This window comes from Callorhinchus milii, unplaced genomic scaffold (genome assembly GCF_018977255.1).
Source record: "Callorhinchus milii isolate IMCB2004 unplaced genomic scaffold, IMCB_Cmil_1.0 Scaffold10, whole genome shotgun sequence".
In the NCBI taxonomy this organism is placed as follows: domain Eukaryota; kingdom Metazoa; phylum Chordata; class Chondrichthyes; order Chimaeriformes; family Callorhinchidae; genus Callorhinchus; species Callorhinchus milii.
The window spans coordinates 13,676,413-13,919,275 of NW_024704751.1; the positions used below are offsets into that span (position 1 = coordinate 13,676,413).

The 242,863-nt window shown below is 47.9% G+C and overlaps 8 protein-coding genes across 15 annotated transcripts; 3 read left to right on the top strand and 5 right to left on the bottom strand.

Moving 5' to 3' along the window:
• Nucleotides 1-35,650: 35,650 nt before the first annotated feature.
• Nucleotides 35,651-92,622, bottom strand: LOC103179605 (forkhead box protein O3). The gene is made up of 2 exons (XM_042338428.1): nt 92,004-92,622; nt 35,651-38,363 (listed from the first exon to the last, which is right to left on the bottom strand). Exons 1-2 carry the CDS (start codon nt 92,544-92,546, stop codon nt 36,906-36,908), a joined length of 2,001 nt encoding a protein of 666 aa, XP_042194362.1. The 5' UTR covers nt 92,547-92,622; the 3' UTR covers nt 35,651-36,905.
• An 18,680-nt stretch (nt 92,623-111,302) lies between these two features.
• LOC103179456 (Scm polycomb group protein homolog 1) lies at nt 111,303-144,319 on the top strand. 4 transcript variants are annotated; one of them, XM_042338707.1, is made up of 16 exons: nt 111,303-111,365; nt 114,626-114,837; nt 115,853-115,925; nt 118,692-118,769; nt 126,768-126,838; nt 128,655-128,889; nt 129,412-129,500; nt 130,041-130,284; nt 138,314-138,567; nt 139,175-139,304; nt 139,728-139,928; nt 141,051-141,239; nt 141,626-141,757; nt 142,360-142,560; nt 143,102-143,247; nt 143,985-144,319. In XM_042338707.1, exons 3-16 carry the CDS (start codon nt 115,901-115,903, stop codon nt 144,108-144,110), a joined length of 2,121 nt encoding a protein of 706 aa, XP_042194641.1. In that variant the 5' UTR covers nt 111,303-111,365; nt 114,626-114,837; nt 115,853-115,900; the 3' UTR covers nt 144,111-144,319. The 4 variants fall into 4 exon arrangements, with proteins under 4 accessions (XP_042194641.1, XP_042194640.1, XP_042194642.1 ...); XM_042338706.1 differs by lacking the exon at nt 111,303-111,365 and adding an exon at nt 111,651-111,733; XM_042338708.1 differs by lacking the exons at nt 111,303-111,365; nt 141,051-141,239 and adding an exon at nt 111,651-111,733.
• A 6,164-nt stretch (nt 144,320-150,483) lies between these two features.
• LOC103179606 (schlafen-like protein 1) lies at nt 150,484-153,530 on the top strand. The gene is made up of 4 exons (XM_007894981.1): nt 150,484-150,831; nt 151,311-151,979; nt 152,349-152,507; nt 153,453-153,530. Exons 1-4 carry the CDS (start codon nt 150,484-150,486, stop codon nt 153,528-153,530), a joined length of 1,254 nt encoding a protein of 417 aa, XP_007893172.1.
• A 548-nt stretch (nt 153,531-154,078) lies between these two features.
• Nucleotides 154,079-170,017, bottom strand: LOC103179458 (CTP synthase 1). 2 transcript variants are annotated; one of them, XM_042338675.1, is made up of 21 exons: nt 167,036-167,210; nt 166,231-166,371; nt 165,981-166,052; nt 164,506-164,685; nt 163,959-164,129; nt 163,644-163,744; nt 163,244-163,360; nt 163,041-163,124; nt 162,134-162,214; nt 161,424-161,575; nt 160,459-160,591; nt 160,044-160,132; nt 159,504-159,598; nt 159,109-159,171; nt 158,883-158,926; nt 158,238-158,334; nt 157,728-157,783; nt 156,881-156,977; nt 156,119-156,263; nt 155,731-155,829; nt 154,079-155,298 (listed from the first exon to the last, which is right to left on the bottom strand). In XM_042338675.1, the coding sequence occupies exons 2-20, from the start codon at nt 166,304-166,306 to the stop codon at nt 155,742-155,744; spliced, it is 1,941 nt and encodes a 646-aa protein (XP_042194609.1). In that variant the 5' UTR covers nt 166,307-166,371; nt 167,036-167,210; the 3' UTR covers nt 154,079-155,298; nt 155,731-155,741. The 2 variants fall into 2 exon arrangements, with proteins under 2 accessions (XP_042194609.1, XP_042194610.1); XM_042338676.1 differs by lacking the exons at nt 165,981-166,052; nt 166,231-166,371; nt 167,036-167,210 and adding an exon at nt 169,993-170,017.
• Nucleotides 170,018-172,585: 2,568 nt separating this feature from the next.
• taf12 (TAF12 RNA polymerase II, TATA box binding protein (TBP)-associated factor) lies at nt 172,586-180,730 on the bottom strand. 3 transcript variants are annotated; one of them, XM_007894764.2, is made up of 7 exons: nt 180,681-180,730; nt 178,823-178,900; nt 174,677-174,928; nt 174,080-174,157; nt 173,844-173,958; nt 173,414-173,502; nt 172,586-173,001 (listed from the first exon to the last, which is right to left on the bottom strand). In XM_007894764.2, exons 3-7 carry the CDS (start codon nt 174,842-174,844, stop codon nt 172,966-172,968), a joined length of 486 nt encoding a protein of 161 aa, XP_007892955.1. In that variant the 5' UTR covers nt 174,845-174,928; nt 178,823-178,900; nt 180,681-180,730; the 3' UTR covers nt 172,586-172,965. The 3 variants fall into 3 exon arrangements, with proteins under 3 accessions (XP_007892955.1, XP_007892954.1, XP_007892953.2); XM_007894763.2 differs by lacking the exon at nt 178,823-178,900 and having other exon boundaries at nt 180,681-180,729; XM_007894762.2 differs by lacking the exons at nt 178,823-178,900; nt 180,681-180,730 and adding an exon at nt 177,906-177,987.
• A 2,035-nt stretch (nt 180,731-182,765) lies between these two features.
• Nucleotides 182,766-198,387, bottom strand: si:dkey-34d22.1 (discoidin, CUB and LCCL domain-containing protein 1). The gene is made up of 14 exons (XM_007894765.2): nt 198,067-198,387; nt 193,004-193,225; nt 192,625-192,762; nt 191,191-191,242; nt 190,773-190,845; nt 190,522-190,655; nt 190,288-190,325; nt 189,757-189,957; nt 187,289-187,413; nt 186,616-186,778; nt 185,501-185,599; nt 185,081-185,171; nt 184,756-184,793; nt 182,766-183,892 (listed from the first exon to the last, which is right to left on the bottom strand). Exons 1-14 carry the CDS (start codon nt 198,191-198,193, stop codon nt 183,381-183,383), a joined length of 2,013 nt encoding a protein of 670 aa, XP_007892956.2. The 5' UTR covers nt 198,194-198,387; the 3' UTR covers nt 182,766-183,380.
• Nucleotides 198,388-200,462: 2,075 nt separating this feature from the next.
• Nucleotides 200,463-205,382, bottom strand: vgll2b (vestigial-like family member 2b). The gene is made up of 4 exons (XM_007894768.2): nt 205,048-205,382; nt 202,223-202,481; nt 201,493-201,885; nt 200,463-201,169 (listed from the first exon to the last, which is right to left on the bottom strand). The coding sequence occupies exons 1-4, from the start codon at nt 205,135-205,137 to the stop codon at nt 201,126-201,128; spliced, it is 786 nt and encodes a 261-aa protein (XP_007892959.1). The 5' UTR covers nt 205,138-205,382; the 3' UTR covers nt 200,463-201,125.
• Nucleotides 205,383-215,692: 10,310 nt separating this feature from the next.
• ctsl.1 (cathepsin L.1) lies at nt 215,693-226,614 on the top strand. Of its 2 annotated transcripts, none has more exons than XM_007894767.2 (7): nt 215,693-215,987; nt 216,384-216,523; nt 216,940-217,131; nt 218,841-219,032; nt 219,571-219,736; nt 219,897-220,002; nt 226,570-226,614. In XM_007894767.2, the coding sequence occupies exons 1-7, from the start codon at nt 215,891-215,893 to the stop codon at nt 226,601-226,603; spliced, it is 927 nt and encodes a 308-aa protein (XP_007892958.2). In that variant the 5' UTR covers nt 215,693-215,890; the 3' UTR covers nt 226,604-226,614. The 2 variants fall into 2 exon arrangements, with proteins under 2 accessions (XP_007892958.2, XP_007892957.2); XM_007894766.2 differs by lacking the exon at nt 226,570-226,614 and adding an exon at nt 220,578-220,748.
• Nucleotides 226,615-242,863: the final 16,249 nt, after the last annotated feature.

Consider the following 242,863-nt stretch of genomic DNA (forward strand, 5'->3'; position numbering starts at 1 on the left):
GCAAGAATATACTGTAAAGCGGATTGACTGCGTGTATTGTGGGCGAAACGCGGCAGCCAATTGCTCACAGCGGTGTCTCACAAACAGTCGCGGGTTAAGTGACCGAATTATTGTTATTGTTGTCACTTTTTTAAGGATTACTAACCCCAGAAAGCAATCTGCCAAACCGACTAACAAGCGGGTTCCCACTTACTGGTAAACAGAGGCGTGTGTGTGTGTGTGTGCGTAGAGTAAAGAAACTTGCCTAGGGTTTTGCCCACCCGGGAATCAAATCCGGGTCCTCTCGCTTGCGAATAGTGCTGCAGGATCTTTAACGTCCACCTGAACAGGAGCACAGACGAAGGGAACCTCGGTTGAACGTCTATAAGGGTTGTAATGCTCTAGGACAAGACGCCCATGCTGAGAGTAAAATGCATCTTGCTTACTAAATGAACCAAATAAAAGCAGTGGAAGACCTGGAGGGCAAGGATTCAGATTCGGGTCCCCCTGGGCTCAAAGATTAATCTATTCCTAAATTTTAACAAATATAACCAGCTGGTGCACAAGCTGGAAAAATCTCCCCGAATCATCGGGGAACTGGGATAAAAATAAAGCCAGCGGAATACAAATGGAAACCACTGCCACTCTCTCTCTCCAAGCTAGTACCTTCCAGACACATTCTCCTGATCCCCCCCCCCCCCCACCACCATCACCACCACCAGTTCTGGCCACCTGGGAACGTGTCCCAAAGAACTCCAACTTAGAGCTAAAAGAAAACCTTTTTTGAAAACAAAGTGCTCATAAAATAGGGTACCTATGAATCAGATAGGTACTTGAAAGGGAAACATTTGCAGGGGGATGGGGAAAGAGCGGGGGAGTGGGACTGATTAGGGAGCTCTTTCAAAGAACCCGCATAAGGCATTATGGACCAAACGTCTTCCTTGTGTGCTGTAATATTCTACGATTCTATGAAAACCACAGGATTCCTGATGATTCACGAATGGCTAAGTAACTTTCATCTCCCGAATCCAATGCATATAGGTCTGATGCTGAAAATCCATTTGTGCTTCCTTCCCCAAGGTTATCTGATAGAAAATCAGTTTGAAGCTTCAAGCAAACTCCAATAGATGTTAGATAGTGGAGGAGGAATGAACCAAGCAAGGATCCTCCCGCATTGATACAGTGCAGGGCGCTATATCAAAACACAGGCAGGCAAAGCCAACATTCTTTTGATGGCCTAAGGTTACTAAGCACGTCTGAGTTTTCAGATAACAGTGTGGTTATACAATATCAGGGTGATTTGACAATGGGCTCCTCGATTCGCTGTTAAACCTGGAGAATGATGAGATGACTTCAAATGCTTAGATGTTAGGTTTCTACCCACTTCGTTGCTCTGATGTTTGAGTCAGCCTGACACGCGCAGAAACACATCACATCACTATTATTATTAGGAGTATTATTACCGTGCTTAAAGGTATCCAAACCAGACTGAGAGTTCCTCCACTTACACATGGAAATCTCCCTGCGTCTGAAATGGAATTGACCATAGGACATGTCTTAAGTCAACCTCAAACTAATATTCTCCCAATGAATCATCGACACTACTCACTTTGGAGTAGGGTCAATTTTTGCCACTTGGATTTAACCCATCACTCTCCAACCCAGGGGAATGAGGTCAATTTGCAGCGCCCAAATTGACATTAGAGACGTCAGCACAGAGGGCTGAACATGGGATCTTCTGGGTCTGTATTGATCACTACCAGTGGCTTTAGCAACAGAAGCTTAAGGGAGCTTGCTCTACCCATATTAACTATCTTTCTCCTTCGGCTGCTGGTCAAAATCTGACTCAGACAGTGTTAGCGGTCAAAACACATCAGCCTTCAGCTTTGTTGCAAGGTTGACTGTGACGGTTTTATTGCTTCAACGTTTTTACAACCAATCGCACCCAGGTTAGAGCAGCAGCTACATACTGATGCGACTTGTTCTGTCTTCAGAGGGACGGTGTAGAGATACTCAGTGAACAGTCCCTCCGGCCCCACACCCTAACAACCGGCTGATGTGCCCCTTTAAGAACTGTCAGATTGCCAGCTAGATCGAATGCAAGGACTGTTATGATCATTATTTTTTTTAACGTTAAAAAAAAAGAAAAAAAAAGCCGTCGATATTGCTCGGTTGAAACGCAGCCCCGAAATGGGAGATGTCACTTGAAAGAATTACGAGTTGCTTTCAGCTGGAAGATCAGAGGAATTGACCCTGAGTTCCCATCAATCTTTCTTGCACTCCCCCCCACCCCCCCCCCCACCCCTCGCTGACTGACATTCAAAAACAGACAGAGCATGGCGGGCCTTCTAGTTATTTCTTGAAGGTTGCACCCAAACTGAGTCAGCATTCCTGCACTTTGTCATGAGTTTTTTAAACAGAAGTCCCTGCCTTAAGATCCGCGTTTAACGCTTACGAATAGGACACAACAACAACAACAACAGCAACAACTTGCACTTATATAGCAACCCTCCATGCAGGGTAGCTTCTCAGAGTGGATACGCCGGGGGTGGGTGGGGGGGGATTTAGATCAAAAGATTTGTCGTCGGGCTGTTCGGTCGGCAAGGGTCTCTTTTGATGATTATTTAATGCTTCCGCTTGATTTACAAAGCTTGCGGAAAAAAAATGTTGGTTTCCCAGGAAATTCTCGGTGTTTGCACAGAACGATGACGTTTCAGTCCTCTGGAATGTGACAGACGTATTTCTCGCGCTCACACGTCCACATTAAGTCACACGTAAAACAGCCTTTTTTATCGTATTTATTGTTGCTTTGAATTTCTGTCATTATATTGGAGAAGAACATAAAGCACGTGAAAAAAATGAGATCTACCCGGTTGTAGAGGATTCGTATCCACCCGTACCATCTCCTGGATCAACACACGGCAATGCCTCAAGTAGCCATGTAGTTGTACGATCAATTTTTTCATCGGGGTTGGAGCGGGGGTGGGGGGGAGGAATTGTTGGTCAGGACACCGGGAGAAATTCCTGTGCGCTCCAAATCCGTTCCCTCCTAAGCAGATTGTTTTCCAGTTGGGTTTGAAGGAGATGGTGCGCAGATGGTATTGGTATTTCCAAAGATGGCCCTTTCGATTGTTTATTATTTCCAAGTAAGGATTTAAGAGCGTGGAATTAGCCGCTGGAACCCGATGATCAACACAACGTGCTTCACAGTGTATCTTGCATAGAGAGATTACAGAGAGCTCCATCAGACCAGATGGTAGATAAGAACATAAGGTCCCTTCAAAGCCCGGAATTCCAATGTACCAAATCGCTTCCAATTCACTCCTGTTGCACGGGGCGTTCTGTCCGTGACACGGAACTTTAATCCTCATCCAAACAAGCCCAGTGTCTCCAATCGTACCAGCCCCGAGTTAATGTCCCGTCCGGCCAAATTGTTGATAAATTATTGCCCCGGAGTTCTCGTAAACACGGCGACATTTTAATTTAAAAGTCTTTGCGGGCATTAACGCGGAAAGCGGATCATCGCTTTTGCCAGCGCGTTCCTGTTGATTTTAATTCAGCACCAAGTTTCAGATTAAATGGACTGAGCCCTAATGCCGTGGATTTGTTAAGTCTTTTTAAGTGCAGGGTTTACAAATGGCAGTGGAGCGTAAGGCTGATCCAATCATAACATTTCTTGGAAAGCTAGTTAAACATTAATCAGGAAACCCAACGCTCAGGGATTTTAAAAGTGTTTGTTTCGCTGGAAATTACAATTTTTCGGTGATGTTGTTTCATCCCTGAATGTATCGCAACAACAACAACAACTTGCATTTACGCAGTGCGCGTCACACGGGCTATCATCTCAGAACACTGAACAATGGCGTAAGATCTAATACAACAACAACTTGCACTTATACAGCGCCCTCCCCTCTTAGCAAACATTTATTTGACCAAATGTATCGGCCAGGACTTTGTGAGAAACTCCTTTCTCTTTCTGAGAAGGACAGAGCCTTCTATTTCCCACATTTTCTTCCCCTTGACCTTCCTGTGAAAAAAAATTACAGGATTGCTGTCAATGAGGCCCGAACCTAATGAGAGTTTGTGGACTAATTAATAGATTTTACTAATTTCACCTGACTGCTGACACTCGGTGTGTTTCTCTCCTCGCTAAGGGTAAACAATGTGAAAGCCCAAGATAATAAAACCAGTTTGTTTAAATGACTCCAGCCAATTTTTACAGCTTTAATTGAAGGTGTTAAATTCCGCTGCGTGATAATTAAGTTGCAGAGAAGATGGATTGCGTTGACTGGGAGAGACTCTGTGTGAAGACTCCTCTTTGTTCCTGCTCTGTGGTGCAAAGTGATAGCTGATCCAGAAGCATTTGAAATAACAGCTGTTCCTCTTGAGGAAGCTGCTCCCAGTGATACTGTTAAATGCTATTGCAAAGCAAATCTTGTTATCTCTTCAGCTCACATAAGTTCGCTGACAACCGAAAAACTAAGGAGTTGGAATAATTTCCTTGAAGCATCGTAAAGCCTGATTCTCTCTCCTACCCAGCAACAAGACATACTACTACTACTACTACTAATAATAATAATCCTTGCAATTGATATAACAATACAATATATTTTGTGAAGTGTTTTGAGACGTCTCGAAGACATGATAAGGGGCTATACCAAATGCATGGATTATTATTAATGTTATTATAATTGAAAGATCATTACTGAGTTATGACAATGTGGGGCTGAAGGTGAATTGGAGAATCAAGGACACAGAGCCTATTCATATCAAGTTATTTCAATGCAACTTTCTTAACGAAAATGTTGTTCGATTCTGACGTACACTGTATTATATTTTGTGAACTCATGAAATACAAAATGCTATCCAATAAATCTTTTGATTGACAAAGGCCTTGAAATGAACTCTATTGATACAGAACAAGATCTCCCAACTCTTGCCTACAGCACTGATTGGCTTGAAATGGCATCATCTCTACCATTATTAAGCATTCTGAGATGCTAACTCTCGTAAAGGGTTATATTAATGCGAGTTGATGTTCTAAACAGTATTGATCTTTACACTGCTTGATTGTAAAGTCAGGACCCAGTCAAAAATACGTTGGAGAGGATTTCAGACAAGAGCAGAAAAGGATAAGTCAGCTTCCACTTGAAAAAAAATCTTTCAAAGAAGCTTGACTCAAGTACAACAACAACAACTTGGATTTATATAGCGCCCTCCATGCCGGACGGCGTCTCAGAGCGCTTGTATATGGCCAGGACAGGTAGACAATCTGGTAAGGAGATGCCATCAGGGTAACTCTCGTTGACTCAGGTTACCAGCTCCTGGTTAAAACAAGGTTGGGAAGACTATGACTATTTATTTATTGCACGTGCCAGCAGGCATTACTTGATGTTCCTTTTAACACCAATCTTGATCTTAAAAGGCTTTTGATTGGATCCCAAATGCTTGTCCGATGTAAAAGGTTTTGGTCCTGGGGTCTCTGTGTTGATGCCACGTTGCTATTGGCACTGACATGACATCAGGCTTGCCTTGATGCCAGACTTTAAGTATCTTTCTCTCTCAGGGTATGAAATCGATTAATAATCCTTCCATTTGATACAGGACCTTTTATGATGTCTCGAAGCTCTTCACAGGATTTTTACTGTAAAGTGTAATGACCGGGTATTTTGTACACAATAATAATAATAATAATATTAATAATAATCCTTGCATTTGATATAGCGCTTTTCGCGTTTTCTAGACATCTCAAAGGCAACAACAACAACAACAAGATTACATGTGTACAGCGCCTTTCACATCAGGAGGACACCCCAAGGCGCTGGACAGTGTACAGCATTTCAGACCCGAGCTGGGATCAGGGAGGGAGAAGGGAGGGGAGGGGAAGGGTGGTGGCTAATGGCATGGTCGAAGACGAGGGTTTTGAGGCAGGACTTGAAGGAAGCTAAGGAGGGGGCGAGGCGGAGTGATTGGGGGATGAAATTCCAGAGGTTGGGGGCAAAGTGGCTGAAGGCTCTCCTGCCAATGGTGGAGTGGGTGGGTTGGGGGACGTGGAGCAGGCCGGAGCCGGCTGAGCGGACGGATCGAGCGGATTGGTAGGGGGTTAGGAGGTCGCAGAGGTAGGGTGGGGCGAGGCCATGGAGGACTTTGTAGGTGAGGACAAGGATCTTGAACTGGATCCTCTGAAGGATAGGGAGCCACTGGAGTTGGGCGAGAATTGGGGAGATGGGGTCATGGAGTTTGGCCCGGGAGAGGACACGGGCTGCAAAGATCTGGATTATCTGCAGCCTGTGGAGGGAGGAGTTGGGAAGGCTGACAAGCAGGGCATTTGCATAGTCGAGCCTGGAGGTGATGACGACATGAACAAGAGTTTCAGCGGCCTGAGGGGTGAGGTAGTGGCGGAGTCGGGTAGCAACCAACTTGCGCACAGCAATGTCCCACAAACAGCTGTGTTTGTGGAACCAGTTTTATCTGGGAAATTGTTGGTCAGGACACTGGGATGATTTGAGTTCACAGTCACGACTTGGAAGCTTGAACCCACAACCTTCTGACTCGGAGAGGTGAGAGAGCTACAGACTGGCTGACATGCCCCTGGAGATTGCCAGGGAGTATTTTATTCAATGTTCTGTATCACAGTTCCTGTATGAATGTGTTTCAGAGCACGATAGGTAGCCGAACCCAGGAACGAGTTACCCGGCTACACTGCATTCTCCCACATTTAGAAAAACTACAGGTTTGAAGCTCGAAACAGCCGTCGCAGCAGATTGAAGCAGATCTTCCCAGTTTGTGCTCTTTTCTTTCGAGACTGTTATGTCTGGGCTGAAGTACATCTGGCCTCAATAGGCGCTAATATATTGATAAAATAGACTTAACTGGAATGAGTGAGAGACCTGAATTGGGTTGATGAGTCTTTGGGGATATAAGAAGCTTTGTGGTTTATTAATTGTTGGTTAGCTTCACTAGGTTCAGAAGGAAGCTTATCTAGGTTATGCAGATAAAGCAGTAAATTACTTTCCTCAATCTTCTGTGTAAGAGGCGACGCAAAGAGGTATCATCTCAAAAACAACACTGGACGTATGTTGACAAGCACAAAGAAAGCCTGCATTGCACTCCAAATTACCCCAGTGGAGATTAATGATCTGGAAGAATGGATTAGGAACAATGCTGAAGAGAGTTGGGAGGGAGTTATGAACTGGAAAGTTACACAATTCCATTCAAACTGAAGATCTATCTGCCTTGAGTATCAGTGTTGGGAATACTTGAACTGTCCTGAAGAATTTAAAGAAAACTTGTTCCAATTCCCCCCTCTGAAGTAACTGCTTAAAACCACATGCTATGGAGCATTTTTCTTCCAAGAAACCTTTTATATCACACTTTGCAATCATTCCTCTCACACACAGACACAAACACACACAAATAAACAAATAAACAAACACACACACACACAAAGACACACACACAAAGTGACATTTCACAGAGAAACAAGGTTTGATTGTTAAATAATCCAAGTGGCTCCAAATTCAATGCTTTCAGGCATGTTCTCCTAACTAACGAGCTAACTGACCGATTAACTGACAGAATAACCCAAATAACAACAACTTGCACTTACATAGCGATGCAGGGTAATGTCTCAGAGCGCTTAACAGTGGCGGAGCCTGACTCCGAGCCGAGGGGAATGGGGAGGTGGCGTAAGCAGAGTCGAACAGGAAAGTTTTCAGGCGGGACTTGAAAGAGGGGAGAGAGGGGGCAAGGCGGAGGGATTGAGGGAGAGTGTTCCAGAGTTTCGGGACGTAGTGGCTGAAAGCGCGACCTCCGATGGTGTGGCGGAGAGCGCGAGGGACGAGCAGGAGACCGGTGCCAGTCGAGCGAGGGCACCGAGTGCTGGATTGGGGAGTGAGGAGCTCGGAGAGGGCGGGAGGTGCCAGGGAGTGAAGGGATTTGAACACGAGAGTGAGAGGATCTTGAAGTCGATCCTTTCCCTTGATATAATCTCAAATTCTGAGTCTTGCTTAACCCCAGGCTAGGAATCTTTGATCGAATCACTTCTGTTAACTGCATTGATCTGATTCGTTTGCTTGACACCAATGATTCATTAGGAGGCAAGCTAAATCCATAATATTTTTCTGCAAAGCTCACAAATGTCTGGACCAAAGGCACGGAACAAAACTGCTGTCCTACACAATCATTCCTCCTTACAGGGAGACATTAAGAAAGTCAACTAGCAAAATACTGTATATATATTATATACATAAATATAAGGACCACTTGCCCTGTGGTTCAGGTAGTTTAGGAAATTACTGTGTGGAGGGAACTGAGGGAGTTGTACTAAAAAATCTGTTTCATTCCTACATTACCTATTCTCTTTCCCCACCCACCCCGGAATAAGTTTCTTTACTCCACACGCCTGTTTACCGGGGGTAATCACCACTTAAAAAAAAGAAACATTAATTTGGTCACTCAATCAGTCCACGACTGTTTGTGGGAACGCTGCTGTGCGCAATTGGCTGCCGCGTTTCGCCCACAAAATATACGGTCGCTTTACAGTATATTCCGTGAAGCGCTTTGAGACGTCTCGAAGATGTGATGAGGCGTTATATCAAATGTGAGGATTATCATAATATGTAATATAAAGATATGAAATTATTGAATGTGTACAATGCGATGGCAAACTCTTGACTGGAGAGGGAGGAAGAAATGTTAATAGGACGTATCTGAATTTTTTTTCTGTATCAATATAAATGCGCAAAGGAGCTCATCTATTTATTTCTATGTGAAATCTGTTTCCTGGATCTCGGGAGGGCCAGAGTTATAGAGTAGCTCAGCTGCCAATCGTTGGAAAGCAACTCATCCTGTAAATGAATGCTTCTCACTTGTGTAAACTGCCTTATAAAATCAATAAAGGTCTTAATCAGAAACAAAGGCTCTTCGGGCACTGAAAAGCAAGCATTCTTTTCGTCTTTCTCTCTCTTTCTCTCTCTCCTTCGCTCTCTCTCTCTCTTCTCCCTCTGTATCCTGACCAGCAACCGAGGCATCTCACAGAACTGAATTCTGTCTCGCTGCATCACCAGCGTTTACGAGATTACCCAGACTTTACACGTTTCAAGCTTTTAAGCCACTAGGCCTGGAGGGCGTTATTTTTTTCAGAGCCTGTAGGGAAATTGCTCCAGCTATTGCTAGCTGTCTCAGCTTTGTCCCACAGCTCAGCCTGTCAGTCTTTGACTGCCGCTGAAACCACAAAACGCTGCTGCCAAGTTTCTCAGACAGGAACTGTCTGTAGGAACAGGGGTCTCTGTGCCGACAGACACTCCAGGCTCTGCTAGTTCTGGGACTCCTAACTCAAGCGAACATTGATTTGCTTCTGCGAGGCAAGGTTAACTGTCAAGCTTCCGAACAATAACTCCGCTACTTTTTTTTAACAATAAAACCATTCGGCAACATCTTCAGTGCAACCAAACAAGAACGGCCGTACGGGTTCACGAATCCTATCTGTTGGCTTTTCAGCTCCTGGAGTGTTTCGCCCACAAAATACAGTCAATCCAATTTACAATGTATAGTGTGAAGCGGTTCGAGCCGTCTCAATGACACGATAAAGTGCTATATCAAATGCAAGGATGAATATTATTAATATTATTATGATAGAGACTGCCTGGGGGAGTGGGGTGGGATGTGGGGTGGGGAGGGGATAACTCTGTCAGTATTACGAGGGATAAGATAAGGCCCCTGTAGTTTCTGCTCCACAATGAATAACGCCCCTTTGAAGATTTTCAGAACTAATTTATGCATTTGTAGCTGATGCTGCTGTAAACTGTGCTTTATACTCATTGTGTATTTGCAGATCTGCCTGATATGGAAAGTCTTCCCAAGGTTTGAAGGTGTAGGAGGACAGGGCACGAGAATTGTTCGGTCAAATGCCTGGCGAGACCGGACAGCTGCGTTCTTTGTGCTTTAACGCTTCTTTTGAGGCAAAGAATTCCTCAGACACATGGCAGAACAAGGTCTTCCTGCACACTCACTAGCCAACAGTCCAATTGATCCCGAAGCCGATTCCCACCCTCCAAACAAAGGTTTCGTCCAGATAATATTTTGTTTACATCAATGTGCGCCTGAGGCCTCTTCATCGTGTGTCTATGTTCACACGTGCATGACATTAGTATGTTAATGACATGGATGTAGGCTCATGCGTGTGCCATAGATTGCTGTGTTTAACATGAGCGTGGCAGTCAATGAATGGGGTATAAACACTGGTACGGACTGGTTAGGCCGAGTGGCCTGTTTCCGTGGTGTACAGTCTTTGTAAAGTCTTTGAGAGTGACGGACACAGATGGATAAATAAATAAATAATCGCGTGGCAATGTAATCAACACACAGACAAACTCCACGTACCGCAATGCATCGCACGTGGGACAGACGCTGTATCTTACTGAGGTCCCCGTTTCCGACGACTTGCTTAAGGCTACGTCCAAGCAATGGTTCACCTTGCGTCCCTTGTCACTGGCCATTGAGTTTGGATTTCATCTTTCAAGTCTTCACAGACACTACGACGGGCAACACTTCATCACGTTGGCAGTTTGTCACTTCACAAACAATTGAAAAGATGTAATTTGACAGGTTAGGATGGGTCGATGTGGCAGCAAAACCTGCCTGGATTTTATATTCCTGTGGATACTGACCAACTTGCCCTCCCTCCACTTTGCCCCCTATCCCTCTAGCAGCCCCTTACCCTCCTACCCCATCCTCCCCCCTTCCAACCACAATATACTTCTGTTGCTAGGGAACCAAATTTAATTTGAATGCACTTCAATATTCTTTTCTTTCTTTTGCATAATAATAATTCCTCCGCTTGCCGCAACATCTGAGCAGCTCGTGAGTAATCGTCATAAAGTGTAGTGACTGTGTATTTTGTAGGCAAACTCGGCAGCGCCAATAAATGTCCCACAAACATTCGTGCGTGGATCGAGTGACCAAATTATTATCATTAACTTTTTTTTTGAACTTGCCTCCAAAGATTGCTTCCCCCTTCCCAGGGCAATGGATGCCAATTAACAGGCAACACGCCCGACCCCCAACCCCACCCCCCCTCACCTCCCCCTTTCCCCCTACCGCCCACAAATCCCCCCCCCCCCCCAACCCGCTCGCTTTCAATGGAAAGAATGAATCAGGTGCAGAGTTCTACGCTTGCACATTCCGTTCCAAGCACTGCTATGGTCTGCCTTTGCCAAATAGGTCTTTGGCACCACTCTGAGGCATTGAAACCACCATCATGTGATCAGCAGATGTGAGGACGTTTAAAAAAAAATACGCTCGCATTATTTGCACAAGTTTCACTAAACGCTGGCGACTGACTCACTGACTGCTCGCGGCTGGTGAGAAGGCTTTTTGGCGGAGAAATGAGGCGTCACTTCGGAATGCGCAGGGCTCGGAGATCCCTTCGAGCCTCTCTTCGCTTTAAACCGAAGTTAAAAATTGTAACTGGAAGCCTAGTTATTTAACAATCCTTCTTCATATCTCTCTGACATTGGGTAAGAGAGCCAGTCCTATCAAGCATGCACAAATGGCTTTTGAGACATTTTTACATTTGCTTATCACTGTTAAGGATGATACTGCAGTTATCCAATAACTATGAGTTGAAAGTGTGTCAACTGGCAGATCAAACAAGCCTCTTGTTAGTCAGTGTAGATCTGTTACCATAACCAAATATTAACCATTTGCTGCAGAAGATGTGGAATTAGCCACTGTGAATAAACTGTGTGTGTCAGCTGGCCTGGCTCAGTTGATAGCATTCTTGCCTCTGAGTTAGAAGGTTGTGGGTTCAAACCCTACGTCAGGACATTAAACTCATATAGCTTAAGCTGACATTTCACTGCTGTGCTGGGGGTGGGGGGTGGTTTGCATTGTTGGAGTTTCTAATCTTTGGATGAGACGTTAAACCGAGGACCCATCTACTTGTTCACGATAAAGATCCCATTGCACTACTTGATGAGGGAAGGGAGTTTCTCTCTCTGACTGTCCCGGCCCACACATCCCCCAAATAAAATTGGTCACTCACTGTCTGTACTCACAACAGTTCTTCCACAAAACACACAGTCACTCTACTTTACAGTAAATCCTGTGAAGCCCTTTGAGGCGTTCCCCTGATGTGAAAGGCGTTGTACAAACACAAGGATTATTATTAACCATTAAAATATTCCACCTGGCCGCTTCCAGTCGGCTCCAAAAATGTAAACAATTAATAATAGTTCCTCACATTGGATGTAGCGCCTTATCACGTCTTCGAGACGTCTCAAAGTGAATTGACTGTAGATTTTGTGGACGAAACCATTGCAACGCAAGACCACTGATGAGCGCCTGACATTCTGAAATGGACTTGCGCTGCAATGGTTTCAGCACTCTCTTTTATTTTGCTGCAGCTCCAAAAGGGTTAAACGTGCACTAATGCCTTTGACAATGTTCTGTGCAGCTGTTGTCTATATGCAGGGCCTGGCTGGTGGCCAATGCCATTTACTGTAGTCAGTGGGCCTGAAAGCACAAAGATCAGCCTCTGTCGCTGGCTTGGCAACCTGGAGACCTCATTTTAATAAACGAGCCAGAAGCACATCTGTACCCAGCAGAAGAGTGTTGTGGCAAGCTGCCTGCACAGCAGGACTATCCTCCAGTTAGTCTTTTTTTTCACAGGGCAAAATGGAAATGAGTGAATCAATTAATACTGTGAAATGCCAAATTTTATCATTACGCCACTCCACCTCCCTCCCTCCCTCTCTCCCCCCCTCCTGCAACCGATGCACTTTATCAACTGTGTCTGCCCGACTTCAAATCAGCCTCGAAACCTCCTCCGCTTTACCAGCACTCTTCAGCCTTGAGGAAAACAGAGGATTAGTGACTGTATTGATGGAGTAAATCACTAAAAGCAGAGCTCGGATGGGCTACTGCTGTGCTGCTGTTTCTGAAGTGAAGTCAAAATAGCACACACTCATATACATACATACATACACCACACACACATATGCATACGCACATACTTGCTTCTGCTTGGGGATCTCTTAATAATAATAATAATCCTTGCATTTGATACAGCGCCTTTTTATGTCTCAAAGCGCTTCACACAATACACTGTATTGTAAAGTGGAGTGACGTAACATCTGAGTCAATAGGAATAGGGTTCCGAATCTAAGTCAATAATTTACTCCAATCTGAAACCTACGGCTAAAGATTTTTACATTGAATCGGGCACTTATGTGATCTGCTTTAAATAGGAGGCTCCCCTATTGTTCACGAATCTGTGTCTTGCTCGTTGGAACATCTCAATGACACACACACACAGTCTGTTGTCTCTTTAGGTTGGCTTGGCTGTTGTATAGTCTAATCGTGTAACGTATCTCGGTCACATCTATCTGTGTTTAGAATGTGCTTTGAAATTCCCTGCTGCCCTGTGCCAGGGCCTTTCCCATCCACAGTAATCTTGATCCCACATTTTCTTTGTATTTGGTGTTTTTCCGATAAGTCCACGCGGGCATTCATTGACCAAGAAATACGCAGTCGCTACACTTTGCAGTCAATCCTGCGAAGCGGTTTGAGACTGACCTCCCGACGTGAAAGGTGCTGTGCAATAGCAAGGCAAGGAGGGAAGGAGTGGAGGCACTGGGCATATTCTCTGAAGAGGGTACCCACAGGAAAAGACAAAAGGAAATTCAGTGAGGGGAAAGCAGATAGAAGAAAGAAATTAACGTGCTTTGCTTTCTCTCGGTCAAAAAAGCAATATTTCCCACTGACCCATCGACTCCCCCCCCCCCACCCCGCCAACCCCTTAAACCCAAGAGAAAGTGGGCAGTGGCACTTTTGACCTGGGCGTGACACACTCTAGGTTGCGTAATTTCCGTGCAGATCGCTCGGTGGTTTTGTTGGGATGTTCCTTAAGGCTGGTGACAGGATTCACGTGTGTCAGACACCCGGCTGACCAAACGAAAAGTTGAAAGACTGCACAGGTTTTATGAAAATGACAGGCGCTACTTTGATCCACCACCAAATGGCCTATTCTTGTCCCGTTGCTTTCTCATGTCCTTATAGATCCGTACAGTCAGCAAATTGTTCATATCCTTCCTGATACCATCATAAACGCAATCCTAGGAAGCTAAATGGGACAGTTTAAGCCCAGAGGCTGGGTTTGTCCTTAACACCTATAGCAAGCGTATTGTTAGACTGATTAATTCGTTCAAAGCTTTTGTACTTAGAGGACATGTTACCGCTGATCAGGATCAGTCACTGTAGTACATCTGATGGCATTTTCTCCAAGAAATCATGGGATAAAGGGAATACAGTGGTCATCCCATCAGTGTCCTCTGGGTATGGACAGAAACACTTTCCTTCATGTTTGGCTTGCAGTATACATTACTGGCACATTGAACCTGCCTGGTGAATAATACTAGGTGACTGTGCTAACCATTTAGAGCTATGTTCCTTTTAGAAACACCTTCTCCTCAACCCCCAGTTAATAATAATAAATTAAAAAAATCTTTATAGTTCATATGGCGCCTGTAATCTTTGTGTTTCTTGCCCTCCTGAAAAATGTCTTCACGAGACCTCTCTCATTCGCCCCGATTACTTTATTTACTTGCTTTCCTTTCATCTTCCAAGCAATGGGAATAAAGTGGTTTTAAGAGCAGTAAAAATCTACTGTGCGGAGCACCTCAAATCTAAAAGCCACCTGCTGAAATTGACAGCTTCCTTGAGACCATCTTAATGAACACTAAGTAATGGAAATGACACCTGGATTAACAACCATCTGTTGCAATGAAACAGTTGCAGGTCAACCCGGCGGATGGCTTTTTGTTTCTATTTCAGTCTCTGCATTTATATAGCAGCGCAGAAATATGATTCTGCACAAGTGAGTGGGTGCCTCTTGGTACAGCTGCAAGTCAGTGTCAGACCCATTTGCCTGTGTTTTGATGATCGTCCCTTGTGCGATGGTTTCTATATGTCTTGTCGTTCCCTTCTGACGCATCCTAACTGCTCTATGTGCATATATCAACTTGCACTTATAAACGCTAGCATTTGCCTGCAAAGCACACAATCACTGCACTTTGCTTCACCCACAAGCTGGGTGGGGGGGGGGGGGGTGTGGAGGGGGTGTGGAGGATGGAATTATTAATTCATATTACCATTATTATGACTTCAATGCTCATATTCTTCAAGTCAGATCGCCTGGAAGAAAATGGAAGATTCCGTTAAGATTCGATTCTATTAAATATCGCGCACTCATCCCGGAAGGTGTAAAATTTGTGACGATTAAGGATTCACGGTACAGATGGAGTTCAGACAAGACTAAATATTCTTTCTCTACACCCTAACCCTCCAATCCCCCGTGAAGAGGAATTAGCCACCAAATGTTTTAAGTATCAGTCCTATAATTAACATTTTGTTTCGATTGTCAAACCTGACATGGGGGAGGTGGTTAGATCTGCTTCTTCCTGCCCTAGAATACTCTCAAGTACTGTTACGGAACGAGGGGAAAATGTCAGATGACTCTTTGCAGTGCTGAATCCAATTTGCCACTGGACTCACGGGGCTCGCTCGTCTCGAGAACTTTCCTGAAGCGTCACGTCCAAACCCGAGGTTAATACAGTGAAAACTAATTAGTCAGTTGCTCGACAGTTGACACAACGCTTCGCTCTCCAGTCACCCCGCGCAAGCGATGAGTTGGCAAAGCCATTAGGAGCCGTCCTGGGCTGAGACGTGACGAGAATACGCTCTGCAAAGGGCAGAGGTGGAGGGGGAATAGCACAAGTCTCCTCCACGTCCCACGTTTCATTTGTATTCCGAGCTTTTCCAGATGTTTTGATCCGGCATTGCTATTTTCTAAACGCGCCCGGTGATTTGAGCACCAAGCAAACTGTCATCTCGTTTTCTATTGAGGCTATTTGCTCCCTGTCTGTCCATCAAAGTAATCTTTGTGATCTGTTGTTTATCCATGTATCTAATTCTGATCTGTCCGACTATCTGATGGTCTAATCCGTCTGTTTGATCAATTATCTGTCTGTCTGTTCTGTCTGTCCATCTGTCTATGTGATGTTGGAGATGCATTAGTAAAAGGTATAGCTTTGATTTCCAAAGCCCATTAAAATTGTACTGTCTGCTTTCCCTACATAACCAATAAACAATCATAGTATATTAACCTCAAATCCTTTAAGAGGACAGTAATTACTCTTTTTTCTCCCAATTGTAAAATAAAGATTTAATTGGAAAGAAATGTAGCATTAATTGAGGGTGGTTTCTCCTGATGGGGGGGGGTCACTGTATTGCATTGTTAAAATCGTCTGCTCCCCATAAAGATTTCCTATAGACTATCAAAGTTAATCTTGAAAGTTTATTTTAATGAGAATAATTATGGGCTCAACTTGGTCCAAGAAGGAAAAGAGCTGCAGTGTTTACACCATTGGTATCTCACTTTATAGCTGCTCGCGGGACATTGCTGTAATCAAATTAGTTCATGTGTTTGACCGCAAAATAAACTGTCACTACACTTTACAGTAAATCCCCTCAAGATGAAAGATGCTATACCAAATGCCCGCTCAGCGTTCTCCGGCATGCTCCATGTCCCTCGTCCCCATCCTGCCCACCCCACCAATGCCAGTCAGGCCTTCAGCCTCTCTGCCCCCGCCCTTTTTGGAACTCCATCCCATGCTCCCTTCGCCTCATTCCCTCCCTTGCCTCCTTCAAAGGCCAGTCTCAAGACCCTCCTCTTCGACTGCACCTTCAGACACCCACCTGCCCTTACCCTCTGATCCCAACCCCCAGCTCGGGTCCAAATCCCTGACCGTCCTGCGCCTTGGGAAGTCCTCCTCCCGATGTGAAAGTCTCTGTACAAATAGAATTTGTTGTTGTTGTTGTTGTTTAGTGTTGTTGTATTAAAGCCTCCAGGAGTCACTATTTCTTACGCCAATCACTAAGCAACTTAAAGAGTGCTACACACCAGCGAGTTAGCGGGTACTGTGAGAATGTTTAAGCATCTGACCTTTGTATAAATATATGTTGTCAGCCTGACACTGGGCACAGTTTCAGCATAGTCTCTACCCAGACGTAAATTGAGGCACAAAGTTGCTTTAAATTACAGCCTGCTAGCGAAAAAAAAAGTCGTTGAATGGAAATTTATTTGACGATCGGTGAAGCCATTGGGAATGTGAATCACACGAAAATGCATCTTGAGTAAATAATAGAACGGCATTGGAAAAGGCCATTGAGCCTATCAATCTCACTTTTTCCAACAGCCCATGTAGCATTTATAGTGATTCGGACTTTATCCAGTTTATTTAATCTCCCGAGGAAAGAGAACGGGTACAGACACCGCATCCGGGAGATAAGCCCTGGAAAATGTTCTCCCCCGACTCCGAAAAGGTCATCTTGTGAAACAGCCAGATAGCAGCGCAACACAAGGTTACAAAAAGGTTCTTGAAATAAGATAGAAAGTGAGAGAGTGAGAGAGAGAGAGAGAGAGAGAGAGAGCGAGAGAGAGCATTGATCGAGAGACATGTTGAGAAAGTGGATTTGAGATGAGCTAACAAGGCAACAGTTTTCTGGGCAAAATGACCCTTTCCTGTTCCTGCAGTCTGCTTTTAATAAGTTCAACTGGTTCCATTTCTCAGTTGGGAGTTGCATCAGCCCAGCAGCATTTGGCGTTTATATCTCTAGTTATGCTTATCATCGTGAGTCATGTTCTTAATAAGCTATTGCTTCACCTCCTTCAAAAAGAGAGATAATCTATATAGCTTTAATTTCTTTCCGTGATAGGTCATTCCGTGGGTACACGTGTCTGCTCCACGTGCGTGTGTGTGTGTGCAGAAGGCTTCAATATCGGTGACAGGCAGTGCCACACATCCGAATCCGTGCTTTTTCTGAGGACCTGGCATGTTTTAAAGCCTTCGCCAGTTTACATATTAACAATGCAACAACTATCCCACGATTGTTCCGTTAATCTTAATAGACAGATTAGAGTCACAGTGTATACACTGCCATAAAGGTCTCATTCGCATTGTGAGTTGATCAATAACTTTGGTCGGTTTTTTTTGGGGGGGGTGGTGGGGTTTGGGGTGGGAGTGCGCCAATTGCGCACAGCAGCGTCCCCACAAACAGCCGTGGGTTGAGTGACCGAATCGTCATCATCATCATTATTATTATTATTATTATTATTATGATGGAGGGATTCATAATTATTGTGGAGGGAGCTATTAAACTGTGTCACTGGCAGCAATGGACCAAATCCTGCCACTGTGGTCCCTGGGGGTAAAATCTCTTTGAGAGAGTGAGAGAGAGAGAGCAAAGGAGCGCTGATGATTTGATCCTTACACTGTGCCCCAGCAACCTGTGATTGACAGAGCAGCCTAGAAATAAGTGAAACAATTCCCTATCTCCCTCGCACCTCCCTCCACCCTCTCCTCTCCCCCACCCCCCCCACCACCACCACCACCCCCCCCACCCGGTAAAGCCATCTGTCTGTAAAGCACCAGTCAAATCCTCCTGACACGATCTCGGCTCCAATCAGTGTGAAACTATGCGGGGAGTTCGTTTAGTGAAATTAATTGTCTGGATGGTGGAAAGCTCGTTCCCGTCACAAAAATCAATCTGCGCGGTTTTTAATCTGAGCGCATCGTTAGGAAGCTTGTTGTCAGTTGAGGCTGAGGTTTTCGTTTCCCTCTGAAAAGCCTTAAGCCTTAACAGCTCCTGATGAAATCCCAAGGCGTCCATTAATGTTTCATGGCCTCTGTAAATTATTCCCCCACCAACCCCCCCCCACCCGCTGCCATACATGCACACACACACGCACGCACGGACACACGCACACACACACACACACAGCCACAGTCATTATCTGTCTATTCATATAGACCGTAATAATCATCAGACCAAAAACATGCTATCAACCTGCTCCCTCTCCCCTCCTCCGCCCACCCTTTGAAATTCTTTTCATCACGGAATTGTACTGTAAAGCCCTTAATTCGCTGTTTGCAGTCCATTGAGTCTTCATTTGTGGCGAAGGGGGATTAGCAGTGGCTGGAAGGCCCTGTCAGTGAATCGCTTCGGATCTAAACATCTCTGTGAACAAACGAGACACCAGCGGCCGTCCAATGGCTCACCCAGCCTGACGTATAACGCCTGGTTACCGTGACACACGGTGCACATCCCTCTCGTGCTCTTTCACGCCATGTGGAGCACTCGCCTCGCCAGCAACAAGACCCGGGTTCGATTCCCGGGCAGGGCAAAACCTTAGGCAAGGTTCCTTACTCCGCACGCCTCTGCTCTAGCAGTAAGTTGGAACCAGGTTGTTTGTCGACTCACGGATCGCTTTTCCGGGGGTAATAAACCCTTCAATTATTTTTTTAAAAAATAATGATAATTGGTCATTCAATCCACGACTGTTTGTGTGGGACGCTACTGTGCGCAATTGGCTGCCGCGTTTCGCCCACAAAATATACAGTCAGTTCACTTTACAGTATATTCCGTGAAGCTCTTTGAGACGTCTTGAAGATGTGGTAAGGCGCTGTACCAAATGCAAAGATTATTATATAGACAGAGGCTTTCAAATTGGGAGGACGTCTCAAAACGCTTCACGAGATTTACTCTAAAGTGCAGTGTCTGCGTATTTTGTAAGTGAACCCGGCAGCCGATTTGTGCACAGGGACATCCCACAAACAGCAATGAAGTGAGTGACCAATTTTATTTGGAAGACAGTTGGCCTGGAGAGAGAAACTGCCCTCTCTTTTCGATTTGTGAAGTACTGCATTTGAATGTCAGCCAAGTCTGTGTGAGCTCAAAGTCTACGACGTTGGGGCTTGAACCCACAACCTCCTGATTCGGAGGCGAGAATGCAGCTGAATGCGCCGGGCTGACACCTAATTAATCATTAAAAATGAGGAGAAACAAAACTCTGCGAAATGCGGGGGTGGTGGGTGGTGGGGGGTGGGGGGGGGAGGATGGGAGGGTGCGGAGGGGGGCAGGGCACGATTTAACGGAGATATCTAAAGCCACAGACATATTCCTTAAAGCAGAATGTTCCCACAGCTCTGCGTCGCTGGCCCGAAATAAAATCAGCTCCAAAACTGCCGATGCTACTAATGTGTTTGGAAGGAATTAAAGTTGAAACGGTTTGAGGATTAAGTGGCCATCGAATGTTTTCGATTCTATTCCGCTCACACGCGATGCTGTTAGTCAGGATGTCACTGTGTTGCATGTCACCAGATCAGAGGCAACGTTCATTTAATTTCACAAAGGGATTAGCGGAGGTTTGGTTACGGAAGAAATAAAACTCGGTAGTGAGCTTTCCCCAAGGCAACGCAAGCTACTTGAACAATCTGTCCAGAAATATTTTTTTCATGAACAATAATAATAATAATCCTTGCATTCGATATAGCATCTTATGACTTTGTTGAGACGTCTCAAAGCGCTTCGCAGGAGATATTTTAAAGTGGGTTGACTGTGTATTTTGTGGGCGAAACGGGGCAGCAATTTGCGCACAGCAGTGTCCCGCAAACAATGTTTCTCCATGGTTATATTCCCTTTTATTTTGAATGACTTAGATTCAAGTTACTAGCCTAGACTATGTGAGCTCAAAGTGCCCAAAGTAGGAGTTAGAAAACCCACAACCTTCTGATTCAGGGTTGTTGAGTGTTGCCAACTGAGCTAAGCTGACGTGTAATAAGGCCTGGTTTTCCCACACAGCCAAATACACACACACACACACGCTGTGATGTTCTGGAACAAATCTCTTTGGTTCTCAGGAAGGACAGCGAATGTCAAGCATAACATCAAGCGTTGAGTAAATATTCAAGCTATTCCCATTTTAGCAACCAGTTGGACCAGTGCATTTGGGCATTGAGCCAAGATCAAAACCCGCTGTGCAATTAATCGCAAGAGACAATCAATGCAGCTATTGAAAGCTGTGACCATTTAAGGGGAAATCATACTGGAGCCATTTTCTGAATGTGAATTGAAATGTAGAATTAATTCACTTTACAGTACTGTATATTCTGTAAAGCACTTTGAGACGTCTCATCGATGTGTTAAGACACAATATCAAATGCAAGACATCTTATCAACTCCAATCTGTCCTGGTAATTAATCAAAACAGTTTGTTTGCTGGATCCAATAATACTGGTTACATATTTTGCAATGGTTTGTTGAAGTGCATGGGTCAGTTGAATCTTATCTGTGCAAGTACTGTACAGGTCTATACTGTATAGGTAGACTGGATTATTTCTAGGTCAAATCTTATCAGCTCAAGGTTTTGGCAATAATATAAAGTGCCTGTGTCAGCCCGCAGTGTAATTTATTGCACAATATCAAATGAGAGTAAATGTCACAGCCGTCATTTCCATTGATAAAGGAAGCCTTGAGAGAGAGAGCGGGAGAGAGAGAGAGAGAAAAAATGCTCACCTGTAAAAAAAAAGGACTTGCGCAATGGTGCAATGGAAATCTTTTACATGGATGGTATGTGTGAATGATGGAATAGTCCTGACAACGTTTCAGATTAAATTTACACGCAACTGATTAATGAGGCTGCTACAGTGGAGTGTCGTAAGGATGGCTGAGCAGCAGTAACTCATTTTAGTTCAATCCAAATCGCGCACAAAAGTCCCGATGAACCTGATCTGATTCACCACCAAAACGTGTTCATTTCTTCTTCTGCCTCGAGCAAGATCCCGCTCTGGGCCTCCCCACCCCGCATATCTGCAAAGAATCATACCAAAATCCTCTCTGTTTCCTTCCCAATCTAATTATATTTCTTCTTTCCAGACTAAAGCTTTCCTGGCCTCTATGTAAAAAAAAGGGTCTTCCGTTTTCCAAATCTATTTATAACGAACTTTAAGACACTCTGAGTGCTTGCCAGAAATACTGATTTTGTTTGCCTCTGTTCTCAGTTCCTTCACAGTCTCCTGCCAGGAGAAAAGTAATTAACTGGCATAAGATTAGCTCACATTTCAAATTACAATGCAAATCACACAAGCGAACCCAAAGTGTCTGTGTCACCCATCAGTGGCCAGAAACAACTGTTGTGAACGTAAGATAACATCAAGCAACCGGTTCAAGTAATACTTCCAAATCCTTTTCCTATTGTCTTCATTAGGTTTCGCCCACAAATATACGGTCAATTCACTTTACAGTATGTTCTGTGAAGCGCTTTGAGACGTCTCGAAGACGTGATAAGGCGCTATATCAAATGCAAGGATTATTATTATTATTACTACTACTACTATTACTACAAGTGGTGAAGCATTCCGTATTCTGGCTGAAGCCCCCCACCCTACCCCCATATTAAGGTAATGCCGTGCTTGCCGTGTCCTCGAAATGCCTCAAAGGGCTTCACGGGAAAGCAGCCAATTTGCACCCAGCGACGTTCCACTAACAGCCGCGACGCGAAAATACACGTCTCAAAGCGTTTGAATAGAACTGATTATAAACAATAGCAAATGTTACCTGATAACGTTGATAATTTTAATCGGTGAGATTGTTGGCCAGGACACTAGGAGAAGCCCCCTTCTCTTCTCGAACAGCGCCATGGGATCTTTAACGTCCACCTGAACTGGCACACGTGGGCCCTAGATTTAGGATGGACGGCACTTCTGGCAATGTAGCCCTCTCCCCCGGGCACTGCACTGGAGTGTCAGTCTAGACTGTGAGCTCTAATAATACATAGACGCTGAACCTAATTTGCCCACGTCTCAAGCACTCATATGTAGCATAACAGAGGAAGCATGAAGTGAATACAGCTTACTCAGTCACGTCTGTATTCCATAGGGTACCGTTTAATATTTAATGTGAGCGAAGAGTTTAATATGGCTTTTTTCCACTCTTAAAGACCAGACCTTTTGATGTGATTTCTCTGATGTTTTGCAGCATTCAGTTCAGGCCTGCTCACAGCCCTGTTTTCACTCAAGTAGGTCCAGAGTATTATACTTTTATTATCAGGTTTTCATTATTTTTTACACACACATTCAAGATTGCCGTTCGATGTCGTATAAGTAAATGCAAAACACGTCGCGGGTAGACATGACTGAGGAAATGCGCTGAAAACTGCAGCATAGGCAAACCTTTTAAAGCGCTTTGAGACGCCTCGAAGACGTGATAAGACACTATATCAAATGCAGGGATCATTATTATTATTCTAACCTCACCGCTAGTAACTGGGAAACCAAATGCTAATTCTTCCTATTGCAGTTTGAGTTTCAAGCTCAACTGTTGTTAATAATAATAATAATAAATTAATAATTAACTTAAGTATTTGGCAATGTAAAACAACCATATAATCATCGGTGCAACAGGGACTGTTAATAAGACTATTCAGAAACGGCTTGACAAAATACCCGGTGAACAAAATATCAACCGCCAGCAAAAAGTCGCTATTTTTAGGAAGCTGAAATATATCAAGAAAAGTAACATCCGTTCACAGAGGGTTTGTTACAACCCTCTGTGCAAAGAAATGCAAAGCTCTTAATTCTTTATGCCTCCAAGACTCTAGTTGTGGTTGTTCTCAAGTCTTAAGTTCACTCTTCAACATCAATGTAACATGAAGTTTTGGTGCTGATAAAGAAAAGAGCTCTTGTAATTTGTGTACCGTCCACCCCAAAAACTGCTCCTTTCGCGTGGACTTAAGGACAAATCATCTAAAGCTGAAAGTCACTGAGAAAATTCGGGGGACTGACCTGATTGACTCTTGACCGGAACGTTGTTAATCAACAACACGGTTGAATTGAATCGAGTGAAAAGACGCCCTGTTTGGCAGGCAGGAGGACGAAAATAGCAATTAATGACTATTACTAAAAAAAATTTGTTTTATTTTCTTTCCTTCTTTGTAATATTTGTAATACAGTCGCTGAAACAGCTTGGGCACCCTTCTCTAGCCCTCCGGAGACCTTGAGAGCTTCCTGATTAAGTAGATATTGATTAAAAGACACTTTCACTCCTTATGTCAATTAATCTCTATGAAAGCCTTTTCTGTAGAGTTGTAAGGGAAAATGTCCCTTGGTTTATAGTTTCAATGTCGGTACACACAAAACCTTCTTAAACAGCAGATTAATAGCCCCCATTCCAATAGGTCTAGGAGGTCACCTGTTGTATGAGTGGACTCAGTGGCCACCTCACAAATAGACCTCAGCCACTTCATTTTCTTCTCCAGTACAGACCTGTGTGATTCATCCACTTTATCCATTTGCTCCAACGGGTTAAATCCCTTTAAGCAGTGATTACGTAGTGGATACCAAAATGCGGGTAATAATCCCCGAGCTGATACCCTCCGTGAAGCGTGCCTTATAAATGCAAATTGTTGTTGAAGTATACGGTAATGTCCTGGGGTTGCAAGGTAATAATAATCCTTACAGTATTTAATGTAGTGCACATTCACAATGGGAGGACGTCCCAAAGCGCTTCACAGGATTTCAAGAACTGAAAAGGCTGAAAAGGAATTGGTGCCTGCAAGAAAGTCTGATGTCAACCTTACTCCAGGCTCTGGAATTGCAGGAACTGAGCTTAGCTGTCATCAAAAGTGCCCAGCACTTGCCTTGCACTAATAAACAGATCCATTGACACCTTCGGAATTCAAAGATTACATCCTTTCAAAACTTGCAAACTTACGGAACTTGCAAACTCAAAATAATAATGATAATATAGCGCCTTATCGCGTCGTTCAGACGTCCCAAAGAGCTTCACAGGATATACTGTAAAGTGTAGTGACTGTGTATTGCGTGGGCAAAATGTGGCAGCCAATTGTATTTGTGCCTGAATCGCTTGCATACCTCGCTCAGGGACCTTTGAGCTGCTCTTCAGTATAGTTTTACAGCTTGGTAGCAGATTTGGCTGGTTTGAGATTAATGAAGTCTGGCTTTGCTGCACAGCTGCAGAGAATGTAGTTAACCGGTTACTCATTGGTTACAGAGAATGAATGACCAGGTACATGTTAACTTTGAACCCTCTATTAATCCATCAACTGTTTGACAGAAGGAATCAGTTTAATACTTTATTACTTTCCGTTGTGTGGCAGAACTATTAGAAGCATAGAAACTACAGGACAGAAGGAGGCCATTGGAAGCTTGCTAGCGCTCTCTCCCCGACTGTGGGGCTGTGTAATCAAACCACAATTCCCTCCCGGCTCTTTCCCCCATTCGGCATTGTTTGGTAATGAGAAAAGCAAACCATTTCTATGACTTCAAATAAAGTCTGGCTTTGCCATCGGTTAGGTGAGGTACCGAGGTTAGGAGCAGCCTTGATCCAAACAGCAACGGTCCTGGGAACCATTGCTTAACATTGGAATAGGAACAAGTGTGTTTGGCGAAAATGATATATTCATTTAATCCAGCATCCCATTGTGTCAATGCCTTGAAACTCAACAGAAGTTAAGGTCCAGTAGTTGTAATAAGAATGTAATATAGGTACAGGAGTAGACCATTCAGCCCATCGAGCCTGCTCCACCAATTGTATGAGATCACGGCTATATCTGCAAATTCAACCCATTTTGCTGCCATATCCCTTCGTACGCGCACAGCAAATATTCCACAAACAGCCGTGAAGTCAATGACTGATTCTATCTGGGGGGGATTGTTAGCCAGGACACCAGTAGAAATTCCCTTCACTTTTCGGATACAGCAATGCCGTGGGATCTTTAACGTCCACCTGAACAGGCACAGGCAGGACCTCAGTTTAATGTCTCATCCAAAGAACGGCGCCTCCGACAAGACGCTGTTTCGCCCCCAGCACTGCACTGGAGTGTCAGCAAGTTGACTCTCAAATGCATTAGATGTTATGTGGGCGACTTTATAATCCGGTCGGTTTAGCAGCCGTTGGCTTCTTTCCAATTTTCTAAGCGAAGTGACTTGGTTATTTCTTGAGGTCATGTCAACCGCTCTGGGTCGCTGCCCCAGGTGAAGGGTACTATGTGAGTGCAAGTTGTTGTTGTTGTTGGGTGAGACACTGTAGCGGGCAGTGATAAAGTGCAGTGTGGACGTGTTCAGATACCCTGGAGCTGATAGTGATCAATGACATGAAGCACGATCCCCATGGCTACTTTCAAGCCTTCTTTCCCATTAAATATCTGCTGACCTCAAACCAATTTCATGGCAAATTAGTTCTATCCGCCAGGTGCTCAGTTTGCCCTAACCTCGTCATTGACTTATTATCGTTAAAGCCCTCATTGTCCTGCGTTACAGATGCATTTGATGGCATTCTTTGTTGCCTAACTGCGTTTGAATGGCAGCGTTTACTCACTAAGTATACAACATAGAAAGAGCTTGTGTATTCAAACCTACTTAACTCTGACCACTTAAGTGTCAGCCAGGACTCGGTCCATATTACGCTCGACCTTGAGTCATGAACGTTACGGGTTCAAGCCCACACATATCGGGACTTGTGAATTCACAATCTCGGCTGACACTCAAGTCCAATGCACTTGACAGCAATTATCACTAAAGAGTTTTGAGAAGTATTGACATTCCAGGCGCTCTATCAAATTCAAGTGCCATTATTATTAATTATTATTATTAATAATAATAAAAGTCACTATAAAAAAGATAACTTCTTTCTCCTTTTCTCTCCACTCCACACCTCTCCTTTTTTNAATTGGAATGAGGGGGACTGGAAGAGGACATTAAAACAATGATTAACGGGGACGGAAATATAAAGTAGCCTTCAGCTACGAACCCAATTGGGACGTCGAAGGTAAACATTGTTCACTGTGGTTTTCGAATAGAATTAATGAAATATTTTAATAGCTATTTGGGATTGCTTCAAGGCACGGATAAATGGAACGAGTGACAGTGAAAATAGAAATATTGAAATTATTTCACTCACTAAAAGACCTGTTATTCCTTTGCCGCTAGTCATTCCCATCATTAACCCCCCCGCCCCCTCCCCATGTATTCTCTGTGTATTTTCCTGCATCAATTCACTTTACAGTATATTGCGAGAAAGCGCTTTGAGATGTCTCAACATTGTGATAAGGCGCTATATCAAATGCAAGGATTATTATTATTATTATTATTATGTGTAAGTTATAATCTAAGTTGCACAGATCATTCTAGCTGTTAAGTGTCAGCCTGGCTCAGTTGGTAGCACACTTGTCTCCGAGTCAGAAGGTTGTGAGTTCAAGCCCCAAGTCTGGACTTTGAACTCACAATCCAGGCTGACACTCCAATCCAGCGTTGGGGGAGCATTAAATTGTCAGAGGTGCTGTACTTCGGATGAATCATTAAAACAAGATCCCATCGTCCTGTGAAGGTGGACATTGAAGATGCAATGGCACTATTCAAAAAGAGAAGGGAGTTTCTCCCAGTGTCCTGGCCAACAATCCCTACGATAAAATTCATTCACTTCATTGCTGTGTGCAAATTGGCTGTTGCATTCGCTTACAAAATACAGTCACTCCACTTCACAATCCTGCAAAGTCCTTTTGCATGTATTATTATTATTATTATATTAAGGTTAAGAGATTGCCGTTTGCTTTCACACCAAACCACACAGGGAGAGAAAAGCATTACTAATTAGTTAACCTTCCCACATACCGCACATGCTTTGATATTCAGTATGAATGCATCCCCATCTATCAAACGTGAAGCCAAACCTTATTAACGCAAGCCACGTGTGGGTAATAGTACAAAGCTTAGCTCTTCAGCAACAGGAGTCTCTTAGCGGCCCTTTGCTTCAGAGCAATAGGCTCCTCGGGAACCTCGGGCCAATTGATAGTAATTGCATCAATGTAATGAATCTCTACCACTTTGGTCTCTCTGCTGTAACAGAACGGGTCAGCGACGGGGGTGAACTGCAGACCCCTCCGTCAATTGAAATCACCCGAGTGCTCAATAAGTTAGTAACTAGCCTCAAAGGACCGAGCAGTGAACACCGGCACTTTAACCTTCCTTCTTTAATTGTGTCAACTGGTCAATCCCTTCCTCCGCGGAATAAATCAACAGTTTGTTTTCTGTCCGCGTGAAGACTCTTCCCCGCACCTCCACCCCCCCACCCAAAGCTGTTACGAAGTCCCATCGAAAGCTGGATAATTTTAATTGTTCCTGAAGGATCCGATGTATGTTCGAAAACTCGACTGAGTATTCCAACCTGCTTTTCCTCCCCCCCCCCCCCCACCCCCACTGCACCAAATTAGTCGTTCCATTAATGGTCGGATTTCGTTCAAATTAATCGGAAGCTTACCTGTCGTGAGGTGCATTCGCAAAATGTGTTCTGGGGCATCGTTCTGGGATTTCATGTGGATATTAAAGACTCCACAGCGTTGTAGATAATGAGAAAGGAGTTTTTATACAATACAATTTACATGTCTACGCTCACAAAATATACAGTCAATTCACTTTACCGCATATCCTGTGAAGGGCTTTGAGACGTCTCAAAGACATGATACGGCGCTGTATCAAATGCAAGGATTATTATCATTATTACATTTGCACAGCCCTTTTCAGGATACCTCAGAGAGCTTGACAATGCTGGGTGGGCTGGGGGAGGGAGGACTGGGGAGATTGTACCGAGGCAATGTGATAATTTACTGTTCTGTTCGCAGGCAGGTCTGCATAACTCACTCGGGGCTCTGTCACTTGGAAGTTGTGGGTACGCCTTTTTCATGCAATAAAGAGTAAATCACCCATTCCTGTCAAATATAACGCTCACACTCACAGGGTGGGGGGGGAGAGAGGAAATGAGGGTGGACATCATGAGAGGGGGATTACGGATCCGTTGATTTACCTTTCCTCCCTCCCCCCGTCCCTGCCCGGTGAGGGTGGGTGTGCAACGCTTGAGTCTGATTGAGGAGGGTTTGGCATGACATTGCAAGATGCAGTATGTCAAAGTCCTTGGCAGATGATCCAATTATCATTTTGGCTGGATGTCAATGCATTAATATCCCAGAGACAAGAAGTGAGTAGGAAATTAAATTTCCAAGGTGCCAAGGTGGGAGAAGAAACATTAGGGTCACAGCAGATGTATTAAAATAACCATCTGGTGGCTGAACAGAACAAGATAATAATGATAATCATGGTCGTCGCATTTGATATAGCGCCTTATCGAGCCGTTGAGACGTCTCAAAGCCCTTCACACGACAGACTGATTGATTGCGTATTTTGGGGGTGAAATGTGGCAGCCAATTGAGCACAGGAATGTCCCACAAACAGCCATGGAGTGAGATGACGGGGCACAAAAAAATAGGTTCAAAGGTGCTTTGTTTCTTCCCATTTCATAGCAAGAAATAATAATAATAATAGTAAATAATACTACAGCGCCTTTCATGTCAGGAGGACATCTCAAAATGCTTCGCGGGATTTACTGTAGAGTCTAGTGACTGGGTATTTTGTAGCCGAATGAGGCAACCAATTTGCACATAGCATCGTCCCATGAACACACCCATGAAGTGAATGATCCATTTTATTTGGGGGCTCGTTGGCCAGTGGGGAGGGGGGATGGTGGGGGTGGAGCTTGAACCCACAACCTTCTGACTTGGAGGCGAGAGGTTACCCTCCGTGCATTGCGTTATCACCTTGCACAGTGTAACGCTGGCGATTTGCAGAGATGCAAAGCACGTGCGCCTTCATTAACAGGAGATGCTTATGCGTCAGATATATGGACAGCTATCTGCGTGCCGTTGTAGTGGCAAATTTACCGTGTGAATAACAAACCAGTAACTGGAGACATATTGTTAGTACGGGGTGATGAGTACGAGCCTTCAGCTCCCCTCTCGACTCTCTTCCCCCTTCTCGCTCCCTCCCTTCCCTCCCCTCACCCTGACCATTTCCCCCCTCCTCGCTCCCTCCTTCCCTCCCCTCACCCTGACCATTTCCCCCCTCCTCGCTCCCTTCCCTCCCCTCACCCTGACCATTTCCCCCCTGCTCGGGTCATGACCCAACTGTGCAGCGCCTTGCGACGTCCTCCTGACGTGAAAGGCGCTTTATAAATGGAATCTTGTTGTTGTTGTTGTTGTTGATGTGGGCAGCGAGTGAGTTACTGGTGCAGGTTTTCACTTACCTCAGCGGGCTGGAGACAGACTGAGCGAGTCTGTGGGAGGGTTAGTCCTTCGGGCAGGAGTCTGATTAACAGTCCTGTACATACTCAGCACGGTTTGCAGGCAGCATTGCCAGATCAAGTGCGTTCGTTGAACCAGGTCACTGACGGCCGCCCCCAGGGGTCATCCAGGGTCTTTCCACAGCTGGATCTGAGGCAGGAAAGTATTCCGCATCCTGGCCCTTGGCGCGAGGTATTTACGACCCACACTTTTCGAATTACTTTCGTTTTCTACTTGGATCTATTGTTTTTGATTCTCCGCTGCTACCGTGAGGAAAAGGCTCCAGCACAGGGGTTCCCTCCGGGCTATTGAAACCGGCTTTAAACCTGTGGAATTCTTGGCTACCTGGGCTGGTGAGCGAGCCCGGCGCTGTTATCGCAGTAGGGTCCTGCTCGCGACGAGGGCCTTGGTGATCCTTACATTTGAAACAGCGCCCTCCACGTCAGGAGGACGTCCCAAAGCGCTTCACAGGGGCCATTTGTGGCCATTTTGCTCACATCAATGTCCCACACCCAGCTATGAAACTCCCTTCTCTTTTCAAGTTGTGTCACGGGACCTTTGACATCCACCTGAACAGGCAGACGGGACCTCGGGTCGAATGTCTCGTCCAAAGGACGCACCTCTGACAATGCAACACTCCCCCCCCCCCCCCCAAACCCAGCACCGCATTGGAGCATCATCTTAGCCTGTGTGAGTTCAGCAGAGGGCTTGAACCCACAACCCTCTGACTCAGAGGCGAGAATGCTATGAACCGAGCCAAGCTGATACGCATTCTGGAGGCCTTGTAGCATTGTAGGATGTAATGCACTGGAGCCCCGCAGAAATAGCTCACGCCAAAAATATTCATCTATCAGAATAATACTAACACTCGAGAATATTAAGACGGCCTTCGATTGGAAGCAAAACCACAAATGCTTCTGTTCTCAGAAATCTTCATTAAAAAGTAAATAACCGTCTTATTTTTTATCCAGCTTTTATGAAATGTTGATTAAAAAATGACTCTCTAGGAGTTTTTGAGCGAGCCAAGACTCTGCGCTGGCTGGATTGTAGAGTCTGCCTGGGTTTCTTGGCCCCACTATATTTTCTCCTGTCTCCCCCCTTCGCTGGCCTCTTGTCACCATATCTCCTTATCCATCTGGAAGGAGCAGGGGAGATCGTGCCTGTCCGTGACTCCTGTCAACACCGTCCTGTGATCACACAGCGGCAGATAAGATGGTCGTCACCTAGTCCCTGTCCTCCTGCGATGGAACATCTCACCTCCACGTGACGTTCCTTATAGCAGCTTGACTAAGAACTGGGAAATGAAAGACGCTGGCTGATGTCCTTATGTTCAAGGGTGCTCTGATGCAACCCACTCAATTGCTCTGTCTTACTATTTATAATAATTGTAAATATTATTTTATTATCGTTAAATAATCCTTCCAACTTAAAAACTCTTTTTTATCACCGTTAGTTATCTGGTTTTGAACAATGCATGGATTGTAAATGCTACGCAAAACTGTACAGCAATTGATTAGGACCATTAATTAAAGTATAGTTATTTAAAACAATTTATTAATGAAAATACACTGTACAATACACTATACACATTTCCTCACATTGCAATTTTCACAAACCTTTACAACACATTTTAAAGTTTTACATTCATTAAGGTATGGATGGACAGTATAACTTTCAACCGAAGTACCTTAAACGCATCAAATCTGCCCGTGATGATAGAGACACGTTCGATGGGATGAGGATGATCATCTGCTATCTGTGGAACTGGCTTCACTGCATTTGCACTAAGGCAACAATCCAACACAAAGCTCTGTTATGTTAGGTCAGGGTATGAAGGAATAAGGGGCGATGACAGGTAATTGGAGTTGAGGTACAGATCAGCCATGATCTTATAGAATGGAGGAACAGGCTTGAGGGGTTGAATGGCCTCCTCCTGTTCCTGTGTTCCTATGATTTTTTCCCTATCGCTCTCACATAGGGATGTCACAGTGTGTTTCCTTGGAAGCTAAGATTTGGATGTCTTGATGCACAGGTCAATGGTTAGGTGGGTGGGACATATTCCAAGCAATCAAGATCATGTGGCATTTTGTGCTCAGCTATCACTTTAGACCAGTTTCCATTCAGGAACCTGAACTGATGCAGACTGATAGGACAGTTGCTCTGCGTGTCTGCAGAGAGACAGCGAAATGCTAATTTTCGCTTCTAGCAAATGCAGACAGACAGAGAGACAGAGAGACAGACAAATCCCACAGGTCAATTATCACAAACCTTACGTGAAAGCCAGGAATGCAAAGGCTGGGAGAGGCAGCACTTGCCAGATATCCGTGAGCAAACCGAGCCACACAGGCAGGCATCATTAGGGCTTGCACGAGTTTGGATAGGAGCCACATGGCAGTAAATTGCTGTTAGGCTCCCAAGATCGGTTCAGATAAAGAAGGTCCTTTGGCCCATCTGATCTCACCCTTCCAGAATACCCGCCTATCCTCCTCCCATCATAGCAACAAGCTTTATAAAAATAAACACAAATCCTGTTGGATATTTTTTACTGCCTTAAGAGTGGGGCCTTGTTGATGATAGCTTTTAGCGTCAAGCGGATAAACGTAACAGTCGTTTGCATAGAATCGAATAGAATTCCTTCCCGTCTTACTAAGGAGGGTGGAAAGTGCTTTTAAACAGACGGTCAAAACACTTGATTAGATTGGAACGGGAGGGAAAGTTTCAACGGCATTTCACGATTTAGCGCACAGAAAGCACAAGGCTACATATCTAATGTCATTTTTGTGAAGAGAAGGCCTGGTGCGGATCCCTGACTGTGCCGCGATTTGGGACGTCCTCCTGACGTGAAAGGCTGAACAAATGTCATTTGTTGTGGTTGTTTTGCACTCTCAAAGTTGTACCAGTTTCTTTTTTTCCCACCGCCCCCAAAGGTGGCATTGCTTGCCTTGTGCATCGCTGTGCGGTCTCGAAACAAATGAATTAAAATCCACGTTCCCACCACTTTATCTGTTTCTCAGTTTTTTCTTTAGTCAACATTACCGACGGTCAAATAAAATTTAAAATAAAGTTGCATATTGGATACGGACCAGGTGATGATGTTGCTTTGCTACCAATATATTCTGCGAAGCGCTTTAAGATGTCTCAACAATGCAATAAGGCTCTGTATCAAACGCAAGGACTATTATTATCGCCTACATTACAGGGATTAGTTTGGAGCCGCTGTGATCCGTTTGAGACGAGGCACGAAAATAGTCTGTTCGACCCTAGTCCGGGCCAGTGTTTTTACTCCACACAGGCCTTCTGTTTCCCCTCCCCCCTCATACATGCATCACGTTTACTCTTAAATACACTGTTAACCTGGGATCAAAGCTGCCAGCGATATCAGTGGACTGATTGGATCGAAAGCCCAGATACCAGTAAACTCCAAAGCAACGCTATTACCTGGGTTTTAACCTGGTTACATTTTAACATCCATTCGTGCCGTGTGCGTGAATCCAAATGATGTTTCTATCTCCGCTGAACTCGCTCACCCAGCTTTCTTTAAAAAAAAATGACCCTCTCTTGGAATTTATTTTCCGATCCATTGTGTGAGCCGGGAGTTATTTTTGATTTCTTTCATTTGGACTTTATTTATTTTTTTGGAGGGGGGGGGGGTTATTTCCTTTTGACGCCAGGAAAATCTGACCGATGGAAAAGAGGACGGCAGTGTCTAAAGACCCTGAACTGCAAGGGATGCAAATTGCGGCAAATGCGACAGAGATGGTTTAAACTAGCCGTCCAGGGAGTTCTTCAACAACCACAACAACAAATGACATCGGTATAAATCCTTTTATATCGGGAGGATGTCCCAAGGCGCTGGACAATCAGGGATTTGGACCCAAGCAGGGTATTGGGCTCAGGAGGGGTGGAAGGCAGGGAGGGTAGGAGTAGGAGGTCAATATCTACATAAGCACTGAGGAATTCAAGGTCTGCTAAGGGTTACAGAGCATCACAATATGCTTGCAATTAGAGCCCCAAATCTGCTGTTAATGCCTTCAATGCTGCCAAATGTTTCTTTGACGTGTAACCATCAATTAATCCTTGCTGATATTAGATGGCTTCCTTATCCTGTGGTTATCATGTGAAATGACTGCCCCTGACAGTGACGGATCTAGGTGACCCAAACACCTTTCCTTTCGGATACAGTGATTAATTGGTATCATTTAACATGTAATCGTTGCACTGTTGACATCCACTATTTATATTCTTATTGCTTTATTAATCCTGGCACAAGGGAGGGGGGGGGGGAGTGGGAAGAGGAAAAAGATCAGACGGCAGTTTATTAAACGTTATTCGCCCAAGTTCCTCTCCTTGTGCTCTGTGCCCCCCCTCACTGTAAATTTACGCCTGGGACGAAAGGGTGGAGGGATTCAGATAGGGGCAGGATGGGCGTCCTTTGTACCACATCTGCCTGGAGTTTTCCACGCAACAAAGAACGGGCAAAGGGAATGGGAAAACAATCCTAGTCTATCTGCGAGCACTGATTCCGTTTCAGTTGAAACCTAAGTTTTTTTTATTGTCGGGATGGGAGTCTGGTAACGTGGTGAAAGGCGAAGGGAAGACTTTGTTTGTTAACCTAAAAGCTATTGGGAATAGCTGTGGGTTATTATTAATATTAATAATAATAGTAATAATAAGTCCTTCCATTTGATACAGCGCCTATAACTTCCACACGTTCTCCATACTCTTCATGGGCGATTGCTGTCAAGTGTAGAGACTTTGCGTTTGTGTTACCTTATTGGATGGGCACTTTCTCCTGTGAGTAGACTGTCAAACCTCTGCCAAATGCACAGCACGAGATAATGTTTTAAGACTGGATCGCAAATACATCTGTGTTTGTGTTTCTTAGAGACATGGGGCATCATGATTTAACGCTAATGGGAGTCTTCAAGGTGGTGCAACTTGACCTATATCTAAAGTTGGGGTGAGGAGGATTGGGACATCCCAATGCTCAAATATAATGTGGAAGAGAGCCAACTCCATCAATATACCTTGAACAGAGGCATTTTGCATTAATCGACTCTGTGTTACCAAATAAAATAAAATAAACCGAAACAAATGTGCTTTCTGGGCCTTTCGTTCTCGTATGGTAATATTTTATATCTGGAGAATAAACCCCCCCCCAAATTATATTCTTAACCACAACAACATCCAAAGGATACATGGTGAAAATACAGCACCGTTTCTGTACATTTAAGAATGGTCATTTCCTTGTTTTAATTATTTGTATTTCTTTATATTAAAAGAAGTTAATATACATATGTAAATTATATAACGTTCACTTATGGCACTTTCAAAGTCTCAGGCTTTCGTGGGGGGGAAGAGAGGGGAGGGGAGAGCGGGGGTGGGGGCGGGGGAAATGACGACACTCAAAGACTGCTTTGCATGTGGCTTCCTTATCATTTTCCCAAGTCTCTTAAAATAAAATAACTCCCCAACAAAAGCTTTCAATCACTACATAAATTAAGTAAAATGTTCGACTGTGGGTCTTACCTACATATAACCAACTGAGCATTTCTCTCATTGTAAAATAAATACAATTTCCGATCAAAGTAATATACAATAATAATAATTGCCAAAGCAGTAACAATGTGAAGCCTTTTTTTTTTACAAAAAAATCTCTCAATTCTATGAAAAAAAACAAATGTAATATTTTCGCAAAACGTGCGGTGAGGTTACAATGCAGTGAATGGAAAGGAGATCGGAATCAAAGTTGTAGCAAGCAAGTTTCTCCTTGCTGAAATTTGTACCATTCAGTTTGTACGTCGATCGGTATTAATATACATCTCTCCTTCTCATTCAGTGCATTTTACCCACTGCCATCTTGTCCTCGTGACATACAATTGCAGATTAAACTGTGTTTCTGGTGTTACAAACGAGCCTTACTCTTTGTTAAAAAAAAATACGATTTGGTGGGGTGACCTTAATGCAAACCCGAGACTGAGCAACAGGAGGTGGGATCCGGACTGAATTAACATCGGGGGTGTGAGAAGGGATCTGAAACAGATCAGAAACAGCCTAAGACAGAACTGAGTTTAGTTCCTGTGAGGGATAAATTGAATCTGCCCCATTGCCTATGTTTAAAATTGCCCCATTCCCACCTCTCCTCTGTTCTTCCAGGATACACCGATGTTATTTTCCATCAGTTACATTGAAATAGCTGATAATGAATATTGTCCCTAAATTCAACCTACGCTTAAAAACTAACCAGAAACCTCACCAGATTTTAAACACAGTGTGCTTTAAACTTGTTTTGAACTTGAAAAATTGGATTAAAGGCATCAATTCTGCATCTTTTGAACTCCATCTACACCCACTCCTTATCGCAATGTAATTTGCAGTAATTCTTAACCCATTTCTTATAAGCAACGTGTAAATGACTGAATTTCTAAAGCCCCGTCAGGGTGCATTGTTCCAGAGTGCTTTCGTTGTTCTACAAATGCGTCGGTTTAAGAAATCCATTAAGAAACAGCGCAGAATTAAGACCCTGTACAAGCCACAATACTCAACACCCAAAAGATACCTTCAGCTTTATAATGACCGAAAGTAACGTCGTTTGAATTTCTAATGATTAGTTTACCGAAAGGAGAATGAATATATTATTGCCTTCGCGATTTATTTTTTAGCGTATCCAAGATGGGCAACAGAGATTGAAAAAAGGTAAAGCAGCAAGTATTTTGTTTTCAAGTATATTTTTTTTTGCCAAACGTCAATTAGGTCTGGTCTTATAACTCTCTCTGCTCGTTTCACATTCTCTAATGCACCCCAGCACCTTGGGAACGCCCTCCCGACGTCGAAAGGCGCTTACACGAACGTAAATCGGTTGTTGGATTGTAACTCCGGACGCAGGTGGCTGTGCCTTTCACCCGGGCACCCAGCTGTGGCTGGTAGCGTGTGGCGCGGGGGGTCGGGCGCTCACGGTGAGGGCAACGTTCTGCGTTGGCACCGCGCAGTCAAAGTTAAAGTCCAGCTCGTCGCTGTCCATGAACTCGTTGAGAATGATCGACTCCACGTCGCACTCCAGGGTGCCGTGGAACATGTCTAGGTCCAGGTCGGCGGGGAACTTATCTTGGCTCCCGACGGAGATGTGGATGCCCCCCTGGCAGGAGTTCAGCCTGAAGTCCGGGACCCCCACATGCACCCCGTGACTGACGAGGGTGTGTAGGTGGTGCTGGTGAGGGTGGGGGTGGGCGTGCGGGTGGGGGTGGGCGTGCGGATGCGCAACCACGGAGCTGACGGTCCCCGTGTCCGAGGGCAGGCCCATAAGGCTGATGGAATTGGTTAAGGCACCGTTGCTGACAGCCGGGTTCTGCTGCACTGGCGACGGATGGTGAAACGGGCTGCCGTTCATCAACCGGGGTGAGCGGACGTTGAAGGGCGACAGGCCGGGCTCCGCGCACATGGCCAGGTTCGACCTCTGGCTCTGGGACGGTGCCGAGGCTCCGGCCTGAGGCATCAGAGGGTCCGCCTGTGTCATCATGACCTCCTTGTGCCGCAGCGACTCGGGTGTCAACAGGTCCTGCAGCATGCGGTTGCCGTAGTGGTTGACGGTCGAGAACGTGACGGGTTTGTTCTCCTGAATAGTCTGCATGGGCGCGTGGCGGAGCAGGGTCATGGCCGGTGGGCTGTACATGGTCGCGCTGTAGGCACTGGTCTGGCTGCCCAGCGCCGAGCACTTGGATCCGAACGAGAAGCTGGAACTCCTCTGCCTCAGGCACCCCGTGGGGATGGGCTGAGCCGGGCTCCCGTTGTAACCGTCCTGCAGGTCCTCGAGGAGGGTCTCGGTCAACCCCTCATTCAGGTTAATGGTGCCCGCCAGGTCGGCCAGCCTGGGGAGCTCCACCGAACACCGGCTGTTCACGGAGGGCGAGAGGGCGCTGGAGGGGCTGGAGTACAGCAACGGGGACGACGGGGGCCCCTCCGGGTCCTCCAGGTCGTCCAGCTCGGAGTTGGCCATGATGGGGGACAGGCGGCCGCTCAGAGTGCTGGCCGCAGAGTTGGCGCGCGATCGGAAGTCACTCCACGCGTCGAACTCGTCGCTGGCGTGGGAGGCGGGGCTGCCCGACCACTTGGTGTGCTGCGACGAGGGGCTGCCCTCGCTGCCCTCCTGTGCCGCCTGCAGGGCGGCCTTCTTCTTGCTCGCCCGCCCCTTGCTCTTCAGGTACTTGGAGCTGTTGTCCATGGACACCGCCCGCCTGCGCGGAGATTTCCCCGTCTTGCCCCCGTCGGGGTTCAGCATCCACCACGAGCTCTTGCCCGTGCCCTCGTTCTGGACGCGGATGAACCTGCTGTGCAGGGACAGGTTGTGCCTTATCGAGTTCTGTAGGAACGAAGAGGAGAGGCGTGAGCGACAAGCCACCGAGCGACCGACGGGTAAATGAAACACTTCGCACAACGCCACGACCCACCATGGCCTTTGAAGTCGGCGACCAATTTTATCTGCAGGGGATCGATGGCCACAACACCGGGAGAGAGAACCTCCCTTCTCTTTTCTAATGGGGGTCACAGGATTTTTTTACCGTCACCTCAACAGGCGCAGACATGATCACAGTCTGACCTCTCATCCAAAGGATGTCACTTCGTACAATGCAGCCCCCACCAACCGCCACCACCCCCCCCACACCCCCACACAACACTGCACTGGAATTCCAGCCTCGACTGTGAGCTCAAAAACCCAGGGCAGGGCTTGAACCCCTCAGTCTTCTGACCCAGATAATTATTTCATATCATGATCGCTCACACTATCACGGGCACAGTTCAGCACTGGCGTGCTCGCAGAAGGGAGTCTTTCCGAGGGCCATTTTTAAGACGAAACGGGCTGATACGACTGGGCTAAGGGTCTTGGCGAGTGTGCAAATACCGGTACATTAACACATCGGGTAAGTGAAGTGTTCATAAAAGGCATCGATGAGCTCCTGAACCAAAATGTCACAGGTTCTAAGAACTGGAAAGCACACCCTGTATATTTATACTGGGGCTGCAATATCTGTTTGAAACTAAATTGATCACCATCCCTTCAGTTATTTCAATGGGCTGATGCTCATCAGGTGCTATTTCAGTCTCTCACTAGTGTGTCCTCGCTGTCCATTATTACTTTTGGGATGAAGAGCCTTAGTAAGCCTTCAGGGGGTAGGCACTGCACGTCTCTTAACACACTGCTTTCCACTAAGGTTTGCTTTGATGCTCGCTGCTGAGGGAGATTGACAGATTAAGGTGATGCCATTTGACTCTATTTGGGAGATTAGCGGGGGCGGAGGGGGACACGGAGGAGGAGGAGGTGGGTATGGAAGTCACGTGACCCAGTTCTAAATATCGCTTTGATTTCCGTATCCCGTTACAGGTTCATAACTTCCAGATTTAGAAAATCAAAGCTCGACAGAACATGGCAACGGCAAAGCAGATGATAATTTCACGCCCGACTTTAACAATCGCTGAATTGGCGAAATGACATTGAAAGATCGGGCCTCTCTTATCAGTTTAATTGCATTTCCAAAACAAAAAACAATAATAAATTGGTCATTTTCAATCTACGACTGTTTGTGGGACATTGCTGTGCGCAATTGGCTGCCGCGTTCGCCCACAAATATACAGTCAATTCACTTTACAGTCTATTCTGTGAAGAGGAGTGGTCTTGATTTTCAGGCATTTCCCATTGAGTCATTTGGTACCTCACCCAAGTGGTTACTCTTCACCTTAGACTAACAAACTTCATTGAACAACTCATCCAAAGGACAGTATCTCTAATGATGTACCATCGTTGGGAGTTTCATAATGGACTATGAGCTCAAGTCACAAAGTGGGGCTTGAACCCACAATCTTCTGACCCAGAGGCAGAGAGCGCTAGCAACTGAGCTCCCGATGCCCTTGTTCAATCCCAGAACCAGATGGGTTTGTATTTATGTATGTATTTATTTATCTATTTCCCAAGGAAAGCTCAATAGCATTAGGGCAATCAAAAGGAATCTCAATTCTCTGTAGGAAGTACACAAGCAGATAATTTTCCCGTTGCCTAGACTACAGTCCGACACTGTCAAAATAATTCTTGCCGTATTCGAGAAGAAAATGTAAGGAAAAATAGTGTGTGAGTTGCGCTCGTTTGCTGTGGAAAATAATGACTGCCAACAAGCTTCTCATGTAGACTACAGTGTCTGTTATGAATAAATAAATTATCCCCTACATTTGATAGTAATAAGAAAATAATATCTAATAATCCTTGAATTTGATATCGCGCCTTTCACCCCGGGAAGACATCTCAAAGCGCTTTGCAGGATTTATTGTAAAACGTAGCAACTGCGTATTTTGTAAGCAGACAATTTGTGTACAGCAATGTCCCACAAAACAGCCACGTTGACTAATTCTATCTGGGAGATTGTCGGCCAGGATACCAGGAGAGAGAAACTCCCTTCTCTTTTGACGAGTGCCACGGGATCTTTAATGTCCACCTGAACAGGCACAGATGGACAGTTTAATGTCTCACCCGAAGGACGGTGACTCAGACAGTGCAGCGCTCCGCCTCCCCCCCCCACCCCACAGCATGCACTGCCCGGATTAGAACATCACAGCGTGTGTCATCGAAATGTCTCAATGGCGCTTCCCGGGGTTTACAGCAAAGCGGGGTGACTGCGTACTTGTCAAAGTGGACGTACTCTAAAGTGAACCCAAGGGCTTTGATTCCATAAAATTTTCAGGGTGATCCAACCGCCCACCTCCTCTCCCTCTATTTCACCTGACCCACCCGCTCCCTCCGTCACCCTCAAAGGTTATGTTACGTTATGATTCTGGAAAGAAAACACAAAAGTATTGCCTATGCAGCCCACGGACGTTTCTCAAACCGGCAGCCAAAAGGTTGGAACCACCCCCACCACCGACCACCCCCGACCACCCCCGACCACTCTAAATGAATTGCTAATCTATCCCCCAAAAAAGCCCCCAAAATCTCGAAACTCTTGGAACTTTTATTTTCACTTGAAACGCTGGTTGCCTTGATGCCAGCTGCGCTGCTCATCTGTTGGGGGTGAAGAGTTCAGTGCAAAGCTCTGGGTACGAACACTGTTGACTCAGGAATGACATTCCCATCACAATAGCCTCTCGTTGGCCAAAAGTCTCTATTATATATACAGCTACAGCTGAGACGTTGGTGGTGGTGGGTGGTGGGGGGGGGGTGGGTGGATGGGATGGGGGGGGGGGGTGGGGGGGGGAGTTGATTCCAACGTAATTATGTGTTGCGGTTAGCGCCTGATTCTCCGGTCCGACCGCCTGCATCAATCTCCTCCCGTCTCCTCGCATTATCCCTTCACCTGGTGCCATCGCTCGGTGGAGTGGCTCAATTATTGCAGCGGGGAAGCGGAGGGCGTTTTGACGTTCAAATTGAAGGTGTGCAAATTCGGGATCCTGAACTCTGCAGCGCTGGGTTTTAATTAGACGTATTGTCAGAACACAAGGCAACGTGTCATTAGCATCTGTTTAAAGATCCACGCGCCTGAGCAGCAAAGAACGAGGGTGAAATAAATAGGACGTGGAAATGGAACGCAGGTGCCTAGATTACCTCTTGCTTTCAAATCCGGCTCCTCTGAGCCATTGAAAAGCCCACCCACCGCCCCCCACCCCTCCCTCCTCAACCCACCCACTCACCCACCCACCCCGTCTCCCTCTCTTTACGGAACGAGATGTCCCACAGCCCGTCCGCTCCACCGAGCTTTCAGCCACTACGCCCTGACACTCTGGGTCTCTCAGCCTCAATTCCCCCTGCCTCGCCCCCCCCTTCCTCGCTCAGCTTCACCCGAAGACCTTCCTCTTCGACCGTGCCTCCAGTCACCGCCCCCCCCATCTCCTGCTCGGCGTTAAGCTCCCCCACTGTTAAGCGCTCCAAGACCCTACCCCGCATGAAGGGCACTGAATAAATTACAAGTCGTTGTTGCTGTAATAAGTCTATTGCTCACAGCTATTCAGTGTCACTGAGATACCGAGAAAGCAGTGTCAGATTTAATACTGTCAGTCAGGCAAGACAAGGTGACGAATGACATTTTCTGCCACGTGTTACAGAAGGGACATGGTGGCATGTTTAGTCTTGTGTTCACCTCGGAAATATCCGTGGGCTTTGAAATGCAAACACTCTGTGTGTGTGTGTGTGTAATGGAGGGGGGGTGGTGTTTAGTGGATGTGTGTGTCTGTGCCTGACAGATTTCAGCCTCTGGATGATTATTACCCACTGCAATAATCCAGACAAACACTGTAACACCATAACTTTTCATGTAATGAACCTTTCCTGATATCTCCTCTTACATTCCATATATGAACGTTAATTAAGCAGCCCTCGCTAATGATTCCTGCACCGAGTCATTTTTCATTTCTTTACAGCCAATTTCCTATGTTCTTTCCGTTGTCATTAAAAAAGATGATCAGTCTGTGATCTCTGACTGACGATGAGCATTCCTTGCCAACGGCAACGTTAACAACACCCCCCCCCCCCTTCTCTCTTCCCCCTCCCCTCGTTTGTGTACTGCGTGTGGGAGGGAGGGAACTAGAGAGCGAGGAGTCTTTGTCGAGTCTTTATCCGTACTGTAACACAGTGCTGCCTTGTTTCAGAACAACAGCTGGACACTGAGAGGTCTGAAATTCCACTGGCCTGAGCCCGTTTTGTCCCAAGATTTAAGGTCGCCCCAAAAAACAGGGAATATTCCTAAAACTCGCTGCTAATTTGGGATTTCTTCTTGCGAAAAAGCACCCTTCTGAATTAGCGCTGGGTTTAAGAATTACTCATTTTGTTTCCAGCCACAAAATGGTGTTGCGCACTAAAACTAGGTAGGATTTGGGGCTCCAAATATAACTCCCAAACTCACGGGAGGTGGCTCTCACGCATTCATGTACAGGCTATCGGATATGACTGGAGATTTACGTAGATTTATATAGACTGTACAGCACAGAAACAGGCCTTATCGAATACTGACCTGCTAACCTAGCCCTTATCATTCTTGAGTCATGATACCTGTGAGTGAAAAAACCCCAATCTTACCCCACTCCCCTCGTTTTAACCACAAATCTAAAGAAATCTAAATGTTTTGTGTTCAGTGTTCGCCACAATAGGGAAGTGTTGACTTGGGGTGAGAAGGATGGAATTTTAGCCCTACTCCCTTCAAAATAGCATCTTATAACCGGGTTCCACTGTATCTTCAGAAATACAGATGCGCGAGATTAGTAATGGCGATATATTCAATGCAAAGTCCTATAGCGTACTAGTTAGAGCACTCGCCTCGCAAGTGAGAGGACTCTGATTTGATTCCCGGGCAGGGCGAAACCTTCGGGTGGTTTCCTTAATCCACGCGCACGTCTCTCTTTACCTAGCAGTAATTAAGAGCCTGGTTGTTAGTTGATTGGCGGATTGCTTTCCGGGGGTAATAATCCCTTCCAAAGAATAAATAAATAACACTCAATCCACAACTGCTTGTGGGACACTGCTGTGCGCAATTGGCTGCCGAGTTTGGCCTACAAAATCCACAGTCAATTCACTTTATAGGGTATCCTATAAAGCACTTTGAGACGTCTCAACGACATGATAAGGCGATGTATCAAATACAAGGATTATTATTATTGCTATTATAATGTTAAATAACCGTCTAAGGCACCGATCAGTTAGAAGAAATTGCTTTGGAGGAGACGTACTGAAAATCACAGCATGTGGTTGATGTGAGGTACTGCGTAAATTTCTCTTTGACTTGTACTTTCTCATCACGTACAGTCTAACTGGTTGAGAATCCGAGGCTAAAAGGACAAGTCACTGTCTACCACATGTCTCTTATCTTCCTTTATTGGAATAGTTACACTTATGGTCCATTAGGTACTAGATTCTCCCAAGTTCCTGGCCCTGTCATTACCAGATTATCAGATCCTGATTTTGTGTGGCTGGTCTTTGTCCCCCACCCCCCCCCCCCCCACCCCCACCACACCTTCTCACCGCAGTGTTGAGTTTACTAGCCTCAGGAAGCACTTATCATTACCAGCAATCTGGTTGTGTGAATCAGAGAGGAAGGCTGAATCACGCTTGAACGACCCACACATTGTGACCTGTGGGAGCGAAAAACCCAAATCTTCCCCCCCCCCACCCTATCCTTCTTACCGCAAATAAGTTACTCAATAAGTTGCGACTGTTTGTGGGACGCTGCTGTGCGCAATTGGCTGCCGCGTTGTGCCCACAAAATATACAGTCAAGTCACTTCACAGTGAATCCTGTGAAGCGCTTTGAGACGCCTCGAAGATGCGATCAGGTGCTGTATCAAACGCAAGGAATATTATTACTATCATTAAAAGCCTTTGAAGAAATCCAACAGTTAGAGACACACCTTCCAGCAACTGCGTGGAAAGAAAAAGGCTGAAGGGCTTATTTCTGCAGCGTTTATAACCAAATATCCCGGAGTATCACTGAACTTCCAGCTCGACTGACTAATGTGGGGAAATCCGGTCTGTTGATCCAGAATTTCCAGCAATGCCTTTATACACAGATCAGCAGCACAAACACAAGTTGATCCCAACACCCCCAACACTGCACCCCCTGCACACACACGCACATACACACACACACACACACACACACAGATGCTGACAAACAATTTGCCTTCTTACATCGTCTTCAATCGTTAGCTTATGTGAAGGTAATTAATTTTGTTAACAGGTGCCTGACCACAGCCTCGATGAGCGTCACTGCTTTGAGATGACATTCTCCTAGACATGAGAGTACGCTGTGTAAATGTAAATTACATTGTATTGCCTCCACCCCGCTCTCTCTCTCTCTCTCCTGCCAAGCGTGCCCTCTGCTTAGTAACCTGCCAAACTGCAACTCGCAATGATGTCTTTAGAAGCTCGTCTGAAGAGTAAGGAGCGGGGAGACTTAGTTCGCCAATAATAAATCAATGGCAAGTTTCTCAGCCTGAGCTGTAGCCCAATGGATGCTCCTTCCTGCTACACGTCCTACACGCAGCCCTGCTGCCTTTAAACAAACACTAAGTGGGCACGGAATGGTATAAAAATAGATGCTGTTAATTTATTTTTTTATTTTACGGAGCTGCCAGTTTACGGGCGGACATCTTTCAGGTCAATCTGGGGGCTCCTCAAGTCACCAGCCATGCTGTGTTTTGGTATGACGGATATGACACAGGTCTCAGAGGAACTTTGAGAAATGGGGAGGAAGGGGGAAGCGGAGGGGCAGAACGGAGGGGGCTGAAAGGGGATGGACGGAGGGAGGGGGGGAATGGGGGGGTCACTCCACTCCACAGTAAAACCTTGCAGTAAAAGGGCTTTGAGACATCTCGACGACGAGCTGTTGGGATTCATCAACGGGTCTACAATCGTCATGACCGATAAACGAGACCCGTTGGGAGAGGAGTTTCAAACGCTCTCAGGAGCCTCGCGATGGCAGATTGCTGAGTGCCGAACCAGAGAGGGAGCCGGGAGAGGACACAGGGCTAGGAGGAGCCAAGCTCTCGGAGGCCCAGTGAACTGGCTTGTGTTCTTGGCCGCTTCCCAGTGAACTCCCGGAATCCAGGCTGTAAATAGCTCAGGTAACGAGCCCGCCAACCACCGGGCTTGTTTTCACGTCTGGTGCAGATCACTGCGTGTCGCTTGGGAAGAACAAGTTGTACCGACCGAACGGGATCAAAACAAATCCAGTGCGTGGTCAGCAGAGCGGCTCACTTGCATCTGTGGTGCTAAATGCGTCACTCGGAACGGGTCCCGAAGCGATCCTGGATTCAGCCCAACTCCTCCTGAACAGGCTCCACACAAAGCAGTGAGCCCGAACACACTCAACGCCGGGCCCCACGTATGATAATAGGCCACCGGGTGATGTGTTGGAGCCCACAGTCACTCCGTGTTCCTATCTCCATGATGATGATGATGAGGATAATGATAATAATCAGAATAATCCTTACGTGAGGACGTCCCAAATTTACAGTAGATCTACTGTAAAGCGTCGTGAATTTGTGGCGAAACACAGCGGCCGATTTGCGCACATTAACGTCCCACGAACAGCCACGTAGCGAATGGCCAGTTTTACTCGGGGGATTGTTGGCCAGGACACCGGGTTTAACTGGAGAGAGCATAGTTGAAGATATGGGGGTTTTTTAAATGAGGATTTGGTGGGGCGGAGGAAAGGTGGGTGGGGGGCTGGGGAACACAGGTCACAAGGCGACTCTGGAAGGGAGTTCAAGTGAGGAGAGAAGCAGTGGCTGTAAAGTTTGGTTACCAATAATTCCTAATTAAAGCACTACAAAGTAACACTGACAAGTTCAACTGGTCCCTTCAATATCTGGTCAAAACCCACAAGAAGGAATTACTGCTGAGACGGGGTTGAGGGAAAGGGGAGACGTCCGAGAGACTGATTTAATATTTGCTCTCGGAATCAACTGGGGGAAATTTCCGAGCTCGCTGATATATAATTAAACATTTCACATAATGTCGTTCAGGAGACAAGTATCTGACCCGTAGTGTCACACGCAACACATCGCTGTTACTCATACCTTTGGCTGTGCTCCAAGCTCCTTGTGGCTTACAGAAATCCATGTTCCCTGTGATATGTTGCAACATCTGTCTGCAGTGCGGTGAGCTGCCATTTACTACACAGGGAGTTGGGTTACAGCTGAAAAATAATTGCTGCAGTCTTTTGAAGGGAGTGAATCTGCCACTTAGCCCGGGCCAGGATGAAGGCTTAACCTGGTTTGCGGTCGGGGTTACAAAACAAACCATGTCAAAATGGTTAACTCCTTCCTTTCCCCGTGACTTTGACCGTGTATTCAGCCACCTTCCCACCCCCTGCCCTCCACCCCTCCTGACCCCAACTCGGGTCCAAAACCCCCCCTGACTGTCCATCGCCCTGGGACGTCTTTCTGATGTGAATTGCGCCATACAAGTGTAACGCAACTTCACGTCCCAACACCCCCCCCCCCCCCCACCCCCAGGCTCCGCCACAGTGGAGCGCTCTGAGACTCTACCCTGCGTGGAGGGTGCTATATAAGTGCACGTTGTTGTTGTTGTAATTTGGTGGTGTTGCTGTGTCCCGTTTGCAAAAGGCACGTCACTGGGGAGGTTAAGGGACGTGGGGAAACCCAGCGAAAATGGGATCAAAGAACAATCACAGGTGACTAAAACAGCAGGGGAGGAGGGCGAGGGGGGGGGGGGGGTTGACAGGCAGAATAGATTGCCCGGCCATGCGTCTCTTCTTCCTACATTCCCTGAGAGGCCTCGGAGTTCTCAAGTCTTTCGATATTGTTTTTCAGCACGGAAAGGAAGGTTATGTAAGGGACCCACGCCCCTCAAATCACAGCGGTGTAAAATGAGACCGTTTGCATTCAAGAGCATTTGTAATTAGGCATTAAAGAAGGGTGTGGGTCGGTTTGATTCCAGGCATTTGGCTTCTCAGAACTGAGCCTTGCTCAACTCCCAGTATTACTGAGGCGATGCCTACAGAGGTGTCATTGTTACGCTCTCAGATTATATAAAGGTAAGACACCGGGGCGGGGGGGGAAGGGGTAATAAACAGATTTGCGTCAGGCTCAACAGGAAGGGGCCCCGGTGCTGACATCCGCGGTGACCCAATGACCCAGAAGTCAGTCGTTTTTCCCTGGAAACAGCCATACTTGGGATTTTTTTTTAATTAACACGCCATGTTATAGTGAGGTCCCGCTTCTATGTGTGATAGGACAACCCAGGGAGCTGGCCGCGGAGGTGGATAATGCCAGCAAGTTCAAGAGGGAATTGGACAGCTGTTTGGGGAAGAAATCAATTGAGGGACACGAGAGGGAAATTAATGGGGGTGGATCTTTATTTTGAGGGGGGGGTGGGGGGAGAACTGCTTTTCCAGGCCTGTATAATCCTACATTCTTCCATTTTGCCCACAAAACACACAGTCGATTCACTTTACTTAGCTTTGATAAATCTCGAAGACGTGATAAGGCAATGCAAGGATTATTATCATTTCCCCAGCATCTGCCAGCTACCATTGCGTCCTTTCTCTCTCACTTTCTAGAAAGGGGAGAGATTCTGTTTGAAAGAGGTTTGTATATCAAAGCAATGATAAAAAGGGGGGATTTGTATACGAGTGCATTGGGAACAAGGAGTGCAGAGTGACTGAAACCACATCATTACTGACACCTGCGATTCACACACTACCTGCTTTGTTCGTCTTTGGAGGCCGGATTGTGATGTTAATCTAACATAAAAGCTCTTTTGCATACCGCATCTCAATAATGTTAACAGTACAGCAAGCACGGTGCCAATACTCTCAACGGTGCAGACTCTACATAATATCCCAACCTCTCTTCTGAGCCATTGAATTTTACTGTCCTCAATTCTGCCTTCTCTTCCTCTTTCTCCCTGAATCCCTAACCCTTTGAGCCCTGGTTTTCCTTTTCAAGTGCCCGTCAGTACGTACAGCTTTGCTCTGTCCAGAAGAAGTAAAGGTAATAATAATCCTTGACACAGAGCCAGAAGTCTCAAAAAAACTTCACATGATTTACTGTAAAGAACAGTGGCTCGTGCATTTGTAGGCGAGCGCAGCAGCCAGTTTGCGTACAGCAATGCCCCCCACACACAGCCATGAAGTGAATGAGCAACTCTATTTGGCCAGGACACCAGGGGAATCTTTGTTCTCTTTTTTGACAGAGCTACAGGGTCTTTAATGCTTACCTAAACAGGCAGACGGGACCTCAGTTTAGCCTCTCATCTGAAGGACAGCACCTCCATCAATGCAGCGTGTCGCACTTGAACCTAATACTAATTTGGTCACTCAATCCGTTACTGTTCGTGGGAACATTGCTGTGCGCGTTTCACCCACAAAATACACAGCCAATTCACTTTACAGTATATTCTGTGAAGTGCTTTGAGACGCCTCAACTACGTGATTATTATTATTATTATTATTAGGCAGTGAGTTCGAAGGCTGACTTGGGGCTCAGATGACACACATTCATTCAGTTGTTTCAGAGCAATCGGAGGGACCGACTGGTTTCTTTTCCAGAAATCGGTCATGTTTTTGATGCCTTGATTCCATCGGTAGCAAAATGCTAGGTTTGTGAGCCAGACAGTTACAGGAAATTAGTCTGTCCCTTGAAGGAAGCAAGTCTAGTCATCCGTCCCTGAATTCCCCCAGTGCCAGGGCACTCCAGCCCGAGGCTCCAGCACCCGCTTATTTTGGTAGCTGAAAATTCCACGACTTGCTGGAAAAACACTGAAATATTCACTAGAATTTTTTACTTGGATGGTTTCAAGCTTTGTCTGAACCTTGCGTGCCTTCCTGGGGTCAAACCTCCCCCACATCATTACAGCAGAATGCTGTATAATAATTATAAAAAATAATCATGCTTGCAATTTGATATAATAATAATAATAATCCTTACATTTGGTTTAGCGTCTATAACTTTGAAACTTCTCTATGCCCTATAGAGGTAATTGTTGCTAAGTGTAGTTACTGTTTTTGTAGGCAAATGCGCTCAGCAAGATCCCACAAACAGCCATGAGGTGAACGACTGATTCATCTGGGGAATCGTCAGCCAGGACACCGGGGCAAACTCTCTTCTCAAATAGTTTCACAACGTATTGAAAGCCCACCTGGTTCGGGCCTTGGTTTGGGGTCTGATCTGCAGTCCTGCCACTCGTGTCGCCCTTGACTGAGACTGGAACTTGAACTGGTAGCATTCTTTCACCCATCCCACAAGCGAAAATGCTACCCGTTGAACCAAGATAACACTGAGGGCCCGTTTTGGAGTTCCCTTGGACCCCAAAGGAGAACTGAATCGCCACCCTGCCCCCCCCCACCCCCACTATCTGCAGTCAATCATTCAACTTACCCAGTTACAAATATGTGGACTTAATGTCCTCCTTGGGAATGTGTCACAGATACGCTGTTTCCCTGAATGAGTCCCAGCTTGTTCATACTGCATTTTTTGGCCAGGGTTCGAATGCGTGTATTCGATGCCCTGTTAGACAGCTAAAGACCCAAAATACATCCGAGGGGGTTTCTTTGTTATTGCAACAATGTCAGCTGTCATCTGCAGAACCCAATCTCAACAACTGGCTCCATCATGCACAAAGCAAAGCCTCGATCAGCTGGGGAGGTGAGAAGTTAATTCGGCAATTATTTCATTAGCAATTGGTTTGTCTGTCGACTCGGGGATTTGATAGTCATTTACTCATTTAAAAAGACTCCTGCAGCAAGAAGAGTTCCCTCGCCCCACCCCCTCCCCCTCTCGATTTTATCTCTGATTGCCCCCCAATCGCTCCTTTGCATCTCATCAGTTTGATTCAATTGATAGCACACTTAACAATAATAATACTAATCCTTGCATTTGACACAGGGCATTATCGTGGCTTTGAGACATCTCAAAGGGCTTCACAGAATATACTCTAAAGGGAAATGACTATATTTTGTGGGCGAAATGGGGCAGCCAATTGCGCACTTGCCTCTAAATAATTCCTGGCACCTCATATCGAGCCCCAGATTTTTAACCCCCTTCGTGTTTTTTTTCCAGTGCAGAATCTTATCCAGTTCCCTTTCGAAAAATTCCCTTGATCCTACCTCAGTAGTGGCTTGTGGTGGTGAAACCAAACCCTTACAGTCCTCTGAGTGAAGAAATTCCTACCAACCTCACCCCTAATGTCTATGCTAACAATCCCGACACATTTCGAAAGAAATGAAATTCTTGCATGGTTGAAGGGGAGACGTAACAGGAAACAATTTGACTTAACAGGAGGGCGATCTGCAGTAAACTTTAAATAATAAAGTCTTTTTTTAACAGTCTCAACTCCACGAGATCGCAACTCATCGAGTTCAATTCGAACCCTTTCTGCATTGTGGAGTTTGTTGGATAGTGCGCTATAATAATAATAATTCCATTAGTATAATAATGATACAATAACCCTCGCATTGATACAGCGTCTTACCACATCATCAAAATATCTCAAAAACGCTTCACCGGATTTTACTGCAAAGTGTAGTGACTGTGTATTTTGCAGGCGAACCCGATTTGTGCAAAGTCACGTCCCACAATCAACCATGAAGTGAGTGACCGGTTGTCATAGCATCATAGAATCTTACGGCTCAGAAGGAGGCCATTCGGCCCATCGTGCCTGTGCCGTCTCTTTGAAAAGAGCTACCCGACTAGTCCCACTCCCCCCGCTCTTACCCCAGAGCCCTGAAAATATTTCCTTTTTCTTCTGAGAGATTGTCAGGCAGGAACGCCGTGAGAGCGAAACTCCCTGCTCTTTTTCGAATAGCGCCCGGGATCTTTAAAGTCCACCTGGAGAGGCACAGACAGGACCTTGGTTTAGCGTTTCATTGGGAAGGGGGTGGAGGGAGGTTCAAAGTGAGGGCTTGAGCGCTGACTCAGAGTGTCGGCCTCCATATGCTTCAGTCTCACATCAGGCCGTCCGTGTGACCTGGAGTGTGATGGCACCAGCTGGGCTCCCAAGTCCTATCCAGAATAATTATTTTGTCTAAAATGATTTGCGACCCCCCCCAACCCCCCAGAAAAAATGTTCCGCAAGCCATTCCTCACAGAAAAATCTAGGCGTGTGTACGTATCTATGAAAAATGAGACCCAGCCATCAAAATATCCTCGGAAAAGGCTCGAGCAATTGGAATGCATAATAGATGTGTGGTATTGATACCTTCATTCTCGGTCAATTCATGCTTAGCGGCCCTTGAAATAACTGAAGCTGCTGTGCCACACAGTGACAGAAGAAACCCTTTGATATTCAAGCTTCTCGTACAAAAGACTCTCGTTCAAAGCTGCTCCGCTTCACACGACCTCGAGGTAAGATGTGAGCTGGTGTTTCAATTAGTATCGCTCATGGCTTTGCTCAAACTTGGCTTAGAGAGATCCCAGCACTCTAATCTCCTCGCCCAGGTGCCTCTTTGGGTTGGTTATAACGCGCGAGTGTTAAGACGCTGAACGGTCCATGCACTGCAATGATCTGTCACCCCCCCTACACCCCACCGCCAGCCTCTTTCAAGGCCCTTCTCAAGACCCTCCTCTTTGGTCACCCTCCTACCCCTGACCCTCCCAGCCCCCCATCCGTCCTGATCCCAACCCCCAGCTCGGGTACAAATCCTGACTGTCCAGCGCCTTGGGACGTCCTCCCGTCGTGAAAGGCGCGGTTCAAATGTAACTTGTTGTTATCAGTAAACCTGCCTTATAAGAGGCTGGGGTTTCTTATCGGAGGGGGGGGGGGGGCACCTTATAAGGGGGTTCTAATGAATCCACCAGATTTCAGTTTCAAGCTCCGCAATGAACAACAGTAACTGCTTGAAGGGTGCACAGCTGTCACCTTTCCTGTCTGCCAGTCACTTCAGTTCATAGCTGCGGTTATGCTGAAAGCTACATTGTGAACTATCCACCCAGATTTCGGTTGATAACTCGAAGAGTTCCTGGCTGCGTCATCGGGGGGGGGGGGGGGGGGGGTGAGGTGGTTTTGGCTAAAAATACTTCCTGAGAAACCCGCAGAAAGATTTCCCGAGCTGCATAAGGTGGAACTTGATGCCTAGTACAACAACTACAACAACTTGTATTTACGTCGTGACCTTCGCACGGGGTAAGGTCTCGGGAGCGCTTGACAATTGTTCAGGTGAGAGAGTTTTCAATACGTGAATGTAACGGGAGCTGGGAGATGAAGTAACTAATATATCCTTATTTTCCCGCGACTGATGCTCGGTAGGCCGTCAGTTGTGGAGTAGCGGGAAGAGCACTGGTTTGGGAATAAAAATACTGCGGAACGTATATCGTGTCTCCTGTGCAGCGTTTCGAGACATCTTCCTGACGACGTGAAAGACACCGCATCAAACGTAAGGGTTTTTGTGATTAGCATCGTTAAGTTGTTGTTATTATTATTATTATTATTAATATTATTGCACAGCCGCTCTGAGCTCATCTCCATGGCACCAGTGTTCATTGCGCGAACAAGATCCGGGCATAACAAGCCAATGCAAAAACTCTGGGTAACCTCTCATTAAAATGTGCACGCACAGAAGGGCCTCGGGGCTTGCAGGCTGATTGCAGTGCAGCCATTAACCAGAGTCGCAATCCAGGCGAGGAAGGATGGCTGCGAAGGGGTGGGGGAGAGGCAGGGGGATGGGATGGGGTGGGGTGGGGTGGGGTGTCGGAGGTGTTGGGGGAGAGGCGGGGATGAGAGGGTGGGGGGGTACGGGAGGGCTTGCCAATCTCTGTGCTCGCAGCCAAGGCTGCTTGTGTTGCGGTGCCAGCCCTCTGTCAGTTTGAATATCACTTATTATTATGTGGCGCCTAATTATAATAATCCAGAGACTGGCAATTCTGGTTCTACCTCTTTGCAGTGCGCAGGTGAGCCTGACGAGTTTTTCTCTCCCCCGCCTAACCCTCCCCACATCCCACCCCCCCACCCCCCCCACCCGCCGTCCACCCACCTGTCCGCTCGCCCATAGGCAAGACTGCAACAACAACACATCCTGCGTCTGACCCATCCCAGATGCACACCATCGGGGGGGGCGGTGTTGCCAGCTCCCCCCTGTGCTGACAGATTGTTTTGTTCCATCGCAAGGAACCAGACTCAACGTGCATTTTTGCACATCCCAGGGGGTGCTCTGAGCGAGGCATTAAAAGCCTTTACGCTGTTGAGAATCCACTTTAATATTTCCTGCTTTAATATTTTCTAACCATCTCTCCTCCTCCCCGCCCCCCACCCCCCACTACCACCCTCTCTGTTCCCCAAAGGACACACCGCTGTTCAAAATAATATAAGAGGGGTCATTTTCTTGGTCAACCGGGTGTCTGACACACGCGGAAACCCATCACCGTGCTTAACAGCATCCGAACCGCAGACTGAAACACCACGCGTGTGCCACCTGATGCTGAAAATGGGCAGCGTGGGCTTTTGATCACTGCAATGTGCCGTTCATTACTGCACATCGTCAAACTGTAAAAGCAATTGATTTTCTGCCGGGAACTGTGGATAAAGATGTGGAGGTCCGTAGTGTGGTGGTTAGCGCCCTGGCCTCGAGAGCAAGAGGACCCAGGGTTGATTCCCAGGCGGGGCGAAACTTGCCTAAGGTTTTGCCCCGCCTGGGAATCAACCCACATGCCTCTTTTACCGAGCAGTAAGTAGGAACCCGGTTATCAGTCGATTGTTGGATTGCTTTTGCAGGGGTAATAAACCCTTCAAAAAAAATGTGATCACACAATCCACAACTGCCGCATTCGCCAACAAAATACACATTTTACAGTGTATCCTGTGAAAAGCTTTAAGAGGCATCCTCCCAACATGAAGGATGCTGTATCAAATGTAAGGATTATTATATATTATAAAGTTCCTTGTGTTTCGGTGCAGATTTCATCAAACGCAGTACTTTCCCATGTATTTACACTACAGGACTCCACATCTACATCCACAGTTAACCATCAGAAAATCAGTTGGGTTATTTTTAAACCCAATAAAGATGTGCAGTAGCTTATAAGCATGCAAATAATCTGCTTTACAGCTAGAGGTCTGCAGTTCGCCACTCAGTGCAAAATGATTTGGAACTAAACTCCAAATTCGTGCTCTCCAAGGGGTTAATGAAGGCCTCTTCAGGTGAGATCGCAGGTGCTTTAACGAGATATCCCAGGGATGCAAATCTCCGCTGACGCAGTAATGAAATCAAGAGGCATCGAGTTTCCCTGGTAGGTCTGGAGGAAAAGTGCTGGATTCCTTACAGCGATTAAGTAGAAAATTCCCAACTCAGGCTGCATCGTTCCAGGAAACATATTTGATCCTGATCTCAATTTGATTCCAAGAAGTTTGGTTCAGAATTGTGACCAAGTGATTCACTGGGAAGGTCTTCAAGCGTACAAATTGGTAACCCAAGGTGGCAGGGTTGAGTATATTAATAACCTGCATTACACAACTGTGTGGGGAGGTGGGGGGGGGGGTGGGCGGTGGGAAGGAAAGGGGGAGGTCAGTTGGTTGGAAATCTAGTTAAATAACAAAAGGCCACTTTGAGAGCGTTCAGGGTACACGGTGGCAAAGTGTCTGGCGGAAAACCAGACTTTGCTTTGTGTTCCCGGAGAGAGAGAGCACTGGCAGGCAGCGATTTGTAAAATTGGGTCTCATGTCATTAGCAATCAAAGGCCCATGTCTCAAGGCACAGAGGTCCTGTCTTCTCTCATTGAGGGAGATATTTTTTATATATAGAGAGCCACAGTGTCCCTTTAATTCAGCCTGGATCTGAATTAACGGAGTCTTTGTGGGTTTTTTTTTCTTGAAATGTTGGACTGCAGACAGACCACAGTTCGGGCTGCCTTGCCAATATTGTGTGACAAGGTCTTGAGCCAGCCTCTGTTGCCTGGGGTATTATACAGCCCCGCTGTTGTGTTCAGGTCACTGGCTCAGCTGATGGCAACACAGGCTGACAGTGTGATAATTGAACCACATGCCCCTCAGACACCAAGGAACAGTCACAGATCTCTCTCAGCGTCTCGCGTAGAGCAGGCTTAAGAGGAGACGGGACCAGGCAGGTATGCTAGACAGACTGCCTAACCCGGGTCCTTCCGCTGACCGAATCAGACAGATTGTGTGACTGTAACGTTCTGCTGGGTGGATGGGAGACAGAGGGTGGGGGGGAGGGAATGGGGGAGGGAATGGGATGGGGAAGCGAGGGATGGGATGGGAGGTTGTGGGCTGAGATGGGGTGGGGAGGAATGGGATTGTCAGCCAAGAAGCTGGAAGAAACTCCCTTCTCTTTTCAAAGGTCTCGTGCCATGGGCTGTTTAACAACCACCCGGACGCAGGTAGAGAGCGACACTGTCAATAGGACAGCGCTTCAGGGTGCTGCCCCGCGTGAAGAGCTCTATCCAAATGTTGTTGTTATAGGATCCAAATGCCATTGACTTGATGTGACACTGGAGGAAGGGAGGGAGTTGGAGGTGATTAGAGCCGAGAAATATGGGATTTGATTGTACTGGGAGTTCCCCATATCACGTGCATTATGTTAGTCATCACGTCTAATGTCAAACTGGTGTGACTGCTGGTGAGATGAATCTCACAGGACTGAGCAATGTCCTGTCGGAACGATAAGTCTTTCCCTGGCTCACCCCACCGTGATCAGACACGCACGCTTAAGAATTTAGCTGGGAGTCTGCCTTAAAAGAAAATAAAAGCACTCCCCGACCTTTCCCTCCTCCCAGTCTCTGGCATCGCAACACAGTCGGATTAATGGACACTTCCACGCGTTTTCAAGACACACCTCTTTGACCTAGTTTTCGGTCATCTTTCCCCATCCCCGCCCCCGGCCCGCAATTCTCTCCCCCTCTCTCTCCCTCTCTCTGCTACCTCTGGGATTTCCATGTGTAGGTGGGATGCATGGAAATCTCAGCTTGGTTTGGAGACCCTTAAGCAACGGTGCTGGGTTTCCGTATGCGTCAGCCACCCGGCTGACACCCACCCAAAAATTCTCTCTCTCTCTCTCACCCCCACTCCCCCCTTCCATTACCCCAGTTGGATCTAGCTTCTAAACCAAATCCTAAACTTTCCATGCTGAAAAAGCTAGGAATCAGTCTCCTGATCCCGGGAAAAATGCCAACCTCTTCTCATCGTAATGAAAGCCCCATGATGACTGACGCATTGGGTATGTTGCCCGAAAGCCTGTCTCACTCACTGGGATGGGAGGGTAACATGTCTGAGCTCCAGCTATTCTGACTACAAACTACGAATACTTGGAATTTCTGTTGTGGAAGCAGGACGAATTAAATATAATTAGCTCCGCGGTGCTTATCAGGGCAGCGCTTTACGCTGAGAAATATGCATTCATTGCAGTGAATAGCTCTCAGCTCAGATTACACGTTCTGTTCTCTTCTCTTCCCTCACGGCAGCTGAAATTCACACATGATTCGCAGTTACTCCCGCACCTATAAAGGCCAATAAGTGCCTCGAGCTTTGCACACCACACCACACCCCGCCCCCACCACCCCCCTGCCACCCTAGGTCTCCCTTGGGACTCAGGTGGGTGTCTAAGGTGGTCATTCATTCAACCAAACAACATTTTTCTCACGATCGTATAAAATAATCATCATAATGATAGCCCTTTCGTTTGCACTACCTCACCCCTCACGCGGCTGAAACTCTGTCCACGCCTTTATCACCTCAAGGCTGGACTATGGGAACTCTCTCCTCGCCGGCCTTCCCGGCCCTACCTCCACACTGCAGGTCATTCAGAACTCTGCAGCTCATGTACTGTCCCGCACCAGACACCGCGCCCACATCACTCCCACCCTCGCCCTCGCTCGCCTCCACTGGCTCCCCATCCCCCAGAGGATCGAATTCAAGATCCTCATCCTCACCTACAAGGCCATTCACGGCCTCGCTCCTTCCTACCTCTCCGACCTACTATCCCCCTACCTACCTGCCCGTACCCTCCGTTCCTCTGGCTCCGGTCTGCTCCACATCCCCCGCCCCAACCGCCCTACCATCGGTGGCCTTCAGCCTCTCAGCCCCGAGGCTCTGGAACTCTATCCCCAGTGCCTTTGCCGCTTCCTCCCTTTCCTCCTTCAAGGCCGGTCTCAAGACCTTTCTCTCTGACGGTGCCTTCAGCTCCCCTCTCGACTCTCTACCCCCTCCTCGCTCCCTCCCTTCCCTCCCCTCACCCTGACCATTTCCCCCCTGCTCGGGTCCTGACCCAACTGTACAGTGCCTTGGGACGTCCTCCCGACGTAAAAGGCGCTCTATAAATGGAATCTTGTTGTTGTTGTTGTTGCTCACAACATCACACCCCCCCAAATTGCTTTCCATTAAGTGCAGTCGCTGTTGGCAGCAACCACGACAAGCCTGGTGCTCAGGGACACTACCCCTCACGCAGGAGAGCGTCCCTGAGCGCGAGTGACAGCCGGTTTGCGCAACCCGCAAACAGCATGAAGTTGAATGAACGATTTTTATCTGTGGCGGATTGAGGGGTGGGCGGGGTGCGGAGGTGGGGGTGGGGTTGGGGGTGTGGACGGTGAGGGGGAATTCTCGGCCAGGGACGGTTGCAGAAACTCCGTTCTCTTTCTCCCCTCCACCACCACCCCCGGCCCCCCACCCCCCCCCCACCCAGTTGTCTGACGTCTCTTTCACGTCAAGCAGGCTGCCAGCAGCTTTCTGTTTTCGCTGCGCTCAGCGGGATTCGGGCCCGAAAGGGTTAAGACACAGACGTCTCACTTCTGTGTGGTTAGTCATTATGGTTAGAGCCAGTCGTCAGCTAGAGTATGCAAATCTGGATGTCAGCAAATTGTCACGGGACGTGCGTGGAACCACGGACTGATACTGCGAGTGGAACGTCCTTTTCCGTTGAATTTATTTTAACCCTCACTGTGTGCAGCCCAGCCCACCCGAACAACAACAACAACAACAACAAGATTCCATTTATAAAGCGCCTTTCACGTCAGGAGGACGTCCCAAGGCGCTGCACAGTTGGGTCATGACCCGAGCAGGGGGGAAATGGTCAGGGTGAGGGGAAGGGAGGGAGCGAGGAGGGGGGAAATGGTCAGGGTGAGGGGAAGGAAGGGAGGGAGCGAGGAGGGGGAAGAGAGTCGAGAGGGGAGGGGAGCTGAAGGCACGGTCAAAGAGAACCTCCCGAGTCCCAGCACCAGGCCCCACTCCCCACCCCAAACCGCACCCCCCCCCACTCCCCCCGACTCAACTGATCTCAGCTAGGATCTCCCCGTAACGCTATGCGGAAAGAGAAGAGAGTTTCTCTCTCCCGCTGTCTGCGTCCTGGCCGACAATCGCCCTCGGAGATAAAAGCGCTCGTCCACTTCGAGGCCGTTTGTGGGACGTCCCCGCGCGCCAGTCGGCTGTGCTGTTCGCCGGACGAAACGCACAGTCGCTACACTTTGCAGTGCCTACTGGGAAGCGCTTTGGGACCCCCACCCACCCCCGCTGACGTGCGAAGGGTGGAAGATACAGCGCCTTATCACGTCGTTGAGATACACCTATTACAATTGACTGTAATATTGCGTTGAGCGGCCACCGCCACTTGTGAAGCGCTCCAAGACGTTGCCTTATGTGAAGGGATTATTATTATTATTATTATTTTATACGATCGTGAGAAAAATGTTGTTTGGTAGAATGAATGACCACCTTAGACACCCACCTGAGTCCCAAGGGAGACCTAGGGTGGGGGGGTGTGGTGCAAACACTGTGTAAATGCAACGCATTGTTGTGGGTGCTGTCAAGTGTGTGTCTGGCTCAAACAACGACTAAATGAAATTAACGGGGACATTTGTGAACTATTTCAGCTGTGCTGCTGTAAACCCTTGCTCCTCACTTGGCTCTCCAACACTCTGCGTTCCTCTCGCTCTCTCTCTCTCTCTCTCGGTTACTTCTGGTCACTGAACCCATCTCTTCCGCCACTTCCACATCAACAGTTCCTGACAGTGGTCCTTGAAACAGCACCGATGCCCTTCCCTCTGCTCCTATCAATGGCCCCGACTTCTAACCAGATCCTCCAACACCTCCTGCATAATAATAATCTGGAACTCTCTCCACCAAAAGGCTGTTGTGCGGATGTTGCCTCGGTTCAAATTTTTTGAGACTGAGGTGAATAGATTTTTGTTACGTCGGGGTGTCAAGGGATATGGAGCAAAGGCGGGTAAATGAAGTTGAGGTACACATCAGCGGGGAGGGAGTTGGGGGAGGTGGAGGGAATTCTGTGCATGAGCAGATAGATAGCGTAACCTGTAGATTATGTATCTAGGCTAGGTAATTACCCTGGTTGGAGCACAAATATTTACCCAGATCATATCCTGATCTTTAGGACTATTGTCTTTTATTAAATGTAATCTCGAGGCTTCGAGAGAGAGAGGAGCCTTGCATGCCCTGAAGTCACGAGGTGCCACATTGGAGAGATCAGGAGATCTATTGCACACCTCGATCAACTGAAACCTGCGTTCATGCCAGCTGTCAGGATGCCTTGAGAATTCAGGTATTAAATTGAACTCTCTCGGATTGTTTTGTGGTCTTTTCTCACCCAGGACACACGCACACACACACACACACACACACAGACATCTCAGGGTTTGAGGTCTGCACTGCACTACACGCTGGGCAGAAGGTGCTAACTAATGCCTAACGCCTACCTGTCTGGCACTGTGAGGACTGTTTATTGCTTGTATCGATCAAGCCAACCCTTCCCACAAGAGCTGGCTATCAATCTGCCCCGGAAGACATTAACAATGCTTATTGGGATCCTATAAACTGAGACGGGTTAATAGGCCGATGTGACATGATTACCACCTACTGCTGGTTCCAGGTTGGGGTGGTTGGAGGGTGTGTGGGAGAGAAAGAGAGGTGGGGAGGGTGGACAGTGCCATGGGTCACTTCACTATCCACCCCCTTCGCTTGGCTGGCTCCGGCCTTCCATGGGTCTCTCGTCCTCTCCGCTCCACCATCAGCCACTATGCCCCAAAACTCTGGAACTCTCTGTCTCGGTCCCTCCGCTTTGCCCTCTACTTCCTCGCCTACAGATCCATCCTGAGTGAAAACCTTCGTCTTTGACTGTGCCTACGGTCACCTCCCCTCCCTCCCCGGCTCGGGGTCAGGCTCCGGCACTCACTGTTGAGCGCTCTGAGACGCTACCCTACGTGAAGGGCAAGTTGTTGTTATTGTACACTAGTGCTAAAGATCGCTGGGGAGTGCAACACGAACGGGACAAGCCGCGGTTCAGATGGTGACGTGGACACAAAGAGTACCTCAGAGGCTGACAACACTATCCCCGTTGTCACACTGTCCCATGGCATCTGTGGAATCAAATTCAATTACAAGTTTGTTTTTGCAAAAACTTTCGCTGAAAGCCACCACAGTCCCGCATGATCGTTGAGTCACTTGCACATGATCCTATTACCGCCATTAAATAAGGAACCACCAGGTTCTTGCCTCGCCCCAACCAGCCGACAGAAAACCACCTTCCCCCCACCTACGTCATCACATCGCTCGCCCCAGCGCCCCCATTCAATACTGGAACCTCGACGGCCCTATACAGTTTAGAATCCTTGCATTTTGGTTACAACGCCTTTCACATCTTGGAAGGCGTCTCGAATCCCTTCCGAGGATTTTACAACAACAACAACTTGCATTTTTATAGCCTCCCCTTCACGCAGGGCAGAATCACAGAGCGCTTGAAACTGCAGCCAATTGCGCACAGTGGTGTCCCACAAACAGTGGCGGATTGAGTGACCAAATTATTATTCTTTACTTTATTTACTTTTTTTGGAGGGATTATTACCCCCAGAGAAGCAATCCGCCAAGCAACTAACAACCGGGTTCCTACCTAATGCTGAGTAAACGGAGGCATGTGGAGTAAGGAAACTTGCCCAATGTTTCGCCCCGCCCAGGAATCGGACCCAGGTCCTCTCGCTGGCGAGTCGAGTGCTCTAACCACTGAGCTAATTTCTCTATGGGGAGAAATTCCACCTCGGTCTAGATTTACCGTTTCCTTTAGCATTTCACAACGTCCAGTATTTGCCAAGTTTCTTTCAAGAACTAAAGAGAAACTGGTTTCCAAGTCATCTCGCCAAATTCTGGACCCTCTGAAAACTCGACATAAACGGAGCAAATCTGGACCCAGGTGGAATTTCTCACCGCTCCCACTCCCCATTCCCCGCTCCTTAAATATTCACTCCGCCGAACAGGATTTCATCTTTCATATTCCGTCACTTAGCACTCTTTGTGATCTTTAATTCAACGCTAATAAATAAATTATTTATTTTCATACGACACCTGTAAAAGTAGCAAAAAAAAAAGAAAGCCTCAAAGCGTTTCGTAGTAACTGACATAGGAACATAGGAAATGTTAGATGGAAGAAGACCAAGGTCCATCCAGTTCACCTTCCACCATCCTAGCAATCGCTTGCACATGTCATGTCCTGAACGACTCATCTACTGTATCCCCAAATTATTTCCTAAAGGAAATCTATCTCATTTGCATTTGAAAGAATCAACACTTTCTGCTTCCACCGTCTATCTCCCTAGGGAGCCTGTTCCATAGGGATTTACCAGTCGCTCACTGATATAGTGTTTCCGCAGATTTGGCTTGAATTTACCACCCCCGCTCCCCCTCCCCCTTTCAAACGCAGCTTGTGTCCTCTGGTTCTACTGACGTCAAGTGTAGTGTCTGGACATTCAAATAGCGGCCAATAATTCAGAAGCCACCTCTATATTTATCAACCTTGCCGGCCTTCTCTGCCCCTCTTGCTTCCTTTCACCATGTCTAAACTTTTTACGACTAGTGCATGAATTATGATATGCACTTCTCTACTTAAAATTGCCCTAAATTGCACACACGCACACACACACACACACAAATCACAAAGCCCATTGATTTTACCGGGGGCGTTAACTAAAGTGACAGAGATAGGCGTCAACTCTAATTACCAAGAAAAGCACAGTACGTATGTACGAATAAATACTTTTTTTTAACAGATCGCAGTATGCTTCTATTTAAATGTGACCTTAATCTGACACATTTGTTTTTAAGGATGCGAGCAAGGAGATTGATGTCACATCCCTATTAATCACAACACACACACACACACACACACGAGTAGTAAAAGGGAGTGAGAGACAGAGAGAGAGAAAAAAACTTCCTCCTGCCCTTTATTAACAACACAGCCAAACAAGTGGTTGCTAAGGTGGTTTCGAATGTGCATTGGATTTTCGGTTGTCATGACAGTGGAGCTATTTTAACCAGCACTCATCACACAGAATCGTTTTTCCTAAATAGCCTTCGGTTAGACCAGAGACACACGGCAGCTTATCCTGCTTCGGATGTAGCCGTGCGCTCTCGTCTGCTTCTCACACGCTCTGTGATGCCTCAGTCGCGAATGGCCTTCGTCACCTCCTCCTGTTGGCCTAACCCCCTGCCCGTGTCCCTTTCCTTCCAGCCCTACGAACAATTGGGCCAAAACCCACCATTGCTTTCAGTCCTCTGGTATCTGCTGTCGCTGCCTACATTTCTTCCCTGAGGCCTTCGATTTGACGCAGCGCCTTATCACGTCTTCGAGACGTCTCAAAGCGCTTCGCAGGATGCACTGTAAGGTGAATTGACTCGACTATTCGGTGGGCGAAACGCGGAAGCCAATTGCGCACGGCAGGCTCCCCACAAACGGTCGTGGAATTGAATGACCAAAATAGTGTGTGATTTTAAGGGATTATATTGATTCTTCAGGAGTTTGCCAAGCGATGAGCCCCGGCTATTATTTGGTGGAACCCGTTACCCGAAGTCGTAATTTGCGCAGCGCTGATCTCCAGCCTGGCTCACGCATGCAGGAGGCACGTTTAGGTTAGGAAGAGAAAGATGCTGTGAAATAGCAGAACCCTACGTGGAAACAAAAAAACACACATAACCGCCTACTGTTTCCATCGAAATAAATCTAATAATCCTACATTAATAACCCTTGCGTTTGACACAGCGCCTTTCACATCGGGAGGACATCTCAAAGCGCTTCACGGGATCTTACTGTAAAGTGCAGGGAGGGTGTATTTTGCAGGCGGAAGCGGCAGCTAATTTGCACACAGCAACAACCCACAAACGGCCAGCAACTGAACGAGCGATTATAATCTGAGGGGACTGTTGGCCCCGACACCGGGAGAAACTTCCTTCCCTTTTCGGAAAGCGTCACGAGATCTTTAACGGGCACAGACGGGACCTCGGTTTAACGTCCGAACCGAAGGACGGCGTCTCTGACAATGCGGCTCTCTTCACCCCCCCCATTGCAGTGCCCCACCACAGAACGAATAGCTTTCTGCTCCAGGTGACAGAAAACACTGTCAGTGACCGAGTCTCCACTCCGCCTGCTTGTCTTTGACCCTGTGCCTGCAGTTATTACAGGATATGTTTCTTCCTTGAAAAGCGCCACCGAATTCTCCTATCTGCTGACAACGAAGTGTTACTCCATCCATTACAGAGATGTTTCACAGCCAGCATCAATTTGACAACATGCTGATTTACGAAGGTGTAAGGCTCATCGCTTGCTCTTTCCCAGTAAGTCCTTGTCCATCCTAGACCCGGGAGCCAGCAGCAAAGTGCAAGTCCATTCTTCGGATGAGATGTTAAACCAAGGACTTGCCTGTGCAGGATAATAATAATACAATAATCCTTGCATTTGATATAGCGCCTTATTACGTCGTCGAGACGTCTCAAAGCGCTTCACTGATCAAGTGGATGTTAAAGAACCCGTGGCACTTTCCGAAAAGAGAATGAAATTTCTCTCTCTTTCGAGCAGGGTTTTGTCCAGCAATCGCCCAGATAATACTGAACGCTCGCTTTATGGCCGTTTATGGGACGTCGCTGTGAGCAAATTGGCTGCTGAATTCACCCGTAAAACACACAGTCACAGCACTTCTCATATCCTGGGAAGCCATTTCAAACATCCTCCTGACGTGAAAGGCGCTGTACCAGATATAAGGATTATTATTAAGTCAGAATACCCTTTGTAATAGCCTCAACATCTCTTAAGCCAATGGCTCCAAGAACCAAACAGTTTAAAGTGGTTGGATTTGTTCACTTCTACTGGAGTGGAATAATGTTGTGGTAACTATGCAGACGACAACCATCAAACGTTATCCATAAGTTGGTCGAGACTCCCTCGTTGTCACAGCACCCCCACCCCAGGAAAGGTCAATAGCTTAGTCTATAATCTCTAATGTTAAAGGTCATTCATTTGTATCTCAATGCAGTCATGGTAAAGCAGAACAGCTGTTACATCATGTAAACTCACAGATGCTTTTAATCACATCAAAAATCCTATAGCGCAATTAATCCCCCCCCCCCCCCCCCCCCACCCCTCCCCACCTCCACCCACTTCCCTTCTTCACTTAGCATTGGATAGATAGCTTTCTCCCAGCAGACGGAGGATGAGAATTGGATTCAGTCGAGCGTTGAAGAGCGAAAGCAGTGAGATTGTTATAAATATAGAAGAACCTTATGTTTTATGAATGATTAGAATTTCATCTTTCATGAGGAATGTTTCTCTCTCTCTCTCCCTCTCTCTCTGGGAAGTGATTTTATTCTGATGAGGAAAGCTATGATCATGGAGGCACTGGCTTTACTGACAGATTTATTGGGAGCGCCCAACAACAACTACAACGACTTGCATTTACATAGTGGGTGGCGGTGGTGGGGGGGTGGAGTGGGGGGAGCTCGGTTTACCCTCTAAGCTGTAGGGCGTCACCTCCGACAATGGGGTACGGGTTGGGGGAGGGGGAGAGAGGGAGGCGGGGGTGGTTCCTTGATGTGCTTGTGATTCAATATTTCCACGTTGATCACAGGAGTGCTGAGTGAGTGGCTGTAGCTTTAAATAGGAATAAACAGCAGCAGAGGACACCTTGTGTACCTGGGAGGTGTGCCCGCAAACAGGCAATGCAATTGGATGTTGAGACCATACACAAAGGCCACGCTGCCCCTGCCAAGTTGGGATTACACCCTCGCCCGGCGCAAACACCATTAAACTTTAACCCTATCCCTCTGCTCTACCTCACTTAAAAAGGGAAACCATAATTATTTGCCAAACGCAACTTTAACCCTAAACTAGAAGAACATTTTTTTCTCTCTCTCTCTCTCTCTGTCTCTAAAGCTACCGGTCTCGCTCTACCGGCCGACAATCCCCCAAATAAAATCGGTCGTTCGCTCCGTGGCTGTTTGTGGGACGTCGCTGTGGCTGCCACAATCGCCCACAAAACGCACAGTCACTACACTTTACACTAAAACTCTGTGAGGAGCTCTGGAACTCTCTCCCCCAATCCCACGACTGAAAGACCTTCCTCTTCGACCGTGCTTACGGTCATATCCTTCCTCCCCCGCCTCCCCAGCTCCGACACTGTTAAGTGCTCCGAGATACGGCCTGAAGGGTGCTGCGTAAATACAAGTTGCTGCGTACATAAACATATACTTATTGAACTCAGAGAGGTTGAGGCTGCAGGTGCCCAACCCAGGCTGTAGTCGCTATAGCTAGGATTAAACGAACACTCACAAACAGAGTTAGCTCAGAAATATGGTTTATTTAATACTTCCAGCAAGGAGAGGGCAAGCGAGAGGCAATACAATAGCACGTCTCTCAGAAGAGTGGGTACTCTCCCTCTACCAACGGGGCAGTCCCATCAGTTTATATACATGATGATTTGCGATCACCTCATGTCTCAAAACAATTCTTGCTGTTGATTGACAAGTAATATTCAGTCGTCACAAGTTTAATTATACATTTGCAGACTGGACAGGACAAGGACACTGGTTCTGCTCTAATTTATCTACATTGTTGCTTAAGAAACAACTTTAATCTTATTATAGTCTAGACACTCTGTACTTTACGTATTTTAGTCCTTTTACATTCCCACACAGGCAGCGTAGGGTTCGACATGTTCTAGGAAAGCACCACTATAATGGGAAACCCCGTTAAGTCACTGACCATCACACACAGCAACAATCCCACAACTGTATGTCGCTCATTAGGGGCAGGAGCACCAAGAAGTCACCATCACCCTCTGGAACCTGGGACACAGGCTGAGGTCAATTGCAGAGCACATTCAATTGCCCTGTCTGAGAGTGGCGAGGTCAGCACAGAGCAGGGATTGAATCGCAACCTGCGCGTGCGTGTGTGTGTTTTTCTTAAAAACAGTATTATTGCTGCTTTAAGAACTCGCTGTGCCTTTGGTTAGATTACCTTGGCTCCTTTTGAAAGGTGCTGCCTATAAACTCCTTTCAGTTTTTCTTGATGAAAGCATCAAATTTTGGCTTCTGAAAACCAGCGCCAAGTCCCCTTTAGCCTGAACTAGTTTTCACTTGTTTGTAAAGCTGCTTTTACCTTGCACGTCGCCGCCAGTGGTAATTCTGTTAAATATATAAACTTCTAACGCTAAAGGGATGTTTCTGGCAGGAGGCGCTGGGCTTGCAATCTGAAGGGTGGCTGGGATCCAAGTCCTTTGTTGAACATGACAAAGAAAGTTTTGTGCTTCATCATTTCTCAGTGAAGCAAAGTACTCATGAAAAGACGCCTTGTTCGTGTGTCTAACTGGTACGAGAGGCCAACATTTGGTGAGCTGTACCCTGAGCGAGTGAGCGAGAGAGAGAGAGAGAAAGAGCGAGAGAGAGAGAGAGAGAGAGAAAGCTCTGCCAACCTTATCCAAAGTCTACTAGAGTTCATTACGAGAGGCACTTTCGTTCAAACCTTAATTTAAGAGTTGAAATATATTTTGGGGAACGATTTCTATCCCCCCCCCCATCCCACCAACAAACAGAGGGTGAGCTTTCAACCACTTTGGGACCTGGTTTATTCCATCGGGGTTTCACATTATTTGCATTCGAACAGCCCCTTTCACATCGGGAGGACATCCCGAAACACTTAACGGCATTGGCTGGGCACCCCAGCTGGGGGTGGGAGCTGAGGGAGGGATTGGGGAGGGGAAAGATAACCGAAAGGGCAGTCAAAGAGGTAGATCTTGAGGTGGATCTTGAATGAGGTGAGGGAGGGAGGGAGTCATAAGGGCTCCGAGGTGGAGTTCCAGAGAGCAGGGACAGACAGGCTTGGGTGGATAGGGTGGGCAGATGGGGACAGGAAGCAGGCCAGTGCCCGCTGAGCGAAGGCAGAGGCAGGGATGGTAGGATTTGAGGAGGTCCCAGAGGTAGAGTGGGGCGAGACCGTGAGGTGAGAACAAGAATCCAATGATGCAATGCTCTAGTCACAGTAGAGTTTTTGAACACTCTGCGGTATGCGCTGATGTGGCAGGGATTAAAATGTGACATTTATCTGCAGTTAGCCATTGTTTTAATTTTTACTCCAGTTAATGATTACATTTCTGGACGGTGGGATTACGTCTTACACGCACAGAATAAATACTTGCACCACACCCTTGTTCTAAGACTCACTCGCATACGATTTCTTTTTCGCTAGGCGTTGGCTGCTGACTAATTTATGCTATATTTATTTTTATGTAATGGAACACCCAACAATGTGCAAATCTTGTGACAGTTTGGCTTGAATCCACTGACCAATAAGGGAATAGAAGATTGGGGATGGATTATTGTTATTTTCAGACAATTCGTCCCTAATTCAGGCACGTTATTAATATTCCTTACGTTTGATATTGCCTCTTTCATGTCAAAGGAGCATCTCTGAGGTGTTAAGCAGTTACCCCCAACGCACACTCTGGGGTCCCCAAGCCTTGGCTCTTGCCAACCTGCGCCTAATACTTTCCGGAATTAGGTAAACATGATGCATCCCTTCAGGGAGAGAGAGAGCGCACATTCCATTCCAACAATCTTTCTCTGGAATTTCCATGTGTAGGTGGGATTCGCGGAATTCTTATTTTGCTTCGGATACTCTTAAGCACGGTGATGGGTTTCCGCGAGTGTCAAGACACCCGGCTAACCAGAAAAAAAAAAGAGCGACTCGGAGCGCTTCGCAGGATTTCGCTGTACGATGGAGCCACTGTGTGTCTTGTGGTCGAACACGGCTGCCAATTGGCACTCAATAACGGAATCCCAAAAGGACTTAAACATTGTCGAGTGCGCCCAAGTTATATAAAGCAGAATAAACCACAACCAATTCACTCCCAGTTTTGAAGAGCCATAATAACCCCTTCATTCCTGTCGCATGAATCCCAATGGGCCAAACCACATCCCATTCATTCCTATTTTAAAGAATCCCAGAACATTCCGTTCATTCCCACTGTACAGAATTTCTGACCCGAACTTAACACCCGAATACAAATTCTTCACCCAAGTATAAAAGATTCTCAGTTACCCGGTTTCGCCCTGCTCTGCAGCTAGATACAATCCATTGCCACCTCCAGATGATGGCACGTCTTCAAAGTCTAATGACTTGCGTGTGAAACGTTCTAAATGTTTGCAGTGTTTTCCAGAGTCGCTGAATAATTCATTAAATTGTTATTTGTCGGAAGATGTCAAACCGGCTATTTTTATCTTAAGTTAACAGCTCACGTTCGGAGAATTTCTTATCTAATAATAATAATAATAATACTTCTTGCATTTGATAAAGCGTCTTATCGTACCGTCAAGAGGTCGCAAACGCTTCGTTGACAGTGCTCCCGAGGGAGACGGTGGAAGCAGAAAGAGTCATTTGCTTCAAGAACAAATGAGATAGAATTCTGTTAGAAAATAATATCCCAGGATACGTACAATATATAGTTTGGGACCTGACATGTCAAGCCACTGCCAGGATGGTGAAAGGTGAACTGCACGGAACCTTCTTTCAGCCTAGCAAATCCTTGCGTTGACACGCTTTTACTGTGAAGCGTAGTGACCGGATATTTTGTGGGCGACAATTTTCTATTTCGGGTTCAAATTTCCAGGCAGAAATTTCTCTGCTTTTAACAGCCACCGCCGTTCCCCAGTTAACAGGATTCTCTGCAAAAATACTTTGCAAAGGAAATTCGACCCTTTCCTGACTTTCGGACTTTTACCTGTCACCACCGTTGGTGCGCTCAGCCCTAACCTTTGAGCCTCCGCAAAATGCCCGACTTTAATCTCTCCTCAACTACTGTCAGTCGCGTGCGTGAAAATCACTGTTACCCACAATAAAACAGAGTCAGCTGGAAAGCACTCGAGCTGGGTCAACTTGGAAGCACTGGGAGAGGAAAATCACCCTGGAGACATGCGAGCCTTGATGTACTTTGATGATATTATTACAGGATTTCATCGTCTTCGGGGCTATTACAGATGTTCAGAGTTTTTTTAGACCGCGATCTCACGCGAGGCTGGGGTCGCTGTTGGGTCATACGAAGCATAAATCTGGGAAGACGCAGAGCAAATAGGAACTTTCCTTCAGTCAGTTCCGTACGGCGTTGAAAGCAAAGCCTGAAAGCAGGGCTATAAATAGGCAGCGGTCACAAGCCTGCGATCAGCACGACTCAGTCAAACGGCAACATACCCTCAACTCCTGATAACTCGACCCTGGATTAACTTGTCACTTCCACTTAAGCCATCACACTGTCAATATCTCGGCTGTGCTTATTTATATATTTCTGCGTATGCCTAACTCGTCACTGAGCCCGTTTTTCCTGAGAGCGATGAATTATCAGGAATTTACTGGGTTACTTTAAAGGGAGCTCGATCACTTACCAAAAGGGATCGAAGGGGATCATTGATTCCACCTGTTCGTTCATTTTCTCTTACAAATCGAGACCTTCAGATTTTCCCAGTTCTTATAAACAATAAAAATTCTAACCCTTGCATTTGAGATAGCGCCTTATCACACTGGCGAGACGTCTCAAAACGCTTTCAAATTATTTTTTTTACCGTCGAGTGTAGTGGCTGTGTTTTTCGTAGGTCAACGCGGCAACCAATTTGCACACAGCGACTTCCCACAGACAGCCATGGAGTGAGTGACCGATTTTATTTGGGGGGATTGTTGGCCAGGACACCGGGTAAGAGAAAAATTCCCTTTTCTTTCTGAACGGTGCCACAGGATCCTTTAACGTCCACCTGAACGGGCAGATGGGACTTTGGTTTAACGTCTCAACCGAAGGACTGCGCCTTTGATAATGCAACACCGCTCCCCCCCCACCCCCCCACCCCCAGCACTGCGTTGCAGAGTTAGCCTGGACTGCGAGCTCAAAGTCCCAATGTGGGACTTTGAGCTCGCAATTTTGAGCCCACAAACTTCTGACTTGGAGACCTGCACATTATTATTTAATAGGTGGCTGTAAAACTGACCGAACGAACACAAACTTTAACCAACGCAGGTTGCTGTCGAGAGCTGCCAGTATATTCTCCAGCCACAAAAGGCCCGTTTCACAGGAAATAAAACACTTCATTGCCTACAATTACCGGTTAGATTTAGATGACACTTGGTTTAATAATTGATGCGTACCTCAGGGTATGCACTCCTGGCAGAGAGAGAGTTACACTAAATGGGAATACTTTACATCATTTTCTTTTGGCTGTCATATCCCCAAAATTAATTTCGCCTCTTGGTACTGAATCCCAGCGATCTGCTCTGTGTTATCTCAGCAAGTGGCGCTAGGGAACACACTGGTTCAACTAATGAAGTCGGACAAGAAATGAGAAACAGCAGCCCCATTTCGTTCGATTCCAACCAGATTCTAACCAGGTGTCTGACACATAAGGACGGACACCCATCACCATGTTTAAGAGTATGGACATCGACAACAACAACGTGCGCTTGTAGAACGCCCTTCATCCAGGGCATGGTCTCAGAGCACTTGATCCAGACCAAAAATTGGGGACCAAACTGAGAATTCCACGCAACATGGGGATTGCTCGTTCATCTAGGACCACCCTACCTGTTAGGGCTTTGGCTTGTAGGGTTAACAGGAGCTGAGTGGGAGGATTCCCTGCCTGCCCCCAGTGACCGGTCATTGGTAAGTGATCGATCAGTTCTGGTCAGTTTCCAGGCATTGACAGTGCCATCTGTCTCAGTAGCCAAAAATCTTTCCCCTTGAGTCAGAAGGTTGTGTGTTGGAGTGCGCCCCGTTAGGACTTTGAGCCCCCAGTTCAGACTGACGCTCCAGTGCAATGCTGGGGGGGAAGCATTGCATCAACTGAGTTCCATCACTTGGGTGGGACGTTAATTCAAAGTCCTGTTTGTCAGGGTGATTCTTAAAAAAAATTGCATCACCCAAGGCACCTCTGAGATGCCTCACTCTTGTGTCCCTCCTCGCCTGCTCTTTCTCTCTCTCTCGTGCACACAAGCTCCATTGCTTGGTGGCTTTTGGTAATGATTAGACGAGGTTGTGGAGCTGATATCATGAGGAGCCACTCCTCAGGAGACCTGGCAGTGGTGAGAGGCTGGAGCTGATTAGTGGTGTCTCTGATATGGAAATCCTGGATTGCGTTATTGAGGAGCCCTGAAGTTATATCTCGACGGTGCCTGTTTGGCTCAACGCCAAAAGAGCAACGTGCCAAAGGGGATTTGCAGATCCTTTATGAATAATACTTAACTCTATTCCAACTCTGCATTTAGAGAGACAGAAAAATAAGGCTTGAATAATACATGGAACCCCAATTAAAATCCTATCTGTTCGGCTGCCTGGTATCGCAGGTGATAGATAGAACGTCTGCCATCCAGAAGTGGATGGATTTCAGTGCCTGGGCTGACAGTGGCTTCTCATAGCTGGTGGGCACAGCTGTCACTTGTGACGGGCTCTGGAGTTGTTGGGAGATGTTTCTCAAGGAGAGGAGTCTTCAGCTTGAGTCAGGTGGTCAACCTGTGAGGGCCATCTTGACATATCCAGCCACTGAGCCAGGCCGACACTGGCCGGCGGAACGAGTAGTCTCTTGTTCTCACACTGTGTTCTTCGACATCAGGACATTCTGGCTTCCCTGACGAGTTCGGAAATATCAGAGAACGGCGTGTAGGAACACGAAAGGTCATGAAAACATGGAAATTTGCAAACTTTCACTGCGAGAGGGGAATTAATCTTGGGAGGAGGAGATGCCTTTAGAGAATCAACGACAACAACTCACACTTAGATGTAGATAAAGAGGGAGCAAGGTGGAGGGTTAGAGATGGGGCGGTGCGGAGGTTAGGGACGCAGTGAGCAAAGCAACCCTGCCCTGCTGTCTCATCTCATTTATAAAGTTATTTCCCAATCAAATCGCAGCTTATGTAAGCCTGAGCATGAGGTTATGTCTGGAGCAAGATTCGAGCGATTCAATGGGAGGGGCGAGGGAAGGGGAGGGGGTCGTGGGGAGGTTGGTGTGTGTGTTGGGGGGGTGAGGGAGGGTGGGGGGGTGCGGGGAAGGCTTGCTCTTGCACCTGTTTGTGGCTCTGCTGCTCACTGCAGGCAACTTTGAGCAACAGGTTCACAGTCCTGAATGCCTGGCGTTTGGCCAGTAGGGTCCACCTACTTACAAATGACCTCTTTACGCTGAAGTTCACAGTCAACATAGTCCCGGCCCCAAACGTTGGTGCCTACGTTTTACTGACATGACGCGCGCACGGTGGGGTGGCGAGAAGGGCACTGCTCATTCCCACTTAGTATTCAGACAATCAGGCTTTTTCGCTTGTCGCAGAGAGATAGAGAGAGAGAGAGAGAGAGAGAGGCCTCAGGCATCCCCATTCTAGCGAAGGCTCAGGACGATCAGACAGGCTTGACAAATGAATAATTTCTCGGCCAAGTTTTCTGACAACAGAATGTACTAGGCCGCAGAACATTCGAATCCAAGAACACAATGTGCTGCACTGTTTTTCCTGGCATTTTTCCTGCTCTGAAGAAGGAGACATGAGACTCAGATCCGCAATTAGGCAAGCTGTCTTTTTTAAAGAGAAATTTAATAAAGCCCAAACCAGCAGCTTAATTGCACCGGGTGGGGGGAGATGGGGGTGGTGGGGGTTTTGAGGGGGGAGGGCAGTTGCTTCAAGTTTTTTTTTATGGGGGGAGAGGAAGTGTTTTAAGATTTCGTCTGAAGCTTTTTATCCTAATCGCACTGATTGGGGTTTATCTTTTTCCTCCGTTGGTTTATTCACACTGCACGCGCGCACTTAATAATAATAATAGTAATAATAATTATCGTAATAATAATCCTTGCATTTGATACAGCGCCTTATCACGTCGTCGAGGCCTGTCAAAGCTCTTCACGCGATACACTATTGACTATTGATAGGGGATTGACTAGGAATTTAGCAGCGAGGAATTTTCAGCATTTCCTCAGGCTGTGCCGGCTTAGTCTGAACGCAACAGAATGGCCCCTAAACAGACGCTGGTATAAACTGCATCGTTGAGGGCGGGGGCAGGGGAGAGGGCTGGGTGGGGGAGAGGGCTGGGTGGGGGAGAGGGCTGGGTGGGGGAGAGGGCTGGGTGGGGGAGAGGGGTGGGTGGGGGAGAAGGATGGTGGGGGAGGCTTCAAAGGCGGAATCTGGGGAAGATTTGACAAATAAAGCGTTTGCGGACAGTGTGCATTAACCGCAGGGCAGAGACCACCTCTGTCTGCCTCCCCACCCACACCCATTCCACACCCCCCCCCACCCCACACTGCCAAAGCTCAGCACTCCAGCCTGGGTGGGGGGCGGCGGGGGGCGGGGGGTGTTCCTTGTCTCCACACCCCGTGTCTCTCCATTCTGATCCAAAACCCTCGCAACCAAAAGCTTTTCTAAAAGTGTCTACAAAACCTAGCCCTGCCTGGGTAATGGTACCCCAACCCCCACCAACCATCCACCCATCAACAGCGGCTGAAACCTTTAGCCATTTTGCTCCCGCTCTCTGGAACCCTTTCCTCTTCGAACGTGCTCACAGTCACCACCTGCCCTCCCCCCTTGCTCGGCGTCATGCTCCGTTACCATTAAGCGCTCCGAGGCGCTATTCTGAGCGAAGGGCGCTATATAAACAACACATTGCTGTTGCTGTCGTCGTTGCTCTATCCCTCCTAGCTCGGTCTCCCACTCTCTCTCTCTCTCTCTCTCTCTTTGTAAAGAGCTTCGAGAGCTTTATCGCTCAACGCGAAATTGCCGTTGCTCTCAACGTCCCCAGAGACGGAGCTGCCAGGGCGCGAGCGGGAGGAGCAACAGTCGTTTTGAGCATTTGATAACAACTCGCGGAACGTCAAAACATCTCACAGCGCTTCACAGGTAATTGCTGTCAAGCGTGGCAGCGTCTGCGACTGCAGTCAAACCCGACGGCTTAGAAGATACGTGTCATATTATCGCATTGAACCTGTTAAGGAGCAGCAGAACTCCAAATTATCAACTGGGTTTGGGTAGAATCAGTCGCTGCCCTGTATGTGCAGTGTGAGGCACTCCGAGATGTCCTCCTGACGTAAAAGGCGTTGTCTCAATTTGTAAAGATTGTTACGTTTGGAAATCCGGGCTTAAAAGTCCGCAGCACTTATGTTGTCTCATTAATTCAGCTCTCAGGCGGCTCGAAGGTGGGATGAGGTGCTATATCAAACACCAGGGTTATTTTTATTATCGTTAACAAGTTGATAGCGTCTCTTTTCTGTTCCACTGTTGTCAGAGTTTAACCCTACGCTAAGAGGACGGCAGCAAAATCAGTCCGAAAAAGAGACGGGGAAACTCGCAGTGAGAAAGAACTGCACCTTAACACATCAGCCCGTCTCACTGTAATTACTGTCAAGCCTAATAGCTGTTCTTCGTCAAACAGCCATGAGGTAAATGACTGATTAATTGAGAGGATTGTTGGCTGGGACATCAAGAGGAACTCCCTCCTCTCTTCAAACGTCTCGCGAGATTTTCCACGTCCGCCCGAACAGGCAGACGGGACCTCGGTTTAACGTCTCATCCCAAGAACGACTCGGAGTGTCAGCCTCATTTGAGAACTGATGCGGAGTTTGAACCCACAACCTTTTTGACCCCGAGGTGACAGCGCTTCCAGCTGAGCCAAGCTGACCCAAAGGGTCCATTCATCAGGGAAATCAGCCTGTGCTCAGGTGGAGAGGGGAGAGAGGGTGTACTTTTTCTATTTTTTTCTATTCAGCGCCCGCTAATTTACATTGATTCAGCGATGGCTGTTCTGTGTCCAATGCCACTGCACAGAACTACTGTCCTCTGGGAGCGTGTCTCCCACGTACCCAGCATTAACCTCAGACCCCCCCCCCCCCCGCAAAGGTAGTCGCTTTGCTTCAGTCACCCCAAAGGTAATGAAACTGCACGGATTCTGTCAAACTCATCACGGATTAAATTCAAACGGTAGATTGCTGCCTGCGGCTACTTTCCCGAACTTTACGATGCAAAACGTTCGCCGAGCACGACCTTCAGATGAGACATTAATCCGAGTTAAAGATTCCCAGTGCACTGCTCGAAATGAGGAGGGAGTCTCTCTCTTTCGATGTCCTGGCCGACAATCCAATACTCCCGATGTCACGTGCGCTGTATAACAGCAACTTATATTTATATAGCGGCTTTCACGCGGGGGTAGAGTCCAGTGCTTAACTGCAAGGATTGTTAATGTTATTGAGCTCCATATGGGTTTGGCAGATACGTGATTTATTTTGGAAGCTTTGACTTAACTGCATTCCTTACATATGGCTCTGGATGCGTACGGAAGGCAGGCCAGTGGCCCGAGCCAACGTACCTCAGATACGAAAGCACAGGGATCCCCGTGGGACAAGCAGCGAGTTCTTTGAGGCATTGTCCGTCTAATTGGCCCTGTGCGCCGGTGGCTAATATTTCAGAGTCAGTCGGGTCCGTGATATCGAGCGGTAATAAAGACTGGGTCTGAATCCTGGCGGACAGTCAGACCCATTGAGCAGCGTCGTTTAACCTCACTTTATGGAGGTGTCTCAGTAATAATAATAATCATAATAATCCTTGCATTTGATATAGCGCCTCATCACGTCTTCCAGACGTCTCAAAGCGCTTCATGGAATATACTGTAAAGTGTAGTGACTCTATATTTTGTGGGCAAAACAAATGACGACAACTCACTCATTCAGACAACTTTCAGGCTGTTGTATCTCCTCTCCCCCGCATTTGCAACTAACGTCCAAACCCCCCAAATGGCAGCCGTATTTCGCCCACGATATAACGCAGTCAAAACCTCTTTACAGTATATCCTGCAAAGCACTTTGAGACATCTCTTAAGCTCTCTGGGACACTACCTTGCTTGAGGGTGCTATATAAATGTATATTATATTATATTATTATTGATGATCAGGAGCAGGCTCCTGACTCTCTTCACATTCCTCGCTCAGTGAAACTAAGTTTAATTGTGGCTGTTCCTGGCTCTGATCAACTAGTTCAGCACAAGCCAGGAAACGAGCTGCAAACCTTCTGGGCTGTGTGGTTTTGTGCGACGCAAGGTGTCTTAGTAAAGCTGCAATGAAGCTTCACTCAATCAGAATGGGGGTTGAGAAACTCAACTCCTTCCAATTACAGCTCACAAAACCACAACGCCTAGCGAGCACACATAGCACGATGCAAGATCTCCAAGGCATCAATACTGCCATCAGTCCAAACCTCAATGTGCAGATTACTGTTCACCACAGCGCTAACAGGATGTGTTAGCAAAAAAAATGCATCTTGGCTGCAATACTGTACTAATTCAGGTCAACGTTACAGGACCTTTCGCCTCAAGGGCCCAATGTCAGGACCTTTGGCTTACATGAGGGCCTCTCAGTTAATCGTTAGTAAATAGGAGCACAAGTCAACGCACAGCTGTTTGTTTCACGGGACGTTGTAGTGCGCAAAACTGGCTGCTGCGTTCACCTACGTAACACTCAGTCACTACACATCGCAGTAAATCTGGTGAAGCGTTTTGAGACGTTCTGATAGCACGCTAAGGTTCTGTACCAAGCACGAGGATATTATCATGCACATCAGAGCAGAGTTTTTTGGGGGAGGTCCGGGGAAATTACTGTGACACCTCAGGCCTTTCACGGTCAACAAAGAGTTGTGACTTGTTCCCCTTTAACTGTGACCACAATGCCACTCACCTCACAGACTAAAGTCTTAGGTGCAGTGGAACTGGAGATCAACACAGAAAACCACCGTGTGTTTGAGCCAGAGGAATTAAACTGGCTGGCAGCTCAGCCTCGCACGTCTGAAGTCCATCTAAAAACCATTAGAGTGATTTATTAAATGGGATTGGGTGGCGCAGTGGGTTAGCACACTGCCCTTTCACCTCTGGGACTGGGGTTTTGGACGGAGCCCAGGCTGATGGGATGAAAGTCTGGTTGACGGCTGTAAAGGTCGTCAGTAAATTAGTCTAGGCAGCGCTGAACCCGGTTCCCAGTCAGCCACACACAAAAAGCTGCCCAGAATGCGCGTTAATTGCTTCTAGAATAGCAGCCCCACTGAGAGGGATTAGAAGAATTGCTGGTGCAAGGAGCTGATGTGGAGTACAATGGCTGGACTGTGAGGTGCTAACCTGGCCAACCAGCCCCCAGGTAAATTGGTCAATCACTAAATAATAATAATAATAATAATAATCCTTGCATTTGATATATCGCCCACAAAATTCGCCCACAAAATATACGGTCAGTTCATTTTACAGTCTCCTCTGTGAAGCGCTTTGAGACGTCGAGAAGACGTGAAAAGCGCCATATCAAATGCAAGGATTATGATTATTATTATATTATCACTGCTTCGATACGGTCTCAAAGCACTTCACAGGATATACTCTAATTGAACTGACTGAGTATTTGTGAGCGAATCGTGACAGCGAATTGCACACAGCAGCGTCCCACAAACAATCGTGGATTGAGTGACCAATTTATTATTATTATTATGTGTTGGCTGTTGCGGGACTTTGCTGTGCACAAATTGGCTGCCTCGTTTGCCTACAGACACGCACAGTCAAGCCGTTTCACGGTATAATCCCGAGAAGCGCTTTGAGACGACTTGACGACATGGTAAAACTCTGTTTCAAAGGCAAGGATTATGTTATTATCACACACTGAAGCTGAGAAGGGAGGACAAACAAAGGAAAATGTCACTGTTAACAAGTATCAGCCATATGTGCTGTCTGTTTAGCTTTTTTCCTACAATTATCTTTAAGGCTGTGAAAAAGCAGCACTCAGCTGCTCTTCCAAACTTATGGACGACAGTTATTCAACTCCAGATCTCGAGACGGTTACATTTCAGGCCACCGTGACTTTCACTAGTTCTTAACTGATGGCCCCCATCTGTGCGATAAGTGTCATGTGCGAGGAGGAATAAAATAAAAGCTGGGGTTATTTTGGTGTCTTCGAGGTGACGAACACTGGTGTTTATATATAGATGATTTCTATTGTGGCGTCCCCATAATGTCGTGGTTAGAACGCTCGCCTCGCAAGCGAGAGGACCCGGGTCCGATTCCCGGGCAGGTCGGGGCGAAACCTTAGGCGACTTTCCTTACTCCCCACGCATGCCCACGCTGTTTCCCTAGCAGTAACTTGGTTGTTAAAACGATTGGCGAATCACTTTCCGAAAAGAAAAGAAAATGGTCACTCAATCCACGACCGTTTGTGGGACGCTGCTGTGCACAATTGGCTGCCACGTTTCACCCACAAAAAAATACACAGTTAATTCACTTTGCAGTATATTCTGTGAAGGGCTTTGAGATGTTCAACAACATGATAAGGCCTATCAAATGCTTTGGGTTATTATTATCAGAGCCAAGAGCCACTGTTCACTGTCATCCCGTGTCAACGAGAAACTAGACTGAGTCCATCTCGGTGGCTTTCTATTTGGCTCTTTGTAGCTAAGGAACAGAAGAAACTTTTATCTAACCAGCTTGGGCTGCATTTGAACCCAGGTCCCAGAGGTGAAAGATCACTGTCCAACCCACATCCCACCCTCTCAACCCCCCCCCAATCCAACCCCTTGAGGGGAAAAAAATCTGAATAGAAAGGAATTACTGGTCCCTCCACGACACGAGCATATGGACAGAGGATGTGTTGACCACCCAGTCAGCAATGACTCAAACGCAATGAGGACAAAGTTAATAAAAAGCAGGTGTGAATTATTAGCTAATAGATAACAGCTGTAGGTCAATACGCTGCCAGTTATAAACTGCCCTGAGATCTCGCCAGAATTTCTAACTGTACTGAAAAGTGGAGTGACTGTGTGTGTTTGCCTAGGAAATGCCACATGTTTGACCCCAGCATAAACCGGCATTGAGCAAACAAGCGATAGAACCCGGCCCTGAGCTACGTGGCTGTTTGTGAGACGTTGCTGGGCGCAAAAGAAAACAATTGGCTACGAAACACTCAGTCACCCCAAATTCAAGGATTATTAGTTAATGTTTCCACGACTGTTTGTGGGACACCGCTGTGCGCAATTGGCTGCCTTGTTTCGCCCACAATTTACAGTATATTCTGTGAGGCGCTTTAAGGCGTCTCAACGACGTTTCAAATGCTACAAAAAACTAAAATCATGAAACTGTGTGCAGAATACACTACTCGACGCAAACTACTGCCAACGTACAGCTAAAAATGAGCAGCTAAAAAACATGATGTATAGGCAAAGGGGAAATTAATTGGACCTTACTCCAGAAGAAATATATTGTGAATTTGCATCATATCATTTAAGAAACAACCTCCATAAATCCAGTCAAGGCTCACCACTGGTGCCAGTGGAACTTAATTACACCGTCAAAATGTTTATAAGGTTTGCTCATCAAATGATAAATGACCAGCAGCCACATAAGTGCAAAGTCGATCTCAGGAAACCTTTTACCTCTCTACAGTCCACTATTTAGAATAGAATAATAATAATCCTTGCATTCGATATAGCGCCTAACAATATATTCTATGCAGCGCTTCGAGAATTGAGACGTAAAGTGGATTGACCGTACTTTGTGGGCGAAACGTGGCAGACAACTGCACACAGCAGCGTCCCCGCAAACAGACGTGGATCGGGTGATCAAAATTTTAATCAATAGCCCCGGAAAGCGATCCGCCAATCAACTAAAAACCGGGTTCCCTGCTTAAAGCTGGGTAAACAGAGGCGTGCGTGAGGAGTAAGGAAACTTGCCTAAGGTTTCGCTCCGGCCTTGGAATCGAACCCGGATCCTCTCACTGACCAGGCAAGTGTGCTAACCACTACGCTCCAGGGCAGCACCTGACTTACTCTGTCTAAGTAATGATTCAGAATGGACAGAATCGGCTGAACTGTTGTCGTTGACTTGAGTTGCGTTTTTGTCGAATTCCTGCGTTCCCCCTCTCCCCCCCACCACCACCTCCCTTTGAAACAACCCAAGACTGCTCACCCCATGGTACCGAGTCCAGCACCTGAGCTGTGTCTTGTCAGATAATAATAAGAAGAACAATCCTTGCATTTGATACAGTGCCTCATCACCTCTTCCAGGCGTCTCGAAGGGCTTCACTGAATATACTGTACAGTGTGTAGTGACTGTATAATTTGTGGGCGAAACACGGCAGCCAATTGCGAGTCCGCTAAGTCTGAGCGCCCAACAGCTAACATGGAAAACGTCAAAATATTAACGGTATCAAAGCTCTCTGTCAAAAGGCAAGGCAGCTGTAGTTCTAACATGTAAGTTCCCTTCAGTTTCTTTTCCAAAGCCTCCCACTCAATCTCTTTGAGGGAGTATTGTCTAGATTTGGAACGAGTCCCGGGTAATTAAGCAATCTCGGGCAGAGATCGAGGAAGGAGCCTGGGTTATCATTCTGCGGCTGTGCTCCTTTTTTTCCTTTCGCACAAAAGCAGCTACAACAACCTACTTCCCTCGCTTCACCTCGCAGTTTGCTGAGTGTTGACACATCATCATCTGCGAGCAGAGAGCTGCCAAGAGCAGTAACTGAGGTCAGGCAGAGAGAGAGAGAGAGAGAGAGAGAGAGACACCATTCCAGGTCCCTGTTGCACGCGAATTGAGCTCGGGTCATTGAAAGGACATGGAAATCATTGCGTGAGCAAATACCAGCAAGGCCGCATAAACCAAAGCACTGTTGTGGCTTAGCTGCATTGCGTGTAATTAACGGGGTGGCTGGAGATTTTTAAAAGCTACTGCACAGCGTCGCTGTAATGCATGGACAATGTTCAAGTCTCCGAGTGCATTTGTCAGGAATAATGTTCCGTCGGAGAGACCGTATTCCTTTCCTTTCCAACGTACACAAAGCCGCGTCTGACTATCCTTCTTTGGAAACGTCTTCGTGTTTTATCATGATCTGAACAGACTATTTTGAACAAATTATAGGTTTCTCTCTCTATATTTAAATTTATATATAGCCCGAGGAAGATTAGTCTCTTCGGTACGTTTGCAGTATGGAGAGTAACAGAGAAAGGACTTGGGTTCTTATAGCACTTGATCACAAATGCACCAAGATGTCAAAAGAAAGGGAGTTTGGTTTAGGGTGGCAAAGGACAATTTCGAGACACCAGGAAGTAATCATTTAGCCAGAGCGTAATTAACAGGGAGGAAAGATGATCGAAAGCGCGTTCAAAGAGAAAGATCTTGAGATGGACCTTGAAGGAGGGAGGGAGTTGGAGAGACTTCGGGATGGAGTCAAATGTATGATGAAAGTGCTTTCTTCATCTGAACCTCTCTTGTGACCTAAAAGTGCCTCTCAGGTATTTATTGTCAAGTGTAATGATGTATTTTTGTAGAGAAAAACAGCAGTCATTTGCGTCAGCAAAGCCCCGCGGGAACAGCCTTGAGGTGAATGACCAAATTATCGGGAGGATTGCCAGCCAGGATGCCAGCAGAAAATCCCTTCTCTTTAAAGTCTACCTGAGCAGGCAGACAGGCCCCTCAGCTTAATGTCTCATGGCACTCGAGAAGAGGCAGAGCTGCCTGCAGTACTGTGTGCAGTGTCAGCCTAGATCTTAACTCCTGACCTACTCACGTGCAATATTTATATATTAATGAGAAGCCCAAAGTCTGACACACTGATTGCAGCCGCTTAAAATTCGACTCTAACAAAATAAAATTAAGACTTGCATCTGATCTCATTCCCGTCACATTGAAAGCTCTTCACTCGACTTCCAGTAAAGTGCAGTGACTGTAGGCGAACACGGCAGCCCATATGCACACAGCAAAGCCTTACAAACAGCATCCAGCTTAATGGCCATGTGCAGGGCATTGGTGAGTGCACATTTGGCTGCCACATTTATCTATAGTCACTACAGTATATTCTGTGAAGCGCTTTGAGACGTCGCAACGATATAAGGCGCTGCATCAAATGCAAGGATTATTATTATAACTCTCTAGGTAGATGTTAAAAGAAACATCCAGGCTTCTAAAGCCGGCATTTAACAATAAAGGCTAAGTCAATCGAGTAATTCTAGATAGAATTACTAAATTTATATTTTTAATTTTTTTAAATTAAAAATCATGGCCTGTGGGGTTAGTGAAAAGACTTGATCACGCTACCTATAATGCTAAGGGCCCGAGTTCCACAGCTGCCTTCAGTTAAAAAGCCCTTTTTAGGCTGTGTTTACAGTGCAAGAACTCCTTTTTTTTAAAGCCAACCTTCAAACAGAGTGGTGTCCTGTAGCGTTGTGGTTAGAGCACACATCTCACAAGCGAGAGGACCTGGGTTTGATTCCCCGGCAATACAAAACCTTAGGCAAGTCGCCTTACACCTCTGTTTACCTAGCAGTAGGTAGGAACCCGGTTGTTAGTCGATCGGCGGATCGCTTTCCGGAGGTAACAATCCCTTCCCCCACGCCGAACAAAAAACATGTGGTCATTCAATCCACGACTTGTTTGTGGGACACTGTTTTTGCCGAGCTTTGCCCAGAAAATGCAGTCAATGGATGTTGTGCGAAGCGCTTTGAGATGTCTCAATGACGGATAAGACGCTTTATCAAATGCAAGGATTATTATTATTATGATTACTATTATTACTAGGTCACACTTTGATTTGATTCCCCAGCCAGAATGCAGTGAGCTCTCTCTGAATCCAAGCCAGAGCCTCCCTTTTGCTCAGATTCACCTTGTGAGATACTCTGAATGCTGTTCATTGTTCCTTTGAAAGGAGGTCTGAATGTCCTCTCAAGTCTGACTCCCACGTACTGGAATTGCAAGAACTTTGGCTCAATCGTTCTACAACCCAGAAGGGAGCCAAGAAAATAGACTTGTAATATAAAGGTTAACTAGCTCCTTCTGCCATTATGAGAAGGATAATGGGTACCTGGAAGTGATTACCAGGCTGCAATCTCATCGGGAAAGTCCTGACAGTCTTATCAAGTGGCAACGGTGTAGTGTGGTTTGAGAGCTTATAGAGAACCGCTCGCTGAGCCGAAATGACTGGAAATTGCTGGCGTTTATTTCGGTGTGAGCTGCTGTTGAACTTGTTTGCTTTCGGCTGCTCGTACTTAAAGCGTCCAAGAATGGAGAACTTTTGTAGCACAAGACGACAAAATGTCTCAAAGCGTTTTGCAAGCGCAGTGACTGTTTTTTTTATTACTTTGGTAGGTTTTCCTACGGGAAAGGAAATTTCCCCCCCTCAACCCCACCCCCCACACCCCCACCCCACCCCGCAAGGCTCCAAGCAGATGCCACGAGGAGAGTTCAGTGTGACTGAGGAGTTAGGGGCTATTTGCAGAAAAAAAATAACAAGCTTCGAAATTAAAAATTACATTTAAGATTTTGACAAATTCCTGATGCTCCGAATAATAATAATACTGTGGTAATCAAATAAATCTATACTCTTGTGAAATTTTACCCATGCTGATATAGTCTAAAGAACCATTCAGTCAATTTCAGTTTATAGTTGATGTTGTTGCCGCGTTTCACCCACAAAAACACAGTCAATCCACTTTACGGTGTACCCTACAAAGTGTTTTGAGACGCCTCAACGAGGTGATAAGGCGCTATATCAAATGCAAGGATTATTATAATAATTTATAATTAATAATTCATAATAAGCTTGCACTTCGAAAGGGCGTGATATGTTTTTTCGCAAATGCTAAACAGAGCAGCATTTATATAAACGAACAGGGGAGGTGAGGGACATTTAGCCTAATGACAAACTAACCCTCTAACAGATGTACAGTACGTTTGCACTCGGCAACGGTTTGATTTGTGGGTTTCGCCCACAAAATACACAGCCTGTGTATCCTGTGAAGCACTTTGAGGTGTCTCGAAGACGTGATAAGGCGCTGTATCAAATGCAAGGATTATTATTATTACTACTATTACTATCAGCAGCAACAGTTCAGGTCTAAACCACCTCCGGTCAATTCCACATGCACAAAAGCAGATCAAAATCTCAAACAGCAGATGAATGATATCTTGGCACGATCTGCATTGGATTGACTATGACTCCCTTTTCCATGATTATTTTCCATGGTCTGGGACCCTCCCCTTGCCCTGCGGTCACGACTCTTGAAACGGCACTGGGATCTGCTCTGCCTCCAGTTCTTGACAACAAGTTGTTGTATTTTTGCCTGTTGCGTAAGTTTAGGGTATGAAGTGCTTCCGAGAAGCTCCGAATATCCACGCTGCAATCTCGGTTCCGCGCTGCGAGGAGAGCTAATGGGTGTATTTCGCTGTCACAATAACCGCTCTGTTCTCAGCTTTTATTATCTGTCGTTAACAGTGAGATGACTGTATCAGCCGTTCCTGGCGCCAAAGGCATATCAACAGGATTGCTCCTTTAACTGGAGGCATTCGGTGAGTAGAATGACTGCGAGCTAAAAGTCCTGGCTGTTTATGTCGCATTTAAGAGTCATCCAGGGCAGTGTACTTAAGTACTTTTATTTGCATTTTGGGTGGAAGAATGCAATCACCTGCCAAAACCACAATTGCATTCGCAATATTTTGGCTCCCGGCCGCTGAGCTTTGGAAACTCAGCGAGGATTCCTGTTAGAAATGAAATGCCCATTTTAAGTAGGATTTACACATTATTCCGAAATTGGTGCTGATTCAAGGAAGGAACGGGTGGAGGAGCGAGCGAGGGGGGGGGGGGGTAGGGGGCAGAGACTGTTTGTAGCTTTTCTTTTAAAAACACACACAGCCGCCCTGTAGCGTAGCGGTTAAAGTACTCTCCTCGCAAGTGAGAGGACCCGGGTTCGATTCCCGGTTAGGGGCGAAACCTTAGACAATTTTCCTTACTCCGCACTCCTCTGTTTCGCTCGCAGTAAGTAGGAGCCCGGTTGTTAGTCCATGGGGGGGAATCGCTTTCTAGGAGTATTACACCCTTCAAAGAATAAATAAAACAGAAATAACAATGATAATAATTTTGGTCACTCAATCCACGACTGTTTGTGCAATTGGCTACAAAGATAAATATTTTGCATGTGTCGATTTCGGTTGGGTTTCATACATGCTGCCAGTACACCACCACCACAACAACTTGTATTTATATAGCGCCCGCGCGCTGGATAGCATCCCAGGGCACTTGACAGTGGCGGAGCACGATGCCGGGCGAACAGGGGAGACGACCCAAGCTCGGTCGAAGAGGATGGTTCTCGAGACGCGACCTGAAGATGGGGAAGGAGAGAGCGGGCAAGGCGGAGGGATTGAGGGAAGAGCTGAAAATCGTGTCTACCCATTGCACACCCATTCTGCCTGCCGTTCAGTGTCACTGTCGACAGATTTTTAAGCCGAGAGAATAATGGATAACTGGGAGTGATTACAAGGCGTTATCTCATCCCAGACATCACAATACACAAGAGTGAGACTCAAAGCAGTTTATAACCATCGTGTGAACCAAGATGAGAATATAGCCTTAATCGTTCCCATTGGGGAGGATTAGGGTTTTTCTTTATTTGCATTGTGCTTTGCATTGGTGATTTAATTCCCTCTTGTGTCCTGTTTTCTTGCCCAGTTCAGCCCCCGCAAATCCTACACTCAGGAACTGAATTGAAAAAGAAAGCTTCGTAACAAACAGCAACAACGACTTGCATTTATACGGCGCCTTTCGAGCCGGATGGCGTCTTGGGAGCACTTTGTACTGCGATAGATAGACGGATACACGGTACTGACTCACAGGTTACTGAGGCAGAGAGCTTCTTACTTTGTGAGGGGAACCTGTGGCTGTAACAGGCACTTCCAAGAGAACCTTTTACTGAAATGCTCGGACTCACACACGCACACGCACGCGCACACGCACACACACGAGCTCTGCAAATTGAACAGCGGTGCATTTCAAGGCAATCCTCTGTCAGCCCATTAAACCCCGTTTAATTGAACGCTTCCATTTTTGGAAGTCAGAAGCCAGAGCTTTTGGAAAGGGCTGTTGTATTGCAAGTTGCACGATTTCCAGGTACAGTGGCAAGCGGTGGAAATCTGTGCGATCCCACCCGCTCTGCACGAGGCAAGAAGGCTTTCACAGCCGTTGTAGTTGCGCTTAACCCTCACCCACTCAAGTCTGCTACAGCTCATGTTATTTCAGCTAAAACACAGCGCAGGTTTTAGAGGCGACGCATATCCAGACATCAGAAGGGATCCCTCCACAATGAGAAGCACTGGAAGAGGGAATCTGACCTCTCGTCACAGAGAAGGTTTCCCGACGCAACCTAAAGATGGGGAAGGAGGGGGCAAGGCGGAGGGATAGAGGGAGAGTGTTCCAGAATTTTGGAGCGTAGCGGTTGAAAGCGCGGCCACCGATGGTGGAAAGGAGGGGACGAGGGACAAGCAGTCGAGGGGTGGGAATGGGGAGAAATTATATCTTTTGGAAAAAAAGTCCACCGCCCAGCGCCAAGGCAATGCCAGTCAGCGGGAAAGCAATCCGCCCATACCACGACTAACCTAGTGGGACTCCCTTGTGTTTATGTTAACTCACTTCCCTCGGGGCTCTGCGCTTTCGGAACTCACTCAACCCACTTTCCCAATGCCGTGCACAATTATCGTCTGCCCCGATTCGCCCACAACTACGCAGTCAATCCACTTTATTTATAAGAACCTAAGAATTTCCTGGACGAAAGAAGACCAAAGTCCATCCAGTTCACCTTCCCCTATCCTGGCAGCCCCAGGCACATGTCATGTCCCAAGCTGTATCCCAAGGTATTCTGTGAAGCGCTGTGAGCCATCTCAACAACCTGATATGGCGCTGTATCAAAGGCCAGGATTATCCTTAATGAGGCCAATGGTGTTGTTGCAACAAAATAATTAGACATCAAAGCTGATCTAATTGTGGTTGGCTGGTTAGAGGGGTTTAATGGTGAGAGTCCATTTGTCTCGGAGAGTCAGTAAACCATTATAGCATCTGAGCTGCCCCGCGATTCCTCCGTCGCCTGAGCTGTGAATAGCAATTTCACCCTTGAAGGTGGTAGAGAGATATATCTTCTCTTAAAACGCTTTTGCTCGCCTTGCATTTATTTATTTATTTATTTATTTATTTATTAAAAAACTTTCAATTTTTGCAGGGTTCGTCTGTAAATTCAGTCACTACACTGCGAAAATCCTGTGAAGCGCTTTTGAGATGTCTCGACGACTGCAAGGATTATTGTAGTTTAAGACTCGAATAACGCGTCATTTTTTGGGATTCTTTTCGCACAATGCCCTGTCGTAATTAGGTACCTATGTATTATGACATTTACACTAACGGCAGCAGATCATGGGAAGCCATCAAATAATGGGAAGCTAAATGTGTTACATGAACTATATCAAATCTATATGCACTGTGTGAAATAACAGGTGGTTGGGATGGATTACCAAGTGTTATTTAGTCCCCGCTGCTTTTGCACTCCAATGCATATGAGTGGCACAGCTTAAAAATAACTTGAAGCCACTTGCAAAGGCACTTTACCACATGTAGGAAAGCTCAATACAAATTTGTTTCTGCCTGGTATGTCCCCCGCTGTGAATGTATTGTACTCCTAGGGATTAAATTAAATGTTTCGCCCACAAACTACACAGTCACTTCACTTTACCGTATATTCTGTGAAGAGCTTTGAGACCGTCTCGCAGACGTGATAAGGCGCTATATCAAATGTAAGGACTATTATTAAAGACCTTAAAGATACCGTGGGGTTTTCCACCCCGGTGTCCTGGCCAACAATTCCGCAGATAAAATCGGTCATTCACTTCATGGCTGTTTGTGGGTCGTTGCTGTGCCCAAATTGGTTTGCCTACAAAATACACAGTCACTACACTACAGACATCCTCCTTGATTCAAAAGGCATCAAATGCAAGATTTACGATGATTATTTTTAACAACAACAACTTGGATGTATATAGCGCCCTCCACACCGGACGCTTCACAGTAACGGATCCCGGGGCCGAGCCCGGGGGGAGGTGGGGGAAGGTGACCAAAGGCGCGGTCGAAAAGAAATGTCTTTCAGCAGAGAACTGAAAATAGGAAGGGAGGGGCGAGGCGAAGGGAGTGAGGAAGTTCCAGAGCCTCGGGGCGTAGTGGCTGAAGGCACGGCCGCCGAGGGTGGAGCGGAGGACTCGGGGCACGAGGAGGAGGCCAGACCCGGAGGAACGAAGGCAACGGGTACCGTTTTGAGGAGAGAGGAGGTCAGAGAGGTCGGGGGGTGCAGAGGAGTGCAGGGACTTGAATACGAGGGTGAGGGTCTTGAACTCGATCCTCTCTCGGACAGGCAGTCAGTGCAGTCTGGCCAGGACTGGGGGGGGGGGGGTCGGGGAGCGGAGTTTGGTGCGGGTGAGAATGCGGGCGGCATTTTATTATTATTATTATTATTATTATTGTTATTAATAATGCAGGCAAAGTGACACTTTATTGTGTCTTTTAAGATTGAAGTCCTGCAACAAAATGATTGTGTAAAACCGTACAATTTGTTCTTCAAAAAATTACTCAGACCTCCGATTAGTAACCGGTGGGGTGTATCGATATTTTTTGTCATTCCTAACGAATTCTATGATGCAGGAATTATTTCCACTCCTCGCCATCACCTGAAAAACGTTAAACAGATTAATGTCCTTTCCATTCCCCCGGGGGCAACATTTGCACTCACAGAACTGATCTCACCTGTTACTGATGAAATGTTGCGTCGAGGAACGCACAGGAACAACAACAACACCAACAATAATTTACATTTCGATAGCGCCTTTCACGTCAAGAGGACGCCTCGAATACGTTCAGGCACACCTTGACGGCGAGAAGACGGCCGAAAGCGCGGGCAGACAGGTAGGCGCTAAGGCGGGTTGCGGAAAGGGGAGGAAGGGGGTGAGGTGGGAGGATTCCGCGACTGAATTCCAAGAACGGGGGCGCAGTGGCTGAAACCCCTCTCATTAACAGAGGCAGAGAGAACTCGGAGACACGAAGGAGACCGGCGTTAAACTACCATACCCCGTCCCTAACCCTCCGACTTGGTTACTCGCCGCGCATCACAACATCGGCGCTGCAGGCTCCAGCCTCCTGCTTGACCCTCGTCCCCCCACCCCCTTCGTTCCACCATTGGCAGCCCACTACGTCCTGAAACTTTGGGACTCTATCCCTCCGCCTCGTTCCCTCCTTCCCCGTTTTCGTGTCGCGCCTCAAGACCTTTCCCTTCGACCGTGCTTACGGTCAACTCCTCCGTTACCCCCTCCCCCACCCCCCACCCACTCCTCCACCCCGTCCCCACCTCGGTGTCAGGCTCCGCCACTGTTAAGCGCCCCGAACTTGCAAACTTTGGAGGCAGTGAGTGCTGTAAAGTGGACTGATTTGTGAGGAGGGGGGGGAGAGAGGGAGAGAGAGAGAGAGGTGGGGTGGGTGTGTGTGTGTGGGGGGGGGAAGAGGGAAATACCAATGTTAAAAGGCAGCTGCTTATTTCAGAGCCAGAATTTGGGCTGAGTGTTCACTCCCCTCCCCTTCCCTCCCCCATTCGTAAACAGCGCTTAGATTGCGCAATGTGCTTTGTACAAATCGCAAAGCCTTTTTGCGTGGGTGGGTTTGTGCGTATAATAGTGGGGTATCCGGTATGTTTTTCGATTAAAAAAAAACCCATCTACCGACCAGCAAACGGGGGATATTAATAGCTTTTTAACTGTAATTTTGCAAAGACGGTTATATCAGCAACAGCTACTAAATGACCTTTTTTTTTACAGTGTGTGTTATTTTTTTTTTTGTCATTTACGCATCAAAAAGTTGAACAGGTTTTGTTCGGGCGCTGACCCCCCTCTCTCTCTCTCTCCCCCCCCCGGGGAGATTTCGAACACACTTTTATGTCTCAGACACAAAAAAAAACACACACACACAGAGAGAGAGAAGAGGTTTAAGTGTTGAAAAAAGAGGGAGAGAGAGAGAGAGAAGGTGAAATGGACAGAGAGTGATGAACTTTTACACTCCTTGGGGGTGAGGAACATATATTTGTTCCCTGACCAATTAATATCTAAATAATAACGCCTTCTTCTAAGTTAAATATATATTATATTTATATATTATATATATATAGATACACACACACACTCGCTCTACCAGTTTAGAACTAGTTACTAATCAGAGGCAATGTCCTGGAGTCATTTCTAAAGAACAACTTGTACAGTTTTACGTTTTACTTGGACTTCCATCTTAAAAGACACAATAATAAATCCTCCCTTTGCCTGAACCCCATTATTATTAATAATACATATAGATACATATACACACGTTGCAATACGACTTCTCTCCGCTTCACACAGATCATTGGGTTTAATAAAAATATGAATAAACCTCGCCCTTGATGCGTGATCTCCGAGACGTCTCAAAGCGCTTCACGGAATATCACTGTAAAGTGGATTTGAGTGTGGATTTTGTGAGCCAAACATTGCGCACAGCAGCGTCCCACATCCAGTGGTGGGTTATTACCCCAGAAAAGCGATCGACCAACATTATATACCCACAGACAGACACACATAGACAGACACAGACAGACAGACAGACACACAGACAGACACACAGACACACAGACAGACACACACAGACATTTAGTGGGTTTAAAATGCTTCAAATACAGAAGTGAAAGGGCTTTGCCACTTGTAAATCACATCAAAGCCAATAGAACACATCCAGAGCGAGGATTTACCAATCCCCCCCCACCCACATACACCCACCCCCCCCCCCACATACACCACCCCCCACCCCCCCACATACACCACACACCCACCCCCCACCCCCACCCACACCCCCCCCCACCCCCACACACCCCCACATACACCCACCCCCCCCCCCCACATACACCCACCCCCACCCCCCCACATACACCCACCCCCCCACCCCCACCCCCCCACCCCCCCCCCCCACATACACCCCCCCCCCCCCCACCCCCCCCACATACACCCACCCCCACCCACACCCCCACACACCCCCCCCCCACACACACCCCTCCACCCCCCACACACCCCTGTCCCTCTCCCCCCACCACCCCTCCTTCTCCTCTCCCGACAAGAAGCGCTGCGCGCAACAGGCGAACGGTCGGTCGATGGATGGATGGATGGGATCGATCGATCCATCGAGACCCCGTCCACCCATCCACCCATCCATCGATCCCACGTATCGATCCCACGTATCGATCCTCCCTTTCCTCTATGTGTGTGTGTGTGTGTGAGAGAGTGTGTGTGTGCGCCCCAAACAAAAACCCGGATCCCCCCCAAAAACATAAATAAATCCCCCACCCACCCCGGGGGGAGGGAGGGTTGGGGTGTGAGGGTTGGGGTGTGAGGGTTGGGGGGTGTGGGGGTTGGGGGGGGGTCCGTACCTTCCACCCGGCAGAGCTGTTGCTGTCCCCTTTATCCTTGAAGTAGGGGATGTAGCGGACCATCCAGTCGTATATCTGGGACAGGGTGAGGCGGTGGTCTGAAGAGCTCTCGATGGCTTTGGTGATCAGATCGGCGTAGGACAGGTTACCCCACGCGTTCCTGCGGGAGGACTTCTTGCGGTGTTGGCTGTTGGCCTCACTCAGACCCAGGAGGGGCCCCGGGGTACCCGCCATCGCCCTACTCACTCCTCCTCCATCACCTCCATCACCTCCTCCTCCTCCTCCATCACCTCCTCCTCCTCTCCCGGCGGCGTTGCTGCGGTCGCCATCCTCGCCCCCCAGGACCGCGGCGGCGGGTGGGTTTCTCGAGGTGCCCTCTCCCTCTCCCTCTCCGCCCTCTCCCTCTCCCTCTCCCTCTCCTGCCCCCTCCCCTCCGGGCACCTCCGGGCGAGGCAGCGGCCAAGTGCACGATCGGGGTCGGCTCTGCGGCTCGAAATCCGGGTCGATGTCCACCGCACCACCGGGAGCCACTTCTTCCTCCATTGCTCTGGACGCTGTTCGGAGGGGCACTGACCGACACCGACACCGACACCGACCGACACTGACCCCCTCTCCTCTCTCTGTGTCTCTCTCTCTCTCTGTGTCTCTCTCTCTCTGTCTGTCTCTCTCTCTCTCTCCTTATTCTAACCTATAAAGCAGAGACGAAACTCGATAGGAGGAGAGACAGACACAGGGGGAGAGAGAGAGGGAGGGAGGGATGGGAAGGAGGGGAGGGAGGGAGGGAGGGATGGGAAGGAGGGGAGGGAGAGGGGAGGGGGAGGGGGGCAATGAAGAGAGAGGAATAAGGAGTTGGATGACAGGTTGGGCTTCAGATCAGCGTTAAACATGAACCGGTTTCCCTGTGCTTTTGTGGAGCAGGTGATGAGCAGAGTCCCATAAGGATGGATCGATTGAGGGAGGGCTGTCTCTCTCTCTCTCTCTCTCTCTCTTCCTCTATCTATCTATCTCCCTATCTATCTGCCCCCGTCTCTCTCTCTGTCTGCCCTGAACTCTGCTCTCTCTCTCTCTCTCTCTGCTCCACTCTATTTGCTGGCTCTCTGCTCCCTCTCTCTGCTCCACTCTATTTGCTGGCTCTCTGCTCTCTCTCTCTCTCTGCTCTCTCTCTCTCTGCTCCACTCTATTTGCTGGCTCTCTGCTCTCTCTCTCTCTCTCTGTGTTCTGAGCTGGTTTTACACTCTCTTCAACTGGTCTCTCTCTCTCTTCTGTGTCTCTCTCTCTCTCTCTGCTTTGCCCTTTGCTGTGGCTCTCCTCTTACCCGCGCTCTCTATTCTGAGCTCTGTGTGTGTGTGTGTGCTCTGCAATAGGCTCTCTCTCTCTCTCTCTCTGCCCTTTGCTCTCTCTCTCTCTCTGTGTGGGTTGGCTTTCCTTTGGGCTCTCTCTCTCTCTCTCAGTGTTCTGCTCTGTCTCTCTCTCTCTCTCTCTCTCTCAGTGCTCTACTCTGTCTCTCTCTGTGCTCTGCTCTGGGCTGTCTCTTCCCCTCCCTCACTCTCAATGCTCTGCTCTGTCGCTCCCTCTCTCAATGCTCTCGGCTCTCTCTCTCCCCCTCTCTCTCTGTCTCTCCCCCTCTCTCAGTGCTCTCTCTGTCTCTCCCCCTCTCTCTCAGTGCTCTCTCTGTCTCTCCCCCTCTCTCTCAGTGCTCTGCTTTGGGCTGTCTCTCTCTCTCTCTCACTCTGTCTCTCAGTTCTCTGGGCTCTCAGTGCTCAGAGCTGTCTCTGTCTCAGGGCTCTCTGTGTCTGGGCTGTCTCTTTCTCGGTGTCTGGGCTGTCTCTTTCTCGGTGTCTGGGCTGTCTCTGTCTCGGTGTCTGTGTCTCGGTTTCTGGGCTGTCTCTGTCTGTGTGTCAGTGTCTCTGTGTCAGTGTCTGTGTCAGTGTCTCGGTGTCTGTATCTCGGTGTCTGTGTCTCGGTGTCTGTGTCAGTGTCTTGGTGTCGGTGTCAGTGTCTCGGTGTCTGTGTCTCGGTGTCTGTCAGTGTCTCGGTGTCGGTGTCTGTATCTCGGTGTCAGTGTCTGTGTGTCTGTGTCTCGGTGTCTGTGTCTCTGTGTCAGTGTCTCTGTGTCTCGGTGTCTGGGTGTCTCGGTGTCTGTGTCAGTGTGTCTGTGTCTTGGTGTCTGTGTCTCGGTATCTGTGTCTGTGTCTCTGTGTCTGTGTCAGTATCTCTGTGTCTCGGTGTCTGGGTGTCTCGGTGTCTGTGTCTCGGTGTTTGTGTCTCTGTGTCTCGGTGTCAGTGTCTCTGTGTCTGTGTCAGTGTCTGTGTGTCAGTGTCTCGGTGTCTGTGTGTCCCGGTGTCAGTGTCTGGGTGTCTCGGTGTCTGTGTCAGTGTCTTGGTGTCTGTGTCTCGGTCTCTGTGTCAGTGTCTCTGTGTCTGGGTGTCTGTGTCAGTCAGTGTCTGGGTGTCTGTGTCAGTGTCTGGGTGTCTGTGTCTCGGTGTCAGTGTGTCTCGGGGTCTGTGTCTGTGTCTCGGTGTCTGTGTCTCGGTGTCTGTGTCTCGGTGTCCGTGTCTCGGGGTCTGTGTCAGTGTCTGTGTCTCGGTGTCTGTGTCAGTGTCTGGGTGTCTGTGTCTCGGTCTCCGTGTCAGTGTCTGTGTCTGGGTGTCAGTGTCTGTGTCTCGGTGTCAGTGTCCGTGTCTCGGTGTCTGTGTCTGGGTGTCAGTGTCTCGGTGTCTGTGTCTTGGTCTCTGTGTCAGTGTCTGTGTCAGTGTCTGGGTGTCTGTGTCTCGGTCTCTGTGTCAGTGTCTCGGTGTCTGTGTCTCGGTGTCTGGGTGTCTGTGTCTCGGTGTCAGTGTCTCGGTGTCTGTGTCTCGGTCTCTGTGTCAGTGTCTGTGTCTCGGTGTCTGTGTCTCGGTATCAGTGTCTGTGTCTCTGTGTCAGTGTGTCAGTGTCTGTGTCTCGGTGTCTGGGTGTCTGTGTCTGGGTGTCTGTGTCTCGGTCTCTGTGTCTGTGTCTCGGTGTCTGTGTCTCGGTATCAGTGTCTGTGTCTCTGTGTCAGTGTGTCAGTGTCTGTGTCTCGGTGTCTGGGTGTCTGGGTGTCTGTGTCTCGGTCTCTGTGTCAGTGTCTGTGTCTCGGTGTCTGGGCGCCGTTACCATGTGGTTCCCACTGACAGTGGGGACGGTTACAGTATCCGCGGGAGCGGCTGCTGATTGGTCGGTGGCCGACAGCCGCGTTCCAGTGGGCGGAGCCGGGCCTCCTGATTGGTCAACACCCACCCGGGTGGGCGGGGCCTTGGGAATCCCCTGCACCGACGTCACTGAGACCTGCCACTCACTCCAGGACTGAGCCCTCCACCTGATGGGAGTCTGAGTTACACTGAATAACAACAACAACAACAGCAGCAGCAATAATAATAACAACAACAACAACAACAACAACATTCCTGACATCTGTTACGGCGCCCGATCCCGTCTTCGAGACGTCTCGAAGCTCTTCGCGGGTCACACTGTAAAGTGGATGCACTGCGTATATTTTGCGAGCGAAACGCGGATCGGGCGACCAAATTATTATTTATTTTTCAAGGACTTATTACCCCCCCCCTCAACCCCGCGCCCCCCTCCCCCCCCACCCACCCCACCCCCGCCGCCCCCCACCGCCCGCACCCGGGAAAAGCGATCCGACGATCGATGAGCAGCCGGGTTCCTGCTTGCTGCCGGTTAGGCGGAGGCGCGTGGAGCGAGGGAACCTTTGCCCAATGTTGTGCCCCGCCCGCCCGGGAATCGGACCCAGGACCTCTCGCTGGCCAGGCGAGTGCTCTGACCACTGAGCTGCAGGACTCCCTTGTAAACCCGGGCTTTTAAATTGTGTTCGTAAAACACACAGAATCTGCCATCATCATAACCATATGCAGTCCCGTGCTTACGATTCTCTCTTATTTATGTTTATAGATATATATATATACACATACGTGTAGCTATAACTTATTTATTTATATATGTGTGTATTTATAAATGTATAGCTGCTTTCGTCAAAAGTTTTCGAACCATCAAAGACACTGAAAAGTACACCAAAAGGGCATTCAGGATCATATTCTCGGTGAATCGTTTCCTTTTGGTTGCAATCTGGAAGTTACAATTCGTGCGGTGAACAAATTTATAAGGGCCTCTCATCGACTCACATTTGTAACCGTTTTCCTATACCTTTCATTTGGAAACGTACGGTAGAAAATATACAGTGGAGTCCTGTAGCTCGGCGGTTAGAGCACTCGCCTCGCAAGCGAGAGGGTTGGGTTTGATTCCCGGCAGGTCAGGGCGAAACCTTGGCCAAGGTTCCTTACTTCCGCACGCCTGATAATAATCCCTCAAGAAAAAAAATAATAATAATAATTTGGTCACTCAATCCACGACTGTTTGTGGGGACGCGGCCGCGTTTTGCCCACAGAATATGCGGTCAAATCACGTTACGGTCTATTCCGCGAAGCGCTTTGAGAGCTCTCGAAGAGGTGAAAAGCGCTATACTCAAATGCAAGGATTATTATTATTATATAGCAATAAAGTATACGTTGCTGGGAAACATTGCAATGTGCAACAATAATCGATACCTGGATTGTCCATTTTGATGTTTTCACAACAAAGTGGGTTGCAAGAGAACGCAGCTTCCTTACTTACACGTTTAGCTACTTAGTTTAACTTCACTTAGTAAAGAGGAAATATTGTACACTTTGGATTTTGTTTGATGGAACTATTGGTTTTGCACGTTCAGGTTTAGTAATTCGGAGTATCAGTAAAATGTGAGCATTAAGTTAGTCTGGAACTCCATCCCACCGGGTCCCTTCGCCTCGCTTCCTCCCTCGCCTCCTTCAAGCTCGGTCTCAAGACCTTTCTCTCCGACCGAGCCTTTGGTCTCCCTCCCACCTCTCTGCCTTCCCTCACCCCTACAACCCCCNTCCGCCTCCCCACTGCTCGGGCCCCGACACCTGACCGTTCAGTGCTTTGGGACGTCCTCCCGACGCGAAAGGCGCTCTATAAGTGTAATTTTGTTGTTCTTGTAGTCTGCAAATCCCACCATGTGTTCGGTTAAATCTCTGTGGCTAAACGTGTCAGCCATAAACATTGTGGTTTCATACTATATTCACAGTAATACTCCATAAACATACCTTGTGCCACTCAATCCATGACTGTTTGAGAAATTCCTTCGGTCGTTTTCTTTTCCTCGAATTTTTGTTAAAGTCCACTTACGTTTAGTTATTAACGCTCTTCATCCAGTGAATATTCTATGTTCTAAACCTGGGTCAACTTCAACAAACACCACACATCTCACTGCAAGGCATGAACAGTTTATTTCTGACCATCAAGGATATAGAGAGTCCCGGCAGCCATGACTGCTACACAAGCTGGCAAACGATGGAATAAAAGTACGTATATTAAACAGTATTACGTGGGAATACTTTAAAAGGTAAATAGCGGGAAGCGTGTGTAAGGGTGTAATCCTAACCTTGGAGTTCAACCAATATTGTATTTACATTTAAGTTTGATTCACAAAAAGAGAAGGGATTTGCTTCCTGCCTTCTGGCCAACAACGCTCCCAAATGAAAATGAAAATGTGGTCATCCACTTCAGGGCTGTTTGTGGGTCATTGCCGCGTGCAAATTAACTGCCGCGTTTTCTTACAGATACACAGTCACTGCACTTCACAGAAAAATCCCTGGATGGATGGATCGATGGGTGGGTGGACAGATGCATCATATGAATACACGATGCATGGATGGATGGCTGTTTTCTGTGACGTACAGTGACTGTGTTTTGTCAGCAAATGCAGCAGCCAATTTGTGTACTGCAATGTGCCACAAAACGGCCATGTTTTGCCCAATTTTCTGCTGGGAGCAACGTTCTCCGCTTTTTTTGTGTCAAATTAAAATCCAAGTGTTGTAAGTCAGGGCTTTAAAGGGGCAAAGATAGGGGAAATAGGTTTAAAAGCTTCGTCACAGTGCATAAATTGGCAGAACAGGTTTGATGGGCTGAATGATTTCATCATGTTCCTTGGTTAGTGTCCTTGCTGCTTTTCACTGAATCGCTTTGAATACCTATAATGGTGTGTTAGGTGTGGTGAGTAGACAATTAAACACAATTAGACAATTGTACATCTGGCCCCACCAATATACGAGGCTGATTTTAGTTTAGTTTCTCACAAAGGGAACTCCGCGAGTTAAGTGCACAGCCCTGCCACAGTGATCTCATCAGAAATATGTAGGCTGCGAGCAGCATTAAGAGAAATATAAAGGAAATGAGTCCCTGATGCATCGTATAATTGGATCAAGATTGACAAGTCGGAGAATGTGCAGCGTGCAAATAAAATAAATTCAACGCGTTTGCTTTTAAATATTTCGGAGTGACATGGGTTTAAATCCTGTGAAGCGCTTTGAGGCGTCTCCACGGAGTCTCAAAGCCCTAAATCAAATGCAAAGATTATTATTATTCTATTGTATATTGTAAACAGCTATGCCAAGTGTCCACCAAAACAAAAGGGAACCCTTTAATGCTGTCCTGCAGCTCTAATCATGTGTGTTGGACGTTAAAGCAGATCATAGTCGTATTTTCTTTGAGCCCGGGATTTAAGAATCATTCCACTCGCACAGCAGGTATTTTTCAAGTTACGAGTAATCCCAGCAGGACTAATCTGCCGTCCTGATCCCAAACACACCAATGTGTGTCCTGGGTTAGTGTCTGTGAAATCCGAAGGGCTTTGTAGTAAATGTAGCGAAGTAGAATCTTTAATAATGACTGCTCGCGCTCTCCCCTGGAGCACCACTGGGCCACAGACGAAAGTTGGTGTTTAATCTGCTCAGTGAAGCCAGGGTGGCCTTCTTAGAAAGCGACGCAAAGCAGATGAAAGCCTCAAGGAATGATGGTGCAGAGGTGACGGGATTATTACAGTAATCAGTGATGTTTTTCCTATTCTCTGTCCTCTAATCAGAACTGCGAGATCAATAATGCTAAGACTCCCTCATCTGCGAACCTCCCAGGCTATGCCCTCTGGGCTCCTCCACAATCTTTATAAGTTTTGGATTTTTAATTAATGCCCCTCGCTTCCCCTCCCTCTCAAGGCTGAGATTTAAAACGAGGATTGAAGTGTATAGCACAGTCGCGCATTATAATATAATAATATGCTTTACAACAACAACAATAATAATAATAATATAGAGCTTATCATGTCGTCCATACGTCGTAAACCACTTCACAAGATTGTTTTCAGATATTATTTTTGAACAGAAATCTAACTCGTTCGTTCTTGAAAGAATCAACACTTTCTGCACCCCCGCGTCTCTCTGTGGAACCTGTTCCATACATGTACTACTCGCTCACCAAAGCAGCGTTTCCGCAGATTTTGTAGGCAAATATACGCAGCGATGTCCCCTAAAACCGCCTGTGAGGTGAATGACTGATGTTTCTGGGGGATTGTTGGGCCAGGCAAGCCAAGGCATTAACCCAGGAAAAATAGTATTCATTAAAAGTCTTTGCCTGCCAAAAAAAAACACACACGCCGTACACCTCACTGACGTGGCTGTCAACTGTACTTTCAATTTCTGATTGCAAAGCATTGGATTCACATCAGTCACAGCAGCGCTGCAAAATAAATGAATGCCGCATAAATACTCTGCGTGCCGTCACAGAGGGCAACAGTCGAAGCAGTAACCTTTTAGGGGAAGCAGTTTGATTTGTTCTAACTTAGCACTTAGAGCGGGAGGGGAGGGGAGGGGAGAGGGGAACCGAGGAAAGCACAAAATATGCATTGAGAACGACATGTTTGATTATGGAGGAGCGATGGGAAACACAGGACAAAAGAAGCATTTATATTTTCTTAAAAAGGAATAGCAAAGCGTCAAGTTATTCAGCGCAGTTTGAATATTACATTTTGCACACTGGGTTAACTTGGCAGTGCTTTACTTGTCAGAGGGACTCAGCCTGTGCATAAATCAAACCTTATCCCGTCCTAGCTAGATTCAATACGTATCTGTTTTATTCATGAGCCAGAATTCTGTTGAGTGTTCTGAAGATGACAGGCCAGCCACAGTAAAGCCATCAGACTTCACTGTGGGAAGCAGTGCGTTAGTGACAATAAAATAGTGTTCAGGGACGGAGGAATGGAGGGTTCAAAACACACAGGGCTGTGCTTGGAAGTGAATAATTGACCCGCAGTGTACTTTCCTTTTTTTAAAAAAATAACAGGGATAGAATATACAACAATACAGCAATAAAAAATAGGTTAGTCAGACTTCTTTGGCTCAACAGTTTCTTAAGTTCGTCCATCATTCCCGTGGAGCAGGGATTATTCCAACTCAGCTCCTGTTAACCCTGCAAGCCGAGCCCTAATGGGTAGGGATCCCAGCAAGTCAAGCAGTGGGAAGCTCGCCAGACAGTGCTCTCAACGGCAAGCTATGCGGTGTTAACTGGTGAGACTCCAGCAGTTATCCCAGAGTGTAGTGTGGGGCCCCCCAAGCCTTAGCTCTTGCCGACCTGCGGCTAATACTCCCTGGGATTAGGTAGGAAGGGTGCATCCCTCCGGGGAAATTTGGGGGTGGGGGAACATACATGGAACTTTCAGTTTGGTTTGGATACACTTTAAGCGTGTGCGTCAGACACCCGGTTTCCTTGCCGTCGTGTCACTCTCTCTCTAGTGATTTCTGAGATCTGATGCAGATACGAGAATTCTTTGAAACCACAAGTGACGTAATAATTGCAGTCATTATACGTCAGGCAAAATTACCTTGCGCAGTAAGCTTGAATTGGTTGGTTGGATGTTTGTCTTTGCACATGTTCTTTGTGAAGTTTTAATACAATCCCCCAGATAAACTGGGCCATTAATTTACTTTGTGGCTGTTAATGGGACGCGTTCAACCCACAGAATATACAGTCAATTCACTTTACAGTATGTTCTGTGAAGCGCTTTGAGTCAGCTCGAAAGCACGATAAGGTGCTATATAAATGCAAAGATTATTATTATTCGATTGTGGGCCACATTTGCCTACAAAATACTTTTTTGCTTTACAGCAAATCCTGTGAAGCGCTTTGAGACCTCCTGCCGAGGTGGAAGGCACCGTATCAAATGCAAGGATTATTATTGTTATCAGTATAATCCCTTTCTAGAGGGATTAGCTCCGTTAATAATCAAATGGCATCAATTTAGTTCCCAATAAATAGCCGGAAGCTCACTTTAGTCTCAAGAAAGTGTGGGGCGGAATCGCTAAAGTGAAGGTTTAACTGTTCGATCGTTGACCATCGAACTGATTAAAGAGCACATAAGCCAATCGCACTTTTGGGGATCGGACAATGAAACAACGCAGCAAAATTTAGCGCGAAAATCATTTCAAGTTCAATCCAATTTCAACACCAAATCTAATCTCATTCAATCCCTCAAACAAAATGTTGGGTCATTTAAAGATAGCAGCCGTGTTGATGGATGGATAAAGAGAAAATAAACCGGGCATTTTAAAATGAGTAGTTTGCCCGGCAAATAGTAGCGTTGACAATGTGTGGAATCAGAACGGGTAATATATATATCTTAAACACAAATTATTTTAGGAAAGGTATTGCAAATAAACAGTTCTTTTGTGTACGCAGACAGATTAATAATAATAATTCTTGCATTTGATATAGCGCCTTATCACATCATTGAAACAGCTCAAAGAGCTTCACGGAATACACTGTAAAGTGGATTGACTGTGTATTTTGTGGACGAAATGCGGCAGCCAATTACGCACAGCAGCGTCCCACAAACAGTCGAGGATTGAGTGACTGATTTTTAAAAGTCTTTTGCGATTTCCTTCAGCAATGATGCATCAATCCTTAGTTCTGTTAATACGCAATGGCTGAGGTTTCACATTTAAATACTATGCGATGGATGAGGAATTTGTTTGTACACTGTGTTAACAGTGGGTGAATGCACTGTGCTTTGATGGGATGGCATTTTATGCTTGGATTAGGAATGTGTTAATTCAGTTATACAGTCTGGGCACTTAAAATGAATGCGCAATAAATTTGTATTTCACTTAAGAGAACAAAGACGGACAATCTCAAACTGTTTTTCTCCCCCCAGATATCCATTATATTCATCCCTGTAGTTTGTGAACTTCTGCCTATTAAGTGAATCCTTTTGTCTTTTACTCACACGACACTGTTCGCTGTGTTTAAGATAAATCCTTGCATTTGATAAGAGTGCCTTTCGGGTCATCAGGACATCTTGAAGCGCTCCACAGGATTCACTGTAATGTGTAGTGATTGTATAATTTTGAAGATGAACGAGGCAGCCAATTTGCGGATAGCAACGTCCCATAAACAGCCACAAAGTGAATGATCGGTTTCATCTGGGGGATTGTTGGCCAGGACACCGGGGGGGAGAGAGAGAGAGAGAGAGAGAGAGAGAGAGAGTGACTCCCTTCTCTGTTCCAAATAAAGTCGCGGGACCTTTAGCGTACAGACTCGGATGGGGCATCGGTTTAATGTCGCATTCAAAGGATGGGGTAAAGTTTTGAGTCTTCACTCACTGCATGATTGCTGGGATCTGCCAGACTGGCAGCGAAGTTGATAGTAATTGCCAGCGTCCCATGATTTGCATTTTGGAATAGGTTCAAACATGTGAGAAATCGTGCACCAGATAATTCTTGTTTAAATTGCACTGTAATTACTGCTGAAAGCACGCAGCGCGCGAGTGAATACAGGTGATTCTCTTAATAGAAATTTATAGTAGTAAGCAAATTATATATTCCATCAAGGCTGAAAGATCTAAGGCACTATTGCTTTACAAACCCAGCATGTCTGTGCTTCAAGCGCTCCGAGACGCTACCCTGTGTGAAGGCGGGGGGTGGGGGGTGATATAAATGCAAGTTGTTGTTGTTGTCGAGCTACCCTTGCAGTGCCTGGCGTGGTGTGGTAGGTTTTGTGTCTTGAATAATCATAATAACAATAATAATATAATAATCCCATCATTTGATAAGGCTCCTTATCTTGTCGTTGAGATTATTCTGTGAAGCAGAGTGACTGTACATTTTGTGGGTGAAACGCGGCAGCCCATTGCGCACAGCAGCGTCCCACAAACAGTCGTGGATTAAATGAGCAAATTGCAGATGAATGACCTTTTCAATATAATGTGTTTTAAATGTACCTATATTCTTTTGTTTGTATCCTATTATTTTTTTCTTTGCTGTGCCAACTCCTGGCAGCAAAGCGAACAAATGTAACACCCTTTGACCCTGGGGTTTAAACAAACAATCATCCATTTAAAAACAATAAGATCATTAAAGTGACATCAAAACTGAGAACATCCAGTTATTAAAAAGGTATAAGTTGACACGTCACCTTCTTTCGATGCGCTTACAATCCTCGTATGATTATCCCGATGAACCATCCAATTATTAGTCATCGCACTGAATAGCTTTTAACTTTGAAATGTGCTGTGGATTTGAGGAGGTCGCTCCACTTAACCAGCCAATGCGTCAGCAGTTATTCTCACTCTACTGCACAGCAAGTTCTCAACAGGTTTAATCTGAAACCTGGACCAAAACCGTTCAGATAAATACTGGTGTGTGTGTCGTAAGAATTAAGGCCCCGATGGCCATTCGGCCATCAAGTCTACGTCATTACTCACACCTCAAAAGTGGAATCAGATCCTCTCATCCTGATTCCCTGCTCTGTCCCCAAACCCTTTGCAATTCCTCTTCAATGTTCACCTAATTCCCTCTTAAATGTTATTTGTTTCGAACAGAGACGTTCAGACCAATTTAGCCTTATTTTCCAGGGCGTGATTTAGCCGAGTGTATATAAAAGAATATTGACTGGGAGCGATTTTCTCTAATTTAGAAATTATTATTATTAATGCACTAATAATAATCATAATCCTTGCATTTAGTAGAGCGCCTTTCATGTCGGGAGGACATCCCCAAATCCTTTCTTTTTTTTTGCTTTTAAAAACTTTTATCGAATGAAAATATTATAATTATTATTATAATTATTATTGTTAGCACTTTAAAGGATTTACTGCAAAGTCTAGCGACAGTGTATTTTGAAGGTGAACCTGGCAATCAATTTGCAATGTCCCACAAACAGCCACGAGAAAAAATCTCACTAACTGAGCGATTATTTTGAAGCTTGGAAAATCCTGTGTAACACAGGAATAAGAGGTCAGTCTATAGTAGTATTTCGCCCACAAAATGTACAGTCAATTCGCTTTACAGTATATTCTGTGAAGCGCTTTGAGACGTCTCGAAGATGTGATAAGGTGCTATATCGACTGCAAGGTTAATTATTATAGTACCGGTCTTAAACAAATAAGATCTGTGAAAGCTCCATATATCCCATTGCTTAGGTTTTCAATTACAGTTGAACTGATGTCCTCTGTGTCACGCTTCTGCACCAGTTGGGGTTTATTTATGAGGGCAGACCGACCTAAGAGGTTACATTTTAGTAGTTCCCCCGGGCCTTAGCAACTGCTATCTTTTAAATAAGGAACACTGTCAGTAATTTCGGAGATATAAAGCCAAAAATAAGAAGCCGTGCAGCAAAGGTTCTGCCGGGTGAAGTTGTTTTATGATGTTCCGTGATACAATGTTTGGGCAAAAGCTTACGGCTGGGCCGTGTTTCAAATCTCGCTTCAAAGAAAGACTTGATTTTTTTGTATATAAGCGATCCAGCATTAACTGCCAAAGCAGTCAGAGGAAGATGGGCAGCCTAACCTAATGCAGTAAATTGTAAGGCCTCTGCATCTGTACGTGTCATTCCGCAAGGTGTTTAATATCGGCAGAGATTATACAGTAGTTGTCAGTGCTGACCTTGGCTAGAAATGCAGCATCGAATAGTAATAAATAACAATAATAGTCTTTGCATTTGATTTAGCGCCTTATCCCGTCTTCAAGACGTCTCAAAGCGCTTCACAGAATACACTGTAAAGTGAATCGACTGCACATATTGTGGGCAAAACGGGGCAGCCAATTGCGCACAGCAGCGTCCCACAAACAGTCGTGGATTGAGTGACCAAATTATTTACTTTTTTGAAGGGATGTTTATCCTCGGAAAAGTGACCCGCCGATCGACTAACAACCGGGTTCCTACTTACTGCTCGGTGAGCAGAGGCGTGTGGAGTAAAGAAACTTGCCTAACATTTCGCCCTGCCAGGCATCAAAGCCAGATCTTCTCGCTTGCGAGGCGAGTGCCCTAAACATTACGCTGCAGGATTCCACAATGCCTGTGTCACCAAAGAGCAAACGCTATACAATTAAGCTGGTTTCTGCCACATGACAATGTCTTCTGCACTTCTGATCGGTTGGGTTTTTGCAGTGTGTTTTGCGCACTGTGTAAACTGCAGACCTCGTCTCCCACAGAGTACACTTCAATATTAACTCCCCAGCCCTCTTTCTGAACAAATCACATTAATTGTTTGACTCCAGAGTTTGTTCCTGTGGGTAACATGACCTTTCAGCGCGGTAATTGAAGTCAAAAATTTGGTCTTTGTGTGCTGTCACTCACAAAATTCTTCTCAATGCTCATTAGACTCGCACGGAGAGAGAACTGGGTTGGGGAACTAGGTTAGGGAGCTGGACAGCAGCCAAATGGCTTCGACGCTGAAACTGAAGCTAGGCTTTTGGTTTACACCATGGATTTTGGCTCTACTGATTGGGAAGAGTTCTGCGATCTGACATTTGGCTTCTGAAGCCGGGAGAAAGTTTAGTTCGCAGCCAAAATGATCTCGCGTTTACCTCTGTGACATTCTTCATCGGGGCTTTAATGTGAACCTTGTCTTGTTTTTTGGCCAATTGATCAACAGTAAAGGGCAGGAGTAAAATCAAATCTGTGACAAGTCTTTGTCAAGATCGTGTCCTTTTATCAACATAAATTTCTCCATTGAAAGTAAGTTCCTCCTGATGTGAAAGGCATTATATAGGTGTAAATTGTATAGTAAGTGTTCCTCAGCCTCTGTTTAGCTTGTTATTATTTGCTACCAAATGTATAATGTAATTTATTGGTGTTTAGCTTGTTGAACTTCAACAGTTACCCCCAACTCACACCCTGGGGTCTACCATGCCTTTGGCTCTCGCCAACCTGCCCCTGACACTCTCCGGGGTTAGGTAAGCAAAGGGCGTCCATCTAGGAAGGGAGTGTGCATTCCTTTCCAGACACGGGGAAATTTCCATGCGTAGGTGGCGTACATGTGTGGAAGCCTCAGTCTGGTTTGGAGACTCTTAAGACACCCGGCTGAACAAAGAAAGAGAATAGTGGTCCAATTATTCCATGCTTCGCCAAATCATTATTTAGCTCCGGGCTAAAGGCATGAAACAACAGAGCAACATCAGAGAGGACAACAACCCAAAGTTATATAGCACCCCTCATGCAGGGTAGGGTTCCAGAGCTCATGACAGTGGCGGGGAGGTTGGAAGGGACCATAGGTGTGGTCGAAAAGGAAGATCTTCAGGTACGACCTGAAGATGGGGAAGGAAGGGGAAAGGCGGAGGGTTAGAGGAAGAGTATTGCAGAGTTTCGGGGGGAAAAATCTGTAGTTGTGAAATCCATCCGTTCTGCCTCCAATGCTTAATCCACCAAATTATTTGAAGTGACGTTTTTATTTTGAACGCGCTTCAAAATATTTTGTTTCCACTAGAATCGCTCGATCCAATTCATATTCCCGTAAACTTAAACCATTCCCCAGGGCTCTGTCCTCTGCCACTCGCTCACTCCCTCTCCAAATCAATGACCTTCTCCATTCATCAGCCAACCCTCGCCAGCTCGCCTGTTGATCATTCATTCTTCCTCGCATCAATCAGTTTTGTTTGTACGGACGCATAAACCTACGAAACAAATGCCAGCAGCGTAGATTTGCTACCAGGAATAAAAATCCTTGCATTTGATATTGCTCCTTTCACACGGGAGGGCGTCTCAAAGCGCTTCGCAGGATTACACTACACAAGTGTAGTGCCTGTGTATTTTGCAGGAGTGCACAGTGGCCAATTTGCCATCGGGTAAACGACCGATTTGTTTGTTCTCGAAAGCGACAACCAAATCAATTAGCGAAGGGCGGCCCCGGAGAGATTCAGCGGAAATTAGATCACAAAGCAATAAAAAATACATTAAAGAAATATAAATATCAGAATTTAAAAACAGCCCACAGACAGCGAGGGATACGTCACAACTTCTTACGCTGCTGTAGGGAGACATTGTGGGGTCTGAGAAAGTATCAGAAGAAGGGAAGAAATGACAAACGTATTGGGGCATCAGAGAAACACAAGCGATCCTGCAAAACGATTCAGAAGCCTCAGACCACGTGGCGCACACACTAAAGACGCCCTGAAAGTTTTTTTTGATGAATAGGTTGCAACCCGGTTTCTAACTAAACAGTGCCACCCTGTGTCCGCGATTCAGTAAGAACACCCAAATCATTGTTAAACCTGTCCCCGCTTTAGTAACGACAATCCTCGCATTTGATACAGCGCCTTATCACGTCGGGGAGACGTCTCAAAGCGCTTCACGGAATATACTGTGAAGTGGATTGACTGTATACTTCGTGGGTGAAACGCGACAACCAAACAGTCGTGGGTTGAATGACCAGGTTACTCTTAGTATTATTTTTTTAAGGGATTATTACCCCCGGAAAGCAATCTGCTAATCAACTAATACCCAGGTTCCTACTTACTGCCAGGTAAACAGAGGTGTGTGGAGTAAGGAAACTCGCCTGAGGTTTCACCCTGTTATGATATCGTGCTTCACGTAGTTTCTGTAAAGCGTTGTGTCTTGTTAAAGGTTTAATATAAACATCAGTCAACATCTCTTTGCCTACACAATAAAACAGTCACTAAACTTTAAATTGAAGTCCTGCGGAGCAGTGAGAACATCCTCCTGACAGGAAGGGCACTGTATCAAATGCAAGAATTATTATGAATAATAATAGTATCATAATAACAATATATTAATAATAATAATATAATAATATAATAATAAACTGCAATAATAATAATAGTCCGTCGTTAATGGGTTTGCAATGCCATTATTGAGTAACAAAATAACATTAACAATCCTTGTATTTGAAACGGTGCCTTTCTTGATTGGTGGACGTCCCTAAGCGCTTCACAGGATTTACCGTACGGTGTAGTGTTGTGTGTTTTGTTGGCAGGTAATCATGAGTCAGAGTTGCCGTCGGTGAAAGCTTGGGATTCGTTGCTCTCTCGAGCCCCAAAGTATCTCCCGAGGCCCAGGAATTAACTCATTAAGCACTGAGCAGGTTTGCGTGGCGTGATAAGAGGCTCGAAACGTAACGATGGATTGTCTGGCAATCTCGAGAGGTCGTACTGCATCCCAGCACAATTGCCAGCTGGTTAACCACACGTGAATAAATCCCTGAGGGCTGCCATTGTTTCAAAGTGCTTTGTGTGTCAGCCCGGCTCAGTGGCAGCCACAGCTTTCCTCTCGCCTCTGAATCACAAGGTTGTGGGTTCAAGCGTCGTCTAAGCTGACGCCCCAATGCAGCCCTGGGGGGTGATGTTAAATTGTCGGACGTGCCGTCCTTCGGCTGAGACGTTAATCCGAGGTCCCGTCTGCCTGCTCGGGCGGACGTTAAAGATCCCGCGGTGCCACTGGAAAAGACAAGGGAGCTTCGCAACCGGCTGCCATCTTTTTCTTCTGTCGAAGAAATCACCAGAGGTTGTCAGTTAACGAGGCCCCCCCCCCCCCCTCCCCCCCTCGAATCAATGGTATTGACAGCTGCTTCAGTGTCTTTTCAACGCAGCAGCACAACACAACACAGTCGTAACACTTTAACGTTGTTAAGGTTGGCTCCACCACAGGAGACGGAAAAGAGTCCAACTCTGCTACTCTTTCCGTACTCTCGCCGTTTAAAAAAAATGGCTGTCACTCCGGCCTGCAAATGCACAGTCACTCCACTCCGCCGTAAGTCCTTTCAAGTGCTTTGAGACATCTTGACAACGTTAATAAGGATTTCCGCCCACAAACTGTACAGTCAAATCACTTTATAGTATGTTCTGTGAAGGGCTCTGAGACGTCTCAACCACGGGATAAGGCTCTATTATCCAAATGAAAAGCCTATTAGCCTTATTATTATTAAGGTGCTCTACGAAAAAGCAAGGGTTACTATTCATATTATTATGACATAAATGCAAGTTTTGTTGTTCGGTTGATCTCTGCTTTTGTCGTCACATTCAAAAAAAANGACTTTGGCCGTGTGTTGGTATTACGTGTCAGTTTTTTGTGAGAGGTTTGGGGGTATAATGCCGAGCATTGCCTTAAGGACACGGTGATTAAATCCTCTTGTGTTGCCAGTCTCCTTTTCCACCCAGTGGCTCATGTCTTGAGAGCCATCCTCAGTGCGGTGGGGGAACTATAGGCCTCGGCTCATCACCATGTACGAGGGATGTTGAATGCTGAATGCTTGTAGGTTTGAAGTGCTTGGCTGAAACAGAAAGAGAGGCCAGCGAGCCCATTCAATCTCATCTGCCTCCTAACCACCGGAACGTTCTGGAGCTTTTCAGCGCTGTGAGAGGTGGCCACACATCAAAGCACTTGCACAAACAAGGATAGCCGTCCACTCCGTTTAAGCCCAATACACACACTAATCACTGATTACCTGTCAACCTATTTTGTATACAAACGTACGAATGGGCTATAACTACCTCACTGTTACCTCACACTATTCTCCAAACCAGCAATAATTTGCCAGGATTGTACAATCCTTTTGATCTTCAAACCTGTCGTGTGGAAGCTAGTTATTTCCCGTTAACATTAATTGGCTCCAGCCTATGGCAATGCCGCCAAACGTTGAAAATACAGAACATTGGCGCCGGATAGATCCGAACGGCGACTCATTTATGGTTAACAGCAAACCCGGTTGCTTTGCTCCAGTACACCGAACGAGGTTTAGTTACCCGGGAAAACTCTGGAACGCTATGCCCGAATCGTCGGGTTGATGAACTTCACGTTGGATAAGCGGTCCGGGACCCGAGCCCACCCGAAGGGCGCTGTGTAAATGCAAGATGTTGTTGTTGTTATCGTGATTAAAGGTTGGAGGGTTGGAGGCAGTTGCAGCCCCTGTGGGTGGGGGGGGGCGGCATTTAAAAGTATTGCTGAAATAAAACCGGATAGTCCTCACGTTCTGACGTAGCGTCAAATCACTTTGGGCGGAGGTTTCTGCCGAGTACGTTTGCAGAAGAAATCTTCACCCGAGTCAACGTCGCGGCAACAGTTCCCTGAAGCTTTCGGACGGTTTTAACTTTTCGACCGGTAAAGATTGCCGGCCGCCGGTGGGGGGTGGGGTGGGGGGACAACTCTTAACGAGTTTCTACTTAAATGAGGCGAATTTCAGCCAATAAAGCACCCGAGCAGACATTGAACCTGATCTATATAAATGCAAGTTGTTGGAGTTGTTGGAGTAGTTGTTGTTGTTGTAGTTGTTGTGGTTGATCTGAGGTCATTGTTATTAATAACGACGACAATAATCGGGCCACTCGATCCCCGACTGTTTGGGGTGGGGGGGGCACCGCCGTGCGCGATTGGCTGCCGGGTTTCACCCGTAAACCGCGCAGTCAATTCACTTTACGGTGTACTCTCGTGAGGCCCTTTGGGACGTCTAGAAGACGTGATATAAGGCGCTGTATTAAACTCGAGGATTATTACTATTGTTATTATTATTATTATTATAACCTTAAGGCAGGGATCGGTGCCGAATTCGGTTCAAGGGAGTGCGACAAAAGGAAGCTATCGGAAACAGATAATAATAATAATAATAATAATAATCCTTCCGTTTGATTTAAGCCGTTCTTTGCCGCGTCTTTGAGACGTCTCACCTCAGATCAGATCAACGTGGTCGCGGGGGTGAAAGCAATGGTTGCGCCTTTACGGCTGATTCATACCCGCGCGCGAGAGAGAGAGAAAGAGAGGGAGAGAGAGTGAGAGTGAAAGTGATGAGAGGGAGAGAAAATGATGTCAGGATGAGTTGGTTGTTTGACCTCCTCAGGAATACAGCCTCAGCAGAACCGAATAATCTATACCTACATAAGAAAACCTCCAAATGGGGGGGGAGAGGGGAGAGGGGGAGGAGAGGGGAGAGGGGGAGGAGAGAGGAGAGGGGGAGGAGAGGGGGAGGAGAGAGGGGAGAGACATCCCACAGTGGCAGCCAGTCCATGTTTGCAAGGATCCAGCTGCAAAATTGGAGCCTTTTGCTCTTTGCTCAGTCTCTTGCAAAATAAAGGAGGGAGAGGGAGGGAAGGAGAGAGAGAGGGAGAGGGAGGGAGAGAGAGAGAGAGAGAGGGGGAGGGAGGGAGGGAGGGAGGGAGGGAGAGAGAAAAAGAGAGAGAGAAGGAGAGGGGGACGATTTCTTGCTTTGATCGGTAGGGGTCGTGCAGTGTCAGCATTTGCACTTTTTAAGAATCGCCTCGGAATGGGGTCTCTCTCTCTCTCTCTCTCTCTCTTTTTTCTCTCTCTCTCTCTCTCTCACTCTCCTCTCCTTTTTACTGCGCAGTCCACAAACATGGCGGAGACTGATTGAAATCTAAGGCTCTTTAAAAGGAGAGGGGAAAGGGGAGAGGAGAGGGCACAGAGACAGACACACAGACACAGAGAGAGACAGAGAGAGAGAGAGAGAGAAAAGAAAAAAAAAAGAGAGAGAGAGACAAGAGTGTGCAGGAAAGAAAGAAAGAGAGAGAGAGAGAGAGAGAACACACATCAGGACAACACAACCCCCATTCCCCAACGGAAAGTAAGTATTTAATTGGCAAAACCCAGACCAGGGCCCCCCCCCCCTCACCCCCCCCCCCCTCCCTGTGCACAGTGGGGGGAGAGGGAGAGAGAGAGAGAGAGAAGGAGAGAGAGAGAGAGGAGAGAGAGAGAGAGACGCTGCGCTCCGAAGGTCGCAACAACCGCGTTGGGATACATTGTATCCTTTTCTTTTGGTATCCGCTTTGTATCCGACGCGATGCGCGGAGTGTCGAACCCAAACAGTGGCCCGCGGGCCGGTCCCCGCACAGCGTAACTGCATTCTCTCTCTCTCTCTCTCTCCCCCTCTCCTTCCGTCTTCCCTTCTCTCTCTCTCTCTCTCTCCCCACATAACGTAACTGCATGCTCTCTCCTTCCTTCCTTCCTTCCCCCTCTCTCTCCTTCCTTCTCTCTCCTTCCTTCCCTCTCTCTATCTCTCCTTCCTTCCCTCTCTCTCCTTCCTTCCCTCTCTCTATCTCTCCTTCCTTCTCTCTCTCCCCCTCTCTCTCTCCTTCCTTCCTTCCCTCTCTCTCCCCCCCTCTCTCCTTCCTTCCTTCCTTCCCCCTTTCTCTCTCTCTCCCCCTCTCCTTCCTTCCCCTTCTCTCTCTCTCCTCTCTCTCCTTCCTTCCTTCCCTCTCTCTCTCTCCCCCTCTCTCCTTCCTTCCTTCCCTCTCTCTCCCCCTCTCTCCTTCCTTCCTTCCCCCCCTCTCTCTCTCTCTCTCCCCCTCTCCTTCCTTCCCCCTCTCTCTCTCTCCCCTTCTCTCCTTCCTTCCTTCCCCCTCTCTCCCCTTCCTCCTCCTTTCCTCCTCCAGTAGCCCCTGTGCTGCTGAAATCATTAGCTGTGTTGAGTGTACATTTGCATTGTGTGTGTATATATATATATGTGTGTGTGTGTTTCTCTCTCTCTCTCTCTCTCTCTCTGGGTGTGTGTGTGTGTGTGTCTGTCTGTGTGTGTTGTGTGTGTCTGTTCTGTGTGTGTGTGTGTTGTGTCTGTGTGTTTGTGTCTCTCTCTCTCTCTTTCCAGGGCCCTTGTGGGTCTCAGTGGATGAAATGAACATCAGCCGTCAATCACTGCACATTTGCCTGTGCCATGCGATCAGGGAGAGAGGGGGGGGGGGGGGGGGGGGTGGAGAGGGGAGAGAGAGTGGGGGTGGGGGGGGAGAAGGAGAGAGAGAGAGAGGGGAAATTGTGTGTGTTTTGTTTGTGCACATTGTGTGTGTGTATCTCACTCACTCTCTCTCACACACACACACACACACACAGAGCCCCAATGCAAGTGTTGGTTGCGATGACACAAGTGCGTCCAGAAGCACAGCTTCAGCGGATTTGCGCGTCTGTCTCTTTGGCTTTTTTTTTTAAAATTTGGGGTTTTGCAAGAACATAAATATGTGCAAAATGCACGTCGAGTGGTGTGTGTCAAAAAAAAAGCAGATGAGAGAGAGAGAGAGAGAGAGAGAGGAGAGAGGAGAGAGAGAGAGAGATGCAGAGTGTGTTTACTGTAGCAGAGGGAGGGCTTGAGTGGAAAGCTGATTTTAGTGATTGCTGATTTTTTTGCGTGAAATTGGCCTTTGCAAACCCCCAGGGGGGGCTGGGGCTGGATGCTGGTTGTAATGGTGCAAAATCGGGACAAAGGTTCCAAGATTCCCGTTTGCGGTGCAAATCCTGGGATCACACACTGCCGGTGGGGACCTCTTGGTAGTGCAGCCCCAGTCATTTGTTTACACCCAAAAGCACTGCTGGACATGGCATCATCCCAGAGCTCACCTGCCTTCCTTCAGCAGCTCTGGTTCACTCCCTGCTTTCAAACCTTCCGCTTATGGGGTGGGTGGTGGGGGGGGGGTGGGCAAAGGGACTTAATAATAATAATAATCCTTGCATTTGATATAGCGCTTTTCACGTCGGGAGGACGTCCCAAAGCGCTTCGCAGAACACACTGTAAAGTGAATTGACTGTATGTTTGTGGGCGAACGCGGCAGCCAATTGCGCACAGCAATGTCCCACAAACAGTCGTGGGATTGAAAATGACCAATTTATTATTGTTTTTGGTTTTGGAGGGATTATTATTAGGCTCTGTGTGGAGTAAGGAAACTTGCCCGAGGTTTCGCCCTCTGCCTGGAATTGAACCCAGGTCTCTCACTTGCAAAGCGAGTGCTCTAACCACTGAGCTACAGGACTTGGGATGGAATGGAATTGCAGCAACTTATTTGTAATAATATTAATACCAATAATACTAATTCTTGTGGTTGATCTAGCGCCTTATCGCGTCGTCGAGACGTCTCAAAGGATGTACCGTCAAGCGCATTGATTCTTAATTTTTTAATATGGGATCAGTTGGGACCGTACATTTCACGTGGCGTACGCAAAGTACGAGTCGTGTGAAAACAAATCCAGAGTCGGGTACGTGTTGTGTATAAATACGTACCCGAATGAAGTCGAGGTGTTGACCGCCTGGTGACTTTAAGTGGCAGTGACAAGTTAAACCAGGGTTGAGTTATGAGGAGTTTTACTGTAGTTAGTTTCAGAGGAGCAGAGCTGGCTGTTCCCCCCCCCCCCCCCCTCCCCCCTCGCTCTTTAATGACGAGTTGTATGTTGGTGGTGGGTGGGGGGGGGGCACAAGGAGGGAGAGCGATGAAAACATGCAACTACTTTGCAGAGTAACATATTACAATGTGTTAAAATTGTACACTGTAGAAATGTATGTTGCCCCCCCCCCCCATTACCACAGTCTCTACACTTTGCAGTATCTCCTGTGAAGCGCTTTTAACTGAGACGTCTCAAGGACGTGATCAGGCGCTACATCGAATGCAAGGTCATTATTATTTTTATTATTACACTTTCCTTGACTAAATCTTTTAAAACGTCTGTGTGTTTTTTTTCTTCCTCTCTTTATTTCCAGATCTGTGCCTTTCCAGCTCCTGGAACTTCCGTGACCACAGAAAGGGGTCCACCGGTGGGCTCCTGGGTTGGAACGTTAGCCGGGATGGCTGTTGTGCCGATGGGAATGGGAGCTCTCCGTTTTTAACACCGGGCGGAGGAACACCGAACACTGGGTGTATGCAGCCTGTCACCAACACCCACGCACTCGGCCTTCCCAACATCCTTTCATAGGTACAGTGTGTGTGTGTGAACGCTGTGTTAAACTGCCAATGCAGAACCTGGGAGGACATACACCGAAGACTTATTATTATAATCATTGGTGCAACTGGGACTACTAATAAGGCTACGCAGAAATTGGCTCAGCGAGCTACCAAATTATCCACCTCCTGCAGAAAATAGTTATTTCGGGAAGCTCAAATGTACGGCTAATAATAATCCTCGCATTTGATACAGCAACTCATCACGCCGTCGAGACGTCTCAAAGCGCTTCACAGAATACACTGTCGTTGACTGCAGATTTTGTGGGCGAAACGCGGCAGCCAATTGCGCACAGCGGCGTCCCCGCAAACACTCGCGGATTGAGTGGCCGAATCTTTTTTTTTTTGTCGAGAAAAGTCAAATCGGTTCAAGAGTAACGTGGCGGTGCTGTTGGCTTGGCTGACCCATCACCGAAAAACACTTAGAAAACTGTCGCGACGGAGTGATCCAAACTGCAACAACAATAATAATAATAATTATAATAATCCTTGCGTTGGATATAGTGACTTAGTAAACGTCTCAAAGCAAACGTCTCTAATACCCTTCCTCTGAACCACTTGTCATTCTTTCTTCAATGCCCCACCCCGGTACAATTCTGCTCTTGTTGGACGGTTCCCTTTGATGTGCCCTATTCTTAACAACAACAACAATAACAACAACTCGCATCGATATAGCGAGGGTAGTGTCCCATTATGTGGGGATGCCTTTTCTTTCAAAAAAGCATTCGTATTATTTCATTTGGAGGTTCTTTACAACGACCAACGTAAAGTGCCTCCAAACAATATAATGCAAATGCTTCTTTTTTAAAAAAATACTTCCCCACATTCCCAGGGCGGGTCTGTTTCACTTTCATTCGAGCTGCAGAACATTGTGTGGCCTCCGGGCACATAAACACCCAACTGTCGGAACCTGTTAACTTTGCGTTTGTAGTTTGTCTTGCAAACCTGTGGTATATTTTCTTCCTTTCTTTTTTTTTTTGCTTTTGCAGGATTCAAACTGCGTTCGATTTAGAGCAGACTGTCGGAGGCCGTCTAAAATGAGGAGACCGGGGCCACAGAAAGGTGAGAGCTTTAATTGCTTGGTCAAAGGCATGAAAGTTTCTTTCATCAACTGGTTTATTGATCGATTGATTGATTAATTGATTTGCAGTACTCTGTTTGATTAAAAACTAGCGACACAGCATGATGGGAGGAATCCGTTTCATAGTACAAGGTGTCCACAAAGTCCTGTTACCCGCCTGTTACAAAACAGCGATACAAGACTACGGAGGAGCTGAAACGAGCTGACAGAGAAGCATTTGGCCTCCTCGCTCCATCCACGTTACGGGAAGCATGGTGATGGATCATTACCTGCCATGAAAATGAGGGCGCTCACACACACACCATCCTCTGGACGTCTAAGTACAGTTAAACACTTGTACTAAATACAATGAAGAACTTCCAAATACAATTATTATCATTCTTCCCCATGTATCAGTTGTTGGTCAGTGCATTGTCGGAAAAAAAACCTGGGGCAACAGGACTTTGTGGACACTCTGCAGACTGGACTAGGGTTCGGTGAAAGGATGGTTGTGATATGGATGTTTCTCGAGATCTTTTGAAATCGATCGATGGATCCGACTGAGAGATGCTTGGGAAAGAGAAATATGTAAAGGGTATGGTGTGAAGGCAGGGGTGTGGGATTAAGGGAAGTGTTGGTGTGATATTCCCTGGGATGGTTTATGTTTGTGCAGTTTCAATGGGTCAAATGAGCTGCTCTACCTAAGGCTATGTACCTAGTGGGTCTTTGCTGAGTTTGTTGTTAAATTTGATACAGATTTCCCCTTCTCTTTGGCCATGGTACAAGGTGCATCTTACGCTACGTGATAATGTGTGTTGAGGAAGTTGGATAATTCCGTATATTCTCAAAGCGCTGCTTGTTTAAGGGTGGTTCAGGCGGGTCAGGAAACAATGTGAGTTAGTGGGGTAAGGTGGTATTTCGTCGTTGGGGGGTGTTTGTGAATAAGGTGGCACTTTTCTGATTGACTAGCTACAGGCTGCTTATTGTCGGGATGTGTAAGACACAGTGGCTGATTCCAGCCCCGAAACAGGACCTACAGAGTCTGACGGTCGACTGTTTCAGTGCTGGCATTGAATGGCATCATTTAACATTTCTGTGGAGTCCTGTGATGTAAGTCCTGGTTAGAGCACTCGCCTCGCAAGCGAGAGGACCTCTGTTTCGATTGCCGGGCCGGGCGAAACGTTAGGCAAGTTTCCTTACTCCGCACCCCTCTGTTTAGCCTGGGCCAGTCGGTAGTGCTCTCGCCCCTGAGTCAGAAGATTGTGGGGTCAAGCCCCCATGTTGGGACTTTAAACTCACACGAACTCTACAATACATTGCTGGGGGTGGTGTGGGGGGAGCAAGGAATTGTCGGGTGTGTCGTCCATTGGACGAGACGTTAAACCTTCCTCCTATAAACATCTACCTTGACGTGTCATGTAAAACTCATCTGTTTCTAACCAACAAGCATGAGCAGGTGTGCTTGTCAAAAGACTTTTTTTCCTCCAGTGAAATTTTTTTTTATTTTTTTTTTTTTGGTCAGCTGAACGTCTGACACACTCGCAAACCCATCACCGTTGCTTAAGAGCATCCAAAGCAAGCGAGAATTCCCTGCCTCCCACCTACACTTGGGAATTCCAGAGATAGATTGTTGGAATGGAATGCGCTCTCTCTCTCTCTCTCTCTCTCTCCCTGGAGAGACCCATCCGGTTTACCTAACTCCGGAAAGGAGCGCACACAATCCGGGTCGCAGGCAGGTTTAGTCTGATTGCCAAAGATGGGCTGGCTGTTTTGGTTTACTTCTGTACCTCTTACCCTCTTTTTTCCCCCCCTCCCCACCACCCCAGGGTCCACCTCGTCACGTTAGTAATGAAAGTAGGAAGGATCTGGAGGAAGCCATTCAGCCCTTTCGAGCCTTGTTCCACCAGTTGATTAGCTCACGATAGATGATGTTTTAATCTACCTTCGCTACGTTTAATCTCAAGCAATTAGGTGATGCAATTGGGCATTGTAAGTGCCCCACCCCATTCCTCTCCATCCTAAACCCTCAACCAGTCCTCCCCCCCCCACCCCGCGACAGTCTGCTCAGGGTAAATGCCAGGCAAGACTGGGCTTTGAATTTAACTCTAATCGAGAGTCCAGTGCCCTAGAATGGTAGTAATGGGCCACCTCTGACCAGAATCCTTCATTGAAATGTTTTATGCTATTGTTTTCTGCAGTGTGCGATGTCCCATCAGAGTCTGAAATATGAGCACATCTGTCAACAGGAATATTAACACAATGCCACCTTCTGTATGAGACATTCTCTTGAATTTAAAGGTATAAATGGCAATCATTCTTTATAATGTGTGTATCGCAGAGCAACAAATTGGATGGATATGTAGTGACACGATTCAGGGAAAGTAACCAGGGCTTGTGTGTGTGTGTGTGTGTGTATTTTGTTACGTAATTTTTCAACTTGCAAGCTCAATGTTTGAGGAATGTGTCCAAAATCCAATTCCATTTCTCACACCAAAGAGTGACCAGAGCTCTACCTCCCTATGGATCGGGGGAGGTAACCAAAACAGCGTTCAAAGCCTCTGAGCAATTATTGGAATAATGAGCAATGGAAGAGTGGTGTTCGGAATCCGTTTGGGTCACATTCCCCGTGATCACAGCACGATGACTAAAGGCACGGTCAAAGAGGAAGGTCGTAAGACAGGGAGAAGAGGGGTCGGGGGGATGGGGGGAGGAGGTGACCAGACATGTCCCGAGACCTGTTAACCAATTCTCTTGTCCTTTTGCTCTAGCCATAGAGTGGAGAGACGGCAGAAGACACAAGTATGCTCGGAGCGGCCGCCCGTCAAACACTCCGTCTCCGTACCAAGGTAAATGGGGCCGTTGTTCTTCACTGGGTTGGGAATCGAGTGATGGAGCCCACCAACCAGTTTGCTGTCGGGGCAAAGCCAAGAGTTGAGTTGACCTCCGGAAACTCGCCCAGGCACAACCTCTTCAACAACTTACATTTATATAGCTCCCCTCAGGCAAGGAAGTGGGAGAATGACTGAAGGCAAGGTCTAAGAGGAAAGTCTTGAGATGGGTCTTGAAGGAGGCAAGGGAGGGAGTGAGGTGGAAGGGCTCCTGGACGGAGTTCCAGAGGGTGGGGGAGGAAAGGCTGAAGGCCTGACCGCTGATGGTGGAGCAGGTAGGCCGAGCGGGGGATAAATTAAAAAAAAAAATTTGAGTCTCGGTCCATCCCAATTGCATAAGAAAGACCAACCTGTAGCATTGTTTTGGTTGAGTGGCCATTATATTGTTTAGCAGCAGCGTAGGATGAAGTGATATACATCAGGTATAAAACTTAATTTTAAACGGAGAGAGAGGAAAAAAAAACACAGGCATAATGGCGGCTGATTGAATAGTTCCCTCGAGGGCCAGTATTTTATCAGAAGCAAAGTGTTTCGTTGGGAATCAGACAGGAGAGAGAGCAGAGCGGAACAAAGACAATCATTGATTACCATGTAGCTGTGGTTTGCGGACCATGGGAGCAATCTTTTACATCATTCCCTGGACCCTCTCTCCGCAACCCCCCCCAACCCATCCCCACCCCCCATGGCCCCGCCATCTCCAACCCAAACTGAAGATAACATTCACTCAGAAGGGGCTGTTTTCAAATGGAATAACATGGTCTCTCCACTGCTTGGCTCAATTGGAACACAGTCCATTTCCATGCCTATGGTTGTTTGTATTCTGCCAGGTTACCCTCCCTGCCCGCTGTTTGAACTTGCTTCAAATGGATTTCCTGAGTCTGCAGAGACTGTGTGCTTGCCTCCTTCGAGGTTGATCTCAAGACATGCCTCTTTGGTCATCCATTGGAAAGGTCATGGGCAAAGAGCAGGAAATTAATAATAACGATCCTTGCATTTGATATAGCAGCGTATCAGGTCGTTGAGATGCCTCAAAGCGCTTCACTGGATACACTGTAAAATTTAGTGACCGTGTATTTTGTGGGCCAAGCGAATTTGGTAGCGTACTTGGAGGAGTGAACCCCAGTGTAGGAGCATTGGGACAAATCCTGTTCCGTCATTTCGACGAGTCTTGCAATTTGAGTCCAGTGGTTAAGATGGGAACGGAGCATATTTGTAGAGAACCAGATGTGTTGGACTTGAGAAATGTTTAAACTACATCTGTTCCAACAGAAATACAGTAACACAGCACGATTCACTTTTGTACAGCGCCTTTCGTGTGGGAATGACGTCTCTCAGCACTTGTTAAAAAGATACAGAATTGATTTGAAGGCTGGCGTTAACGTGAATGTCTCTTCCTTTTCCTTTGTCCAACACGAGACCCAGGGTTTGGGTTAGGATATAAATAAGGCTTGGTTGTATTGCTAGGCTAGTAGCGCAACTGTTTACAAGACTGGAGCTTCCTCCGTTAATAATGAGCTTGACACTCGACTACAAATGACCATTTAACACCCAAGGTTACGGTCTCGGCGTAATATCAGAGAGAGCCCCTGATAGTTCTTATTTTGCACTCGCAATCCGGCCTTAATGTGCAGTGGCGTTTTCAAGAGCTCAGCACAATTGTGCTATTGATCTGAAGACAAAATTCTCCTACACTGATGTGCTTTTCTGTATTTTTTTAAAAAAAATCCTTCTGTGTTAGCCACTTGCCCTCTTCCCAAATTTTCGGTACTTTATTTCAGAATTAGCGTTCGCCTTTAAATACATATATATTATATATATACTTGTATCACAGTTGCTGGATTTTACAATAATTCCTGTAAAATGCTTCGAGATGTCCTCTTGATGTGAAAGGAGCGATATCAATCCCGAGAAGTATTATTATAATAATAGCTCAGGTGATCCTATTACAGGTTTCGCTTTTCTTGCCTAGCTTTCCATTATTTTTTGATTTTCTTTTCACTGCCGACGTGAACTAAAGTTGACCGGGGACTGTGCTGTTTCCATCCACTCTCTAAACCCATCATCCCTCCTTTTCAATCTGCCAGCACGCTCCTCTGTATCAGATTAATGCATTCACGATGCCCCAGGTGTTGGGGTTGACCCTTTCCCCATTTGATATCCTGCCTCTTATGTGGGGTCTTCTCTCCCCACATCAATGGGGGTTCCTGAGAGGCTGGTGGGTGGGGACAGACAGGTCAACAATAACTTACATTTATATAGCGCCTCTCAAGCAGGGTAGCATCCTTGAGCACTTAGCCCTCAAAATAAGTAATAATAATTTGGTTACTCAATCCCCGGTTGTTTTGTGGGACGTTGCTGTGTGCAATTGGCTGCTATGTTTCTCCCACAAAATATACAATCAATTCACTTTACAGTATATTCCGTGAAGTGCTTTGAGATGCCTGAACGACTTGATAAGGAGCTGTATCAAATGCAAGAATTATTATTACTGGGGGTGGGGGGGTGGGGAGAGAGAAAAACCTCATGCGGTTCAGACCAAGAGACGCACATCTGCCAGCAGCTCATCCTGTAACAGAAAGGTGAAGAGTGAGTTTTTAAAAGTAAATGGCAAACTGCATTCAAAGTCGCTTTTCGAACCACTCGCAAAACCGCATTGCAATAATCTGTACCTCCGATTCTGTATCACTGCTCGGAAACTGAACTTCCTCGAAACCTCTCTCTCCTCTCTCTCTCTCTCACACATACCCTTCCTCCTCGTTTCCCCCGTGAAGGGTACTATATAGGGGCATGTTGTTGTTGTTGCTGCTGCTGCTGCGTGGCAAATGTATTTTATTCCGCCCCAAAGGATCAAAATAGACATCTGACGCTTTTAGGATTTGGTATGAAAGAACCAGCCAAATACTATCCTCCCCCCCCCCACCCCCCCCCCACCCCCAAGTAGTGCTACCATTCTGAAATGAAAGAACATCAATTGGCCTGTGTTAATTGTTGGCAATAATGACTGATTGATTGCCTGGAAAATTGTTTTTTTTTAATCTTGCAATCTGAAAGGAGAACTTCCATTAAGAGTAGGATCAACTACTCTTTTTTTTTAACATTGGCAACGAACATGACTTGGTGATTACAGTCGGATACAAGAATCCAATTGTTCAAAGGCAGCATTGCATTGAACCCTGGAGAGGTGGGGAGCTTGGCCAGGATTTGGCCTGTGTTTGCTCCACTCTGATCCCAATATCTTATTCAGCGTAAGGTTTAGCATTTACACCACTGTAATACCAGGCAGAGAGGCTCACAGTAGGGTCATTAATAATAATGATCCTTGCATTTGATACAGTGCCTTATCACGTCTTCGAGACGTCTCACAGCGCTTCACAGAATACAGGGTAAAGTGTAGTGGCTGTGTGTTTTCTGGGCGAAACGCAGCAGCCAATTGCGCACAGCAGTGTCCCACAAACAGTTGTGGATTGAGTGAACAATCTATTGTTTTTTTTAAGGAATTATCCCCCCCAGGAAAAGCGATCCGCCTATCGACTAACAACCAGGTTCCTGCTCACCGCTAGGTAAACAGCGGTGTATGGAGTAAGGAACCTTGGCCAATTTTTCGCCCTGCCTGGGAATCAAACCCAGGTCCTCGCTTGGAAGACGAGCACTCTGACCATTGAGCTACAGAACTCCACAAGGAGCTACGGGTTGTATTGAAACTAATGTTTGCTCTTGACAGTTAGTTGCCAGTGTCCCGGGGGGTAGGAGTGGAGAGAGGGTTAAGAGAGTAATAATAATCCCACGCATTCGATATAGTGCCTTTGAGACATCTCAAAGCACTTCACAAAATATACTGTAAAGTGAATTGACAGTATATTTTGTGGGTGAAAGCAGCAGCCGATTGCGCTCAGCAGCGTCCCATAAAACAGGAGTCAGTGACCAAATTATTGTTATTTTTTTTTTGAAGGGTTTATCAGGATAGATGATGACTTAAATTTACGTAGCATCGTTCGCACAATGGGTAGCATCTCAAAAAGCTTGCCAGCCAGTGCAAGCTGCCTTAAATGTAACACTATTATTCCGGACGGAAATGAAAGAGGCTGTTGGAAGGAGCGTATTGTTATTTACGGTGCACCTTAAAAGCCTGGGTCTCGCTGCAGAAGAGAAATACTTGTACACCGCTGGAACTTTTGAACCGTTCTGTCTCGTTGCTCCGAGGGAGCTGGTATCCTTGAGAGGAAACCTTGCGTCTGGCTGGCCTGTGTAATTACCTTGCTGGCTTTCTGGCCAGACATCTGAAAGATCAGATCGACATCCACATTTATCAGAATGTGATTTATGTTTTTGAGGGAGGGAGGGAGGGGAGTGGGAAGAAACAGGCACACCTTGAAAACATAAATCTCCAGTTTGGAGTGGAGGTATTTCCTACGTATGGCTTTTCACAGTTTAAGGAGGCAAATGGCAATGTGTGGGCTACTCTGCATGACCTGTGGAATCCTGTAGACTATCGGTTAGAGCCCTCGCCTCGCAGGCGAGAGGACCCGGGTTCGCTTTCCAACGCGAAACCTTAAGCAAGTTACTCCACACCCCTCCGTTGACCTAGCAGTATGCAGCAACATGGTTGTTAGTCGATTGGTAGATTGCTTTTCTGGGGGTAATAATCCCTTCCAAAAAAAAAAAGAGAAAATTTGTTCACTTAATCCACGACTGTTTGTGGGACGCTGCTGTGCCCAATTGGTTGCCACATTTCGCCCACAAAATATACAGTTAATTCACTTTCCAGTATATTCTGTGATGCAGTTTGAGACGTCTCGATGACCTGATAAGGCGATATATCAAATACAAGGATTATTATTATTAACCGGGGAACTGAGTGTTCTATAAAGTGAGGTTCGTGCTTCTTAAGCACTGAGTAGAAGGTGGTGATGAGCTATATGACTCTTAGCTGTTGTCCTGCCTCGCCTATTAGACATCTTTCCCAGGTGAGATGGATTTGCCTGCCCGCTTATTGCATTTCTCTCGATTGCACTATAGCCACTCGAAAGCGAGAATAGATGTATTGAAAGTCGTGCTGCGTTCGCTCTCACAGCTCACACACGCACACAACACTTTGCAGTAAATCCTTTGAGACTTCCTCCTGACCTGAAAGGCACGATATCAAAAATTCAAGGGTTCTGTTCTGATCCTTTCCACCTGACGAATTATTATTTTTGTTTGTCAATCCTTTGACCCGATCCCGTAGCCCCATCAGGGCTCTGCAGACTTTATGCGACAGACTGGCCTAATGGTAGCGCTCTCGCCTCTGAGCAGAAGGTTCGTGGGTTCAAGCCCTACCTTGGGACTTGGAATCACATCGTCGAAGTTGACGCTCCAGTGCAGTGGTGGGGGTGACGTTGTAATGACGGAGGTGCTGTCCTTCGGATGAGACGTTAAACCGAGGTTCCATTTGCCTGTTCAGGTGGACGTTAAAGATCGTGTGGCGCTTTTCGAAAAGAGAAGGGACTTTCTCTCTCTCTCTCTCTCTCTCTCGGTATCCTGGTCAACAAATCCCCCAAATAAAATCGATCACTCATTCCATGGCTGTTTGTGGGACACCTGCACGCAACTGGCTGCCGCGTTTCGCCCACAAAATATACAATCAATTAACTTGACACATTAATTTGTGAAGCGCTTTGAGACGTATCGAGGACGTGCTAAAGCGCTATATCAAAGGCAAGGATTATTATTGTTATTTCCGTGATGGTCTTAAGCCCGGTCTTGGTTGAGCTACTGTATGTAAAGGCTTTGGACTGCACGTGGAATGTGACCTCCACTCCGAGCTCCGTTAATTCAGAGCCTACGAGACGACTGATGAATTAAATGGCTTTTTAGAGCCATGGCTAGTCTACTCAGCCGACTTGGAACCAGAGGCTTCTGAGCTTAAACCCCTGAGGATCGCTCCATCACCTTAACGTATGAGCAAAACGTCTATAAATCTCTTCAGGAGAGGAGAGGGGGAGGGAGGGAGGGAGGGAGGAAGGGTCGGGAAGTGGAAGAGGAGAAAGAAAGAGAGAGCTGTTTCGTTACACGAGACACTGGTGTAATCCTGCAGTTCAGACGCAGGCTTCCCACGGTGTTGATTGCTTGCAGATCATTGCCAATAATCCTACAGCAGAACTGTCCCCAATCATTAATTGGCGGGTGAATGTGGTCGGAGATGAAAGACCTGTTTCGTGCAGGGCAATGCAGTCTGCAGCAGTGAAACGAAACCAGTGAATATGTACCAACCTCCCCCCACCCCCCACCCCCAAAACAAAAGACTGATACAGAATTTTTTTAAAAAAATAATATCTTCACATTTGATACAGCGCCTTTCGCATCGTGGGGGGTTTTGGGTTGGGTTGGGGGGGGTCCTCAAAACACTTCGCAGGATTTACAGTAAAACTCGCGTCAGTCTGATCTGTATACGTCGTACAATCGCCAAAGTCGTACATCGACCCGAGTCTCGTTCAAGAGTTTATATTCTCTGCAAGTTTGATGTAACTCAATCATATTCATATTCAATGTGTGGGGGAGAGAGTGAGGGAGGGAAGGGGGTGGGGGAAGGAGAGAGAGAGAGAAAGAGGAGGGGGGAAGGAGAGACAGAGGTTGGAGAGAGAAGGGAAGCGAGGTAGAGGGGGGAGGGAGGTAGGGAGAGGAGGGAGGGGGAAGGAGCTAGAGGGGGAAGGAGAGAGAGAAGGAGGGGAAGGAGAGGGAGAGAGTGGGGGGGGGGGTCAGATGTTGAAACATTGGGGCCAGCTGTACTTTGTGTACGTAATGGCTTTTTTTTTACATTATGGATTGTTGGTGTCCTGAGTAGCCTCTGAGGACCCAGGTCACCAGCTCGGTGTCTCTGCTGCGGTGAAAGCCGGGGATCGATGAGACGTTTGATTAAGTGGTTGAACTGTGCTGTGGCAGTTGAACAGCCAGTGAACCCCTTTGTTAGATTCCATCTTCCGAGTGACTGTCTGGTACCTATTACCCTGCTCCATCCAGATGGCCTTAGAGGGTGGATGGATGGGAGGGAGGGAGAGAGAGAGAGAGGGAGGGAGGGAGGGAGGGAGAGAGAGAGAGAGCGGGAGGGGTAAAGCCTTATTAATCATAGCTCACATTTGCCGATGTGTCGGGTACGTCGTGAGCAAGTATTTTAAAAATAGACGTTTGGGCTGGAAGAGCGAGTGAGAGAGGGAGAGAGTGCGTAGATACTGACGAGGGGGAGGTGGGGGGGATAGAAGCAAACGCAACTGGAGGCAGCACATTTGATCACTGAGAGTCAGCTGTTCTGGGTTGTGTGTGTATATACATACAGTCATTATCGATCGGTATTGTTGTGAGCAGCCTCTCGAGTGCTTGGCTGACCTGGTCAGGGAGGTATTAGTTGCTAATCAGATGCGCGCTGGAAAATCAATTTCCCTACCTGATTAAGCGACTCTCTCCCCCTCTCCCTCCTTCCTCTTCACCGGCATATTGTGTACCTACCCTTTGTGCCGAGGGCAGCCATTAGACGCAGGCAGACTCTTAACGACCCTCACGTTATCCCGTAATGCTGACCAACCACACAGTCACTCCGCTTCACGGTAAATCTTGCGAAGCGCTTTGAGGCGCGAAAAGGCCTCTGTGCCCCAAGGCCAGTGATGATTGCTATTGGGCGGATGTTTGCGGTGAGCACAGACGCCGGGGGCGAATGGCTCATTTTCCACGCCGTGTCACTCTTTAACGAGGTGATCATTAATAAGCTTTACCATTTGGTGCAGCAGCGCCTTTCACGGTATCAAAGCGCTTCAAGGGGGGAATGGTAGAGCGACCGTCCGTGTTTTGCCGGCCGGCAAAACTGTGAAGGAAGGTCAATGAGCGTAAAAGTAGATCGATTTGGACAGGCAATGAGAAGCGAAATGACATTTCGCCCCCTTATTGTTTCTTGCCGTTGAATTGATTCCGTTTTGTTTCTGCTTTCAGGTCATTTCAGTTGGGACAAATATCTTAAGGAGACGGGTGCTGTTGCTGCTCTTTCCCAATGCTTTAAGCAGGTGAAATAGACTTTCCTTCGATTGCTTTGTGCGTGGCCAGGTTCGACTGTGTTTTGCTTGAAGCCGACTCGATGAGATTTCTTTATTTTGTGGGGGTGAGGTGGGGTGGGGGTGTGGTGGGGTGGGGGCGGTGATCAAAAGTTTTTTCACTCGGTAACACTTGTCTGCTGATCAGCGCCTTGGGACGTCCTCCTGACGTGAAAGGCGCTAGACAAATGCAATTTATGGTTGTTGGCGTCTTGTGTTAAACCGAATATCTGCTGTGATTTGACTGCGTTCACAAACCCCTCACAGTTTGAGGTCATCTGGAAACAGCTCGCCCCAAACTGCAGGTTCGTAACACGGAAGCAGCTGCCTGATATTCCCCGGGGCTAGAAGTCACCACAGGTTTCTCAAATTACAATTCGATATATATATATAAATTCCTGCTTTCGCTAAGCGGGAGCAGAAATAAACGAACTGATCGCAGAGCACCAGACACTGTGTGCGACGTTGCAAGCAATGACGCTCACTCAACAGATAATAATAATAATAATCAACAATAATAATCCTTGCAATTTGATATATCTTTAATGGCTCTCACTATCTTTATTGGGAGTGGGTTCACCCTCTGTCGGCTTCAGGTTTCCCCCCGTTGTTCTCAACACTGAGCAAGATGCTGTAGAGAGGCAGCCTGGCGCTGGTAAAAGGGAGTGGAGCTGAACCGAGACCTAACGGTGTGTCAGGAGAGGTTTTAGCCGACCCAGTTCTGTTTTATTTACTTATCTATCCAATTCCAAGGGTTTCAGTAATAAGAACCGTCCTTGCATTCGCACCCCCGCCTTATCCCGCCGTCGAGGCATCTCGAAGCGCTTCATAGGATTTGACTGTGAAGCGTAGTGAATTTGCAGACCAAATTCCTCGTGAACGTGCCTTTAAGACTGGGCTCGGATTCGCTTTGAGCCCGGTGCTTCAGTCTTAGTATCAGTCACTGGGCTTCATCCTCTCGTGGGTCCTTGTTAGACTAATACATCTTGGGGAGGGTAGGAGATTGCCAGGAAGTAAAGTGGGATGAGATCTCTCCTCGCAACTGTGCGGTGGGATTATCTGGACGGTTGAGATTAATTTCACTGGTGTCTTGAGGGTAGCGTTTGATCCGAAACACTGCCTGTGATGTCGGCCGTTCAGAACGCCAGCCGTCTGGTAATGAGGGAGAAGAGAAATCATTTCAACCCAATGCTCTCGGTCCTGAGAGCCCCAGGAAAATAAGTCAAAGCCGTTCGACAAATATCGTTGCTTTGCGAAATGACACTCTTTCCCTTTGGACGTATAATATCCAAATCCGAAATAGGATTTTCTTCTCTACGTTCAATGGCTTCCCGCTAATGTTACAGCCCCCCCCCAAACAACCACCAATCCCATCCGTTGGAATAGAGTAAAGACATTAAACTGAGGATATGTTGTCACGGAAGGTGACCTGGAAGGTCCTTAGTCCTTCTAGTGGGCCTCCTTCAAGGCTCGTCTCAAGACTCTCCTCTTTGACAGCGCCTTCGGTCACCCTCCTAACCCCCCCACCCTCCCTGCCTTCTGCCCCTCCTGATCCCAACACTCAGGTCGGGATCCAAATCCCTGACTGGTCACAGGCCAGCGCCTTGGGACATCCTCCCGGACGTGAAAGGGCGGGCGCTGTGTCAACGTAAACGGGTGGTGGTGGTGGTTGATGTTGTTGTTGAAACCGCAACCTCGTGGCGAGGAGGTGAGAGCGCGAGCGACCGAGTTGGACCCTCTGACGTGTCGCTCGCAGCTCCTGACCCTGCGCGGCCTTTCCCGTTCCCAGTCCTTCGTGCCGCCCGTCAACGAGTTCAAGATCGGGATGAAGCTGGAAGCCCAGGACCCTCGCAACGTGACGTCCACCTGCATCGCGACCGTGGTGGGCATCACCGGCGCCCGGCTCCGCCTGCGGCTGGACGGCAGTGACAACAAGAACGACTTCTGGCGGTTGGTGGACTCCTCGGAGATCCAACCCATCGGGAACTGCGAGAAAAATGCAGGGATGCTTCAGCCGCCCCTCGGTGAGAGGGGGAAGGGGAGGGGGACACTGTTCTCGGGGATGGGGGAGAAGCGGGGTGGGGGGTGCGGAGGGGCCGGGTGTGGTGGGGGGGGGGCAGGGGGGAAGGACTTCTTAATTAAGAAATACCGCAGAATGCACTCCACCGCCGATCCATGCGTCGTTTGGTGATGACTCATCGTAAGCGCTCTGGGACGCCGCCCTGCGTGAGGGGCGTGGTATAAATGCAAGTTGTTGTGGTTGACTCCTCCATCTGCGTTCGTTGTCTTGCCCCGTGCGGCCTGCAGTCCCCGCATACGCCGCGAGAGGTCAGTTAGCAACCGCGAGTTCGAACAGGGTTAGTTTGCTTCGATGGATTCGCTCCGTCTCTCGAGCTCCTGAGTATATTTTACACCGCAGAGCTCACTGTGTGTGTGTGTGTGGAGGCTGCACAGTGTTGTAAATGTACGTGTGTGTGTATTTGCTTTCGTGTGCGCACGAGGCTCGCTGTGTGCGAAACACTGACTCGTGGGTGTATCCACTCCAGGGTTCCGTCTGAACGCCTCGTCCTGGCCCATGTTCCTGCTGAAGACCCTGAGCGGAGCAGAAATGGCCCCGGTGCGAATATTTCACAAGGTACCCCTCGCTCTCGTGAGCCGACGGCCTGTCAGAATCCCTCTAACGATTCCGGGGACGCGCTTCGAAAAGAGAAGGGAGTTGCTCTCTCCCGTTGTCCTGGCTGACAATCCCCACTCCCTCTCCCCCCCCCCCCCCCACCAAACCCCCTCCACCCACACCCCACCACCACCGCAACTCCCCGATAATAATACAATAACCCCAAATGCACCCCTTTTCCCCCACCACCCCAACACTGAAAAGTTAACCAGACACCGAATCGATTCCCGACCGGGACAGTGTCACTTTTCCGGGGGTAATAATCCCTTCATAAAAAGAATAAGAACAGTAATTTGGTCGCTCACATCACGGCTGTTTGTGGGGTCGCTGCTGTGTGCGCTATTGGCTGCCGCGTTTCGCCCACAAAATACACAATCAGTTCCCTTTAGAGCATATCCTGCGAAGGGCTTTGAGACGTCTCGGGGACCTGATAAGGCGCTGTATGAAATGCGAGGGTTATTGTTCTTATAAGTTATTGACCCACTCGCTCGCCGGTAACAGGAGCCACCGTCACCCACGCAAAACCACTACAAAACGGGGGTGAAACTGGAGGCTGTGGACCGCAAGAACCCGCACTTCATCTGCCCGGCCACCATTGGCGAAGTGAGGGGCACCGAGGTGCTGGTGACCTTCGACGGCTGGAGAGGAGCCTTCGATTACTGGTGTCGCTACGATTCCAGAGACATCTTCCCCGTGGGCTGGTGCGCTCTGACCGGGGACAACCTACAACCCCCGGGGACTAAGGGTGAGTGAGACGAGGGTCAAGTCGTTCCGGGTCCTGCCAACGGACCCCAATCCCGGTGGCTTTACAATCCCCAGGGACGCGCTGCACTCTGCACGTAAGTCAGACTTGCGTATACAACACAAACTCTCGAGCAGGACTTGGGCGGGCGGTACGATTAAAACGGATCAGATTCACGCGAGTTTTTCCCCGTAGGCGTCTCGTGCGCTCACGACACGGGACAGCGGCGCGACTCTTGTTGGAACGTAAGTCGGGAGAGGAACGTAACAGAGAGAGCGAGAGAGAGAGAGAGAGGGGGGGGTTGCAAACTGTCACCTTTTTGCCGTTTGTTTGGGCAGAAAGGACGCGAGTTGTGTCGTTTGGACGAGCGGCCACTAGGTGCCACCGTCAGCCTTGCAGAGCGCTGTGCAATGCAGAGCAGACTTTATCTCACACTCTCTCAGCCGCTTGCTTTCGGCCGGTTATTTTTGTAGCAAAGCCCCCCGCCCCCCCCCCCCCCCCACCCATCGCGGGGGGTGGCGGGGTGGTGAAAGGTTGAGGTCGTTGCGCGTTTTTGTCAAGACGCACGTCGTAATGGTAACGGAGGGAGGGTTCGCAGTTCTCGCTGTTCTCCTCCCGTCTTTCCTGCTCGCTCCCGGTAGTAAAAATAATAATAACAATAATAATAATAATAATAAACTAATCCCTCCGTTCGATATAGCGCCTCAGCACGTCTTCGAGACGGCTCAAAGCGCCTCGCCGAAAGCCGTGCCAAATGAATCGACTGCTCATTTCGCGGGCGGATTGTGCACCGCGGTGTATTGCCCCAGCTGCAGGCGAAGTTTAAATCAATCTATTTGTTCCGAGAGTCCAGAAAGAAGAAGAAAAACATTTGCAAGGTCTCCCCCCCCCCCCTCCCCCCTCCCTCTCCCCCCCCACCCACCCCTGACCATTTAAGGCCACGGCAACTGATTTCAGCCGGGCTTGACGCCAGCCGGCGAGCTGAGTGTTAGCTGCGCCGGGCACAGAGAAGTCCAGGGAGAGAGAGGTGGGGCTGCATTGTGTTGTACAACAATCCATGACTGCGCGGCTCACGTGCTGAAGCCAAGGTTCCCACCGACAGCGCTCCCCAGCGACAAACATTCCGGATTAGAAATAATGGGATCCTTTTTTATTTCTCCCTCTCGCTCTCTCGATCCCTCTCCAGGTGTTGGGCACATTCGAGCCAAACTTGCACTGTGCCTTGTCTCGCGTTTTAATGAAACCCGGGTTTGTGCTTCTCCTGGGAATGGGTTAAGTGAAAGCAGATGGTTTTGGCAGCTGTTTTGTAGTATATACGTATTGTCACATTTCCAGCCCTCTCTCTCTCTCTCTCTCTCTCCCCCTCTCTCTTTCCGTGTGTGTGTGTTTGTGTGGGTGTTTGTGTGTGTGTGGAGGAATCGGGTCAATTTTTTTTTTTTAAACGATTCAGCCGAGATACATGTTCCAGATTACAGCCGAGTTTGCGTGGCAATATCTGGAGAGCGTCTGTGTTATCGCTCAGCTCCAACCCGAAAGGTCCTGCATCACGCAGCGGTGTTAGAGGGCGACAGCGTGGACTGAGGTTACCCACCTCGGCTCGGAGAGTTTTGTGCGTAACCGTTTTATGACCACCCAGTAAAGGCCAGACCGGCGAGATGCTCTTCATCAATGTTTGACCCGTAAAAGCGGGTGACGGAAAAGAATCGCCGAGACTGCTAGGTTTCCTTTGCTCTGGATCGCATAAAATGCGTCGTCCTGGGATTTTGTTAACGTTCCATAAGGTAATTTCTAATCCAGACCAGCGTGTATTTAGTCCTTTTTTTTTCTCTCTGGGTTGTTGCTGTTGCTCGTTGAGTGAGAATGTTCTTGGTTTCACTGCCGAATCGTGGCTTGCGCAAAACCCCTTCATCGTCCAGCGCCTCGGGGGGAACTTCCTCCCGACCTGAGGGGCGCGCTGGTGCAAATGCAAACTTAAAGTCGTTGGCGTTATCTGCGAAGCGACAGCCTGGGGGCGAAACACGGCGCTCAGCGGGGGGTCCCACACACCGCCCCTGAGTTTTAATTGAATTGAATGAGTTTAATTTAACGCAAGGGCGATTTATTAGTTAGCGTGCAAAGGCGGCTGAGGGTTCGAACTGGCTCGGGATTTCCACACGTGTGCTCTGAGCCCCTGCCGTGCTGCAGCGCGTGTGTGTGTGTGTTTTTTTTTGTTAATGATTATCGGGGAGGAAGTTAGCACAGGGCAGCTTTCTGCTGTGAAAGCACGGGTTACTGGGCTCGGGGTTCCGCAGGCGCCGTGATGCCGTTTGGATCGTTAGGGCGCCTTCCCTCTGCGGTTTCAGGTATAAACCGTCTGTCCCTAAGGCTCGAAATAGTGCTATTGACCGTTAGCCACCTTTGTGGCTCGTGGTCACTGAGGCTGATCTGTGTTGTCAGAACGTCTTGGGGCTCCACATAAAGTGACGTTGATGCCTTCTGGATTTAAAGGCTTCAAACTTTTGTGGCACGTGCTCACGTAGGCACTGACTTACTTACTTTCCGTCCACAAAGTGCACAGTCAAGTCACTCGACGGTATATTCTGCGAAGCGCTTTGAGACGTCTCGGAAGACGTGATTAGGAGCTGTATCAAAATGCCAGGATTATTTATCGTGAGTAGGAAGTGGATTGAACCCTTGCGCTCTGTGTGGCGATTGTCTTCTTTCTCCCTGTCATTCATTCTGAACAGTTCTAATACTCCGGAAAAAAAACAGCCCACAGAGGTAGAGAATAAGACCAGCGAGTTTGAGTGTGTCGTCCACACTCGGGTCCCGTCTCGGCCTGTTCAGTGGACGTTAAAGATCCCGTGGCGCTTTTCAAAAACAAAAGGGAGTTTCTCTCTCCCGTCTTGGCCAACACTCCTTCAGATAAATCTGTTGTTCACTTCAAATGCAGGGATTATTATTATTATTATTATTATATCCGTATGCCAGAGCTTGCTGTGTGCAAATTGGCTGCTGCATTCGCCTGCAACAAATTTGACAGCAGTTGCCCGTGAAATGCTTTGAGGGGTTTTGATGTTGTACCAAATGCAAATATTCTTTTTTTTAAAAAAAAAAGCGTTAAGTAGGAACACCTGGTTGTTAGTCGATTGGCGGATCGCTTTCTGGGGGTAATAATCCCTTTTTTTTAAAAAAAAAGTGGTGCCCTTAATCCACGACTGTTTGTGGGACGCTGCTGTGCGCAATTGGATGCCGCCTTTCGCCCACAAAATACACAGTCGCCCCACTTTACAATTTAATTTGTGAAGCGCTTTGAGACGTCTCAACGATGTGATAAGGCGCGATATCAAATGCAAGGATTATTATTATTACTCCTCCCCCCCCCCCCACCCACTACCACCCTCAGCATAATCCTGTGAAGCGCTTTAAGACACGGGTAAAAAGTTCGGCATCAAATGCCCCGCGAATAAAGTTCAAGCCCACCCTGGTTCATAAGCTGCAAGAAAAAGGAAGGTCATTCCAGTGAAAAGCACAGGACTTGTTTCTCTTATTGGGGAGTCGCTTTAACTCGCCTTGAAAACTCTTTATCCCAGCCCCGCGCCGTCTGAAATGAAAGAGTTTTCTGTACGCTTTGGCAGTTTGGAGAGGCGCTGACCTGTTGGAGTTGGAGCTTATATACATAAATCTCCCTGGAATCCGCCAGGAGGCATTTTCCTAACGTACCTTGCGTCTATAAACAGCTATTAAACTGTGTACAGTGTCTGAGTCTGTGTGAGTGTGTGTGTGTGTCTCAAGTTCATTTCAGGACAAACTGTGTCCCACAGAGACTTTCCCCGATTGTTTGAAGGCTGATAGAGAGAGGAGAGCGCGTGTGAGTGTGTGAGTGTTTGTGTGTGTGCGTGTGTAAGGTGAAGGGACCGTTCGTCACCGAGCAGCGACTGAGGTCTGCTCGTTGGGAGGTTGGTTGGAAGGTGCGAGTTGCCCGGTGAATTGGCAGGTACGTCCTTCACTAACAGTTGCTGGTATTTGCTCTCGGTGAATTGCCAGAGTTCGCTCGGCACACAGAGATTGTCCACTCTGGCAGCGTGAGCACCGTTTGGCAAAGCACCAAATTTGTGCACGTCCCAAGGTCACCAACAGTGTTATTTTGTGTGTGTGTGTGTGTGTGTGTGTGGTGGGTGGGGGTTGGACTAGGGATGTGTGTATGGATAGGGGGGAGTTGTGGGGTGGTGGGGGGGGAAACAATCTTTGCAAACAAGAAGTGAAGGCTGCCTTTTTTTCTTTCTTTCGCACTTTCTCGGGTTAGGAGACCCTTTTCTTCCCCACCACCCCCCCCACACTGTCAAATCGTCGGCAATCAATAATGCCTCATTCTCAATCAATGGCCCTTTTGGGATCCGAGATTTTTCAGACTTGCCAATTAATTATTGAAAATTGAGTTCACAAACTCCAAATTCTCTTATTAATTCAGCTCTGGTTTGCAAAGGTCACGTTTCAAGGCGCTCCAAGAGGGTACCCCCACATGAAGGGTGCTATATAAATGCAAGTTGTCGTCGTTTTGATCCTTATTGTGTGAGATTAGAGCTCAAAGTTTATGTTTGCTGTATAGCTGCGGTTCAGGTTTGGATACTAGATTTCCTCATTGTTTTAGGCGGTGGTGGTTGTTGCTGTGTGTGTGGGTGTGTGTGTGTGTGTGTCTGTGTATGTGTGTGTATATAATTGATGGGAGGAGGAATGAATCTCAAGGCGGAATAAAAACTATTCGGCATTCAAGTTATTGAATGGTTGTTGAACAGAATCCACGTGTGTTCATTTCATTCCGACAACAGGTAGCGTGTGACTCAATTAATGGTTCAATTCAAATGAATTAATTTTAAGATCCAAAATGTACTCCAAAGCTTCTTTGGATTCACAGTGGATTGACTTTGAGTTGGAGACCGAACGAGGGTTTATTTTTCACCACCTCCCCCTCGCCTCCTCTCCTCCACTCGCCCCCCCCCCCCCGCCCCGCCCGCCGAGGCACAGTTTCTGTGTTGGCTTCATGTGTTAGGTCTTTTATAGGAGCCTGGTGTATTCTTCCAACCCAGTCAGTTTACGACGGTGTTTTTCTGTCCCCATTCCATTTTTTTAAATTTTATTTTATTTTTATTTTATTCCGCGGCAGAAGAACGCAACTCGAGTGTAAACAGTTGGTCCCTGTGCCAAGAGAGGTTGTCTGCTCTCCAGATGTCTTGAAAGTGCTGCATATTAAACTGCGCCTTTAATAATAATAATAAAAAAAAAGAAACCATGAAGGAAACCGTCGCTCTGGGCAGTGCTAAAACATAAGTGTGTCTTGACGAAGCTCCACATCGACCTCTCGCTCTCTGACTGAGAGAGAGAAGCTGATGTCAAATCTTGGCAGCTTCACTCACTCTCTGCCGGTCTCTGGAGCTTCAGTGTCGTGGCCTATCACCTCATTCCTCGCTCGTTGGCTGGCTCTCGCGCTCTGTAGCTTTCTCTCTCTGTGTGTGTATATATATATATATAAATATATATGTGTGTGTATATGTGTCCCTATATGTGTCACTGTATTAATGTGTGTGTGTATATCTCTCTCTCTGTCTCTTTCTGTGTGTCTGGACACTACTCTGCGTGAGGGACACTATATAAATGCAAGTTGTTGTTTTTGCCTCTCTATGAATATATTTGTGTGGGTGTGTGTCTCCATCCCTCTGTATATATTTGTGTGCGTGTGTCTCCATCCCTCTGTATATATTTGTGTGCGTGTGTCTCCATCCCTCTGTATATATTTGTGTGCGTGTGTCTCCATCCCTCTGTATGTATTTGTGTGCGTGTGTCTCTATCCCTCTGTATATATTTGTGTGTGTGTCTCTCTCTCCCTCTGTATATGTTTGTGTGTGTGTGTTCAAAGCATTCTTTTCCACTTTGTTCTGCCTTGTTACTTTTTATTGGCATCTGGCAGTTATATTAATATGAACCTCGTGAGCCTTACAATATATATAATAAAACAGGTTGCGAGTGTTCTGTGCACCACAGCTCCCCTTTGTGGCATTGGCGCGGAGTCTTACTGTGGGATTAGATAGTGTGTTGCTGTGGTAACTCGGAGCTGTGTGCAGTAATGGAAAAGAACAACTTGGTGTTTTTTATATTGTTAAAACCGCCATCACGAACATTGGAGTGGAGTCCTTTATCGCAGTGGTTAGAGCCTTTGCCTCACAAGTTCGATTCCCGGGCGGGACGAAACCTTAGGCAAAATTTCCTTACTCCACGCGCACACACACACACACACACACCTCTGTTTGCCTAGTTGTTAGTCGATTGACGGATCGCTTTCCGGGGGTAATAATCCCTCCCCCCCCAAAAAATAATGATTCGGTCAGTCAGTCCACAGCTGTTTGTGGGGGCGCTGCTGTGCCCAATTGGCTTCCGCGTTTCGCTCACAAAGCACACAGTCACTCCACTTCACAGTATATTCTGTGAAGCGCTTTGAGACGTCTCAACCACTTGATAAAGAGCTGGTATCAAATGAGTAAGAGTTGAGGATTGGAGTTGAGGTGCAGATCAGCCGTGATCTCATAGAATGGCGGAACAGGCTCACGAGGCTGAATGGCCTCCTCCTGTTCCTATGTTTATGTTCCTACGCAAGAATTATTATTATTATTATTATTATTATTGCCAGTGCAAGTGGGCAGTTAGCTCTGAGCTGACATCCCAGTCTCACGGGCAGACTGGACAAGTTAGTTTGGTGTAGAAAGAGCAGACTGAAGACTTGGCAGCCAATAATCTCCCAAGTGTCAGACATTCAGGGCAACAAACACACAGACTTCAAAAGCTCCTCGTCTACAAAATGACTCTTCCAAAGATCAGCTGATTCCCCAGTTCAAAGTAAGACCTTATAAATCTCTCCCCCCCCCCCCCCCCCCAAGAGCTGAGACGAAATATTTATTAGACCGGGGTAATGGGATGGATAGGCCGCCGACATATATAATGAATGACAGTTTTTACTGCGCTAAAACCTTCCTACGTACTAATATGGTTATACTGTACTGTGGGTAGTGCTCCAGTGAGTTTCGTTGGGGAATAAGGAGAGGACGACTGTTAGACAGTGGAATGCAGCCTGAGCACTTTCTTCGGCTCAAGGTTCGTGATTCGAGGCTGGAACACTGCCTTCGTTGTGAGTGCGAGTGGGTATCCAGCGGGCAGGTAATGGGGCAGTGACCGGCCCGCCATTGCCCACTCTCTCAGCCCTTGAAAGGTTCAGCGACACGGCAAAGGTAGGTGTGGGTCAGTCCCAACAGATAGAATCTGGGGCACCACACACCACACGCTGATGTGGATTGCGTCAGCCGCGAGCCACTGCCTTCTTCGTGTTGTCATCACCCGAATGAACTTTTTTATATATGTATATATATATATATATGAGGAGGAATCTTAGTTGACAATAAAACACAATACGAGATGGAGGCTGTTTGTTTCTGTCGTGCTTCGGCTTTTGTTTTGCCTGATCAAGCAAAGCTTTCTGTTGCATCCATTGCCTCGCACACACAGACGCACAATTCTCCCCACCACTCTCGCACACACACACACAGAGACACACGCTATCCACATCCTACATGGCTGATATATTATCTTGTCTGTTTAGGTGAAGTTTAGGGCTCAGTGCAGCACCTGGATGCAAGGAAACCGTACACAAACAAATCCCTCTTAAAACACGCCGAGTCGCTGAGTTTTACGGTGAATCCCTTGAAGCTCTTTAAGATGCGATGGTGTCTCGAAAGTCACTTTATCGAATGCCCGGATAATATTGTTATTAATATAATAATGAGCGAACCAAAATTGGAATTGCACTCACTGCCCTGCCCACTATATAAATGCAAGGTGGTGTTGTTGTATTTGGTGCCTTTGAACTCCCTCCCATTTCGGTAAATGAAAAACGATTGAGGTTGTTTTGACGTTGATTTGTGACGAAACGGCAAGTTGATTCCTTTCTCTCTCCCTCTCGCTCTCTCTTCCTCCCTCCCTCTCCTCTCTTTGCCTCTCTCTCTCGCAGTAATCTTTCCAAAGAACCCCACTCCACCACCTCCAGACGTGAGCAGTGAGAAGCTCAGCATGCAGGCCCCCCCGAGGTGCATCCCTGAGCACCTCCCAGCCCAGCGAGGTCGCAAGCCGGGTCGCAAGCGTGGCCGGGTGGGCCTAACCTCGTGCGGGGACAAACCAGACCCCCAACACCCCATCCCCTCGCCCGCCAAGACCCTAGAACCGTTAAAAATTCCAAAGAAGAGAGGACCAAAGCCTGGGAGCAAGGTAACCATTTGTGTTTGGGGTTTGGGGGTGGAGGGGTGGGGGGTTGAATGGGCGGTGGGGGCTTAAATGAGAAATATATACGTTATAAAATAGTTCAAAATGATCCTCTTCCGAGGTCATCATGAAGAGCTTTGATAACGTGATAAGGCACTATATCAAATGCAAGGATTATTACCCCACTCCTCTCTCCGAACCCCTTCTCTCGCCTGGCTCCAGCCTCTTGCACGTCCCTCGTCCCCTCCTCTCCACCATCAGCGGCCGTGCTTTCAGCCCCTACTACGCCCTAAAGCTCCCGATCCCTCAATCCCTCTCTCTTCCTTTTTGACAGCGCTTACAGTCACCTCCTCCCCCACTCTCTCACCGACTCGGTGTCGAACTCCGTCACTGTTAAGCGCTCCGAGACACTACCCGGAGTGAAGGGCGCTGTGTAATACAAGTTGCTGCTGTTGTTGGGGTCACTTCTGGCTTCCTATGCCCGGGGGATACTTCCCCACAACCCCCTGTAACTGGAGTTACGTTCTAACCAGGTCAGACTGTAGTGTGGGACGTCCTCCCACGTGAAAGGCTGTTGTTGTTTGTTGTATTGACCCCAACGTTGTTTCTTTAGCGGAAACCCCGAGCTCTGCATAACCCCGTCCCCAGCTCTCCCACCTCCAGCACACCAGAGCCCGACACCAGCACCGTCCCACAGGACGCTGCCACAATCCCCAGCACGGCCATCATGCAGTCCCCAACAGGTAGGCCACAGCCCAGGGGCAGCTCCACTCAGGCCGGGCTAGCGGTTTGTCCACTCAAAACCACCGGCAACTTTCGTCTCTGGGGCAGGAGGTTGTGGGTTCAAGCCCCACCGCTTCGGGGACTTCTAACTTAATAGTCCAGGATGCCCCTCCAGTGGGGGGAGCATTGCATTGTCGGAGGTGCCGTACTTAGCATGAGATATGGTGGTTGGGGCTGGGTTTATGGCCGTGTGATTGGGGTTGGGGTTGGGGTTAGGGTTGGGGTTGTGTTTGGTGATGCGATTGGGGCGTTGTGTGGTTGGGGCTGGGGGTAGTGGCTGGGTTGGGGTCATGGCTAGGGTTGGGGCTGGGGGTTGACGGCGATTTTCTGGGGAACGACAGTCGCAAAACCTCACCCGATCATCCCCACCTTTTGCTCCCAAGTCTGCGTTTACTTGAACAAGAACGGCATCACGGGCCCACACCTCGACAAGAAAAAGCTGCAGCAGCTCCCTGACCACTTCGGGCCAGCCCGAGCCTCCGCAGTCCTGCAGCAAGCTGTGCAGGCCTGCATCGACTGTGCCTACAACCAGAAAATGGTCTTTGCCTTCCTCAAACAGGGCCACGGCGGAGAGGTCATATCAGGTAACCGGCTAGAGACGTGTTGCTTTTAATAATAATAATAATAATAATAATAATTCTTGCATTTGATACAGCGCCTCATCGCGTCCTCGAGACGTCTCCAAGCGCTTCACAGGATACACTGTAATGTAAGCCGACCGCACGTTTCGAGGGCGAAACGCGGCAGCCAATTGCGCACGGCTGAGTCCCCAGAAACGGTCGTGGATTGAGTGACTAAATCACCGCTGTTTGCATGTTTTTTTTCTTCTTCGGAAGGGGTTATTATTCCCGGAAAAGCAATCCGCCAATTGACTAACAACCGGGTTCCTCCTCACTGCGAGGTAAACAGAGGTGTAAGGAAATTTACCTAAAGTTTCGCCCCGTCCGGGAATCGAACCCAGGACCTCTCGCTTGCGTGGCGAGGGCTGTTATCTCGCGCCTTATCATGTCGTTCAGACGTCTCAAAGCGCTGCATCGAATGTACTCTGAAGTGAATTGACTGATTGTTTTGTGGGCTTATTTTTTTTAAAATAATGCGTGTTGCAGATGCAAAGGATTTATTATTATTAATATTATATTGATGATAAGACTGCGCCTAATACTGTCCAGAATTTGGTAATCAGAATGCATCTCCTCCCCCCCCCACTCCGACACCAAAAAAAAATAAGTGCGTTTGTGAGTCTAGAACCCACTGCCTGAAAGGGTCGTGGAAGCAGATTCGATAGGAGCTTTCTAAAGGGAATTGGATAGGTACGTTGCAGGGATGTGGCGGAGAGCAGGGGAGTGGGTCTATTTGGATGGCTCTTTCAAAGAGTCGAAACATAGGAATAGGAGGAGGCCATTCAGCCCCTTGAGCCTGTTCTGCCATGGTATAAGATCGTGGCTGATCTGCACCTCAACTCCAATTACCCGCCTTTGCCCCATATCCCTTGATACCCCGACCTAACAAACATCTGTCATTCACCTTAGTCTTGAAATCTTGAATGGATTCAGTATCCACGGCCTTTTGGGGCAGAGAGTTCCAGATTTCCGCTCCCCTAATACACTGCACCCCAGGCACGATGGGCCGAATGGCCTCCTTCCGTGCTGTAAGATTCCACGCGTGTTTTATCTTCCTTCCTTTCCCTTTGCTCCCCACCCTCGCAGCCACGTTTGACCGGGAGCAGCACACGCTGAACCTGCCGGCGGTGAATAGCGTGGTGTATGCCCTGCGCTTCCTGGAGAAGCTCTGCCACAGTCTGCGCTGCGACATCCTGTTCGGGAGCCAACCGTTCAGCCAGGGCTCCGCGGCCAATCACATCGCCCCCGAGTATGAAATCGACCGCTTCAAACCAGGTACAGGTCAAGTCATCTTGGGGGTGGGGGGAGAGGGCCGGGGGTGGGGGGGGGCGGTGGCTGGAGGGCAGGTCCTGTATCTTATTGGTTGCAGCACTCGCTTCGCAAGCGAGAGGTTCGATCCCCAGGTTCAGGGCGAAACCTTAAGCAAGTTTCCTTACTCCCACACGCCTCTGTTTGCCCATCAGTGAGTAGGAACCCGGTGGTTAGTCGATTGGCAGATTGCTTCCTGTTAGAGGAGATGTGAGGGTGGGACCTTAGACAAGTGAGGTTGGAAGATCTGAGAGAAGCCCAACTCCCCAAAGGGAAAAGCATTTCTTCCTCTTTCGAGGTTGAGGAAGGAGCTTAAAATGGTTCGGTAAAAGCAGCTCCTCGTCTCCCCACAGGTAAGACCGACTCCGTGGAGGGAAGTGTTCAAGGCTCCGTTAAAGGCACCAAACGATTTTTGCAAGACTCCCCGCTGTACGGCGCTCCTCTCTCGCCCAAACTCTCCAAAACTGACTGGCACCCGTCGAAAGGTGAGTTGTTTACAGATCCTTTCACTTCTCACCTGGCGTTTCTCCATCTGAAATAATAATAGGGTCACTCAACCCGCGGCTGTTCGTGGGGACACGACTGCGCGCAATTGGCTGCCGCGTTTCGTCCACAAAATGTACGGTCAATCCAATACATCGGCTTTGAGACGTCTGAACGACGTGATGAGGCGCTATACCACATGCGAGGTTTTTATTGTTCATTCTCATTTGATACTTCTCACTCATACCAATAATAATCCTCGGGAGGACGTCTCAAAGCACCGCGCAGGATGCACCGTGAAGTGTAGTGACTGTGTGTTTGGTAGGCGAACTCCGGGCTAGCCAAACAACATAAATTAATAATAAATACAGTTACGGATAACCCTCGCATTTCTTCACGTCCCCAAATTATAATTAAAAAAGTGCGCAGTCAATGCCGCGTTTCACCCACAAAGTATACAGTCAATTCACTTCACAGTGTATCCTGTGAAGAGCTTTGAGACGTCTCGATGATGTGATCAGGCGCTGTACCAAATGCAAGGATTATTATTATTATTATTACCATTACAGCGAAAGGCTGCACTGACATCTCTTGTTTCTTGCAGCCGAGACCTTTGTCCTGGACGATGGATTTCCCCGCCCCCCCGAGCACCGGCTCAACCCCATGGACTCCGCCCTCAACTCCGTCAACTCGTCCAGCCCCACCCGCCGCAACTCCAGGGAGTTCCGTGTGTACCGGCCCCTCCACCACTCGACCAGCCTAACCCAGAACAAGCCAGTGACCTTGAGGAGGCTCAGCTCCGGAGGTGAGGAAAGCCCGTCTGCCCGTCAGAGAGACCCGCAGCACAGAAGGAGGCCATTCGGCCCATCGTGCCCATTCCGTGCCTCTTTGAAAGAGCTACCAACGAGTCTCAGCCCCAACCCCCGCCCCCAACCAGCCCTCCGCTCTTACCCCATAGCCTTTAACATGGGGGTGGTAGAGTTGAGTTGAGTTGCACGGAGAAAAGGATCGGCCACGATCTAAACCTGGTGGAACAGACTCGATGGGCTGAATGGCCTCCTCCTGTACCCACCTGTTTTCTTAACGTTCCCGAATCCGCAGCTCTTCCCCATTGTATCCCAAGGAATTGAAACTTCCCGTTTCACTTTACGGTGTGGCCTGTGAAGCGCATTGAGGCGTGGTCCCAATTCTTTGTGACGATCAGGGAAGCGAGGTACGAAGGGTTCGGTCTCTCGGGCTCCCCCTCAGCGCAGCAGCGATGATAGTTTTCTTTGGAGGCGGGAGCGAGCAAGCAATCTGCTGCGAGGCTCGGGAGGGAGTGTGAGGAATGCTGCTTGTCTCGCCAGGTTCGGATCGCTATATGGCCTCGCGGGACCCCCCTCGTTCGATCGGCAGAGACCCCTCCACCTGGACCGTGGAGGACGTGATGCAGTTTGTGAGGGACGCAGACCCCCAGTCTCTGGGACCTCACGCGGACCTCTTCCGGAAGCACGTGAGTGCCTGCGCCGGGGCCTGAGACAATCAGCCCAGATTCCTCCTCTGGGTCACTACCCACTGAGCTCTCCTGCCGTTCGGTAGACAGCCTCAGGCAGGAGCGAGCCTCGGTCCTTCAGCTCCACCCGTCCAACTTGTGTCTGTGGTCTAGGGATGAGATGCTAGAATGCCACCTCCAACTCCGACCCCCCCCCCCCCCGCCAGTTTTTGATAGTTTGGGTGAGAGAGGACCGCTGTACAGCAGGGAATCTTGAAAAAGTCATTTGGTGCATTTATCTTAAATCTCACCCCTCATCCTCGCCCGGCTTCACTGGCTCCCCATCCCCTCCAGAGGACTTGTTCAAGAGATCCTCTTCCTCACCTTTAAAGCCGCCCACTTGTCTCGCTCCACCCTACCTACCTACTAAAACCTTACCAACCAGCCCGCTCCCTCCGCTTGACGGTCAATGGCCTGCTCCATCATCAGCGATCGGGCATTCATCCTTTCTGCCCCTATCTTATGGAACTCCATTCCCAGATCCTCTCTGCCTCGCTCCCTCCCTTGTCTCCTTCAAGGTCCATCTCAAGTACTTCCCCTTTCCTTCGGGCTTCCTCCCACCTCCACCCATCTGGACTGCAAACCCCCAGCCTCGGGTGCAAATTCTTGACTAGGCCAGAACCTTGGAACGATCTCCCAAAGTGAAAGGCGCTGGTGGTTGTTGGCTAATGCTGTTGGCTTTGTGCTCTGCGCCACAGGAGATCGACGGCAAAGCTCTGCTGTTATTACGGAGCGACATGATGATGAAGTACATGGGCCTGAAGCTGGGACCAGCCTTGAAGATCTGCTACCACATCGACAGACTCAAGCAGGGAAAATACTAACCCGGGACCTGGGCGGAAAGCGAGACTTTCAACCAAATTCCAAAAAAAATATATATATAACGCCAGAACAGGGAGCTGGCCAGACAGCTCCAGGCGAGGAGGACGGTGGCTCGAAGGGCAATTTGGTCCAGTTCTGCCCCTTTGCTTCCCAAGGTGGGACCCGTCAAGAGTCAGCAGTTGAACCGGATTTTTTTCTCAACGGGTCAATCGCCAGTGACCTCTCTGCCACGCCTTCCCGTTAAGACTGGTGGACAACGACCGCCACCCCCCCACCCCACCACCACCACCACCACCACCGCCGTGGATTGGTTTGGGCCGGCTACTAGTTTCCGACGCTCGCTACGAGACTTTGCTCCCCTGCGTTTCCCAAACTGGAAGGGGAGACGGGTGGGGGAGAGGGGAAGAGCGGAGCAAAAAGAGAGAGAGAGAGAGAAAGAGAGAGAGAACTCCCCTGTTATGCAGCGGGAGTGAAATATTTTATTGATACTGCCCCCCCCCCCCGCCCCCCGGAAAAAGAAATGCTGTTATGTAGCAATGTAGCTCTATTTTGTTTGTAATCCTCTCGTTTCAATTTCCTTGGACTTTCCTGCAATCCTCAACTCTGTCCCGAGAGAGGAACACAATGTGCCAATTTGTGACTGACCCTCTTTTTCTCCTCCTCCCCCCCACACCCCCCTCCACACGCACACACGCACATACCCCCCCACAGCCCCCCACTCTTCCCTCCTCCCGACACCCTATCCCACACAACGATCCCATTTGATGCTTTTGAATCCTGGAGAAAGAGAGGGGGAAAGGGTGAGGGTGAGGGTGGGGGGGGGGAGAAAAAGGGGAGTGAGTCCTTCCGTTTCCCATACCCCCCCCCCCCCCCACTACTGTATTGCACTCCAAAGCGGTCGGAAAAAAAGATTTAACAGCAAGCGAAAGTTTTTTTTTTCTAATTATATATTTAAACGTATATAAATGACGATCGTTTCTGAGAAGAAGAATTGATCCCGGGCATTTTGCTTTCTTGTTTGTTTTGAAACGACGGAAGCTTTAAATATATATATATATATTTTCTCTGGGTCAGCCAACCCCGTCGCCGTGCTCGAAAGCGTCCCAACCAGTGCGCGCACACGTTCCCCGCCGCAGACACACGGAAATTTCCCCGCGTCTGGTTTCGGCGTGGCTTCCTTGGCGTCACGGTGGAGGGGGAAGGGGGCGGCGGGGGAGAAAGGGGGACAGTCTCCTTCTATCCTACAGCGCATTACACAATCTTGTTTTCTGTTTCCGTTCAATTGTGGACGTGTTTTTTTTTTGTTTGTTTTTTTTGGGGGGGGGGAACTGGTTTTGCTCTCCTCTGACCGAGCGAGTCGTCGGAATCGGAATTTTTGGAGTCCGAAGCAAATCCTGCACCTGAATTCACTAATGTAGCACTTGTCTTCCCCCTCCCCACCCCACCCCACCACCACCCAAAAAACGGTTACGACTTCACACAATCTCACTCGGTGTGAGTCGCTGCTTCCGTTTAACACAGACCCGAGCGTGTGGTCGGGTTGAGCGATGCCCTGGTTGAGCTAATTTATGTTGCCGACGACAAGATGGGAGAGGACTTTGCGGATGTAGTCATTCTGGGCGATGGGGATATATGTTATTGCGAGCGGCTAAGCTGCCTGCGGAAATACCCAATCTTTTCTGTGACCGACCGTCGATTTTAACATTTCATAGTTTCCCTGTTTGATGGTATGTTTTATACAGCATGCGTCTAGTAAAAAAAAATATATATATTTTTATTTACTATTACCGAGGAGCGTTAAAAGAGCCGGTTGACTCCCCCCCCCCCCCCCAAAAAAAGACGTTCCAGAAACTCGGAGCTGCATCTCGTGGGGAAGGGAGTGAGGAAGTCTCCCTCCCGCCCCCCCCACGCCTCGGAGTGGGTTGAGTTGATAACAACAACAACAACAACAAGATTCCATTTATAAAGCGCCTTTCACGTCAGGAGGACGTCCCAAGGCGCTGCACAGTTGGGCCATGACCCGAGCATTGGGGGGAAATGGTCAGGGTGAGGGAAGGGAGGGAGCGAGGAGGGGGGAAATGGTCAGGGTGAGGGGAGGGAAGGGAGGGAGCGAGGAGGGGGAAGAGAGTCGAGAGGGGAGCTGAAGGCTCGGTCAAAGAGAAGGGAGTCGGTTCTACTCTGTACGAGAATTTGATGTTAAAGCGAGTGACGGAGACGGGAACGCCGATTTGAAAATACGGTAAATTCCTGATCACTCATCGTTCCAAGGGAAATGGGCTCAGCGACAAGTTAACAGGCGGGTTAGGCTTGTGTATAAACACATAAGTAAATGCGGACGGGAGACTGAGCTCTGGCGAGTCCAACCTTTCGGCTGCCCTATTGATCGGAGAAACATCCGTGGGCCCACGTAAGCAAGATTTTTGTGTTTCCCTTCCAGAAACAACATAACATTTACGGGTTACGGAGGGAGGAGGCGGTGGTGGGGGTCAGTTTGACCATCCTGTAAGCACTGGTGACAAGTTAAGAGTGTGCGGGCGAGGGGAGAGGCGCGGGGTGAGGGTTCGAGTTATCAGGAGTTTACTGTATATTTAAACATCCACGTTAGTTTGCTCTTACAGAACTGTTGAAATTATAAAGTCTGTGAAGTTCCTAACTCCTCCCGACCTGTTTCTTCGACCACCCACCCCCTCCCCCTCATCACTAATCGCGGACGGACAGACACCTGGGAAATGAGAGTGTTGAGAGTTGCGGAGCAAAGGCGAGGAATTGGGATTCAAGGATTGGCAACGATAAAAAAAAATAAAAACTGGCGGAACAGGCTCGATGTGCTGAATGGCCTCCTCCTGTTCCTGTCATTTGAACTGTCTCAGGGATACGTGTTCTGTTTTTGCATTCAAAGGGAATGTTTCTCCAACCCCTCCCCTCCCCCTCCCCCCCCCACACACACACACACGCCACACGCTTCGATGCTTAATTCAACTCCCTTCCCCGTCAGGAGGCCCAACACTTTGGCTCGTTGGGCAGGAGATGGTCCCAAAACTTTCTCGTATTGGGGTGTGAACCCACTTTCGGGTAGTGTCTCGGACTGCTTAACATTGGCGGAGCCTGGGGGGGTGGGGGGGGTGGGAGGGGGGAAGAGAGAGAGATTCCACTCGCTTCTCGAGAGGCACCGCCACCGAACCTTTAAAGGTCCACCTGAACCGGTGCAGACGAGGAACTCGGCTGAAACATAAAATATCTTGTGACGTCGATGAGAATAATGTGCAAAAGGGACCTCGGGGTTTAACAACAATTCCACCCCTTCCCTCCCCCCCCCCTCCCCGGAACTGCACTGGAACCTCAGTGTCAAAATGAGCTCGAGTTCCCACTGGGGGTTTGGAGGGGAGGAGATAGGGAAGGTATCGGTGGGGCTGTCAGTCTTCAAAAGGTTATTGGTTTGGTGAAAAGTATTCTTTGGTCCACACACCCCCATTATTGGTGGGGCGGGTGGAATGGGGGGGCTATTTTTCAGCTCGAGTGTTGCACAGTTGCATGCAACGTGTTCGTGACATGAAAAAAAATAACAGTTTGATTGATTATTAAACCGATTGTATTAAGTTTTCCAAACTTCTAGAGGTTGGCGTTTGTAATTTCTTTGAGAGAGAGAGAGAGAGAGAGAGAGACACACACACAGTTTTAACCTGGTCTCAATTTGGGACACAAATGAGAATAACTTGTCTGCTCCGCGTCTCCGGCTCTTACGAGCGCAATTGTCGTGTGCAGAAACGAGAAGCCACAGAGCACATTTGAACTATTTTCGAACATTTCTACAAAGTGTGTTATTGTTGTCGTCGTCGATTTGAAATCGTACAAGTGGCTTGAACGGGTGGCAGTTCGTTTTAATTGGTGGCATTTAATCAGTTACACACGTGTTTAACAAGGTTCCCACACATCTCTCTCTCTCTCTATCTCTGTCTCTTTTACCACTTGTCAATTGTTTGAAGTTTTATTTGAACCAGGAATGATGCAGCAGAAAGTAAGTGGGATTCTTTTTTTATTTCAACGTGTGTGGGCTTTTTTTAAGATTCAGATTCAAGAGATTCGGAGAGGGAGGGAGAGAAATAATAATAGGAATTGATACAAACTATTCTGGACTTTAAAGCAAATTTGCTGTTCTTAAACGTTGCGTGGTATCAGTTTCTCAAGTCGATTCGACGGAACTTTCGCACCATTTATTTTAGATGAAATCGGATTTTTCTTTTTAAAAAAGGCTTTCGACGCTTGAGAATTAAATCGCAGCAATTTTTTTAAATCTTACAACAAAAACACCAACAAAACGATTGGAAAATGCGACCATCCGTCGGCTTTTTAACGAATTCCCTCCACCTGGTTCAAGCTGGATCGAGTTTTGCAGCAACGATGCTTAGAGTTGCAGCAACAGAAAAAAAAAAGGAACTTATACGCTTCGGGATACGAATAAAAAAAGGGATTTGATACCGTCACCAGCTTCGAACAACCCCTGTTTGAGCACTGAACATGCCTTGCCCTTGATGAGGAAACGTGTCGTGGTTGTGATGTAAGTTACCCCATTCTCTCTCTGCATCATTACCCTTTTGTTACATCAGTTCACAAATCAAAGCATTTTTATTTGGTAAACTTACTCGTACTTGAGACTCGAGAGAAAGAGAAAAAAAAACAACGAACGGCCCAGGACAGCAAGAAGTGAAAACGCCAGCGCAATTTTTTTTTAAAAAAAAGGTACTTTCTTTTTTAAAATACCCCCAAATTTCTTTGAAATAATCATCATCGTCCTTGCATTTGATATAGCGCCTTGTCATGTCGTTGAGATGTCTCAAAGCGCGTCACAGAATATACATAGTGCCCAGCAGTTGTGGATTGAGTGACCAAATTATTATTATTATTATTTATTTGTGGAATAATAACGCCTTACTTCGAACTTAATTCAGAAATATCGTCATTTTCTTTCTGAACTCAAAAGATCAAGACGGGAGAAGAGGAGGCCGTTGGGTTTGAGGTTTTCAGCAAAATTGATTGGTTTTTTTTTTTCTCAAACGCTCGCAGCTGTGGATTTCCAGAATTCCGAGAATAGTGAGAAAACGGGGAAGAAAACTGCAGTCACCCCTCGTAACGCGGTTCGGGATTGTTGCTTTTATTTGGCGTCTAAAGTCTTGAAATACTCCGCAGAAACTCAGACCACAATTTTCCATGTTTATCTTTTTTTCTCTCATGCAAGTTTCTCGTTCCTAACCCGCACATTGTCCCATTTTTATTTATCCTGCTTTTAAAACCCAGCGTACGGTTACCGGATTTCTCAGTTTCGAGGCTGTTTCTTTGTGGATTAAGGTTAAAGTCGTCTCGTTTTAGAGTTGCTTTTAATCGTCCCAACAATAATAATTTGGTCACTCAATCCACCGCTGTTTGCGGGGACGCTGCTGTGCGCAATTGGCTGCCGCGTTTCGCCCACAAAATACACAGTCGATTCACTTTACAGTGTATCCTGTGAAGCGCTTTTGAGACGTCTCAATGACGTGATAAGGCGCCGTATCAAACCCAAGGATTATTATTACTGTTGCATTTTGTCCTGCTACATTGAGCGTGAAATTAAATGTTGTTTCAAAAGCATCCTGAAAGCTATTGCACGCTCAGCTCTTATTGTACCGCTCTGCTGTGTTGTGTGGCTGCTCACATTTAAGTGCAGTGTTAAGTTACCTTGTGCTTAAGCCGTTCCCTCTCGTTTCCCAACACTGTGCAGTGAATGGCCCCTCCTGGCAGCCATCTGGCGGACATCCCTGGTATGGTGCGAGGGGCTGCCACTAGTCTGGTTAATTAAGTTGTTCACCTTCAGCGAGATGGTTTCACATACCAGGGAAGGTGGGAGGGTGGCCGAAGGCGAGTTCGAAGAGGAGGGTACCTTCACCCCTTCCCGTGACTCCTTCAAGGCCCATCTCAAGACCGTCCTCATCGGCCGCAACCTTCGACCACCTTCCTACCTTCACCCTCCCTGCCCTCCCCCCATCCTGATCCCGACCCCCAGTTTGGGTGCACGTCCTTGACTGTCCAGCGCTTTGGGACGTCCTCCCGAAGTGAACGGCGCTGTGTAAATGTTCTCGGGCCTGAACCGGTCTGTTTATCTTCCAGGTGGGAGAATCTCTGCCCTAAATCATAGGGGAAAAGCCAACGAGAGATCTTGTGACTTCAAAAGTATTCCAAGACGATGCTCATCAAGACAAGACCACAGAACCACCATGGAACATGGAGACACTGACCAGGGTGGGTGGGCAAAGTGTGAAAGGACCGAAACAAAGGGAAACAAAGGGAAGAACCGCGCACGTCTCCACCATCCAAAACTGACCAGAATGCTTTCAGGGTGAAGCCATGGACGAGGGCAGCATCAGGACCTCCGGTCGTCAGTCGATATTTGTGGGTAACCTGAATCCCGACTTCTCCAAGGAGCTGCTGTGTTACATGCTGAAGGACTTGATCGCTGCCGTTGGCGTCGTGCTCCAGAGACGCGACATAGAAGTCTTCAAGAAGCACAAACGGGCCCACGCGTTTATCCGCGTGAAGAAAACGGGCGAATTCCAGGCCATTTTAGATGAGCTCCAGAACCCTGCCATTCTGGAGCTCGCCAACATGAAGGACTTGGTGGTCAGGGGGAAAACACTCAACGTGGCCAAGGATATGCGAGACTTCTCGGAATACACCAAAGACTCCTCTGATAAGGTAAAGGGGGAGATTGAACGACAATAGCACTCACAAATTCACATTAAACTACCACGCCTCTCGCGTCGGGAGGACGTCCCAGGGCGCTTAGAGATGTAGGAACAAGGGTAGGCCGTTCAGCCCCTTGAGCCTGTTCCGCCATTCTGTTAGCTCTTGGACGATCTCCAATTGATTAATTAATGGCTATAAATAATGGCTTAGCACCCGAGCTGGGGGGGGTGGGATGGCATAACATGATCGATAGAGCAGTCGAAAGAGTTCTTGAACAGGAAACGCCCGGCGCAGAAAGAGGCCATTCGGCCCATCGAGTCCTCACCGGTTCTCGGAGTGAACCGCACTTTCAATCCCGCTGTGTGCGCGCGGGGTTTATTTTATTCTTAAGGGCTAAGAACGGGCGGAATAACTGCTCAAATTACGCGCTGAAGTAGGCGTCGGTGGCTTATTAACGAGGGTGTTCTCACTTGTTGCTGCTCCCCCAGTGCAGTCCGGCCGCAGGTTCCAAACGCGAAGCCGCGAGCGCGAGGAGGAGACCGGAGGCGGGACAGGGGCTGGGGGTCAGTCTGCTCGGGGCCAGGCTCGCGCTGTGGCCGAGCCGGCTGGTGGACCGCATGGCCACCCCGTTGATGAGCACCAAGTCGGACAGCGCCATCATCGGCGGAGAGATCTCCGGGCAGGAGCGCTTGTTTTTCGGGGAGCAGATGGGGAGCGAGACGCGCAACGTGGAGTTCAAGCGGGGCGGAGGGGAGTACATGAACATCGCCTTGAAGCACCACATCAGGAAGTACGTGTGCGCGTTCCTGAACAGCGAGGGGGGCAGCCTGTTTGTGGGGGTGAACGACGACGGGACGGTGTGCGGGGTGGAGTGCACTCACAAGGACGAGGACAGGGTCAGGCTGATGGCCGATTCAGTTCTGAAAGGCTTCAGGCCACCCCTCTTCCCGGGCTCCTACTCCATCCACTTCCTCCCCGTCGTCAAGGACGGTCACTCGGGCCTCTTCCTGAAGGTGATGAGGTTGACCGTTCAGATACCGAAGAAAGAGGGAGATGTTCTCCTCTACGAGACAGACCAGGGGGAAGTCTACGTGCGCAGAGATGGAAGCGTCCAAGGTCCGCTCTCGGGAAGCTCCATCCAGGAATGGTGTCGGCAGGTAATCACCGTAACCGCCGCGATTACTGTCCTCGCCTTCTGCGGCTGGAACGCAATCCCGAGTCCCGTAGCGCAGTGGCTAGTGATCTCGCCTCGCAAGCGAGAGGAACCAGGTTCGATTCCCCGGCCGGGTGAAACTTAAGGCAAGTTTCCTTCCTCCACAGGCCTCTGTTTACCGAGTAAACAGTAAGTAGAAACCCGGTTGTTAGTTGATTAGCGCTCGCATTCTGGGGGTAATAATCCCACCCCCAAACCACCCCTCAGCTCCCCCCCAAAAAAAATTGGTGTGATTCAGCGCAGTCAGCAGCCACTTAACAGTGTGTGTGTGTGTGTGTGTTTTTTTCTCTCTCTCTCTCCCTCCGTCTCTCAGAAATGGACGGCGGAAATCAAGAAGTTACAGGACAAGATGGACCACTTAGTGCGAGAGGAGCAGTACCTGCAGGAAAAGCTCCGACGGAAGCAACAATCGATCGTTGAGCTCCAGCAAAACCAGCAGGACATGCAAGTCACACACTCAGGGAAAGCGACAGTATCCCATCTCTGCTGTGTAATGTGATTCACCCGCTCCCCCACCTCTCCCCCCTTCCCCCACCACCAACCCCACTACAACACTGGCAGAGAAGAACCACCACTGGCTGCGCGTTTTCCCATTGAACATCGGATTGGGACTTGACCGGGAACATCATCATAATCCGAGCAGCTCGGAAATTACACCTCAATAAACTCTTTGCTGTCCTGACCCGCTCCTGTCCATCATGGCGTGATTTAAGAGTGATTTACGATGTATCTAAGAGCTACTGATTATGACCTGGTCCACAGGGAGTGGAGTGATTTTATTATGAGGGCTTCAGTGTTTAGCAGGATTCTTAATTAGTTATTAGTTGGTCAGTTAGTTTTTCGGTGAGCTTCGCAATAATAATCCTCGCATTTGATATAGCGATATGTCATTGAGGCATCTCAAAGTGCTTCAACGATCCACTGTATCTTATGGGCTACAGGTTAACAATGCTGAGGACCTTCAGATGGAATGGGGGTAGTTTTCCAAGTGGAACATTTTACCCCAGTTGGGAATCAAGTTGCAGATCAGCCATGGTCTGATAAAGAGAGAGAGGGGGAACTGGCTTAGCAGAACAGCCTACTGTAGGTCCTACATTATCTTAACTTCCGGTTATTGCAGGGGAATTGATTCCAGCCACAGCATCGAAACCATTGGACTTGCTGCTTATACGGTTGTGGTACATTTTGTTATATACTGTGCGTTAACCTGCCACAATATTTTCCAGCTGCTGCCAATCACACCAAGACGCAGCGAGGGTAAGCTTCTCTTTCCGTTCCTTTTCCGCTGTAGAGTGCTGTTTCCTTGTAATGAAATTCTACCCTTAAATGCAACACGAGACCGGACTTTAGCAGCTCCGGAAAGAATACTGTATTTCCCAAACTGTATGAACAATGTGTTTCCTTTTGTATCTGGTAGAACCAGAGTCGAGAGGGAGAAAGAATGCCAGTGATGGACGGACATGTTCTCCGAAAGGACGTGGGAATTTTCAGGTAAAATGGGGTCTCCGATTTGGCATAAAATCCTCTCACTCGTGTTGGGGTTTAATCGGGAGGGTAGGATCCGGCACAAAGGCTCCAGGGCTCTGCAGCTTGTGGAGGGGAGAGTTTGGAAGCATGGAAATGCAAGTTGTTGTTGACCCATGGGAGATTGGCCATTGTAGCTCATCAGGGAGGGCAAGTTCTGGCCGATGTTTGGCTGGTCCGGGCTGTCGCTCATCTGGATGTCAGGCTCTGGGGTGGTCAGTATTGGGAGGTATTCAAGGGGACACTGGTATCTCCCTTCTCCCTGCCATCGTGTGGCTCCTGTGCATTTATTTACCTCTTGTAGAAATTATGTGAGGTTAGTAATTCTACGGACGCAGGGCTTGCTGCGTTCGTGTGCGATTTGGGACGTCCTCCCGATGTGAAAGGCGCTGTACAAATGTACGTTGTTGTTATGGGTGTGTGTGTGTGTGGGTGTGTTTGGGTGGGGGTATGTGGGGGGAGATGAGTAAGTTTGCTGCCAAACTTAGGTCCTCACACATTAAAACCTGGCTCAAGTCATTTTGATTTCTTCCCATTAATTTATTGGAAAAATCACTCAATCAGACAATATTGCTCTCTTTTGCACAATAGGTAAAAAAAAACACATGTACAGTAGTTACATTTTTCACACAGGCTCAAGTCTGCTGCTCTCCCTCTCGAGGTTTGCTTGAAATGAGGTGCAGGCAAGCAGATAGAGAGAGAAAATTTATTCACTGTTTTGTTTGTTACAGCCACTTTTGCTTCTAATCCTTGCATTTGATACAGCGCCTTTCACACCAAGGTGAGGGGGGGATGAAACGTGTCTCAAAACACTTTTGTCAGGATTTACCGTAAAGCATTGCGACTGTATTTTGTTCGCAGGTGAAGCAGCCAACGTCCCACAACCAGCCACAAAGTGAAAGCTCCCTTCTCTCTCTTTCTCTCGTCCCTAATTCATTCCAATATAACGGGAGACTCTTAAATAGATGGATCTCAAAAGCTTGAGCGAGAAGACCAACATGGCTGCAATGCCCTGTTATAACAGTCTAATTTTATGGAGTCAAAATATTGCGTTATAACATGGCGGGACAACAACAACTCGCATTTATGAGGCGCCTCTCACGTAGGGTAGAGTCCCAGAGTGCTTGACGCGATGCTAAGCCGGGGGGGGGGGGTTGGGAGTAGGCACGATCGAAGAGGAAGGTCTTGGATGCGTGTGATAGAAAGGTCAGGATGAACAAAAGCCCATTAAAGCGTCTTGTTTAACAAATGGGGGGAGGAGGAAACCTTCCATTCAGTGATGCCTCGCATCGCCTTCGTCTAATAGTTGCTGACGGGTTTAGGAAACCTCTTAAGTTTTCAGAATAAACACTGGTTGTTGGGGAGTTAAACACTACATATCACATGATCAGTGTTTTCTCTTCCTCCGTTCTACTTTTGATTGCATTTGTGTGCTTTTTTTTTCCTACTTCCAAATACGTGCATTTTGGAAATTTATAGAAAACTAAAAAATATATATCTCAAACAAAGTAAATGAAAGTAACCTTGATCGAGCCCTACTGCTTGGCAGTAATACAGCAAACTGTTAAATACATCCAAAAAAATCCATGAGCTCTGGCTCTGCAAGAACTAATTGAACAGAGTAAGTAAGGTAACGGACTTAAGTGGTAAGTCCCCGATAGAGTAACACTGCAGAATGAAATGCACCGTTCAGCAAAAATGTCCCAATTTCCACAGCTCGGTAGAACATAAGCAACGACCTGAACGAAAAGGTGAGAGAAAAGTCGCATTTTAGACGACACTTACTAAAGATTAACTGTACTTAAGGCACGCTCTCTTCTTAACTTAGTGGAAGCAGGTAGGGAGGGGCAGATTGGAGCCCACTGAGCAGAGGGAGCAGACAGGCCTGTATATGGCGTTAGCAGGTCACAGGGGTAGGGAGGAGCAAAGCCACGGAGGGCTTTGAAAGCGAGGACAAGGATTTTGAACTCTATCCTCTGGGGGATGCGGAGCAAGTGGAGCCAGACGAGGGTGGATGTAATAAGCTCACGGAGCCTGTGGTGCGGGAGAGGACACGAGCTTCTGAATGACCTGCAGCTTGGGGAAGAGGGAAGAGTTGGGAAGGGCGTGAAGCAGGGAATTGGCACAGTTGAGCCTGGATGCGACTGAACATTCAATCGCTGGAAACTTACCAGACAAAATGTTATTCGTGTAGTGAGATGGATGGCAGCTTTAAGTCGGCAATTTCAGAATCTGGGGAACTACCGCCACTGTGATCACTGTAAGTATCCCTGAGAGAAAAGCAAAAAAAAACACAGATCATTATTACTCGTGAGAATCCTTGGCTTTGATTTTTTGTTCTTGGTCAGTCGGGTGTCTGACACACATGAACGAGTCGAGGTAAGTCTCTGTTCAATCAGTAGAGTTTTCATTTTTTTCTTGATTGGCATAAACCCCAAAATATTCAAATCAAAATTATTATTTTTTTTACCAGACAGTAAACGTTGGATGCACCACTACACTGAGTCAACGATCGACCTGCTTTTATTTGGAGTTTCTCAAGCTGTTGTGGATTATTACCTGGGCGACAGCCTGCATCCCTTTTGCAAATAGCTCTGAAGTTTTCCTGCAGCCGCCAGCAACAGCCCGAAATAAGGGGGTGAAGGCTTCATGGGCCGAGAGGTGAACTCTGGGTGGTACTGAACCCCGACAAAATAAGGGTGATCTGTAACAATGAGAATATTTGTTTGTACCAGTAATAACACTTGCGTTTTATATATAATAATCTTCGCATTTGATGTAGCGCTTTATCCCAAAATATATACTGTAAAGTGAGTGGAATGTATATTTTGTGGGAAATGCGGCAGCCAATTGCGCACAGCAGCGTCCCACAAACAGTCGTGGATTGAATGACTAAATTATTATTATTGTTGTTTTGAAGAGATTATTACCCTCCGGAAAAGCGATCCGCCAGTCGATTAACAACCGGGCTCCTACTTACTGCTGGTGAGCAAGGAAACTTGCCCAAGGATTTGCCCCCATGCCGGGAATCAAACCCAGGTCCTCTCGCTTGCGAGGCAAGTGGTCTAACCAATACTGGACTCCACATATAATAATAATCCTTGCATTTGATATAGAGCCTTATAATAATAATATCACGTCATCGAGATGTCTCAAAGTCATTCACAGGATATACTGTAAACTGGTAATGTTCACAAGGGTGCAAATGAACTGTACACTGTGCAATTTTGTGCGCGAACTCTAGCTAGCGATGTGGCTGTGAGATTTAGCTTAATTACCAAATGGGATTTGCGCGACTGCAGCATTTAGCCTGTCCCTCACCGTCCAGTTCTATTATTTCCATCCGTTCTCCTTCCACGTCCTGCCCAACAAATCGGAAGCCCTTATCCTCAAAGTTGTTTCTCAGCTCGGGGTTTACCTGGAATCCAGCAGTTCACACGTAGAGAAGGTGAGAACAATGTTTATGATTAGCGATAACTCTTGCGTTTTTTTTTGGGTGTGGCTCCTTTCATGGCAGGAGAGTTGCGCAGGGTTTACTGTTGAAGTGTACCAACTGTGTATTTTGTAGGCAAACGCAACAGGCAATTTACCGCAATTTCCCACAAACAGTCCGGAAGTAACAATGATTTAAGATCTTATCGACCTTTTTTTTCTTGGCCACCAAAATACTTCTTGATTGACGCCACAAACCAAGAGATAGTCAAATCAAGAAACATTTATTTTGTTCGCCAGCCAAAAAAGGTTGGCCACCACTGATCTAGAGGATGGTCGTTCCGAGACCCGGGAGAAATTCCCCGTTCGTGTTGAGCAGTGCCGTGGGATCTTTAACATCTGCCTGAACAGGCACAGGTGGGAAATCCATAAACTTCAGACTCAACAACTACAACAAATCAGGTGGGAAAGTCATCCCAGGGCGCTGGACAATCAGGGGTTTTGGAGCTGGGAATTGGGGTCAGAAGGGGAGGAGGTGGCCCAAGGCACGATCGAAGAGGTGAGAGTGTTACTGCCTGAGCCAGGCTGACTGATAGTGTACGTTTACAACAACAACAAAAGCCACTTGGATTTATATAGCGCCCTTCACAAGGGGTGGGGTCCCGGAGTGCTTAAAGAGAGACGTGGGGGTGGGGGGAAACAGCTGTGACAGCGGGGAACAGAGTTTGATTTGTACCTCGTATCGATGCCTGTGACGCTCCTCAACATAGTCCTGAACCCCGTAGAGCCTTCCTGTGAGTCAGAGAGACGAAACAAAGTATTGAAGGGAAAATAAAACGCCCAAAAACTTCCAATATTCTTATATCAAGGGATGTGGGTCGGAGGAAGGTTTTGAGACGGCCTTTGAAGGAGGCGAACGAGGGGTCGAGGCGAAGGGGCTCCGGGAAGGAGTTCCAGAGGTTGGGAGCAGAAAAGCTGAGGGCTTGACTACTGATGGTGGAACCGGCAGGGCGGGGGACATGGGAGCAAGCCAGGGCCTGGTGAGCGGAGAGAGCAGACGGGTTGGTATGGGGTTGTTGGTAGGTCACAGAGGTTGGGAGGAGCAAGACCTTGGGGAGGCTTTAAAGGTGAGGACAAGGATCTTAAACTCGATCCTCGTAAGGTCAATGAAGCAGCTGAGAGGGAGGGGGGAGGAGAACCCAGATATTAGAAGAGAAGGAGTGGGTTAAAATAAACAGGCTCTTACTTAACACTGAACTTGAATCCTTGAGTATTGTTCTCCTCTTGCCAAGTCTCATGGTTCCTCCCATTTCTCCAGGATTGTGCTCTGGCATGTCGATCACCTGCACGAAATGTCACGCGGATTTTTAAACCCGTCAAATGGAAACAGACGAAAGCATTGTGTGCGGTTGCTAAAAGATGCCCCTTAGGGCATGAGTTCCTTTGGGACGTCCTCCCGACGTGAAAGACGCTATACAAATGCAATTTTGTATTGTATTCTGCATTGTTACGAGTGAAACTGAAGCGCATCCTTTTATAAGACGGTGGTTTTGTTCCAAATAAACTGTTTGTGTTATTATCGGCAGGTAGGCACTGCTTTCAGACCAGATTTGCTTGGATTTTCTCGTCCAACCCGCGACCCAACAAGGTTTTATATGCAACACTGGGTTAAAATCAATTAAAATATACATATTTTTTAAAAATCTGGTATTTGTATGTATTAAGTTTCACGCAAGATATCATTATAATAATCCTCGCATTTGATATGGCGCCTTATCACGTCTTCGAGACGTCTCAAAGCGCTTCACAGAATATAATGTAAACAGCAAGCCAAACAAAATATGTATCCTAAGATGCGACAAAGATTGCTGATTCCACCCAACATACTTACCACTGGGTGGCTTGTAGAAGAATCAAATTCAGTAGAATTTGCATCTGCAGAAGATCACATTAGCATTACATAAAATGCAATACAACGTGTGCGCGATAAAGCTTACTTCTCGTTCTGCGTTAAAAGTTTACCAGGATATGCTTTGAGTTGCCCTTCAAATCGCGGGAAATTGTACGTGAAATCGAGAGGTTCGCGTCTCGGTTTAATAACGGCCTCGAGCCCTTACCTAACCATCCGAGGACATTCCGCGCAAACTCCACAACTGCGAGCTGCATTCCGAGACACACACCTACAGGGGACGAGCAGCTTCAGTTATAATAATAATAATAATAATGGAGGATGTCCCAAAGAGCTTCCCAAATGATTATTATTTCCCCAAAATAATAATCCTTGCCTTTGATACAGCGCCTTATCAAATCGATGAGACATCTCAAAGCGCTTCACAAAATATACTGTAAATTAGGTGGATTGTATTTTGTGGGCGAAATGATAGTGCAAAGTAGTAACTCTTTTTTGAGGGGGGAGATGCGGAGAACAACACAAGGGCTATACTAATTATACAGGGTTATTACAAAATGGAAACTAGGAGCGCACCTCAGAGTGTTAATCCTACGTTCTTACCTAAATAAGGCTTCTTCTGTTTTCTGGCCCAAGATATGGCAAGAATCTTTCCCTCTGTACCTCGAATACCAAAACCTCCAGGTACCAAGATGCCACTAACAGGAGTAAACAATGGAGAGTGAGCGTCTGGGCAATATCACAGCGGCAAAAACAGGACAGGTTATCGTCTCACCGCAAGACACGGAGTGAGATTTACAGGGTATGCCCGTCATCACAAGTTTAACCCCGGTCTGCTTCATAACTGCAGATCCACAACAGACCTATGCATCTGCGCCTTCGGTCACCCTCCTACCCTCACCCTCCCCGCTCTCCGCCACTCCTGATCCCAACCCCCAGCTCGGGTCCAAATCCCCGAATGTCCAGCGTCTTGGGACATCCTCCTGACGTGAAAGACGCTGTACGAATGTAATGTGTTGATGTTGTTGGGAGGACGTCTCAAAACACTGGACGCTGCTGGCTGGGGTATTTTTTTTGGGGGGGGATAGATGAGGAAGGAGATATTACTTCAGACAGCAGCATTGAGGTATGCGAAGTACTCACTGAGCGCTGCATAAATTCTGCCAGGCCTCGTGGTACCGAACTGGTTCCTCCTGCTGTGTGCCATATTCCAAATCTGCAGAGTCAATATACTGGAGAGAAAGAGAGCGAGACGTGAATTAAGGCCCGCATTAAGGTACGTGCACTCCAGAGAGAGAGAAAGAGAGGGGGGGTGGAGAGGGAGAGTTAAGAGAGAAAGTGACAGAGGACAGGAAGAGAGAGAGAGAAAGAGGGAGAGTAAAAATAGAGAGTGAAAGAGAAAAGGCGAGGACAGAGTGAGAGAAAGGAAAAGAGAGAAATCGCAAGCCATCACTACTTCGTGCTTTCTCACTTCAGCAAATACAAGAGCAGGAATCAAGAGTTACCGCACAGCAAAGCAATTAGCAAAGGCTTCCTCGCGAACAGTCTGTGAGCTCACCTTTACATCCAGTTTCTGGTTTATAGCTAGAGCGGAGTGTTCCAGGGCCTTGATGACGGAGGCGTATGAATCAGAGAGTTTGGTGTATTTACCAACCAATGCTATGGAACAAGTTTCCAATGTGCGATCGTACCTGCGAGGTTGGAACGAGGGGTGGGGAGAAAGGAGAGAAATTGTCATTCAATGAAAGGATGGAATGAGAACAGTTTATACCCAAAATGACACAGATGAACAAACACATTTGTTTGCCAGTAGATAAATCTAAATATCAACTTTAATCGAGTTAAAACTCAACGCGTCCAGATATTCCTTCACCCCCCACCCCCTCCTCCTCCACTCAGCAAAAGATTAACACAAGAAATGTACTGAGGATTTATTTTTAAAACCACTGGCGAGACTGTGTGGAATCGGCGCAAAATATTAACAAGAGAAGTATTGTCACGTGCAGATACTGAATAAAGCTGGGGCACTAATCACGTCTCAAAATAAGAGAGATTTAAATTTAAATTAATTTAAAGAACATCAGCTCCGAAACTAAGACTGAGGTTTTACAGAATTTCCCACGATCGGGCGATATCTTAAATGTTAAGACTTATACTTAGAAACACTGCCCGGATTTAATATAGCGTCTCATCAGAACACATCGGGTGGATGTGATAATAATAATAATCCTTGCATTTGACACAGCGCCTTATCATGTCATCGAGACGTCTCAAAGCGCTTCACAGAATACACTGTAAAGTGAATTGACTGTATTTTGCGGGGGAAATGAGAGGCTGTATCAAACACAGGGATTATTATTGTTATTATTACAGTTGGGTGTTAAAGCCCTTCACATGATTTTTACTGCAAAGTGTAGTGATAAGATTCAGCCCCCACATTACAGCCCCCAGTGTCAGTTTCCTCTCTCTATCATAAACAGAACAGCTCTGTGGAAGCGTAACCAGACACGAGAGTCACTGTACCTGTCCGCCATCTCTTTCCACTTTGTCAGCAATCTTCGTGGTCGAGTTTGAATTTGGAGATTGAGCCTCTGCCTAAAATATTCCACCACCCCCTCTGCTTCAAGTAACAGAGGGACCCGGTAGAGAGAACAAACATCGTGCACGCAAATAACCTGGAACCAAACAGAACCAGTTGAAAGTTTAAACTATTGGCAAAGAAGGAATGTAATGATTATTATCCTTACACTCGATCCAACGGCTTTTAGATGAGGAGGACGGCTCAACATGTGAGACAGATACTTAAAAAGTAAAAAGTTGCAACGGCTTTGGAGAAAGAGCGGGGGAGCGGGACGAGCTGGGTAGCTCTTTCAAAAAGCCGGCACAGGCACGATGGCCCGAATGGCCTCCTTCTGTGCTGTAGGATTCTACGGTTCTATTCATTCTGTGAAGCCCGCAAAAACATCCTTCACCAATTTTCATTTTGCGCACACACAGCGGCTTAGTCGCTATAAACGTCGCTACACGATTCTAAACAAAAGTGCACTAAGGTGTGGTGCAATTCGCAGGACCTATTGGGGGCTCCGGCTGCCGGAAAATAAAGACCATAAGAATTGCTGGACGAAAGAAGACCGAGGTCCATCCAGTTCACCTTCCACCGTTCCTGGCAGTCGGATGCACATGTCACACCCCAAACTATAACTAGACACTGAACACCAAACAACGTCACTCACCTGCTCGGGCTCCACGTGACAGAACATGGAAATCTTTTCTTTCACCGACTTCTCCATGGGGGTCGAGCACCGACAGACAATCTGCAGAGGGGATCACAGTGGGATTCCTGAGCACAGTTTCATTAGAGCCTCGACGGGACATGTGCCATTTGCTCAATGTGCACCAGTTGCTCAAAGCCACAAATCTACACGAGACGAGGGAAGGTGGTTGGGGGGGGGCGGGGGCAGTAATAATAATCCTTGTATTTGATACAAAGTGAGACGTCTTAAAGCGCTTCACAGAATATACTGTAAAGTGAATTGGGTGACCGGATTTTTCGGGATACGTTTAAGATAACAATCCTTACATTTGATGTAGGGCCGTTCGCACTGGGAGGATGTCTCGAAGCGTAAATTGGAGTGACTGTATGTTTTGTGGGCACAGAACAACAGTTACATAGCGCCCTTCACACAAGGTAGGGTCTCGGAACAGCTTAGAACAATACTGCATTGAATAATATCGAAAGTTACTTCCATATCGGCGCCCTGTTTTAAAACAGTGATAATAAATAATAATATTAATAATCCTTGCATTTGACATAACGTCTCATCAATAGTAGTTGAGATCCAGAAAATCCCAACCAACCCAATAAGTACACTATGCCGCCTACACACGCAAATTTCCATCCAGACCAAGGCTTGGCAGGTTTGGTTTGGATATTCTTAAGCGCGGTGATGTGTTTCCGCTCGGGTCAGGACACCCGGCTGACCAAAAAGAGATCGCGGAACAGCCTTCACTGACCTCATTAGCCCTAGCAATGTGGTACTGAGGTGCAAGCAGTCAGTCCATCCTCTCTCTCTCTGTCCCACCATCAGCGAAGGGCAAGCTGCTGTGTTAACTTAAGGCAGGAATCTGCATCTCACTCACCAAATCTGGTGACAGTCCCAATCCTCTCAGCTCCCGAACGCTGTTCTGTGTGGGTTTTGTCTTTTGTTCCCCTGTAGCGTTCGGCTGAAAAGAGACCGGGATTGTAGTGGGTCAGGATGTAATATTAGGTGTCAGAACTGAAATGGGAGCCTTAATTGTACCAAGGGTCTGAGTGCCGGAGCTGGCGAATAAGTGGTTCTCACCTGAGGCACTAAGCTGACGTGAATGTTGCAGAAGTTCTCCTTTTTGGCTTTGAACTGGAACTGCCGGAAAGCTTCAATGAAGGGCATGCTTTCAATGTCCCCCACGGTGCCCCCCAGCTAAACACAGAGAGAGAAAGCCCGGTTAGACCCTCGGTCTGCTCAAAACCCGACAGCGAAGTAAAAAAAGTTGGCTGGAGTGTCTCAAAGTGTTAAGAATCGACTGTAAAGTGGTGTCTTTGCAGATGAAGGTGGCAGCCAATTTGCGCACAGCAACATCCTCAATTTTAAGGGAGGTGGTGGGGGTGGGTGGGGGCGAGGAATTGTCAGCCAAGACATGAGCAGCCAAAAGGTCAGGGTTTTAACCCTGGTTTAAGGGGTTTACAGCCAGCAGCAGACATACCTCAATGACACAGACCTCAGGCTCCACACCATCCCCGTCCACCGGAATCAGTGCTTGTCGCACGACCCACTCCTGAATCGCGTCCGTGATGTGGGGGACGACTTAAAAGAGAGGAACGCAGCAGTTAGTTAGTCATCAAAGTACATTTCAATCAGAAAAAAAGCTTTCACAGCAATAATAATCCTTGCGTTTGAGTCGTCTCAAAGTCCTTCAAGCTTTAACTGTAGCGATCGAGACCAACAGAAGTGGAATGACTGCGCATTTTATTGTCGGGTGCAGCAGCCAATTTGGTCACAGAGTTGAAAGGCCAATTACCTTGTACAGTTTTGCCCAAGTAATCTCCTTTTCGTTCCTTATTGATGACCGACTGATAGATCTTGCCTGTTGTAATATTGTTATCCTTCGTTAAACGGATGTCCAGGAACCTCTCGTAATTGCCCAGATCCAGGTCCACTTCTCCGCCATCATCTAACACAAATACCTCTCCTGTACAAAATCAAAGATTAATCTCACAGCATCTACAACACATTCTGCAACACAAAGGCACAATTACTATTGTAATAATAAAAGTCTTGCATTCAATATTACACTGTTGTGACGTCTCAAAGGGGCTTCACAGGATATACTGTAAAATTAGCCGACTGTGTATTTTGTGAGCAAAACGCGGCAGCCAATTGCGCACAGCAGCGTCCCGCAAACGCCATACTGTAAAATATATAATATACAATACAGTTGTCCTGTAAATACTACTCACGGGCAAAGAAAAACAAGTGCCCAGGGTTTACTCTCCCTTGTTCTGGTCTTTTCAGGGTTTAAAAAGTAGCTGGGAGTTCTGTTGAAAGAAAGGCCTTGCTTTATTTACCGTGTTCGTACGGGGAGAATGTTCCGGCGTCGATGTTGATGTACGGGTCGATTTTGATGGAGGTGACGTGCAGCCCGCAGGACTTCAGGATGGTCCCGATGCTGCTGGCAATGATTCCTTTCCCAATCCCGGAGATCACGCCTCCCGTAACCAAAATGTACTTCATCGGTGCTCTGAAGCCTGCGCGTCAACAGAAAACACGTGAAATCTCAAGTCAATTGACCGCACTAATCAAACACAAAGACCGTTTTAACTGGGTAAAGGTTATAATAGGATTTGTTTCTTAGATCCTTTCACGTTCAGTGAAAGAAAACGCAACGTAACACACTCCCCTCCTCGGCCCCATCTGCTAATGACAGCACAGCCGAGCCTGGCTCATCGGCAGGATCTGGAAGGGCAGACCAGTTGACTGAGGGTTAGGGACTCTTCACACTCAGCTCCCGTTAACCCTGCAAGCCAAAGCCCTAACGGGTAGGGTGGTCCTAGCTGGACAAGCAGCGGGGAAGCTGGCCAGACAGTGCTCTCAATGGCAAGCTGTGCGGTCGCCCCAACGCACACTCTGGGGTCACCCCCCAAGCCTTGGCTCTGGCCAACCTGCACCTAATACTCTGCGGAATGAGGTAAGCAGGACTTCAACACTGGGCAACTCATGGTGCAACGCGGTGCGTTACGGATCCAGGGACATTCCGGTCCGTGCATTAAAACAAACTGCACTTCCAACAGTGAGAGGAAAAAAGAAAACTTAACACCAAATCCCTGAAATATTTATTTCCCTCTTCGCCGCGAGAAGTGAAGGTACATTCCACAATCAATGTTCACAGAAGTCAGTAACAATCCTTGCGTTTGGCACGCTGCTTATAAACATCGGAGCGACTCAAAACGCTTCACAGGGAAGCGATGACGGATGTAGTGACTGTAGTTCCAGTCCAGTTAGCACAGCACACGACACAACACGTCCCACCACAAACCCTCTGCGAAAAAAATCCTCAAATTCAGTCTTACAACTGACAGCTTCCAAAGTAAGACTCAAGTTAAGAGATTTCTCTCTCTTCCCGCCCGCAACTCAGCGGGATCTTAAATTTTTTTTTAAATCACAAAACGGGCTGACAAACTAAGACTAGGTGAGAATTTGTGTTCCCGCAGGTGGACCTCGAAATCAATTGGTCAAAGGCACAAAGGACAACAAATTCTTTGTCCACAGGCCCGATAAAACCGCTTTTTACGTCCTCCTTTTCGAAGTATACGTTTTTCGTTCCAAGGCTACGTCTCAAGATGTATTTCGATGACCGCCGCAGTCGCGGTCGTCTTCACCCCGCGCCCCGCTCCCCTCGCTCGGATTGCACCCCCTCGCCCCAGCTCGACTGCCCAGCCGCGAGTGCCAAGCCCCTCGAGACGTCCCTCCCGACGCGAAAGGCTGTGTGCGTCAGCGTAAGATTGTTCTGAACAAGCTATCCGACATCCAGGACGCCACATTCCTTGCCCCGTGTGAAACCCCTGACACCATCCAGCTCCTCCTACGAGAGGCTTGACGTAGTGGCGACCGGACCCTGGTGAAGACAAACAAAAAAGGCAGAGCCGCTCATTAAAAAATTTGCCAATCGTTTCGCGCCCCGAACGTTCAAAATTTTGAAGCAGAAAAACAAATGGTTTGACGCACCGGAGAGAGAGAGAGAGAGAGAGAGAGAGAGAAAAAAAAAGACACCGCACGCCTTCCCGGAAACGTACCTTCTCCGAGGATTCCCTTCATTAAATGTCGCAGCTGCGGTCTGGAAGAACGCACGTGCGCAGAGATCGCCCACATCTGCTCGTTCTCCTTCACAGGCCTCGGTAGAGTGTCAGACACTTCACCTCGGAAGTCATTCCTCGCTACAATATCAGCCAGTGGTCAGTGGGTATTGGGGGGACAGGGGGAAAGAACGAGACAAGGGGTCTGATTATGGTGGGGCGGCGGTGGGCTGTGGATGGTACTGAGTGTCGGCACTGGACACTGGGAGTCCTGTAGCTCAGTGGTTAGAGCACTCGCTTTGCAAGTGAGAGACCTGAGTTCAATTCCAGGCAGAGGGCGAAACCTTGGGCAAGTTTCCTTACTCCACACAGAGCCTAATAATAATCCTCCAAAACCCAAAACAATAATAAATTGGTAATTTTTAATCTACGACTGTTTGTGGGACATTGCTGTGCGCAATTGGCCGCCGCGTTCGCCCACAAATATACAGTCAGTTCACTTTACAGTGTGTTCTGTGAAGCGCTTTGGGACGTCCTCCCGACGTGAAAAGCGCTATATCAAATGCGAGGATTATTATTATTATAGAGAGAGGAACTCCCTTCTCTTTTCAAGTAGCGCAGCGGGACCTTCAACGTCCACCTGAACGGCGCCTCTAACAGTGCAACCGCCCTCACTCCCAGCACTGCATCGGGAGTGTCAGCTTAAGACCCCCCCCACCCCCCAACCAAAAAAATGTTCTATCTGCGAGTTCGAGACCCGACCTGGGATGACGACGATGACAACAACAACAACAACGGCACTTACGTTCCGACACAGCGCTTTCCGCATCGGGGAGGACGTCGAGAAGCGTTTCACGGGGGTTCACCGTAAAGCGCAGTTACCGCTGCACTTTGTGGGTGAGCGCAGAGCGCAGCAACGTCCCGCAGAGCAGCCGCGAAGTTAGGCGGTCATTTTATCCGGGTGCACGGGTGAGTTGGGGGGTGGTGGTGGTGGTGGTGGTGGTGGTGGTGGTGAGGGTGGGGGTGGGGGGGGGTTTGCGGGGCAAAAAGAAAACACACACCGCCCGTTTGGAGCTCTCGGCCAACCTCGGCTCGTGTTTCAGCTCACGAGTGTGATTGAGTTTGACCTGGAAGCGACTCAGAAGAGTTGGAAGGAAGGAAGTGGAAAAGATGGGTGGGAGGGAGATAGGTAAATACATACAGAGAAAAGAGAGAGAGGGGGAGAGGGAGTGCGGGGGGGGGGGGGGGAGGGAGGGATGGGGTAAAGAGAGAGGGGGAGAGGGAGTGCGGGGGGGGGGAGGGAAGGGGTAAAGAGAGAGGGGGAGAGGGAGTGCTGGGGGGGGGGAGGGAAGGGGTAAAGAGAGAGGGGGAGAGGGAGTGCGGGGGGGGGGAGGGAAGGGGTAAAGAGAGAGGGGGAGAGGGAGTGCGGGGGGGGGGGGGGGGAAGGGAAGGGGTAAAGAGAGAGGGGGAGAGGGAGTGCGGGGGGGGGGGGGGGGGGGGAGGGAAGGGGTAAAGAGAGAGGGGGAGAGGAAAGCCATAGTTCAAAGAAGATGCCATTTGTTTCCCGGATTGGGAGGGGGTGTGTGTGGGTGTGGGTGTGTTTTTAAAAGGAGGCATTTTAACACACAAAATTAGAATTAGTGTGTGTGTGTGTGTGTCTGTATGTAGTGTGTATATGTGTGGGTGTGTATGTACCCGGGGGGAGAGTGACACGGGGGAGAGGGGGGGAGAGAGTGACACGGGGGGAGAGAGAGTGACACGGGGAGAGAGTGACACGGGGGGAGAGGGTGACACGGGGGAGAGGGGGGAGAGAGTGACACGGGGGGAGAGAGTGACACGGGGGGGAGAGGGGGGGAGAGAGTGACACGGGGGGAGAGAGAGTGACACGGGGGGAGGGGGGAAAAGAGTGACACGGGGGAGAGAGTGACACGGGGGGAGAGGGGGGAGAGAGTGACACGGGGGGAGAGAGAGTGACACGGGGGGAGAGGGGGAAAAGAGTGACACGGGGGGAGAGAGTGACATGGGGGGGGAGAGTGACACGGGGGGGGGAGAGTGACATGGGGGGAGAGAGTGACACGGGGGGAGAGTGACACGGGGGGGAGAGAGTGACACGGGGGGAGAGAGTGACACGGGGGGAGAGGGAGTGACATGGGGGGAGAGAGTGACATGGGGGGAGAGGGAGTGACATGGGGGGAGAGGGAGTGACATGGGGGGAGAGAGTGACATGGGGGGGGGGAAGAGAGTGACACGGGGGGAGAGAGTGACATGGGGGGGGGGAGAGAGTGACACGGGGGGAGAGGGAGTGACACGGGGGGAGAGGGAGTGACACGGGGGGAGAGGGGGAGAGATTTTGGAGGGAAAGCGGTTCTCAGAGACAGAAACAAAAAAAAATTGCTGTTTTTTTCTCCAAATCTAAGGGCAGTTTTTATTTGCGATCTATATATATATATAAAAATATATATATATTTCCCCCCTTTTTTCTCTCCCTTTTTCCCCCTTTTTTCTCTCCCTTTCCCACCGGTTCTTTTCGAGAGAGAGAGAGAGAGAAAAAGGACCTTTTTTTTTGTAAAACAACAACACAACAACGAAAAGAAAAGAGCAACAAAACGCGTCGTTTCTCTTTCCTTTTTGGGGGGAAAAAAAAGGGGCAAAAAAAAAATACACCATTTTAAAATACAAAAACATATAAAAAACATTTTAAACGTAAAAAAAATTCAAAATATTAAAAAAAAACACCAAAAAAAATACCATTTTGGAATATTAAAAAAAACATTTTTCCAAATATAATATATATATATATAAAAAACACAAAACGCCCCTCAAAAAAACACCATTTTAAAACACACACATCAACGAATAAACGAAAGGAATAAATCAGTAAAAAAGAACGAAATCCCCCACAAAAAAGGGGGGGAAGTGGGGGAGAGGGGGTGAGGGAGGTGGGGGGAGTGGGGGGGAGTGGGGTTAGAGGGGGACAGTAGGGGTAGAGGGGGAGTGGGGGGAGAGGAGAGGGGAGTGGTAGTGGGGTGGGAGAGGGGAGTGGGGGATGAGGGGGGAGAGGGGGAGTGGGGGGAGTGGGGTAGAGGGGAGTGGGAGTAGAGGAGAGGGGAGAGAGGGAGTGGGGGATGAGGGGGGAGAGGGGAGGGGGGGAGTGGGGGTAGAGGGGGAGTGGGAGTAGAGGAGAGGGGAGAGAGGGGAGTGGGGATGAGGGGGGAGAGGGAGTGGGGGGAGAGGGGTTAGAGGGTGGGAGAGGGGAGTGGGGGAGAGGGGGAGGGGGGAAGGGTGGGGGGAGAGGGGAGTGGGGGATGAGGGGGGAGAGGGGAGTGGGGGAGAGGGGTTAGAGGTGGGAGAGGGGAGTGGGGAGAGGGGAGGGGGGGAAAGGGGTGGGGGAGAGAGGGAGTGGGGGTAGAGGGGAGAGAGGGGAGAGGGGGAGAGGGAGTGGGGGGAGTGGGGTAGAGGGGGAGTGGGGGGTGGGAGGGCCACAAAAAAAAGATGCAATTAAAAAAACCCCTATAGATATATATAGACATATATAGTGACAGTCCCTCTCCCCCCAAAAAAAAGCACCGACATGTGGTGTGTGTTCTCTCTCTCTCTCTCCCCCTCCCCTCTCTCCCCCCCCTCCCCCCTCTCTCTCTCTCCCCCCCCTCCCCCCCCTCTCCCTCTCTCTCGACTGCTTAAACATGTCTGTAAAAAAGGCTGAGAGAAGGTTAGTAACTGCCCCCCACAGCCCCCCCTCCCCCCCCCCCCTCACTCACTCACCAGGGTCCAGGGGGAAGGTGGAGGCCCTCTCTCTCTCTCTCTGTCCTCACTGCAGCCACGTGTGGTGGTGATGATGATGGTGGTGGTGGTGATGATGATGGTGGGGGGGGGAGGGGGGCTGTTGGTTGGCACTGCAACATGGCCTGACGTCAGCTGCCTCTGCTCTCCCTCTGCTCCTCCTTCCTTCCTTCCTTCCTTCCTTCCCCCTCCCACTCATTGCCTTCCCTCTCTCCTTTCCTTCCTTCTCTCTCTCTCTCTCTCCTGTTTCCTTCCTTCCTTCCTTCTCTCTCTCTCTCCTGTTTCCTTCCTTCCTTCCTTCTCTCTCTCTCTCCTGTTTCCTTCCTTCCTTCCTTCTCTCTCTCTCTCTCGTTTCCCTTCCTTCTCTCCTTCCCTCGCTCCCGTTGCCTTCCATTCCCTCCTTTTCCTTCCCTCCCTCTCATTGCCTTCCTTCTCTCCTTCCCTCTCTCCATCTCTCTCGTTTCCTTCCCTCTCGTTCCCTTCCTTCTCTCCTTCCCTCGCTCTCGTTTCCTTCCATTCCTTCCTTTTCCTTCCCACCCTCTCCCCCCCCTCATTGCCTTCCTTCTCTCCTTCCCTCTCTCCTATTTCCTTCTCTCTCGTTCCCTTCCTTCTCTCCTTTCCTCGCTCTCGTTTCCTTCCATTCCCTCCTTTTCCTTCCCTCCTCTCCCCCCCCCCCCCTCATTGCCTTCCTTCTCTCCTTCTCTCCTATTTCCTTCCTCCTCGCTCTCGTTTCCTTCCTTCTCTCCTTCCCTCTCTCCTATTTCCTTCTCTCTCGTTTCCTTCCTTCTCTCCTTCCCTCTCTCTGTCTCTATTTCCTACTTTCTCTCTCATTTCCTTCTTTCTCTGCTCTCTCTCTCTCTCTCTCTCTCATTTCCTTCCTTCTCTCTCTCCCCCTCATTTCCTTCCTTCTCCCCTTCCCTCTCTCTCGTATCCCTCGTCTCAACGACGTGAGATCAAATGCGAGGATTATTATTCCTTCACTCTCCATTTCCTACTGTCCCTCTCTCTCTCTCTCTCTCTCCCTACCCCCCTTTCATTCCTTCCCTCCTTTTCCTTCCCGCCCGAGGGAAGTGCTACATAAATGGGAGCAAACCTAGACCCAGGTTGACCGATAGTAATTTTCGATAAGACTTTATTACCGTCCTCCCACCGTGAAAGGCGCAATGTAAACGCAATTTATCGTTGTGATTAACAAACATCATATCGAGATGAACTGGGATTATATTATGTCAAACTCTCATCAAATAATTGGCACCTGCTGGAGTCCTCGGGCAAGTTTCCTTACTCCGCACAGAGCCCTAATAATAATAGTCCCTCCGAAACCCAAAACAATAATAAATTGGTCATTTTCAATCCACAACTGGTTGTGGGACATTGCTGTGCGCCATCGGCCGCCGCGTTCGCCCACAAATATACAGTCGATTCACTTTACAGTGTGTTCTGTGAAGCGCTTTGGGACGTCCTCCCGACGTGAAAAGCGCTGTATCAAATGCGAGGATTATTATTATTATTATATCCTATCGGTTTGCAAGCTTTATATCAGTGTATTGCTGTATCAAATGCGAGGATTAATTAACTCCGAGCTAAGAAAATATCCTGTCAGTTTTATCTGGTTCATCACATGTATTCCATGTTTAATTGGTTGTTACCATTAAAATAGAATCTGCAATGGGGGGGGCAATGCTCCTCAGTTGAGCTCAAGTTATTATATTAGTTATTAACAATAGTAATAATATATTTTACTGCAATAACATAATAATGTGTTATTACCTTATTCTATTGCAGCTTAAATCACAATTGCAATTAGTGTTGTGATTTGTACTATAACGTAATAATTATTGCTCACCTATTCCTCGCCCTCCTCACCGATCAGCAGTGCTCGGAGGCAAAGACAAAGGGTTTTAAATCGCCTCAACGACCCGATAAGGAGCTATATCAAATGCAAGGATTGTTATTATTATTGTAAATGCGTTTCAGAAAAGAAATTTTCGGTGGTTCTTGAAGTACCACCGATTAATAATAATCCTCGCATTTGATATAGCACTTCTATCGCATGGTTGAGACGTCGCAAAGCGCTTCACAGGATTGCTCAGGAGATGGCAGCAAACTAAAAGCAGACGAAAGTCCCGTTGAGGAACAAAACAATGGGGAGAGAGATTGGGGAAAGGCAATTAAAAAGAAAACAAAGACAATTCTGCAGATCTAAAGGCCAATCTGATGAAGAAATCGCTCCTTGAGGAAAAACATTTTGGGTCTTCTTTAAACCGGCTTTTGGGAAATTGCCTCTATATTATAATAATAATTTGTGGTCACTCAATCCACGACTGTTTGTAGGACAATGCCATGTGCAACTGACTGCCGTGTTTCTCCCGTGAAAGTCAATCCACCGTACAGTGTGTTCTGTGAAGCGCTTTGAGATGTGCTAAGGCACTATATCAAATGCAAGATGATTATTGTTATTATTATTAAAACAGTGCAAAGCCCCGCTCTGATATTCTCCGAATCCTCCTTTACAGGGCCCTGCGATTTCCCACTCCGACATCGAAGCTTATTAAAATACAAATCCCGGCAGCGCTGAAGTTGAGTAATAGTTTATTGGCAAAAAAAATCGTACGTCAACATTACCTCTATACAAAGATATGAAAACGAACTACTCAACACTCCACTAAGTCCCAATTATATCAGACTACCATTAATCAATAAGGAAACGTCACGATTTCACACACACATCATCCACTTTTTACAAATCCTTATGCTTTTTTTGTATTTCAGAAGGGAGCGGTCAAGAGCCCAATTTGTTGCTACGGTGTATGTTGGGGCCAGTTCAAAGTTACTTCATTAGCTCTGCACAAAAAAAANCACGCACTGTATCAGCCTGTCCCAGGCTCCTCTACAGTAATGGAGGAGTCGCCGCAGATTGCACTGCACAAGATTTTCTTCTCGTCCTCTGGAGATTTATTTTTTGGTTGTTTTGCGGATCAGTGCCATCCTCTGCGAGAAGGAAACAAGGGATAATTGTAAAAACAATCAACGCTTATACGCTGCTTTTCACTTACAATGTCTCAAAAGTATTTTACGTGGACAGTGTGGAACGTTAAGCAAGGTGGTGGTGGGGTGGGGGGGCGGCGGAAGGTGGCAGAATGCATGCTTGAAGAGGCAAGTTTTTAAAAGACGGAGAGAGGGCGCAAGGCACGCAGATTTGGGGAGGAAGAAGGAGCATCGTTGTCTAACGTTTCTGCCGTTAATTGAGGGGTAGAGAGACACACAGCAGTCCCTAGACTATAGAGCGGAGGGAGTCAGTGTTTCTGGAGGAGATAGCTTTTAATGGTGATTTATAAAGCTCAAACATAAGCATTCCTTCCTATTGCACAATGCAGCAAGGTGTCACAGGCAAATATCCCACCTGTTTGTGAGCTTCTGTTGTGCAAGCTTTCTTGTACGGCCTAATTTCGTCTGAGCCAAATCCTGGGATCCACATATTCCATTGGCGTTCTGTGGAAAGGAAAAGACTTGTGCTCAATTATCATAACCAGCTCAAGAAGACAAGTACCAAACACTTCCAAAGTCAGTATAACTCAAATCTACTGTTAACAGCATAATACAGTAAAACGCACATCAGTCTGATCTGTATAAATCGTATGATTGCCTAAGTCGTACATCTGCCCAAGTCCCGTTCAAGAGTTTAGATTCTATGCAAGTTTGACATAACTTACACTTTGTGTAAGTCATATTAAATGTGTGGTCCCAACTGATAGGTTTACTGTAATCGTTACGGGGTGAATGGAGGATAAATGTACACAACAAACAAAGAATTGTTTCTTCGATGCACGCACCCAGATGCAGCTGGACATCCTTGACTTCCAGCGTGTTGGATTTGCGATGACGGGCCAGCTGACATGCGGCGCTTACTACACTCTCAATAAAATCATCAGCGATCTGCAACAGCATCTGCAAGAAGATGAGGAAAATGGCTGACTTTATTTTATTGTCGGTCAGCCCATGGATATCTCGCTGTATAAAACCAGAGTGTGACCACGATTTCGCTCCTGTGTTTCTGTATAGAACTTACTTCCTCCACGTCTTCATCGAGCTGTTCATTTGGATCAATTTCACGCACCAGATCCTGCAGCTTCTTCTTGCTCAACACCTGAAGCCACAATGAACACAAGTCAATTCCTCTCACGTGTTGGAAAGAACCGTAAAGCAGAGCAAAGACCTTAACATTAATTTGTCACTACCCTTTGTCTAAAAACACAATGTCACAACCTATGTACATACTGAGGTACCCCAATTATTCAAATGAAGTGGTTATGAGTTGAATTTGTTTCCTTTAACACTCACTTAAGACATTGCAAAATAGGGACAGGAGGAGGCCATTTTGCCCAACGAGTCTGTTCCATCAGTTGATTGGATCTTTTGCCTTTTATATCTGAACCACTCGAGTATCTTGCCATACCAGGAGATTTGGAGCCAATCATGACGCTACACTGCCAGACGTTTCTCCCCCCCCACCCCCATGTCCTTAAACTTCACGTAAAATAACAAATATATAAAATTATATATTAAAACGGCAAAATAAAATCCCTCCTAATAAATTCTCATTCCTGTTGATATGCTCGGACGCTATATAAATGCAAGTTGTTGTTGCTGCTGCTGTTGTTGATACCTGGTTGCCTTCTGGACTCAATCGTCCCCCTGAGCTTGGAGTTCCAGGTATTTTGACGACAGTGGTGCTGTTCGCCATTGTATTTGGGGGGGGCGTGCCGGACGGATCAGGTTTTACCGAGGGAAAATTGGTGAGGTTTATCAGAGTTGCCGGTCCAAACTGGTTCATAATCTGTTGGGCTTTGACCTTCAAATCATTGAGTTTCTCCAGGTCCTGCTTCTGTTTAGGGTTGTGTGGGCCAGCACCAATCAGCTGTTGAAAACATAAAAGCAAAATATTATTTGTGATGTACAGCGAAAGACACAAACAGTATATGTGTGTGTGTGTGGGGTGTTGTGAGCCGTCACTAGGATGAAACCAACCCCGCAGCTGTTGTCTGTAAGGGAACTGCCTGTTAATGGTTACGTGACTCTTTCGTGACACATTCACAAAGATCAAAGCTGCTCCTGGTTCTCCAGCAGGACCCGCAATGTGGGCAGGTCGAGCCACAGTCACACAATCATTCCCCCCCCACCCCACTCTAGTCAGATGCCATTTCCAGGCGTGGTGTCCCAGTGATTATAGCGTCCCTCACTGTAACCAGCCACAACTCGACGCAGCGCGACTGACTGTGTTGCTGGGATTTATTCAAACACAGTTTAAAAATACTTGTTCGAATAAGAAGACATTTGAGTTAGCGTTTAACACGAGCGTGCCAGCAGTGAAATTAGACTGTATAAAGCATCACACTGATAATAAAAAGCCGCATTTCTGAGCGAGGAGCCCTTGGACAGTCTCAAGACTCCACCTCTTCGACCGCGTCTTTGGTCACCCTCCTCCCCCTACCCTCCTTGCCCTCCAGCCCTCTTTATCCCAAACCTCAGCTCAGGTCCAAACCCATAACTGTCCAGTACCTTGGGACGTCCTCCGGGTGTGAAAGTTGCTGTACAAATGTAATTTGTCAGACTGACATCAGTAGCCCATTCTTGACTAGGTACTGAAAATCACCATCAGCAACCACTAAAAGGGGTAACTTTAACCTCTTCATTGGATGTCAGCCCCTGGAATATTGCCCGTCCTTGAACGAGTTGATTCAGACAATGACGAAATGTTGGTCAGATGGTTAGCGGTTTATTTCATGCAATTATTTTCAAGTTAAATATAGAAAAATGGAAACACAACCGGACCGAGCGGTGGGCTGGGACAAACGTGAGGCAAACACATGAATCACGCAGCTACTGTGCAGTGCCATTTTTTGGTGAGAGGTTCAAACAAAGTACTGGAAGCAGTCAGTCCCCAGCGATATAAAGTAACACAGAGGCAAAGAGCCAAATAGGTTGGCACTGCAGCCTTCGTTAGAGCCACTCTCTACCCCAATTCACATGTAAAACGTTGGGACACAATCCTCTTAAGATACTTTGAATTAATAACCCCGCACAATTATGAACTCTCACACCTGTTAAGAATTCAACATTTTTCAGGATCTCTTGCCACAACCTTTAAAAGAGGAATCTTTAAAAAAAGGGAGCAGGCGTTTAAAATTACAGCAAAAAAATTAACTGTGCTGGTTGAATCAACTTTAGAACCAACGGGGAGGGGGGGGGGTGCAAATTAAGGGAAAATTGTCACTGGAGGAACCAGCAAGGTTTTTTTTCATGCAGGGAGTTAGTTGATTAGTATATGAAAAGCTCTGCCACGAATGATTGCACCACATAAAGCCAAAACAACTTGGAAAAAAGGAAATTGGGCAATTATTTGAAGCGGAATAAAAAGGTAACAGGGAAACCCATAAACGGAGAGGGAACTGGGATTAGAATTGTTCAAAGAGTTTAGAATTGGATGCAGTTGTTTCGCCCACAAAATACATAGTCAATCCACTTTACAATATACTCTGTGAAGAGCTTTGATATATCTCAGTGCTGTGACCAGGTGCTCTATCAACTGCAAGTATTATTATTGTTAGAGAAGCAAAAGCTCAATAATAGCAACAAACAATGGGCCCAAAGGCTTCCTTTTGTGATGCAGGTTCTAGTATTCTATAACCAAGGCATGAGCAGATGTTATGAACACATTGATTAGTACGCAGAATGCTAGAGGATTACCACTATATGACGAATGACAGCTTAGTAGTGTATTTTAGAGTGCTTAAACTAGTTAAAACATTTGAATGAAAGGTTGCGTAAACAGTCAGTCAGTTATAGAACTGAGCAGAGCTCAGAATAAACGCTTGCACTTGTGTCCGTGTCGAGCTGGTGCAATAATTCAGTGATAGTTAAATTGTGGCAGTGATACCACTGCGGGATTTATTGATTGTGATAGCTTAGCTCCTGCAGTCAGAGAACAACCTTGCTTCCAGGTTAGGGCTCTTGAGCAAAATATGCAGTTTGAGTAGAAACTAATATACTGTATTCAACACATTAAACAAAAACTTACGCAAGGAAACTTATTTTATTTATATCCAAGCCATCCTCCAGCTGAATATGGAATAAATGCTGTACTCCATCCAAGGTATATTCTTTCAAATAAAAGTTAAAACGTTGATTCAGAATCTCCTGGCAAATGGTGAGGAAGTGTTGGTGTGTTTATCTAGTGGCAATTTAACCAGCACTTGAGGTTCAACAATTGAAGCCTGGTAACATTTCTGAACGCATATTGCGAGCACTTTCGTGCTTGTGAAGGCGATAGAAGCGCTCAGGAATGGAATAAGCTTTTAAACCTCCTTACAACACCCAGGGACAGCCTCAAACATACTAGGTCACGCACCCTGCATTAGGCAGAGTAAAACCTCTTACTCTGATACAACATAGTTTAATGACCCTCAGAAAAGCAATCCCTGCCACAGGATACCATTCCACCCCAGCATGTGTGCCAACTAATAAGGCCAGTAAACTGACCAGGTTTTCAGCAGGTATTTCTATGTTGTGTTTAAATTTTTATACTAAGGTGCAGGCATGTCTTGAAAGAGTTAATCTGCAATAAGAACAATAAGCCCTAATATTCACATTTGCTCCAGGTTTATCTTTCCAGTGGGAATATTATTTTATAGCCAACTCAGCAACAGCCACAGAAGCCAAAATCTAACTTAACATACAGGGATCGTGACTTTCCGCAGCAGATGTGAAATAACTTGCAAGTGAGTTACTTTAGCCCTATATTCTAAACTCTCAAGCAAACCTAAAACAAAACTCCTGCGCATATTCTTCTGCTGCATTCTCTCACGCCAGTCAAGGCCAACTCAGGCACTACTTACTGCTATCTGAGAGTCTAGATCTTTAATCACATCAGCTACTGCTGTAGGCCCAGATAATGAAGAGGTCATTGTGACATGCTGCCTAGAAACAAACAGCATGGATTAAGCCACATACACTGGGTTCAACTAAACTGCCAGTGTGAGAGCCTTAGTAGAACATTCAAGCTATCTGAAAATATTACCGGCAGTTTTAAATATAATAATAATACCGCAGTGATTTAGCCGGAAAGCTTTTGATCAGGAAGTGGGACAACATGATCAGTTTGTGCTTTGCTGCCACAGTTATTTAGCGATTCCTCCAGAACGGAACTGCACTTGTAATCAGTTAAATGATTAATAAGTAAAAGAAAAAAACGAAATAATAGTTTGGAAATCTGCAGCTTGGTATTTTCACCTCCTGATGCCAAAAGTGTCTCTGCTAGTGTGTCGATCTGTCTGTGACTGGACAAGGACAGGGGATGGTGGGGAACTGTCTGAACAGAACCTCTGATTTTCTGCTAATCCTTTTCTTAAAATAATTACAGGAAACCAGTTACAATTAGAGCTTCGATGTGAAGGCTGAATTCAACAATTACCAAACTCTGAACTTTCTGTAATGCCCAATAAACAGAACAAACCTAGACCCACGTGGAATTTCTCTCCCACCAACATGCGACCTGAAAACTCGCGGAACTGGTCAGCCAAGGGAGAGTCCGTTCCCCCATCCCCAGACCTACAGCCTCGGGCAGACTTGTCCCCACTTCAAATGTATCCAACAAAATAATTATAGAAATAACAAAAGTGATGCCATACATCAAGAAATATTCAATCAAGAAACATTTATCTTGTTGATCAACCAAAAAGGTTGGCCACCACTGGCGTTTAATCAAAAATGCTGCTTAATGTCTGTACAAGATTAGAAACCTTCCCCTACCTACCTCCAAAATATTGAAGAATGTCTTCTACAGCTTTTCTGAGTTACGTCTACCTTTTACACAAGTTTTCAAGGAGCTTCACTGTAACGGCAAAGTTTAGGAATACCCTTCAGTATTTTTTAATATTGGGTAGAGAAACTGACCCACTTAACAAACTGAAAGTTAATTAAATGTTAAATGTAACAAACGCACATATTTCTTATGCAACCAAACCAGGGAAGGAAAGGAAGATCAGCTCATCAAAATGTTATTATAGTTCATAAATTACAGCACAGAAGATATTTGGCTGACAAAGGGTTCGCTGGTAGTAGCAATTTCAATGGAGCTACCTATTCTGATCCTTATACCCTTGGTATAGTTTCTCTTCTAAATGCTTATCCATTTCCTTTATAAACTGCACTGACACCCTCAACTTCAAAAAACCACTTGCAGCACAGGACACCATCACTAACTGAAGAAAAATGACTTCTAACCTCCTTGGCTGAACTGCCAGGGACGCTCCTGACACACACCAGGGATTCTTCCCACTCAGCTCCCGTGAACCCTGCAAGCCAACGCCCTGACGGGTAGGATGGTCCTCACTGGACAAGCAACGGGAAAGCTTGCCAGACAGTGCTCCCAGTGCCTACAAGTTGGATATTGATGATCGCCCATGGGGCTATTTGAAAAGAGAAGGAAGAATCTCCTGGCATCCTAGACGACAATCCACCCAAATAAAATCAGTCACTCCACGGCTGTCTGCGGGAATGTCGCTCTGGCCACGTTCGTCCCCAAAACACATACACAGACTGCACTTTACAGTAACATCTTGTGAAGAGCTGCGAGACATCCTCCCGCAGTGAAAAGCCCAGGACAGATGTAAGGTGGCCTGGAAGGGTGGTTGAGGCCAGGACACTGGGACTTGTTTATAAAGCAGCTTGATGCTGTGATTGTGGGAGGAGTGTGTGTGGGGGGGGAGGGAGGGAGAGACTGTGAAAGATGGATGTTCTGGAGGGATACATAATAACAACAACAATCCTCACATCAGGAGAACATCTCAAAGCGCTTTTCGGGAGTCGCTGTAGAGTACTGTAGAGTGAGCGACTGTGGTGATGAGGATCAGTTGGGCTACAAGTGGAGGTGGTGGTGGGGGGCGGGGTGAGGGAGTGGGGGGGTGAGGGAGAGGGTGGGGGGGTGAGGGAGAGGGTGGGGGTGTGAGGGAGTGGGGGGTGGGGGAGAGGGTGGGGGTGTGAGGGAGTGAGGGTGGGGGAGAGGTTGGGGGGGAGGGGGTGGGGGTGAGGAGTGGGGGTGAGGAGTGGGGGTGAGGGGGTGGGGGAGAGGTTGGGGGGAGAGTGTGGGGAGAGGGTGGGGGGTGAGGGGGTGGGGGTGAGGGGGTGGGGTGAGGGTGGGGGTGAGGGGCGGGAGGGTGAGGGTGGGGGGAGAGGGTGGGGGAGAGGGTGGGGGAGAGGGTGGGGGTGGGGGGTGAGGGGTGGGGGAGAGGGGGTGGGGAGAGGGTGGGGGTGGGGTGAGGTGGGGTGAGGGGGTGGGGGAGAGGGTGGGGTGGGGGAGGGTGAGGGGTGGGGGGGTGAGGGGGTGGGGGAGAGGGTGGGGGTGAGGGGTGGGGAGGGTGAGAGGGTGGGGGTGAGGGGGTGGGGGGGAGAGGGTGAGGGGGTGAGGGGGGGCTTCCTTATTCAGACCGATTTCGTGATCTAAGTATTATTATATTATGATTCATTATTAATGAGAATGTGAAGTGTTAAGACAGTCAAAGTGAGGGGGTGGGGGGTGGGGGGGCAGTCAATCACACATTACACCCCGTCCTCCCCCTGCTCCACCTGGGGGTGGGGGTGGGGGGGAGAGAGGCCGCCGGGGGGACACTTACCCTCCTCCTCCGACGCCGCCTCCGCCGCCGCCGCTCGGCCTCACTCCCCCATCCTGTGTGAGGGGGTGTGTGAGGCTCTGTGTCAGGGTTTGTGTGTCTCTATCTCTCTCTCTCTCACTCCCCCACTCTCCCTCTGCGTCTCTCTCTCTCTCTCTCTCCCGCCCTCCCGACGCTGACCCGGAAACACTCGGTGTGGGGCTGACCTCCTGACCCCTGACCCCCCTTCACTCCCTCCCTCCCTCACTCCTCGCCCGTCTCCCGCTCTGCTCTTCCTCCTTCGCCGGTGGTTTATTCGGACCGTTCGTCCGTTTTGTTTATTATTGAGAGATAAATAAACGGTTAATAATCAGCGTCATCGGCGGCGGCGGCGGCGGCGTGAGGGGAAGGGGGAGGGGAGGCGCATGCGCAGGTCAGGCCGCACCCCGACTTCCGGTCAGTGAGGGGAAAGGGAGGGGTAGAGAGGGGGAGGGATAGAGAAAGAGAGGGAGGATAGAGAAGGGGGGGGAGGGAGGGATAGAGAAAGTGGGGAGGGAGGGAGAAAGGGGGGAGGGATAGAGAAAGGGGGGAGGGAGGGAGGGATAGAGAAAGGGGGGAGGGAGGGAGAAAGGGGGGAGGGATAGAGAAAGGGGGAGGGAGGGAGGGATAGAGAAAGAGGGGGAGGGAAGGAGGGAGAAAGGGGGGAGGGATAAAGAGGGGAGGGAAGGAGGGAGAAAGGGGGGAGGGATAGAGAAAGAGGGGGAGGGAGGAGGGAGAAAGGGGGGAGGGAGGGATAGAGAAAGAGGGAGGGATAGAGAAGGGGGAGGGGAGGGAGGGATAGAGAAAGAGGGGGAGGGAAGGAGGGAGAAAGGGGGAGGGATAAAGAGGGGGAGGGAAGGAGGGAGAAAGGGGGGAGGGAGAAAGAGGGGGAGGGAGGGAGGGAGAAAGGGGGGAGGGATAGAGAAAGAGGGGGAGGGAGGGAGGGAGAAAGGGGGAGGGAGGGATAGAGAAAGAGGGAGGGATAGAGAAGGGGGGAGGGAGGGAGGGATAGAGAAAGGGAGGGATGGACAGAAAAAAAGGGGGGAGGAAAGGATAGAGAAAGAGGGAGGGATAGAGAAAGGGGGAGGGAGGGATAGAGAAAGAGGGAGGGATAGACAGAAAAAAGGGGGGAGGGAGGGATAGAGAAAAGGGAGGGAGAGATAGAGGTGGTGGGGGAAGGAGGGATGGAGATATAGAGAAAGGGGGAGAGAGGGAAGCAGAGAGAGGTACAGAGAATGATAGAGGGAGAGAGGCACAGAGACAGAGAGGAATAGTGACGTAGAGAAAGATAGAGACGGGAGAGAGACAAAAGTGGGATAGAGAGAGACACAACTGTTTGTGGAACACCGCTGTGCGCCATTGGCTGCACCAGGAAGTATTTCTTTACAGGAGGGAATAATGGAAATAATTGGGAGCGCTGCACTGTTAGAGGTATCCTCCTTGGGATGAGACGTTAAACTAAAGTTCCTCCTGCGCAGATGATCATTAAAAGATCGCACGGTCCCATTGGAAATAAGAAAGTTTCTCCTGGTATCCTGGACAATAATAATAATAATCCTTGTATTTGATATAGCGCTTTTCACGTCGGGAGGACGTCCCAAAGCGCTTCACAGAACACACTAAAGTGAATCGATTGTATGTTTGTGGGCGAACGCGGCAGCCAATTGCGCACAGCAATGTCCCACAAACAGTCGTGGATTGAAAATGACCAATTTATTATTGTTTTTGGCTTTGGAGGGATTATTATTAGGCTCTGTGTGGAGTAAGGAAACTTGCCCAAGGTTTCGCCCTGACCTGACTGGGATTGAACTCAGGTCTCTCGCTTGCAAAGCGAGTGCTCTAACCACTGAGCGACAGGACTCCACGTAGGACTCCTAATCTTCCATGTAGATCGGTCATTCGCTTCATGTTTGTGAAACATTGCTGTGTGCAAATCAGCTGCTGTGTATACCAGCAAATACACAGCCACTACACTTTACAGCTATTTCCTTTGAGACATTTGACATAAGTGCTGTATTGAACGCAAACATTGTAATTGTGAGTAGAGACAAAGCCAGATACAGTTTAATCTTTTATCCAGTACAAACTTTCTATTTAATTATTGATAAAAAATACCATCAAGAGTTTCTGTGACAAAGAATTCTCTTTTTGAAAAAAATCCATCAAAGCAATACAGGTTTTCTGCCCTCATTCGCAAAGTGCCTTTTACTCCTCGTCGACCGTTTTTTTTTAAAAAAAAGGAGTTACAAAAAATATTAAATAAGTGGATTACAAAAAATCTAAAATGCAATATTCTCGCTTGTAAAGTGATTTCCAGTCCCCTCACAACCTGGTGCCGTAAATTCAGTGGCTTTTACTGTACTTTGAAACCCGTCGAATTCAAGACTGCCGCGTTGTCATATTTCAAGACGTACCTCTGTGACCGTGTTATTTTCCCCCGTCCCCCCATCCCACCACTCGCCCCTCAACTCCCAACCCGTAGCTCGGATGCCCAGCCAGCAGTATCGAGCCCTTTGAGGCGTGCTCCAGACACGTGTATCTAAAATTGTCTTGTCGAGATCTTCATAAATCAGGAATGTAGGTAGTTTTTTTCATATATAATATATATATAATATACACACACACACACACACACAAAAACACACGTACAAGTGCTAATTTTCCACACTTTGTGGCAGGACCTTACTATCCTGACAGCACAGCGTCAACAGGTGTTGAAGTGTCCTTTGCCGGGCTCATTTGCTGGTTGGCTCTGTTCCGATCACCGGGGTTTTGGTCGGGATTCTGCCGCCAGACGGTTGCTGGAGGAGCGTTGTGGGGAGGGGTGGGGGGGTGACCCAAGGCGCCGGGGCGGTCGAGTCTCTGAGCGGGCGAATCGTACTGCGGCTGGACTGCTTCGGGCGCCGCCGGAGCCTTTAAAGACGGGATGACTTTGACCACGCAGACGCTTTTCTTGGTGCTGGGCTCAGACTCGGCAGTTCGCTCCACAAAGGGAGTGGCGTACTCCGGCTCCTGGTTCGGCAGCGGTGAGGCGTACTCGTGGCCCCTGCCCGAAAACGGGACGTCGTAGTGATCGACCGCGAGCGGCACGGTGTAGCCGTCGTCCATCTCCAGCGGCTGGAAGGTCAGCGAGGGTTTCTGCGGCCCCGCCATTGCCGACCCTCGTCCCGCTTGAACAACGTCGGGCTGAGCGTATACTTAAAGGGGGCCGGGGGGGGGGGGGAAATGACAGAAAACAGCTCGGAGTTAGCCACGTCAACAAATGGCGCGGAGCCAAAACAGCAAGTGTGCAGACGTTACCCTGCAAAGCCTGTGGCGTGAAGCTAGTCTCAAAAGGGACAGCAAGTCAATGAGCGAACGCAGTTAGTCATTGAAAAACATTCCCCACATACAGTGTATAGTCAATAAGCTTCACACTATGTTCTGTCAAGTGCTTTGAGACGTGTTTAAGCGCTCCGGGACACTATCCGGTGTGAAGGGCACGATATAAATATGTAACTATATAATAATCCCTCCAAAAACAAAAATAAATTGGTCATTTCAATCCACGACTGTTTGTGGGACGCTGCTGTGCGCAATTGGCTGCCGTGTTTCGCCCACAAATATACGGTCAATTCACTTTACGGTCTATTCTGTGAAGCGCTTTGAGACGTCGAGAAGACATGAGAAGCACTATATCAAATGCAAGGATTATTATATTATTATTATAAGTGCAAGTTGTTGTCTCAATGACGTGATAAGGCGCTACATCAAACGCAAGGATTATTATTATGATTACTGAGTTCGCTTGCTGTAAGGATAGTTTCCAGACACCAGATGGTGCTCCTGTATTACTGATTGTGGAAGACATTCACTGGAGGGGCAGTTACTTGCCAAGTCGTTGCACAATTTGAAGGAATTTCGACAATCTTAACTGCAGCCTCCTCCTCACTAAGCATGAAAGCCAAATGACCTGGTCCTCTGCTGTAAAGATCCAGATTCTTCGAACTTGAATAAAAGCTTTCGAGAATTACTAGAACTGACCAGACTCTTTATCTCTGACAGCAATGTACTGGCTTACCTTTTGGTGAAGGGCGGTCCATTTCTGCTCCAGTTTTCCTACATACAGAAATCAATCGTTAGACCTCAATGCAGATACAAGCAAACCTTTATATATATTTTAAAATTTGGCCAAGTAATTTGAAAACATGAGAATGAATGATAAGGGTATGCAGAGGGATTGGGATGGAGGGAGGAATGGAGAGAGAAAATGAGAAGGGGAGCAAACGAAAATAGGAATTGGGAATAAATAGACAACCTTCTCAGATCCAGGCACGATGAGTGGAAAGGCATGTTGTAAGATTTTGTCACTCACAATCATGACTGACAGGACACAGACATCTCACCTTTTCTTCCAGCATAGATGCAGTGTCAGGACAGCCGCAGAAACGATTAACACAGCGCCAACTACAACACATATCACCATCAAATTAAAACCTGCAAAAAAAAAAACATACATAGAGGGTAAAGGCGAAATAAAACATGGTTCAGAAATCCTTCATAAAAGTATATATTTCAAAGTTTCAAACAGTTCTGTTTGCTTCACAGCTATCTGGGGCCAGCCCCGTGTTTTTTTTTTAAAAAGCTGTAAAGCGTAAAAGCCTTTTTAACGCTTAAAAAATAGACAATGTATCTCGTGGGCGAAATAATAAAGAAATGGCAATCTTTTATAACCAGAACAGGCGCAAGTTTTATCCGCTATTAAGTGGCAGTACTTTACGAAGACAAGTGGTGATCGTCAAATACTCTTTTAAAAAAAATCTCACCTGTTAAGTGCTTCTCGATAACTACATGATCTGCCGGAGTGCTGCTTTCCTTGGGAAGGCTAGTCGGCTTTGGCAAAGGTTTTGGGCTCCTGGGAAACCCTGACGTAAGCACATGACAGCAGTGAACACGCACGGCACACGCCTGAGTACATACAACCTACCGAGAGTCATCTTAAACACCACCACAGTCAAGAAAAACTGATGAAATGTTACACCTTTGCGATGGCACGTACCATTGACTTTAAATGCTGCGCTAACGCAAGCATCGCCACACCTGCACGGAAGAGTGAGTATTTAACACATCGGCAAATCTTCTCCCTCCCCAAACCAGAGTTTTATTATGACGTCCTCCCGACGTGAAAGGCGTATGTTTTTAATTTGACATAAAAACTTTTCTCTTTGCTCTTCCAATCGTTCCTCTCTCTCTCTTCTCCGGAAAAGATGCCCGCAAAATGCACATTTTACACCCACGAGTGAGGACTGTGAGGTGAGGCGTGTGTGCCTCCACGCCACCCGTCGCTTTCCACGCCCAATATCCATGCGATGTGATGATGGATTAGTCATCGCAGGAAGGAAGAGGAGCTCTCTCTCTCTCTCATGTGACCTCAGAGAATGAAGGCACCGGATAATAACTGCATCCTGGACGTAATGTTTGTTTGCCTTTCAAACCCAACAGTTCTGTGGTTTGTGCTGCTTTGCGTCACGTGTTTGGCTGGAGATTCATAGCTACAGGGCAACGTTCCTGGGCTGCATCAGGAGCTCTTTCTCTCTCCCTTGTCTCATCGTACACAGTCATGTTTACAGAGGGGAATGATCTATTTCTTCGAAAATAGAGTTATATAAAAAAATAATAATCCTTGAATTTGATACAGCGCTTTTCACATCTTCGAGACGTCTCAAAACGCTTCACGGAAAATATACTGTAAAGTGAATTGCCCGCGTATATTGTGGGGGAAACACAGCGACTGTGAAGGGCAACATATCCTGTGAAGCGCTTTGAGATGTCTCAACGCCATGATCAAATACGATTATTATCATTATAATAACTGAGGTCGGGTGGCGTGTGACACACAAATAACCGTGCGGAGGTGAAGCGGTCATCGGGAGGGCGTTACCGGCTGAGCGGGGACGGGGGGAGATGTCGCAGCCGAGAACCACTGCCTTCAGCGAGATTCTCTGCGACCACGTCTGGGGGTTGATCCGGATGTAGCGGCTGATGAAAGGCGGGAGAAAGTTGTTCCTGGCTTGTTGCCGACAATCCCGATTCCCTTCGAAAACCTTTAATTAAAATTAGAATACAGACGTATAAAACGTGGGGCAAAGAGCAAGTGGGTGGGTGAGGCGATGGGTGGGGTGGGGGAAAGCGTTGGGACTCAGACATAGTTCAAGAGGAAAGTCAGGCAAAGTGGCGTAAGGGGGAAGAGGCGAGCGATACTGAGTAGGTTGGAACCTGCTCAGCGCCTCAAGATCGTCCTCTTCGACCGCGCCTTTGGTCATCCTCCTCCTCCCCTCACCCTCCCTGCCCTCCACCCCTCCTGATCCCAACCCCCAGCTCGGGACCAAACCCTCGACTGTCCTGCGCCTTGGGACGTCCTCCCGACGTGAAAGGCGTTATACAAACGTAATGCGTTGTTACGTAGGAATAGGAGTAGGACATTCAGCCCCTCGAGCCTGTGCCGCCATTCTACTAGATCATGGTTGAACTGTACCTCAACTCCAAATCGTCTTCGCTGCTTTTAGCATCATTCAATATTCAGAACAAGTCAATATTCTCTTAAAAAGATGCACCTTCTCTTCCTTGCCCCGTCTGCTCTTGTACATTCTCCAGTTTCTTCCATCCCGACTGTAGGAAATCTTGTACGACTTCACGTAATAGTTATAGGAATTGTTCCCAGTGCCTGTGGTCACAATCCCTGCAGATACAGAGCACACATCGGTCTGGCTCAGTGACACTCAGGTATTTAATGTCCCGACATTGCTCTTGTGTTTGAGAAGCTTTGCCCCCTGACTCAGAAGGTTGTGGTTTCAAGCCCTGGGTCAGGTCACTTGAATCCACACAGGGGTCTTGGATGAGATGTTAAACCAAGATTCACAGCCTGCCAGGCTGACAATCCTTCTGATAAATTTAGTCCCTCAGGAGCTAACTTGAAATGGTTTCTCTGCCGCGGTTCCATTTCAATACACACACTGTTCTGTTGTTAAAAATGCTTTCTCCCCCATACCCTCAATTCTCCTCCTCTGTGCTATCCCCCCACCGCCCCCACACTAAGATAAGCAATTCCTGTAAAATTTCTTCCCATAAATGATGCTCTAAACATTGAGAAATGTGAACACAGACTCAGACTATTGCAGCATGAAAATGACTAATGGGATGTGAGAATGGGAGCCCTTTGACTCAGTCCCAGTGTAAAGTCACCCACACCCACACTGTCCTGTCACCAACCAGTGGCCAAAACTAGACTAACCCCTACCCCCACCCGGTGAAAATACACTAAAACTGTGGACTGTCGAGTTTAGGAGTTAGCGCACTAGCAAGCGAGAGAACCTGGGTTCGATTCTCAGCCAGGGCGAAACCTTAGGCAAGTTTCCTTGTTCCACGCACACACACAGACATACACACGCACGTCTCTGTTTACCTCGCAGTAACCTGGTTGTTAGCTGACTGGCGGGTCACTTTTCTGGGGGTAATAATCCCTCCAAAAAGATTTTAAATATAAAAAGCGAGGTGAGCGTTGAGGTGACTTTTGAAGACAGAGAGACGAGGCAGAGGAAGGGGGAGGAAGCTGCTAATAGGGACACGGCCACCAATGGTGGGGTGAAAGCGGGAACGCTTGAGGAAGGATGCCAACGGGGGCGGGGGGGAAAGAGAGGGAGCCCGCGAGTGAACCAGAGAGCAAGGCTGGGGAAAGGAACACACTGAAAGAGAGGGAGGGAGGGGCGATGGTGTGAAGGGATTCCCTAAAGGGTTGCACAAGGGATCGGATGTGAAGCTCAATCGCAGTTGTAGAGCCTCTTTGTACTCGTCAGCTGCTGGGAACTGTGAAGCATTGTAACCCTGGCTCTGTTCCTGACCTCGCACAGCGGAAAATACTGAGCAGCTACAGTAACCTCTCCCGCAATCAGGCTGGGTCTGATCGAGAGAATGCCAAAGGGAACGATATGACTTATAAAATCAAACAAGCCTGAATTCTGATTCACTTCCTATGTCTCGTCGCAATGATCTGTATTGGTGGTGGGGTGGTGGTGGGGGGGATGGAGAGGGAGGGGGTAGGGAATGGAGCTGGAGAGGTGTGTAAGAACACGAGCAGAATCAGAATCGAGTCTATGTTCAACAAGCCAGCGTTTCGATGGCGAAATCCCACAAACTATTTTGGGAGTGGGGTTCCCTCCAAGTTGCATTGACCTGCATCGGGTTCAGCGAGTTACTGGAGGGAGTTTGAGCTCGCATTGCTGAATGAGGCAATCTATTGGAAAGCCCTTGATGTGCAATCCAGGAGAATATTTCCTCTGGATTCCTTCTGTGACACGACTTCTTTGGCTTAAAGTTTCAGATTGCTGTGAATGGCGGAAGCTAACAACAACTTGAGTTCGTACAGCGCTCTTCACAAAGGATAGCGTCTCGGAGCCACTGAACGATGGCAGGGTTGGACGTCAAGCGAGAGGGAAGTGGGAGGTTACACTGAGGAGCCATCCACCTGCTCGGGTGGATGCTAAAGATCTCACGGAGGTATTTGAAAAGAGAAGGGAGTTTCAGTATATCCTGTGAGGGGCTTTGAGATGTCTCAAGAACATAAGGCGCTATATCAAATGCAAGGAGTATTATTAATATTAACAACTACAACAACTTGCGCTATATAGCGCCTTCCATGCAGGATAGCATCTCACGAGCGCTTCACCGGGGTGGAGCCCGAGTCCGAGCCGGGTGGAAGGGGTGGAAGTAGCCGTAAGCACGGTCGAAGAGGAAGGTTTTCGGGCGGGACTTGAAAAAAGGGGAGAGAGGGGGACAAGGCGGAGGGATTGAGGGAGAGAGTTCCAGAGCGTAGTGGCTGAAAGCGCGACCTCTGACGGTGGGCTGGAGGGACGAACGGAAGGCTGGTGCCAGTTGAGCATAGGCTGCCCTCTACCCTCCTTTATCTCAACTCCCTCCCCCCAGCTCGGGTCCAAATCCCTGACTGTCAAGCGCCTTGGGACATCCTCCTGACGTGAAAGGCGCTGTGTAAATTTTGTATTGTATCGAGGAAACAGGAGTCACTGACCTGTGACGTTCTTCCGTTCACCCAAGTCGATTTGGAGCCACTCCTTGCGGGAGGCTTTGCGAGCGGCCCAGGCTGGAGGATGCCCTTCGCTGCTGGTCCGAGCTCTGTCTGGAGACCAGACGACCAGACCCCCGGTACGGCCGGTGTCCCTCCACGACGATGAGGCGTTGAGATTGACAGCTTCCAGAGCCTCGTCGCAGTCTGTGGAAGAACCGAAGAAATGGTTGTTGCGGAGGGAGGTGGGACTCGATCTGTTCTGTGATAGGGAGCCCGTGGAGGCTGGCGAGGACTGGTGTGGTGGAAGTACGGAGTTTAGTGTGGGTGAAAATACGGGCAGCGGAGTTCTGAATCACAGATGGCGTGTGTGTGTGTGTGTGTGTGTGGTGGTGGGGGGTGGGGGGTGGGGGGGTGGGTGGGGAAGGAAGAGGGCTTGTTTTTTTTAAATGAACAGTATTTATCAAGTACGTCTCGAGCGATCTTCTGTTTGTTGGGCAGAATCGTCAATTTTGTTGTGGGTTTTGTTGACGTTACCTCTGCGAACGAGGATCCGTTTCTCGGAGAGAGCTCCCCTGCAAGACAAGCCAACGCGGGAAAAGATTAGTGGAAAAAAGGGGGGAAGGGGCGGCGGCGGGGGGGGTGTGGTGGGGGAAGGAAGCGGAGCAACAACATATTGCACTTATCTAGCGTCCCAGAAACGCTCGCGGAGGACTTCGTAATCTTCCACAGAGACGACGGGAGGGGAAGCATTAGCATTTTAAAACTTACATTCTAGTTAAGATCCCGTTGGCCAAAGCGGCTTCGTACAAAGTCACGCCTTTGAGCAGTGCGAGCGAGGTACGGCCTCCCACGCCGTCCGCGATGGCCCCAGCGTGAATGGCCGCCTTGCACAGGACTGACGTCTGCGGAGCGGAAAATGGACACCGCGTGAGCGCAGGTCTCCACGTCGAGCGACGGTCGCGAACGGGAGATTTCAAGGAACTCTCTCGGAATAAACTTCCCCCCCCCCCTGTACTCACATCGCGATAACCCGGCTGATTGTTTCCCCAGATCTCTCCACTGACGCCTTGACAGCCGGCCGGACAATACACACTGGGAGAGGGGACACAAGACGACAGAGTTATGGTACGACAAGAACAGCGAACCTCGCGCAAGTCGTGTCAAGTTGGGCGACCGTACATTTGATGCGGCTTCTGCAAAGTCCGAGTTACGTCAAGCTCGCGTAAGTCGGAGCAAAATTCAACGGGACTTGGGCAGCCGTAGGGCTGAGCGCGACGATACGATTTATACAGATCGGACGTACGCGAGGTTTACCGTGTAATGATCAGTGCAACCTGAAAAGATGTGCAAATAAAAAACAAACACCTGGAGCTTTGCACGACTGCTCAATCTGAGGGAACGAATGTGCGAGGCACCAATGTCACAGATGTTACTCACGTGAACCGTGGCTGGGAATAGTGAATGCCTTTATCCAGACAGGAAATCAGGTCTGTGCAGCGGAAACAATTTGCGCTTTATTATTATAATAATAATTTTTGTATTCGATATAGCACCTTATCATCATAACAACACTCCTCGCGTTCGATACAGCGCCTGCTAACCTCAGTGTCGCAAAGTTCTTTCACGGAGAATCGCTGTCAAGTGTAGTGACTGTGTACTCGATTGACAACAAATAATAATAATCCTGGCATTTGATATCGCGCCTTATCACGTCGATGAGACCTCTCAAAGCGCTTCACAGGATAAATTGTAAAGTGGAGTGACTGCGTAATTTTATGGGCGAAATGCGGCAGCCAATGATACACAGGGGTGTCCCATAAACAGTCGTGGATTGAGTGACCACTTTCTTTTTGGGGGAGTTGGGGGGAAGGGTGGAGTCCTGTAGCTCAGTGGTTAGAGCACTCGCTTTGCAAGTGAGAGACCTGAGTTCAATCCCAGGCAGAGGGCGAAACCTCGGGCAAGTTTCCTTACTCCACACAGAGCCTAATAATAATCCCTCCAAAACAAAAACAATAATAAATTGGTCATTTTCAATCTACGACTGTTTGTGGGACATCGCTGTGCGCAATTGGCTGCCGCGTTCGCCCACAAACATACAGTCAATTCAATTTACAGTGTGTTCTGTGAAGCGCTTTGGGACGTCCTCCCGACGTGAAAAGCGCTATATCAAATGCAAGGATTAATTAAGGGATCATTACCCCCAGGAAAGCAATGCGCCAATTGACTAACAACCAGGTTCCTACTTACTGCTAAGGTATATAGAGGTGTGTGGAGTAAGAGAAACTTGCCTATGGTTTCTCCCTGCCCTGGAATTGAATCCGGGGTCCTCATACTTGCGAGACGAGTGCTCTAACCACTACGCTACGAGACTCCAAAGGTTTCGGAGGCAGCTGTGCAAACGGAGGTGGCTGGGAATCTGGTGCTGACCACGAGCGCTTGCAGTTTGACTCAGGCTGTGACGCTGCACATGCGTGGGCGGGTTTGCAGGAAGCTGTGGACCGTGGTTTGTTGCTGCGAGCGGGCTGCACCGCTTCCTGAGGGAGTTTACTCCAAGGATTAATTAGTGTCACAGTCAGCCGTGGGGAGCGGTGCAAGAAGCGGGCGAGGTTCCTCAGGCCCTGTCGTCTGAGTGGTCGGTCTCGGAGTCAGAGATCCCCATCGAGTGGGACCCCTGCTCTGCAAGCAGAAATCCAGCCGGCGCTGGGTGGGAGAGTCGGACCGTTGTGTCTGCGCCGGTGCTCGCTCCCCCATTGGAACTCTCTATTCTAATCCCATTCCCCTGCGCTCTCGCACTCTCTCTCTCTCTCCATTCAGCGGGTTGGGTGGGTGGGTGGGTGGGTGGGTGGGTGGGGCGGGAGGGTTGGTGTGTACCTGGGTTGTTGTCCGTGGAGTACGAGAGCAGAAATCCTCTTCCTGAAATGTGAGTGACGCTCCTGAACTCCACAGTCACGTGGCTCGAGTTCAGCGTGAGTTCCCTTGGGGCCGTGTTAAAGTTCCCGCAGTAAGTACCTGCCGCAAGGTGAACGTACAGACAGACACTGCGCGTGAGGGCTCGGGACTCGGGACAAGTTGCATGTTTAGTAACGACAGCAACAACATCTTGCGTTTACGTTACAGCCTTCACGCAGCGTAGCATCTCGAACCCGCGAGTTAACGGGCGGACATTAAAGATCCCGTGACTCTCAGGGCTCAGTAGCTCCCGGTATCTCCTCGGTCCTCCGGTGCCTTACCGGTTTTACTAGCCACTTACCGGCCACTTTGTCCATCGACGGGGAAAAGATCTGCAGTGAGCTGGAGGCGCAGTGCTCCGTGTATTCGAGGTCCAGGTCACCCAACTTCACGATGATGTTGCTCCCGGACGACACGCGCAGCTCCCAGCGACACCGGGTGTGATTGGGGTACGTGCCCGGGTAGTTCTTGGAGGTTAGAGTCCCGCTGTGGGCGCCCAGGACTGTGTGCCCGCAACCGTCACCTGGGTCAAAGAGACGGACAAAAAACAGAGAGGTGAACGGTCAGGTTTATTGGTACCAGTTGTGCGACGCCAACCGGGCTCCACCAACCCCAACCTCTCGCCTCACGGTCAGAAGGTCACAAGTTGGTATCAGTGGGTTACTTCAAAAAATAAAAATAGTTTGGGCACTTCAGTCCACGACCGTTTGCGGGACGCTGCTGTGTGCAATTGGCTGCCGCACTTCGCCCACAAAATATACAGTCAAACCACTTTACGGCATATTCCGTGAAACGGTTTGAGACGCCTCGAAGACGCGATAAGGTGCGATATCGAATGCAAAGATTATTATTAACCTGTTTCAGGTCAGGAGGATGTCCTCCTCAGGTCAGGAGGGGGTCCTAAACCCCACAGGATTTACTTTAAGGTGTAGTGCCTGTGTACGTCGTGTTTGGTAAATCTGAGCTTCCGTCACTGCCCCCCAAACCCCCCCCCCAACCGCTCGTTCCCATTTCCTAAACACAGAACATCTTATCTCTGTCACGAGGCGCGCCTGACGTTAACTGGGCTTGAATGTTCTTTCAGATCTTCCTGTCAATAGCTCACGCGGTGAGAGTGAATTAATCTCAGGACTGACTGCGGACACAGGACGTGTAGTTCAGAAGCTTCAGGGCTGCACAACTCCCTCATTTACACTTTCAAACTAAGAAGCCTTGTTGAAAAAATAAGACTCGCAGTGATGTTGGCTTTAACACACACGGGTGGGGGAGGGGTGCGGGGGAGAGGGGAGTGGGGGGGAAAGACACTGGGATCCTTGTTAACACTGGACAAAGTGAGGCTTCGATATCGATGCAAATAAATTGCACAGTGAGCAAAGACCCATCTTCTAACACACGTCCGCTATATCGTATCTCAGGCTCACACGCTGAGAAATGGGTTCGAGCCCCCACATCGGGACATGGAACTCGTGTAGCCAAGGCTGCCCCCCACCCCCCCCAGGCTAAAGATCCCATTGGCATTACTCAGAGAGGGAAGTGAGTTTCTCTTCACCCCCCCACCGCCACCCTCCTCCGCCACTCCCCAGTGTCCTGGCCGACAAGTCCCCCCCCCCCCACCCCGGAAAACAAAAATCTATCGTTCACTTCATGGCTGTTTGCGGGATGTTGCTGTGCACAGATCAGTCTCTACACTGCCTTATATTGGCCGCCGCATTTCGCCCACAAAATATAGAGTCACTTCACTTTACAGTATATTCTGTGAAGCACTTTGAGACGTCTTGAAGACGCGATAAGGCGCTGCATTAAATCCAAGGATTATTATTATCATCGTCGTCGTAATTAAAGTTATTGCCTTTTCTTGTTGTTTCCCCCCCCACCCCCACCCCCACCCGAGTTACTATTGGCTGTGAGGCAGTTAAACACAGGAATCTCTCTGGTCTGACGCCCAGTGTCAGACTGACAGCTCCCACACAGTCTTCAGACTTTCCGACAGTTATTGCACCGTTAGCAAACTGCACCCGATGACAGGAGCCCTGCATTCCATCAGCCCAACTGGAAACAAAGGAAGAAGTGGCATTTTTATAGCCGCTTATCACATCAAAACATCTCAAAGAGCTTCACAGCTGATTAGCGCCGGGTCTAATTGCTATTTTATTAGGCCAACAAGGCCTGGCATTTTGCGCATCGCACACTACTCGAATAATACTACTACTAATAATATTATTAACGATAATGCGTGAGTTTGACCTTCTCACGACATTGAGACAAAGTGCTTCACTGACTATACTGTGAAGTGTATTTTGTGGGTGAAACACAGCCGCCACTTGCACACAGCAGTGGCCCACAAACAACCTACAGAGAGCGAGGGACCAATTTTATCGGGGGATTTGGGATCCTTCCCAAACCCAAATGTTTCAGGTCATTTGACTCAGACACCCAAAGGGTTTATAATAATCATCGTCCTTGCATTCGATACAGCGCCCTGTAACTTTGGAACATTGCTCAGGGCTTCATAGCGATTTATTGTTTAGTGTAGTGACTGTATTTACAGGCAAACAACAAATTACATGTGTGTAAACGCCTTTCACGTCGGGAGGACATCTCTCAAGACGCTGGACAGTCGGGGATTTTGGAGCCGAGCTGGGGGTTGGGGTCAGGAGGGGTGGAGGGCTGGGAGGGTGACCAAAGGCGCGGTCGAAGAGGAGACCTGCCCTCCAGTCAATTTGCACACAGTGACGTCCTGCCCACAGCCAGCGAGGTGGACGAGCCTGGTGTATTTGCACAGTTTGTACACAAACCGCCACTTAATTGCTCCGTCCGTTTACATTACAGAGTCACAAACCCTGGGAACTGCCGGACTGCGCTGGGCTGAGCAATGCATTGTGTTTAAGGAGCTCATTAATAGATGCCTCAGGGATGAGGTGGCGAGTTTGGTGGGGGTGGGGGAAACTCTCAGACTGTCTCCACCAGCGGCACATCTGTGCTCAGCCTCAGTGAATGGAATCTGGGTTTGGAACATAGTACGTGGCTACTTTAAACAAAAAAATATATATATATATATATACACGCTGGCTGGATCCTGCACTGACTGCGAACAGTAAACTTCTGGAACAGGTTCCCTGGGGAGACAGACGGTGGAAGCGGAAAATGTTGCTGGTTCTTCATGAAGCTGAGACGTCACAAAGCGCTTCGCAGGATACACCGTAAAGTGGATCGACTGTGTGTTTAACGGGTGAAACACGGAAGCCATTTGCGCGCAGCAGTGTCCCACAAACAGCCGTGGAGTGGATGAATAATTTTATGGGGGGGGGGGGGGGGGGCGGGGGGAACTGTTGGCCGTCAGATCCAACAGCCAGCACCTCCGACAATGCAGCTCGCCCTCAGTACCGCACTGGAGTGCCATCTTAGACTGTGTGGTTCCAAGTCCACTCACACACTCACTTATCCACAACCTTCTGACTCAAGAGGTGAGAGAGCTACCACTGCGCCTCGGAGTCAGGAGCGACCTGGCGCCATGTCAGCCATCGCGGCATTCACGTCGCGGGTCCAAACCGCCGCTGGACACAAAAGGTGCGAAAAGCCTCGCATTGCTGGGAGGAACGTGCTGGGAGTTCTCTGGTATCCGCTGTGTATTGCGTACCTCGGTCAAGGCAAAACCAGCGAAGACCGAGGTGCAAACCTGCCAGTTTTACTCCCACATTTAATAACAATCCTTGCATTTGACACAGCGCCTCATCACCCGGTCGCGACGTCTCAAAAGTGCTTCTTAGGACGCATCTCCCTCTTTCGGATCACAATTCCCGTGCGCGATTGGCTGCCGCAATTCGCCCACAAGATACGCGGTCAATTCATTTTACAGTATATTCTTCGAAAGTGCTTTGAGATGTCTCAAAGACGTGATAAGGCGCGATATCGTGGCTTGACGGATCGCTTCCCGGGGGGTGTTAATCCCTCCAAACAAGTAAATAAATTGGTCACTCAATCCACAAGTGTTTGTGGGTACACTGTGCGCAATCGGCTGCAGCATTTCACCAACAGTCGCTGCACTTTACAGCATATCCTTGAAGCGCTTTGAGGCGTCTCAACAATGCGATAAGACGCTGTGTCAAATGCAAGGATTATTATTATATACTGTAAGGTGGGATGACTGTGTATTTTGTGGGCGAAACGCAGCAGCCAAATTGTGCGCAGCAGAGCCCCGGAAACGGTGGTGGATTGAATGAGCAATTTTTTTTTGTGGCTGGAAATAAACTCTGCAAAAAAAAAACACTCATACAAGTTTACTCTCTTCTTCCCACCTCCGCCCAACACACTCATCCACATCCTCTCACACACACACAGACACACACACTCAGGCACAATCACTCACACACACAATCACACACAGACACACACACACAGGCACAATCACTCACTCACACACACACAGACACAATCACACACACACACTCAGGCACAATCACTCACACACACACACAGGCACATCACACACACTCGCACACACACACACAGACACAATCACACACACACACACACACACAGGCACAATCACACACATACACACACACACACACAATCACACACACTCACACACAATCACACTCACACACACAGGCACATCACACACATACACACACAGGCACAATCACACACAGACACACACACACATACACAATCACACACATACACACACACACACAAACACAATCACACACACTCACACACACACAGACACAATCACACACATACACACACACACACAAACACAATCACACACACTCACACACACACAGGCACAATCACACACACACACACTCACACACACACACAGACACAATCACACACATACACACACACACACAGGCACAATCACTCAACACACACAAGCACAATCACACACACACACACACACAATCACACACACTCACACACACACACACTCACACACACACAGGCATAATCACACACTCACTCACACACACCCCACACATTCCTGTCCCTCACACCCACTCACACTTCCTCAGCGAAGTTCCCCGTTAATTAACTGATCATTACACAGTCGTTGCGCCCTTTGAAAGACATCGAAGTACATCGTTTTTTCTCTCTCTCTCTCTTTTTTTCTACCCCAACCCCACCCCCCCCCCCACACCCCCCACCCCACACAACAACAACAACAGCCACTGAGAATTCCTTATGTACTATTAGATAGAGAGAGAGAGAGAGAGATGGGGAGAGGATGGGGATGGGGATGGGGGGGATAACGTTGTCTCCATCTCCCTTTAAACAGCCCCTCACCCTTCTCCAACCCCCCCCCAAAAAAACACACACTCAGACACTTAAATTGCAAAAAAAAAACACTTGACTTACCTTCCTGTGCCTGAGCTGCACTCCTGTGGACAGTTGGAGAGGTGGAAATAATGGCAAATAGCAGGAAAAGGTGGAATGGGGGGAGACACATTATGTCCCAATGTAAACCAAACCTCGATGCTCCCATCTCCTGCTCTGCCCTCTCCTGTCCCCAGTGAAATGGACCAGAAATTGTTCTGAGACTCACTCACTCACTCACTCACTCACTCCAATCATTGGTCTCCAGTCGAGATGTATGTTCATTTGTGGGCGGACTTCATCACTTTACCAACTTCAAAACTTTCAAGTAACTTCACACACACAGAGAGAGAGAGAGAGAGAGAGAGCGCTTCCAACTCACGACTCGACTCAGCTTAAAAGAAGAAAACACCACCTTGAGCAATCATACAGTCGTAGAGATTGCGCGTTCCCCTCTGGGTGTGTTTGTTGCGGAGTTCTGTAACGCGGTGGTTAGACCGTTCGCCTCGCGCGCGCGAGCGAGCGAGAGGACCCGGGTTCGATTCCCGGGCAGGGTGAAACCGTACCCGAGTTTCCTCACTCCACGCGCCTCTGTGTTACCCAGCAGCAAGTAGGAAATTAGTCGATTGGCTCATCGCTTTCCGGGCGTAACAACAATGCACATTTACGCAGCGCCTTTCGTATCGGGAGGGAGAACTTCTCAAAGTGCTTCACACAGGAAAGACTAAGGGCTAAGGATGATGTTGGGGAGAGTGAGCAAGGTGCTGGAGTCTGGCTTTGCTGGACAATGTTCATAGGCTGATTCTTGATGTTTGAACATCATCACTGCCCCTTTAGTAACGTTACTTAAACCCTTGATTCGCTTGTTATCTTGTAATCGCTTCTAACTGCCTCCCCGTTCCCACAGTGTTGCCAGAGTTGAAAGACTTGGCTTCATGAGTGAAGAACAGTCGCCACCTGCAGGAAAGACAACTGAATTCTTGTTTAAAGGGCCGACAGAGAACTTGGTTCATAAAGCAGGCATTGCTGTGTCAGTGACCCCGTTTAAAGATGAGCAGAAAGGGGTTTGCATTTAATACGGCGCTTATAGCATCTCAAAGCACTTCACAGTGTTTTATCAAATGTAGTAACTGGGTATTGGCAGGTGAAAGCAGAGGCCAATTTGCACACATCGCAGGCAGCCAACAAAGTAATTTTTATCGTTCCCGACCGGCCTTCCAAATTAAGACCGATGGCGAGAAATTTTCCTGAATTTTCCGCACAGTGTGAAATTGTAAGAGGAAATGGTTGATTGGGCTGAGACTGGGTGGAATTTGGGGCTGCGGAGGATCGCACCCAGTAACGTGAAATTGCACGGATGCGATTCTGTCCTGACGGCACCGTTCAGTCAACAACAACAGCAACAGCTTGCATTTATATCACGCAGGGTATTGTCCCAGAGCGCTTGATGCTGGTGTGAAACAGGGCCCAACCCATTCTATTACATTAGATGCAGGTGCTATGCAGCGCTGTCCATGGAAGGAATGGGTTAAACCGTAGCTTTAATATGCATGGGTTCAGCATGGTACGGAAACCTTGCCTCAGTGTCAATCAGTGCAGTGCAGCACTTGTGTACTTATGTGTTCGTCAGATAAAATCCGACTTTACGTAAGTCATAGCTGATAGGACTTATGCAAGTTTGCCGTAACTCATACTTTGCGTAAGTCTCACCGAATGTGTTGGTCCCAACTGATGTGACTTACGTGAGTTAGACTGCAATAACCTCCGCTGGGAACCTCAAGGTGCAGTTGCAGGTTGTTCCCACCCGAGGACACTGTGGCTCTTCTCGCAGTGAGCCAGAAAGTCTGAGTGGAATTAAACGAGTGATTTTTATCCCAGGGGATTGGGTGGCAGGGCTTTCCCTCCTCCTTTACGCTTAGCGCCGCGGGATCTTTAGCTCCCGCACAAACCGGGCAGCTCCTCGGTTCGTCCCAGCCGAAAGGCGGGCGCCTCCGACAATGCAGTGCTCCCTTCCTCTCCCCCCACCACCCCCCACCCTCACCACACCCCACACCCCACACCCAGCTCTGCACTGCCATGTGGATTAAAACCACAAGTTTCTGGATGCCAAGCAGTGCGTCAGCTTCTGCAGCACGCAATGGGCTAGTGCGGGTTTTTTTTTATTTGTAAGCTTTGAGGTTGCCTTGAAAGCGTTAAAAAAAAAATGCGGACATTTAATCCACGGCTGTTTGTGGGGACACCGCTGTGCGCAATTGGCTGCTGGTTTCGCCCACGAAATATACGCTTTACCGTATATTCTGTAAAACGCTTTGAGACGTCTCGACCACGTGATGAGGAGCCACATCAAATGCAAGGATTATTATTAATGTTATTATTATTCTGATCGTATCATTATCACTCCTGACGCCTCCGAGAGAACAAAAACACAGAAACCGCCGTCAAAGTGAATCCCCTGATTTTATTATTTCTGTTGTTCCGTTTAATCTTATTTAAACTGTTAGTTGAATTCCCGGGGAGAATCTTCACATATTCGACAGCTGCGAGAGAGAGAGAGAGAGAGAGAGAGCTAGCTAGAGAAGAAAGTATTAAAAAAAACCTTTCCCCCCCCCCCCACACCCAACTACCACCAAACAAAATCAGATAAGTTTCCAGAAGATAAGTTAGAAAAAAGAGAGAGAAATCACCAACATGAGTTAAAAAAAGGTATAAGAATTCGTCCGTTCTGTTTCCCATTCGAGAGTCAATGAAATAAATAGGTGTTGTGTTCGTTCCTCTGTTCCGCAACAACAACAACAACAACAACAACAAGATTTCATTTATAGAGTGCCTTTCACGTCGGGAGGACGTCCCAAATATCAGGACCTGTCCGTGCACCCTTCCCTCGGGTAAAGTTCTGTGCTGACAATGGCTGATGGGGAACAGGCGCGTGTGTAGCGTGTTTGTTGTATGTTCAGAGCACTCGCTCGTCCCTTGCTGGGGCTCGCTCACAAGCTCTCCGTCTCCTGTCAGATCTGCTGGGAGATCAGTGGGTGCGAGCAGGAGCCAACTGCAGAAAGACAGCACCTCACTCCCAGCCTCCAGCAGCGAGCAGAGTCCGGAGGCTAATACCAGAACAGGTCTTTGGCTTTGTCGTGGTGCTGCAGCCCTGGTCAGAGACAGAGAGAGAACGAGAGCGAGAGAGAGAGTGTCAGATAGATAGAGGTAGAGAAATAGAGATGGAGAGACTGAGAGAGATGGAGACAAATAGACAAACGAGAGAGAGAGAGAGAGCGCGAGAGAAATATACAGAGTGAGAGAAATAGAGAGATGCAGGTATACTTAGAGTTACATAGTGATAGAGAATGAGATAGGGAGTGAGATAGAGAGACAGACAGATAGTATAAATACAATCAAATGCAAGGATTATTAATTATTGTTATCATAGTTATGATGTAACCAGTTTTACTGTGACGATGCAGCCAGTGTTACCTGCATCGACGTTCAAGTTTAACATCTGTGTGACCTCCGCTGTGGGGAAGACCCCGGTCCAGGGTGTGGGGGTCTCTGAGCTGCCGAGGGCTGGCGGGAGGCGAGATGACCTGATGGCCGGGACGAGGAGCGAGCCATAGTGAGGGTCCAGGCTGGGGGTGACTGGGTAGAGTTCGTGCACTGTCCGAGGGTGGTGGTAGGAGGTGCTGTGCTGGGCGAGGGGTGGGTAGTGCCAGTGCTCCAGCGACTGGGGGGGCAGTGCCGGAGGGTACGTCTCGGAGCCCGGGGAACACAAGCCACCGGTGGCGGCGGTGGCCGAGCCTGGGGGGGGCTGGTAATTACTGTCCCAGAAGGAAGCCGGGAAGGTCCGCTGGGCGAGAGGCGACAAGGCTTCTGAAACAGAAAGGTACCAGAAAGAGCTGAGTGAGGACACAGGCAGATATAATGCGTTTGACGATGCATCTTGAGGACCCTCAGCCCTTTCCCCTCCCTCCCTCCCTCCCACCACCACCCCCCACTCCTGGGGACTTGTAATAATTCCTTCAAAAAAAATAAGAATGATAAATTACTTCAATCCACGACTCTTTGTGGGCGCAACTGTTTTGCCCGCAAAATGTACAGCCCGTTGAGACGTCTCGAAGACGCAATAAAGGCCATTATCAAACGTAAAGATTATTATTATTATCACATTATTATAATATTATTATTATTATAGTATTATTATTATTACCTGGCGATTGCTTGCTCTGTTTGCAATCTTTGCCCTCGGCCGTGTAGTTGTTCAGAGCGCGGGTAAAGTGTTCGTCCACCACGCTGCTGATGTCTCCGTTGAAGTACGTGAACAGGACGCACTTGGGGTTAATGTACTCCGCCTCGGGGCTCCCCTTCTCTCGCAGAGATTCCCCTTTGGCCGAGGACGAAGGGTGACCGAAGCCCACAGCGACCCCCTCCATCGCAGCTTCCTGCACCCGGGGGTAAAGCGGCAGAGTCTGTAAGAAACAGATGGCACCCACCGCCTGACGTTAGTGCGGTTACAGACGGGCACTGACCTCCAACCCCCCCCCCCACCACCACCACCACCACCACCACCATACTCCAGCCCTCCCTCCCCCTTCTCCCACACTCCCCCACCCTCTCCCCCCACATTCCCTCACCCCCTCCTCCCACACTCCCCCACCCCCCCAACACTTCCCCACCCCCCAACACTCCCCCACCCCCTCCCCCCATATTCCCCCCCCTCCCCCAACGCTCCCCCACCTCCTCCCCCTACACTCCCTCACCCCCTCCCCCCGCACTCCCTCACCTCCTCCCCCCGCACTCCCCCACCCCCTCCCCCCAAACCCCCCCACCCCCAGCTTTAAATACTTCGGTAAGATCAAAAGAATCTTACGAAGCACAGATTGCACACAGTCTCCTGAGACGAAAGACTCCGTATATCAAACACAAGGATAATTATTACTTTTTCGGTGTGTTTTCCTGATGAATTCTACTTTGGCTTTCCACCGACTGAAAAATTCATTCTAATATCAAATGCAAGGATATTTATCATCATCATTATTATTATAATTCCGTTAATCTCCGTCCCACACTAATGGAAAAATCTGAGTTAATGAAGAAGATTAGGAATACCGTACACAGTTATTCGTTATAAGCTTCTGACTCTTTAGGGAGAAATTCTGCCCAGGTGTAGATTTTAACACCGTTTTACACTATTTACGTCGTAGTTCAGCAAATTGGTGAACTCGGTCTCAATTTAGAAGTTGTTTTATTTCCCGCAGCTCTGAAAAGAAACTTCCAGAAAAACAACGGCTTCAAATTCCAGCCTCCGTCTAAGAATTTGCCGAATTCCGGACGTTAATTTCTTGCTGAGAAAATAGAATGAATGAAAGTAAGAGCTGTGATTTTGTTACGATGTCAATTTCGATATCTGAGGCATTAAAAATCAGCGCACTTGATAGCTACTGTATGAAAGTAATAATAATCCTTGGATTCGATATCGCACCTTATCATGTCTTCGAGACGTCTCAAAGAGCTTCACAGAATATACCGTAAAGCGAATTGACTGTATTTTCTGAGCGAAACGCAGCAGCCAATTGCGCACAGCAGCGTCCCACAAACAGTCATGGATTGAGTGACCAAATTATTATTAATTTGGAGTCCTGTATCTCAGTGGTTAGAGCACTCGCTTTGCAAGCGAGAGACCTGGGTTCAGTTCCAGGCAGAGGGTGAAACCTTGGGCAAGTTTCCTTACGCCACACAGAGCCTAATAATAATCCCTCCAAAACCAAAACAATAATAAATTGGTCATTTTCAATCTACGACTGTTTGTGGGAACACCGCTGTGCACAATTGGCTGCCGCGTTCGCCCTCAAATATACGGTCAATTCACTTTACAGCATATTCTGTGAAGCGCTTTGAGACGTCGAGAAGACGTGAAAAGCGCTATATCAAATGCAACGATTATTATTATTAATATTATTTTTTAAAGGGATTATTACCCCCGGAATCGCGATCCGCCAATCGACTAACAACTGGGAGTAACTGGGACTAACAACTGGGCGTGTGGAGTAAGGAAACTTGCCTAAGGTTTCTCTCTGTCTGGGAATCGAACCCGGGTCCTCTCCCTTGTGAGGCGAGTGTTCTAACCACTGAGCTACAGGACGCCGGGTGCTACCGGAGTTAACGCAGAAGCTGTTTGCACTGATCGAAAAAGCAGGAATGAGGAATGAATGATGTGCTCACTTCACTGTACAAGAGAAGGACTGACCTGGGAAGCATTAGACATTCAAATTACAAAGTTTAATTACAAAGCGAAACAGATTTCTCGGTTCAGCCCATGTTGATTGCTGTCTCCAGACGAGCAAACAAACAAACCGATCAACATTTCCCCCCAATGTTGCTCGAAACGAGAAGATCAAAGTCAGTCAAAGTTAATATGAAACGTTTTAACCCATAAGAAAACAAACCAAAAGAGATTAAATATTTCACCGATATTAAAGGCTGCTGATCGATGACATACCAGGAGTCCTTCAGGAGTTTGTGGAACAAAATAAAAACAATTTGTGCATAGATACTCCAGTTGGCTTTATTTCTGTTTAACGCAGATTAAACAGAAACTTTGCTTCGCCCACAACATTTGCAGACAATTCACTTGACAGTCTATACTGTGAAGCTCTTTGAGACGTCTCGAAGACGTGATAAGGTGCAATATCAAATGCAAGGGTTACCGTGCATTATACCAAATCTAAAAGAGACGTAGGTGTGTGTGTTTTGGGGAATTTCACTGCGCTAGAAAAACACAAAATGGCAAAAACAAATCGCTGGGAATACAAGGAGAACAGAGGTGGCTGCACAGTAGGACGAAAGGCATTTACGAGGTTTAGTCTTACCAGTAAAACGAGCAACAGTTTCTGAGAATAGAATTTAATCCAATAAAATCGTGTGCAAGTTTCCCTGCAACCCTCCCTCCCCCATCCCCAATATAAAAATAAACAGTTAAAAAACAAACCCACAAATTAGCAAGAACACAAGTGCCAAGTGATGACCGGTGCCTACCTGCGGGTATTGAGTTGTGAAGGCTGAGGCGCTTGTGAAATAAGGGTGATGAGCTCCATACATGTGAAACATCACATCCAAACAGGTCATGGCGCTAAAGACATGGGCAGAGGTGGCCGGCAGCGCAAGGCTCTGATCCAACCATCTCCTTCCTACCTCTCCTGCGAGAGAGAAACTCTTCTTGAATTGTCCAGCCCTAGTTACTGAGAGGCAGCGAGAAAGAGAGAGAGAGAGAGAGAGAGTGAGCGAAGCAAACGGATCCTCTCTTGGGGATACAATGAGTGACAGCAAAAGATGTCTGTCTGTCTGGGCAACTGAGCAAGGTTCCCAAACACGCACATCACAGGACACTAGTCACACCACAGCCCCTCCCAGGATGAAAAGCATCTCAAAGGAACTACCTCCACTATCCCCCCAACCCCCTCCGCCCCTCTCTCCTCCTCTCCTCAAACCAATCGCCTTTCACACACCTAGTATTTAACGATTAATCCTCAACGTTATTAAACCCCCCCCCCACCCCCGAATTGCAGATCGAAGATATAACAATAATACTTGCATTTGATATAGCACCTCATCACGTCGTGGAGAAGCGCCTGGAAAATAGAAAGAACGTGGGTCAGGGAAGTGAGGGGCGAATAGATAGATTAATAGTTTAAATACTTTTGGGGATTTGGGATTTGATAGCTGTTGAACTGAGAGATGTTAAAAAAAATAATAATTTTTTTTATTTCTTTAAATTGGAAAATGTTCTTTATCTGCGCTTTTTAAATCCCCCCCAAAATATTTCGAAGTTGTGTTAAAGATCATCGTTGTGAACCAGTACGGTTATTCCTTTCTAGCAAATCATTTTCCTAACTGGATGGTTCAGTGGTTTCAAAGAAAAGTGAATTATTCTGTGTTTTTCTTTAAAAATCTAATCAGGTCACATTTTTTTTTGAAAAATATCTTTCTTTTTAAATGAAGAAAACACGAATAATTATTTTTCGGTCACATCAGTTTCATTTAAGAAACGTTTTAAGAGATAAATTAAACTTTGTTTCACTGAAACAAAATAATAGCTTACAAATCGACACCCTGTCATTTAATTTAAGGTCAAAATCGCTTGCTGTGTGCGCAGGGGGTGGGGGGGGGTGGGAGAAAGAGACACCTGAATTAACAGCTAAAAACGTTTCAGTTATTTTTAGTTAATGGCAAGCAAGATTTAAAACAAAAATAAAAGTTGCTTCTCATCTTAAATAACTGCACAATTCATTTGCACTATTTCAGGACAAAGTCTGAGTTACAGGAGATATATATAGATTCTTGGAAAACAGCTGTTTTTTTGGAAGGAGAACTGACACACACTTATAAATACAGCAGCTCGTTTCATGCAGTGATGTAATGACAAGCTGGTTTAAACCTCGCTGCAAATCCTCGCAGCGTCTCCCAGTCACCTCCGTCTGGTTAGTTACCAGCTGACCAGCGCGGCAGTTTCAGCGTACAACCACAACCACAACAACCACCACCGCCGCAACACAACAACAGCTTGCACGTACGCAGCGCCTTTCACGTCGGAAAAGGACGTCCCAAGGCGCCGGACGGCTAAGGGTTTGCACCTGAGCTGGAGGTGTGGAGATTGGGTTTGTGGCTGTGCCAAGAGGTGTGTAGGTTCAAGACACTCCGGGTAGAAAGGGGCCTCGAGAGAAACTCCCATGCGTTTTCCTATGGCATTGCGGGATTATGCAGAACGGACGTGCAATGGCCAATTTGCGCACAGCGACGTCCCACAAACAGCCACAAAGTGAACAAATGATTTTACTTTGGGGTGGAGGGGGCGCAGCGGGGTGGGGTGGGTGGTGTGGGGGGGTGGGGGGGAGTTGTCGGCCAAGACACCAGGCAGAGAGAAACTCCCTTCTCTTTTCGCAATGCGTGGAATCCTGGGAATGCCGTTCGAGCTATTTATCAAACCACCTGTTTGTAAACCTCCCAACAAAACGGCCAAACAACGGCAGAACCCGTGTCCTCTGGTTTGCTAACTTCTCACACGCCATCTCATTAGAAGCCGAGGCATTTTAAGTAGCGGCTTTCTCGTTGTGATTGAAGGCAGGCTCGGAGGTATCCCAGCGATGTGCGGAATTGCAGCTGATTGGAATAAATTCCGTGCCCATTTTCACCCCGAACACCCTGCCCGCCCCTGTGATCCCGTCGGGCCTCCCGGCTTGTTCCTACGGCGCAAAGCATCAATGTTAGGACACCCGTCAACGGTTAGAGAAGCATTTCACCCCACATTTGCTCGTGCAGTAATCGTACATTATCCATCGGATATCACGCCTAGAACGTCGAAACATCTCAAAGCGGGTCACAGGGGATTGCTGTCAAGTGTAGTGACTGCGTTTTTATTAGGCGAACCCTGCAGCCAATTTGCACGCAGCTGGTGAGGTGAATGGCCAATTTATAATAGGAATAATAACAATAATAATCCTGGCATTTGACATAGCGCCTTATCAATTCTTCAAGGCGTCTCGAAGAAGGTTATCAACCGGAAAGCTCAGGAGAGTCACTAACTAACGGGAACACCTCAGGAAGTGATTCCCGGGGCAAGGAGCCAAGGGGTGCAACGGCATCCGTGGCAAACATGTGTCGACAAACCTGAAGACACGGGTGAGAGGTTCTGACAGTCAGCTGCTGACAGTAGATCACACGACGAGTGTTTGTGGAGATGTAGTGACAGTTGCAACGACAGTGGACGTATTAAATGCTCCAGCCCACAGATAGTGCCCACGACAGCTGCCTCCAGTCATTTGTCCTCTCTCCCCGGCAATCAATGTTTCGACAAGGACCGAGTATCAGACAGCTAGACACAAAGTGACCAAACTAGGAAAGAAACTGCGACGGTGATTGCTTTGCCAAGTGGGGCAGACAATAAGAGGTAGACATGAGGACATGACATGTGCATGGGGCTGCCTGGGAGGTAAACCGGACTGGACTAGATGGACCTCAGTCTTCTTTCGTCCAGCGACTCTTAAGTTCTGGTGCTCTAAAACGCGCCTGTGTAAAAATAAACTAGATCCCTGATCGAAAATAAATGAGTCAACTGTATGGGGACGGTCCTTTGGCTGGTCGGAGGTTTGGAGTCCATCTGTTTGTATTTAGGAATTACAGGAGTGGAATTTGCTTTTAAGGAAAAGATGGAAGGGAACTCTACCTCCTTTACCTCACTGACGTGTCTCAAAGCTTCCCAGATTAATTCATGCCAAATGCAGTGCTGTGCATTTGGAGGCATAACCGGTAGTCAGCCAATTTGCATTGGCCCATAAACAACAACAACAATAACTTGCACTGATATAGCGCCTCTCATGCAGGGTAGCATTCCAGAGAGCTTGCAAACGTGAGATGTTTTTGTTATTATTTATGTTGGAGAATTGTTGGTCAGGACATCAGGTAAAACTCCCATCTAATTTCCATTTAGAGCTCTGGGACCATCAAACTGGACCTTGGTCTATCATTTCAGTTTAGCCTAAGAATTTTATAGCAATAATAATAATCCTTGCATTTGATATAGCGCCTCATCACCTCTTCGAGACGTCTCAAAGCGCTTCGCAGAATATACCGTAAAGTGAATTGACTGTAATATTTTGTGGGCGAAACCTGGCAGCCAATTGCACACAAAAGGGTCCCGCAAACAGTCGTGGATTGAAGTGATCAGATTATTAAATGTCATAAGCACCAGAGAGCAAGCAGCCTCCATAGATAGGATTCACCACCCATTACAGTGCGTCCGTCTAAGTGAGGTCAACATCCATTTGTAGCTCAGGTTCCTGTTGCCAGTTCCTCAGCACCTGCCTCTCGATGTGACAGCACCATTGGTGTCCCACATCATCCAGTCATGTGCCCGAGACCTGGTGACCCGGAGGCCGGAGAGTAAACTTAGTAACTTGTCCTGTAACTCTAGTCGAGTCGTGTTGGTGGGACAGCTGGGGAGAGATCACAAGGACACGATGCAAGCCAGCTCTGTGGGTAGGTTTGACGACAGAGATAGGCAACGTGGGCAGCTTGAATCATGTGCCTTTGATTTATAGCGGCAATTCATACTGTAACTCAGCCTGGTTCAGTCAATAGCACTCTGGCCTGGGAGACAGAAGCATTGCGGCTTCGAGTTTTCATCAGGACTTTGAGTTTACAATCTAAGACCACTTTGCATTACGCACCTCAAGTCCAGTAAACCACACCCACCGCCCCCCACCCCACACTCCCCCCCTCAACGGCTTTTAATTATCTAATCCCATCCGTCTTTCTGATTACCCTTTGGAACTTCATCCCACAGTCCCTTCGCCTCCCTCCCTCCCTCCCTCCCTCGCCTCCTTCAAGGCCCATCTCAAGACCCTCCACTTCGACCGGACCTTTGATCACCCTCCTACCCCTACCCTTCCTGCCCTCCACCCCTCCTGATCCTAGCTCTCCAATCCCTGACTGCCCAGCACCTTGGGACGTCCTCCCAACGTGAAAGGAGCTATACAAATTTGTTGTTGTTGTTGTTGTCTGGCCGCCTGCCCCCTTCACAGCCATAGTAGATATGGAGCAAATTCACGGGACTGGGAGTGTGTGTGTGAGTGTGTGGTTTAACGGCTCTGTGACCCACATCTACATAGCAGTCCACAAACTCAATGTCAGGAACGGGTTAAATCAAATATTTTATCGGTGACGCTGGTTATTTTAAGGAGGCACCAAGAAAAAATCAATTATCTCATCTGGTGTGGAATGACCCGAGTCTATATATGTATGAAACCCTCAGCACATTGTTGCTGGGGAAATGGAGCTGCAGCCTAGACTCGGTCACCTCTACTAAACCACCGCAACGGATATTGGGCGATATGGGCCGCACAGTCACTGCACTTTGCCGTGAGTCCCGTGGAACCCTTCAAGACGACCTCCAATGTGCAAGGCATTATGTCAGATGGCCATCACTTCATTTAATTCTCTGTTACCCTTACTCCTCTGGTGTTTACCGAGCAGTAAGTCGGAACCCGGTTGTTAGTCAATTGGCGGATCGGATGGGACACCTTAGCCAATGGTACTATTCACTTTCATCGGGTGGGGGGTGGCGGGAGGGGGCAAAGGGTGGAGGAGGGAGGGGGGAGAGGATCTCCGGATAGTGTTCAGGAGCAGGAATTGTGCCAGTCTCAGGGGGTGCAGCGCTCAACATCTCACACGAAGCCTCTGACAAGGCCACGCTCCCCCCGGCGCCGCACTGGAGCATCAGCCTAGATTGTGAGCCCCAAAGTCCCCGATATGTGGGCTCGAACCCACCGTTGTTTCTCACCACCGACATGAATGGGAGAGCCTCCGAAACATCCCGATACGTCGCCCACCGCCACGCTAGCCGTGCCTCAGCACGGACACGCCCAGCGACGGCTACTTGGCACTCACAGAGAGCCGAGCAACAGTTTACAAACGGCAAACAAAAACGGCAAATTAGCCGGGGTCAAAAAGTAGGGCTTATGCCGTGTTCTGCTCCTGGCTTTCGAAGAGAAAAATAGAGTCGAGAGCTTGCAGCGCAGTGCCGTGCGGGAGCGAGCACCAGCACAGGTACCGCTCACAGCCTGCGTGCTGGTTCTCGCTCCCCCCTGCACCGGAGCTCTCTACTCTAATCCCATTCCAATGCCCTCTCCCTCGTTGTGTCCGTCCAATTTCTCCTCCGATGTTTCATTCCGAACTATTTCTGCCAGTTTAGTAATGAGACATTTATACGTATTAAGATCAACTCAATGAGATGTAGATGCCTGCTCTCCTGTGGTGAACAGCCAGCACTACACCCAAACCGTTTGCCTCTTGAATGCCGTGATAATTATCACGCCACATGCCCTATATTTTACCCCCTTGGGAATGGTTGTCAAGTGTAGTGACTGTGTATTTCTAGACAAACAGCCGTGAAGTGCACAACCTACTTTAACTGGGGAATTTAGGACAAAATATACAGTCAATTCACTTTACAGTATATTCCGTAATATACTTTACAGCACCAAGGCTTGGGATGTCCTCCCGATGTGAAAGGCACTATATAAATGTAATTTTGTAATTCTGCAAAGCTCTTTGAGACGTCTTGAAGACATGATAAGGCTGTATATCCAGTGCAAGGATTATTATTATTCTTCTTAATATTATCTTGGGGTGACCTGTCTGGCTTTTGAACAGCTGATGATAGATTCAAGGATGTTACTGGTTTTCATGTTTCAATTCCAACACAAACCTTCAAATTATATTCTTGTAACAAAGGAGGCCATTAGCAGGTGGGGAATGGGTACAAAGAACTGACTTCTCTAAGAGGTTGTTGGACAATATTGGGTTGCTCATTCCCAATCCAGCCGTCTTGTGATTCACTGTATATAATTGACGCTGTGGTACAAAGGTTACTAGGAGCTTTACATGTGAATTCAACCCAATTAAACATCAGCAACACAAGAGCTCACAGGCAAAGTGTGGCTGATGTTGGATGCAGCCAACATGCGAATGGGTTGTTAGTGAAAGGCATCATTAATAACCAGACTAACAGCCACATTTAATTACCAATTTCTATACCAATCAATTGCTAAGGTTACCGCTTTGAAAGGACCCTAGGCTGCAGGAACAGACCCACTCTAAAGGAACCTCGGTTGACATTTAGGGAAACCGTCCATTGCTACTGTCAATACCCCTTTGTCTCTCTGCACTGGTTGGATGAGGACTGAACGCTATTTCTTTTTAGAATTCGGGACAAAGGGAAATGGCTCCGTCCCTAAGAAAGGACCTCAGTCGCCCGTCCATTCAGAACCCACATCTCCCGCTAACAAACGAGGACACACTAGAACCTGGATCACTTTACCACCTGCTGCTTGTCGTGTGCAGTGACTGATTTGCAAGGCTCCATCTACTTAATATAATCATTGCGTCTTGTTACAGGGACGAGGAAGTTGCAAGGTCCCAGAGCGCCTCAAAGGCGATTGCTCTCAGGAACTGTGTTTGTGCGTTGCTGGAGAGCTGTGTTGGTGGAGCGCCGAATTACCCAGTCGCTCTGAGAGCCTGCCCTGCATGAGCGGCGCTCTATAAATGCAAGTTGTCGTCGTTGTGGCCTGGTCCAAGGCCCCGCCCGGCCTTCCCATCATCGCCAGTGGGGCCTTCAGCCTCTCTGCCCCCACCCTTTGGAACTCCATCCCTTCGTCTCGCTCCCAGACATCACCCCCAGACGTGGGGTCGACTTCCACATGTATGAGGTTGACACCCTACTCTACCTCTCTGCCTCCACCCTCAATTCCAGGACAACTGCTGTCCTCACAGATTACCTGCCGGGCATCGGGTCCTGGATGAGAGCCAACTTCCTGCAGTTGAATGTCAACAAGACAGAGGCGCTCCTGCTTGGCTCCCGTCAGCGCCCCCACACCTCGGCCGCTGACAGCATCTCCCCATCTTTTGCCCACCACCCACCGCCCACCCCCCTTGTTCCAGGCTTCGGTGCCCACCCGACCCCATAAAGCACTTTGAGAGCAAAGCACAACAGAGAAGCTTAACCTGTCATCGCTGGAGTCCTGAAACTGGATTAGTGTCTGATACACACATTCCATCACAGGGATTCCCAGGGACCTTGCATCAACCTCTAGAATATTAGCAAATTCTAGAATAACGGCACAGATTTTGAAGCTCTCGTTCTCTTTCCATCCCACTCTCTTCCATTCGATCTCGCACTGTTGCTCGCTCTCTTGCTCCCGCACCCCTCGCTCATTGCTCCCCCTCACCCCCTCTTTCTCTCGTGTGTTGGCGAACGGGTTAAAACCTCACTGTAACTATTCTGTAACTATTCTGGCTTCCGAGCGGTATGTTAAAACTGCTTGTCTCTCTCTCCCCTTCTCCCTCCCTCCCCACCTCACAGTACGACACACTGGCAATGATCAGAGCGAGACTGCCTGCAGTATATTATTATCTTAGGCTGATTTCCTCTCTCTCTCTCTCTCTCTGTTCGTTAATTACCACTTGCAACAAAGCAATCAAACTTCTTAATAACCGCTGCAGAAATGCTCACCCCTAACGGTGTGTACCAGAATCTATCTGAAGCACTTTGAGACGTCTCGAAGACACGATAAGGCGCTGTATCAAACGCGAGGATTATTATTGCAATAATAATTATAATTATTATTAATAATAATATTAGCAAATCAGCAAAGACACTCGTGTCCAACCGGTAGGTCAGCCAACATGTTGCGTTCGAGAACTTTCTTCAGGTTCGTCAGCCAGATCTCCACGTGTCAGACTTCTTCAGGAGGAGAGTAGGATTTGTCTGTCAATGAAAAAGCGAAACTCACATTAAAAGAACACTTTCCGAGTCCCTAAACGTTGATTTATCGCCAACTCCAGAAATGTTCAGTGTCGCAGGAAATGAGCGTTAAAAATAGCACAAAAAACAACACGAGTTAAAGGGGGTAACTTCATCGCTCCTACGCCTCTTCCACTTTCTTGGAGTTTCCCCCGAATTAAACCAGCGACCATCCGAGCAGAGGATCTATACTCTATCTCGCTCAGCGTCTGACTGCTGGGAAAACCTCATAATGTTTGTAATTATCAGCAAAGTGGGAGAGGAAAAGGCAAGGATTTTGAAACGCAAAACAGGAAGCATTTACCACTATACATCAGTGTATTAGATCTCAGTAGATCTTTTAAACCCATGAATCCTCGTCTTCGCTCTGTAGCTATCACATAAGATTCACCCCACAGTGTCTTCTCTGTTCCATTCACCCAATGGGACGATCTTTTAACGTTCTCCCTGAACAGGAAAGCTCTCTCTGTTCCTCTCCTGTCGAAGGGAAACTGTTAGCAGAAGATGAGAAGATCAAAAATAAAAGAGAGTCGAGAGGGGGAGGAAAAGATAATTGAGGAGTGGTCGGAATGGCAGAGTCAAGATAACAGCGTTCAAAATTATTTATTTTTATTGGAAACTGAGTTTTGAATAACGCCAGTGAAGTATTGAGATGTATTTTTTACACAACGGTAAATATATTAGTCACAGTCCATGAGACAGAAGAGTGGAGTTGGGAATTTTTCAGTACACAGCTAGAAACTGGGACTTTTGTTCTTCATAGTTTGCCACGAGAGCTTCCCTGTCTGAGTATTGACATCGTTACTAACCTGAGATTGCAGTCCAAGATGACGCTCTCGGAGGAGTGAACATCTTCCCAAGCAAATATGAAATGTAATCGGAAGCTGACCTCAAAGTTGTCCAGCGAAGCTACTTTTAGCCCCTGCTAAGCGAGTACGTTTGAGACAACCAGCCCCCATCTTACCTTATGAGATTAGATGGCCACCCTAACCCTAACCCTAGTGTTTTCGGTCATCTTTCCCCTCTCCTACCCCATCCTTGGGCACCCGAGGTCAAGCGCCTTGTGACATCCTCTCGACACAAAAGGCACCGTCTAAAAATGAACCAGGAGTGTGCTGTGTTGTTTTCTTGGGGTGTGAGAGACACGTGACACCTTGAGCTTTGTCCAGTGACATTGACTTTGTTGTTGTTGTATTTCTGGAGCTTTGCATTGTTACAGTACTACGTTGACCCTTTTTGATGAAAAGAATGTACAGTTCTTCCAATCATTTTTGATAAATAATTTCCCTGCCGTCCATAAAAAGTATGTTTCCTTGTGACTTGCTGACATACACGATGGCGGGTGTTTTTTTTTTCCTTTTGTGTCGAAACAGTGAAACCCAGTATTTTTTTCGGTTTCATTTTCGCTAAAACATGTCACGAGTAAAAGCACAGCCTGGCAGAAAGTTGCCAGTGATAGCAATAATATTGATAATAAGCCTTATCGCGTCATGAAGATAAAACAATTATAAAATAAGACGCCTCAAAGCGCTTCACAGAAGGCACTGCAAAGTGAATTACTGTGTGGGTGAAACGCGGTAGCCAATTGCGCACATCAGCGTCCCACAAACTGTCCGCAATTTTTTTATTGTTCCTCCCAGAAAGTGCCAATCAACTGACAACCAAGTTCTTTACTTACTGCTGGATAGACAGAGGCGTGTGGAGTAAGGAAACTTGCCCACGGTTTCGCCCTCTGCCTGGAATTGAACTCAGGTCTCTCACTTGCAAAGCGAGTGCTCTAACCACTGAGCTACAGGACTCCACATTTGGACTGTAATCGCAGGTTAATATTGGTGTCAATTCTCAGGAAGGGAAGCTCTCGGGGCAAACTACTAAGAATAAAATTCTAGCCACGTACTGGAAAGTTTTAGAGATTTCCCAACTCAACTTTTGACTCATGGATTGTGGCTAATTTATTTACTGTTGGATAAAAAATACATCCCAATATCCCCTGGCATTATTCAAAACTCAGTTTCCAATCAAACTAAATAATATTAAACACTGTTACCTTCCTCTGCTCCCCCCCACCCCCACCCCCAACCCCCAGTTAACGTTAAACATTGTCCCATAACGTAAATGGAACAGACAAGGCATTGTGGGGTGAATCTTACGTGATATCTACAGAGCGAAGACGAGAATTACTGGGGTTAAAGGATCTACTGAGATCTAATACACTGGTGTATGGTGTTAAACACTTCCTGTTTTGTGTTTCAGAATCCTTGTCTTTTCCTCTCCCGCTTTGCTGGTAACTATGAGCATCATGTGGTTTACCAGCAGTCAGACACTGAGCGAGACAAAGTATAAATCCTCTGCTTGGACCGTCAGGGGTTTAATTCAGGGGGGAAGCTCCACAAAAGTGGAAGAGGCACAGGAGTGGTGAAGATTTCCATCCCCAGGCTCGAGCTCCAAACACTGGCTGTGAGATCGCTCCGGGGTTGAAAGTTCCTGAGCCAAACTCTGGGCTGGAAGTTCCCGTTGGTTACAATGAAGATCCTGATTCTGGCTGCCATCGCCTCCCTGACTGAGGGGATTCCAGGCTATATCTGGGACACCAATTGGCAGGAGTGGAAAGCTAAGTTTGGTAATTTTGCTACTGAACTAACTAGAACATAGTGCCCCGGGAACTTTATCTGACCAGTAAGGGCATTAAGGAATAATACAGGACTTTACTGTAAAGTGCAGCGAATTTGTATTTTTGCGGCCAATTTGCCCACAGTCGTGAAGAGAGAGAGCGATACGTTTTCTAAAAGAAGGGGCGAGGGAAACGGGATTCAAAGCTCTGTCACGTTAAAGGAAGAGGAACAAACAACATGGGACAAACAGCCTCCCCTTAACTTGTGGGGAGGAGGGGGGGTGTTTTGTTGCTATTTTTAACGCTCATTTCTTGCGAGACTGAACATTTCTGGAGTTGGCGATAAATCAACGTTTAGGGACTCGGAAAGCCTTTTAAATCGGGGTTTCGCTTTTTCATTGACAGGCAAATCCTACTCTCCTTCTGAAGAAGTCCAACGCGTTGAGATCTGGCTGACGAACCTGAAGAAAGTTCTCGAACACAACATGTTGGCTGACCGGGGACTGACCACCTACCGGTTGGAAATGAATGCCTTTGCCGATTTGGTAAACGTTCTGCCTGGGTGTTTTGGGGGAGATGGGTGACGGAGGTGGGGTGGGAGCAGGGATGTAAATCAAGACGGATTTATCAGTGACCATATCAACGGAGCGTGTGATATGGTCAATATAAAATCTTTCACCTAATTTACGCACGACTCGTTCGAACCGACCGCTTTACAGTACCCTCTGTGAAGCGCTTTGAGATGCCTCAACGAAGTGATAAGGCGCTGTATCAAACCCCAGGATTACTCTTATTAATACTGTTATTCCACAGCCCCCCCCCCCCCCATCCCGTGCTCTGACACCCATCATCCCCCAACAGAAAACTCCAGCGATTCTCTATTTCCATTGCAAAGCGCTCTGGGATGCCACTCTCCGTGACGGGTGCTATTGTCGCTCAAGAGTTTATTTCATTTCACCAGGAAAACGAGGAGTACAGAAGGCTGGTCCTCGGGAAATGTTTGCGGAGATCCAATGTCACAAAGACAGCAGCTGCCACCGCTCCGAATCTCCAATCCCCGAGCCTCCCCAGTCAAGTGGACTGGAGAGACGAGGGCTATGTGACTCCTATCAAAGACCAGAGCTCTTGTGGTTCTTGCTGGGCTTTCAGTGCTGTAAGTGACGCTGCGAAGTTGGGGGGAGAGACGGGGAGAGGGTTATGGGGGGGTAGGGGGGGCACTAGTTGTTTTGATTGTGCAGTCCTGCAGCTCAGTGGTTAGTGCACTCGCCTCGCAAGCGAGAGACAACAACAACAACAACAAGATTCCATTTATAAAGCGCCTTTCACGTCAGGAGGACGTCCCAAGGCGCTGCACAGTTGGGTCATGACCCGAGCAGGGGGGGGGGAAATGGTCAGGGTGATGGAAGGGAGGGAGCAAGGAGGGGAGAAATGGTCAGGGTGAGGGGAGGGAAGGGAGGGAGCGAGGAGGGGAAGAGAGTCGAGAGGGGAGCTGAAGGCATGGTCAAAGAGAAAGGTTTTGAGACCGGCCTTGAAGGAGGAAAGGGAGGAAGCGGCGAAGGCACTGGGGATGGAGTTCCAGAGCCTGGGGGCTGAGAGGCTGAAGGCCCGACCACCGATGGTAGGGCGGTTGGGGCGGGGGACGTGGAGCAGACCAGAGCCAGAGGAACGGAGGGTACGGGCAGGTAGGTAGGGGGATAGTAGGTTGGAGAGGTAGGAGGGAGCGAGGCCGTGAATGGCCTTGTAGGTGAGGATGAGAATCTTGAAATCAAGACCTGGGTTCGATTCCCGAACTGGACGAAACGTTGGGCAAGTTTCCCTGCTCCACACACACCGCCTCCTGTTTACGCAGCAGTAAGTAAGAACCCGGTTGTTAGTCGATTGGCGGATCGCTTTTCCAGAGGTAATAATTCCTTCAAAGAATAACTAATAATAATTTGGTCACTCAAATCCACGGCTGTTTGTGGGGACGCTGCTGTGCGCAATTGGCTGCCGCGTTTCGCCCACAAAATACACAGTATATTCTGTGAAGCGCTCTGAGACGTCTCGAAGACGCGATAAGGCGCTATATCAAAAGCAAGGATCATTACAATTATTATTATTATTATTGCTGTGGGGAAGAGGACTCAGTTCCAAGTTGTATCCAAGCTCTCTGAGCTCTGACCCTGCCTGAAGGTTGCTATATAACTGCAAGTCGTCGCTGTATGATGTTCAGTCAAAACACCAATTTACTATTAACTTCAGGGGTCCAACTTGTTTTACTGATGGCCACAGAGCGCACAGATATTTCTCAGTAGGAAAAGTGCAATTGCTGAATTTGTAAAATCCGTTTGATGACGTGTGTGTTTTTGGACATGTTCGGCCTCACAGAAATAGAACCAGGCAACTTTGGATCGATCTATGGTTCCCAAAGTTTCCCTCTCTGTTTGTTGTCGACCGATCCACACAGAATGAATTGCTACCAACATCTCCATTATTGTAGTATGCGACTACCAACAGAAACAGGAGTAGCCCCCACCTTCCACCACCAACCCCACTCCCCACCCTCAAGCCCTCCTGACCCCAACAACTCCCAGCTCGGGTCCAAAAAACCCTGACCGACGCGAAGGTCGCTGTACAAGTGTAACTTGTTGTTGTTGTTATTGTTGTTGTGGGCTATGCAGCCCCTCGAGCCTGTTCCGCCATTTTGTAAGATCACGGCTGACCTGTACCTCAAGTCCAGTCCAAGTCGAACTTGACGGAACTTGGTCTTTTTTTGTCACAACAATTCCTGTTAATGTGGCGGCCGTGTGTGTGTGCGTGTGGGTGTGTGTGCGTGTGGGTGCGTGTGCGTGTGTGTGTGCGTGTGTGTGTTTGCCCTCACAGACGGGGGCTATGGAGGGTCAGCACTGCAGAAACACTGGGGTCCTGGTCTCTCTCAGTGAGCAGCAGCTCGTGGACTGCTCCGGTAGTTATGGAAATGAAGGTTGCAACGGGGGGCTCATGGACTACGCGTTTCAGTATGTCATAGACAACGGCGGGATTGACACCGAAGCTTCCTATCCGTACGAAGCCCAGGTAAGCGCCCAGCGAGCCTTCCCAATCCCGGGCCAAGCACATCCCGTTCAACGTCGACGTCTGCGCACGCACGGCCTCAGCTCCCAGCCGTTTCCCTTCCAGTTCCACGCGCACGGGCGGACATGTTTTTTTTCTCCCCCGCCCCCACCCACCCCGACCCTAATCTTTCAGATACAATCGTGAGGAAAAACCGTCTCGGATCGCAAGCCACGATTCCAAACACGCTGAATATCCGCAGCTCCGACCTCAACCTGCCGGGAATTCGAGGGACGTTCCTCGCCCGTTAGGGAATAGAAACTGCGCGTTTTAAACCTCTCCCTCCAAAAGTGTTGAGTAAGCGGGGGAAAGCGTGTTGGGTTGGGGAAGAGCGGTTGGAAGCGACAGACGGCAACTTGAGACATCTCAATGGCGAGATAAGGCGCTGCATCAAATGCAAATGTTATTATTATTATTATTATTATTATTATTCCGACGCGAACGCAATCTGGGTGAAGCTGTGAGCCGTTGGGAGTGACTGGCTTGTGTCTGTGGTCCTCAGGATGAACAGTGCAGGTCCTGGGGAGGAAGGGTTGGGGCAACCTTCTCTCAATTCATCAACCTCCCGGCCGGGAGCGAGGCTGATCTACAATCCGCCGCCGCGTCCGTCGGCCCAATCTCCATCGCCATTGACGCAAGCCACGGATCGTTCCAGTTTTACTCCTCAGGTAACCAGCGGATTAGGGAGTCATTTACCTCTGCGACCTGCTTAACTCCCCCAATCCACTACCCGTCGCCTACTCCCCCGCCCGACGTTGTAAAAGACCTCGATCAGGTCCCCCATCAATCCTCCTGTGACAAGTGAGCCCTTGTTAAACATGTCCGCAGGAATCTACAACGAGCCCGATTGCAGCAGTACCGAGCTGGATCACGGCGTTCTAGTTGTGGGCTACGGATCTCTGTATGGAGAGGATTACTGGCTGGTTAAGAACAGGTACAGGAGTTTACTAGATTCCAAATCACATCCCCACCGTCCACACTAGGTCAGCAAGACTGTAACAGTAATAATAAGCCTTACATTGGCTTTCACGCCAGGGGGAACATCTCAAAGCCCCTCACAGGATACACTGCAACCGTATATGCTTTTGGGGGGGGTGAACGCAGCAGTCGATTTGCACACGGCCATTGAGTGTCCCTCAAACAGCGAGCGAAGCGAGTGAGCGATTTTTGTCACCTGGGGGAGTGTCAGCCAGGACACCGGGAGACTGAGAGAGAGAGAGAGAGAGAAACTCCCTTCTCTTTTCAAACAGGGCCGTGGGGGGAGTCTTTATCGTCCGCCTGGACAGGGCGCAGACGGGGAGCTCGGTTTAACGTCTCGTTTGAAGCGATGGTGCCCCTGACAATGCGGCAATCCTCCCCCCCCTGCCCTCTCCCCACCCCCCCCCCAGTGCTGAGCTGGAGTCTCAGCCTAGACTGTACGAGTTCTAAGTCCTGACCTGGGAGGCGAGACGGCTGTTGACTGAGCCACACAGTCAAGACGTGTTTCTCCTTTCTCTTGTTTCCATTCAGTTGGGGGATCGAATGGGGCGATGATGGATACATCTACATGTCACGGAACCGGGGGAATCAATGCGGCGTTGCAACCGCTGCCAGTTACCCCCTGGTCTAATTGGGAACCGGGATTGTTCGGTACATTCCCCGAGCAAGATGGGGCCTGGGGTTCCCGGTCAGCGATCCCCTTCTCCCTTCCCCCTGTCTCCCCCCCCACCCCCACTCCCACTCCTGCTCCTACTCCCTCCCCCGGGGAAAACACCTCCCGTTCTCCAACTCCGAGCTCCTAAAACCACATCCTCGGACACACAAAACCCACATTTGCTGGATATCCCACCGTGCGAGAAAGCATTATTAAACAGGCGACGTGCAATAACCTTCCGTGGTGCTAAGCGTGTGTGCATGCATCACGAGTGGCTGTGACGTCACGTGTCCACATACTAATCCCGGACGTCTCTGAGCAGCTGCCTGTGCACATAACAATAATAAATTCTCAGTATTCGCTCAGCCTTTGTGACCGACCGTCATTTACGTGGATCGAACAGGCTGAGAGGAACGAGCTGAGATCTGTCGTGGATATTTTAAGAGCGTTCCTGTGTTAGGGTGGTGGGGGGGGGGTGTGGTGGTGGTGTTGGTGCGGTGGGGAGAGGGGGTTCTTTGTGTGTTATGTGTTGCCGAGCGTGCTAGTTCGTCACATGTTAAACGTTACCACTAAATAGTGGCGTCCTTTTCGTCTCGTTTCGAGGCTGAGACTTGGGTGGAATTCCGGCGACTCTGCAATCCCAAGACTACGATAAATAATAATTGGGTCACTTCAATCCACGGCTGTTTGCGGGGACGCTGCTGTGCGCAATTGGCTGCCGCGTTTCGCCCACAAATCTACCGTCGATTCGCTTTACAGTATATTCTGCGAAGCGCTTCGAGACGTCTCGAAGACGTGACAAGGCACTTTGTCAAATGCCGGGATTATTATTATTATTTAAGACGTGTGAGCCCCAATCACAGACCCTCTGGCCGACCCCCGGTTTATGCCTCCGTCGCTCTGACCCTCTCACAGGCTCTCGCACCCGCCTCAATCGTAATCCTCTCTAGTCTCGTCCTCGCATTGTCCGTAAAATCCACATGCATTGCCTCTGCGGTCACCGCTGTCTGAGCAAACCCAATCCAACAGTGCCACCTGCAGTAAAGTGTACGTAATAATAATCCTCGCGTTTGATACAGAGCCTTATCGCGTCTTCGAGACGTCTCAAATAATAATAATAATAATAATAATCCTTGCATTTGATATAGCGCTTTTTCACGTCGGGAGGACGTCCCAAAGCGCTTCACAGGACACACTGTGAAGTGTCGTGACTGCGTTTTTGCGGGTGAAACGCGGCAGCCAACTGCGCACAGCGGTGTATCTGGTGGATTGTCGGTCAGGACACGGAGGGGGGGCGGCGGGGGTGTGGGGGGTGGGTGGGGGGGGGAGTAAGACTCCTTCCTTCCAAAAGCGTCACAAGATCTTTAACATCCGCGGCAACGTCCCCCTGACAACGCAGTACTTGTCCCCCTCCCCCAGCATTGTATCCCCAGAACGCCAGCCTCGTCTAGGAGCTCAGAGACCCTCACCTGGTTGGGGTGGGGTAAGGAGGGGAGGGGAGGTGGTGGGTGGGTGGGTGGGGGGGGAAGAGAGACCTAAACCACAACCTCCTCCTGACCCAGGGGCGAGGGAGCAAATGACCGAGCGATCAGATAGATACACATCGTTAAGAGCCGAGCATTTCTGCAGCGGTTATTAAGAAGTTTGATTGCTTTGTTGCAAGTGGTAATTAACGAACAGAGAGAGAGAGAGAGAGAGAGAGGAAATCAGCCTAAGATAATAATATGTTAGCGGGCATCGTACAGACAGTCTCGCTCTGATCACTGCCAGTGTGCCGCACTGTGAGGTGGGGAGGGAGGGAGAAGGGGAGGGGGGGGAGAGGCAAACAGTTTTAACATACTGCTCGGAAGCCGGAATAGTTACAGTGAGGTTTTAACCCGTTCGCCAACGCACGAGAGAAAGAGGGGGTGAGGGGGAGCAACGAGCGAGAAACACAGTTAATCATCACCAGGGGGCGATGCCCTACACTGGCGAGGAGAAGGGGATGGGGTGGGGGGGTGTGGGGGGGGTAGAGGTTGATGCAAGGTCACTGGGAATCACTGATGGAATGTGTGTACCAGACACTAATCCAGACACGGGACTCGAGCGGTGACAGGTTAAGCTTCGCTGTCGTGCTTTGTCTCAAACATCTCGGGGGGTTGGATGGGCACCCAAGCCTGGGGCGGCGGGGGTGCGGGCGGGTGGGGAGGGGGAAAGGGGTGGGTGGTGGTGGGGGGGGGGGGGGGGGGCGTAGGCGGGGCAGAGCCGTGGGGGTGGAGAGGGGAAAATAACCGAAAGCGTGGGTCAAAGAGGTGCAATGAACATGACATCCTCGTCTCTGAATAGATCGTCTTCAAGTTCAACTCCCCCCCCCTCGCATATAAATCCCTCCCCCCCTGGCACCTGGCAACTCCCTATCCCCCTGATAATCTGCTTGGGTTCCACTTCTCTGCTCACCCCCCTTACTCCCCCCCCCCCCCACCTCTCTCCCCCGCACTGAACCATCAGCCTGGGGCGGGAGCTCAGTGCGGGGGTTGAAGAAAAAGTAATCAAAATAAATAGTTTTTTTAATATATTATTTGACTGGTTCGGTTCATTGTAAAAACCTTCTCATGTGCTGTTAGATCCGATCAGTAATCGGCACTACACTGGGGTCTGAGCACATCAAAGGACTCTGTAATATAATATGCCCCAACCCCCCCCCCCCACCCCACCAAAGCCCCCGCAACCAACTAATGGCCAACATAATGACTCCTAATCTTAAAATGCGCGTGTGTCTCTATATGTATCGTTGTGTCACTGTGTCTGTGCGTGTGTGTGTGTGCATGTCTGTCCCTATGTCTCTATGTGTGTGTCTCTGTTTGTGTGTGGATATGTACGCGAATGCAAGGATTATTATTATAATATGTGTGACTGTGGGTGTGTGTCTTTGTGTGTTTGTCTATGTGTGTGTCTCTGTGTGTGTGTGTGTTTGTCTGTGCGAGTACAAGTATATGTGTGTGTTTGTCTGTGTGTGTTTGTCTGTGTGTCTCTGTGTGAGTACAAATATATGTGTGTGTTTGTCTGTGTGTGTTTGTCTGTGTGTCTCTGTGAGTACAAATATATGTGTGTGTTTGTCTGTGTGTCTCTGTGTGAGTACAAATATATGTGTGTGTTTGTCTGTGTGTCTCTGTGTGAGTACAAATATATGTGTGTGTTTGTCTGTGCGTGTTTGTCTGTGTGTCTCTGTGTGAGTACAAGTATATGTGTGTGTTTGTCTGCGCATGTTTGTCTGCGTGTGTTTCTGTGTGTTTGTGCTTGCTGAGTGCTTGCTGAGTGACTCCTCTCCTGTCTCTCAGACCCTCTTCCTCTATCACAGCCGTTGTCACAGCCTCGTGTGTGTCAGTGTTTGGCGGCTGATGAGGAGCTATTGTCCCCTGAACTCCAGCATTTGTCAATGTCAGTGGCTCTGGGTGATGGATGGCCCGTGAGCATCGGAGGCCGTGTTCAGCTGCCATCTCTAGATTTACTCACTGCCAGTCCATTGCCGCGGGTCACTGTCAGTAACGCGGACTGTGCATGAGCTTACCCACATAGCGACGCGCTCACATTGGTATCACATTGAGGGTGGGGGGGGTTGGGGGGGAGGCAGGGGGTGAGGTATGGTTGAGGCAGATTCATAACTCGCAGATCCCTGCAATTAGCGTAGTGTTTAGAGCTCTCACCTCGCAAGCGAGAGGATCCGGGTTTGATTCCCCGGGCAGGGCGAGACCTTGGGCAAGCTTCCTCACTCCACGCTCACGCCTCCGTTTGCCCAGTAGTAAGTCGGAACCCGGCTGTTAGTTAGGAATGACGGATCGCTTTCCCAGGGGGGTAATAATTCCGTTGAAAAAAAACATAATAATTTGGTCACTCAATCCACGCCTGTATGTGGGACACTGCTGTGCGCAATCGACTGCCCTGCTTCGCTCACAGTATATACAGCCGCCGCAGTATATTCTGTGAAGCGCTTTGAGACGCCTCGAAGATGTGATAAGGCGCCACATCAAAGCGCGAGGATTATTATTATTATTATTTATTAGTATATTATGCTGTGAAGCGCTTTGAGACGTCCTCCTGAAGCGAAAGACAAATGGAAGCATCATTACCAATAATAAAGTCTCCGGTTTTAAAGGGGTACGTCTCGATTCTCTCAGACAGTGAGGCTTTGATACAATTAATGTCTTACACGCTTTCTATTCAGAAACAATGCTACAGAGAGAGAGAGAGAGAGAGAGACAGCATTACTCCATTTTTATGGAATTACTACAATGGGAGGGAGATAGTGGGCCCACGCGCACACACTCACACGCGCGCACACTCACATGCACACACGCACGCGCACGCGCGCACACACACACTCACATGCACACACACACACGCACGCACACACACACACACTCACATGCACACACACGCACGCACGCGCGCAAAAAGACAATGAAAAGAAAGACACAGAGATAACAAAAGCTGCGGGGAATTAGTCTATACAGAATACAGCTGACATGAGCTGATTTCGTCATGAGTCTTATGATAATTTACACAACAGATTATGAGAGATTTACTGGGCGGGGGGGGGGGGCGGGGGGGCGGTGGGGGAGATGGGGGAAACACGAACATTAACTAAAAGCAAAGTACTGGATTAACCCTTGATGTTCTTCCCTTCTGCAATAAGCGCCAGACATTTGCCTTGAGGTGGATAGATTTTTGGTTAGGTCAGGGTGTCAAGGTACGTGGGGTAATTGGTGTAAGGGTTACAGATCATTGCAAACCAGGCTCGAGGGGCTGAATGACCTGCTCTTTTTTTTCCTGTGTTTCCAATCGTTGGTGGGACTGAGGCAAGTCGTGTTAACGGCATGTTAACACGTTAGCCGCACGTCAGTAACATGCACGCTGCCGTGGATCATTGAACAGCGAGCACAGTGACCCGTCTGAATATAAAAGGCGGGGGCGGGCGGGAGGGGCGAGGCGATGGCATGGGGTTGGGAGTGCGGGGGAAATGAGGGGGTGAGCGATACACACATCAGGGCTCTTGAACTCCCTGCCCGAATCAGTGGGAAGCTATCCGCGCCCTCGCAGTAATTTAATTAGCTCGCTGTACGAGAGGCCAAAGATAATTAGGTAATTAGCATTCGGGTTAAAAAGATTAAAACTTCTTTGAGGCAATTGACTTCCACTGAATTAATTCTTTCTCTCTCTCTCTCTCTCGCCCGCTTAATCTGGAAGCTGGTTATTTAATTGCAGAGATCCACCAGTCACTTTGCGATGAGTGTTCTTACCCTACTCAGGCTCCAACACTGAGCTGGGCTCTGAATCCAATTATTATTAATAATAATAATAATAATCCTTGCCGTTGAAGCAACGCGCATCATAGAATATACTGTAAAGTGGAGTGACTGTGTACTTTGTGCGTTAAATTATTCCAGTCGACTCAGGTCCATTCGGATCTGTGTTAACACAACACCAACCTGTACCAGTCCCTCCGCTCGGCGGGCGGGCACTGGCCTATTTGCTCCATGTCCCCCGTCCTGCCCGCTCCATCATCGGACCTTCAGCCTTTCTGCCCTCGCCCTCTGGAATCCAGCTCGGAGCCCCTGCTCCTTGCTCCCTCCCTTGAGTCCTTCAAGGCCCACCTCAAGACTTTCCTCTATGATCGTGCTTTCAGCCACCGCCACCCCCACTTTATCCTCCACCCCTCTTGACTCCAACCCCCCCCCCCCAGCTCGGGTGCAAACCCTTAACGTCCTCCCGACGTGAAATGCGCCGTGGAAAGCGTTGTTATTGTTGTTGGCGTTGTGGTTTGGTTACAGGAGGCCACATAGTCACAGCCAACGCAGCCAGTAAGTAACGTGGTAAGATTTTGTTTTGCAGTGAGGAGCGAGATCGAGAGGCGACTGACTGGTAGGGAAGCGGGGAAGACAATCAGGTGCCAAAAAGAGTGAGATCAAGGCCTGCAGATGGCAGCGTCGCAACTTCACGCACCGACACGGTCTCTAAACTCTCCTCCCAAGCTATTAACTTCTATTTTGTGGGCGAAACGCGGCAACCAATTGCGCACAGCAGAGTCCCACAAGCAGTCGTGGATGGAGTGGTGGGAGTGGGGGGGGTTGGCGGGGAGGGAATCATTAACCCCCCCCACCCCCCACCCCGCCGGAAAGCGATCCGCCAATCGACGAAGATAAGTGTCGATGAGGAACGTCTCAGAGGATCACTGTAATAAGGAACCCGCAGGCAAACAGGGAGCTTAGTGCGTGACCCGCCACATCCCACAAATGAGGCAGATTTGTAAGGGTAACAGGAATTCTCTGACATGCCTCAGTCTGTGCGGGAAGCTCCAACACGGAGTCTAACAATAGCACAGGAATTAGAGACTGTTGGCCCTCGCTGTGTGGTTGTCATTGGCGACAACGATTCAGCAAAACCTTGAACTTTTCAACAGAGATCATCGCCCTTTGAAGCCAACGCCATGTGGACGCAGCTTTAATTATATTCCACGCAGACCTCTGCTAAGCTTCGACAGGGATAACCTGTGTTATTGATTTAGCCCTTTAGCTATCTGTGAGTTTGGATCTTGTAGTAACTGCACATCATCTCCAGAGATTGCTGAAACCCTGATCCCTCTCGCACGCTGCTAATACCAACCAGGCTGGATTGAAAGGCCGTCTGTCTGGGCGGGTTTTCAAAGCGTTAAGTGTCTATTTTTGTCCCTTTTTTTATCCTAATGATAATAATATTAATAATAATCCTTGAATTTGACATCCTTGCACCTTATCACATCGTTGAGACGTCTCAAAGCGCTTCACCCGAACATATTGTAAAGTGTATTTGTGGTCGAAACGCGGCAGCCGATTGCGCACAGCCATTGCTCACTGCAGTCAATGGAACACAGAGCGATTTCCCCAGTAAACCAATTGCTCAGCTATTTTCTTACACCGAACATGACATTTGTTGTTAGCCCGTGGCGGATTTTCACTCCACATTCCTGCGTACGGTATCACTGGGGATATCGTTTAGCGTCTGTTAGGTCGAGTGTTTCATCAGCACGCGGGATAAAGTAAAATCTAATTGGAACCAAAATTAGGTTAAGGTGCCAAACGGAGATGAAGCGGTGTGAGAGAGAGAGAGAGAGAGAGAGAGATAGGGAGAGAAAAGAGAGAAAATCAAGGGCAAACCATCTAGTGAGCTAGCCCAGCCTTAGTCCCAACCCCAACCCAGCTCTAGACCCCAGCCCCAACCCCAGGCCCCATCCCCCAACCATTATCTGGAAGGAGAGAGAGAGAAATTCACTCAATCAGAGGAACACTCCCGGAAGCCAGGCAGGAAAAGAAGAAAATCTTTTGAAACCAAGAAATAAATTTCATTTTCGAGAAGTGAGCGATTAACGTATCCGTGCAAACACCCCCCCATCCTCCGAAATTTCCTGGTGCAAATTAGCACGACTAACACTTTACCCCACCGGCCCCAAGAGAATTCGCTGGGCATTTATTTTGATGTGAAACGCTTTGAGGAGAATGAAACAAGTGTTTACATTTCCTATCTTTGGCTCATGCTGTCTTCATGCTGAAGATTAATCTGTGTTCTGTGTTGAGGAGCGAGTGTGTGTGAATCTCCCATCAGGGGGCTTATCCTGTTTATTTAAGCGTCTCCATATTTTAATTAAGAGTTAAAGTAAAAGAATCTAACTTTTACCCACACAGGGTGAAGGGCCGGGCTCATCAATATGCCAAACGTTCAATAAATCCGAATTAATTTGTACCTGCAAATGAGATTAATTGGAGAATCAACACTCTCCTTTAACTCGAGCTTTCCTTCATTAAAAAAGCTTTTATTTTGCCACGTTAAAGTAAAACACACGTTGCTGAAAATACGACTGAATTCGACACGTTTTTTTNCCTAACGCAATTAACCCAATAATGCAGCTTTTACCTTAAAACTACACAGTCACTACGCTGCCACATTTTGCCCATAAAATACACTTTACCGTATATCCCGTGAGGCGCTTCGAGTCATCTCCATGATAGCACATTTTCTATCGAAGAAATCGCTTAACAATCAGACCTCAATTAGACCTCAAAATAGCTATCACCAAAATAGCAGTTCAAGGGGATTAAAAAAAAGCATTGGCTGGAATTTGGTTCCTAAAAAGGCTGGCATTCAGCAACGAGAGGGTTAATGTCGCAGAGGCTGATCCCAGGGAAGAATTTTTTCAATTTCTAGTCAGTCCCTTTAATGTAATATCAGCCGAACAGCCACGTCTGCGCTCAGGGCTTGATTTAGGAGCAAGACTGCAGGTAATCAGATCATTACAATAAAACTTAAATAACATTTTCGAAAGATGAATGAGTCAGGTTTGAAATAATTATAACCCGTTCAAACAGAGGGAAACGGGACTCCGATTTGATTACTGACCACTTCACTGCACACTCGATGCAACCGTCGAGCTTTGTGTAAACTTCTGCTGCTTTTGCTTAGGAACATAACAACACAGGAGGAGGCCATTCAGCCCCCCACCCCCCCCCCCACCCCCACCCCCGAGCCTGTTCCGTCATTCTATTAGATCATGGCTGATCTGTACCTCAACTCCAATTTCCTGGGGGCTGGGGGACGAATGAGAAGTGATCGAAGACTCGGGCGAAGAGGAGAGTCTTCAGGTATAATCTGAAGGTGGGAAAACAGTGGGGGGGGGGGGGGGGTGGGCGGTCAGTGGGGGCACGAGTGGGATGGAGGCAGGGAGTTCCAGAGGGTCGGCCAAAGACAAGGAGAACATCAACAGGGGGATTGGTCACTGCTGTTTTGGAAGCGAGTGCAGATGTAGACAAACATAGCAAGAATCGGCAAGATGTGGGGTGGCGGGGGGTGGGGGGTGGAGGGCGGGGCGGGGCAGGGCAGGGCGAGGGGGAAACTTAGCTATAACATAGGAATTCTTAAACTCATTCTGCCTTAACTTCGCATCCAATGTCCAGTCTGATTGGTGAGCCGCACACAAGGCTCTGGAATTTGCTCCACTCGGGTTACAAGGTAAGCGTTGCGTGTAAACAGACCAGACGGGATGAGGCTTGTTGTGGTGGATGAAGCCTGATGGAGAGAGTTGAAGGGGCTGAAAGGGGGCGGGGGGCAGAAAGTCGGGGGGGTGGGGGCGGCGAAGGGAGAATCTCAGAGCGTGCGTTGGGGTAACTGCTGCAGTTTAACTGTAAGGCTTGCCACTGCAAGTTCAAAGTCCCCCAAATGGGGTACGAATCCACAAACATCTGACCCAGAGCTGCGAGTGACCGAGCCAGACTGACACTCGTTGGATATCTTACTATTCTCCTCTACTCTTTAATCTTTCTCTCGCTGGGTCTGAACACCTCATTACAGTCAACACTACTTGAGCAGTGCTCTCTCTCTCTCTCGTGATCTTCCGTAAATGCTTTCAAGCCTTTTCATTACAACAACAACCAAATCAGTTTTCAGTACAGAACACAGTTAATTTCCCTTTCTATAAATACAATTTGTGGCTTTTCCGGAGAGTCAATTTGACTGCACTTACTGTCAATTTGTGCGCCTCCTCTCGCCATTTACTGAAGCGTTTATATAAATAGAAATAAATAAATCAAACACAACATTTTCATAACGTCCACCAATATTGAAAACGCATCAAACCTCAAACCTCCTCAACGTTTGTAAAGAGGCAATACAGTCCGGGCTGACACTCCAGTGCAGTGTTGGGGGAGCTTTGCTCTGACAGAGGTGCCATCATTCGAAGGAGGTGTCAAACCAAACTCCCCATCCGTGCCCTGTTCAGGTTAAAGAAGCGCTGTGAAGCGCTCTGAGACGCCGTCCGGCGTGGAGGGCGCTATAAAAATCCATGTTGTTGTTGTTAAAGATCTTTGCTGCGCTATTGGAAAACAGAAGGAAGTTTCTTTCCCAGTTTCAGTCGTGCACTTCAAGGCTGTTTTACAGGGATGTCGCTGTGCGCAAATTGCCTGCCGCCTTCGTCTACAAAACATACAGTCACTTCACTTTACAGTAAAACCCTGTGAAGCACTCTGTGAAACACCCCCACCCCACTCTCGACCCGAAAGCCGCTGCATCAAATGTAAAGATTCTAATTATTACTTTTTATTATGATTATTATTAAGAATGCAGACGCACCTTATTTTGCGTTGGTTAAGGGGCAGATGGTGATCAAATGTCACTGGACTTCATGTCCGTAACAGAGGAGAACACTGAACTGAGTCAATACTGGGAGTCAGACTCGATCTGTCTGTAGCAACAACAACTTGCATTCATATAGCGCCCTTCATTTGGGTCTCAAAGCACTGAGCCGGTGAGGTGGGGGGAAGGGAGGAGGTAACCCTAAGCACGGTCGAAGAGGAAGGTGTCCAGTTGCGATCTAATAGAGGGGAAGGTGGGGGCAAGGTGGAGGGTTTGGGAGAGAGAGTTCCAAAGCTTCGGGGCGTAGTGGCTGAAAGCCCGGCCGCCGATGGTGGAGCGGAGGGGACGAGGGACAAGCAAGAGGTCAGAGCCAGCCGACCGGAGGCAATGGGTGAGTGGAGTGGAGAGTAAACAGGTCAGAGATGAAGGGCTTTGTAGCCGAGTGAGAGGGTTTTGAAATAACAGAGCAAACACCAAATCTCATTGTGCCAACAGCGATCACGTTATAACAAGGGGTTCTCCAGTTCTTGCGAAATAAATTTGCTTTCACCGCAATCTACATTTGCTGTCAATGGATATTTCCCCATCTCCTTGAGTAAAGCCTGCTCTACAAAAGGAGTGCGCAGTTCATTTCCAGAATGCCCGGCACATTTATATTACATTACTGAGTGAGAGAGGTGCTGTTTGCCAGACGTGTTAATGGAACATACGTTGGTTTGGAGAGACTCGGGTTGGTTAATGATGCGCAAGCGGTGGCAGTTTTTAACTGTAATGGAATCACGATGTGTTTAGGATGTCGTGCGCCTCACAATAGCAACAAGAAATTACATTTGTATAGCGCCTTTCACCTCGGGAGGACCCTCCCAAGGCGCCAGGACAAATATAGTCACTGCGCTTTTCAACGCGATTAAAAAATGTGATCTCTCTCCTTCTCCTCCTCTCTCTCACACCCCTTCCTTCCACAGGTCAGTAATGCCACAACCCTGTCCCTATCTCAGCCTAGGGACACCATACAGTAAGGAGGAGCGTGTGTGTGTGTGTTTGTAAAACCCAGAGCTTGGCATCATCCAAGGACCAGGATTCTAATCCACTCGGATACTTGGAGCTCAATGCCTGGAGCTCGGGTTCGGAGCAACAAGTAGATTTGTGCTGTGAAAGTCACACAGTAACACAATGACTCTGAGTGTGTGTTCGACTCTTATAAAACTGATCTCATCATCCGCACTGACTGACCAGTTTGAAGAGGGTGCGAGACATCATAATAATAGTAATAATCCTCGCATTTGATATAGCGCCTTATCACGTCTTCGAGACGCCTCAAAGGCGCCTCAGAGAATGCACCGTAAAGTGGAGTGACTGTGTATTTCGTTGGCAAAACGTGGCAGCCGATCGCACACAAACAGTTGCTTCTCCATTCATAAAGCTTCTCTAACTAACCAGAAACTCTCTTCCTCAGCTACAAAAAGGCAAGTGGATCAGACCCATTAGCTAGGACACGGCCCGGAGGAATTTAAACCATTCCCCGTCTGTCTAATTGAACCTATTAAAGGAAAAACCCATCAGCTGGACGATTATTATCCTTTAAAGAAAGGAGAAGAGCTCCCTCAAGGCAGGCTGGATTGACTATGATAGCTACTCTCCATTTTCAGTTAGTAAACCCCGTTATGACTGACTGACAAAAATATCCATGAATTCTTCGCCCCAGCATAGCAGGGAACACTTCCAACACGCTAACACTTCCAACGCGCTAACGCTTCCCACACGCTCACATGCCAATACACCAACACACTAAAATAACAGAGGCAACAAATTCCATCTAGGCTTAGCCTCTTGACCCACGGCACCTCCGAGAATGCAACACCACCCCCCAGCGCTGCATTGGAGCATCAGTTTAGACTACGTGATTCCAAATCCCCAACGTTGAGGGCTAGAATTTACGACATTCTGACTCCGAGGCGAGAGCGTTAGCCACTGAGCCAGGCTGACATAAATTTTACACTCTGTGTGACACTTTCACAAGTGTGCGAGGGGTGGGCAGTGCGTCTGGCAGAGAGGTAACAAGATATTTGCTTCTTTTGTTCGTTCGGGAAGTCTCAGACCTCAGAGTATTTGAGAATGACACATCGTCTCAGACGCCAGCCGGTACCATTTGCGACCAGTTGTCACATGAATCATACTGGAGGACACAAAAGAGAATAAATTTACCCTGGCAGCATCTGTCATGATTTACCTACAAATAGAGACCCAGTCCAGTCAAATTGTCTGTGGCCTGAGGGACGGTGGCAGATGGGTTGAGGCGGTGGGGCCGAAGGCTGGGTTAACGCTGCTATTTATTGGCCATTCTCACTGGGGAATGGGATGCTGAGGATTAAACTGCTAGAGATCAAGGCCAGTCGCATCAAACTAGAGCACAGCAATCATATGTCAACAGTCGTCCGTCCGTCCCAGGGAGAGCAGCTGGCACCCACGCAAGCCTTTTAACCCTTAACCCTTCCCTTAACCCTTTGTGTGTCCCCATCATCATCACCACCACCACCATCACCCCGCCCTCGCCAGTCAAGGCAACGCAGGGTTAAAAACCGACGTGGCTGGATGGTCCCATATTCTCTCTCTCTCTCTCGAATGAATGAAATAACGGATGTACACGGAGAGCTTAATGGGTAACATGCCCTTGCCTGACTGACCTTCCTGCACAATTGCAGGACATTTCTGCGCACAAATTGGCTTCCAGTGCGCGCGCGAGCGGGAAGGAAAATCCAGACGTGTGATGTGCTAGTGAGGGTGATCACGGTCGATCGATTGCTTGGGGAGGGGGGACCAGTGAGTCAGGAAAAGGATAGAGAGATAGAAAGTTTTCACTGTTCAGTTCATCAACGCTCAATGAATTGCTCTTTGTGCTGTAGCTCTCAATAGTGACAGTGGACTCACACAGGGAATTGTGATGAGATTTTTCCTTAAACACACACAACACCTGTGGTCGATAGAACTCGGTCATTAAAGTGGCACGTGTGCTTACCAGGAGGTTAGACCTTTCAGAAAGGCCAGTGGCAAGCTTTCCCACTGCTTGCCCGGCCGGCGGAGACTACTCAACCCCACAAAATACACAGTCACTTCACTTTACAATACGTCACGTGAAGCGCTTTGTGAGGTCTCAACCACGTGATAAGGCGCTGTACCACAATGCAAGGATTATCGTCATTATCATTAACCCATCGGGGCTTTGGCTTGCAGGGTGAACAAGAGTCAGGCTTCCGCCACTGTTAAGCGCTCCGAGACGCCACCCAGCGTGGAGGGCGCTATGTCAGTGCAAGTTGTTGTCGTTGAGCCTGGAGGATAAAACTCGGCTGCTCGAGGGGCCGCGAGTGTACAGGCGGAAGCCGTGTCTTATTCCATCATTAAAACGTTCGTCCTCTTTAATGTCCCTCCCCCACCCCCGACCAGAGACGGTGTGGACAGGAAAGCGGGCAGCAGGGACGCTCACAATAATAGCTCACGTGTAAGACTGGGCCAGCTGTCACCACGGTGACCCGAGCGACCTGCTTTTTAGTGTCTTCAAGCAACGGCGATAGGTTATAGTCAAGGAGGGAGATGTAGGGAGAGAGAAAGACTTGTGTAACTTGTAGCCTCTCCTGGTCTCACATTCGTCAGCAATCTATCACCCTCGCCACAGCACTTTTTTTTTATTAATCACATCAAAAACAAGTGTTTGGTTGTTGACAGCTGCGGAAACATGAAACGCAGGCCAGCACCATTAAACTGTAGTTCATTATAAAGGCTTCATTACCCAATTAGGAGCCGAGTGCTGACGTCCCTCCGAGGATCCTTAACGCACTTACTGTGAAACGTCCACAGAAGCTGCGGGAAGCGTTCAGTACCATGGAGAGCCGACCCGATGCTCTTGCGAGCCTGCGGTTTTGGGTCGAGCGCGGGGACGTGGGGCTTTCGACACTCGCTCTGTTAAAGTCCTGCGGAGGAGCGGTTAACGCGCTCGCCTTGCAATCAGGTAAGATTCTCGGGCAAAGGCGAAACCTGAGGCAGGTTTCCTGACTCCCGCACACGTCTCCGTTTACTCAGCAGTAAAGTAGGAACCCCAGTTTTTGGTCGATTGGCAGATCGTGTAATAATCCCTCCAAAAGAGTAATAGTAATAATAATTGAGTCACTCTGTTCACCACCGTTTGTGGGGACGCTGCTGTGCGCAATTGGCTGCCACGTTTCGCACACAAAATACACAGTCAATCCACTTTACAGTATATTCCGTGAAGCGCTTTGAGATATTTCAACGAGGTGATAAGGTGCTACATCAAAGGTAAGGATTAGTATTGTGATTATATAGAGACAGATCCCCTCCCTTCCGATCTCCCATCAAGAGCGTTGTTGGATTCTGTTCCCAATACAACTCGGGGCAGCCCAAAAGACTGGGGGCTGAGGGCGGACGGCCAACACTGGTCTGGATATCAATGTCACTGGACAAGGGACAAGACATCACGTGCGTCTCTCAAGCTCCAAGAAAACAACACAATGTACTCCTGATTTGCATTGGGAGGACGTACCAAGACGCTTTACCATCCTGGTTGGGTGCCCAAGGATAGGGTGGGAGGCAATTGGGTGGGGAGGAGAAAGATGATTGAAAGCACGCTCACACAGAGGTGGGTCTTGAGGTGCAGCTTGAAAGGAATCGAGACAAAGAGAGGGCGAAACGACCGCTGACGTGAGCGGTGAGGGGGGTGGGGAGGGGGTGGAGAGAGAGAGAGAGAGAGAGAGAGAGAGAGAGAGAAAGAGAGGGGGAGAAACGGGAAGGGGGGTGGGCTGGAGGTGGGGGTAGATGAACGACGACTCCTGGCGTCTGGTGGCGGTGAAACAGCCATGGAGTCAGGATCAACAAATGCAAAGCGATCAACGCGGGCCGTGCGTGCAGTGAGTCAATTATCCACGGTCGTCCAAAGCGTTCGTTTTCCTGTCGACTCAGTGTTATTTGCAACCCAGTCGAATCGCGGCTCAGGCTCAGGCTCATACGTCAGCCCCGTTGCCAAGTCAACAAGTGGCCTCCGGTTGGACTGGCCGCAGCTCCCAGGGTTTAGCCTTGAACTCCTGACTTCCCCTCTCGGCACATTGTTTGCCTTTTGCAGAGGCTGTCGCTGGTCTGAATGAAACCACAGCCTCTGACCCTCCGACTTGCTCTCCCCACCCACCCACCACCACCACCACCTCACCACATTTCGTTCAAAGTCGGTCTCAAGACCCACCTCTTCGTCCGCACTTTTGGGCACTTCCCTGAAATAATAATAATAATAATAATCCTTGCATTTGATACAGGGCCTTGTCTCAAAGCGCGTCACAGAACATACTGTAAAGTGGATTGAGTGCGTATTTTGTGGGCGAAACGCGGGGCAGTCAATTGCACGCAGCCGTGGATGAAGTGACCACGTGTTTTTGTTGTGATTAATACCCAAGGAAAGGGACCCTAAGAACCAGGTTCCTATTGACAGCTCGGTAAAAATGAGTCGCCCTCGCTGGCGATCCGTGAAGACGACAAAGGTGATGAAGGAAAAAGAGGTGCGAGATACGGGAACAGAACGGAAACCAGGTCAGGGGCAAGCGGGCGAACGGACAGACAGACAGACCGACCGACACGAGACACGTCGACTTATTATACCTACAAACCCACAACCTGTTTGAGCAGCTGGTGAGAGGCAGGTTTCTGGCCGGGGCAGCCAGAGGCACGCAGACCGAGCTCCGCGGCGCGGGGAATAGTTCAGCCTCGCGCGGATGTGACAGGAACGTCGGATAAATTGTAAGTGAACAGGAACATGGCAGGAGTCTGTCAGCGGCACGGAGCAGGCTGGCTCCCAGCTTCCCGGCCCATCTGCTCTCTGTGTGCCACAGAGGCAGCCCCACTCTGTGCCAACACAAGAAGACTTCTTGAAGGATTGATCGCATGTTGGAAGCTGTTTGTTTGACTGGATTATAAATATCGGAATTGAGTTCTTAAATCCTCGCGAGCTTCATTCACAGTAGTGGCCCTGGTTCGTTCAGCAATACACATTCCTCGGCGGGCAATATATTACTCAACAGTATTAGGATTCAACAGTCACAATAGTATATGAATTAATAGTACAGATAATGGCAATAAAATTAAATGGTCACTCAATCCACGACTGTTTGTGAGGCGCTGCTCCGTGCAATCAATTTGGCTGCCGCGTTTCGCCCACAAAGTACCCGGTCAAACCACTTTACGATACGTTCTGTCGAGGGCTTTGAGACGTTTCAAATGACATGACAAGGAGCTCTATCAAATGCCAGGACTTTCATTAGTGATAAGAATCTTTGCTTAATTTGATGCAGCGCCTTTCGCATCAGGAGGTCGTTCATAAAGCACTTCATAGAAACCGCCAAGTTCAGTGACTGCAGGGTATTTGTAGGTGAACACGGAAGCCCATTTGCACAGAAGCAATCGTGAAATCAACAACCAATTTGATGGGTGGGAGGGGAGATGAATTGTTGACCAGGGAGTAGCTCCCGGCCTCAGCTCAATTATTTGAGCCGAGACTCATTCGCACATCGACAGCCGCTGTGTGACACAAGTTCCGTGCTTACTCTTGGTTCAGCTGAACATACTGTGCCCAGGGAGCCTGTCTCCATCTGTGGGTATAAAATGAGGCAGGCGAGGGGATTTGTTAATGATGTAAAAAAAGATAACACTCGGGTTTGATACAGCATCTCTTCACCTCCCAACGTCTCAAATCAACCAAGGGAATTCAGCAAAGTGTAGTTAGTGACTGTGGATTTTTGCAGCCCGTCTCAGCAGAGCAACCCCCGCACAACAGCGGCCACAAATAAACTGCCATGAAGTGAACGAGCGTTTTTATCTGCAGGATCGGAGGAGACACTCCCTTCTCTTTCCCAACTGCGCCGCAGAGAGCTTTAAAGTCTGTCGGAACAGGGCACAGACGGGAATTGGGTTTAACGCCTCATCTGAAGGACAGCGCCTCTGACAATTCAACCCTCCCCCATTACCAGCATTGCACAGGAGCATCAGCCTAGACTGTGAGCTGAAAGTCCCCGACATAAGGGTTGAAGCCACAACCTGCCGAGTGTGTGCGACAGAGTGAGTGTGTGAGTCAGAGAGACTGTACGGGAGTGCATATGTGTGCGCGTGTGTGTGTGTTAGAGAGAGAGAGGAGAGAAAGAGTGAGTGTGTGTGTGAGAGAGAAAGAGAGAATAGCAATACAATCTTCAGGAGAGTCAGGAAATGCCAGCGTTGATCTGGGCGAGTTGAGTTAACCTCTGCCTGGCTCCCTGCAGCTTCACTGATAGATGACAGATGTGTTTGGGAAAAGGAGTGAGGGAAACGAAGGGAGGCCGAGGAATGTGCCAGGAATCCACAACCTCCGAACGTTTGGGAAGCGCAAGAGCTGAACTTCGGATGGTGAAAGTTTCCCATTAAAGATCCAATGTCTTGCCCGGTCGGTCTCGGGAGCGTCGTTCCCGATAAATCCCAACATTCCGGTGTCAGCACAGCCCGAGCGGGAGAAAGCCACCCGCGCAGAGTCCAGGCGGGACCTCCTTCGGACTTGGGGGCCATCAGGTGCCGTTTATTTCTTTTCCAGAATTTTTTTTCAAAAAAAAGACAGGAATTTAAGCTTTCCCAAGCCAGGAATTCCCGATGCCAGAGAAGCTTTTAATATCCCGGCTTCAATGGTATCACTTTACAGCTCGTGCTCTCTATTCCTGCAGCAACAATCCGCCCGGCTCGGCTCAGTGTCAGCGGGCTATAAAGCAACCATGTGCGCGCGCGTGTGGGGTTGGGGGGGGTGGGGGATGTGGTGGTAGGCGAGAGGGGGTAAGGGAGGTGGGGGTAGGGGGTAGGAAGCATTCTTCCCAGTTTGGCTTCCTCTAACCCTACAAGCCAAAGCCCTGATGGGAAGGGTGGCAGCTGCAAGATGGCCAGGAGTGCTCTCAGTGGCAAACTATGTAGCTTAAGCTGCTTAAAATCCACCAGTTACCACTTCCCTCCCGCCTCCCCAAACTACACACGCTCTGAGTTTCTCCCACTCCCTCCCCACCACACAAACCCACACGCAAACACACACACAAGCCTTGGGTCTCGCCAACCTGCGCCCCGATACTCTCCCAAATTACCTGATTCCACCTTTAACCTTCTCCCTAGCATTTAAATCAGAGCTGAAACCAGTGAAAGCTTGCGACGTTGGATAAGACATTCCTTGTGTTAATTCACGCACGAGTTTCTTATTGGTCAGACGCCCTGTGAAATGTTGAAAACTTCAGCCTAGTTTTAAACTCTCGAGTATTGCTGAAATTTCCAAAACAAAACACCACAAAAATGTGCCGAGTGAGGATATGTCCAATTTAAAGCCTAACCTATTACACAGGCATTAGAGCCAGTATTCCAATCAGCTATTATCCATTCTGAACGACAGTAACAGAGTTTAACTTTGCTACAGAGATAATAAAAATAATAACACAAAGATGTCAGTGTTCCTTGTTTCCCCCCCCCCCACACTTTTTGCATCCAGTCCGAATCCTGTTAACCATCAAGCTAATTCCTCCCCGGATTTCAGCAAGCATGCTCCAAGTCTTTTGGGATTTTTACTGAGGACGTCTTCACTGGTGAAAGCATTTTATTAAAACCGCTTGAAAACCCCCAAAGAATTGGATCAGAGGGAATATTAACATCCAACGCTAGAGAGTTCCTTAGTTTGTAGAACGCCGGGTGAGCTACAATGGGGGTCAGTAGCATAACATGCATATAAACGATCTTATTGACCGTAGGACCTTCAGGAATATTTATTCATATAAAAAGACCAGGGCTGTAAATTTCGCCCGGAATTCGGGAACAATTGCTGAATCTCACTGGACTGAATTAAAACTCTCTCCACACTGAAACCAGGAATCATTCCGTTGTGTGGGGAGTCACGGCCCAAAGGCGGAATCTATAGGGATGTTACACAAGGTCGCTATGCTTTACAGGGTTTCCAGTGAAGCGCTTTGATATGTCCTCCTGTCAAGTGGAGTCCTGTAGCGCCGTGAATAGTGCACTCTCCTCACGAGCGAGAGGACCCAGGTTCGATTCCATGGGCGGGGAGAAACCTTGGGCAAGTTTCCTTACTCCACACACATCTGTTTACCTAACAGCAAACAGGAACCCAGATGTTAGTCGATTGATGAATCGCTTTCCGGGGGTAATAATCTCTTCCTGATAAAAAAAAATGTAGTCATTCAACTCCATGACTGTTTGTGGGACACTGCTGTGTATGTTGAATTGGCTATCACTGGGACATCCTCCTGATGCGAAAGGCACTGTACAAATTTGTTGTTGTTGTTGTTGTGTTTCACCCACAAAATACACAGTCAATCCCTTTTACAGTATATTCTGTGAAGCGCTTTGAGACGTCTCAGCGACGTGATAAGGCCCTATGTCAAATGCAAGGATTATTATTATCATTAATGCTTCAAATATATTTGGGAAGTGTCAGACAATTTACATTTAAACAGCACATCAGGTGGAAGTTTCAAAGCGCTCAACAATATTGGTCTGGATCCCAAGTTTGTGGGAGAGGAGAAAATAAACAGAAAGGGGATGAAAAGATCCACTGTGATCTAACAGGCTCCATGGACTGGTTATTACTACTACTACTACCAATCATAATAATCCTTGCATTTGATATAGCGCCTTATCATGTCGTTGAGACATCTCAAAGCGCTTTATAGGACACAAACATTTGGTTACGTGTTTGAGGAAAAGGTCAGACTCTCCCACTGTCAAGGGACCTATCTCACGTGAAAGGCACTATATAAATGCAAGTTGTTGTTGAGAAAAAGCAATGAGGACACAGTGGGAAATGGGTTTGGAGCAAACAGTTCCAGTGGGATTGGAGTGGGGGGGTGGGGGGGTGCGGCACCAGTTTTAGACGAGCTGTGGCCTTCTCTGGTGGTGTAATTTCTGTCGTCAGTAAATCCCGTGTTACAGTGAAATTGCTACTAGCCATATCTTGATTGCATTCCCCCGGAGGACAGGAAATTCAATCCTTTTGATTTATCGATATAAAATGCTGACGTTAGCTCCTATTGCAGTGGTACTGAGGGGAATGGGAGCACTGGATTGTCGGAGGCATTGAGATATTAAACCGAGATGCTGTGGGTCCTCTCATTTGCGAGGGGAGCGCTCTAATCACTACGCTATGGGACTCCACAATTTGTGAGGGTTTTGAACCCATGATGTGTGTCCCCTCCCCTCCCCCACCCTCCCAACCCCGAATCACTGCCTTTAAACGCCACGTGTCCAAGAGGCAAGTGCTGGGTAGCCTGGCTGGGATCCCACAAACTCCAGCTGTTGTGAATCTAGGATCTTTGGTCTGTGAGCAATGTAGGGCAATGGGCAAAAAGCCTTTCAACTTAAACTGTATTGATCTGCGGTAGCCTGCGAGGGAAGCAGGGAAAGGGAATCGGCAGCAAGTGACCGCAATGAGCCAGTGATTACAGCTCAACAGCTCCCGGCCTGATTAATATTAATAATGATAATAATAATCATTGAATTTGATATAGCACCTTATAAAGCACATAATACTAGACGTAAAAAGATCCATCTAGTTTGTCTTCCACCCTTCTGCACGTATGTCCCAAATTACCTTTGTACTATATCCCATAACGTTATTTCCCAAAAGAAAACTGTCTAATCTGTGTTTGAAGGACGCTTATCATGTCGCTGAGACATCCCGAAGCACTTCAGAGAATATATTATAAAATAATAATAATAATCCTTGCACTTGATATAGCGCTTTTCACGTCGGGAGGACGTCCCAAAGCGCTTCACAGAACACACTGTAAAGTGAATTGACTGTATATTTGTGGGCGAACGCGGCAGCCAATTTCGCACAGCAATGTCCCTCAAACAGTCATGAATTTTTTTTTGAGGGCTTATTTTTTACCCCCAGAAAGCGATCCGCCAATCGACTAACCACGAGGTCTTTGGCAAACAAAAGATTTTGCTCTCGAGAGCAGAAAGAATTCCAGCCCCCGAGTGCAGCAGAATCCCAGTTATGTGACGAGCCTGGAAAAATGTTCCTGAGCTGGATACAGTTAGTTTGCTGATTTATAAATCAGCTGATAACTTTTCCACGTTACTCATTACCGCTGCCTAGCCACATGCCTTTCTGGTGACACAAGGGAGCTATTCACACTCAGGCTCCACTCAGTGTCTGATGTCTCATTGCCATTTGGAGAGAGGAATTTTTCCTCCTACCGGTAACTGTATAAATGTGCCCATTGTACCAGATATGCGGCATTTCAGGCATCGACACACGTTCAACCTGGTTACACGTTTCGCCCACAAAATGCACAGTCAATTAACTTTACAGTATATTCTGTGAATCGCTTTGAGATGTCTCAATGACGTGATAAGGCTCTGTATCAAATGCAAGGATTATTATTGTTATACCCTGACCTCACAAACATCTATAAATCAAGCAACGTGTTTGTATTAGTCTCATACGCAATCACAATTACACAATACCAAACCACACACACAATACAACACACACCAAACAACACACACAATCACAATCTAACATACGCACACAACCAAACCATATCCAATGAACACACATCACTCACCCACACACAGAGTATAATGTTCCTGTGCGTTGTTTTAACACTGACTGACTTGAATTGAAAGTAAAAGGCTTTGCTCTTCATAGCTAAACCTCATCAAAGCAGCTGCTTTGCAAACCGAAGCTCGGGAAATTTACAAATCAGATCAGCGCTTATCCTCGGGGGGGATTCTGCAAAGGTAACAGCGAGTGACACACTACAGAAAGCCAATTTTATGCAGTGCCTCAGTCAGTCAGTCAGACAGCCACACACACACACACACACTGGGGTCCAATTTGAATTATTTCTCAACCGTATCCCCTAACAAGGAACCAAATAAACAAGGACCCTCTCGGTTGGCGTGGGGAGGGGGGTGTTGGAGTACATCACACAGACGCACAGTAATTCCCCTCCAGGGA

Coding starts and splice junctions, on each gene's coding strand:
- LOC103179605 (XM_042338428.1), bottom strand. CDS start 92,546: ATGGAGGAAGAAGTGGCTCCCGGTGGTGCGGTGGACATCGACCCGGAT. Junction 38,364..92,003: donor ACAGCTCTGCCGGGTGGAAG/GTACGGACCCCC, acceptor TCGTTCCTACAG/AACTCGATAAGGCACAACCT.
- LOC103179456 (XM_042338707.1), top strand. CDS start 115,901: ATGAGGAGACCGGGGCCACAGAAAG. Junction 115,926..118,691: donor GAGACCGGGGCCACAGAAAG/GTGAGAGCTTTA, acceptor CTTTTGCTCTAG/CCATAGAGTGGAGAGACGGC. Junction 139,929..141,050: donor CGGCGGAGAGGTCATATCAG/GTAACCGGCTAG, acceptor CCACCCTCGCAG/CCACGTTTGACCGGGAGCAG.
- LOC103179606 (XM_007894981.1), top strand. CDS start 150,484: ATGGACGAGGGCAGCATCAGGACCTCCGGTCGTCAGTCGATATTTGTG. Junction 150,832..151,310: donor CCAAAGACTCCTCTGATAAG/GTAAAGGGGGAG, acceptor CTGCTCCCCCAG/TGCAGTCCGGCCGCAGGTTC. Junction 152,508..153,452: donor CACACTCAGGGAAAGCGACA/GTATCCCATCTC, acceptor TGTATCTGGTAG/AACCAGAGTCGAGAGGGAGA.
- LOC103179458 (XM_042338675.1), bottom strand. CDS start 166,306: ATGTGGGCGATCTCTGCGCACGTGCGTTCTTCCAGACCGCAGCTGCGA. Junction 161,576..162,133: donor GTCACGTGGAGCCCGAGCAG/GTGAGTGACGTT, acceptor GTTTGGTTCCAG/GTTATTTGCGTGCACGATGT. Junction 156,264..156,880: donor GGAAATAATAGAACTGGACG/GTGAGGGACAGG, acceptor TCATTGTTACAG/ATCACCCTTATTTTGTCGGG.
- taf12 (XM_007894762.2), bottom strand. CDS start 177,974: ATGACCTCTTCATTATCTGGGCCTACAGCAGTAGCTGATGTGATTAAA. Junction 173,959..174,079: donor TCGATGAAGACGTGGAGGAA/GTAAGTTCTATA, acceptor ATCTTCTTGCAG/ATGCTGTTGCAGATCGCTGA. Junction 173,002..173,413: donor CAACAGAAGCTCACAAACAG/GTGGGATATTTG, acceptor TCCTTCTCGCAG/AGGATGGCACTGATCCGCAA.
- si:dkey-34d22.1 (XM_007894765.2), bottom strand. CDS start 198,193: ATGGGAGCATCGAGGTTTGGTTTACATTGGGACATAATGTGTCTCCCC. Junction 189,958..190,287: donor ACGGATCCTCGTTCGCAGAG/GTAACGTCAACA, acceptor GTTCTTCCACAG/ACTGCGACGAGGCTCTGGAA. Junction 187,414..189,756: donor TGAACGGAAGAACGTCACAG/GTCAGTGACTCC, acceptor CTGTATCTGCAG/GGATTGTGACCACAGGCACT.
- vgll2b (XM_007894768.2), bottom strand. CDS start 205,137: ATGACCTGTTTGGATGTGATGTTTCACATGTATGGAGCTCATCACCCT. Junction 202,482..205,047: donor TCACAACTCAATACCCGCAG/GTAGGCACCGGT, acceptor TGTTTCTTACAG/ACTCTGCCGCTTTACCCCCG. Junction 201,886..202,222: donor ACAGAGCAAGCAATCGCCAG/GTAATAATAATA, acceptor TTTCTGTTTCAG/AAGCCTTGTCGCCTCTCGCC.
- ctsl.1 (XM_007894766.2), top strand. CDS start 215,891: ATGAAGATCCTGATTCTGGCTGCCATCGCCTCCCTGACTGAGGGGATT. Junction 215,988..216,383: donor GGAGTGGAAAGCTAAGTTTG/GTAATTTTGCTA, acceptor TTTCATTGACAG/GCAAATCCTACTCTCCTTCT. Junction 219,033..219,570: donor CCTATCCGTACGAAGCCCAG/GTAAGCGCCCAG, acceptor TGTGGTCCTCAG/GATGAACAGTGCAGGTCCTG.